Source organism: Vanellus vanellus (assembly GCF_965231255.1).
Source record: "Vanellus vanellus genome assembly, chromosome: 1".
In the NCBI taxonomy this organism is placed as follows: Eukaryota; Metazoa; Chordata; class Aves; order Charadriiformes; family Charadriidae; genus Vanellus; species Vanellus vanellus.
The window spans coordinates 155,059,685-155,348,042 of record NC_138905.1 but is presented as its reverse complement, the minus strand read 5'-3'; the positions used below and the strand labels follow the sequence as shown (position 1 = coordinate 155,348,042).

Below are 288,358 nucleotides of genomic sequence, written 5' to 3'. Positions count from 1 at the left end.
CCCTGGATGTGTTTAAGAGACGTTTAGATGTGGTGTTGGGGGATATGGTGTAGGGGAGAACTTTGTAGAATAGGGTAGATGGCTGGACTCGATGATCCCAAGGGTCTCTTCCAACCTAGACAATGCTATGATTCTATGAAATGTGCTGGCTTCACTGCAGCGTGCTCAAAGTCTTACATAGAAAAGCCAGGAGCTCCTGGACCAACAGGAGCCAATGGGGAGGCACTGTTAATACACGGCAAAGGAATGCCACCTGGAGAGCAGTGCAAAGTAATTACAGCCACTCCAGCCAAGTCAGCCTCAATGAAGACACAGCTGAAGTGCCTCTATGCAAATGCACATAGTATGGAGAACAAACAGGAGGAGCTAGAGATGTGTGCACGCCTCCAAGGCTATGATCTTATTGGTATCGTAGAAACATGGTGGGATGACTCCTATGACTGGAGTGTTGGCATGGAAGGCTACAGGCTCTTCAGGAGAGCCAGGCAAGGGAAACGAGGAGCCGGTGTTGCTTGATATGTCAACACCCAGCTGGAATGCATGGAGCTCAGCCTGGGGATGGATAAAGAGCCAACTGAGAGCCTATGGGTCAGGATTAAAGGGAAATTGGGAGCAGGGGACATTACAGTGGGGGTTTGCTACAGGCCACCTGACCAAAAAGACCGAGTGGATGAAGCCATCTATAGACAGATAGGGACAGCATCACGTTCACAGACCCTGGTCCTCATGGGCGATTTTAACCACCCCGCCATCTGTTGGAAGGGTAACACAGCCAGGCATCAGCAATCCAGGAGGTTCTTGGATTGCATTGACTACAACTTCCTTCTCCAAGTGGTTGAGGAGCCAACGAGGAGAGGAGCTATGCTGGACCTTGTTCTAACCAACAAGGAGGGGCTGGTAGACAGGGTCAAACTCAAGGGTAGCCTGGGCTGTAGTGACCATGAAATGGTTGAGTTTGAGATCCTTGTGAAAGAAAGAACGTGCGCAGCAGGCTGACCACCCTTGACTTTGGAAGAGCTGACTTTGGCCTCTTGAAGAATCTGCTTGGTGCGGTGCCACGGCATGAAGGGCTGGAGGGAAGGGGGGTCCAAGAAAGTTGGTTAATATTCAAGGACCACCTCCTCCAAGCTCAGGAACAATGCATCCCTGCAAAGAGGAAGGCAGGCAGAAAAACCAGGAGGCCTGCATGGATGAACAAGGAGCTCCTGGACATGACAAAAAAGGAAAAAGGCCTATAGGGGGTGGAAACAGGGTCGGGTAGCCTGGGAGGTATACAGAGGAATAGTTCGAGCAGCCAGGGACTGGGTTAGACAAGCTAAAGCCCAGATCGAACTAAATCTGGCCAGGGACATTCAGACAAACAAAAGATCTTTCTTTAAGTATGTCAACGAGAAAAGAAAGACTAGGGAAGATGTGGGCCCTCTCCGGAAGGAAATGCAAGAGCTGGTCACCCAGGACAGAGACAGAGCTGAGGTACTCAATGACTTTTTTGCCTCAGTCTTCACTGGCAAGGACTGCAGCCACACTGCCCATGATGCAGAATGCAAAGACAAGGACTGGGAAAATGAAGAACCGCCCACTGTAGGTGAAGATCAAGTGCGAGACCACCTGAGGAACCCGAAGGTGCACAAGTCCATGGGACCTGATGAGATACATCCGCGGGTCCTGAGGGAACTGGCAGATGAAGTCGCTAAACTACTAGCCATCATAGTTGAGAAGTCGTGGTGGTCTGGCGAGGTTCCTGCCGACTGGAAAAGGGGAAACATAACCTCTATTTTCAAAAAGGGAAACAAGGAAGATCCAGAGACCTGCAGGCCAGTCAGTCTCACCTCTGTGCCTGGCAAGATCGTGGAGCAGATCCTTCTGGAAACTCTGCTGAGGCAAGCAGAAAACAAGGAGGTGACTGGTGACAGCCAGCATGGCTTCACCAAGGGCAAGTCATGCCTGACAAATTTGGTGGCCTTCTACGAAGGGGTTACAGTGACATTGGACAAGGGAAGACCAACTGATATAATCTACTTGTATTTGTGCAAAGCGTTTGCCACTGTCCCACACGATATCCTGGTCTCTAAATTGGAGAGTCATGGATTCAACAAATGGACCACTCGGTGGATAAAGAACTGGCTCAATGGTCCCACTCAAAGAATTGCAGTCAACGGTTCGATGTCCAAGTGGAGAGAGCAGTGATGAGTGGTGTTCCTCAGGGGTCGGTACTGGGACCTGTACTGTTCAACATCTTTATCGATGACATGGACAGTGGGGTCGAGTGCACCCTCAGCAAGTTTGCCGATGATACCAAGCTGTTTGGGGAGGTAAACACACTGGTGGGGAGAGATGCCATCCAGAGGGACCTGGACAGGCTGGAAAGGTGGGCCCAAGCCAACCTCTGCAGTTCAACAAGGCCAAGTGCAAGGTCTTACATCTGGATTGGGGCAATCCCAAGCACAAATACAGGCTCGGCGGGGAATGGCTAGAGAGCAGCCCTGAGGAGAAGGACCTGGGTGTCCTGATTGACAAGAAGCTCAACATGAGCCAGCAGTGTGCGATCGCAGCCCAGAAGGCCAACCATATCCTTGGCTGCATCAAAAGAAGTGTGGCCAGGAGGTCAAAGGAGGTGATTCTGACCCTCTACTCCACTCTCGTGAGACCCCACCTGGAGTACTGCATCCAGCTCTGGAGTCCCCAACATAAGAAGGACATGGACCTGCTGGAGCATTTCCAGAGGAGGGCCGCGAGGAGAATCCGAGGGCTGGAGCACCTCTCGTATGAGGAGAGGCTGAGAGAGTTGGGGCTGTTCAGCCTGGAGAAGAGAAGGCTCCGGGGAGATCTTGTTGTGGCCTTCCAGTCCCTAAAGGGGGCCTACAGGAGAGCTGGGGAAGGACTTTTTACTTGGGCATGTAGTGATAGGACAAGGGGGAATGGCTTTAAACTGGAAGAGTTCAGATTGAACATTAGAAAGAAGTTTTTCACTTTGAGGGTGGTAAGGTACTGGAACAGGTTGCCCAGAGAGGTTGTTGAGGCCCCATCCCTGGAGGTGTTCAAGGCCAGGCTGGACATGGCCTTGGGCAACCTGGTCTATTGGGAGGTGTCCCTGCCTATGGCAGGGGGGTTGGAACTTGATGATCTTTGAGGTCCCTTCAAACCTAAACCATTCTATGTTTCTGTGATTATGTGTTTCAGGAATTACAATGTGCTCGTACCTGATGATGGACCGGGTACAGAAAGGTAACACTGAAGCAAAAATTGACATCTGTGAACTTCATGAAAGAAAGAAGGCAGAAAAAGGAAAGAGGTCTGACTGGGTCCCGCTACACCTGTGCTGATGTCAATTATTAAAGTGCTTAAGGTGAGTTATAGTCTATAATTGACTGTTTCCCTTTACTGACCATATAACTGCCTTGAGTGACTAGCTCTTCAGAAGACACATAAATGATATTCTGTCCTATGTGCACCTAAAGCTAGGTACCATCCTTTGTACTTTACTATAATAGAATGATGAGCTTATTAAGAAAATCTGTCCATGCCTCCCATCTGCACCAGAAATGTATAAGCAAAGGGGAGCAGATTTACTAGAAACATGGAATTTTCTCTCTTTGGAAAATAAAAATATCTGCTCTGAGTGAATATTTTTTTTCCTTTCTTTACAATTTTATTGTCTTTTAGAGGGATGGGATGGAAGGTTGGCAATTCAAGGGTTAGTATTAGAGTTGTTAGGCATTTTTTTAGTGGAAAGGCCTTTTCAAAGAGGAAATTTTGAAGAAATCCCCCCAAAAGACAAACCTTGATTTGACTGGACTTATTTGGAAGGTTGTTTCAAACAGAATTGCTTACACTCGTAAGACTTTGGTCTCACCTCTCACAGGGTTAATCCTGGGCTTTGTGATGTGTGATGATGTAAAAGAATATGGCTGCATCAATAATTCACAGAAATGTGGTGTCCAGTATAGCAGGGGCTTTACTGCAAATTCTATTACATTTTTAAGGTTAGAAGCAAAATCTTACACTACAGTCACAGGCTGTCCATGCACAATGGAGGAAAGTTGCAGTGACCCCAACCAGACAGAAAGTGTAGAGACCGTTTTCATATCAGATTGCATGCATCACCCTTGCTTTTCCCTTCAGACCCAATCACTCAGTCCCTGTAGTGTAGACTGGAAGCGACATGACACAGCTTTACTATGGAAGACATGCCACAAATACCATCTGAGTTCACAGAACAGGCAAGAGGGATATTTTCCAGTCAAAAAAAAATATAAAAAATCAGAGTTTAACTAGGCTTTGGTTCCAAAGAGAGGACACATACCTACAAGTCAGGTGCTGATTTACAGACTGGAGTTCAGAGTCCATCTAAGGATTAGAACAATTCTTCTCATTTCAGATTAAAATAACTCAGGAACAACTTGTACCAATAAGGAAATATGCTGGTGCTTTTCACATCTTCCCTGTTATTTACTCCCCAAAACAGTAATGCTGAGCACTCGGATTCCTCTCCTGGTCTTCATTCAGCTAGACTAAGCAAGCTCAGCTCTTTAGGTCCCCTCTTAAACACACAAATTCTTTATCTTTATCATCCAAGATCTTCCCTTGTCATTTTTTAAAAAGTGGATGCAGACACAAATTTTCAATTACTGCATCTTGATTCAGTAAATGTGTTTAGACTGCAGCTACCCATTTAGGCTTTCCAAGGAATTTGGAGAGAGCTTCCCCTTGAGCTAGATCAGATACCAGCAGGTAACAGGGCCAGAGCAGCTCTGGGTGATATGCAGCATGACTGCAGGTATCTAGACAATCTTCAGGACAAAGAAAGACCTACGAGTTTGATGAGGAACAGAATTGTTTTAGGGTTTTTAAAGTAACACACCTCAAGTCAGCTTAGAAATCTTGCTGCCTTGTCCAGGACAAGGGCAGGCAACGTTGTCATTTCCTGAACTCACAAATTCCCAGGGCCAAGTTTTGATTCAGAAAAACATTTACACATGCTTGAAGCCATTCCTATACTGGAACTGACAGATGAGCTTGTCCCAAATACAGCACTGCAAATCAGTGTCTGCCCTGTGGTAGGATATGGCTCACAGGACTGGTCCATCCAGCCCACCACATTTCTTCCAAAGAGATGGGAAGGCTGCTCAGACCCATGAGCTCCCCAAAGTCCTCTCTTATCCCTGCAAGCAGCATGGTGCTGAGGCAGCTGTGGGTACCTCCCACCCAACTCCAAGCATGAGACTGATGCCCTGTGTTAGAAACCCCCTGAGCGCATCACTCCTCCTGCACTGCATCCTTGTCCCTGCCCAGTCATGTGACTGGTGACCCACACTCAGACCCAAATCTGTGGGCTGACCTTGGCCCATCCTTGTCACCACAAACTTCCCCATGACCTGTGTTTGGAGCAACTGCTGTTTTACCAAGCCCTTCTCCTCTCCCTCTGCCATTGCTATTGAGTGCTGGAGATGACTGGGGATGCCAGAGGTTCTTCAGTTTCCCAGAGGAAAGCTCGTAAAAGTTCAAAGGCACCAGCTTGTAGCTGTGGTGCCTTCTAATAAAACAAGGTAGGAAATAAGATTAATTCATACAACATACGCCCCCCCAAAAAATCCTGATTTTTGACATGGCTAATCAGCCCTAGTAACACTTTACAAGCCTTTGTACAAGACAAAAGTAGAAAGGACAATTACACAAACTGCACGAAGACAAGAAATAGAAAGTTAAAAAGCCCACAACAATTTATCACAAACAGCTCAGTAAATAATAGTGCAATTTTCCTAGCTAATAGAATGGTTTAACACCTGAATACACTCACACGCCTGATTAAACACTAACAACATAAACCCATGAAAGAAGATTATAAGTTGTAATATCTCTTTGCAAATAATAGCATATTAGCCACTGCTGCATACTTCTCCAATTACATCCCTTTAATTCTTTTCATCTGGAAAACAGTTCATATTATAATAGTCAGCATCATTTGTGTTTTAAAACAAGCGATTACTTTATATGCAGTGTATATTGCCAAATTGCAGGTCTCTTTCTATATATATCTAAGTATACTCTCAAAGTTAATAAAATCAGTAATTGGTAATGCAAGTTATCTTTAACTTGGCTTTCTATGAAAAAATGCTTAAACTTCAACAAACTGTTACTCCCTGTCACACTGGACATTTTTCTCAGGCCTTTTTCCTTTTTCTTACTGGAAGTTGCCAGGAACATGAATTATACCTAATGGCAGCACCCTCACATTTACCAAAATGCACAAGCCTGCCCAGATCCATGTCCATACAGCTTTGTTTAGCTTCTTTTCTCTTGACTTGAAACAAGCATGGGGTGGCTTGGAAAGAAACGTGGAAAGCCAAAGCCTCTGGTTTCAGTCACAGAAATCTCTGTTCACCACCTTTTCTAATCAGTCACGTCTATCTCTTCTCTTTTCCATCCACCTCCATCTACGCAATTCACTGTCTCTTCTTGCTCGGACATTCAAGTGTAATTTACTGACCTTCGGGTCTGCCCTCCTGCTTGAATTACTTGGAAATCCCTCATTAATTTGAAAATCCCCCAAGTGAGGCAAGAGAAGCGAGCCCCTGCAGATTATTCTGCTTTGGAGATTTAAGCTAGTAAACAAACTTTCCAACCCATAGGCAAGATGCTGAAAAGGTGTAACTCAGTGCACTGTAGCATTTCTACTGCTGGAGCTCTTTAAGGACAGGATAAACAAACATTTCTCAGGAACAGTTTGGGTATACTCTATCCTATTTTAGTGCGCCGGGTGAGACTCCATCATCTGCTGCATTTCCATGATTCCTTCGGAGCACAGAGAGCTGTGATAGATGAAGCCTGGGGCTGAGCCAGAACGGCAATTTATGTGTTTCAGAGGGTGTTCAAAGAGAGGAGGAAAATCAACCCAGTCTCTTTAAAGCATGCTGTTTGAAAAGAGGTGATACGCATTCACAAGAGGTAGCCTAGGTGGAAGTATCTGCTAAGAACAAAGGTAGTATGCTTTGCAGATAACTGCTTTTTCTTTTCTTCTTAATTTTGTATTCCCACTATTGAGGCATACAAAGTTGCGGTCATAATTTATTCACCATCATAGAAGGAAGACTGTATTTTAAGATTTCTCTATGCTCTTCTATAACACCAGGTACTGGCTATTTACTAAGACAGGCCAAGGATGTTCTGTACCAGCCTTCATAATCAACATGGCTAATCCTAAATTTCCTAGCAAGAAAGTTCAAATAGGTTAGATTTATATGACTTTTTCCCCCCTTTCACTTTTTTGACTCCTAGAAGTTTACAATTTGCAGGGTCTTTATTGTCAGTCTATCCACTAATATGCCTCTAGTTCATTCACTAATTTTCGAGCGGGTTTCACAATAAGGTATGTTTAAACTACTCTCATAACTGGGGTAAAATCAGAAATGACATTCCTACTCTTTCTAGTGATCATTTTTGCCATACTGTAAACTCTTTCTGGGGTGGATTATCTATTATTATCCTGCTAGAACCCAACACACTTCTTACCAAAGAGCTCTTAGGGTGCTAAAAAACCTTATTGCACAGTTTCATTGGAGATAAAGCAGATTAAAAAAAAAAAAAAAAAGGAAAGAAGAGGAAATGTAAAGCTTGACAGATTCATGAACGAAGTTAACATGTTTTGATGGCCTGCAAAAGGGAATTGAACCTGACTCTATTCCACTTCTACCACCTCTAGGAGAATGAGCATGATTATCAAAGACGACAGATGAGCTTGTTTTTCTCTTATAGACAATGACGGATACTTACTGCTAGTTTATTTTGCATTTTTGTTTTCTTGGGCAGAACTATGGGTCTGTACAGAGATGGTGTTAGAATTGAAAAGCAGGTAATACAAAAGGATGGATAAAAAAAACAATTGAAAAAGTCGGAGAAGGCCTGAAAATAGTTGCCTGGTGTAACCTCACCCCCAGCACACATCTCAAGAGTAACAACAATACCTAGCTGAGAGCTGACACGGTCAGCCAGAAAGCTTGTCTGCCACAGACTTGTAGATGCTCTAGGTTAGTAGGTTAGGAGGGTCTTTTATTGTTGTTACTATTAAAATAGGTGGGTACAAAGATAAGACAATTATATCTACAGGACCCAATGAAAATGTAAATTTTGTTCACCTTTTGCTACCTGCTCAGTTGAGAACTGTTTTAAGCTTCATATTTCTCTTACAGGCTCTGAATGAATTTACATTGACTGCAACCATCTTAACATTTATCCGGGTAAGCATAGACTATATAACAATGTGCAGTCTTCTGATTTAGTGCAGTAACTGAGGTCTGGGAGAAGGATGTTTTAGAAATGTCAGTGTTGGGCTGGAAGGTGCCTCAAGAAGTCATCCAGTCCATTTCCCGTGGACTGATGTGAGATCAAGATGGGACTTGCAGGCGGACAATGCTCAGGCATGGCCATAGCATATACAAATGAAGCGTCCGCAGGCAGGAGTTTGAGACCAAGTGACCTACATCACTCCAAGAGCAGAGTTCAACTCAGCTGTCCTCACCAGCAGTCCACAGTTTGCCAAGCTGGTTTGTTATTAGAAAATGAGCTTGCCTAAATTATTTTAGGAATCTTTTCTTTACAATTAACCTACAAAGTTTTTATGACAATTTAACTCCTTGACAACTTCCCACAGGACAGGACAGGATAATCATCTGTCCTTTTAGGCATTGCAAGACGACTGTCATGGCAGTCTTCCTTGATACCTTTTTCTTGAGGTCTACGTGCATAATCTAGGGTGCAAAGCCAGCCACAGGATTCCACCGCAAGCTTCACCAGCATTTTCCTGTGTCTTACATTTGATGTTCCTTCTAAGGCAACCCAGAAGTAGGTGCTTCTGGAAGAGGATCATGTTACTGATTCAGATTAGGCTTCTGGTCTCCTGGAAATCCAGGATCCCTCCCTATAATGCTGCTGCTTCAAGAGATAATACATATTCTCCACATTTGTGCATTGATTTCTTCTTCTTACATGTAGTGTTATGCACTTTGCATTGAATTTTTTCCTTTTTTAACATCAGGTCATCTCTTCAGTTTGTCAAAATCTGTCCTCTAAAGTGCTTGGCAGACTGTCCCAAATTTCATCTTATGAAAATTTTATACTCATGTTGTCTTTCAATATCAAAGTTAATTGAAATATTGCATGAATGTTGACTGTCAATATAACTGAACAGTTTGAAAAAGATGTGTACTGCTTCAGCATAGGAAAGTCTACAATGCCTATCTGTCCATGTAGCTTTATGTAGCAATATGAAGCATTTAGTTGCCCTGACCATTTTCAGCAAATTCTAGTGCTTTTTGAGTTGCACTAATTACTAGTCACTGACATAGAAAAGTTGTATGTGAATAGCTTCCATTGAAAAACTCACCAGGAAGTTATTAAATAATAGCCACAGAAAGGTTAAACTGCTCAGAAATCCTCAAACATGTTAAACATGCTGAGTACTCACATCTCAGTGATCTGATTTTATCTCAGATCTGCAACCAGCTCAGGGCAAGTCTGTACCCTGCAAAAAATCATTTCTTAAGTAGGTCTAGTAAAACATTGCTGTCTCAAACACAGATATTTAAGACCTCTTCAAAGCATATTGTCATGGTTGGGGCTCAAATGCTTCCTGATGTTTCTACTAATGTTTTCTTCTACATCAAAACTAACTTTAAAATATATACCTTTAAGATGCCTACCTTTTTGTTCTTGCCTCTTTGCTGCGCCCACTTGCACTTGTGCCAACCTTGCTGGTTGCCTGGATAAGCTCCAAGGCAGATGACTAAAATGACCTGCATTGAAAATAAATGAAGACAAGAGGTTCACCACACCATCCCTGCGATCTTTGTCCGGACTCTTTGGAGGACAGGGCGAATACCCTCAGTCCGCCACAAAGGTGGCAGGACCGTGAGGCTGCCAACGCTTGCACTTGCTGCCATCATCTGTTCTTGGTACTGGGGGAATGGAAATGCCAGTGAGAATTTAAGTTCACAGCTGGATCCCTAATAGTCTTTTAAAAACAACAACATCAAGGCATGGAATCAGAAGCACCAAATACTAACTGAGCTGAAAAGTAGAATTAATGATTCTCAGTCTGGATGGTGTACTCTAGAGCCGTACCTGGGATCCAACCAGAGCATCTGCCTCTGCAGAAGAAAAAAAAAATAGAAAAAAAAAAGAAAAAAGAAAGGGAAACCTTTTCCCTGGAACAGTTGCTCCATGGGAGTTATCCTGGGTATGTGGCAGTGGGAAGAGTCAGGACACAGACCTGCAGTGTCTGAACTGATCTGTTCAAGGTCAGTTGATTAAAATAGGAAGCCTCCTGGCACGTTAGCAGCTTCAGTTTTATTCAACTCATTCCTTACAAATATGCTTTGGAAGAAACACAGTATAATGACATAAAAATGGGAAAAAAAAATATATATATACTTTATTTTTCATACATACATGGCATGCCTCCCTAGTCTGGAGGTGAATACCAAGGGAAGGCAACAAGGTAAGAGCAAAAATGTGAGTATTTGAGCACCACTTCAAACAGCTAGAATCTCTTGAAATGGATGGGGGCGGTTGCATGCTAGAAGATGGTTTTGCACATAGAAAGGCTGCAGTCCAGCCTATAACTCTTCCGCAAGCCCTGCTCTCTACAGCTGTCACATGCAACGTCAGAGCCCTGGTGACAAAGCAGTTGCACAAGTGTTCATGTCATAGAATCATAGAATGGTTTAGGTTGGAAAGGACCTTGAAGATCATCGAGTTCCAACCCCCCTGCCATAGGCAGGGACACCTCCCACTAGACCAGGTTGCCCAAGGCCACGTCCAGCCTGGCCTTGAACACCTCCAGGGATGGGGCCTCAACAACCTCTCTGGGCAACCTGTTCCAGTACCTCACCACCCTCAAAGTGAAAAACTTCCTAATGTTCAATCTAAACCTGCCCTCTTCTAGTTTAAAGCCATTCCCCCTCATCCTATCACTACGAGGAAGTGTCCTTCCTGTTCACTTATTAATACATTTTTTTCCCCCTATGCCGCGTATTCTTGCCATCTCTTTACCCTCCTACATCGCAGTGGTGTGGCTGGCTGGGATGTGTTTTAGGCATCCCCTCTGCGGTGACGGGCAGGGCCCATTGCAATCCCAGATACCCCCTCGGTCCCCGCAGGGGGATGCCCGGAGAGCAGCCGGTGGTGGGTGCCGCAGCAGTGGGTGTGGGGCCGGTGGGGGTCTCAGGCCACATCGCGCTGCTCCCCACCGCCTGCTCGTTGTAAAATAGCAACGTGTTAGAGCGGATGCTCGCTGCCTGCCTCGCACAGTGTTTCTGTTGTAATTACGAGAAAGGCGCGGAGTGAAAACAGTGTGTCTAACAAAGTGCTCGTGTGATGCAGCTGTATCCGCTCTTAATCCTTCATTAATGCCTCATCAAAAGAGTACTGTACTTTCCGTTTGTTTCATTTACCGAAGGTCAGCATACTTGGAAGCTATTGTCATACAGCATTGCAGACTTTTTACATATTTCTCTGGTATTGTTCCAAGCTATCGTATACGCAAATGAGTCAATTGGTATGCAGATTGTCTATCATTAAAACCATTTCAAAATCAGCTTTGTCGTTGGTTTAGCGTTGGAGCTTGCATACCCTCCCTGAATGTAATGCGTTGTTCTGCATGGGTGCGGTGAGGTGGTTGTGCCAACCTCACGCGAGACGGGTCCTGGTTTTCATTTTGGCCGAACTTTCACTGAATTCAAGGGTAATTTTCCCCAGGACAAATTGGCAAGCTGAAGTCCTCTGCTTACACTGCCTTCTCTTTGCGAACCACGTAGGCTACATGTGGCCGTATCAGTGCCTGTGCCTTTCCCTCTTCTCCTCCTCTGTTCACTGGGTTGTGTTTTGCCTCTGTGGCCAAACACGTTTATCCAAAAGGCTGCAAAAGTTTTTCCCAGCCACCTTGGAAGACCTGTCAGCCCCAGGGCTGGTCCCGGGTTTCCAGCAGGCGGCACATCTCCCACAGCTACCAGCACTTCCTGTGCCGGCACCGATGGCACTGAACCCGCACCATTGTCCATACACATCCAAAGTTCACACACACCCATGGCAGACTGTTCTGCTTTGGTTTTAGTATTGAATTTCAGTTTCAAGCAAGAAATGGTGCTTCAAAAAATAAAGGCCTCTTGCCTTTTCTATCTGGTATCTTCACACAGTCGTTGAGTGTTTCCTCTGGGGTTTTTTTGGCAGTTCATATCCAGGTATCACAAGCTCTTGGTGCAGAACCTGGATTCACTTGTCTACAAGAAATATTTTAATGACTTCTATGTGAGAAAAAAAAGTATTTTTATTTGCAGCTGCATTGTAGATGTGTCAAATGGTATAAAAGTCTCTCTTTAACAAGTGAACTATATAATCATAATCAGAATAAAATGAAAGTAAAAATTAAAAACTACATTTATATAAAAAGATTCAATGACAGGAAATGTTCATTTTAACAATGTGCAATTTATCAGGGGATTTAAAAGAACGGGAAATGGAGATATACAATTCTTACCAATAGGAGAGGAGAGCTGAGTTAGGGACCATCTGTACAAACCCAGTATTTACAAGTCTATGGGACCTGATGAGATGCAGCTGAGGGAGCTAAAAGAGTTGGCTGACCTCATTGCAAAACCACTTTCCATCATCTTTGAAAGATCATGCAGGTCAGGGAGTCCCAGGCAAGTAGGAAAGGGCTAATATTATGTTCATCTACAAAAGGACAAAAAGGAAGATCTGGGAAACTCCAAACTGGTCAGGCTTGCTTCCTTCCCTGGGAAAACCATGTATCAAGCCCTCATGAAAGGTATTTCCAGGCAAATGAAGGAGAAAAGGGTGACCAAAAAAAAAGCCATATAGTGGGTGATAGCCTTCTACGATGAAATAACTTGCTTGGTAGATGAGAGGAGCACTGTGGAGGTTGCTACCTTGATTTTTACATGGCATTTGACAACGTCTCCCAGAACATTGTTGCTGACAAGCTGGAAAGTTATGGACTGGACAGATGGACCAGAAGATGGACAGAAAACTGTCTGAACTGCTGTGATCAAAACTGGTGTTTAATGGTTCAAAGTCAAACAGGTAACCACTCATAAGTGGAGTTTCTCAGAAGTCAATACTGGGTTCAACCCTACCCAAAGTTTTTATGAACAATATGGATGAACAAGTTTAAACACACCCTTGCCAAGACTGCAGATGACACCAAACTGAGAAAAAGCCACCATACAGATAGACATCAACTGTCTGGAAGACAAGAGTTACACCAGGTTTAAGAACAATAAATTTAAAGCTATGCACCTGACAGAATAATCCCAAGCAACAGCACAGGTGGGGATCTGACTGACTGGAAAGCAGTTCTGCTGAAAGGACCTGGGGGGAAGCAAGCTGAACAAGAGCCAGCCACCTCCCAGTGTCCCCTGAAAAAGTGCAACATTACTCAAGGACAAGGCTACATGCCTACATGCACTAGTCCAGACACCCATTCACCATATTCTGTCTGGAGAGAGTCTCTTTTAATTCCTTTGGGGAGAAATTAACCAAAATGGGCACATGCTCATAAAATACTCCGAAGGCTGAAGAAGTCATCACTCATTAAGCTAGGAATAATACCATACAATAATCCCATAAACTTGGGATGTTCTGGTCAGTGAGAAAGTATTGGCCGGTCACAGTAATTCTGACACTACACAGAGTAGAAGCTGTGCAAGTGATTTGCCCTCTGTGGTGTTGAATAGCAAGGTCACCCGTGTCTCGATGTCACAGCTTCTCTTCCAGCTGCATGCGTTGCTTCCCACACTCTCTGTTGCTTGCAGAGTAGGCGGTACCATGTGGCCCTATAGCACTGAGGACATGTTATGTCAGATGTCAGACCTTTGTAGTTCTTGCTTTTTGACCTCATACACAGACCCATTTTTCATCACAAGGTTACATTTTGCTTACGCTCCCAAATACCCACTTGAGAACTATTTGCGGGGAGTTTTCTGCCATCTTGCCATTCTATTGCAAGCATTTTCATTGGTAATAACGACTGCGTGTCCTTGCAGTTTCATTAAGTAACATATTTTAGGATTTTCTTCTCTATCTCAGGGGTCTTCTAGATGTACAAGAGACCCATGACATACCTCGCACACATCCCTGCTGCTGTCAGTGTCCACCTTTGTGTCGTTATGCTATTCCTGCAACTGAGGAAACCAGTACACCATTCCAGGACCATCAATTTATTCATAGGTATTCTAAAATATCCTCAATACAACATGATGTGCAGTCTGCTCAATTTCAGTGTTGCAAAGGCATGTTTAATGAGGTACAATTTACTAAAGTAAATTTATGTTGGGAATAATTTCTGTACTTATTTGCCTTGGGACAATTCCACAGTAAAGCAATAAAAAGTGATTTATTTGAAAGAATAAAAATGTACTTTTAAATATTTTATTTTTATATTATGAGATTTAATTTAAAGTGTTCTCTTAAGACAGTTAAAGAGCAAATTATGAAAATATAAAAGCAAAACATTCTGAAGTGCCAGCTGAAAGGATGGAGGAGTTACTGTAGGGAACTGCGGAAAGCGCGATGGGTCTATTTCAGTCTGTGTGAACTGTTAAGGCATGTAAACCTGAGCTTTTAGAAGCATGTATGGATAAACTTCTTACGCAGTGGGAAGGGATCAATCGTAGCCACGCTGCAATGACACTCCATGTCACACTTTGCGTTTGCTGGTGAGCCACAGAGCTGGTCCAGGGCCTCTTCTACCAGCTTCTACCAAGCTGAGCCCCAGAGGCTGTTGCTACCCATTTTACAATTACTGCTCCGAGTTGGGCTCTGCAGACATTGGTATCCAGATGTCAGGGATTCGTGAGTGCCTTCAGCTCGTGCATGAGCCCTGCCTGCAGCTGGGCAAGTTCAAGGCAGAATGATGCTGAAAACAATACTGGCTGCCCTTTCCTAATGCAGGAAATCAGGTCAAGCTGCTGACTCTGTGGGCATTGCTATTGGTGCTTAATTTTCAGTCTGCAAACTGTCATATGCCCCATCACTGAAGTGTTCAAAGCCAGGCTTGGCAGGGCTTTGGGCAACTTGGTCTAGTGAATGATGTCCCTTCCATGGCAGGGGGGGTGGACTAGATGATCTTTGAAGATCGCTCCCAACCCAAACCCTTCTGTGATTCTGTGATTCTACAATTGTGACGGGATGAATGAGGCTGTTGATGCTGCTTACACCGAAGTGCATGTGGGACTTGATGAGGGGCTAGCTCATTGTTAGCTGTCACAGGACAAGCAGCCTTCCAGTTGCCCAATGGGAGAATGACCTTGGGCCTTGGAGAATATGCACAGCCAGGTTTGGGTTGCTGAGACTGGCAGACTTTTCCTGGCCTGCAGGCAGTCTCTCAGCCTGAACTGGAGCGAGCCAGGCTGGCCCAGCCTCCTTCTTTTCCACTACCTCCGAGGACATTCATCAAAACATCAGAGCAGGATGCTACCCATGCGCCTGCACTGTGTGGTCCAGGTTAAAGAAGCCTGCCATGTCGGAGATATGTGATCTCCTACAGCTTTTTTGCTTTCATCTGCTTTTGCATTTGCAGGGACCTTCATACTTCTCAGATGTGTAGTCACCAGCAAGCAGAGGTTGCTAGAAGAAATTGTGCCACCCATTGCCCCGGTGTGAGGGTCCAGTACAAGCAAGAGAGGCAGCACACAGAGCCAGGAGCTGGCTCACCAGGCTGGGTCCTGTTCCACGTCCTGTCCCCGTGCAGGTTAGCCTTGCCCTCCTTTTAGCTTCTAGCCTTGTCCCTGGGAAATGAGACCATTTAAAACCTGACAAAGTTAAGGGAAATATAAGCTCATAGTACAACTGAAGAAAAATTGATCTACATTTTAGCAAGCATGGAATTACATCAGTTCTTGACTACTGAAACCTATGCCAACAAGACATATTTTTTCATCATGGCTTCCAAAGAGCGAAGTCAAAATAATAAGCGGCAAGTCATTTTCCACTATTTTCAACATATTCTTCTTTCAAGATTTACAGATGCAAATCAGCCATTCCTATCACATGATTTGTCAATGGTCTTTTTTTTTTTTTGTCAGATTGGAATAAATCTGTTAAAATAGATCCCCAATCCAGATGGTACTAAAATATTGACTCGTAGTTGCAGAAAGACTGCCTCCATCACTTTTCAGTGTCTGGGGGAGAGATGTCACTGCTTGACATCACTGTTTGTGGTCCAGGTGGTGCTTATAATGCCCCAGGGGATGGTTGGCTAATGTCCTTTAAAAGCAAAGTTTAGCCCAGCCTTGGATCATGATTTGTGGCCTACTGCAGCTACATGGACTGGTGGTTATTTATCCCCTTCTCTGTTTGATTTAAGAGCAATATGTGTTTTCCCAGCAGATTGGATGCTACATACTGGTTTTAAAGGGTGCTTGCAGAAGCAACATCTTTTGCACAAGTAATGTTTTGTCTTTTGATTTGTGTTTTAAAGCATCATTGCATAAAGTGAAATGATGATTTATGTTCTGGCAGAACTCTCTGCCCTGGTGTCAGTTAAATTCATACCAGACAAAATCTTTCCGAATGAATCTTGCTGCTAGAGAAAACAGCAGTAAGTTGCACGTGGGCATGTGATGCCTGATGGTGCACTTCTTTGATGGAAACTTCAGCAGTGGATGGATACTGAATGTCAGCAAAATAGCTGCACGTAATTCACCTGCTTGAAAAAGAAGGAAAAAGAACTAGAGCAATCTATCCCCTCTGCTCCATTTCCCCTTGACAGTCCTGAGAGGAGAGATCTACCCTTGGGTTCTCGGGGCATTTTGAAGAACAGGGAGAACACCTTCTCCATTTCCTGCCAGCAGCCTTTACCCCCTATGACCGGGAGAAGGAAGAGGCTGCTGGGAGCTTCTACTAGCTCTGCCTAGTCCTAAATAAAAGCAATTAGATCACTTCAGTGCAGGGATCAGCAGCACCCGAAAAATGCCAATTTATGATTTTCTGCTCCAATATGGCAACCCAGGTGAAGTTTCGGTAAGAAAGACTCTAGAGCCCTAGCATAATGCTATGGACCCTCTGCTCCTCAACAGCTCTTGCCCACTCCCGTGTCCAACCTCGTTTCAGGTTTTCAGCTGCAGTATCCAAGCAGAGTGGTCACCAGAGACACCGTCTGGTCAGTGTGGAAAACAGTCACCTCCAAGCGCAATTCACCCCAACTAAAATATTAAACTTATTCATCTTCCTTCTGTTTCCAAGGTCTTTCTGCTTGAAACATTCCTCACATTTCACCAGGCAGAGTATTTCCCAAGGTTGTCCAGTCAAGATTGCTTACATGCTGGCATGTAGACTAATGAATAAACTGAGTTGGTGAACTTCAGTTTGCTTTTCTTGCCCATCTCTGCGCAATGTAAGGTTCGTGTAGTATAACTGAGTCTCACCTAATACAAAAGAGGCATCATTTTGGCCTTGTGGTCCTGTATTTCTTAGTTTAGTGAAAAACAACTATCCTCATACTGGTTTTGAAACCTTGCTTTGGGGTTTATAGTTGGGTTTTAATCAGCTGAAAGACAGCAAACATTTTTCTATTTGCTATATGACCTCAGTAACAGAAATACCAGGACAGAATTTGTTGTTGTTATTGAGTCATTTAGAATACAAGGAAAAACTCCAGTAAGGCAAGACGTGAGAATTCAGAATGAGACAGTGCACAAAACTGATGGTCCATTTGCTGCATTAATTTTGAAATCCAGCTGTGCAAATTTGGTTTGAGAATTCATCAAACAGACCCTAAGAAAACTCTTTACAAATTAAAGCTCACTAATGGGTCTAGCTGAGCAATATTTTTCAGCTGAAATGTATTCTGCAGAACAAAGAAAGTTAAGTAAGTGCAGTAATGCTCTTATAATAATAATAATGCAGTAAAAGCATATGATACATGATTCCTTCATGCAGTACATCTTCAGTGGGAAGCCTGCAGTTTTTAGTTTGTAGGTAGCAGACTATGGAGAGATGGGCATGAAGAATATTTTTTGGACAGGGGGAAGAGGAGCCCAGTGAAAATGCTGCTTATCCAGAAGTCTCCCTCTACTGCATTGGGATATCTTTGTTTACACTTCTTTTTTTTTTTCCCCATAGAGATCCATTTTGAAGCTGATTTTGGATGGCAAAGTAATATGGTGTGTTGGACATAAATGGCAAGGAGATGGCAGCCAGGGGGCTGCAGGGTTGTCCTGTGTGAGGACACTGCCCCATGCCAGACACAGCTATTTCCAGCCATCTCTAGGGGACCCACCACTGGCCACAGCTGAGCCCATCTGTGAAGCTGGTGGTGCATTGATGAGAATCATAGAATCTTCTAGGTTGGAAGGGACCTTTAAGATCATCAAGTCCAACAGTCAGCCTAACGCTGCCAAGTCCACCACTAAACCATGTCCTTCAGCACCTCGTCTACCCGTCTTTTAAATACCTCCAGGGATGGTGATTCAACCACTTCCCTGGGCAGCCTGTTCCAATGTTTGATAACCCTTTCTGTGAAGAAATTTTTCCTAATCTAAACCTCCCCTGGTGCTACTTGAAGTCGTTTCCTCTTGTCCTATTGCTTGTTACTTGGGAGAAGAAACCGACCCCCACCTCTCTACAACCTCCTTTCAGGTAGTTGTAGAGAGCGATAAGGTCTTCCCTCACCCTCCTTTTCTCCAGACTGAACAACCCCAGTTCCCTCAGCTGGTCCTCATAAGATTTGTTCTCCAGACCCCTCACCGGCTTTGTTGCCCTTCTCTGGACTCGCTCCAGAATCTCAGTGATATATTTAAGAAAGGGCAAAAACCACTGAAAAGGCAGAGGAGTTTAAAAAAAAAAAAAAGGGGGGGGGGGGAACAGCAGTGCAAACACCAAGGTCAGAGAAGGAGGAGGAGGAGGTGCTCCAGGCACCGGGGCAGATATCCACACTGCAGCCCGTGGAGGAAGGACCCCACACTTAAGCAGATGGATATTCCTGAAGGCAGCTGCAGCCCATGGAGAGACCACATTGGAGCAGAAGAAAGATGTGGGAGGAAAGGAGTGGCAGAGAGAAACCGCTACATATTGACCATAAACAGCCCCCTTGCACCGCTTGCTGTCTCACTGAAGGTTCTGAGTGTATGTGCAGTGGTAACAAGGGCAGGAGGAGAGGAGTCTGAAGTGAAAGAGTGAACTTGAGCATGGGAAAGAGGGAAGGGAAGGAAAGGTGTTGTTTTAATGCTTGTCTTTTTGTTTCTCAATCCCTGATTCAGTAATTAAATATATATTTTAATTGACAATAAATTAATTTACCCCAACTTGGGCGTGTTTTGCCTGTGGTAGTACTTGGTAAGTGATCTCCTTGGCTTTACCTTGTCCCATGAGCTTTCCCATTTCTGTTCTTCCTATTTGAGGGTCAAGCTCATAGAATCATAAAATCATAGAATATCTCAAGTTGAAGGGACCCACAAGGACCGTCAAGTCCAACTCCCTGCTCCTCATAGGACTACCTAAAACTAAACCATATGACTAAGACCATTGTCCAGACACTCCTTGAACTCTGAGTCCACTGATGGAAGAAGATCCTTTAACACAGCAGTAGCAATAGCAGATACACCAGCAAGCTCTTTCCTTCTATGGCCTCCCAGTCTAGATGATAAGGCAGCAGCTTTGAGCCCAGACCTGCGCTCCAGAGCCCAGACTGTGTGTGCAGAGATAAAAACCATTAAAAACAACAGCAAATTTAAATCGTTAGCAAAGCTTGGCAAGTATCCCTTGAAGTTTGAAATTACAGCTCTGCAAATCAGTGCTTATTCAGGGCCCAGTTCGGCACTGTTAAGTAGGAAAGCTTTTACCACCTGACACAAGAACAAGGTATGTAGGAATACAGCGGTGACTTCCCTTCTGTTTGACCCTCTCTGTAACTGCTTGGATAGGTTGTAAGGACAAGAGGGAACGTGGCTCTGTCTCACTGAATCAGATCATTAAAACAGTCAAAGCTACCATAGCCATAAAGCGCTTCTCGAGACAGTCTACAGAGAGGCTCCACAGCACATTAATTTGCAATGACTTGGAAGTTCCCTTTGTTGCTACTGAAATCAAGAAAATGTTGCTGTTCCAGGATTTTCACTTATTCAGAAACTCTAACAAAGTGAAAAAGAAAATTTCCTGTCAATGTCAAGACAGATTACACAAGATTACACAAGAATGTCAAACACTGTGAGATTATCAGCAATGCGGGATCTCCCCCTCTAACGCATGTATTGCATGATTTCCTCCAGGCAGGAGGAACACGAAAGCTGCAGATCATAAAGATGTATGAAAACACCATATAATAGCCTCTGTGGCAGTCTCCGGTTTTACATTGATTGGGACATTGTTGACTTCAGTAGTTACTTCACTGATGGAGAAGAGAAAACAGTCAGTTGATTCCGTGCACATAATTCTGTATTAGATGGTTGATATTAGCAATTAAGTGTTTATACTTATGGTATTCACCACTGAGTTCTGGAGTGCAACATAAGTTGTTAACAATAGTCTACTGAGATCTTTGCTGTAGAGAGTTGATTTTTTTTTTCAATCGGCCTCTTAATTCATACCAATGAGCTTCCTTTTCTGAAACATTTTTATTATGGCGAATATTCACTGACACTGCCTATAGAAGAAAAGAATCAAAAGCAGAAGAGCACAGGCAAAACTCAGGAATATAAGCAAAAAGCAGATGTAATTGCCATACAAAGTGCAAGTCAACAATAACTGCATTCAACTACCTGTGACTGCCAGCAAAGGAATCCTAAGGCAAAGGTATGGACTCAGCCTGTTCAGAAGAGCAGCTTGCTCATGAGACATCCCACGCTAACTCAGAATCAAAAACAAATGAAGAGAAGACCAGAGCTTCTGCAATTCTACTGTACCCTGAAACCATGAGCAGCTTTCACAAATACCTGTTATCCAGAGCTGCTGTTCAGAAATGAAAACTTACCAGAACCACAGTGCCTGCCTCACAACAGCGAAGTTGCAATCTCAGTTGATCATTTCAGCAATAGTCATTTTGTACCACAAGAGCTCAGCATCCATAATTTTACCTGGTGTGATTGCGGCATGGTCCTACAACTGCTGAAAGTCAAGGTTTCTTTTGTAATCATACTAATGAAAAAAAAAAGTTTTTCTGTTAGGCTTGGGTACTTGCTGATATTAGAACTAATTACATATTAAAAGCATCTTAAGTAGCAGTGACGAATGAACTAACTAAATGTCCCTTTTCCTCTCCAAAATAAACATGTCTGGTTAAATGGAGCACATTCTTGGTGGCTGCAGTGATTTCTGTCTGGGTATTTGGGTCCACCAACATAGAACTTGTTGCAAGCACTTGCTATATGAGATCAGTTGGCAGAGAATAAATATTTGGGGGTCCAGAGGCACTTCTGCAACAGTTACAGTAGCACATACAGAGACCATTAATTATTAAGCATGCCTGTAAATTAATATTGGGTTTTTACAAATGGCCAGAGCTGATGTAGCTCAGTACACAATTACTGTAACAGTGATACGCAGAAGGTGCCTGTACTGGAGAGTGAGCCAGTCACCAGCCCTTCAGGATGTTTGCCAGAGGTCTGTAAATGCACTTTGATTTCCAAAGGCAACTTACTTTGGCAATTCTTTAAACCAGAATCCTCTGAATCTTTCAGCTTTCCCTGTGCACGCAAAACAACACTTGCCTCATGGACCAAATTTTCTTTTGGCTGAAAAGATGCCTGCAAGTGGTCCCATGAAGCTGAATTGGCAGGTCCCTTAAGAGGAATGCAAATAAAAACTTTACATGTTCTATTTCACTGGAGTGAAGGATTCAATCCTTAAAACATGTCTGAACTCATAAATGTCATTGGTGAAGCCAGAGAGTTGATGAAACAACTTAATAAAAATGCAGGGGTTTAGTTAGTTGGGAGAGAAGAGTGAGAAGGAGGAGGCAAAAAGCCTGAGTTCTGGTTTAAAGGAGAAACATAGCTACAGCTAAAAGGAACAAAACTAGACCCCAGAAGAGAAGGGTAAGACTTTCTGAAGTCCAACCCCAAGTCTCATCTAAAAGGCTCAAGGAAGCACCAAGCAAGTCCCAGGAGCTCGTGGCAGGAGATCCCTAAGGAGGAGGGGAAGCGCAGAGGGCTGTACTGCTGTCAGGGGGAGCACATGGCAACAAGTCAAAGCTGGCCGAGCGAAGCGAAGAGGGGGCAAACCAGAGGAAAGGAAGTGGGACAAAAGACAAGACAAACTCTCTTCATTAAACCAGCACAACACTTGCAAGTGACACTGAAAGACACAACGGTTCGGTATTGCAGGTCTCCGTCCTCTATATAGCTCACAATTAGCTTTAACAAATACACTGCCATAATGGATGTTTCTGTTGCAAAACTTGGATATTTAGATTTTATCTTGCTAAAAGTAACTGCTTCCAAACAAGGATCAGAATCTCAGCAGAGCTCACCTAGGTGAGGACAGAGCTCAGCCATGCCGTAATGCAGGTGCCCTATGGGCAGAGTGAGCAGGCTGAGGTAGGGCAGGTCCCTCTCCTGGTAGTAAAACTGCTTACTCAACCTTAGAGATTGACCTCTGACTGCTTCAGAAGCCTAATGCCAATTTAGTCTAAGTTTATGCTACGCCAACCTTTGCATCATCAGGGAGCTGCTCCTCCCCGGCCTCAATCAGCTCCTGGGTGCTGAGAGGTTACCCTCCACAGCAAAATGACAGGCAAATCGAATGGACTGGCCGCGTAAATTGCAGGTCGCATCACCCACATCTTCTGGTGAAAAATACAGGGCACGTTATATTGGAGCTGGGAGGAGGCAAAACGGCGTCTTTGCTCCAACTACAGAATCTGCAAAGTCTCGGTCAGCGGATTTGTTTCAAGGGATTGGCAGCCTGCTAAGAAGTTAATCTGCCCCTTTTGATTTCGATTTAAAAGGCTTCCTCTTGAGAGTAACATGTCTAATTGTCCAGAAAGAAAATGACATCGCGGCTGAGTCCCCACCTCCCTCACCCTCTGCCACCCCCTTTCCCAGGACTTGCTCACCCCCTGAATTTTTGTTTTTCTCTACAGGTCCGTCTTACACCACACAGTGCAACTGAGATGTCTGTGTCCATCCCACCAGGGAAAGGCAGGTCATCCTGCAGGACAACCTACCAGGGAGCACTGCTTCCACCATCAGCAGTGTCTGGATGTCCAGAGGGCAAACCTTGTAGTCTGGACCTGTGGGTTTGAAGCATCGTCCCCTCGAGAATCCACCTCCATCCTGACTCACAGCAGCCTCGGCTGCATGGCCTGGCAGGTGCTTCTGCTTCCCGGGGGTTCAAGCAGAGTAAGGGAAAGGGCAAAAAAAGGCCACAGACTTAGTTTATTTGAGGGCAATTGTTAATTAATTAATTGTATGCCACTGTAATTATAGCTAATACTAGTACCAAAGCCTTGTAATGAGTTTGTTTGCTAGAGAGATCTGTAAACGAACCGGGCTCCAAACTGGAGGCTTCTCCTTGCTTACCCTGCACAAAAAAATAGTGTCTTTTAATTGAAAAAGGTGAATCCAGTGCTTGAAAGATAACTGTGTTTTTCTTTTTCTAAGCTTGTACTTCTGGAACTTAATATTTGGATACTTCAGTCACCTGATACAGTGACATCCTTCCAAACAGAAAAAAAAAAGGATTTTCTCTCCCAATATCTGGACCTCAATATACAAATATTTACAACAGAAAATTAGGCAAGGAAAGAGAAATGAAGTAGTCTTGATTACCCAAGTCATTTTCTTCCTTACAGAAGATATTAAAAATAAACTACACTTTCCTTTGACAGTATTGAGGTTTTAACGTCCGGTCTTAGGATATTTCATACACACTAAGGTCACTCCTGCTCTGCTTCTACCCTTTGCTCCTGTACAGTAGCTGTAGAATTTGCCTATTAAATGACTTTTATTTATAATATTAACCTTGAAAACAAACACAGCAAAAAGTGTGGAAGATTGTCATGAATATATCACAATACTGAAAATGAACATAACTGCACGTTTTATATAGCTTCTTAACAAGAACATTGGGTCTGAGTCCAAAACTCTTGGCTTTAACCAAAGTGATTTCAAATACAAGAAGTATATATAGAAAAAGAATCCTATTTTCTTGTTAAAAAAGGAAAGGGTGCCTTCTTAAACAAAAGAACATGTGATTTCCTGGACACAGACCCAAGTTATGGTGGGGAGAGCTCAGAAAGCTCCAAATTAAGTATTGCATTTGTTAAGGATGATTTAAGAAGTTGATTGGAAGAGGTTCAATGAGCCCATTTAGCCTGGTAATTCTGGAAATGTCAGTGTAAAAAAAAACCCTACTTTTTTGCCTTCTGCTATACAGCGTCACACAATCACATGACTGAAAATGTTGCGTGCAGAAATGGTAGACAGCGATCATGCACAACTTGGTTGTATTATGTCAACACTGATTGCCTTGTCCAACAAGAGGCTCAACATCCTTCGGATACCGAGGTGCAGTCCTTAGCGGTTGTTTCACATATGTGAGCTTCGTCTGCTTCTAATGCCCAAGGATACACGAAGCCTTGGCTCTCTTGCTTTATAATGTTCATTGAAGTCCAATCTAAAGCCAAGGAACCGAAAGCTTTTGTCAGACTTGGTTGTCAGCAGTTTCATCTTCAAACAGGAGACCTCACCTTGTTTCCACGTTGCATCTATGATGCATGCCAGGCCAGCGTTAGACCACTGCTTGCTTCAAAAATACGTATTTGATGTAGGTTATACAGCAGCGAGCAGCACCCGGAGCAGCAGAGCATCTGACCGGTAGGGCAGGCGGTGCTGCTGACCCAACCAGCTTCTACCAATTTAGAGCAAACCCCGTCTACAGCCTAGTTATTGCTAACAACTCTTAAAAAACGTGGCCTAACTTTTCCCAGAGAGGGAGAATTGTAGTATTTTGACCCAGATGGCAAATTTCTCACAGATATTAAGTCCCCATGTCAAAGTCTGGGATCACTGAACCCTCCAACAATGGTCACGAGTAGTTTTTACCTGGGCACACTGTTCTTTTGCATTAGACCTGAACATGAAGCGCTGAGTTCCTTTTGGCAATGCAGCAGTTCGTTCAGCGACGCTGTAGCTTAGCTGGGTGGAAACTGGAATCCTTAATGATAGAAAGGCTACAATATAATTAAAAATACATGGCTGTTAGAGCCGCAGCCTTATCTTAGAAAGCCACAGTACATCAATAGCACACGTTAATACAGAAGTTACACTTTGTGTGCGCTTTGAGTCAGAATTCACAATCCATATAAAACCAGCGAAGGATCCCCGACTATGAGGCCAGAGCGGAAAATGTGTCATTTGCAATTCTCCGCTGTCCTCTAAAGGCTGTTTCGGGAATTTCAGCTTCGGAGTGTGAACAGCAAATTGCTTCTGCTCTGTGTCCGTGTGCCAGAGCACAAGCCAGAGGGTTGAAGGTTTATGCAGAGCTTCAGCTGGAGTTCTACAAGCCACTACAAGAGACCGGGTCTGACCGGAGACATGGAGAGACCACGGCTGTGGGGTGTGGGACACTGCTCTGGCAGCATCCCCATCTCTGGCAAGGGGTGGGAGCAGCAGGATTTCTATTATTCTGCATCTTGATACAGTTCACTCTGCTGCTGAGGCTTGGAAGTCCCTCAGCATGTCTGGCCGCCTGCTGCAAATAGTAACGCGGATCCAAATTAGCTTGCCAGGATGACCTTAAAAATTGGACCTTGTTTAGTACGTGCCTATGCCTTTATAAGGTGCTCTTGAGGAGTTCTTTATCTATAACGGAGAAAGGTCAGGCCTTAAAATAAGCCTACAATTATATAATTGCCCATTAAGAAACCCCGTAGTTCAAGTCAAAAGCACCTGTAAACTTCTTCTATGCAGATGTTTCTTTTGAGTCACTTACAGTATTGCCCTTTAACGGTCTTAATTAAGGAAATGGTAACATTTATTCTTGTCTTATATTTCCTGGTTACCATCCAATTACTCTTTTTGTAATTATTTCCTATTCTTTTATTAATGTCTGGTTTGCTCTTTTGGTTTGCGGGAGTTTTGATTTATTTTAATTTCCAAAACTTGTTATCTGTGAAATATTGGAATCTGTGCACATGCTCTAACTCTGGGATAAGTCTGGATCTGACAGGTACCGTTCTTGTGCTGCTCCACCTCTCACAGCTTCTTTGCCGCTTTTCTCTTAGAAGGTGGGATATCTTACTAGTAAAGGGGTCTCTTCACGATGCCAAACCTATTTTTTGTTTGTTTCTTTGGTGATTTTGAAAATGCGTATCTGCTTCTCTTCCCACAGGGGCTTATAGAGTAGATCTAATCAACTAATTGCACCTGTGGGCAATGAGTTAACCTGGTTGATGGAAATACAGAAGACTTGGAGTATATTGCTTGTAAAGCCTGTACCATATAATGCTGGAGTACAAAGGCAATCTGAGCGCAGGGCTCTCCAGCGTCTGAATGCTGTTGGGAGAGTGCCCTGGGCAGTTCAGAGGGGGTGTTTGTGTAATGCTGCGATTATGATTATTTGTTCGTTTATGGCTTTCTGAAGGATCCACCTTTCTTGCAACTCTTGACTAACTTGGTCAACTAACTAACCACAAAGGAGGTGTCTCTGCCTATGGCAGGGGGGTTGGAACAAGATGATCTTCAAGGTCCCTTCCAACCTAAACCATTCTATGATTCTATGAACTTCATCTGTCAAGAATCACATTTATAACGTCCTTTTAAACACTCCTTCCTAAATGTATCGAGGATCCCAGAACTCCCCATGACTTCTGAAAGGGAGAAACGAGGCTGGTGGGAAGGGAAACCAAGGCAAAAGGGAAGTTGTGACGTGACTTATTTTCAGAAGGCATCCATCTTCTTTTGTTTCTCAGTCTTCTTTATAAACAAGAATGATGCGAGGTTTAGGTAGTAAAGGGACTACACGTTCCCTCTTCACTTGTTCTGGGAAACGCTGGTCTCCAATGGTTCCTGCAGCTAAGATGCAAATGGCTCCTGCAGAAGCGCAGCGCTTGTTTTGTCTGCGGCGCTCATGAGACCCGTTTTCTGTAGTGCCTAACGCCCTGTCTGCCGCTTTGGAGAGAAACAGTGTTGGCTCATCCATTCCCTTGTAGCTGCGAAATCGGTATCCTGTCTTTTTCCGTAGCAAATAAAATGACATAATAATTATATTCATAGCGGTCTACTGATGCTTTTATTAATTATGTGCATATATTATGTACATACCTATATACATACACAAAGAGTATAAATTTATACTGCGTTAATCTCTTTTACAGGACAAGAAACAAAATATTTCAGTTTATTTATGGATGTTTTAACAACCTGGATCACAGCTATCAAAAATATATTGGTTTTGTCTTAAACTTTAGCTGTGCTAATAAAGTCACAATGAGTGGGAATTCTCCTGGTTTTCTCATTTATCAAATACTATTTTCACCCCACATTTTAGATTCTCTTTATGCTTTCTGTTCTCCACTAAATGGTGCAATTTTACCTCTATCCATCTAATGGTTAAATTTCTTGTTTTCTAGAAAATTTTATTTTCTTCCAATTATAATATGCTCTAATTCTTATTTTTACACACCAGCTTGTTAAAGGAAAGTTCCCATTTGCCTTTTTAGTCACTGTTATAAGCCTGTCTGTAATTTCGCTCTATTTCTTTACGCCCTTCAGCACTGTTCGGTAACAGAATTTGTTCCACAAAGACCTAAAGTAAATTAACTGTACAGTGGTAGAAATTTCACCACTTACAGTCCTCAGATTTATTTTTTTAATGTTTTTTTTTTTTTCTCTACTCTTTCCTGAGTATCTCTTTGGTCACCATTTGCTGTCTTTCAGGATCCCTGCGCTCTTCTCCTCTGCCCTTCTCTCCTTTTGCAAGCGACCATACATCACCTCAGTTTCTTTAACTTCCATGACTTCTGTGTTGTCTCCAACCCACTACACTGCTGCTCATCTTTCACTGCACTTGAGTCTTTATTTCCACTCAATGTGGAGCCCAGCTTTTGGCCCAAGGATTTTATGAGAAATGTTCAGTATTGGGCAGTTACAATGCATTGGCAAAAAGCTAACTTTGGAATAAAAAGAAGGAAAACACATACTGACTTAGATACCTCTGCTGCTCTTCTGGTGAAATAGAGTAAGTATGAAGTTCCCCCTCACGAGTGATTCTGATGCCTTGAAGACTGCATTGCTCCAGGCTAACATAAAGTAGTTAAAACACTATGTCAGGAAGCCTGGCTTAACAGTTTAGAGACAGAGTGGTTCCTATGTTAAATTTGTAACATTCCCTGTCAACATAAAACTAATGTATGTTCATTAGATTTTAAAATTGCAGTTCAGCAAGCCCTCAGAAAGACAAATGACTAAGTAAATCAATGGGTGCAGAGATTTTGCACTCTGAACTAATACAGACAGAAAGATAACATCTTACTTTGGCTGTCTATTGTTACCCTTTGCTCTGTAAGTGATTTTGGTTTGTTAAATTGGATAGAACAGGTGAGAGTTCCAAAGCCCTTCCAGAAACCACACAGAATTATTCCTCCGACTTCTGCAACAGCAAGGTCTTGTAACTGTCCCTGTTCTACCTACAAATGTTTGCACGTATCTCTCTCAGCTCTCCCAACTCCTTTTTCCTCTCTCCAATCAGTAGCATCTCATTAGAAGTTAAAGTGATATTTTAGGTTTCAAGCAGCCAAAAGATGACTTTCAAAATGAATTAGGGTCTCCTGAGCAGTCTCTGAGCACCTTCACTTGTGTGTGAAATATGGTCCGTCATTTCTGAGGCTGCTCATTCGGGTGAAAATTGAAATGAGTACAGATGCGTGTACACCCACAGCTGGTTTCTAAGGTCAGCATTAGGAAACAAGTGTGAAATGTCAAGGGGACTCCAATCTTGAAGTCTAGAAATTTTTAAATAAGCTTCAATTTTGTGTCCAGATGTCTCTCTTTTTTTTCAGTCCTTCCTTAACTTTCAACTCTTAATGTGTTTAAAAATTTACATGGGCATTTACAGTGTCCTTAATACTGCAAATCATTATTAGATGTGGCATACTGGAAGCCACAGTTTTCACACTGACCAAAGGTAATTGGCCATTCTTGATAGACATGCTATTTTGAAGGGTTGAAAAAAGTTGTCCAAAAATTGAACACCTTACATGACAGGAGGAAGACAGAATCCTTCCACAACTAATTTTAACAAAATACATCACATAGATTTAGGGGGTTTTGTAAAGTAGCCTCCTATGTAGAGTTGAGAGACCTTGGCATTTGCTCACTGCATCTGGTGTAAGAGGAGAAACCCCACAGAGCCTTGAATGAAAAACAGAATCAGTAAAATAAAACCAGATTATGATTATATTCTGGCCTTGATCTCCCACCCTAAACCTATAACTAATTCGCTGGAAAATACATTCTGTCATGGGCTTCTTCATTTCCTGGTGGATCTTTCTAAGATATTAAATTGCATCATACTGTACCCTGAGGCAGACGAGCTGCTGTAACTTACAGAGGGAGATAAAATTTTCAGGGGCTGTTTTTTTAACTTTTTCTTCTTCAGAGTTCATATTGGTTAAGATATAACTTCCATGTCAGTTACCATGACAAGTTTACCTTGTAGTTTAAAAGAATAAGACAGAAACACTTTCCTTTTTTTTTTTTTTTTCTTTAATTGCATTTATGATATTGGTCGCACCGCATGGATAGCCCTTCACCCCAGTTTTGCGTATTGTATCACGCCTTAAAGTGAATGATAATTTTATCCTCAGTTTCCGCATTTCTGCTTTTTACTGCAGTTTCTCAGAAGTTTCTTTAGTCCTTGGCAACACTGAAAAAGAGGAGGCCGAGCGTGCGGGGCGAGTTAGCCATGGCTCCGGGATAGGATGCAGACGGCAGGAGGAGCTGGGCCCTCAAGCTGTATTTATATTTTCAGACACTGTAGCTCCAACAGGAAAACATTGAAAATACCAGCCAGCAGCCTGTATTACATAATAAAGAATAGCCTTGAAAGAGTAAACGTGCTAAAAATCATAATCTTTAACATTGATCGTAGTAGATAAGCAGTTCAGTGTTAAAAAAAAATAAAGTAAAAAGGTAAAACTCCTGTGTTTCTCTTTAGGAACGTACCTGAAAGGTGCTGCTGCCACTCACTGAAAGGTAAGCCACTTGTGCAGTCACAGCAGGACGTCATCAACTTTTATACTAATTACACATGTTTATGTAGAATATTGGTCTCCAGGCCCAAATGAAATGTAGGATCATTTCTCTCTTGCTTTTGTCAGGAATTGCTGAACCGCAGCAGCCTGACACAGGCGAAGCTGCCACAGCTCCACGGCCCCAGGTCCAACCAGTAGGAAGGCTCAGGATGCATCACCCATAGGCACATGCACTCAGAGCACAGGTACACACCACCTATGTATATATACTCCTCTGGCCACACGGGTCAACCCAGACAGACACACAGAGCACTCCCATGAACACAGGCAGCACCAAGGGCCTCATCCTGCTCCCCTCTCTGGCCGAGCGGGATGGAGGTCCGCTAGTGGGAGATATAGATGTATTACATATTAGTGTGAGATATCTCCCATTAATAGATAATGTATAAAAATAAGTTTTATCTATATAAAAGTAGAATGTTGTTTTGCACCAGGAGGTCACTGAGAGAGAGGGTGCAGAATTCTTTCCGGATCTCAATAAGAAAAGCCCAACAACAAATGGCTTAACAAAATAGCTGTTTTAATACCACAGAATAAAAACAGGAATATAAATAGGGTAAAAAGAATACAGGTAGCAAGGAAAACTTATGCCCTGGCAGATGCTGGGCACCCCACGTTTGCGTGGCACTGGACAGAGTGGATTTTCTCATGGTGCACTGTGCCGATCTCATCCATGGAGGGCTTCCTTCTTCCCGCACAGGATGGGCTGGCATAGGGCAGTCCATCAGGTTCCTATACACTGGCTGCTCGTGCTGACATTCAGGCTGCTCAAGTGCCGGGTACCCAATAGAGCAGACACATCTGTTCAACATCATTAACTCCTTGAATAGAATAGAATCATAGAATCAGTGAGGTTGGAAGGGACCTTTAAGATCATCAAGTCCAACCATTAACCTACCCTGATAAAAACACCACCACTTCTAAACCATGTCCCTAAGCACCTCATCTACCCTTTTCTTAAACACCTCCAGGGACGGTGAATCCACCACCTCTCTGGGCAGCTTATTCCAATGTTTAATAACCCTTTCAGTGAAAAAATGCTTCCTAATATCCAATCTAAACCTGCCCTGACATAACTTGAACCCGTTTCCTCTTGTCCTATCACTTGTCGCCAGGGAGAAGAGGTCAGCTCCCATCTCTCTAAAACCTCCTTTCAGGTAGTTGTAGAGGGTGATAAGGTCTCCCCTCAGCCTCCTCTTCTCCAGGCTAAACAACCCCAGATCCCTCAGTCGTTCCTCATACGACTTGGCCTCCAGACCCCTCACCAGCTTTGTAGCCTTTCTCTGGACACGCTCCAACACCTCAATGTCCTTCTTGTAGTGAGGGGCCCAAAACTGAACACAGTACTCGAGGTGAGGCCTCACCAGTGCCGAGTACAGGGGGATGATTACTTCCCTAGTCCGGCTCACCACACTATTCCTGATGCAGGCCAGGATGGTGTTGGCCTTCTTGGCTGCCTGGGCACACTGCTGGCTCATGCTCAGCCGGCTGTCCACCAACACCCCCAGGTCCTTTTCTGCCGGGCAGCTTTCGAGCCACTCCGCCCCCAGTCTGTAGCGCTGCATGGGGTTGTTGTGACCCAAGTGCAGGACCCGACACTTGGCCTTGTTGAACCTCATACCATTGGCCTCAGCCCATCTGTCCAGCCTGTCCAGATCCCTCTGCAGAGCCAATCTACCCTCAAGCAGATCAACACGCCCCCCCAGTTTAGTGTCATCTGCGAACTTACTGAGGGTGCATTCGATCCCCTCATCCAGATCATTGATAAAGATATTAAAGAGAACGGGCCCCAGCACCGATCCCTGGGGGACACCACTCATGACTGGACACCAACTGGATTTAACTCCATTTACCACCACTCTCTGGACTCAGCCATCCAGCCAGTTTTTTACCCAGCGAAGAGTATACCTGTCCAGGCCATGAGCAGCCAGTTTCTCCAGGAGAATGCTATGGGAAACGGTGTCAAAAGCCTTACAAAAATCCAGGTAGATAACATCCACAGCTTTTCCCTCGTCCACCAAGTGGGTCACCTTGTCATAGAAGGAGATCAGGTTTGACAGGCATGACCTGCCTTTCACAAACCCATGCTGACTGGGCCTGATCACCCTGTTCTCTTGCATGTGCCGTGTGATAGCACTGAGGATGATCTGCTCCATGACCTTCCCAGGCACCGATGTCAGACTGACTGGCCTGTAGTTCCCTGGATCCTCCTTCCGGCCCTTCTTATGGATGGGTGAATACACCACCTTTTGCAAGGCTCAAAGTACAAATGCGGATGTCTCCAGTAGCTGAGCTTAGACACGGTCCAGCCAGCAGCTAAGATAACACCGGGACCCTCTCACCTCCAGATATATACATCCTCTCGCTGCAGTGTCTGCAATTGCTGGCACCACAGGCACACCTCCCACCGGCAATCCCACTCCAGTCGCTATACTCAGACCCCCATCGCACACTCAGGAAAAGGGAGAGGGATTTAGTAAGGAGACAGGACAGGCTGCACTGTACTCATCAGGTGAAGGACAAGGCTAGAAAAAACACACAACCAGCCATTTTTATCTGCTTATCCCACTTACTTTCCCTACATTTTCTCCTTCCAAAATCACCTTTGGGTCACACAATCACAGAATGGTCAGGGTTGGAAGGGACCGCTGGAGATCATCTAGTCCAACCTCCCTGCCAGAGCAGGGTCACCTACAGCAAGTTGCATGTTAAATTGCTGCTGCAGAAGAGAAAAGGGCGAGTTGGTTTTCCCAGCATTCTTGGTTGGATGGCCGCTTCGTGCAGTGAAGAGTTTCCAGTGGCAGCATCCTGGAGTGCAGTTTGCTGTGCACAGCACTGCGAGCATTTCTGTTGCAAGAGCTTTGTAAAATCAGTCTCCTCCTTCATATCAATGAAGATTGTTTCACAAAAGCCATGCTTTGTGGTGCAGGGAACCAGCACGAAGTAATGCTGACTGTGCCCCAAAGAGGAAAGAACCAGCTGCGGGTGAAGGCAAAGCAAAAATAAATCAGCAAAAGGAAAAAAGAAAGGGCTGAAATTGCCATAAAAAAATCAAAGATGACAGAGCTAGCTCCCATCCACTTCCAGGGGATCTTCCAGCAGACCTGGCCCAGTTACTCCATGGCAGGCATTCAGAAACTTTCCCCCAGCCTGGCAGTCAGAGGGGGTCCGAGAGTGGCGATGGCTCTTCCCCAGGTACAGGCATGGGCAAAGCAATCTCTGAGAAAGACAGAAGAATGGATGCCACTGCCAGAGAAACTGAAGATCTCAGGAACAGTTCCGGTCCACTTCCAGAGCTAGTCAGGTTATTCTGTGCCCTGCCTTTTAAGCATTCATAATTGCATCAAGTCTCAATGTTCTGCTCTGGTTTGAGCAGAAAATTCCCCTAAAACTTGTCCTCTGGTTCTGACACCGATGCAACATCTCTGGCCTGTGGATTGTCTAATGACACACGGGATCACATAACACGTCTCTCAAGGCAATGGCCAAAAAAGTGCCCATGCAGCTAAATTTTTTTTCCAACAGTTTCAGCTGGAGGATAGATTTTAGTCAAAATACAATCACATCAGCTTTGTAATTCTTTCAGACTTTAAAAGAACAATACACTCCCACCACACCCACAAACACAGAGTCCTCCTGCAATTTTGTGATGCCAAGCTCAGCATCCTTCAGCTTTCTTTTAGCACACAGAAAATCACTCGCTCCTGGATCCATAATTTCTTACAGCTGAAATTCTACCTGCAAGTACCACCATGAGGGTAGCTGCAACTGGCAAGTCCTTTAAGGGCGCAGAGTTAAAAGCCTTGCATGTTTTATTTAACAAAAGCAAGGACTCCAAGGCCTGCACAGTAAGAGGAATCCTGGTGTCCGCAGGGCAAACCCACTAGTCCAGAGGTGCATCGTCCCCACCAGAGTTCACCTCTGTCATGACTCTCAGCAGCCTCACCTGCACAGCCTGGCACATGCCTCTGCTTCCCAGGGGTTCAAGTGGAGTAAGGGCAAAAGGCAAAAAAGGCCACAGACCTGGTTGATCTGAAGTTAATTAATGAATTGCTCACAACTCTAAGTATAAATAAGGCTAGTACCAAAACTCTATAATGGGTAGGGATCTGTAAATTAATACACTCCTAACTGGAAACTTCTCCTTTCTTACCCTGTGGAAAAAGCATCATCTTTCAATTAAAAAAAGCAAACCATTTGTTTGAAAGATAATTGTGTTTTTATTTTTCTAAGCTTGCACTTGTGTAACATAATAAATGACCTGATATAATGACAACTTTGCAAAAGAAGAATCCCCCTCTCCCCAATGTCTGAACAGCAATATATAAATATTTACAATGAAAAAACAGGGAAGGGAAGAGAATGAAGTCAACATCAGCCAAGTCAGTTTGTTTCTACACATCTGATTTTGAACATCAATTATTTAATTCAATTTAATCTTAACCAACACTTTCCTTTCACAGTACTGAGGCTTCAACTTCATTTTTTAGATCTTATGTGCAATAGATACACTCCTGCTCTGCTTCTATAGTTTTCTCCTGTACAGTAACCATAGAATTTCCCTACTAAATTTTTTATTTCAGTTTGTTAACTTTGAAAACAACAAAAAAATTAAATATAGGTTTACGTCTCCTGATACAAAGTTTCTCACACAGTCAAACACATCACAACACTGAAAATCAGCATAATGAAATGCTGTATAGCTTCTTAACAAGGACATTAAGTTTGGGTCCTAATCTGTTGGCTTTAACAAAAGCTCTCTTCAAATAACAAGTATATATAGAAAAAATAACCTTCTTATTTTCTTGTTAAAAAAAGGAAATGGTGCTTCTTATAAACAAAAGATGAGGATTTCCTGGACACGGATATAAGTTACAGTGGAGAGAGCTCAGAAAGCTTCAAATAAAATTGGCATTTGTTTAAAAGGATGGTTTAAGAAGTTGATTGGAAGAGGTTCAATCAGCCCATTTAGCCTGGTAATTCTGGAAATGTCAGTGTAAAAAAAACCCTACTTTTTTGCTTTCTGCTATACAGTGTCACACAATCACATGACTGAAAACATGTTGCCTGCAGAAATGGTAAGACAGCGATCACGCACAATTTAGTTGTATTATGTCAACACTGATTGCCTTGTCCAACAAGAGGTTCAACATCCTTCGGATACCGAGGTGCAGTCCTTAGCAGTTGTTTCACATATGTGAGCTTCGTCTGCTTCTAGTACCCAAGGATACACGAAGCCTTGGCTCTCTTGCTTTATAATGTTCATTGAAGTCCAATCTAAAGCTAAGGAACCGAAGGCTTTCATCAGAACTGGTTGTCAGCAGGACCAAGAACTGCTGGACAATTCCCTAGAGGAAAAAGAAAAACCAAGAGACAGCTAAGATGACATCAGTGGTGTGTCTTGCACAGGGATGCCAGGTGGTGCCCAGGCCTGGCAAGGAGGAAGACAGAATCCGGGAAAGGGCAAGTACAAGCTTTTATACCCAATTGTTAGGAAATGAGTTATGCGAGCTTCACTCTGTAAAAACCCAGAGCTTCATTTTATCTTCAGATGTTTGACACCCACTGAAAGGTAAGCCACTAGAGTCTCTAGTGTGAACAGCTCGGTCTTTTAAACAGACCACCCCCCTTGCCCTGCTGGCACCCTCCAGCTGTCCAAAGGCTCCCAGGCTGCAGGGGAGCTGTCGCTGCTGCTCCGTCCCTCCCAAGGCAGCCCCACCGTACCTGGGAGACCATTCAGGACCCAACCCGTGCCAACACGAGACCTCACCTTGTTTCCAAGTTGCATCTATGATGCATGCCAGGCCATCATTAGACCGCTGCTTGCTTCAAAAATGTGTTATTTGATGTAGGTTATACAGCAGCGAGCAGCACCCAGAACAGCAGAGCATCTGCCCAGTAGGGCAGTTGGTGCTACAAACCCAATAGCTAGGCTCTATGCATTTGGAGTGTTTTTTACGTGGGACTTGCACTCGGTATGCAGGAGGCACGCTTCTACAGCCCATCCTCCCATTCGTCTCTAACCAAGGGACTGCAGGAGCTCAGCAGCATGCAGGAAAGGAGAGGACTTTGGGAGGATGGGATGACTCACTTGAAGAGCTCATTCCTGGTCTCCACTAAATACTAACATGGATATGCCCATAACTAGAGTCCCCCAATACTTGCATAAATGACCAAGGCTGGCCAGGGAAGTCCTGCATGGAAAATCCATAGTAGGGCTCAGCACGAATACAGGCCAAGCAGGCAAAAGCTCCATTGCCAACCTGTAGCAATCCACGCAAACTACAATCTCTTCACAGTCTACACTTAAAGAATTTGGCTCCATTTTTCTCTGGGAGGGAGAACTGCAATATTTGGACACAGGAACAAATTCCTCCCAGATTTGAAGTCCTCACATCAGAGCTCAGGATCTCTACAGCCTTCAACAAAAGCCACCAATATTTCATAACCGGGGTGCCCTATTCTGTTTTCATTCAAACTTCCATGTGAATTGAACTCTTCTGACAACACAGCACTTCATCCAGGGTAGCTACAGCTTGGCAAAGCTACAGGCAATACAGAAATGGATCTGATGGAAACCACCAGAGAGAAGGACTGGGAAGTGCTCTGCACATGCTGTACAGGTGCTAAGTCACAACTGTAACTGCTATAAGGAACGGATTGTACTCTTACAAGGTAAAATGAAGGTATGGGTAACAACCCAGCAAACCCACTTCAACCTCATTCATTTACCTAGGGAAACAATGCATGCTTACATGTTTAATATTTGTCTAAATGTGTGTTTATGGATATTAAAAGAAAGAAAGAAAGATACAAGTATCAACAGCAAGATAGAAGAAAACAGGCCCTACAACCTGAAGTCAAACTCAGTATCAACAACATTAAACAAATCCTAACTTCAGGCATGCCAAAGGCGATAAATAAGAGAAGTTAAACGGCACGCTACACGATATCAAGAGTATATCTCGTGTCAAAGTCAAGAGATGAGTTGGGGTAGGGTTTTGGTTTTCAGTTGAGCTGGGGTCTAACCCTGAAAGGCTGCTTTGGCACATAGTTCTGTGTCCCCCCCCTTTCATTGCTTTCTGGAATGCTTTTCCTGAAATCTAACAGCTGATTTTCCTGGGTAATAAGAGCTTTAGAATCAGATATAACAAATTAAGACAAAGCCAGAATCAAAGAAGATGGCCTGTGCATGTTCCCCCAAACAGCTTACCCATTTCCCATCTCAGTGCACTTAAAATCAAGCGTTAGACCTTTAATAAGGACCCTTTCTGCAGTCTATAATAGCAATGACTTGCAAAGATGGTGAGAAGAAATGGAATGCAGAAGGAATTCTATTGTTTGTTTTTTCTTCCTCCAGACTACACCAGAAGATAGCTATTACTGCCACTACTAGAGGAAAGAAGAGACTTACATAAAAAGACTATCCTTTTTGTCAGGGGAACATACATGATCACAAAACCTGCTGTTTACTAAGGAACAGTGAATATAGACTTCTAAGTAGAGAAGCAAAAAATGAAGACCTAGATTCACAAACTGCACACATAAATACAGAATTTACACCCACTCCATATTTGAAATTGATTTCTACATATCAAAGCTCAGCATCCATATTAAAAAATATAATCTAAGGGGCACCTGGTAGAAGTGTGTGAGTATTCGCAGCTGTGAGCACATTTTGGGTATTGAGTCTTGAAATTCTTTCATCCTCTTGCTTTCTTCTTCATCTTCTGATGCAGTTACACCCCACTTGCCCTACACAGAGACCAAATGAGTTAAAAGATCAAGCGTCAAGAGGTTAAGCAGTAAAAGTTGCTAATTGGGCCACTTTCTGCCTGGTTAAACCACCATGCTTATACAAACCAACCATTGCCATAGAAAGCCAAACATGGAGCCTCTAATATTGAAACTATCAGTCCCCTTGGTGGTTGTACAGCACATGAAAGAAATCTGAGGTTAGCAAAGCAGGCGAGTCTCACACCAGCACTGCACGTCTCACAGACTGACAGCAAGGAGGTAGTCATGGAGTTATGGTATGTTTTGCAAAAGGGTTCAGAATATTAAAAGTCTTTCCATTTCCTTCACCTAGAACAGCCCTAAATTTCTCATCCTCCAAAGCCCACTGCAGAATCTATTCACCTAGAGGTTTTGGACAAGACAAATGAAAAACACCATTCAGCAGGTTTTTTTGAATTCACTAGCTATTGCTGATGACTTTTACATTTGTCCCAACCGCATTTTTCATTTTTGCTGTACCTCTAACATGATATCTAAAATCCTCCATATATCAAAAGACAAGTATATCTGCCTCAATTAGTTTTCATGCTCTAACAATACCCCTACTGTACCTCAAGCTCACGCTGTTTTTTCCGCTCTTCAAATTGCAACCTCAGCTGCAGCTCCTCCAAAGCAGCTCTGTACATTGCATCTTGGGCATTCTGGAGCTCAATGATCTGATCAAAAACAGCTCGAAGCTGGTTGAGAAGTACCTGTGAGACAGTTAAGCAACAAAACAATGAAAGCGTTGTACAGCAAAAGAGTTTTAAGTTATTTACCATTCTTCACACCATGAGTAAATTAAATCTTTTTACACACAGCTGGAGAGACTGTTGTGCAATGATCACACAGCTTCTTAGGACTAAAAGCAACTGGCCCACATCGCAACAAGTTTTATAATCAACATCTGTCACTGTGTGTGGGGAGTACGTACAGACCCTACCACAATAAGATCTTACATTGAGGAAGAAAAAAAAGTGACTTTTCCTCTTGCTCCTACAACATAAGCAAAGATGTTCTTAAACACATAAGCCAAGATCACAAAGCTACAATTTAACACAAAAGAGAAGACTTACCCTGGAATCACTATCCAGCAAGCACCGAGCTATGATTGTGTCTAGAAAAACTTCATGAGCTGCAATGATGTGATCCAAGTCCTGTGCTTGTTGGACCTTGTTCCAGAGTTCATCCCACGAACATTCAAGCACCTGGAGCAATGATTCAGGATTGGGCTGTTTTGATTTGCTAGATGACAAGCTCTTTGAAATTTAAGACACACAACACATACAGAACATTAAAAGTACTTCATTTTTAAACAGCTAATTGGGTGGATAGAGTATACCTCAAATGTAATGTAATACTGCATTTGATGAATGAAATGGACCATTTCTGATGCCAGAACGTGACACTGATGCAGCACCCCAGAAAGCTCTGTAAAAAATCCAAAGAGATGGCATGTTAAAGACCACAAGGACAGGCAGAGCCATCAAACCAGCTTGGTAAACTTTTTCTACAAAATTGAATACTTCATAAAACAGACACTAGTCTTGGATGGTAGCAGCGATACTGGCTGGCAACAGATGAGCAAAGAACATTGCACAAAAAATTAACTCCTAGAAAATGTGAGCCAAAGACTGTGTACTCAGACAGTGCTGGAAACTTGCTGAGTATCACAGGTGAAAAAGACCCTTCTCTGTCCCAAGAGACCAAAATACAGTAGACGTCCCATGCGTTCTTTTGGTTGAAAATCTGAGGCCACAGATTTACAGTTGCTTCTGGGGCCTCTCATCTCTTACCATTAAACTTAAAACCACAGACAGCGTATTTTGCATGACTCAGCTACACTAAGACCAAAAGAGAGAGTGGTTGTGAGAGAGGTAGGCAATTTGTGGGTCATGTGGTCCAGGCTCAATTCCCTGATCCACCAGAGACCCACAGGTAAGTCACTAGTGGCCTCAGCTGCTCACCTGTAAGAGAAGGTATATCTGTTGCAGAAGGGCATTACCAAATTTACCATCGACTGCAAAAATTCTCTGGAACGAAGATACTTAGCCTTGTGGAATCAGGCTATGTGATATCCAGACAGAGGAAGTAAAAAGCTGCCAAAATAATTTGCCACTGCAGACAAGCTATGAGACTACTACAAAAGAACTCTACGTTTTTGAATCCTGGGGTGTTACAGAACTACCCAATGATCTGAATGATATCACAAGCTACTGTGTTCTTAATTTTTTATGCCTTTACAGAAAGGCTATCCCTAACACATTATGTTGCATCTACTTTAAACAGGGTCAATGAAAAAAAACTCCAGGGTTGGCTAAACAACAAATTCCTCAGCATTGGTGAGTTGGATACATCTGTGTTTATTCTTCAAATTACTGATGGCAAAAGAGCAAGCTTGACACTACTGTCTAGAAGTACTCCTTTAAAGCATTAAAATCCCTGGCTGTTAAGACTTTTTGGGAATTGTTAATAAAGCTACCCTTGAAAGTCAATGCTATCTCTTTGTGGTTGAAAAACAAAAGACCCTGCAGCTGCATATTCCTATCAGTTACTGTCTTCCATTTGGCATTCTGTGACTGGAAGGGCAAAGTACTGTTTTGGAGGGAGAGAGAGCAAACAAAAGCAAGTTCTACTATTTCTTTATAAATCAGTGCTGGGGTGGACTCCCCATGTATTTCAGAAAAAAATTCTACTCGCAGCTTCCAACTTAGACATGCCAGTGAGCAAGAAAGACTCCCGTCCCTCCAGGCAGAAGGCAGTACAGGTCTTTGTAAACATACTCTCCTTTGTCAGAAGCACAAACTGAGAAATACAACACTCCTCTCCTTCTGCCAACAACAGCTGTAAGAGCTTGGCCAGCATTTTAAATGTCTGCGTTACTTAAAACATAGCCAAACCTAAAGGCGACAAGCAACGGAGCTTTTACTTCAAGAAGACTGCTCCACAGCAAAGCATAAGAAAGGCCTCCCAAAGGGGGATGGGGAGGAGGGCAGGGGTAGGAAACCCAAACTTCCTTCTGAGAACAAAAGAAGAAAACCCTAGCAAAGGGAGACAGCTCCAGCTTGAAGACCCTCAGGTGACGAGAATAAAACCTGTTAACTGCACCTCAGTCTCAAAGGAAACAGAAAGCAAGAATCCAATAGACCACTGGCTTTGAGTGAAACAAGCACTTGTTTGGGACAGGGAAATGACAGTAAACTAAATCCTATCTCACAGAAACAGAAAGAAAACCTAGTCATCCTGTACAGTTCCAGAGACCAGCCTTGTGCACTGAAGCAGACTTTACAAGAGCTTCTTTCCCAGCAACCTTCTGAGGCCAAAATGTCCACTCTCACCCACCAAACAGTTCCTAATTATAAAAACATAAATATATCTTTGTAAATATTACTATGCCACAAAGAAGCGTAAACCTCAATAGCTATTTTTTTACTGAGAGAAATTTAGATAGGTAAAAAAGATTGAGCCAGTACAAATGCTGACAAATATGACTAAATTCTCAGCTGTGAAGTAGGATCAAAAAGTCAGTCTATTAAACATCCATACACCAGGGCCACTATGCTTAAGAGCTTTCCTATTCCTTCTCAAACATCTGTTGTTCTTATCTTAGCTTCTTCTGTTCTAAACAAAAGCACAGGGATTGAATGAAGGTAAAACTAGCAAGTTTAGAAGCATGCATGTGTGAGACTTACTACTTCCAGGACAAGAAAGAGGGAGACACAAAGTACAGATAGGAAGGCATCAACAAAGATGCATAAGAGGAGATGGAAGAGTAATAGTCCCTCCCAGAGACACAGGATGTTTTGTTCGCTTACTGCTACAAAAATTCACAACCAAGGATTAAGTACAACAAGCAGGAAACTACCATTTCCAATGATGTTATTTTATCTTCACCATCATCTACCATTAAACAGTCATTCAAGAGGAGCAACAAAATATAAAATTCATCTGTTCCAACAGGCTCTTTTCCCCCCCTCTTAATACAGTTTAAAGTAAGATGCAGTGATCTAAATCCAGCTGACAAGTATGTCATTCATTTGGGCCTCTCTCACCTGGTATACTTTTCAGAAGCTTTGCATTGCACATGTGCCCTTTCCATATATCAGTAAGAATATACTCCATTCGCTTCGCTCTCCAAAGGAAATTAAATACTCTTAGATAGTGGCTCATGCACTCACGTGTAAATACCTACAAAACAAACAAAATATCAGCACAAATTTAACAGACATACCATGTGTTTTGAAGGACCAAGAAACTCTTCATAGTTCACCTTATCTGACCCACGCAGTTTATTGGTAAATATTGTCAAAACAAACCCCAGAGCTTTTGGAAAGATCCTCCCTCAAGGGCTGAACTGAGTTATCTAACATTCAAGTGGGCACAGGGCACCGGCGGAAGCATAAGAAGGGGTGAACGTGACAAAGCCTAAGCATTTCACTCTTTTCAAACTACATACATACGTGAAAATTCCTTCTGCTGGTCAAACTCACATTTTGATGTCCTCTTTAAAAAAAAAAGTTCTTTACAAGTTCTTTATAGAGTCTAAATGCATTCTGATCAATAGTGCAGCTATTTTCTCAGTAGTTCTAATGAACACTACCTATCAAATTTCATTTAGACAGTACAAATAGGTTCTCCTCAAATGCATTCTTCAGCTCCTTGTGAATTATCCCAAATTAGCAGCTACAGACTAGTAATAATGGAAGACGACAAGCACTCCATTTATTAAGTACTTGCTAAAACCTCTGCTGGAACAAATGAATTACTGATTTGCAGTAATGATTGTTTTAAATGTAGATTTTCAGCACTCACAGTTAATTTATAAGAATTGATATTTTGGCTCAACTGTTTATACAGTGGGCGCATCCTAGATTCCAAAAGAAGTCTCTCTGATCTTACGCTCCAGAACAAAAAAAAAAAAAAAAAAAAAAAAAGGGTTATTCAATAAAAAAAAAATATTTAGCAATTCAATTCAGTATCTGAGACATGTTCACAGCTGGCAGTATATGACATTACCGTTGCTATTGGCCCATCAACATGATAGTCTAAGCTGAAGACATCCCATCCAGTGTCCCCAGGAGATACCTGTATCAAAAAGATAAGTTACTTTCAGTGTATAACCAGAGCATACTAGTGCTGAAGAGCAACTCTTGCTTGCTCTTCTATTCTCCACAGCCTATGAAAAATCAAGCATCCACATCCATATGGGACACAGGAGTTCCTTGTCAAAAGTGGATTAAGCAAAAATGAAGTTAAGTTCGACACAATGGTGGGATTCATCCTACCCAAATGTTGATGTTTGTAATGTCCATGTTTTTCCATTGGAGCTAGTAAAGAAAACGAAGGCAAGGAAAAACTTCTTAGGCAGGACTCAGCCTAAGGTACAGACTTATTTCAGATGCTACAGTATACCACTTAACTCCCACCTCTGGGACTGGAGCTTTCTCATTAACTCATTTCTTACCAGAGGTCTCCTTCATGAAATGGACTTTCATTGCTTCACTCTTTGTAACTACTGGAGACAAGAAGACCACCCCCCAGATTCTTTTAAGAGCAACAGCAGTAGGAGCTGTTTGCAGAACCTGAGATCAGGGCCACCAGCATCAATTATTATTAGACCCCAAATACTCAACTTTGTATTGTCAATGAAATGGCTGTAAACCCAAAGCTTGAAATACAAATAGACAATAGGCAGGAAACGGGAAAAGAAGAGACTACTTATTTAATAAGGTTTAAATAATTCAAAGTGGACTTCAATGGAAAGGTGGGGGGTAATGTATTTACTACATATACATATGGAAGTTTTGTTTCATATAGATGTCTGCATGTATATGCACACGAAAAAAGGTATGTTTCAGGTCAGAATCACCATGATGCAACAGACCTCCAGAAGTCGAACATCCAATCGTTTGAGAATCTCAGGATTATCAAACTGGGCATTAGTTGCCCTCACCGCTGTTTCAAGGATTCCGGTTAGATTATGCTGATATAAGGTTGTAGCTGGTCGTGCAAGCTCTGGCCTGGTGGTTGCGAGACAAACAGTAATGGCATATTACTGAGATATTCTGCAGCAGCAATTCAGTGATAACTGCAGCACACAGTGAAACACTTTTCTGACAGACTTTCAAAAGCTCTCATATTACTCTTTCAGTTTTAAACACGAAGAAAATCAAGGAGCAAAATCTTTCAAACTGCCTATTCATGGGCAGCTATATAGCTGAATATCAGCACAAGGAGTAACTTTATCCTCACTTAGTGCCAGTGATTTGAAATTACCAGGAGTGCTAGCGTAACTATTCTGTAATTTGAGTTGTATTCATATCTAAAATGAGGCAGATTACATCATTAACACATGAAACCACTAATTTAATTTCAGTTTTGAGAGACTTACTGATAGCCATCTCGTGGACTTAGAAGCACTGGCAAAAGCACAGAAACCTATACCCTCTATGTAACTTAAATTTTCCAAGGAGTTGCAACATGCAAGTAAAACACCTTGCACTATTCCTCTCCCACATGATCAGTAGTGGAAAGCCCTTGACTACTTCTGACTCAAATGTAATACTGACTCCACAAACCAACCTTGTTCTGTTTCACACTAATTTTCACTTTAAAAAACATGGTCATATACAAATTGTCACCAGACAACATTGATTTTTATTTACAAACAACTTAATGGAAGGTCTATTACAAAGCCTGCCTTCTATACCAAAGGAAAGCTTTGTAAAGGACATTTTTGGTAGACTAAGATTCATCAGTAGCATGAGCATGTAAAAGCAGTGAGCTTGCAAATACATTTTAAGCACTGAAACTGATACTTGTGGGTGCACCTGAGGGCTTAAAACAGAGGCTGGTGAGGCATCAATTTAATTTTTAAAAAAGCATTGAGGGGTTTTGACACAATGCTTTGGACCAAACACCTCCAAAATACAGAAGCCTAACATTCACAGTAATGTTAACTAGTGGCATCAAGAGCAGCAGAACTTTTCTGGTTAAACTTGCTGACAGGAACGAGGGAAGTGCTAACATCCTTGAGGCTGTCACAGGGTCAAGTGTAAAGATATCTTTATTAGTGCCACGTTTCAAGACATTGTGAAATGGTACTGTACATACTTCCTACCAAAAAGGAAGAACAAAGTGTAAGCCTCAGGGTCAAAGAAATTAAACCCAAAATAGAATTTAAAAGTTGTTCAATTAAACTTTTGAGTAATAAGATACTTAAAGGGTCCTCTTCCAAAAGCAAAACAGTTTCTGTGCTGATCATGCACATTTGCAAGCCTCAGAAATTCAAAATAATTACCCTTACTACTCTCTTACTTGAGCAAGTCCATTAAATGCCTGATAAAGTCTCCTTGACCAAGTAATAAGTAGCGCCTCATAGCCTGCATGTGTTCTAGTAAATTGTACTTTTTATTGAGAACATCCAGCAGGTATTTGCTGGTCTCAAAATAAGCTGCATCAATTTTCTCTTGAAATGCATTTTCCAGATCTGTGAACAAATCAGCAGCTAAAAAGAGAAAAAAGAAAAAAAGTTAAAATTAAATAAGTTTTTTTTTCCAAAACAGAGCCAAACAAGCTTTGGAATTGAAATATACAAGCAGAGAAATTGCTATTTATTCTGGTCCACTATATTACACATTTGGCAGAGCCAAAGTGAAAGCAAGTCTAAATCAGCCCATACTTCAACAGTATTACTTTTCATCTGTGCCCAGCTTGTACTTTCCAATAAGAGCTCATTTTATTTCATCACTTTTACACAGAAAGCAGTATTATTTTTTGCTTGCTGAAATACTACAGTTTACAGAATCAAATAATTTGAAGGAGCTCTAAAAGCTCAGAGTTAGGGAAAAGCTTTGTTGAGGGGGATCTAAATCAGAAGGCACTTCAGGGGTGGGGGAGAAATCATCAGAACCTTCAAGAGAAAAGAGTTCCCACATATAAGTAAGAACGAGAAAGGAGGGAATATGCTTGCATTACCTAGGGGACAGCCAGCAACCTGATGTTTTCTTCTCCACCTTTAATGGAGAAAGTAGGACGCCGCCCTTTAGTAGGAAGCGTATTTCACTCTTTTCTACAACTACAAGCTTAGTAAGAAAAAGACTGCAGTAAGGCTGTTACAAGATAGCAAGAATTTTGGCCTCTTCAGGCAAAGTAAAGCAAAACTCCAAATACTGGACTGCCAACTACTGTAAGATTCAGACCTTCCTCAGCATTAAAGGATATAATCCCACTTTCCGCAATATTTACACAATTATTGTTTTAAAAGTAAAAAATGAAGACCCAGGTACCAAATTAGTGTAAGACAATGCACTGCCTGCTCCAGAATTAGTTTGAACCTGTGCTGCAGACAGGAAAAATTAAAACCAAGTTTCATGTTGTTCTGATGACATTCAGCCTCAATTAATAAAATGCTTTTAAATTGAAGAAATAAACAGTTGTTCTAATGAAGAAGTTGCCCTTTAATGAGGGAAATCTCACAGTGTCTGGTTCAATGACATTCCCCGAGGTTTCCAAACTCTCATTCAGCAACCTGGGAAGCTCTCTGTAAGACACCAAGTGCAAGCATATGCAGAGATGTCTAAGAGATGACACTGATATAATACATTGCTGTGCTCAAAATCCCTACACTAGAAGAATACTACTTAGTCAAGCGACATGCATCAAGCTTAGGAGATGTGAGAATTGATACAGCCTGTAGTGAGGAATCCTCAAAGTGTCCTTTCCAGTCACTGACAGCAAACCAGGAGAGGCAGCTCACCAAGGTCTCTGCTCGTTCTGGTCAAGGCAGAGATCTGGTGTGACCTGACAAAGCAATTCTTGCATTGTTCAGGTAAAGAAGCATGCAGCTGTGTTCCCACTGATGGGAAAAAGGGAAAAACATCAGTTCATGCAAATGCATTTGTCTCACTGGTACAGGGCAGTGAGAATGTCCAATCAATTCTGACTTTCATGTAGTCTTTCCCCATCAGCATATCCTGTACTCTTAACTGCTATCTTCAAAAGATGGGTTCAAGCGTGGCTGCTTGTGTGCATAGTGGTACCAGCCATCTGATCTGCCACATGGCTTCACTGCTGGCTTTAGAGGAAGAAGGAAGAACTTCCAGAAGGGGGCAGGGGGGGAGCTAAAAGAGGAGTTTCATAGAACACAGTAAGTTACACCACCTCAATGATCTGTTCCTAGAAGTGTCTTTCCACAAGATGCTGTGAGCCTAATAGGCAAAGCAAAAGAGGGAATAAGCCAACCCCAAAATGAGTTATGAGATAATACCTTCAGAAACTGGACACGGAAGTTTGGCCAAGGGACTGTCTGAAGGCACAGGCAAAAGCAGCAGGCAATTGCCTAGTTTGCCTCCGGCAAGCCTACCAAGTCACACATGTTGGTCCTGCCTCCACTCAAGTAGGGGTGAACATGTGCAAGGAGGTACACATGCTTGCACGTGTAAGGCCTAAGGAAACATGGACCACTCTCAACTTCTTGCTATCCCAAGCAGAAAAAAGCCTTTCCCTTCTCCTTAGTGCCATGCCTTGCCTTGAGAAAAGACAATTCAAGTGTACATGTGTAGCTCTAACACACCATCTCTGCATACATGCACTCCAGAATAGGCAATGCACCATCCCTGTTTGATATTCAAAACTACTTAAAAATGTTGCTTACATCAACAAACAAGAGGTCTAAGCACAAGTTTTTAAAGCTGTACAAAATCACCTCAGGACACTGTGAAAACCAGAAATGGGTCAAGAAAAGATCAGGTGAAAAGCACTGATAGACAGGTCCAGGAGTTGCTACTGAACGCAGTGGTCTCATGTAATTCCTGGTTCAGAAGTTCCCAAACTGTGGACAGCTAGAGGTTGGAGCTGGGATCACTTTATCTACCTTCTTTACTGTCTTTCTTCCTCATATGTCTGCTACAGTCCCTTGTCAGGCAAGATGACCAACTTCTACACTGTTCTGCATCTCTGACTTCCTGTTTTAATACATGTTCAGACAGTTTTTTATGTCTTGATTACTTCAGCATCAAAAGGAAACTGGGGAAAACACAAGAGTTAAGGTTCCAAACCAAATTAAAGAAATAAAAAATACAGCCAAACCAATGAAACTTTCAGATTTACAATGAGAAAAAAAGCACCCACAATTCAGGCTGGCATTCTAGCTTTCCATCATGTTACTATAAGTAATTATCTGAAGGAACTCTGAGGATACTGTCACATAGTAAAAACAAGGAGGACAGGATGCATTTGCGAAATTATTAACACAGAATGTTCTTTCTGGATTGAATGGGTAAAATGCCCTAAATACAAACGCAGTTTTGTGCGGAATTAAGGCAGTGCAATACTATGAGGTATTTATGCTACAGACCATAAATAAGCCCAGCATGCCTTCAGCACAGTGGAGATATAGTGGATAACATCCATTTCTAAAACTACCCTTCTGTCTGAAACCAGTATTCTCAGTACTTAAGATAATGCACTTGCTTTGAAGCTCTCATCCCCTATGTAATGAGGAACCTATATTTGTGCAGATCTTCCATTCAATCAAGAAGAGATAAACACAAGTGCAAATTAAAAAAAATATTGGAAAAGCACGGGCATAAGCACTGTGTAAAGTGGTGAAAGTAGTGTAGCCAAAGGATGTTTTCACCTTTTTCAGGAGTAGCTGGCAAGATGATGGTTCAAATGCATTTACAGCCCTTATTCACTTAACCCTGACCCCTCTCTGTGCTTTAAGCACATCTTTGACTAGGCAAGCAGCAGGCATGGTACAAAAATCACATTATTAGATGAAATATTCTTCAGACATGAATAGGATTTTATGATTAGAACAACTTTCATGGAAGTACTCATGCTTAAAGTCCATGCTGTGAAGTTATTACAAAAACTAATTCAAGGTTAATCTGGAGGGGAAAAAAAAGAAAGAAAAGAAAAGATAATCCCACAAAACTAAGCTTCAAAGTCACATATAATAAAGTCATATCTGAGAACAGGAATAACAGAAAGGATATTGTACAAGATGTCAAAAAGTGCAAAGAAGGAGTTTCTTTGAAAACTAAGTTAAGAACTTGACAGAAAACCACATGTTTAGACAATTCTTCTCTTAGCAAAAGCTGGATATGATAGCAGGACATCATTGCACTTCTAAAAACTATGTATATAGCATCACAGAAATTATCCCAGTGATCTACATCTTTACAATTAGACTCTCTTTGGTATATTAAATGAGTTATAAAAATAAGTTGAAGAAGGAAAATATCACCTTTACCAGAACAAAGCAAGTTGTCCTTTCTCTCAGATGTAACAGCATCCTAAGAATTACATTACCTTCTTTGCTAAATACTTATACATAAAGACTCCTTGTTTTAGATGTTTATTATTTGTTGTCTTTCATCATAACAAGGCCAACTTAATTGCAAAGAATACGCCATCACAGAATAAACACAAATGGTATACAAGCTCTCATTCATTAAAACTGAAATCTCTTCTAAATAGAAAGAAATAATCTGAAGGAATTCTGATAGTCAAGCATTGGTTTAATGTTCAACAGCTGGCAACCCCAGTTTTAAATAAACTTTGAAAACAATTTTACTAACCTTCCACACACCAATTTTGTTTTAACATATTAGTGCATTTACAGAAAAGCTTCTGTCCTGCCTGTTTTCACTGCTCGTTTTCTTACTTATAACTAATGGCTTATCTATTTTTTTTTTAATCACAGAATTAATTCAGTATTATTATGGACTGGTATGATGAAGTATATTTGATGAGAAGTTGCAAGCATTAAATTTGTACTGCAGCACTCAAGAATATCCCTTTCCCCAACCTATCCTTCCTAAAGAAAGTCAGCTGAAAGCAGGTTGATCATGCCTGGTTTCATTCAGAAATCCAGTACATTAACAACCAGCAAACCTATCAAATTAAGAAAAGAAAAATTACACATGTGCATCTTCATACATCTTTTGTAAATGCAAGTATCCACTAAAACACCGATGTTATAGGGCAGATAGGATTTTTGTATTCCTTCCCACCCCACTATCCAAAATGTCAGTTTACAGTCTAAACCACATATTTTACAGAGCTCAGTTCAAAGGGAAGAAGTTGACTAACACAGATACTCTACCATCTTTTGAAGACTCCGCAGACTTTGCCACAGCAATCACCTTTGTGGATGGTGTTTGATCGTGACAAACTTGATGCAAGAAGTTTATGGATTTTCCTATTAGGAGGACCTGAACACAAAAGGATTATTTGTTTTTTTTAATAGGGATTTGCATACAAGAAAAAAAGCAAAAATAAAACAAAGCCACCCACATTGACCAGGACAACAGGATATTTTGTCATCTTTCTGTGCCCCTAGCTTCATAATCACAACCACAGCAATCCAGAACTTCAATACTAACCTAAAAAGATCTTAAACAGAAACTTCGTTTCCTCCCTTGACATCTACCTAAACAAAGTTTACCAGTAAGAGAACTGTAAGGAGAAACAATCTTATAGACTTCCTCAAAGAATTTTATTAATGTAGCTGCTTTTAACAGGTTTTATTGTTTAATTTGGTCTCTAGGTCCTTAATGGAAATCTAAACAGCAGTATAGGGCCAACAAATCATCAGAAGATTAACTTTTGAATTCATACCTTTTTTGATTGCTCCATTGTAATAAAAGAAGGGATCATTGATTTCCTCAAAGTGTATTTGTCATGCCACAACCGATCAGTTTTAACTGTAGGATCTGAAGCTACAAAAAACTGTAGATGGAAATAAATATTAAAAACAAAAGATGAATGTAAACCTTCTCCTCTAGTGTTTAATTTCTGTATTCAGAAAACTGTAGAAATATTCTGAGTTGTTCTTTTAACTAAGAAAGAAAAGACAATTTTTTTTCATAGCTAATGTGCAGAGTTGTCCTGGCAATTGATATGTAATTTGTATGTTGACCAAGATGAACTCTGAAGAAAAAAGTTAAAGAACAGATCACGTAATTGAATTTGCTCTGTACGTTAACTGTCCTATTTTAACAGATGTAGAATTGCAGGGGAAAAACACACACCACACAACCCAAACCCAAGAAATCCTGCAATTGATCTGGTGAGCAAATGCTAATGTCTCTCAACTCCACAGAAGAAACTAAAACTACATAATCAGTTTTGTTAAAATAACGTGTGGATGGATTCTGTCCTCATAGTGTCATACAAGATAACCATATTTTGGACAAGAACTTTTTTCACCGCCTCCAAATACCATTTCCACCAAGAATGGTCAATTTTGTTCACCAACGGTGTCTGTGGTACAAAAATTGTAGCTTTCAGTATATCACATCCAACAGTGATTTTCAGTACTAAGAACACTCTTGCAGTGCACATGTGAAGTTTTAAACAAAAGAGTTGAAAGCTAATGAATGATAGAAAAAACAAAAAAGGCACCACCTCACATGTCTGAGGTGTAGTTGGAAAAAAAAAAAAAAAGTTTATTTTACACTTCTAGTCATAAAGATTCATAGACATCTCACACAAGTTTCTTAATGCTGACCTTAAAGATCAGCTGTGGGTGATATTTGCATTCATTTAAATTTTTACCCAGGTGGACAGTTTCAGAAATCAGACAGCATATTTCACACTCAAGTAAAGTTACTCAGACGTGTCTCAGAAGTGCTCAATTAATTTAAAAAAAATATTCTTTGGTTCTGGAAACTGAAAAAAAAAAAAAACGTCACTTTAACAAGAGCGTACTGATTTGAAACAGGAAAAAAGAGTTGGGAGAACTTAAAAAAAAAAAGCATAAAAACATTTCTAAGAAAAGGGACAGTTACTAGAATTTGCTGTTACAGAAGTCAGAACAAATAACTCTGTAGAGTTTCTAGAGGAACTCTGGAACCATAAACCTCTTCTACCCAATTTGACAAACTGAAGTTATTTATGAAGCTGAGGATAACAGTAGGTAGTCTGTAGAGGGGAATATTCTCAACTTTATTCCAAACATAAGGCTTGCATTCTAAACAGTTGCAAAGAACTCTGCATACATTACTATTGTTACACTAAGCAAGAAAAGAGAGAGATGACTTTGTCTCTCTTCAGAAGCAAGAATCTATTGTTAGTCCACCATTCTGCCTCTACTAAACAGACCCCAGGATATGATTCATTGAAAACAACGTACTGCATCATTGCAACCTCCAGGCATCACACTGACTGAATCCATGGAGAGTCACATTTCATATTGTTATTGCACACATTACTTAGATATTATGCATTTCCATCACAGTCTACTTTTCAAGTTCTCCTCTAAGCTGCCCACAGATTATACTCCCACAAAGCAAACAAACAGATAAAATATTTATTGTATGACATACATTACCTCATGGTACGTATCCTCCAACTCTCCATCATAAATCCAGCGATAAAGGAAGTTCAGTACAGGATGGGATACTAGGCCAAGAATGTGTTGAACCAGAGATCTCATGTAGGGATCTCCTGTTTTAGTATAGGCGTGAACTGCTGAGGCTAGTTCACCCCCTTTTCTCCCTGCAAGATCATATGTATGAAGGAAATGTATGAAGGAAAAATATATACACCACACTTAAATTCAGCAGCCATTGATTTTAACTATTCATATGTCACTTGGAACTTGCTGAACCACAATTCTAAAATGCAGCAAAAGCACCTTTTTTTTTTTTTTTTTTTTTTTTTTTTTTAATGTTGACAGGGAATTCCTAGGTTTTAAGGCATGAATCATTAACCTCACTGAAGTATTAGGCACAGTTCTCTGATACTGTATTCTGTCTACTTTATGGTAGCTTGGAGGAATGCAAATATCAAGACATCAGATCACACACACAAAAGGTTGACTTTATGCTTTTCTTCCTCGCTGCCCCCACCAGAAGAGCATTAAAGAAGCCTTAGTATGTTTTCCTTCTCTCCTGTACTTGACTCTCTCTCAGATGTTCTGTGTGCATACAAACACACCTTTCCTGCTTCTTGGTTATAGTTCCGTGCATAGTTGTTTTAGGCAATATCACCTGGCTTCTTGCAATTGAAAAGTAAGAAACAAACAAAAAAAGATCTAGTACTTGTTTTGTTGTTATGCTGCACAGCTTAAAAGTTCCCTGCAGCATAGGCTGTAGCAATAAAAATTTTCATGAATGCCTTAAAAATAAAGCCCGCTTTTTTCTTTTTTCAAAATTGTTACCAATTCCAATAATCAACATAAAACATATACTTCATCACAACTTTGTTTAAACTAAGAGAGAGAGAATCCTGTGGATTAGCTACTCATAAATTTCTAAAACATAACAGTAATATTACCGAGATCCACTTTTGGCATGCACAACCACTCAAAGTTACACAACTTCTCCAGAAATGTGAATGTTAAACAGACCTTGACAGTGATCAACAAGTGCTGCAAGGGTCTTTAACCTTATTTTAGGATCATATGTCCAGACTAGAAGACGGCGAAGTGTTAAACTGCTCTCAAGTCCCAAATTCACTCCCTGATCATCTTCCAATTGCAACTGATCAAATTAGAAACAGAAAGACATATCAATGAACAAAAATGGCAAAACTGAAGCAGAACTGCTGTTTCACTGTTTTTTGCTCTGAAGTTAGCTTTTTACTGATACACATAAAATAGCACTATATGTTCTTGCATTAAATCATTGGGTCAAAACCCAAGAACCACACAAGTGGAAATAGAGAATCAAGTGCAGGTAAAAGGACAGAGACAAGCAGTAGTGTAATAGGGCAGACAGAGCAAAAAGGACAAGAAAGTTAATGAAAGCAAGGTGATAGTCACAAAAGGAGAGAAGGGCAAAGGAAAAAAGAGCAGAGGACCTGAAAGACAGTAACTACTGGCCAGAGATAGGCTCATAAAAGAGTAAAGAAAAACATCTAAAGGAAAGGAAGGGTGTAGGAGGTAAAATTTCTATTACTGCACAGCCAGCTTGCTTCAGTTCAACATGGGACAAATTCCATTCAATGCTTTCCTCCAGAAGCCATCAGAACTTAAGTAAGGTATGTAGCGAGATTAAGGAGTTGCCACCATTGAAAAAAAAACATTAAAAGCTATGACAAGAAAAATCTATCACATGACTACCATGGATCTTCCAATACCATGGAAAATGAAAGCCAAATATTTGCATCTAAGATGCACATCTCATACAAGCACAGATGGAGTAAGCAGGACAAGAACGCAACCTGAAAATACAGAGGGAAGTTCTTAGCACAGTCCAAGCAGATAAACTCTTAAAAAAGATGCTCTGTTTCTTCCAGTATGCCACAACCAATCCATGCCATGCTTCCAGGTCTCGCACATTTTTTTGCTAAACACAACGTATCAGTTAAACTTAAGACTAGTGTCATCCACATTAAGCTCAGCCTTAAAGCCAGTTCAATTCCTAAGCTCCTGGATGCTCCTGCACCCATGTTTTTTTCACGGAATCATGGAATTTGAGTTGGAAGGGACCTCTAGAGATCATCTAGTCCAACTCCCCTGCCAGAGCAGGATTGCCTAGAGCACATTACTCAGGACTGCATCCAGGCGGGTCTTGACAATCTCCATAGAAGGGGACTCCACAACCTCCCTGGGCAGCCTGTGCCAGTGCTCCGTCACCCTCACCGTAAAGAAGTGTTTCCATGTATTTGAACGGAACTTCCTGTGTTCTAACTTGTGCCCATTGCCCCTCGTCCTATCACTGGGAACCATTGAAAAGAGGGGCGGTTTTGGGGGCGGTTGTTTTGTTTTTTTGAACTCATCTTGGAAAAAGATGTAAATTGGCAATGACAAGAAAGATATATGAGGAAGAACTGCCCACTGTCTTTAGGAGAAAGAGTTACATCTTCATCATGAAAGTTTTAAAGGGGCTGACAATTTGAAAACAGTCTGGAAGGAAAAGACCTGAAAAGCTTATGGAATAGTACAGAGTACATTCAGGAAGACTCTTTCAGAGGAAGAAACATGTTTGGGGGAAGCTCTGCAGACATAATATAAAGTTATAGAGAGAAAGGCAGCACAGAACCCTTTGATGAGATTCTTGTTATGCACTACTATGCCTGAACTGCTAACTGGAACCGCAGCTAACAGCTCCTAAACTGGCAGCCTGTGTGATCTCCTGAATATAGGAATGCAGCATGCACTCAATTCCAAGACATAATTTTCAAGAAACTGAAACATACAGTTTTGTAAAGGAAGTGTCTTTCAAAAAAGTAGATTTTTTTCTATCACTTTGTATTTTAAAAATGACAAGTCACCAAGCTCACCTGTGGGGTAATCTGGCAGAAGTCTTGAGAATGCCCACTTCTTTCTTAAAGCTTTCTGCTCCGTCAATTATAAACATAAGAAATGTCACCCTCTGTCAGAACCCTGGCTAGATGAACCACTGCACTACCTCCAATAATGACAAAAGGAAGTGCTCTACAAGAAGAGCAACCAAAGCTGACCCCTTTCTGCAGTCTGTCCAACTTAGGCTCCTTGCAGCCCAGTTGCAGCGTTCAGGATGTCAGAGAATGCATCCTTGCTCAGTCCTTCTAACAGCAGTTTACAGACCTGCCTTCCGTGCGTCTGTATAATCCCTTTTTCAACCTGTTGACACTGCCTTTTGCCATGAGATCCTAGGGAAACAAATTTTGCAAGTTGGCTACTCCTCTCTGTTTTATACCAACCTCCTGCTAATTTCACAGAGTGCCTCCTTTCCTTTCGTAGCCATTCATCAATTCACTTATCCTTCATTAGTTTGGAAGTCCCAGCCACAGCTCCCAGCGTCTTTTCCTCTTCAAGACACTCAGCCCGTCTTCACAGCAATTGTCCCATGTTCTTGAGGATTTTAGCTGACTTTCTCCCTCCTTACTCTCTACCTCCCCAATCAGAGATGCTGCCTTCAGGACTGCACACAGTGCTCCAGTGTCACAATGACCCCTGCTGCCTTGTTCTCAGTGCCCATCTCCCTGGCACCCAAACGCACACCAAGTCCAGCAGTGCAAACAACCACCTGTGAGGACACCAAGGTTTTTCCCAAATTAGGCCTGCTGAAGCCAAGTTCAGCACTGAGGAAGCATGCATTAGATTAGCCTTCCTCCAGACAAAAACCCTCTATAATTCCCACACTGGGGCTCCCCAGCACCTATTTGCTCACATGCTCTGTTTCATGCTGCTCCTTGCCCTGGACAAAGCATCCAGAGTACCAATGTTAGGAAGCTTTCATTGACAGGCTGGGACATTTCACTCTGCCTTACCTTGGCAACAACATCAAGTAAAACCAGTGCCAGCACCTATCTTTGGTGCCCACTACTGACCCTTCTCCATCCTGCAATGTGAAATTGTGCTTCCTACCCTTCAAGTCACAAGAGTCTCTCCTCCACTGCTGGGTCTCCTTCCTTTCTTTCACAGCCTTTGGGCAGGAATCTTCCCAGGGACTTCTTGAAAATCCTCTGGGATTCCCTTCAGTCAGGTGCTGAGGGGCATCCCCAGAAACTCCAGTCTACTAGTAAAGATTTGCTGCACATTACAGACACTGTATTGACTGTTCCCTACCAGAATGCATTTAATCAATGTGCTCAGTGCACTCATGAACTCTAACACTGGAGACGAATCTGGCAAGGAACATGAAGAGCAACAAGAAAAGCAGTGAAAGGAAGACTGGGAAAAGTGTGGATCCAACTACTGAATGGCGCTGGGAAAGTGGTGACAGGAAAAGTGGAAAAGGCTGAGGAGTCCAATGCCTTCTATACCTTGGCGGGTTTTTTTGTAAAATCTGCCTTTGAGAATACCAGATGTCACCTCAGATCAGAGGGGAAGACTGGAACAAGGGAGACTTACTCCAAGTGGAGAAGGATCAGCTTAGGAAACATTAAAAAAACTGGATATACCTAAGTCTATGAGCCCTGATGGGATGCACACACAAGTGCTGAAGGAGCTGGCGAATGTCACTGCAAGGCCACTCTTGAGTATCTTTGCAACACCATAGCAATCGGAGGAGGTTCCTGAGGACTGGGAGAAAGCAAATGCCACTCCTCTCTTCAAGAGGGAGTATCCATTGAACAATTCACCAGTGAGACTCACCTCATCCTCTGGGATGCTGACAGAGCGACTAATCCTGGAAACCATTTCCAAACATACAGAGGACAAAAAGCTTTTATCAGGAAGAAAAGCTCAGGAAAAGGAGGAACATTTGTGGTGATGGAGTTTGTCTTCCCAAGCAAGTGTTAAGTGTGCTGATGCCCTGCTTGCCAGAAAGTGGCTGGACATCTGCCTGCTGATGGGAAATACTGAATGAATTCCGTACTTTGCTTTGCTTGCACACACAGCTTTTGCTTTCCCTATTAAACCATCACTAACTTAATTGACTTGTCTTTTTACCTTCCTTTTATTTTCTCCCCATTCCTCAAGAGACCAGGGTGAGTGAGAAGCTAGGTGGATGTTTGGCTGCTGGCCAGGGTCAACCCACCACAAAGACAAATACAGTTTGAAAATAAGTGATGCCAGAACTTTCATTTTCCCCTTACATGCTTCCCCTCCCACCAGAGTCAGCTCTTCTTTTGGAAGGTTCAGTGGAGCAGGAAAGGTAGAGGAAGCTGCATTTCAAAGAAACCATAAATATTTTCACGATCAAGAAGTTTTAGAAGTTAGAAGAAATCAAAGCTCCAGCAAACCAAGACGGCAGACATATTTTGAACAGAGCAGGAAATAATTACAAAAAGAGTAACTGGAGAGTAGCCAGAAAAAACAAGCAAAATGTATGTATGACAGATGTTCCCAAAGTCAGGAATGTTTAAGAACTGCAGGTGAGTCAAAAGGAATAGATGCCTTGAAAACATTTACAGAAGCCTATGAATTAAACTACAGATTTTCCTTTTTAAGTTGGAATTTTAAATAGCATTTTAATTGAACTTTAGATCAATTCTCAGAATAAATTTTGCTCAATTACAAATAATGAACTCCTTGGAAGTCCTGTATAAAAAAAAAGTAAGCAGAAGAAAAAAAATTACTCTAGAGCTAGCATCTAGGTGCACATACTTATAAATATATGTGGACAAATTACAAGATTATCAGCACTGAAACATCTTACTCTCTCAATACAATGGAAGGGACAAGGAAAACACACAAACTGCCCCATACAGAACAAAACATTGGAACTGCTGTTATTAGCTGATGAACCATGCATTGCTTGAAATACAGATTTTTTTTGTCCCTTCAAAGATGTGTTATGCTGTTTGGGATTTGAAAGATAAAGATACCATGCAAGATGAAACTGACAATAAAGATGCAAAAGAGGGACAGAGGCTTAGAAATATATATTCTATATCTTGCTTATCTAATACATCAAATAACAGCAATTTTCTAAGGGAAAAAAATATTCATTAGTACATACATCCAACGAGTAAGAAATGTAAGAGTTACAGACAACTGTGTATAGTGTCAATAGAAACTGCTGTACATTCTTCCCTTTCTAACAGGATACCTAGGTATACCTTTTAGGAGATATTCAGATAATGTAAAGCAAAATAAGAAAGTTAAATAAGAACCACTTAACTTACCTGAGAATGTAAAACAGACAGAAGTCTGTAGTATTCTTTAAGTTCCTGATGTAAGGCTGCACAAAAACTCTGTAAAAGGAGACAAAAAAAGAAAATCAGGAAAAATCTTTCTGGTTTAATCTAAAATAACTTTTATGCTATCACCACACTATGAAGGTAGTTAGAAACTTCCTAAAAGGAATCAAGCTACAAGTTTCAGCACAAAAGCCAATTCTTAAAAACTGGCCAACATATAAGTGCTTCCCTAAGAGATGCACAGATCTTTTCCAAAAATATATGCGCGTTGTCAAGTGACTTTCTGTTTCTTGGTGTCTTAATTCTATCAACAAATTAAACTACGACAAGCATAACTTTCCAAACAGATATATCATTTCAACAGACATTAATAATTACCATAGGGATGTGCAAATGATAACACAACCCAGAAGAAATTTTCTTTAATAATTATGTAAAATACAGTATATAGTAAACTACTAGAATTTCAATTTCAGGAAGGTCTCTAATAACAGAACACAGAAGTTAGGCAATCATCGTTATATTTACAACATAGACTATATGACATGAACGATAAAACACAATGCTCATTAAAGAATACTCCCAGTAAGTGCTGCTGGATCAAGTACTCTACATTTTTGGCCTTTTATCAATAGATAGTCGTATGCGATTCTTCACTTGACATGGAAAGAATCAGTAACACTAAGTATATCCTAAGAAATCTGTAAAATGTGCAGACCTGAACTAAAGCAAAGATTCTTTTTTGTAAAACTATTCTAAGCACAGCTACTTTGGGCTGTTTAAAAAAAATTCCTCAAAGAATACTCATTTAGTAAAAGATAGTTTCCCACAGTTTGGGGTTCTGGGGTTTTGATTTGTTTTGTAACGGTCTTAACCTAACATACAGACTAAAAAAACCTCCCACAACACATTTCATAAAACAGAATTAAAAATATGGCTCATTAATTTTGGCCTGAGTTGAAAACTTTGGACTTTAAGCACTTTGGGGAGTTTATAAAATTTTGGTGGTGGTGGTGTTTGGTTTTTTTTTGTTTGTTTTTTTTTTTTTTTGAAGTGTACTTCCGTACACACACAGAAATTCTTCAGAACTGATTTCTTAACCAATTCTTAGCTAATGATTTTGGTATCTATTTTAATGGACTTTTTTTTTTAAAAGGAAATCCCCAGAACTTTCCCCTCAACCCCTTTTAAAGTCATCACAGTCAAAGCAATTTGGAAAAAAAAAGGAAAATCTCACAAAAAGAACCCAAGAGCTTAAAGTAAAATATTTATTCACTGGAGTATGTACAAGGGAGAAATCACCACTACAGGCACAAGAAGAAATAAGTCGTCTTTCCTGCTAAGAGGCCTACCTGTTAAGAGGCTAAGAAGCCTAGAAGAAAAAAAATCATTAATCTTGCCATTGTATTCTTTATAAGGAAAGAAGGTTCCTTTCTTCAACTCAACGTTATACATTAGAAAGAAATTTGAAATTCATTTTATTCCAGAGAATACTGAAGGGCAAAAAGAAATCCCCTTACATGTGACTCCACTTTTCATTTCTTCTCACTTGCTTCTTCATTACTTTTTTGAACCTATTAAAGTAGTACTTGCCAAGATAGAGGGCAGAGTAGAGCCTCCAAGGAAACATTCAAAGGCACTATACATCTACTCAAAAAGTGAGATTAGTAATCCCTGATTTTAGTAGTCAAAAGGATTTAGGATCTAACTGGCCATCAAGTTTTTGAAGAAGCTTCAGAAGTTAAAATTTACATCCAGTGCCAATTCCTGCATCACAAACTACAGATTTTTGTTTCCCAAACTGTTACGGAAAACTGGACATTATCCTAGAATTCTGATCTGATCTACAGCAAAAGCGAACTTAGGAAGGAAACAGAATGCTCGTTCAAGAGAAGAAAATCTAAAATGCCCACTACCTCAACTGGATCCAAATGGGAAAAATGTCAAAAGTTATATTTCACTGCTGATTAGTCTTTTTGCTTTCTGAGGACAAAGTAGACCTTAGATACTAAGCAGCAAATGTAAAAGAATATCATGTTAAAGTGTAGTATCTCTACTCCTAATAATCGTCAACACCTGACATTTTGCGTGTTAAAATCAGTCACCAGAATCATAATAAAAAAGGTGACAGACATCTTATCCTGCCTGTGATTTGAACAGGGTTTTATGCAAGCATTCTTTTAAAACATCAAGCAAAAGTTGCTTTAGAATGCAACTTGTGCTAAATTCTTAATGCAGGGTGCAGCACCTGAAATTGTCAGCTCTCAAAGCCATGAAGACAAGTTGTATATACTCTTTTTGCCCAGATACTGATAGCAGGAGTAGAATGTATGTTTTTATTTGTACACTTACATCCTAGAAATATATTAAGTGCTTGCATCAAGCAAAATTAACAGCATTAGAGCTATGCAGATTCGGCTAACTAACTGCACAGCTTTCTGCACAGCATCCGAAACCTGCATGTGGTAGCTAAGATATTGCATATTTAAATTCACTGAAGAATTAAAGTTCTCCCCTCACTGTAAACTTGGAGATTAAAGCCAGAGAGTAAAAATAAGCATAAGCAGGAAGCTACTAGATAAAGAATATGAAACTTCACCCAGATATAAGGGGTAGAGTCTAAAGAAAACGCATATATAGTAGCACTACCATATAAAACATGGAAATCAGCATTGGATCACTAGAAAAGTAATTATTTATATGTAACTAAAAGAGTTACTTAGAATAAGAGACAGAAGAGAACAGAATAAAACATTCGAAAAGTAGGAAGCACTACAGTGTCTCTACTGACCTCTTAAGAAAAATTAGATTGAAGGGAGAAGCACTTCAATTTCTTGGCAGATTAGGTAGGATGTTATGGCTAGAGGCAAGGATAACATTTCTGTCGACTCAGAAGGGATAATATCCAGTTTTACAGAGGGAGCAAGTGAGAGGAAACGGTAATGCCTTAGCAGTAAATGTGGTTTTGGGTATTACAGCAGCTGTGAAGTTACTGCAGACTACAAATCATGATGATGAAACCTATAAAAACAAAAATTAATATTCTTTTGATGCTGTATTCAAAAGAAAGGGCAGAAGATAATGGGGTATTTGCATTTTATGTAAGTTAGTGCAGTATTAACACACAAACATCAACATCAGCGGACAAGAGTGTCTCCTGCAGAGGCCACTAACCACTGAAATGGTGATTAATTAGCTCAGGGATGCCACCATCCCATTTAAGCAATGTTTTTGTTTATTAACATGCATGAGTACTTAAAAAAAATATGAATTTAAAAAAAAAAAAAAAAGAGATTAAGAAAAGGAATCTATGCATGAGACTTTCCAGCTACAAATAACGGGGGCAACTCCTTATGACCAGCAAGACCAAATGCCCTTCCCTTGCCTTCAGGCTATGACCCATACCAAAAGAGGCAATCCATAAAAGGAGTAAATCAAAAGGATGAATGATCCAAGCTCCAAAGTTTACACACCATTCTAGTACTGCATTTTACTCAGTAGTTTCTAAGGGAAACAAGACCAAAACATTACAGCAAAATCAATTTTTTAGCTGACCTACCTGTCCCACAAGTCCAAATGCACGATCCAAACTCCTCTGGTCTGTGTATTTTCTTATTTTATTATGTAGCCATCCCAACTCTGCAAGTCTACTTGTAGTATCTCTGAGAGATTTGGACAAGCTCACCTACAAAAGTTAACAAAAACAATAACTTGCAATTAAGTCAAATCTACCATGCCAATACTTGTTTCTTCACAAAAGCCCCCCTTTCTCATAAAACAAGCCAGTTCAGGAAACAATCATTTTACATTCCACAGCACAGATAGTGCCAAAAAAGCAGACAACCATGTAATTAGCATTAAATTTATACACATAAGCATTGAAAAGGCAGCAACAACAAACTACTGGCAACTTTGACTTTCCTTTTTGGAAAACTTAATGTAACAGTACTCATATGCTCTTTTGACACTAGGCAATTCTAGCAGTAACAAAAAGGTCTTCAGAAAAGAGGAAGAAATCTGAAATTTTATGATGTATAGAAGAGGAGTCAGTGACTGACGCTAATGAAGAAGCCTAGAGAAAATAATTAGTTACTACTACATGTGAAACAAACCTTTAAGGGAAGACAAACAACCCAATGCTAGACTAGGTATCAGGAACTAAAACCTACAGAATACAAATTGCAAATTTAAGTCCAATCCACCAGTAACAGCTTTTATAAGCTACTTAATCCCACACCCCTCTGAGCTCTTCTAGTCTGTTTCTACTTTTCTTATACCAGGTATCTTACTTCACCCTGCAAGCCTGCCTTAGTCCCTACACCCTCTTTAATTGCTACTACTATTTTCATCTGAATCAGCACATTTCTTCCATTAAATTACCAACACATAAGACACTGTTCCTCGTGTTCTTACTTGAGATTTGCTTCTACAACATTTTGTCACGTTACCCAAGAACGCCACCATCAAGTTTTCAAAATCTTATTGGACAAAGAAAAACAAACAATCTGACTGATATGTTAGGCTAAGAGGCAGAGATTGACAGCAACTGGGCCTATTCCATCTCTACAGACAATTTTAACTTGGAGATCCAGCTGGAACAGTCCAAACCAAAGCAAGGAAGTGCATTAACAAGCTAAACAGATTGCCCAAGAACTAGAAATTACGTTCATTCATTAAGCCTTTTAGTTAGAAGTACAGGCATTCTCTAAGATAAAAATCAGCTACAGAGTGTGTTAGCCACAGCAGCATGGGCTTGAACCAGGCAGCAGCAACTGGTTGTTAGACCAGAGTTCTGTCCCTGGCCCTCTTGTTTAGATATACAGGAACAGCTTTAACTTCTTGAACAACTTCTGTAGGATAAATTCTTGCCCAAAGAAGCATGATTGGACACAGAGACTCTGCCCGCAGCTAAAACTAAAGAGATGACATAAGAACTATTTAGAATTCTGCAACTACAGAGCGCTTGGCCAGCGTTAAGTACAATACACATCTGCTGGAATCAAACGAGGAACAAGCAAAATTGGCTTAGTGTTATTACATTTGTATCTCCTAGAACAAATCAGAAGGTGCTAGCTTATACAGTGCTGAACGTCACCAACAGACCTAATATTAATGCTGACATCAGAAAACATTCTGGCACTTGGGAAAGCGTGTTTCTTTCTGGAAAAAACAGACCGTGTACAATGACATTTCCTTTGTGCAGCTGAGGGAAACTACATGCTTTGACTACTTTTTTGCCTGACATGCAGTCAACGCAGCTAGATGAGGTATGATCTTGGTCCTCCCTGTTCATCAGAAAAAGTTCCAGCTGCAGCTTTAGTCAGTCAAATAATTTCATCTTCACTGTCCAGTAGCTCAGGACAAGTGGCAATAAGGAAGAATGGGGGAAGACAACTGACTTCACAAAAATAACTCCGAGTTCTCAGGAAAAAGCATTATTGACCACAAACCATATGAATAATCAAACCCCCTGTATTAACAGAATTAGGAGTTCAAACTAAAACAGTTTTTCACCTCAAACTAGCCTATTTGATATGAAAACTACACAGAAAACTAGTGAAACCCACAGTGCAAGCTTGCAATCACTGATTAAGTTTCCTCCACATACATCTAGAAAAATCTATTATGCTACCTTCCCTTTGCCATATGTAATCTAACTTATACATATAGAACATAAGTAACTCAGTGCAGGTGTTGAGAAATTACAAACTTTGCAGTATCTACAGGTGCAGAGGATGACATCCTTAAGAATCTGTTTATTAACCAGATTTAACTGATTTAACAAGATTTAAGTTTTCCATTTTTCCCTCCACTAAGCAGGCCTTAATGTCATTGTAAAGTTACAGGAGGAACAATTATACATTTCATTTTTTTGATATTACAGAGAAGAAAAGGAAATTAAATTCAATTCCCCACCTTCTTAGGACTATGTCATAATTTCATAGTATAAACTTATTAATACAAGTGAAAATTGGAAGCACCATTTTTCCATTTGAACAAGAACATTGAAACCATTTAGCCAGCTGAAACTGAATTGTGATGCAGTACTGTCTAAACACTGAATAAGGAGAAGATGCTAAAGCAACCAGTGCTATTTCTTTGTTCTTTGTGCAGCTGACCCAATCTCCCCCTTCTTTTGGTTGGGTTTTTTTTCCGTATCTCAAATATGCCTAACCTCTCACCACCTTAAAGCCAGATCTCTCTCTCAGGCTTCTCTCCTGTTCCTCTGCCCCCTATTTCACACCTTCCTTCAAATTCACATCAGCTGGATTTTCTATCAACAACAGGAGTTAAAAGCACTCTCTTCAGTTCTGTCACAAGTCCTTTCTTGGGTGATCTGCAAGATTCCATCTGATCACTTGTAAGTTGTAATCAAACCCATAACATCAAGTGGCTAGCATCCATTCCACAACTCAGGCTGTTAAATTTAGTCCCAATAATAATGTGGTCCAAAGCCTGCATCTGCTTTCATTCTTATACACCGGGGAGGGGAAATGATGACAAAAATCCTCAAATTAAGCCATAGTTTAGGAGTTTTGTACTGGCTTAATAGTTGGGAGTCTATTCACATCTTGTGAAATGCTACAGTTTCTTTCTGGGACCTAATCCATCCAATCAATTTAAAATTATTACTGTTGAAATTACTCTGTTGTAGAAAAAAAAAGCTGAGGGGGAAGTAAACACTTGTGATAATATTTTAACTTTTTTTTTTTTTTTTTTTTACTTATTTTTCATGGCTATTTTTCCCCTACATACGTCTCTGCTCACATATGAAATACAAGTCATCATACAGTACCTTTCCCTCCACTTTATAGCAATTTTCAGAATTGCACATTTTGATGTTTTTGCCATCTATTCCCTGGAAGACATACAAAACATCTCTTACAAGGTTTGCTTCGGTTATTTCAACAGAGCCTAGAAAGAAAAAACACAAAACAACAACCAGTATTTAGGTTTGTTGGGACAATTAGTTTTGATTACAACTTCAAAAGGCTATTTAGAAGCCTAGCCAAAAAAAAAAAAAAAAAAAAAAAGAAAAGAGAAAGCCTGTGTTTATAACCTGTAAAGAAATGTTTTAAGTCCTCCTAAAATCTGACAGAAAGCCAAGAATTCCCTTTACCTGCCTCTACTGATACGTGGGATTCTCTCAGAGCAGGTCAGCTTGTACAACACAGGGCACATTATATTTTAACCAACACTTCAGCCAGTTCTAAAACTTATCTTTTCTGATTCCATCACTGGTGTAAGTTCGAAGGCAAGCATCACAATAACTTTACCTTTCTTTGAACAAGCAGCTGAAGTTGTTAAATGGGACTTACAGAAGCATCTCTTCTACATTCAGCTAGGAAAACAGAGTTAATGCAGAAGGAAGAGCTGCTTGTTTAAAAATGGCTTTCAGTCACATCAATCACTGGCTGTCAATCACTGCTCCATGAAAAGATTGATCAAAACCAGACTGCCAGCTGCATAACAGCTATAGAGCTGGCAAACAGAAAAGTGTAAATACTGAAGACGGATATACCTTTGATTTAGTAAAGCTTTTGCTCTTGCAGCATACAGTTTGCTTCCGGCTCATATCTCTAGTTAGAGGTTAGGTTACGTTTGAGATTTTGGATATTTATCAATTTAAAGGAAACAGAAGACTGAAAAAGGTGCTGTGAAGGCCACTCCCACCTTTTTATGAGCAAAACAGCACCATCTGCTTTTGTAACTTCATTTAAGATATCAAGAATGAACCAATTTCAATAATGACTATCCAGAAATTGAAATGCTACAACATGCTTCTCCCAAATTTGACAGCACTTTTACTCTCATCACTTTGCCCCCACAACAGTCCACTTTCTCAGAATAAAAACAAAAAAAAAATTCTATTCTTATTTTGACAAAAGTAGCCATCACCTTGATGCTGTTTAAAACTCAGACTCCTCTCATAATATTAAGATGTGTATGAGAATAGCTAGTCTCTTTGAGGAACTCTTAGTGAAATGGTAACATTCAAGTGCACATTTCTTTAATTGGTAACTAATACAACAGGTATTAATATCAACCATACAATGCTCCTGATTATACTGTCTATGTAGGTGTAGCAATAAGAAAATTCCAATTAACAGCAACCAACTTTTGAAGAAAAAAAACCACCTTTAATTAGTTAAAAGTATTTGATATTCATAGAAATATATCTTCTTGACAATAGCCTTTTATATTCTGAATGCAGGTCTACTTCTATTTCTACACCAACAAGTGACTACATTTAAGACAACTGTCTGTCCTTATACCCACTCTGCATAAGAATCAAGAGTCACAGCTGCTGGCTGACTGAATGAAACAAGTTGTACTACTCCGTATGGCAATTAGTATAACAAAATAAGAGGTAGTGCTAGATTTGATATGATTTATGTATTTTTCTATAAGTATATATGTAAAATATATCGTATAAAAATAATGCATATTTATAAATATTATATACATATACACACACGTGTCCTCTTGCACATCAACAGTATTGTTAATTAGGTTCTAAATGTCAAATGCTGCCCTTATATATACCAATACAACTCTGGTCTGTAAGCTGTTGCTTTGTGCACTGTTACTCAAAGATGCAAGGGCTGGCAGATAGACTGTATTTTACCTTCTAACTATCCACGCTTCTTTATATAGGAGTTATTAAAAAAAAAAAAAAAATCCCATCAACTGTAAAAACCCACGTCTTCTCTTTCTTTGCCAGAGAGTAACAGCACTGAAGGATGACATCATCTGCCATTAACTCTCTTATTCAGAAAAGTCTGCCACTTTTGCGGTACAAGCAGTGGGTTGAAACTTACATAGTTGCCACAGAGATCATCTGTTAAACAATTTCTCCTTAGTTACACTTATGTAAATTCAGAATAGATCCTCTAGGCGTCAGTTTCAAGTTCACAGCCACTTAATCCAGGAAGTAAATTAGTAATATTTAAAAATTTATTTTATTAACAAGATTTTATGCCAATTTGTCTAAATACAACCACTGTAAACAGTGCACTAATTTAAAGAAAAAATTATTTTAACAGCTGTATATTCTAGTACACATTTTTAAAAGACGGAATCACAAATGGATGAGTCTATTTCAACAAGTTCTATTCAATGAGCTCGCTTTCTGACTTTCTAAAAGCGGTAGCATCTCCTGATCATCAAGAGTGATCATTACTCACAAACCACAGTCACTTGATTCTGACAAACACTGCAATGAAGTCAGTCTTTTAAGAGGACCAGAACACATTATCAAACCAGTCACTGCGAAAAGAAATTAACAACCAGCCAAAGAGCTTGTGGCCAAAAATACTGGTCTTGCATATTTCCCTCTATCCTTCTATTGGGTACATTCTAGCAAAACATTCCTCTAAAACTTCAACATATTATAAAACTCTTTCAAAATCATAAAAAAAATAATAGAGGATATAGACAATTGTAAAAAGTTATCTTTTACAAATACATCTTTGCTCACCACTTGTATCTCCTTCTCGCCTTGACCTTGGCACACCACGAGAGACAGGATTTGAAAAGCCTTTTGAGGTAGTGCTTTGTAAAGAAGGCTGGTTTGCAGTGAGAGTCCATGCAAGACGGGACCCTAATTGCTGACGGAGACAATCTCCGACACCTGGAGCTTGATAGGATTGTCTAAAAGAACAAAAGGAAGAAACATCTTTAAAAACTTTGATTCCATACCCATCACCTGGTTTGGGGTATGCAAATTTTGAAAAATGTCCCAAGCTTGAGTTTGGGGTTTGTGGATGTTTTGTTTGTGTTTTTTTTTTTTTTTTTTAATAAAAGGAACCTTAAAAAAGGGTGCAGAACACACAAGCAATTTATTTTGCTTCCTATAAGGCTACACTTTCAAAAAAAAAACAACCCCAACTGTAGAAAAGAAAGGAGGTATTAATTTGACACATGATTTCACATTAAAGATTGACTTTGTTCACACTGAACTGTGTGGATATGCTGAAATGGATTAAAATTCAACTATAATAATAATAAACAACAGTCATAATAAGCAACAAAACTTAAATATTAAGTTTTGTTATTACTTGAAACTGTAGTTACTTGCCAAAGAACTAAAGGAAAATAAGAGAAAGAGAAGAAAGTTCCCTTTCCTGCTACTCTACTGTTTAGGATAGTTTGTACCAAATGCCTGAAGATGTGATCAAGGAGGGAGCACCTACACAAGCTCCGATTTCTCTCCTTCTCAAGCTTGTCAATTCGTCTCACAAAAATAGCCTTAAAAGTGGAAAATGTTAAGACTAGAAGTTAACTTTCTGACTATTTCTGTATCATGATGGTGAAAAATAAAGTTGAAAATATGTGCAAGGGATTTTTGCTGCTGACCAGTCCTCCCTCCTCCCCCACCTGAACATAAACATTTGGAAATACACACATATTTAAAAAAAAATAATAATAATTCCACAAAGCTGTGAAAACATAGTTGCAGGGCAAGATGGAACAAGACTGCAGCACAAGTGTCCATGTAAAACATGTCGAGGAATGCCGTTCCTCTCTCAACCACACCTTGTACTTATATGATTGTAGCTAATGAACAAGAACACAGCCGCCAAGACAGAGCAACTCTGCTGTGCTTAGCATTTGTAACGCCTCAACTACAGTACAACACTGAATTTTGGCTGTCACCCTTCAAGAAGGATGTACTCTAGGAACAATGGGAAACATGTACAATGAGAAGTTAAGGAGGAATGAAGCTCACAGAAAGATCTAATTTGGGTTGCCCAGCTCACAGACTACAGGATTAAAGAGAGAGCAGTGAAATTGCTATAAAATGGAACAGTCTGAACAGGTCAGACCAAGAATATTTCAGGAACAGAGTGAGATATATATATACACGTCAGTGATATCTCACTGACATACCTTTGTATACTCTATCAGGATTACATAATGGTTGAGGTTGGAAGAGACCTCTGAAAATCACCTCCTCCAACCCTCCTGCTCAAAGCAGGGTTAACTAGAGAAGTTACCTGGTGCATTGTCCTGTCATGTTTTGAATATTTTCAAGTATGGAGACTACACAACCTCTCTGGGCAGCCCATTTCAGTATTTCACAACATCTGTCCTGCCCCAAACACACACCTCACCTCACTGCAAAACAAGATTTTTCCCTTGTGTTTAAATGGTATTCCCAGTCTTAAAAGTTTTGCCAATTACCTCTTGTCCTTTCCCCGGGCACTACTGCGAAAAGTATGGTGCAGTCTTCTCTACTCCCCTGGTCAGCTTTAATCACATGGGTAAGATCCCCTGAGCCTTTCCTTCTCCAGGCTGAATGGTTCCCACTCTCACAGCCTCCCTTCATGTGTCAGATGCTCCAACCCCTTAATTAGTTTTGTCACTCCTTCTCCAGACTCTCGTCAAGACTGCCCATGTCTTTTTTTGTACCATAACTGGACACAGGATTTCAAATGTGTTCTCACCAGTACTGAGAGGAAGGTTTACCTCCCTCAACCCCTGGTGATGCTGTTCCCAATGCAGCCCAGCAGGCTGTTGGCCTTCTTTACCACCCATTTCACACTCATGTTCAAGTTGGTGCCTACCAGGAACTCCAAGGCCCTTTCTGCAAAGCTGTTTTGCAGCCAGTCAGCCCTCAGTATGTACCAGTGCATGGGGTTATTCCTCCCCAGGACCAGGACTTGGTTGAACTTCAGCAGATTCCTATCAGTGCATTTCTGGAGCCTATCAAGGTCCCTCTAAACGGCAACTGAATCACCTGCTTTATCAACCACTCCTCCCTGTTTTGTATCATCTGCAAAATTGTGCCGTCCTGTAAGGTGGGATGAAGGTGTATAGGATCCAGCTCGTGGGCTACACCATTAGTGATCGGGCTACACCATTAGTGACCGGGCTCTAAGTGGACTTTGTGTCACTGGTCATAATCCTTTGAGCCTAGAACGTCAGTGAGTTTTCAGTCCACCTTACTGACACCTTATCTAGTCTGTATATTATTAAGTTTGTAAATAAAGATATTACTGGTAGACAGTGTCAAAAATCTTACTAACGTTGAAATAAACAACATTCACTGCTCTCCCCCTGTCCACCAAGTCAGTCATCTCATCACAGGCGGCTGTAAGAAAGGTCAAGCATGTCTTCCCTTTCTTAAGTCTGTGCTGACTACTCCTAGTCCCCTTCTTGCCCTTCATGTGTCTGGAAATGCTTTCCATGATTAGATACTCCTCCATCACCTTCCCAGGTGTTGAGGTGAGGCTAACCAGCCTGTAGTTGCCTGGATCCTTCTTCTTGAACAAAGCAGCAACATTTGATTTCTTCCAATCCTCAGGAACCTCCCCCAGCTGCCATGTTTCAAACATTACCAAGAATGGCCTCACAACTACAGTGACCAGTTCCCTCAGCACTTGTGGAGGGATCCCATCAGGTCCCATGGGCCCTGATCATTCTCTGCCAGTGGTAAAGTGGAAACAACGAAGATTTTCCCAATGGTCTCAGGGTCCCAAGCTGGTCTTACCAGCACAGATCAAGGAAAAGAAAATACATAGTACCTCGGCCTTTTCCACATCTGTCACCACAGCCCTGCCCCTTGAGCAGCAGGTCCATGTTTTCCCTAGCCTTCCTTTACTGCTTACGTACTTATACAATTCTCTCGTTTCCCTTCATGTCCCTTGGCAGATTCAACTCTAGGCGAGTTTGGGCTTTCCCTGCACTCTGGATGCCACTCTGCACCTTCCCCTGCTTCCATCTTTTGTACTTTTTTTTTTTTTTTTTTATGTCTGAGTTTTGTCAGCAACTTGTTCGTCCATGCAGGCCTCCCGCCACCTTTGCGTGCCCATCCTCAAGCTTGAAGGAGGTGATCCTTGAATGTCAACCAGCTCTGAGGTCAGGCAATTGGACTAGATGATCTTTGTAGGTCCCTTCAAATTGAACTATTCTATACTATTATCTCCTGAACCCCTCTTTTCTTCAGGGAAGTCTCTCATGGGATTCCTCCAAGCAGCTCCCAGAAGAGGCCCAAGTCTTCTCTCCTGAAGTCCAGGGATGGGTTTCTGCTTTTTGCCTCGCTTCCTCCTTTCAGAATCCCGAACTGCACCATCTCATGATCACTGCAGCCACGGCTTCCCCCAACCAGTTCTTCAATGTCTACAAAAAAGTCAAGTCCAGCAAAGCACCTCTCCTCATCATGTCCTCAATCACCTGTGTCAGAAATTTTTCTGAAGTGCACTTCAAAAACCTTCTGAATTGCTTGTGCCCTGCAGCACTCCCACTCCAGCAGATATTGTGGTGATTAAAGCGCCCCATGAGCATCAGGGCCTGCAAATGTAAGGCTTCTTCCAGTTGTCTTAAGACCTCATCTACTTCTTCCCAATAAGGCAGTGTATAGCAGATGCCCACTACAGCATCACCCATGTTGGTCCGCCCTTCAATCCTAACCCATAAAGTCTTAGCTGGCACCTCATCTGTCTCTAGGCAAAGCTCCATACATTATTGCTGCTCTCTCATGTAAACAGCAATTTCCTCTCCTTGCCATCCTAGCCTGTCCTTTCCAAAGGGCACATATCCACCCCCTGCAACACAGTAGTGGCATGAACTATCCCACCATGTTTCTGTGATCCCAATGAGATCACAGCTCTAGTACTGCACACGTCTTAAGTCCTCCTGTCTGTTGCCCATGCTGTATGTGTTAGTGTGGTGGCACTCCAGCAAAAATCTGCTAATGTCCCAGAAAAGGTGTGAGAAATACTTATAAGGCTGCCCTCTCCACACTCCTCACTTGTGTGCACAGATTTGGGTGGACCCCCTTCTGCCCTGCTCTGTTGGTTTCAAGGTCTCTCTTGACCACATCACCTTGCACCTTTTGCTTACTAACCTGGTCTGTCACCTCCTCACACAGTTGCAGGGCACAGTCCTCCCCAGTGTCCCTAGCTTAATGGTATCCTCTGCTTGTGCATCCAAGATATACCATACAGACCTAGTACTGACAAAGTCAAGTAAGCATTTGTATTGTAAAGCATATTAATAAAATCCAGTTGTGTCAGCACTGGTTAGTAGTTCCATACTATGAGTTCTATAAATCACCTCAAATACAATGTATTAAAAAAAAAAAATGTTCAACTCAAAATAAAGCAGTGGTACTTTCTGAAAATGCATCTATTCCAATTTTGTGTTTGTTTTGTGACTGTTGGGGGTGGGGAGGAGAATTAAGAGACAGCAGTGCAGCATCTTTCTCTTTTCTGATTACAAGAAAGGAAAGAAATTCATAAAAATTTCCATAAATTAGCCTTATATTAGGAATCTGGTGAAATCGCAATCCATGGATCTTCCATTAGGACAAAATAATAGGGCTTTGCTCACTTCTGCATCCCTTAAGATGATTTTTTTTTCATTTTATTATATTCTCTTGAGTTTTTCTGACACTAACCACAGTTTTTGAAAAGTGATATTCCTGTCGCTTTAAGATATAAACTTTATTTCCAGGCTTTTTTGTTCAAGGCTGAAACAGCTATGCAAATAAGTACAGTCCTCACTACTACAAATGTTGTAAGATTCTGTTCACTCTTCTATGCTCAACTTCTATGAAGCAATGGATTTCCAGGTATATACTACAGAATGACCGTTGAATCACTCCCTCTCACAGACTATGAACACGTTCGTTTTCCCTCGATAGAACACAGACTGTGTGCAGTGCATCTCTGCCAGGCTTTGTAGAGCTGCAGGGTACCCACAACATGATATCCAGTGAGACAAGAAGGGCTCAGATTTTGAGCATGTAACTGTCTGTGTTGGCTTATTTAACAAAATCAATGCTCAGGTAATCATCTTATGGCTTACAATGGCCACTCATCAAAAATCTGAACTATTTGGTATTTGAATGTTTCGTTTCCAAATGTAGATTCATCCTGGTATGAACAGACAATTAAACCACTGCTGAACAGTAGGTGTTTTAGGTAATATTTTTTTTTTTTTTAAATCAACTTTTGTATAATATTTTTTCCCCAGAAAAAAAACTGTCCCCACAAGACACGAGACTACTCTAATATAACAGCCAATGCGCTGTGAAAATGCTTAAAAGAAAGGCAGATGATACAAGAAAGGTCACCTATTTGAAAATGGAGGATGTCAAGTCTACTAATTTGACAATGGCTGAGGAATGCTTCATAAAATGAACCTGGGCGAGGACTCTAAATCCAAGGTGTTTACAGAAGAAAGATAAAGACTATTTTAAAGTGTTTCAGAGGACTGAAAAATTTGGAAAAGCACTTAGCACTAGAATCCAAAAGATTGGATCCAGTAAAATATCAGCTATTCAGCAGATAGCCAAGATTAAGTTTAAGAATGCATACACTTGGCCAGCCATTTATGGCTGCATACAGTCATATGACAGCACTTGATATTCAGAACTGTTCAGCTAAAGAACTCTGTTTCTATGCAACTACAGTGGAATTTCCAACGGCATAGAAATTGGGAGGGTGGGGGAAAGAAAAAGTAGTAAAAATAAAAAAGGGGCGCAAAAAAAAAAAAAAAAAAAAGCAGATCCTCTCTAGTCTTCTTCGAACTTATTTGTAAGGTAAAACAGTTCAATTTACCCTGGCAGGAGTGATTGTGGAGTTGGCGTTGGCCCATTCAGGGCATACAGGCTGATGCTGCTGATGCCACTGCTCCCCATGCTGCCAGAACTCTGGGCAGACTGAGCACTGCGGTCCTGGTAATTCAATGGAAGGCTTTGAGGCCTGGCATAGTAATAAGGGGTTGAGTGAGCATCCCGTGGCAATGCTTGAGCAAAAAGTGTGGCATAACTTGATACCTGAAATGGAGAGGATTTGAAAAGGGAGGAATAAAAAGAAAAGATTTGTGAGTTGCTTTAAGTCATGTCTTTAGTTAACAGGAGTGTAATACTCAAGAACACAAAAAACAACTGAAGACTTTGCATGTTTATGCAAAGAAAAATTTGTTGTTACAATTACAATGACGAAAAAAACCACCTCCCCTACAGTGAGCAAAAGTACTCTTAGCAATATAAATTATTTTTGTCTGCAAATTGTCATTAGCAATAGCTGCAAAAAGCACTTTGGTGCTAGCAGAGCTGCAACCAAAGAGGAATTTTGCTCTCCCTACAGCACATGAGCAGACATCACACCACCAAGCAGAAAGCAAACAAAAAAACCCACCCGTCTAATAAAGTCACAACTTCAGCCTCAAATGTTGGAGGGCTCATAATTTTACATTTACTTAGTACTAAAAAAATTGCAGATACTTGTGTCAAGTGGGTTCTTCCTTTCAGCCTCACACACAACCACCACAAACACAACCTGGTTAAGTCTGGATAGTGAATCTGAATGACATCTAAAATAAGTGACACACATTTACTGTTTCTCAGAAGTAACAAAGGTCTCCTCACCTACCTTGTTAGACTGCTTACGTGGATCTTCACTAAGGCTAAGCAGGAGGTAGAGAATTGACCATTTGTTTTTCAAAATGCCCTTTAAAAAAGATGAAAACAAACACAGATTAATTGATAGGGTTTTTTTTTTAAATTATTCAGCCTAACATGTACAGCTATAAATCAATTTTCCACACAAATAAGACCAGCTCAGAGCCACGATCTTGAGTAAACTGGGAATGTGCAGTGCAGCCTCTGTATTGCTAATTTTATGAATTTTCTCTGCTGTGTTCAAATCATGAACTCTCACCTGCTCCGAGATCGGCAAGTACACTCAATTTAAAACTCATACATACTAAGAAAGCTGTTTATATGGAATTGAACTTTTATCAGCATTCCCACACACTCACCATTTAAAACATCTCAGACGTGGATGCAACTCTAACCTTAAGTTGAAGGAAAACTTTTGGTATGATTTTAAGCAAGTCTTTTCTCCACTTTTCCCTTCACTCTCCTTTACAGGGAGGCTTCAAAAGTTTGAGGGTTTCAATTTCTATTACTTTAAATGCCATTTAAGAGAGCTACCAAACTTTTCACAGCTTAAGATAGAGACACCATTAACACGAAACTTGAGAAATACGCAATACAGTCTCTAGCAAACAAATATGCAGATACAGACAGTTTGTTAGAATAACACTCTTAGTTGCTTTAGATCTCAGCAGAAAACTTACCAGCAGAAGACAGAACAATGCTAAAGCCCAAACTACAAAAGCACACTTTGAAGAGTTATGGCAAATATTAAAATGTTTTCTTTTAGATACGCATATGTTTCTAGATATGTTATTCTGTAGTTCTGCGACACTAACGCTTGCACCTGAATTGATCAAGGACAAAGAACCTTATAATGGAAATTAAGTAGTGGAGTAAGTCAAAGAAACTCATGCAAGTTCTCTCACAGCGTCGATCAAGATATGGTCTGAAATACTAAGCAATGTCAAATATAAAGGAAACTTTAGTCATACCAAGATTCAACAAAGATTCCATCCCTTATGAAGCAATGTAATTTAGTGCTACCAGTCTTACAAAAAGCACTTTCAAAGTCACGTTGAAATTCTGGTTTTTAGAAAAAGACGAGAATCAAAATGTGTTTATATTTCCTGGTTTTCTGCAAATTATGCGTTTTGTGTGTATGTGTTACATGGTATATGAATTTTGGCCATAGAATATTTCTTTCTTCAGGACAGAGCCCACTAACCAAACCTACCAAAGCTCTATATTATTACATAAGAGTAGAAGGAGACACTCTACATTATTACTTGCAGCAGAAGTCTATTATCTTCTGCTTTGATCTCAACAACAAGCAAAAAATAGTGGTATTGCATCTGTTGCAAGTAACTAACCCAGCAACTCATTAACAACTGGTGAAGAAGGAGCAGCAACTTTACTGCTTCTTCTAGTGGCCAGGATAGAATAAGTCCAAGTGCCTCAAGAAGGATGGTTTGCTCAACTGGAATGCTGCCACTAAAATAAGCACTGGCCTCCTTTTCTCTTTAGAGTAATGGATGAAACAAAGCTAAAACAGATTCGCACAAGCTTTTTTCTTTCTTCCAGTCGCTTTCAAGAGAATTGCTGGAGGAAGAAAAAGATACATTGATTCAGAAAACAGATATGTTTTCTGTGTCCTTCCCTAAGCTCACGGGAAAAATAAATTATTATCCACCATTAGTAATAAACCAAATAGCTGATTAAATAATAATTGGTACAGCGAACTTTAAAGAAGGCAGTATTCAGATGACACCATTTCATCTACACAATATGCTAGCACAGGGGAAAATAAACAACACAGAAGGTTAAGAGGACCTCAAACATTTGAGCAGGCAGCGAAATATGAGGAGATCGCTAATTTAAGGTTGTATTACGTTTGGAAGAATAAACAAACTGATATGAACACAGACAAGGCATTCTGTTTCAAAGTTTACAGCCATCATGCTTTGCAGCTACTTGGCTTGCCAAATGCAATGATATGGCAACATAGTACATAAGCTACAGAAATGCGTTACAGAAAATCTGTATTAAAAGAGCAAGATCACACAGTGCAATACATGCAAGAAGAGGCTGAAACCAATGGCTGCGGTTATCGGAACAGATGTCCGTAAACCAGTGACACTTGCTTCACTGTACAAACCAACACAAATAATACACAAACCCACAGGATAAGGAATAGAGGAAGAGTTACACAGTAACTTCAGATCCAAGCACTAACAAACTAGTAAGTTAAGTATGGATGAGGGGAGGGGCAGAACCGACTTCTGAGAAGTCAATACACTCCACAAAATCACTTTTTTGTAATCTTAAAATCTTAGTATTATCCTGTAAAACTCAGCCATGATCTATATGTAAATTCATGAATAAAAAGCAGAAGAACAGAGAAAAAAATCTTCTAAATAGAAAGAGCAAAATAAGGACAAATTTTCTGTTACACAGAAAAACATCACTGTTTACATTAACTAATTTTTGTTGTCAGCGCAAATGACAACTGTGAATCTTACTTTATTATTGCCCACCATATTCTACCCTGCTAAATACTCAATTTTATTGGAGAATCCAGAATAGATTAGCAGCAGCCATTTTTCATGTACCTCAGCTAAACTTCTAAGCATCTTTCCCTCCTTTCACCTGATCCATCTTCCTGCATTGCGGGCTTTCTATATGATAACATCTTTTGTCAGAAGATCAACATGCAGTATTGCTAACACCAGTTACACTGGTGTTAACAGAAACAAAGTCAGCAAACCCTTAACCTTCAACATTAATGACCTGGAGCACTTAAACATTCAGAACCATAAGGACTGTTTAAATCCCAGATTAATAAAAGTCAATATACTTGCAAGGTGTTGCTGTAAAATAAACAACAATGAGAAAATTAATTGGTTTTACATATAAAAAAACGCGAATACTATTTTTGCAGAGCTCCTTCCTTCATATGAAGTGCCCCTTCATGTAACTGGACTCAAACTAAAAATGTATCCTTATTCTCTTCTGATTTACAATTAAATCCAAACTAATTTCTAATTAAGAGCAAACAGCTTACAGTAAAAAAAAAAAAGTAACTTGTAAATTTTTTCACAACAATTACAAACTGGTTGAGGTTGGGAGACACATCTGAAGATTGTCTAGTCCTCTGCTCTATAGAGCTCTCTCCTTGAAGCAGGGTCCTCTACAGCAGGTTGCCCATGAATCTGTTCAGTCAGGTTTTAGCTGTCTCCAAGGATGGAGACTCCACAACTTTCCTGGGCAACCTGTTCCAGTATCCAACCATCCTCTCAGTAAAAATGTTTTTAATGACCCAAGAACTCTCCAAAACAACTCTATAACATCAGAAGGATGCTTATTTGTGCTTTCAGTTTCTTTACTCTTTATACATTTATTACACTACCTGTGAACTGAGTTTTCTGTAGAGTTCTGAAAACAAAGCAGCATCCGCTTCCCTTCTTTGTCGCACAACTATTAAAGAAGAATAAATATAGATTAAAAATTTGAAAGAAGTATGAGTCATATCTGAAACTACATATTTGTGGTAAATTGGAAAATGTACCCAACAAAGTATAATGATGCTTAACTGTTTCACTTTATTTACTCAGTTTTGCCTATTTTCATGTTATCTGCATTGCAGCTCTGAAAATTCTTGCATCAAAAGCAATGCAATGTAAGTACCTGTTTTTCTTAGAGCAATAAAAATATACACCTTCTCATTAAGTGCCCCTTTAAAGTCTAGTCTGCCATTCTGCAGGTTTAAGGAATGAAAACATAACTGAAAGCAAATATGGGTTAAAGAATGCTATAAAGCCCTTCACAAAACTAAGTGTAATTGTTCCTATTTCAGGCAATAAAAGCAGGAAAAAAAAAGTAGTAATGCCACCTTCTCAAACTCAAGCATAATTCAAGGTCACACAACTTTTATATATTAAGAAAAATAACAGTCTCAATCACTGCCAGTTACATAACAGAAGTCTTTGCTCAGAGGAAAAACATTTTCAAGCTTTCAGATATCTTCAGAAAAGCTATGCTACATCAGAAAGAGCCATGTTTAAAAAAAAAAAAAAAGAGATAAAACAAAAACCTCTGAAGAAACCTTAATAATAAAAAAAATGCTGTTAAATGTTAGAAATGTTAATTAACATCAAAAGCCACTGCTAAGTACATTTTGCCATGTACATGCCACTTCCTGCCTCGTAATTCCAAAATAAATGTAAAGTTAGAAGGATATATCCAGTTACTTGTTAAATGACTACTAACGTCAGCCTACAAGCTGAATTTGGGGAGAAGGAAGATGAGGGACATTGCCATCTTCAAAACTCCTGGCAATAGACCCAAAGAATATATGCTGTGCTGGCTAGTACTATCTAAAACACATAGAAATTAAACTTGCAGAAAATATATACTGTAGAGTACAATGTTTTGGAGTGGCACCTAGGGAAATTCTGATGGGCTTATTTGCCTGTCAACAAGTCACGGAAGCTTTATGTCAGCAAGAAATACACATGTACTTTAAAACAGTTAAAACCACTGACTTCAGTTACCCTAATTCAATCTCCCCGACTGAATATTCAAAGCTCAAATATGAAGCTTTAATATAATTAGCACGCTTCAAGCAATTGTTTATGGACATTTTACTGTAGAGCAGATAATCTGCTGAAAGCAGGATTTGGCTTTTCAAGAAGAATGCATCACATCCCCATTGGATTCACACAGGGCAACACTTGACTCAGAGCAGCATAAAGCACAATGGAATGTAACTGCAACATGACTTAACACTGTCACAGTCTAATGTTTTAGTTTTAAGAAGGTGGTTGCAGATAAAACTTGTAGAGAAATTGAAGGCAAGAAATATCAGGTAAGTCACAATCAATTCCCAGGATGCTCATTCAGCAAGGTTCACACAGGTGCTCATGAAGTTAATTGTGCCAAAGTGTAATGTTTCTGAAGTGCACATCACAAAAATATCAGTCTTCTAAAAAGAACTATGAATTCATAAAGTCTGAGTACTATTAAAGAGAAAGAAGTGCACTATTAATTGATCCTTGTTTTCATGGTAGCTAAAATACAAAGTAAGTGGCAGCAAGGGAAGACTAAGCTGAGCGTTCAGAAAAATCTGAGCTGTGAATACAAACAGTCGCTCAGGAATATTAACTGGGGAATTAATGGAATTTCCATCATGAGATTTCAGGGGGTGAGCACTAGTAACAGATTAGATTAACTATCTGTGAGGCAGAGTTGTCCCATTTTCAAGGAATAAACCGATCAGGTAACTTCTTGAAGAAATTCCATTCCTATTTCTAAGAAACAAAGATACACTTACGTTCTTTCTTGATTTTCTCCACTACAAGAAATTCATCCCGTTCAACAGTGGGAGCAAAGTTGCTTCCAATAACTCTCACTGCATACTGAAACTGTTGGGCTGCATCAGCTGAAAGAAAAAAGGAAAACTCTGAGTTAAGCAGCGTGTTAAAATTCTGTTAAAATAAATAAATTTTTAAAAGTTAGACATGAGGTTGCATTGCTGTGGCTGAATCCGGCAGAAATGCACCTGGGTTAGATCAGATAACGTTATACTATAATCCTTAGACACACTTCTAACCAGAGGGCAGTAAAGTCCAGTTTACCCATGAGCATATTATCAATGGTATACTTAAACACAGTCACCTGTATACACTCCACAAAATAATTGCACTTAAATTTGTGAACAACCCTTTCCTATTCTGTGCTGATGGAAGAGACACTTAGGCCTACCCACTTACTAGAGAGCATTAGCACACTTCAACTGGCTCTGCCCTTCTCCACAGACTGAAACGCTGTGGAACTTTGTACCAAGTCACGCGATTCCACTCACACATTGGAACAATATAGTCTTGTCCACCAGGCACACTCTCTCACCAGGCACCAAAACTGGATTATCCTACCTGTGGATCTTTACTCGCATCCATAACAGTGGTTTTACCAGTCTGTGTGTTGGTTTTACGTGTTTTGTTTTTAAACCAGTTTACATGGTTTTACCACTTAGGTTCAAAGCTAGCTGAGAGATACTGGCATCATATTCCAATGCACAATATAGACACTAATGAAGAGGTCACAAGCCAGTGACCTCCCTCCACTGTTCCTTCATCATGCAGTAATTCTGTTTTTAATATTGTGGCTGAACAGTATTGTTTTAGTGCAAGAATCTCTGATTTCTGGGAAGATTAATAGTCTGGTAACACTGAGATAGTGCCAGCTCAGTATTAATGCCTCTACAGCATAGACATGTTCCTATTTATTGACCTGAAAAATCAATCAAACAATAACCCTAAGGCATGTCAAGTGCCCTTACAAAACGTCAGATAAATTTATACTCCTCATATAGGAATAACTGTAATAACATGAAAGGAAAGGTACATAAAGAAAAGTAAGTGTAAATGCATTGTGTCAGCTACTTGAATCCTTACATTTCCTGACTTCAGGAAAAAAAAAAAAAAAAGTCTAAGCAATTCTGCACCTTAAGTCTGTTTTGTATATAGCAATTATGTGCGCAAATGCATCAGACTCCTCATGTGCTTTATTTAGTCAGTTAAGCAGCAGTCAACTTTCAGAGAAAACTGTAGAGTAATACAGCAATGGTTCAGCTGAGGAAAAAGAAAGGATGCTGGCCTGGACAAATATGTATAAAAGAAACAAAAATAGAATAGGGTAAACATCCACTAGAAGCAGAAATATTAAGTGTTGAATTGTCTCTAAATTCACCAATATTTACAATCTGAAAAAAAAAAAATCACCTAGGAGATACTAGGAGTCAATTATTGATTACATGCATGAAAATATCCAGAAATTTATGGAAAGGAGCAATTTGAAATAAGAATGCGCTACATTCTTTTTGAATGCCCACATTTTACTGTCTTGTGATATAAATGCCACCCACTGGTCCTCATCTACTAGAATACAACTGCAGACCAGCAAACATTAACCAGTTGACACAAAGCAGTACTTTACACAAGGAGGAAAAAAGTTTGCTCGGACAGAATCATTAGTATTTAACAGTATTTGACAATACTGGACTACAAAAGGAACAACAGTATCAATCTGCTTTCAGGGAAGAAAATGCCAATATCCAGACTATGTAAGGCCACAAATCTCCATGACTTAAATTCCTCCCAGAATGAATAGTTCTACTGTTAGACTATAGAACCTTTCAATTGCAATAAGAACTTGAAAATACAAATATAAAATAATTTAACAGTTCAGCTATTGATAGCTTAAACTGAATGGATGAACCAGGTGAGAAGAATTAAGTAAGAATTACTCAGAAACAATTCCTCATAAGTATAATGCATGTCGTTACAGAACAACTCAAGATTGCATAAGTATTCTGCAAGGCCAATTAAAGTCAAATACTAGCACTAAGTTATCCCAAGCAATAGCAAGAGTTTTATCGTGCATTAATTCCTCAACTAGCAGCAGTTAGGCAAGAGCTAGGCTTTCCTAGTAATTCCTACATATTTTTAGTGTGTTGTTATAATGACTTAACATGGGCTACAAATTAAAAATAAAATTGCTGAAAGAGTTCCAGGTAAAGCATCTTGGATGAATTAAAGTCAGGAGAAGGATCAAGGGTTGATACCCAAGTACTTCATCAGTTATGACACGCATCTAGATTAAATAATAAACTCCCTTACTGATTATCCACTAAGAAGCAGGAGATAATGGATCCCCAGAAAACTAGTTCAATACAAGTTATAGAAAAACATAAAAAGAAAGAAGCAATTAAAAAAACACACACAAAAAAAACAAAACCAACAAAAAAACCAAACATAGACGCACCCACCCACAATCATAACAAAGCCACAAAAACTTCCCCCTACAGTTCCTCCTAGCTCATAAGACACATTACCCTGGTTTTCCAAGGAAAATTATGTTCTGAAATTAACTTCTATGTCCAGCTACACCACCCCATCCCTTAGCAATTGCCCTTTCACTTTTTTTTTAAAAAAAAAAAAAAAAAACAAAAAAAAAAACACAAAACAAACTTGATAGAAGTCTCAGGGATATCAAGTTAAACAGGTTTCATAGAAACTGGGGACTGGTAGAACAAACATCCAAACAACTCTCCCTGGGGAGGGAGAGATTGCAGGGAAAGTTCAGTGTTTAAGTAGTCCCTCTGATCTGCCAGCACAGAATTAGCAGTATCAGGTACTGCATCCTGCCCCGACTGCAGCCAGCAAGCACAGAGGAACAGAGACCTGGAGGATAAGGGAAGAAGGATTTCTGAAGAGAGCCACAGGGAATGAGAGTACAAGCTGGCAGTATTGCAGCTGAGGATTGCAGGGGGATTACTGAAGAGAAGACTTGCGACACAAAATTCCATAGGAAATAGACATATTTAACTTTAATGAATGAACTTGGTTCCTATACTTTTATGATCTTGCAGTATATCACAGTATGTTTATCTTGATGACTGTTGAATAAGAAAATATCTAGTTGATTTAAAAAAAAAAAAAATCTGCTATGTCTGGACAACTGAGCGTTATTCATTCAGCTGTTTTTGCTAACTTTTCAGTATATACTATGACTTATGCTGGAATTATCAGTTAGTTTAATGCTTGGATAAAAATTTAAAAGTCAGAGCATTACATTTTATTTATTTACACTGAACGACAATGCACGGTTTTTCCATGTAAGCAATGCTGTATTTAATGTGTTTATTCATTGTTTAAAAATTCTTTGTTTTCTGAACAAAATGGCTCATATCAAAAAGATGTAAGTGCTGTGTTTCCTCTCTATTGTTCTCTGTGGTTTGGGGGGTGTAGATTAAGTTTAAGTGAACCAAGATCCACACAATGAGAAATCAAGTGGGTTTACTGTCTTCAGTCACCTGATGAAACAATTACAAAATCCAGCAAATGTGTACAAAGTCTCTAGAGACTCTCTGGAACTTCATTTCTCCAGAAGAATTGACTCAAAGGCAGCTATACGTTGCCACAAATTTGGGTGGGTTTTTTTTTGGCTGATGATGCTGGAATAGGGATTTACATCAAAATAACAGAAGAAAATCATGGACTTTGCCATTTGTGTGTTTTTCAATCCGCCTCTGACACTACAGCTTTTAAAGATTACCTATGCTTCTAGTTCTGTGGCACAAGGGAGTATTGATGGCAAGACTGAGAGACAAAGAAACATATGTGAAAGTTTCTGGACAGAAACCTTGACTTTTTAAAAATAAGTCCTCAATCTAACAAACAACTGATACATTATTAATAGTAAGTAGCATTTGTTTTTCCTGTAACGGGAAAGTTTTAACAAAGACATATAACCTTCTATAATAACCTTCTATTTCAACTCCAACCACAGCAAGACTAGTTAAAGCACAGAAAATTAGTATAGTCTTTTCCATAATGCCCTAACAAGGCATCTGAGAAAGATCTCCAGTTGAAAGACTACAATTCCATCAAAAAATTCTATTAAACCTGTTACGCAACTAATGATATGGAACAAAGTTATCTGCTCTTTACACATACAAATTTGTACTGGCGATTCAATAACATCGTAGCAAGACTGTTTTTATATTATATTTTATTCAGATTTTCATGTTTTATTCATATCAAGTCCAGCTTCTCTTTTACAAACAAAACTCCCTGCTGTGGGAGTTTCTTCAGAAGATTATTTCTTATAAGTCCGTAAAATAACTTCAGTACCTAAAGCGATTAAACATAACTTAACATGGATATCTGTCAGTAAAATAAAGATTCACACAGTTTATAACTAACAGACACTTTTAATTGCTTCCCTCCTCAAAGAACAGCCATTATGACAGCAGACAAGCTTAAAACACACAGTTACGTATGTGTACATCCTTCTTCATCAAAAACTGATTACGGCATGAATCTATTATGTAACAGCAAGCTCAACATATCTGATGCATGAAATCAATGCAGCTGTTTGCAGGGTAATGGAGGAAGCAACACTGGTCATCACTTGTTTTCCAGAATCTGATCAGAGCAGTGAATGCAGATAAAGACAGACACTCCCCCTCAGATTATATCCCTTAAGTAATACGCACATATACGATTCATGATACTGGTAAGCAGCCATACAGCTGAACAAAGAAAGAGCACTTATAAATCACCAAAAATAAAAATTAAACCCTCTCCTTTGAGTAGAGCAATCTATCAATAATTCAAAGTTCTGTACTCCAGCTAGCCATTCATGCTTTCCTATGAACAATGTAGCATTAAAATTGAACTAGTCGGGAGGCAGATAACAGCATCTTAAAGCTGCAGAAAATACAAGTGTAGCACATGCAAAAAATATAGATGCAATACACAGGAAGAATTCAGTTGTAAAGCAAACAAGCAGAAACAGGCCCAAAGGTGAAGTTTAAAGGAAAAGTTCAAAGACAGAGATATTTGGCCAATATACTTCCAAGAAGCCAGTATTTCAGAGGACATGCTGAGATTCAGCAAGCCTTTGCTAAAAAGAAGTTTCTAACATTACCTATATTTTAGGAAATTATCTGAAATTCACTTTACAGCCTTATGCATTTCTTTCAACACCGTCAGCTATGGATCTATTGAAGTTTACAGAGGGAAAAAAAACACAAGTCCTAAAAACCTAAGTAGCAATTGAAACATTGTTTCCAAACTTTATTGTATGATAATTGTGAGAAACCTGTTTTCCTGCAAATAAGACACTAGTTATTTTAATTTGTCTGTAAGCATAATCTCTAAATGATAGGACAATTCTAAAGAAAATTCATCTCATCCAGGCAGTAATCACTTTCTTTCTTGAAAGACTTGAGAGATTAGCAGACTTTCACCACTATCTCTTCTTCCAGTCAGCTGTCTGTCATCCCAGACAAGTTTTGCTTAAATGCAGATGCAAAATTATTGTAAAACGACAGCTACCAACTATTGCTGCAAACTACTCAGACACAGACACTGCCATCTGACACATGCTGAAGGGAAAAAAAAAAAAAAAAACCAAACACCAAACTTCTTTACTGTAACAAAGTGTTTGCTGAACACCTAATGCACTTCTGCTGCAAAACTAAGCCTGGAAGAAAAGCTGTAAAACTAGAGAACCTTCTCCCATACACCACGAGCAGATACTGAGTTTGTCAATACAGTAATGCTGCTGTATCTTCTCTGTTTTAACTACACCAAAACTTCCACGTTAACAGGAATTATTACCAAGGATAAAAAGCAATTGCATCAATGTGATGTCATATACTGATAAACTAAAATACTAATCTAGAATGCCATTAGTGTTAACTGTTTTGTTTTTTAAGAGAATCTACACATGTTGTAAGCAAAACTGCCTGTTTCTGTAGAAAACATTGTGCTTGAGAAGTGTAATTTTAGGACCAGCCCAGTTATGAAATATTCCTGAAAAAAATTAATTTGGCATTGGTCTTCTGCTTTAGTTAACTATCTTAAATTTCTCTGTTGTAAGTTCATTTCTTTCAGGAGCAAAAATAAGAGTAAAAATAAATTACAAAATGTAAACATAAATATTCTGTTTATGCAAGTTTTTATTTGAATCATTTTAAGTTTATTCTTAATTAACCATCTTTCCAGTCTCCACAGTCCTCTCCTACAAAGACAAAACCCAACAAGCCCACAAAATAAAACCCAAGCCACACACACTCACATGCCTTTCCTTATTTAGAAGTTGTCCGCAAGCTTTGCAGCGCAACACAGAAAACATAACTATTCTTTAATTCTGTTAATATTGCTGGCGCTTGTTGTATTGTCAGTAAACAGATTTTTTGAAGAACGTTCCACTGGGCTATCAGCAACTCAGTCATACAGTCTTCTCAGACCTTTCCCCTCACTGAATTTTTGCCTAACTTGTCAACTTGCATTTGTTTCTGTTATTAGCATAAGTATAAAACCCTCCATACAACTTTTGAATGAACTCTATGCTTCCCCCCCACCATGAAATTTTAACATATAGTTCAGAGCTTAAAACACCAAAACAAACAGTAATAACAAAACCCCAACTGACATTACAGAGATCAAGTTAAGGCTATAGTATGGACTTCACGTAGCAAACTGCTCTTTGAATATTGAAATACCACTTTCTAGAACGCGCACACCTCCAGAAGCACTCTGGTACACAAAAATCTTTTTAGGATTCAAAAACAAATAGATGTAGCTTGAATATTTACAGCAATACCATTTGATTCCATTGGATGCACTAAGAGCTCTTACAACTGACAAGCTTGTACAGCAGTCTACAAAGTCTCTGACTAAGATTACCAAGAAGTTTGTGAAAGACAGCTAAGAACAAGAAGCTTTTTGTCGAAGGACTAAATTTACCGTCTAAAGAGAGGCATGCAACCCTGTATAATTGCTGGAGTCAACAAATAAGGGAAAAAAAAAATCATGGAAATTACTGCACAGGCAGGCAAGCTCTCTGCAAGATCAGGCATTAGTGTAAAAGTGAGGTGGATAGCCTGGATAAACAAAAAAGGATTGATAGTACAAAACTAGTACACTAGTTCTTAGACACTGTGAAGACATGAGGAAGAGGTCAGCAATGGCTCCAACTGAGAGTGCAGAGACCCCCAACGAATCGCACTAGGTGACTGCAGACACATAGCGCCATGTGAAATGAGCTTTAAGCTCTTGAGAACTGGCTAAAGCACAGGAACAAAGAGCTTTCAAACCTCAGTTCTATCAAAAAAAAAAAAAGTTGAGGTAGACATTTTGGGCAGAGCTGTTTGCGAAAAAACAGTAACTAGGCCTATGCAGCTGACTGATTTTGGAAACTAAGCAAGCCATCTACTTAGTGGATGGTCTCAAAAAAGTGAGGAGAGAGAGAGGATAGCTCCACCGCTGGGAGCCTCTGCAGTCACATTCCATCATCGCACAAATTCACTTCAACATCAATCTTTAACAAGCGGGGAAGGTGGAGGCCTTCTCAGGCCATCATGGGCAGAAGCAAGAGAATCCCCAGCAGACAACAGGCTCCATCAGGTTTACAGAGTACTGCAGGCATGGGATCAACAGAATGTAGACATGGATGCAGAGTAAGGACCACTCATCCCACATTAGCTGTAAGTGCACTATTACGATACAAACATTACATAAACGGAATCCTTCAGCTCCTTCAGAAGCCATAGCTTCCTCACAGACATAATAAAACACAAGTGCTGAAAAGGAACATAGCCAAATACATCAAACCTTCTGAAGTACAAAATCAGGGAAAGTGCAGGCAGGAAGAACCATTAGACCTTCGAATCTCAACTCTTTTCTATTATTTACCCATTACATTTTACTCGATTACATCAATACCTTGTATTTTACTGGAGCACTTATTCCAAGAAGGTACCAAAAGCTAGGATTTCAAGAAATTCACAGCAGGCTAACTACACAAATGGTTAAAGATGGCTGTTTATACCTAGCTTCAGCTTCTTGTTACTAAAATTTACTAGAAATTTCTCTAACAAATTTAAAGATCTCTTAAGTATCTAAGCTTTTTTCCCTAAACTCTGTAGAAGTAATTGAACATCATAAATTACTTAGCAAAGACAAAAGCGATAATACTTGTAAAGTTTGCTTCAAAAAAGAGAATGTGCATACACAAAGCACCTTAACTTCATCAGTACACAAGGAGGGGAGAAGCTGGATGTAGGTCACTAACCACACAGAAATACCATACTTCAAATTTATCCTGTGCTGACAGGAAATTAGAGTTACAAGCTTGAAAACCAGTGCAATGCTAAATAACTTGTCTGGTGGCTTCCTTACCAGCTAGGGATACATGCACCTACCTCAACACAGAGGACACTGGCACTAACAAAATTCCCTTATTGTCTTTATTTGTTGCTCGGACATAGAAACCAGCAGGGAACAACCACCACACATTTCACAACTGAGATTTCTTTCACAGACATTTTTATTTATCAGTCTCTATGCACTTTAAATCAATAGCTGAGCTGATGACAAAACTAACATATGTACTACAGTTGACTGTTTCAAGAGAAGTCTTATGTTAAAAGGTTGAGCCTTCAGTGCTAGAGTCCCTCATAACACAGGAATAAAGTGCAGGGTAAGGATGGGCTTCCCATCTGTCACATGACTAAAAATATGGGTGATGGTAAATGTGGCAGACAACCCACACTGTTTTGTTTTTTTTTTTTTCAAGTTGGTACTTCAAAGAAGTCCTCAGATAACCCACAAGTGAACAAACATAGTGGGCTACAGCCTGCACTCAGCAGCTTACCATGATTTGGGGCAAAATTTCCCTTTTCCTCAGTCACACACAAGATTTTAGTTACATGAGTAGAATCCCAGCGTACAGAAATAGGTTCAATATCTAATTAAAAAAATAACACAAATCAGAGTAGTTCTCTTCCATGTTTTCTCACATACTGCTTGCAAAAAAAATTATTATTCCACTCAGAAGAGATGGAGAGGTATAGAAACATCAAAAAGAAGGCTGGATCCAAAGTTGGTAGAAGTGAGCCATCTCTCCTCAATACTCGTACCTTGATTGATAAATGCAGAGGTTTCTTCTCATGCTGTTTAAGTTTTATAAATATCAGAGACCTGGATAAGATACTCAATACCAAGAAAAAAGCTTCGATTAATTTTAGATGCAGTCCCTTTCAAATCTAAGAAAAAGAGTCATGAAGAAAACAGGATGAGGCAATATAGAAATAAGGTCCTCACAGAGGCGTCCACTATTCCAGTAAAGCAAGACAATCTCTTTTTCAATCTTTTTTCCCCTCTTTTTCTTTTTGGAAGAAGAATTAGAACAATCATTTAAGATTTCTGGTAGCAAAAATTTTGAAGTGCTCTTAAATAAGATCGTGTAACAAATGTATTATAAAAAGTTTCCAAGGGATGTTAAAAGCAAGATAATAGCTTTAAAAGCAAAGCTATAATAGCACCTTAGAATTGTAAGCTAACGTGAAATACCCTTTCACATACAATTAAACCAGTTGCTAAAAGAAATGTGTGGTTACATAAAAACACAAGAAGTATTAAACAGTTTAGAAGCTACCACTGATTTGGGGGAGATAGGAAAAGAGTAGAAATTTACCACATCCTGATAAAATCTCACAGCAGGAATCCCTGTCACAGAATTATTACAGATTGACAATTCTGAAAGTGGGAAATGTACAGCCTTGCAGAAGACATGCAACGGAGAGGGAAAGGATTTTGGAAAACAAAACAAAACACAGCAATCAAGAGCTGTTGATTATAGTATCATTTAGGTTAGAAATGACCCTTAACATGACAAGAGTTCAACCGATCAACATAACGTTTCTGTGAAGGAGTCCCTACTCAACATTTCAGTGAAGACAAAAAAATTCCGACTTCTTCCCAACTCTTCTAAGCTCCTCAGATGAATGACAGAATCACAAAATGGTTTGGGTTGGAAGGGACCCGCAAAGACCGTCTAGCTCCAACCCTCCTGCCATGGGCAGGGACATCTTTCACTGTATTAGGTTGCTCAAAGCTCTGTGCAACCTGACCTTGAACACTTCCAATGATGGGGCATCCACAACTTCTCTGGGCAACCTGTTCCAGTGTCTCACTGCTCTCAGAGTAAAAAAATTCTTACTTATGTCCAATCTAAATCTACCCTCTTTTGGTTTAAAACCATTGTTCTTCATCCTGTCACTTCAGGCCTTCATAAAAAGTCTCTTTCTGTCATTCTTATAAGCTCCCTTTAAGTACTGAAAGTACTTAAGGTCTCCCTAGAGCCTTCTCTTCTCCAGGCTGAACAACCCCCACTCTCCCAGTCTTTCTTCACTGAAGACGTGTTCCAGCCCCCTAACCATTTTCAAGGACTGCTCCAACAAGTCCATGTCTTCCTTGTACTGTGGACCTCGGAGCTGGACATAGTACTCCAGGTGGGGTCTCATCAGAGCAGAGTAGAGGGGGAGAATCGCCTCCTTCAACCTGCTGGCCACGCATCTTTTTATCAAGACTGGGATATGGTTGGCTTTCTGGAGTACAAGCGCACATTGCCAGCTCATGTCCAATTTTTCATCCACCCATATCCCCAAGTCCTTCTCTGCAAAGCTGCTCTCAATCCATTCATGCCCCAGTCTGTACTGGCACTGAAGGTTGCCCTGACCCAGATGCAGGAACTTACACTCAGCCTAGTTGAACGTCACGAGGTTCACATGGGCCCACACCTCAAGCCTGTCAAGGTGCCTCTGGCTTCATCCCTTCCCTCAAGCGCATCAGCTGCACAGCTCTGCTTGGTGTCACTTGCAAACTTACTGAGAGTACACTCAATTCCATTATGTCATTAATAAAGATACGGACCAGCATCAGTCCCGCTACAGATCCCTAAGGGACACTTCTTGTTACTGATCTGCATTTTAATATTGAGACATTGAGTCCAAGTCTTTGGATACAGCTATCCAGCCAGTTCCTTATCCATCTAATAGTTCAACCATTAAACCTGTATCTTTCCAATTTAGAGACAAGGATGCTGTGTAAGACCGTGAGGTGCTCTCTCCAATAGGTGTAAGCATAAAGTTTGAAAGAGAGGGAGACAAGAAGTGTATCTGCACCTTGTCACTAATTTTCTAGACTTCTAATATAGCAGTAATTCACTTACAGGCCATGTTTTAGTCAGTTTGAACCCAATTCTTTAGAGCAACTCAATACCCAAAATTATTAGTTGCTGTCATGGAAACACCTACAGGTAACCAGGAGTGACATGTCAGAAGAGAGTGGCATGAAAGCAGAAAAGAACACAGAAAAGACTTTACAGTCACTACTGATAGGGAAGAAAGCCATCTCTCGTACAACAAAATAGCCAGAACAAAAGCTACAGCGTGAATTTGTCTGGTGAGCAATGCTTATAAACAGAGCAACTTAAAAAGGAGACTTAGCAGATGCACCTCTTCCTTTCCACCCTCCAACTGCTTACTAAAAACGGAGTCCTTGCCTTGATTGCAACAGACAGAAACTTACGCAAACAGGCAAGAGATTCATTCCCTTGCTGGAGCATCACAGCAGCAAAATGCCGAGGACCTGTAGAGGACCCAGCGGATGTCAACGGCTCGACTTGACCAGACACCGGAGAAAGGCGGAAACTCCTGACCGTGTGTACACACAGCCACTTTTCTCCCCAAAACACCCGGGGAGCCGAGCCTCCCCCCCCTCTCCCCCCGAGCCCCCCCAGGAGGAGCGCGCCGTTAGCAGCCAGCGAAGCGTTCTGGGGGAAGGAGGACGCCAATCCCCCGCCGGCCCACCTCCCACCACAGGCCGCCGTCCAAAGGCCCAGGGCGGATCGCCCGGGATGCTACCCGCACACACACACACCCCCCCCGCCCCTTCGCCGCAAGCCCCGCCGGACCGGGTCGGCCGCCAACACTCTCCCCGCCGGGCTGGCGGGGCCAGCACCCCCTCGCCACCCTCCCGGGCACCCCTTCACCCCACCTCGGGCTCCCCTTCACCTCCCCCCCGGGCTCACACGCTCTCCGCCCCGTCCCCCGTCCCCCCCCCCCCCCCGCAACGGCGGCGGGCTCTAACGGCTGCCGGTGGAGGGAATGGCGGGAGAAAGCCGTTACCTTCGCTTTTGCCCAGGATGCGGCAGCAGAGGTTCTGCAGCAAAACGTTGGGGGATTTTTGGTCCGGAGTCGCCATCGCCGCCCGGGAGGCAGGAGGTGCTATAGTGGGAGGGGGTGGGAGGAAGGGGAGGGGGCGAGGGGTACGGCGAGATGACAGAAGAAGGGAGGAAAGGAGGCGCTCCCCCCCTTCCCCCCTTCCCGCTTAACAGCACAAGGACTCGGTAACACCTCCCACCCTGACCGCCGCCACCGCCGCCCGCCGCCTAGGGCGCCATTTTAACAGAACCCGCCGAAACCCGCAGCGGCGGCAGCCCCCAGCACCCACAATGCCCCTGCGCGCCGGGCGGCAGCGGAGTGCGCCCACACGAACACGCTCCGCCGCGCCGCCGCCGCCGTCGCCCAGAGGTTCCGGGGCAGGCGCCGCACACACACCCCCCGCCCCGCCCCGCCCCCCGTCGCCGCCACCGCCGCGTGCGGGGGCTGAGGTGGCGCCGCGCCTGGCACACCGCCGGGGGAGAGGGGACATGCAGGGCCAGGGAGGGGCGGGCGGTCTGAGGCAATGCGGGGGTGAGCGGGCCTAGGCCACTGCTGGCGAGCCCGGCGATGGGCACCCAGCCCTGGCCAAAAATGTCCCCCAAAATGGGAGTAGAAAATTCCCATTTGGCAACGGCTTTTGGCTTGTCGAAAACGGCCTCTCACCTCGTCCCTCAAAATCCCGGGCAGGTCAGGCTCACTCATTCCTCCCCTGAGAAGAACAGGCCAAACGCAGCCATGGGGTGGCTGCACTGGCTGTGATGTTGGCAGCTTTTCCACCCAAAGTAGTTACAAATCAATGCAGATCTGGAAAAACGTGTGAAGATCCCCGTCCCACATCCTCCCTGAACCACTCGGCCCCATCCCCTGGGGAGGTCTCGGCCTGCAGCAGGCCGACAGCTCATCGCCCCCTAACGCAGACACTGACTTTCTAAGGTGTCTGTTTTATGTTTCTTTTGTTCGGTAAATCTGGAACTCCCAACATAAGACGGACATGGACCTGTTGCAGCAGGTCCAGAGGAGGCCCACAAAGATCATAGGGCTGGAGCACCTCTCCTATGAGGACGGGCTGAGGGAGTTGGGGTTGTTCAGCCTGGAGAAGAGAAGGCTCCAGGGAGACCTTATAACAGCCTTCCAGTACCTAAATGGGGCCTACAGGAAAGGTGGGGAGGGACTCTTTGTCAGGGAATGCAGCGATAGGACAAGGAGTAACAGTTTTAAACTGAAAGAGGGGAGATTTAGATTAGATATTAGGAAGAAATTCTTCACTATGAGGGTGGTGAGGCACTGGAACAGGTTGCCCAGAGAAGCTGTGACTGCCCCATCCCTGGAGGTGTTCAAGGCCAGGTTGGATGGGGCTTTGAGCAACCTGGTCTAGTGGGAGGTGTCCCTGCCCATGGCAGGGGGATTGGAACTAGATGGCCTTTAAGGTCTCTTCCAACTCTACCCATTCTATGATAAATTCATGCTAGTTCCAGCCCAGAATATGTAAGTAGGGAACAATTATTCTCCCTGTGCTGCTGGAGCTCTCTTTCTAATTCCTGCTCTGCCCCACACAAGGTGTTTTGAAATGCTGCAGCAGCCAGGTGGGCTTGGTGCACCACTGGCTGTAAACAAACTTCTTTCTGGCAGCCCCTGTTGGCTTTCTTATCTCTGTGTAGCCACGATTTTGTGTGTATGCCTTCTATGGACACATACATGCTGGCCTTTCATTATGGGAACATTATAGATGTAAACAATGGCTCACCACTAGCATTACAGGTAGAAACTAATCATGATGGCAAGCTGAGAACTGAAATTCATTGAGGATGTATGGTTTTTTGTTACTTGGAATATTGTAGTAGCACCGTCATAGTCTCACCATTCCCATTATAACTCTTCAAATCCTAGTGATGCTTTTCTTTAGAGAACCCCAAAATTAATAAAGTTGTCAGAACTTTATTCCATATAAATAAGGGGGGGTTGTAAGCTGCATCTCTAATAATTCTGAAGGAAAGACTTCAAAGATAGTGTGACTTTTTTTTTGTACCGAGCAGCAGAAGAATCTCTGTTCCATTCTCCACCTGAAGCAAATGCAGTTGTTTTTCTACAAAGAGCTGGTGCTCTTTGCTGACGGTCACTTCAGGTTTAGATTCCATCGTGGAAGGTGTTAATCTGTCAAGCAGCAAATATGGTTGCTCACATGGGAGAAAAAAAACTTTGGCAATAATATCAGGAAGTGGTGTTGCTTTACAGTATCTTTAAATTCCAAAGGAATCCAGTCACTCACAAATATCCTGTTACTGTGGATATTACTAATTCTTTCTGGCCATGCTGGCTGTTTTACCTATGGCAATTGTGTCACCGTTCTGAGATCAGAACACGTTATGGAGCAGCACAATAAGAACATGCCATTAAAATGGACTCACTTGTGTGTGCCTGCAAGCAGAAGTACAATTACTAATCTAAGCTTTTCAACTTCAGCAAAACCACATCCTTCGTTATGCTTCTGAAGTACCGTAATAGCCGATCATTCTGTTACATTACTGGGAATGTGTCCTTTCATTTCTGGCTTCTTTTTCCTAAGGAAATGAGGCTCATACAGTTACTCTGTGTGTCAGTGCCTCCTCATAGCTGTTGGATCTCTTCACCAATTTCAACCAAGTTTAATAGAGGGATAGAGTTCTTAAAGATATTAACTTAACAAAAAAATTACGGAATTCAGTGGCTGGGGTCCAAAGGTCCAGGTTAGTACCCCCTTGAAAAGCAAAGTAAGGAGAACTTAGTTCTCCCTATTGTGTTAGCTATTAGCAAACCAGGTAATTGGTATACACAGCCTGGATAGCACACTATACCTAGCTCTGAACCAGCTACAGTACCAGCTGCTTCTTGCCCAGCCTGATGGATGGAGGATGCAGGAACTGAAGGTGTAAGGGACAGAGAGCCCTGAAAGTAATGTGGGAAGTAGTCAGAAAGAGGCAGAAGGGATGCAAATTGCTGGGAAATAGAGGAAAGTAAGCTTCATTAGTTTTGCTGCTCACAGAACTCCTTGCTTTTTTCTTAATCCCACAATCCTGTCTTAGAAATGCTGATTCTGATACGGCAGGTTGCTAGTGAAGGCAGGTTGCTAGTGTATGCAGGTTATTGTGGTTCCACCAGCTCCAGTATAGCTATGATCACATAAATCAGCCTAAGATATCCCCCCAGCATTTTTATGGACATGCAGATTCATGTCTGTCTATCTTTCATTTTTGAAAAGCGAGAAAGAAAAAATATCAACTCTTTTTTCTTACTGTATAACTAACAAGCTCGGTTCACCTTGCTTCTTGGCCTCTGAGCATTGGACAATTAAAAAAAAAAGTAATTGCCATTCAGATTTTGCATAGTGCAGAAAATGCATCAGTTAGCATAGTTAAATGCATGCTTTTAAAAGTATGACAGTGACTTTCAAGGAATTTACTTTATTCACAGAAGCTTAAAGAGACTTGCAGTCGGACCTGCTATATATAGAACATATTTCTAATAGTAAATACTTTTATAACAGAAGAATGTACAGTGAGATCCAGCAGGAGATGGAAACTGAAGCTTGGTGAAATAAGGCTAGAAAAAATTACAGGTTCAATTCAATAAGAGTATTTAATCAGTAGAGAGATATGTTTAAGAGCATGGCACTTTCTTCATATCTCAAACACTTTAAATCAGCCTTCTGTTACAGGCTTAGTGACCAGATACAAACTGACACAGAAGCTACCAAGTTGTGGGTACGTTGTGCACAAGATCAGACTGGAGGGCATCATGGTCCCTTTTGGTCTTAAGCTTTCTAAATCTAAGCAGTAATGCTAAGAAAAGATTCTTACCTTTATAAAAACCCTGAGAGTTAATTGCCCTGGTTTTCTTAACCCCTTTACGGTTATGTCTACAGGGCACAATAGCTCTAGCTGTTGTTTAGACACATCAAAGTCAGTAGAGCATCATGCTGACACCTCCAGCATTTCACTGTGCCAGGTACACATGTTTTTTTGTGTCATATAACCAATGTCAAGAATTATAGTGGCTGGAGACAGTGGAGGATACTGCCTGTGCCTTACTTAGCATATGGCAGCCCCGGAGGAGCAGCAGCTGGGTCTCCTCTGGCTCCAGCACCATTTGGCTTCTGTACCTAAGCATATATTTTCCACATAGGCAACCCTATAATGGCCTAGAGCCCTGCTATGCTGAGTCTGCAGTATTAAAAGGTGCCTGCAGATCTAACTTTTGAAAGGCCATATATTTTAGGATGAGGTGTTGTGACTTGATTGCAGATGGATGTTTTCCCTGTGGCCGAGTAGCGCTCAGATGAAGAGGGAGTTTGATCCAAACAGTTTAACCCTACTGAGTGTGTTAGTTCTGCATTGCAGCCTACTTGTAACTTTCACAATATTACTACCACCCATCCGTTTTCAAAACTCTTCACTTAAGCTGTTCTTCTGTTGACTGCAGAGCCTGAAGTGTGTTCCATAATGCCATATACCTACAGAAAGGCCATTGAAATGACATGTATGCCAAAAAAGAAACCTGTGTTTTTATATGCTTAAGAGATGTCAGGAACTATGATTTAAGCTATATAAAGGCAAAATTAAGGACATTTTCATTTTTTAGTTTGGATTTTTTTTTTTCAGTATTTGCAGTAAAATAACAACTTTAAATGAATAATACTAGCTATCCTATAAACTGGAAGTAGTACTAATGTTTTGTTTCTCAAAACAGTTGTCTTTCTTCTGGTGGTGCCTCCACTGTCTGTTAAGTTTCATTTTTATCAGTCCAGTACTTACCCATAAACAGAATTACTTTCCAACATGACGATATGCAGACACGCACACACATTGAAGCCCACTCAATATTAAATGTTATTGATCACACAGGGATAGACAGCATGATACATCTTTCTAACAAATAGTGTAACTGCAGCCAGCAAACAGGCATTCCAACAAGCTGCGTAAAACTACCTGACATTTTCTAAGTTCCTGTGCTGCTCATAGTCTCATAGTCATGTTACATATATGGAGCTGCAGTAAAGAAATCACATCAAATCATCTACCAGAAACTGATTTGGTGAAAATGTTTTGCAAGAACACTTCTATGTTGTCAAAAACACCCAAAATGCTGTCAAAATATTTTTGAAAGTTAAAGCTACTTTGTGACAACTATTTCTTTTTTAAAAGCAGAGCAATAATTTTGGAAGGGAGCCTGGAGAATGAAGGTCTGTAATAAAACAGAGCTAATATTTCCGAATATATGAGGTTTTTTGTATACAACATCAGCTTTTCAATAGGAGTTTTGACCATATCTGGCTTCAGTATTTTAGGGCAAAGGCTTTTGATCTTCTCAGCCCTAGAAAAAGGAGGGGGGGAAACTATCAAAATAAGACACTGAATACAAAAATTGTATGTAGCAGACCAATCAAGAAAGATGTACCAATGTTTTTGTAAGGAGAATATTTCTATAAATGTGGTAATATCACTAGGCAAAAGTAACTCATTAAATATAGCATAAGTCAATAACAAAGCTCTACAGGGCATTCCAATACTGTTCAAGCAGAAGTGACAAGGTAATTTTTAGCTAATTTCACTATAAAGCAATAAGGTCAGAGATATTTTTTTTTAATTTTATTTTATCAACCTTACTTTGTCTACTCATTTCCCCAGGTGCATATTTCTCATGCCAATAGCAACTCTCACATCTGTGCGAGCTGAAAGCCTCAAGGTCAAGGTTTGGGTTTTCCCTTATATCACAGGGGAGAAGAAACAGCAACCAGTTAGCAAAAGAGGAACCAATTCTTCCCATGTATTTGTTTTAAATGTTGAAAGTATTCATAAGCTGATAAGCAAGTGTCATCTTGTCATTGTATTTGAACTAGCTGTATTTAGGCAGTTTTCTGACAGTGTACTCCTTTAAGGGATCGGTCTGAAGATTTCACTCTGTAATGCTTTTTAAAGTGTTTATTGATTTTTCTGCTCTCCTCTCAGTGTCTGAAGAGTTTTTCTGATACTCATTTTTTGCTTTCCAATGAACTAGTCAAGAAAATGATGAAACTAGCTGTGTTAAACGTATAGGGTAAACAATTTTAAAAATAGAGGAAAACATTTTCATTTTCTTTCTTGCAGGTTTATTTTGAGCATAGCGATTAGTCACTTTGTAACAATATGTGCAGTATTTCCAGACAAAAATGACTGTCAAAAGTAACCATACCCACTGTAGGATACATCCTGAGCTTCATCTTCCTACAAATATTGGAAGAAAAATTGCTATTCACTTTAGTGAACCATTCATATTCATGAAGCAGATCATCCATGTCCTAAAGTCCACTTCATACCAGCATGAGCTTTTTTCCATTACAATTCTTGAAGATTACTGACTTCATTCACAGTATTAGGAGGAGTCTGTGTATATTACTATATATTTGCAAGTGAGGACATAAACAAACTTCATTCCATAGCCTTCTTAAGAGAATAAGAACAATTCCTAGTGTTCCTGCTTCCAGATTCTAGCCTGATGATTAATATCCCGTGTATCTAAATTAGTGAATCCGATGTTTTTCTCATCTTCCTGCATTAAACTATTGAATCATTTTGCTATGCCTGGTTAAAAAGCTACCATGTTCTATTAAGTTAAGAGGTGCAATAAATTGGTCTAACCACGTGACTTTTAAGGCCTGAATTTGCAAAGGGATATAGGAATGCATGTCCCCGTGGCTGTTAAAACATTGGTGGGTTTTAGGCTCGTAAATGTCTTTGTGAACCCAAGCCTACATTACATCTTTACAGTTTCTCAGATTAGAGGATGCTATAGAATTTCAAACTACAGTTTATTATCACTATTGTTGAACTGGTAGCAACAGAGGGGCTATAGACAAAAAGAGCAGCACTGAAGCTACAAAGATTTGCTGATTGTTAGGTGTGTGATTTAGCAGGGGAACCGCGATTGGTTCCTAACTGCAGGAATGTTTACTTCTCCTGTGGCAGGGTAGTTTTTCTGCAGGTAACTTCTTTTGTGTTATACCATTCAAAAGTTTCTTAAATATAATAGCTGGTGGATTAGAAACTAATCTCAACATTTCCTCCCTCCTGAAAATCTGAGGCAGTTAAAAGCATATTCTAGGAGAGTCAGGCTCCCAGAGACAGACATAAATACACACGAGAGATACAATCAGATAGTAACTGGAGCCTCTGAGAATGAGGTTTGTTAACTCTGTTTCTTGGGTTTCCTCTGTGTAATTAGATCAGCTCTTAACTGAGAGCCTGTGTAGACATATCCCGTGTTTCCTTTTATAATAACAGTCAGATAACACCTTCCATCTCAGTATGTCCATCCCAGCACAATTTTTAGTATTGTCTGAGGCAGAAAAGGGTTAGAATCCCCATTTTACACAGAATAAAATATGGAAATGTGGACAGGCACAAATGAAGCATTTTGCCCAAGGTTATAAAGGAAATACCTGCTCAGCCCAGGAGTATAACCCAGATATTCTCTTAAACTTTAACCACAGAACCATCTTTGCCTCCTACTTAGAATGCTTTCAGTGTTGTTAAATGCTGCAATTATCCTTTGACTACTTTCTATTTAAAGACGGGCATATGTACTCAGCACATCTCTAGAAGGCACACCAGCAGCGTACATTTGTTATGAAGAGATTGTTCAGGTTTCCTAAACCTGAAGAAAAAAGTAATTATTATCTTTCTAATGCCAAAAGCATTTTAAAAGTCAGGAATCTCTTCTCCTCAGTATAAGAAAAAATATTGAACACTATATTCCAAATAATTTAGAGAGAATAGTTTTTCTCATGAAGATTGGAATTCACTGGATTATGATACAGTTATCATTATTGCTTTATGAGGGAGAGGGTTTAGAAACAGTAGCATAATCTTTGTGTAAAAGTCTTCTAATCATCTTGTTCAGGAATATCTTTTCTCCAAAATGAGTTGCCAGTTAATTTGAAGAAATGAGATTTGCCTTCAGTTGTTTCCGAGTTCTTATGGAATGGTATAGCAAGGATTATTGTCCTGCCTTATACAGACACTATGAGACAACTAAATTTGTGATCAAATAATCAGACGAAGCAGAGTCCAGTCCCGGATACTGTGCAGGTTCATTTAATTTCCCAGTCACTTCCCCTGCTGGATGGAAACACAACAGAAACCAGACAGCACTGTTTAATGAAATAGTTAAGAGGGAAAAACATTACACTGAGTAATTCCAACACAGTCTGCCTTACTGAATGGAGCAAGAATTTCAACAACAAACCTATGTGAGCTAATACTTGAAAAATCAATGTTAGCTGAAAACCAGAAGTTTTCCTGAATCGTCTAATACAACATGAGGCATCTGCATTCAGTTGTGGGTGCCTTAGGATTTCAAGTGCCTAGTTATGTTTGCCTAAGAGAAAAGTAGTCATGTTTATCGTGGGAGGACTTCTCAGTATCTGAAGCTGTTGGCAAAAAAGAAAGTCTGTAGCTGTGTAATTATAGACTACCCTGCATATGTGAGGCAGGACTACTGCTACACGTACAACCTTGGCTCAGGGTTCTCAATTTCCATTTGCTGTTACTATGTAAGGCCCTATGTCATAGGGAGCGATAGCGATTCTTTAGCAAAGACAATACAACACCACCACTGCATTTATCTAGCCCGTACCTCTTACCTGTGTTGCACTGGTGTTGACTCTTTAAAAGATTAGGTAAGTATGAGAAAATACACGTTTCCTCCTGATGTACCACGGCATTACAGCCTTACCTGTGCTTATCCATTGACATTCACTGCAGGACACCTGTAGAACCTACTGCCAGCGGAGCAGGTGGTGCTGGTTACCTGGGGGTGCAGCATTGCTCGCATCCGAGCCCCACACTTCACCTGCTCCTGCGTGGAAAGTGGGGCACAGGGAGGAGGCCACTGGGTGCCCAAGGCTTGTTCCAGCATGGAGATGGGAACTTGGAGGCTTATGCTTGTGGAAGTGACTCTGCGTCTTATATGTCAATGTAGCTGTAATTCCAGATGACGGACTCCACATGTCTTCATGCAGAATAGTGGAAAGAAGTTCTGAGGGGGCTGTTTGAAAAAATTAATCTAAACACGAGTTGGTCTTCTATAATGTAATTTAATAAAGACATGAGGACATTTGGCTGCATGATAAGAACAAGATGGTTGGGAGAGATCTCTCCTGGTGAGCTCTCCAGATTATATTTCTATATGGGCTAGCTTTAGAAGATGCAGCTGAACAACTGCAACCTGAGAACAGAAGAGTACCAGAGCAGAGAGAGAAATGGGACAAGCAAAACAGAAACACTGAGACAAGACATTTGGTAAAACATGCACCGGGATCTGAATCTAATATTGTCTTGCTGTAGAAAACAGAACAACACTAAAGCAGATCAGAGCTCATGTCTGGTGGCACAGAGACCTTTTCTCTGTTTGACATGGCAGCTTATTGGTAAGGTGCATTACAAACCTGCTGCTGTTTATCAGCATGAAACAGTGAAATGGGTAATGTTAATATTAGTATCGTTATAAGGAGGGTGGCATTAGAACGTGAAAGCAGGTTTATTTGGAATATCTGGCCAGCAGAAAGGAGGAGACCTTCAGTTAGGAGGAGTTAGGTTGGATCTCCCCAGCCACCGGATATCCCTCATTGTGTGTCTGCTGTAACCCAGGGAAATAATGCGCGCATCCATGCAAAAGATCTTCCTGCAAAAGATGAGAGCGTCTTGTAAAAAATAGTTTTATATTCATCCCCATTCAAGGAACGGACGCCAGGTGGCACTACAGAAGGCAAAGAGCATTTAGCAGTTGTTAAAAAACTAGTGCCCGCTCAGGCAAACCGGCGCCGGCACCACCGGGATCCTCTGCCGAATGCAGGGGCACTCTCTGAGTGGCACTGCCCTGCTGGTGGCCATCAGCAGTTACCTCATCATTTACCTCAAGTAGCTGTTGCAGATCACGTACCACCTAGTTAATAACGGGCCTATTTGATTTTTATTATTATTTTTTTAACGCAGACTGCTGCTCAGTTTTGCTTTGCTGTCACAGGATGCATTAACTGTTCACCGCATAGTCCTGGTTCCTGCCCACTGTCTGAGGCTGCTGCTGCTTGTGCATACCCTAGAGACGGTTCAGAATTGTCCAGACACCAAACTAACCTCCCTATGCACATCCCAGGGCATGGGCTCTTCCCAGAGCTTTTCTGCTTCCGCTCAGGCAAACACCACAGCAGCGGCTTAGCTCTGCAGGTTTGCACTTAATCATCTCAGCTGTCAAACAAAAAAAAAAAGTGTGGTGCAGCAGACAGATGCCTTTTTTTCCTTTCTACTGTTGTTCATCCAAGGGAGGAATACATGTTATCCCCTCATGACTTCAAGGGAGGTGATTCTTCCCCTCTGCTTTGCTCTCCTGAGACCCCACCTGGAGTACTGCATCCAGCTCTGGAGCCCCCAACATAGGAAAGACATGGACCTGTTGGAGCGGATCCAGAGGAGGGCCACAAAGATGATGAGAGGGCTGGAGCACCTCTCCTATGAGGACAGGCTGAGGGAGTTGGGGTTGTTCAGCCTGGAGAAGAGAAGGCTCCAGGGAGACCTTATAGCGGCCTTCCAGTACCTAAAGGGGGCCTACAGGAAGGCTGGGGAGAGACTTTTTACAACAGCATGTGGTGATAGGATGAGGGGTAATGGCTTTAAACTGGCAGAGTGTAGATTTAGATCAGCTATTAGGAAGAAATTCTTTACTCTGAGGGTGGTGAGACATGGGAACTGGTTGCCCAGAGAAATTGTGGAAGCTCCATGCCTGGAGGTGTTCAAGGCCAGGCTGGATGGGGCTTTGAGCAACCTGGTCTAGTGGGAGGTGTCCCTGCCCGTGGCAGGGGGGTTGGAACTAGATGGCCTTTAAGGTCCCTTCCAACCTAAACCATTCTATGATTCTATGACTAAGCCCAGAAGCTAAGTCCCTTTCTTTACTCCCAGCAAGTGAAGGTAGGCAGACAGAGCAGACTGAGGACCAGGAAAAGTGCTGCTTACTGTGAGACTGCCTCCACAGTTGGAGAAGAGTTTATTGGAGGTGGAAAAGGTCTTCCATCCATACAGCTTGCTCAGGGCTCTGCATTACCCTGTCTCACCAGCCAAATAAATCACTGCTTTTAAGGCAAAAGACAGATTTTGTGCTGGTCACTAAACAACACACCACCACCCAGGGACAAGGGATATGTGAACATAATAAAGCAGATCTTATACAAAGTGTGTTACTCTCAGCATCTCTGTAAATGACTATGTAGATTACATTGAAGTACAGCTTCAAAGATTCAGTATAGCTATGATCTATTTTATGTGTCATTAGTGACCATCCACTGTATCACCCCCCAGCATGGGAGAAACCGGGAGGTGATAGTGTCCCTCATCACATGCCTACTCTTCCGAATCTTGCCTAGCCTCCTGAGCAAAATCTCTTGATTTACAAAATATTAGATATAATGCTTCATAAATTCATTAGAGAATAGTGAGTTTTCTTGCACCAGGAGTGCGGCTCTTTGAGCTGTTTTTTCTATGTGACTCTCATTCTTGGGGCACTAGCCTCCCACATTTCTAAGGGTTTGACTTGACAGACCACACATGTGCTCTGCATGCCCTTGCGTTCTTCTCACCGAGGGCATTAAATATGGAGCAGTCCCATCTGCCATTCCATCCTTTTGCCATATATAATCCAGAGTAACAGGACTCTGTAGCAGTGAGGGAAGAGAACAGGTTGTGAAGGGAGACCACAAAAAATAAAAGCACAGAAATAAAATTTGAAGGATTAAGTTTTGTTCAGAATCCAACAAATTGTCAGTGCCGTTTCAGCCGGTGTCTGAGATTTCAGCTTGTGATGTCAGTGCTGGTCAGGAAAGACAATAACATTCAGAGTTTAAATATCAAGAGGATGTTCAGTTTCAGACACTCACAAATGGTTTGCAGAAGACAGATCTACCTATAGAAAATATAAAGCTGTATACCTCCTACATCTGTTTCCTTAGACACCTGATAAAATGACATGCTGCTTAGACTGGGTTGAGCCCTTGAGACTATCAGCACATCATGTCCATGTCCCAGCCCTTTGGGTTATGCAGGGGAGCTGCAGATAACTGATATTCTTTTCTCCTAGATCAACAAATTCCCCAAGCACATGAGAGGACATGACGCTGTCAGGCATACCAAAGGAACTATGTCAAATCAAAAAGGCACAATGTCACATTTGGGTGAATAAGATGAGGTATGCAGGACACCTGCTTTCACTGCTCTGGTGCACGAGAGCCTGAGGTTGAGATTATGACCTTCAGGATTCTGCAAGATTTAACTGCTTACCCACCTCTTTTCTGCAGGTGTGAGGAAGGGTCGTAAGATTTATTGCATATGTTTTGTTGAAGTTGGTAATTTTTTTGTGTGTGTAGCTCACCCACAGGATGAAATGGGTCTGCGAAAAGTCAAAATGTACCATTGCTTTCAGATGAAGGGCGCCATCTTATAATTTATAGAGATTTGGTTTTGCTAAAGGTAAAGATATAAATCACAAGTGCATTTTATAACTTTCGGGCTATTATTAAAAATTTCTTTTTGTCTTATGTCTTTTGTACATATTTCTTAGAAACATGAATAGAATTGTGGAAAAATCTTGGTAATATATTGGAATAGAAGTTGTAGGATCATACTACAATTAATATCTTTATATTTTTGCTGATAATAGATGTGGGTTTGAATAAAAGCAGGGAATTCAGTTGACTGCTGTTACATATACTAATCTATAATTATTCAAAAGCGGTCACAAATACCAAAAAAATCATAAAGCTTAATACAAATAAGGAAATAAATACACAAACCTGATGTGAAAATTCATTATTTATGATACACTATATTTTTCCTATTTTGAAAGTGTATCATCCAATCATGAGGCAGAGTATGTACCTTAGATGAATAATTTCATATACCAAAGAATGGACATCAAGATAAAAAGTGTAAGAATTTTCATATACTAAAGCCTGTTTGGTAGGGAAAACAAGGCACAAATACTAAAGAGAGTCTTTGATATTACAGCAAGATCATCGAGAGCCTCCAGAACTCCTTACAGGAAAGCAGTAAGAAAGAGTTAGCTTCATTAGCCCTACAATACAGAAAATTAACATTAATTTTGGATAAATTTTTTCACCATTATTCACTCAACATCATCATGCATTTTTGAAGGCACAAGCATATTTAACTGGGACATTTCACACAGAATTAAATGCACATGTCAATTAAACAGTCCTTAAAACATCTTACGTCAGTATAACTGAGATCAATTTTAGGTACAGCTGTCAGCTAAATAAAGGAATCAAAATTATTGACAGGGTTTACTCTGTAGTTCATGCAAGTTCATTTTCCATTGACTTTGCTGTCATCTGTATATCGTTGCTGCTTCTCTTTTCCAGAATAGGTCTGTTCTGTTCCAGCATCTGTAGTTTTGTAAGGTGCCATTGCAGAGCCTCAGTATTCTTTCCAGTAAACAGATTCCTCCAGCTCAATAACACTTTTCTCTTGGTTTGTTTGATGAGGCTGAGGTCAGGAAACAAAAGGATTTTGTTCTCCCGATACTGGATATTGCATTGCTGGAGTTGCTTTCAGCAGTCTATCCTGTTCTCCTATTTCAAACTTAGATGCAATAAAAACACTCCCACTGTCATTCGCAGTCACATTCTCCTCGCTGGTATCCCACAGCGCTTTTCCACAGAAAATATGTTCTTCCCTGATATCAATTTCCAGAGGTTCAGCAGGAGTTTTAATAATAAATGAAATAGGATCTATCTGGCCTGTACCAGAGGGGAAGCGAAGGCTGTGCAGAACTTCAGACCTCCTTTGGTTTTCGGTTGTTTCCTCCCTTTTGTCTAGGGACACACATTCCACAAAGGAATACAGACACCTCAGCCACCTTCTCTGCCTTCAGCCCATGCAATTTTAAAGGAAGTTTTTGGCTCTTTACCTCCCCTTATCATGGAAATACAAGCTTTCAGGAAAGAAGTAGAACAGACAGATACTGGCAGTTATCTTACCATCATCTGCCCACATTCAATGGTATCTGAACTCAGAGCTCCAGAGTGTGGGCACATACTTCTGATACAGCCTAGACCATACCACAGAGAGGCCTCAGTATGTACTTGTTATCTAACTCTCTGTGATATCTAATTTGCCAAGTACTTTTTAAAAGCAATGCATCCAGAAGTTATTATTTTCATACCATGAGTCTTTACTAACAAACTGCCTCTTCAGAGAGACAGAACTAGACTTTCATCATGGTGATGCCCCAAATGAAATCTAGAATAGTTTTAAACAACATTTTACCTATATTTCCTATACATTTCTTAAAAGGCATAGCTTAATGCTAAATGAAAAAACAGTCGGGGCAACACCACCAACCAAATCAGAATCAGAAATCATTCAGAAATCTAAAGGCACCACAGCAGCCTTTTGTCTTTCCCAAAACTTTCTTTTGACATGCGTGCTAACCCATAGTGTAAATACCTCAGCAATCAACATCACTAGAAATGTACTTCTTCTCATGTGAATTTTCAGACTGCATGCTGAATAAAGTAGATGAAATGTTATTTTAAGATCTGAAATGATCATGTTCTGAAGAGCAGATGTGTGCGCACACAGGAAAAAGCCAAAAAGCTGACTGATAGTAATACCATTGCAGAAAAAAAGCTCAGGAAGGAATTCTTTTGTCAGATCACCCCTGTAAAAATAGGAATACATTTTTCTAGATATGTATTATTTTATTATTTTAATTATATATATATATACTCTTTACATTTCACTAATAGGAAAAGGAGGGAGGAATAAAGGCAAAGAGTTAAAAAACCTTTAATTGGAGGTCACTGACAGACAAGTTTTGATGACTCAGACACAAGATGAGCAAGTTTGTTTACTGTTAGGAAGAGGTTCCCATCTGTTTTGCATAGTTGAGAGCCACCCTTTAAAAGTCCTTGGTCATTTTCCTGGGAACGTGCAGCTGCTGCTATAAAGACTCTAGATACATAAAACACAAGTCTATTTTAACTTTTTGTGGCCCTGGGACTCTACCTCATTTTGTTTCACAGTCTACATTTAATCCCAAATCAACTCCATGGACTTCAGCATGGTTTTTCTCACTCGTGCAATGGATGGATATGGCTCATTCTGTTGGATTGAAATTCTGCTGTGACCTAGTCCTCCTCTAAGGAACACCTCTGAAGATAATAGATGTGTCCTGGAGTCTCCACTTCCATTCTGGCTCCTACAGATGTTTCTCGTCTGCAGCATGGCCCTTGCTGCTCCCTGATGGTACTGGTTAGGGACCAGTCACTCGTGAAACAACACCATGGTTACTCCAAGGACAGTGAAAATGCTTGCAGAATTTATTCTGAATTATATGCGTGCTTGTATTTGCTGGGAATCCTTTAGAAAACAACATTAGAGTGATCAGAAGGACACCCTCATCCTCCCCAGCATTATGAAAACAGCATCACACCAATGTCAACCAAATATACGACAGTGTATTTCTGGGATTCCTACAAACTGCTTAGCTGATAAACTATAGTCATGCATTGTGTCTTGTCAGAGCTAAAAAAAACCTGGGAGAAGTATCATTAGGCTTTAACAGAAACCTAAAAGTGTTTTGAGTAAATCAAAGCATTGTTATGAATAGGCTTTAACTGTCATGATATGACTATGGAAGAAACATTGTTATACAGATATTTTTTTCACCATCATGATGGAGGTTGACTGTGCTAACAGGGGAGGCTGTAAGGAGAGAAGAAAGGACTTACGAGTCCTTTAGACCATCCCAACAAATCTGCCTCTGACAGATAATGACAATCTCTAACTTAAAGAATTTATAAAGTACAGTGTAAAAATGCTTGTGTATTTACGACATGCCCTGCTTGCATTTGCAAACTGAGTAAAGTCATAGAATCATAGAATCATAGAATCAGTGAGGTTGGAAGGGACCTTTAAGATCATCAAGTCCAACCATTAACCTACCCTGATAAAAACACCACCACTCCTAAACCATGTCCCTAAGCATCTCATCTACCCTTTTCTTAAACACCTCCAGGGATGGTGAATCCACCACCTCTCTGGGCAGCTTATTCCAATGTTTAATAACCCTTTCAGTGAAAAAATGCTTCCTAACATCTAATCTAAACCTGCCCTGACATAACTTGAACCCATTTCCTCTTGTCCTATCACTTGTCGCCAGGGAGAAGAGGTCAGCTCCCATCTCTCTAAAACCTCCTTTCAGGTAGTTGTAGAGGGTGATAAGGTCTCCCCTCAGCCTCCTCTTCTCCAGGCTAAACAACCCCAGATCCCTCAGTCGTTCCTCATAAGGTTTGTCCTCCAGACCCTTCACCAGCCTTGTAGCCCTTCTCTGGACACGCTCCAACACCTCAATGTCCTTCTTGTAGTGAGGGGCCCAAAACTGAACACAGTACTCGAGGTGAGGCCTCACCAGTGCCGAGTACAGGGGGATGATTACTTCCCTAGTCCGGCTCACCACACTATTCCTGATGCAGGCCAGGATGGTGTTGGCCTTCTTGGCTGCCTGGGCACACTGCTGGCTCATGCTCAGCCGGTTGTCCACCAACACCCCCAGGTCCTTTTCTGCCAGGCAGCTTTCGAGCCACTCCGCCCCCAGTCTGTAGCGCTGCATGGGGTTGTTGTGACCCAAAAAGTCAAATGATAATAGAATCATAGAATGGTTTAGGGTTGGAAAGGACCTTGAAGATCATCGAGTTCCAACCCCCCTGCCATAGACAGGGACACCTCCCACTAGACCAGGTTGCCCAAGGCCACGTCCAGCCTGGCCTTGAACACCTCCAGGGATGGGGCCTCAACAACCTCTCTGGGCAACCTGTTCCAGTGCCTTACCGCCCTCAAAGTGAAATAATGATTCAAACTGCAAACAGAAGAACCTTTGCTTAAGTCTCTTTTTGAAACACATCTGAAAACAGTCAGTACCAGCTAGGATTTGTTAACTCCCAGGGCTGACAATTATCTATTATTGATGGAAGAGATGAGCTGTGGCAGAACCATCTCTTAATATGGAAACACCGATCCACATTCCATTCATCTAGAACGAGAATTGTTCATACAAAATGAAAATGTCCTGCTCCAGCTGCTGCAAGTCTGAAACTAATAAGGTTTTGCATTAAATTAATTCTGAACATCTTCCCATGACTATGATAATAGGCTTTTGAAACAACATGTATCTATTTTTGATACATTTTGGAAGAAGATATGTTAAATCATCTTCTGAAATATGTATTCTTTCCTGCCCTGGCCACACACACACACACACCCCACGCTATTCTAGGGCAGTTACTTTACTCAGAAATACTTCCTTTGATATGAAAATACACAGCACAAAGCCTATCAGTGAGCATAACTGTATTTTGTGATTAAAATCTAGAAGAGAAAATGTAATGTGTCTTGCATAGTTCTTCCTATATGATGATCTAGCAGAGATTTTATTTTTCGGGCCTTAAATGTAAAGATATAAGTAACAACAATTCTTAAATTTGGAATATGTTAATATTGTAATACATAAGGGTTAACTTACCTTAACACCAGTACAATTACACTTTCTGAATGACCTTATTTAACATCACTGTAAATGTTGTGAAACAAGTTTTCAACTTAGCACAGATGACTCGTAAGACAAGGTGGAAATTCCCCAAAGGACCATGTTGTTCTTTTCCACTAAAGGAAAAATTCTGTCATGGGAGCCAGCACCTGTAGGAGTTTCCCCAGGTTAAATACTTTATACCCTTCTCTGAAGCAATAGCAGTACCGCAGGTAAGAACATAAAGTTCTAGCTCGCAGTTTCCACAGGACTCTGTGGAACCCCACGGAGATCCTGCACTTCCATAAGAGCTCTAAGCCTTCCTGTCACTCATCTACTCTTACCTAGAAACAGAGGTAAAAGTACCAGCTATCGACTTACAGATACCTGCATAACTGCATGCCTTTAAAAAGTTCCCAGTGTGGAAGAGGTATCAAAGGAAAAAAATGCAGCATGTGGTAATTTTCTGGACCATTCTCCACTGTGTACCATGAACAAGGTGAAACACATTCTTTTCCTCCTCTAAAACCATATTCCCATGATAATTTTTTTTTGCCAAATACAGATCAATTCAAGGAATTAATCTGGAATTTGAAAAGCTAGATTTACTCACTTATGCAATTCCTGTCCAGTTAGTCCTTCATAGTATCTTGAGATTCAGTTCTTTATATTGGATCTAATTGCCAATAAACCAGCAAAGTATCCGTATTTCAAAGAAGAAAATCCACAAATTCAATATACAGGATTACTTTATTGTCCTAATAGTTCAGCAGTTCTCTATCAGCAAAGTGAATGCACGTCACTGAATTTATTGAAGTAAAATGAAGGTCATCATAACTGTTATTATTCTAACTGTTGTGCTTAAAGGTTCGAGCAAGGAAGAGGAACCCCTTTTTGGCTCAGCTGCCTTGGAAAGGCAACATTTCTTTGCAAAGGCCTTCTGATCCTGTGAAGGGCTATCTGAGTGCTCAAATTATGTTAATTGGATCTATTTGTTTACTAAACAGGCAAAATGTGTAAGAGAGGAAAAGAGAACCATATCCTGTTAATATTAAATTAATACCGAGATTCACCTTTTATCTTAGTGGTAGCTGTCACTAGTAGTATGTGTTAAATAATTCTAAGCAGAACTTTATCTTGAACACTTAATTTAATTCCACCTCTATATTACATTTATAATTTCCTAATAATGCTCACACAAAGGCATTGCGAGGGTCAGTCAAGATGCCTCTTTGACATGATGTGTATAAAACTGGTATGTTATTGTAACTCTAACATTGTTTGTATCCCACTTTTAGTCAAGATTTCAATAACTTATATTTAAAAGATGTGTAGGCGTGGCGCTTAGGGACATGGTTTAGTGGTGGACTCGGTAGTGTTAAGTTAACGATTGGACTTGATGATCTTAAGGGTCTTTTCCAATCTAAATGATTCTACACTTCTATGACTTGATTACAGCTAGTACCATTCCAGGGTGGCTCAGCCTTACCTCTAGGAGTTACAAAGATTTACAGTAATTTTCTTGGATTATGTTGCTGTTTAATCTCACCATGATTTGAAGAGTTTCTCAGTGCAAAGAAATAAAAGTTGCCCTGGGATGTCAGGAAGGAGTACTAGCTTGAGCAGAACTGTATTGTAAGTAGACTGTCTTAAACCAGGACAATAACTTGAAGCTGTTTGATCTGTAAAACAACTTTTATGTATGTGACATACAAATATCTAGGTCGTAAGTTTGTATGAATGTATGCAGCTCAGTGATATAGAACATATATCTTTATATCATAAAGGAAAACAAAATGTATATTAGGAAAAAGGCTAAAGTGGCAAATATCGGCTAAAACATCATGTAATAGCCTGACATTTAGCATGAACTAAAATGCAAGCTAAAAAAATCTCCTTAAAATATAGTTACAGCAAAGCAAATATTTTCAAGGCTACTCTATATAGTACTCTCCTTTAAACACTCGAACAGATCTTCCTATGAAATTACAAGTAAAAATGAGTACTCAGTTAAAATGCATGGTCAAATTGTCACTTGTCATTGCGTTATTATATAAAATGAATTAACAGTCTCCATTAGTTTCACCATTTTGGCATAGCTTTCATTATTCCTAGATTTTTTTAACTGCCACAGATGTCTATAGAATATTATTCATGCTAGGCTGCTGCATATCAGTTGTAGTGGACAGGACAAAAACTTAAATAATTTTACTATATTGAAGTAAAATTCTTAAAATTAATTAATCTTGTTGCATTTGCTGTTGTGTGGGATTTCAAGTCTTTTTGATGGTTATGACCAGTTTTAAAAAATATATCCAATAAAAGAAAAATAATACCAGCTTTTTCTCATGGATGAGGAATTCAATCTTTTTATCTTGCTAAAAACAGTATTCCAAATAATCACATTTATTTGTCCTTCAAAAAAACACCACTCTCTCAAATGTCAATTTATATTTGATAGTACAGGACTGCCCTGACTTTAATGAAGAATTGTATTTGATATTAGATACAAAACTAATTGCACCTTACATAACAATAGATGGGACTATTTCCTACATATCGTAGCTTTTCAAATATAATCCTTTTCAAATGTTAAGAAAATAAGCTTATCCACCTGAAATGTGGCTGGTTTCAACCTTTACAATGGCCCAACTTATACACTCCTATAGCAACAGTATAAATGCTCCCTATAAAAAAAAGATTCATGATTAATATAGTAGATGAAATCAAGTTTCCTTGGTCCAAGACTCTATATGCTGTTATGCATATAACAGAGCTTCTGTCATGTGAAACTGATTTTAAATCCTGTCTCCGGTGATCTAAACTTCTATTAACTTCTGAAGTAAATAGAAAAATCAGTGATGACAGCATGAAGTTACTTTGAAAATGGATTTAATCTGTACTTACCCCGTAGATTTACACCTCTTTGGGATTTAGCTTCTTCTGAGGCAAGGCCGGGGCAAATATGATAGACTTGGTCTTCTAATCCCAGCCAGGCACGCAACCCAGGAAATAATAGTTTTTACATCTCTTTCCTCTTTAACTGAAGACGGGGAAGTCCATGTTCTTAGCACTAAGTGAAGACAATATTTCCTCTTGTACAAAAATCAGAAGACAATTAGGCTTGATTGTGAGAGTAGGGATGCATTTATGTAAAGATGCAGGAGAAAAAAACAGATATGATGAGATGTTTAAAAGCAATGCCTTTCCCTCTCAATAATTAGGGCATCAATATATCATTAAATGTATTTACCAAACACAAAAGCCAAAGACTGTTAAGAATGTTGACCTAAAATGTCCTTAAATTGACAAAGATTAAGTTTGTTGCACAGAGGATGCTGGGACAGGTTCACATGCACAAAGAGTTATTAGCAGTGGCAATTATTCACACCTTATGGCATACAGTAGCTCTCATGCTGAATGCTACTTTTTGGGAAGAGGAGAGTGGAGGAGAGGGAGAAACATAGTTCCCAGTGGCCAGCTGAGAAAAGAAGGGATGGCAGATCCTCCTATGAGCATCCTCCCCTGGACAGCTGGTACCGCCCACCATCCTGCTTTCCCTGCAGTAATGCTCCAGGTGACCTCAGGACCTACACCAGGACCTGTTGGTTGTTTCTGCATATGATGTTGCCAGCGCTGATTAGGGTGCGGATTGAGCACTTTGTGCCGACCAGTTGGTGAGCTTTGTGCAGTCAATCACGGGTCTCCTGGGGTCAGCCAGGCGCTACAACCAAGGGGTGGGAGACAGGGCGTGAAGGGATCAGTCTTGGCCAGTGCTGGTCCCTCCCCAGGAGAACCTGCCACCACCACAGCAGCCGGTTTGCTGGGGTGAGGCTGTGGGAATAACAGCATGAGAACAACCTTGTGGGGGCACAGAGGGAAAAGGACAGAGGCTGTGGGGCAGCTTAGGGGCAAGAGCTCACAGCTGGGAGGGCAAAGCAGGATCCAGAAGGGCCAACAGGCGACCCTTAGCAATAGAAAGGGGAAGGCATCCAAGGCACTGTGCAACACTAGGGAACACAGATCATGTCAAATAACCCAAGTTACTTCCAAAGTCTCTCTCCACGTTGCTGCACATTCTAAGGCTAAGAGCATGAAACTTTTTTACACCCGCCTTACTTGATCTAATATATATGAACTCGTCACAAACCACCCATGGCATCCTCTACTGCACTGAATTCCCAAGGTCCATTCACAGTCATCTTTCTATGCCTCTCACAACCTAAGCCAGAGGCATACTCTTGTTCTGTCTACTTGCACTACAACCAGGACACTACAACACATTGCCTTTTTTCCCTAGATTGATCAAACTTAGCACCTTTACTCAAAGGCATAAAGAGTATCTAACACCTGTCTGTCTCTTCTAATTATATGCTCCTGGAAGCATCAAAAATACTATTCAATTTTGTACTCAATTTAAACTCAAGCAACATCCTTGGTGCAAACACCATCCATGGTGTACACAGCAAACATATGGCAAGACTCCTACCCTATACTTCCTACCTCTTAAATCAGAGACTGCATCTTTTTGTTTAGGAGGTTGTCCTGGTTTGAGAACAGAACCAATTTTCTGTTCAGTAATTTTACTTTTCAGTTAAACCTCTTCTAACTAACTGAACTCTCTGAAATGAACACTGTTCACTCCCAGAGTGATAAGACCTGATTGTTTATAATTTATGCCAAGGAATGGTATGCAGAGAGGCTCTTGCTTATACTTATTGCTCTAACACCCAAGGCAGCTAACTTTGTTATTTTCCCTGTTGGAGGGTCAGAAGTGGAAAAGCATAGAGGGTCCCCACCTGCAGGGAGGAGCGGACAGGACAGGTGACCCAAAACTGGCCAACAGGGTATTCCATCCCATCTGCCTCACGCTCAGTATAAAAGCTGAGGGATCAAAGGGTCAGCCCTCTTTCTTCAATGGCCAACATCCGAGGAGGACTCTGTCTGTTCATCTGCCTTTGATCCCAATCCGTGCATTCCTGAATCCAGTTCCTGTCCGTCACTGACTCTGGTCTGGGACTTTCCTCATGCCTGCCGGTGATGTGATCATCATCCTGGGAGCTTGATATGGTTTTGTACTTATTGTATATATTTCATTATTTTCTTTTTTGATACTATTATCTTTTCTTTTTATTATATTATTATTTTATTATTAATATTTCATTAAAGTAGTTTAGTTTCTTTTAAACTCGTGTGTCTTCTCTCTCTTCCTCCTCTCCCTGAAGGGAGATGCTCTCCCTTCTCTGAAGAGAGAGAGGTCGAAGAGCATCTATCGTTCATTTCAGTGGCCAGTCTGGCAAACCGCAACAGAGTTCTTAATGGAATTTTCTTCCATCATTTTTCTATACACTTCATTAATCCTTCTTGCATCACTTTTTGCATCTAAACTTTTGGTCTCTGCATCAGCCTGTGACAATAATTTCCACAGTTAAATTATACACCTTGTGAAAAGGTAACATCATCTGCAGTGACCTAGTTCTTGTGTCATGAGAAGATAAGTACAAAATAATTGTTGACATGTATGATTTTTTTAAATTTTTACTACCCAGTCATCTGTCATGCAAGCTGAAGTGTCTTCTACACTTTGGATCAACCCTGTCATCCTTCTCTGCATCTTTTCTAATTCAACTATGCCCTTTTTGAGATGAAGAAACCAGAAATACATAATGTATTCAAGGCCATTTAAAATACACTTCCAGACTTGATCAGATAACTAGGAAAAGGTACAAACAACACTGAGAACAAATCAGTAATTCCACCCTTCTTAATATCTTCTAAAGTTTTGGATATATTCTAATAGTCTCCTGTGTAGGCACAATATAAAGGGAAATAATAAGTAGAAATTAAACTGGAACTCACAATAATTTTGTCTCTCTTCCTCTCCCTCACCCAGTATTTTCTTTTCATGGCAGATTAGTACTCCTTAACAAAATGGCAGCATTCAAAATGATTCCTGGTTCAATGAAAACAGAGGTGAAGAGTTAACAGCAAGTTTAAGTTTTGTTTCTTAGTCTCATGTTAGTATATGAAATTAATATACTTCAGAAAACTAAAAAATATTTATGAGACATTTCAACATGGATGATCTAGGTGTCAAAACATTAGCCTGAGGTTTGAGGTGCCAGAGTTTGTTTACATTTTGCCTCAATGACTTCCTACATAACCTGTAGTAATTCATGTGGACACAAAATCCCAAAGGAGTTTAGGGCCTGCCTCCTGTGGGGTCTGGTCTGAATCACACTGTTTACATCTATATGACCCCATAGTGCAGAGAGTGCAGTAATGGCCAGAATACTTCCTGACAGAGTTTTATTCCTTTATCTGCCCAGCTCAGTGCTTGGCCAGTGACCACCTTGTTCATCTGAGCTCCGGCTACCTACAAACCCCACCTGTCTGTGCCACATGTGGTGTAGGGCCACTATGACTCCCACAGGAGCCACAGACTTGTTGGCTGATGTGCCCATTCTCAGTCAGCCACACGATGTCCTGAAAAGGGCTTTTTCTGAATATTGTGATGGATTCAACCAGAACGCAGTGATGTCAGCATATCCGACTGTGCTTGGGGTTGCATTAGGGCCTATCCTGGTTGTACCTTTTTCCCTAGTCTGTCCTACAGTTTACGTGGGGCAGGGTTCAGCTTGATCGAACTTCAGGTGTCTACAGTAAAAATGTCTGCAGGTGTCTACAGTTCAGTTAAATCAATGAGCCAGAATGGTCAAACTCATGCAGAGAAGAATTTACATCATCCTAAAGGAAATACATTTGGTCAACTAAAAGCCTCTCCGAGTTCCCTGCCTGTACTGACTAGCTCTCCATTGACTAGCTGTGGATGTTATCTACTTGGATTTTAGCAAAGCTTTTGACACCGTTTCCCACAGCATTCTCTTGGAGAAACTGGCTGCTCATGGGCTGGACAGGTGTCCTCTTCACTGGGTAAAAAACTGGCTGGATGGACGTGCCCAGAGAGTAGTGGTGAATGGAGTTAAATCCAGTTGGTGTCTGGTCACAAGTGGTGTCCCCCAGGGCTTGGTGCTGGGGCCAGTTCTCTTTAATATCTTTATCAATGATCTGGATGAGGGGATCGAATACACCCTCAGTAAGTTCACAGATGACACTAAGATAGGTGGGCATGTTGATCTGCTTGAGAGTAGGATGGCTCTGCAGAGGGATCTGGACAGACTGGACCAATGGGCTGAGGCCAATGGTATGAGGTTCAACAAGGCCAAGTGCTGGGTCCTGCACTTGGGTCACAACAACCCCATGCAGTGCTACAGGCTTGGGGTGGAGCAGCTTGAAAGCTGCCTGGCAGAAAAGGACCTGGGGGTGTTGGTGGATATGAGCCGGCAGTGTGCCCAGGTGGCCAAGAAGGCCAATGGCATCCTAATCTGTATCAGGAATAGTGTGGTGAGCAGGACTAGGGAAGTGATCATCCACTTGTACTCGGCACTGGTGAGGCCCCACCTCGAGTACTGTGTTCAGTTTTGGGCCCCTCACTACAAGAAGGACATTGAGGTGCTGGAGCGTGTCCAGAGAAGGGCTACAAAGCTGGTGAGGGGTCTGGAGGCCAAGTCGTATGAGGAACGACTGAGGGAACTGGGGTTGTTTAGCCTGGAGAAGAGGAGGCTGAGGGGAGATCTTATCACCCTCTACGAGTACCTGAAAGGAGGTTGTAGAGAGGTGGGGGCTGACCTCTTCTCCCTGGTGACAAGTGATAGGACGAGAGGAAATGGGTTCAAGTTATGTCAGATGAGGTTTGGATTAGATATTAGGAAAAAAATTTTTCACTGAAAGGGCTATTAAACATTGGAATAGGCTGCCCAGGGAGGTGGTGGATTCACCATCCCTGGAGATGTTTAAAAAAAGGGTAGATGTGGTACTTGGGGACAGGGTTTAGAAGTGGTTTTGTCATGCAGGACAGAGACACTAGGTAGGTTAATGGTTGGACTTGATGATCTTAAAGGTCCCTTCCAACCTCAGCAATTCTATGATTCTATGATTCTATGACTATAGTAGGAGTTTATAACACTTTGTTCAGGTGGAGGGTCTTACAGTGCAGACACTTAAAATGAGAGCAAGTCAAATTGCACTGCTAGATTTCATGCCAAGGTGTACACTTTCATTTAAATAATTTGGAAAGTCTGGGCTAAAATCAACACATCAGGTGACACATGAAATGCACCACAGATATTTGTTCTCGGTTTCCTTTGGTAAGTGAGGAGCAAGGTATGTTCTCTGCCTCACAGTGCTGTTCTAAGACAAAATATATTCCAGGCAATGATACAAAAAGATAAAATTATTATGGGCCACTAAAGTACCTCTTTATATATAAAAGGGACATATATTTTAAGAAGTTGTAAAAATTTCTATTTTATTTTCTCAGTCTTTGCATGTTAAATAAAAGCCCATATAATACAGATTTGGATGAGCACTGTTGGTTACCATTTATCGATTTTTCCATTAGAAGCCTATTCTTAGGCAGCTACCATAGAACCTAATATTATGGTGTTCTTGCTTGTCACTGCTAGGAGAGACAAAGCTAGCAGTCTAGCAAATTTCAAAGTATTCTTGAAAGTATTTTTAGTATAATATCCTGTGTTAGTGCTGGTTAAACCCCTCTTTTTGTCCTTTAGCCCATGCTTTTGTAACGAGATACACGAGAGATCACTTTTTTGTCTACTGCTTTCTTGTCTAATGCCAAGTGTGAGGCACCAAGGTTTAGCATCTAAGATTTTAAGATTTAATGTTTTAAGGTCTAACCTTGTTAGAAATTGAGTGCTGTTTCACCCCTGAAATTGTTCTACTTGTAAATCCAAAATACAACAGTATGATTCAAATGGTTTGCTCAAGAGAATGCTTATTAAAAGACTGAAAATCTTGTTAGTTTAGAAGAAACAGTAAGCAAAATATACCTGTTCTGAGCTCCATAACAACTGAGTAGGTGATTAAAAATTTGGATTATTTATAACACAAAAACATTTATCTTGCTTCCCTGTGTCTTTCTCTTGGTGGTCTATCAGTTAAAAAAACAGTCTTTTAGGCAACTTTCAAGACTTAGTATTCTGATCCCCCTAGGACATCTAGTATCAACCAAAAGAAAGATCGTATGGCCTCTGGTATGCGAAGACCCTCACATCCCAGTCCTTTATACTCTGTGAATAATTTTGAAGATGAAGTTGTGAGAGATCTCATCCTTATCAAAGATGTCAATCAAAAATGTCAATCAAAGATTCTTCAGAATTTCAGTAATGCAATGTGGAATCAGAGATATCATTTGGGTGAGGGAAAAGGTGTCTAATTTTTTTTAATCACTGTGCTTTTTGCATCCTATAACATTCTTGCCCATCTCTCTACTCAGGGTCCCCACTGCCCTTCTATAAGCTCTGGACAAATTTTCCAATTTCCCCTCAATAAAATCAAAGGTTTCAGGGGCCTCTTTGATCTTGCCTGCACCTGGCTGAGCATAAAAGAGCAAATGTTTTGGACCCTGATTTGCATGTCAGCTATTCCAGCATGACATATCAGACATTATCAAGCTCACTCTGCCTTTGAAGCAATAGGATTTGAATTTTTTTCATAGTTTAACTAGATATGAACTGACAGACTAAAGTCTATCTGTCACAGCAGGGCAATCGTTAGGATATAAACGTATTAGACGTCCTCCTCTTCTTTGTGCTTGGAGTTTCTGTCCTGATTGGCTTTAAGAATTCCTTCCAGCGGGGCCTTACCTGAATTGGCATGCAGAGGTGTGCCAGAATTCCTTCTGGGTTACGCTGGAGCTTTGCTGGGAATAGCAGTTCCTAGTCCTGCTTTTTCAGGCAACCATTACTCTTTTCCAAAAGAGTATTACTCTTTTCCAAATTGTCTGTGTGAGAGGACAGAGATCAAGAAAACAAGAGACTCTGGCTGTCGCAAAGACTAGGCTAATGACAACTGTGACCTCTCCTGATTTCCTGTAGCCTTCGCTGGCTACAGTCCATGACTTTCCCTCTCTCTGTCTGGGCTTCAGCCTGCTGTGTCCCATGCTCAACTCCAGCGACTTGGCCTTTCTAACACGTGTTTAGTTCCTCCAATTTGCTTTTCTCTGGAAGATAAGACAGCAGTACACATCATCTTTAGCATTTATAAGTAATGGACCATGGTAGGAAAGGTAGTATGTAAGAGAAAAGTAGATTTTAAACTAATGGAGATTTTGCACAGGTCACAGGTATCTTCCCACATGGGGATCCTTCTGGTCTACATCTTTTCTACATCTTTCAGACCCTCCCCCTGCTCAGACCCTAAGGGTCTGGGCAACATAATCAGCTTTCTTAGCACATAAGCCAATCAACTCCCTATCAATGTAGACCAAGAGGGCACTGGAAGAGCATTAACCCACAATGAAGTTAGTAATTGCATTAGTAGCTCTTTTGTTTTTCTTTATTAAAAGTAGGCATATTTAGTTATGCAAAGAATACTTGTTATATTGTTACTTGTTTACGCCGAAGTGCAGACATACAAATCTGATGAAATTCCAGGCAAGGATTGTTACCCTGAGTTTCTTGAAGTGTCTCTGTCCTGCATGACATCAATTTAAACTGAGTAAACATATAAAATCATACCCAGCTGAGAGAGAATGATGTGGAAAGGTTACAAAAGTTTAATTTACAGCCCCCCCAAAAAAAAAAATTAAGGGAAAAGCCTGAGTAGTATGCAAAGCAGTGAAGATACACTAATTTTGCTGGCAGTACCAGCATATTTTTAAATTGATTTCACTAAGCTGTAGTTTGGCTGAACAAGCAGAATTTTCTGAATTAGTTCAGTGATCTAATTTTAGTCAAACATGGTTGAAATCAAGCCATAAACATGAAACACAGCCAAAATGTGTGGGTTTGGTACAGCTGGACTACTGGATTCAACATGAGACACTACAAAATAAGTTACCCTGAAGGAAATGGTCCCCTAATAATCCTTTCTTGAACCTTAATATTTAGGGTATCAGAGAATACAGAATATGTGAAAGCTGCAGACATTTACTTAGTCTGAAATCTGTAGAAACAGTAGAAGCAAAACTGGATGCAAATAGTTCCAGAACAATGGAATTACTGACAGATGAAGATCAGCAGAAATAGGCATGTTTTCTGAAGTTGCACAGAAAAGAAAAGAAATAACTGTCCTTTACACTTATGCATTCACTAGATTTTATGTAGAACAATTATTTTTTAATGTATTTCCTCTGAAAAAAAAAAATTGCTTTTATGATTGTCTTCTCTAATCTCTGGAATCTTCCCTGATCCAGAGATGTTCACAAAGGAAAGGACCTCAAACAAGATGGCAGACAAAAACTCACCATAATGAAAGTGAGTTCAGAGGCTGAAAAAACATGTCTATCCCTGATCCTCCAAGCATACAGTTGCTATAATATTCTTATCTGACAGCCAATATGCTGTTTAACTGCTTATCATTACACCTGTTTCTTCTAAACAGGACTACAGTAATCGTTCTGGACAAAGCACGGTAGTATTTTCTAGTGGTCTTTCTGTACCGGCAGCATCATGCAGGGTTAATAAAATTCCATTTGTGTTCCTAGAATATTATTATAGAACTGACTCTCTCTTTTTATTTGGCCTAATATAGAGATGCATTTTTAATCTGCATTTGGCCTCTGCCTATCGTATAAGAATCATCACAACTTTAGCATCAGATTTTCTAGCACACAATATCAATTCTGATGGCATCCTATAAATTATGTTAGCACAAAGAACAATTTTTCCAAGGACTGTAGTGCCTACTAGATGTCAGGAGACTCTTTTGCCTTCTTAGTGTTTCCTTTCATCAGAGAATTACTTTCAGTAAGTGATTCTGTAAATCTGGCCAAGTCCTTTAAAATTGTGTTGAACATGTATTCCTGGCTCTGTAATGCTTCTGAGGGCTGTGATCTCAAACTAAGAGCATCCTTAGAAAGTCCTTCCATTCCTTTTTCTACTGCAGAGACAGATTTTTGTTTGTAATCCGTTTCACAAACAGGACCAGAGTGGTCTTTTGAAGCATGTCTGGAGTCTCCTTTCTTATTACCTAACGATTCAGATGATTTCGCTAATACAAAAGATGACATTTACTGGACAGATTTAGGGAAGTCAAGCCATTTTGAGACATCTGATGGTCCCTACTTTCCCTTCCCCTCCCATTTCAGTTTACCACTGTAGACTGGGACAAACTAAGACTTTCTTCACCTGCTGAATGGAAGCTAAGAAATAATGTAGCATGGTATTTGACATATTCTGCAGTTGCTACAACTGGAGTCCCCTACCTCCCTTGTCAGGTTGGTGCTGAATCCTGCCCTGAAACAGATCATAAAAAAGTAATCTGAGTGTGATTGACATCACATTATGATATTGTTGATACCTACCTATCAGAAGCAATACGTCTCCAAAGTTTTAAATGTAACTTATAAGTGAGAAGAGTGCTATTATGCCACTTTCCAGCTATTTGCCCTTTATCATTAAACCCACGCTAAGTAACTGAAGCCTGCAGGGACACACCTCCCTGTTTGCAATGAAGCGCTGTGCAATTCCAGGCTGTTTTGATTTTAAGATATAAATGTCAAGGACACAAAAACTCAAGCGTGATAAATTGGTTGCCTCGTATGTGCCTACATCAGATGTATGAACAATCCACTGAGCTCTGAAGAGAAGCCTTGCCAAATTTTCTAGCTTTTAATAAAAAAGCCTTGGCAGCCTATCAGTATAGGAAGAGTAACATGCAAGCTAATTGAAAATGGAAAGGATATTTCCTGAGAAAGCACATTTTTTACCTTAGTCATGGAGGGAAGTTCATTGTCTTCACCTTTTCCTCACAAACTTAGGCTACATTAAAAAAAAAGACACATTACATTTTTTCAGTAGTGGCTGGAGTACCTGGAAGCCCTATATAGTGCAGGACGTTATGCAGAACTATATCACTGTGTCTCAAAAGCAAGAAAATTGCTGGGCAAAAAGGAAGCACAGTTATGCTTTTCTCATTGAAAATAATACTTAAGTAAAAGCAGCAATAAGTAGTATCTGTTTCAAGTAATAATTATGTTGTATTTGGAATAAGAGCATCTTTAGAAGTGTAATAAAAATCGGGTGGTCTCATGCCGTCTGCTCTTTGCGGTTCTTTGCTCACTGATTAATATCAAATAAAAATCCAGGCTTCTAAACTGGGCTTTCTAATGCAGTTGTATAACATTATTGGCATATACAGCACCCCAATACTTCTTTAGGCCTTTGAACCTAACTATAGTTTTATTAATAAATGCTATTTTTTTGCATTATTCACTGAAGTTATTTTTACAGTATTTTGTTTATGTGATGAACATCAGAATAAACCAACTCAATACTCATATTTCTAGCAGTTTCCAGTTTCATGCAGTAAAAATGACCAACCATGCTTTCACTGCAAAATAAAAGTTTTCTTACACAATCCCATCAGAGTACTTCACTGACTCTCACTGAAGTCCAATTACCTGTTTACTTTCTCTATAAACACAGCTAAATACACCCTGCTGATACCAACAGATGCACAGCCGTGAGATAAAATTTTGTTTGTTTGCTTTTTAAAATTTTCTGAGTGTAACATAGTATTCCCACAGCCTTCTTTTGCCTGCTGAGTATGAGACTGAATAGAAAGTACTATGACTTAACAAATGCTTTTATTATCCAGGGTTTCAGTGCCATTAAGGACTCGTCTAAAAACTACAGAGCTGTAATGGGGCCATCCAAATTCTCTTTATGTTCACTAGCTTGTGTATTGGCAGCAGTCTAGTCATGGAACTCAGACAACATGTGCTGCTTCTTGACTAAAATTAGCTTATACATCCCATAACTCTAACACTTAAGGGATATGTAATATAATGTAGTAATACAGTTTCATCTACCACTGTATTCCAATTCTCTTTTAGCAGCACTGCATCATCCTGTATATATGCTATATATACATATATGTAATGCCTCAGCCACTGCGTTATGCATTATTAGAAAGGTGCCATGATTTTGTATCACAATGTGCATGTATATACAGTGACTAGTACTAAAGGGCCTCACTGTAATCAAAAAAATAAACAGAAGAAAGGAGGTTGTATGCATGTGGCTGTGTACACATTTATAAATAATTAGGTCAGGAATTAATTGATAAAATAAAGAGCTGTCGAATACCCGTCCTTCCTCTGTTTTATCTCCTCCCTTCCCCTCATCTCTCTTCTCTTTGGCTAGCAGTTACCCAAGTCCTGGTCAAATTTTTTCATAAGGCTTTGTTTCTGTCTCTACCACCACCACCCTTCACCCTCAAAGCAGCTCCTCAGAAATCCAAGAAGCCATTCAGATTGATAACCTCTGCTGAATGTTAGGAGCAAATTAATTTCAGTTACACCCATGCCAGCCCACTGACGTCAATGGGGCTACACAGTAGCAGGCAAAGATGGGAAGGGAGCCTAAGGGCTAAGTATTGCAAGGAAGGAATCCCTGACTCATAACCTTAAAGCATGGAAGCCTTCATAAATCACTTCTCCTGCTATGGGATTCTTCCCTTAGTATCTTGCCTTTGATAAGTAGCCTGAGCCACCTCCTCTTTCCAAAGAGGGAGGAAGGGCATAGCAGGGAAGAGTGGAACAAGCTGACATTTCCCTTCCTCCCTTCTCTAAGCAATATGGAAAACTCAGGCAGAATTTTGAAATTGCTCTTTGCTGATATACTTGTCAGTATAGAGGAGGCAAAGTGGTCACTAATTGATAGAATTCAATTTCAACAGCAGTATGAAAGTATGAACAAACCCTCCCACATCCAGTTATAAATCAATACCCATTATACAACTTGTTCTGCCAGGATGATTAGTTCTGGAAATGTCACACATGCACATAGACTTCCTGGCTCAGATATGTCAGGGCAGGCCTGTGCGATTCAGGACAGCACTCAGACTTCATGTGGCTTTGAATCACAGCTCTATCTCCATTCAGCTACATTCTTCTTTTGGAGGTAACATTGAAGATCATTTGTAATGGTGGCCTAATTTGAGGCAGTAAACTGCCAGTAAACAATTATTTTAGGAAGCAAAAGAAAGAGGCATACGCAAGAAGTACGATAGCTTGTGTCCTCTCCTTTCACCTGGGGATGTTAAAGCACTAGTTGTGGAGGATACAAATCATGCACGGGTCACACTTTGGCCCTTCCTTTCCAGCACCAGCCAGCTTTGCAGAAGCAGTAGTATCAAAATGGGGCAAAGCAACAGTTGCCTTGACTGCCTTAAAATCAGTCAACACTGAATGGCTGCTGCAGGACTGCCCTAGTACATGTGTCTATTTATAGAGCGTCAAATACTGTTGATGACACTTAATCATAGTATTTAGCTTACTACCAGATACATCCCTCTTAAATGGTTTCTGGTAGTATTATCCACCTCCACTGTAAGTTCACTACTATTAAGCATCAGTTCCCCTGGAACAATTCCCAGCTAAAAGTATTTTATTCTGTCCCACATTTCTGGACACTAGAAGGTCAAATCCTCTCTTTCAGCAGCCTCTGCATGGGTCCAGCAGAGACTTTCACCCATTGATGAGGTTGTAACTGATTTCCCTTGTCAGGGCAGCCTACTCCAGCACACAGATTTCTCAGGTTTGAACCAGTATAAAGAAAGTCAGGAAAAATTTTGGTTTGCCTAACCAGAACTTAGGCCCAGTTACACAAAAACATGAGCTTCCTCAGAACAAGTCATCTTAGTCTGCACAGGCTTAACGTCTCAGAAGAAACTGGTACTTTGCCAACCACAGCCTCTTGATAAAATCTGTCCCTCACCAGGCTTTTCACACTGTGTGGATGCTGTTGACCAGCTCTCCTTCCTACTCAGCTGTAAGTCAGGTGGGTTTCCTGCTTTCAGAACTGACAGCTTTGGGAATTATCAGGACAAGGCATGGATGTTGTCACCGCGGTTTATTAATCCTTTTCAAATTAGTATGGAATCCATACGCCCATTATGTGAAATAAAGTAAGACATGGAAAAAACCCCAAATTTCCAGTACAACAAAGGCACACATACTGTGTGGGAGCAAACTACTTTCATAGTCATACGAATCTACTTCTGCACTCTCAGCAAGCTAGACAAATTTCCTCTTGTTTATAAAATTTGTTAAGACACCAGAAGATCTCTGTCACTTCCTTGATTTGCCAATTAATACTTCTGTCCACAGAGAATACCAGCCTCTATACCAGCTTGGCTCCCCTCCATAGGATTTAAGTGAGTAGAATGTTATAGGAGAACATGGAATTCAAACTTTTGTAGTTATATATAACATAGAGATATTTTACAAATCAACAGGCCGTAATCTGGAGAGGAAAGATAAGACAATGAAAATGCTAATATAATTTTAATTTTTGGCTTTTTATGCAACTTTAATTTTTATTTTTATAAGCCCTTTTGTAAGGATGTAAAGGTTAGTGCATCTCTGTCAGGAGGAAATGTTCTTCCTGGAGTTATTGGCTACTTAACTAAAACAATCTCTAGTAATATACAAATGACAAGTTGGAACAAACCTGTAACAGCAACTTTACTGAAATTACAGGCAAACTCAGGCAGGAGAAAAAAGCAATGGCTGTGGCCATTACACATTTCACAGCAAGTGACATGATGGAATTGAATGTTGTCATGGCTGAAAGCTTCAGGGATCTCACACACTTCATTGAGTCTGTCTACAAAATGCTAAACCTCACCATGTTCCCTCACAGCAAGATTCCAAGTCCACACAATGCTCATCATGCCAAGCCTCTGCAGTGCTCAAGAAGACCAGCCAGACATAGCTGAAGTAAGGGAAAACATAGCAGCATCTTAAAGAATCACTTCTCAATCGAATAATCTGTGGCCATAAAAACAGGTTTTAATGCTTGATACGTGCAGATGAAAAAGCCATGTATAGAGCATTAATAGTGAAAACATTGCCAAAAAATATTTTGAAAACATTTCTCGGATACTGACCCTTTTACTAATCTGAGAGAAAATGCGGATGTCTTTTGACAAAGGAAATGAAAGAGATGCAGTCAGTGTCACTGTCACCTGGCATTTACCTACAGGAAAGAAAAGAATATGGACTGTATCCATCCTACTTCCATCCCTACTGCCTATGGGTGTTCACCAGGAGGCCTGGAGGGGTGAAGAAAGGACCTCCTCCTGGACACCCTCCTCCCACGACCACTCCACCCCTTCTGTGTCCTTTCCCAGTGCGTGAGAATTTAGCTGCTAAGAATAACCAGGAGTGAGGGGAAGAGCAGAAGGATGCAAAGGTACTCGGCCCATTCTCTGTGGGACAAGTGAGATTGCCCTAGGCTGCAGTGCTGTGTCCCTTTCCTAGGCATTTGTCCTCCAGCGGGTTGTAACTTTCAAACAGGAAAATCTGATGACTGCATCACTGCAGCATTTATCTGAGCAAAAAGTTCATTTTGGTAGTTTTTAATATTTCTGGTACTTTATGTATTGATTTGTAACTACTCATGCTTCCTAAATAAACAGTTATAAAACAAATTGAACACAGTCAGGAGGAAAAGCAGATATCTTGAGAAACCTGAACCACAGCTTTTTTGAAGCCCAGAATGCTGATACTGCTATATTTAGAGCCTTATTTGGTGGGAAAGAACAAACCACTAAAAGATTTCTTTCAGCTTCGATTGAATGCTACATCAGAACAAAAGTAATTTTATAGATGACATTAAAGTAGCCAGAAAGTGATATCCTTTTTATTTACTATCCTTTTTGAGGATCAGCTGCTTGCCTTTATCACTAGAAAATATTATCAAAAAGTATTTCCTAACCTGGAAGTATTCATCATTTATGATGAACTCTAGTTGTACTAAGTAGACCACCTGGTCATTGTCATGGAATATGACAGGAATTTTCATGTGCTTTTTTGAAAAAGTAATCTCTTGTTTCTTGATTAAAAAAAAAAAAAAAGAAGCCCCGAGACTTGTGATTTACTTTAAATTTGACAGTTTCACAGAGTAGAACTCATTAAACAGTTAGACAGGCTTATCAGAACAATGAAAAAGGTGAAAAAATTGTATGTAAAGGTGGGAACCAGACTGTGAAGTGCTACCAGCGATAAAATGAAATAGCAAAATAATATTCTGTCCCTTTAAGATACCAAAAATAAACCAGAATACTGTCCTCATCTAAATCCTGATACTGCACTCAGCTCCACAGTCACAGGAGTCTGACTGTGGGGACTTCATTGCTGGATCGAGGCACTGAAGTGCAAAACAGAGACATAAGGCAAGACTAACATTAATGCAAATGAAGAGAACACAAAGTTCACACAGCAGCAAGGACAGAATATTATTCACAACACCTATAGACTCCAGCACTTCCCTTTCTTCTGTTTATTTGCTGCTCATTTGTATCTTTTTTTTTTTCTCTTTGGTTATGCATGACTGCCACTAATAAGGTTTGTCACTGTTCCAACAACAAATGTCTCTGAAGGTACTTGTTTGTGGTGTTTGAATGGGAAAGCAGGTGAGTGAACAAGGGAGTAAATGGAAGATCACATTAGTAACCATAGCAGCCAACAGCATTTTGTCCCAGGAGAAGCCTCCTCTGGTGGAGGCTGGGTTTCTTTTTAATGAGTTTAATACACTGTTTCACAGTGATGGGGCAAGTTTTCCAAATGGTCCACGTGACGGGACCTTCCACTGTTTTGTGTCACTAGTAAGACCTTCCTGAATGCTGTGCCTTTCCTGATGAAAAGGGTTACTTTGCAGCAGCCAGGGACTGGATCTCTTGCAAAGATGTATTTGCTAATGACCGAAATTTGCTGTGATTCATTAAGTTACACATACACAGATAATGCAGATGAACAAACCTTGGTTGTAACTGCAGAGTCCTGAGCTGGCAGAAGATTGCAGCCAAATTATTTTAACTGACGTGCATTTACTTGATCATGTCGGATACTTAGAAGCCACACTGTTCTTTTAGAGGACTTTGTTAAGAAACTATATAACAAAGGTCACCTTTGCTAGCAAGGATGTGGGAATTACATTTTGTCATAATGACAGTGCATTTAGCTTTTGAGTATAACAGAAGTTATGCATTATTGCCAGTGGTTAGAGAGGTCAACGTGTCAGAAATATGTCTTATTTTCACATGTACTTTCTGGAAAAAACAGATCTAGACAAAGAATGTCAAGCAAGAGTGAAGTGATCCTCAATCTCCAGTGCTTAATCCTCTGTCCTTTGGGCCACTCTACTTCTAATAAAATCATCATCACAGTGGTCTGATGCTGGCCATTTTACTTGCTTTGGCTTCACACTTTGGCTTCACACTTTGGCTTCACCTTCAATTTGTTAACTGTTCCAGGCAGGTTATTCCTAAGAGTACGACAATAACCATTAATTATATTCTTCAAATGAAGTACATCTACTATAAACACCAGGCAGTGAGATGTTTTTAACATGAAACAAAGGCTTCAACATTAGTGTTGGTATCTCTTTTCATAAACAATATTCAGAAGGATCTGAGAAAATACTACTTTCAATAGATCAAAGCACAAACATCTGTTCCACTGAGGGAATAATTTCCCCTGTTAATACAAATTAACTAGTTTAAATATATGGTGTAGACGCAAGAAAGAGAAGAAGTTCTTTTGATTAGTTTTTCAGAAATATTCTAGATGGAGGGACACAATTAAGAAGTGGTATATTTGTAGAGGAAAAGCCAGGATCAGTGATTTCACTCAAAGCATAGAGCAGTTTCTCAAGCAGATGAGCTGCATACAATTAATGATTTTTTGATCTCTGTTGTTTCCCTCTCACGGTGTTCTCACATATGCCCAAGTCAACTCCTACCACTTATGGATTTTTCAAGAAGTATTTAGTCACTTTGGCCAGAACTACTAGAGGTACATAGTGACTAACATAATAGGAAGCAGGAATCTAAACAGATGTTAAACATCCTAAAATCTAGAACTCTGGTGCCTCTGATGTGATGATATTGTAAATGTATTCTCTGTCAGCATTATGTCCACAATAACTGTGGAACTGTGGAACTGTGGACTGCCCTCGGACCAGTCTCAACATTTTTACTGAAACTATGAAACAGGGTAACTCAGTAAGGATTGCAAAGTAGCAGAAAATACAGCTGTATATGAGTAAATCTTTTCCACACTAACATAATCACCTTGATGTCTAATGCTATTTTAAACAATAAATGGGATGTTTCAAGCAGAGCTGTACTGATACGGTAGGTAAATCAGAAGTGATGTGAGATTCTGTGGTAAGTAGTAAGATCTAGAGCTTTTGGTAATTCAGCTGGGCAGGTAGGAGCAGGCTGAGAGGCCAGTAATGGATCAGAAGGAATCATTCAGTAAGAATGGGAACAAATGGAGAGCAATAGAACAGGAGATCTAATCTGCAGTCAGAAAAGAAGCAAGAAATTCAGAAAAGACAGCTAGGACACACAAGGTAGAGGCAGCATACGGGTAATTTCAGGAATTTATTTTTAAAACGAGAAATGAGAAGTGAAATAAACGTGATAGTACATTCAAAGACAAAGATGGTTAGTTTAATAAATTGCCTAAAAGTGAAACATTGCATAATAGGCAGAACAGATCCATGACCAATATGATCAAGGTTCCTCTTTTGGCTCGACTCTGAAGTCACAATGTGACCTTTAGCAAGTCACTTCAGGCCAGATCCAATAAAGGACTCAGGCACCTTAAGCCCAACTTAGGCAGATTTGAAGTACCTAAGTCTAAACGTATGACCTAAACACCCTGCTCAGTCGTGTACTAACCCCAGAGGAGCCTGTCACTGCAAAAAGGCATATATATCTGCTCTTCAGTTCCCTCTGCACAAACTTGGCTCAGTCAGCAAGTGTGCTGCGTTAACCGTCAGTGGCCTACCAGTGCTCTTTCTTGGGCTGCACATTTAGGTTTCCTTTTTGCGGAAATACAGGCATGAAAGACAAGTAACAGAGGCTAGGATTTCACCTTGATATGTGCCCAAGATCCAGCTGTGCTCCTTTTCTCTCTGTTTCTTGGCAGCACAGTGCTACGAGCTCAATGGGAAGGGCAGAAAGATGCTGCTCAGCTTAGCTTGAGCAGCAGCCTGGAAATGGCAAATGTGAATCTGAGCATGTGTGTCCCTTCCTCCTTCCCTCAGCTGAAAGAGTCAGTGGGAACAGGAGCCATGGTCCCTTTACCACCTCAGGGAATACAGCCAACCTCTGCATCTAGGTGGGACCTGCACCCACCAGTAGGCTCCAGGCTCTGGATCTGAGGAAAACGGTTCTTGCAGCCCTATCTTGGCTAGCGAAGCTGCAAGGAGCTTGGAAATACCCCCGTGATGATCATGCTCAGCAGCGAGCTGTCCTTAACTGTCACCGGCTCATCAAGTGAACTAACTTCCCTTCAGGGACGGTCCATGCGGTGCACCAAGGAGCGTGGGCACCTCACACAGCTTCTCTAATGGAAACAGTGTACAGATACTGCAGGTTTTAACCTGTGGCAGTAATTACCTGCTCCTATGAAGAAATGACACTTAATTATGTGGAAAATATGTTGTGGTATTTGGATGAAAGAAACTACTGAAAGGATTAAAAGAAAGAAAACTTTAAAAAGCAATTTTCTGCATAATTTGAAAATTTGCTTTCATCAAAATCTGGCTAAGAAGCAATGTCATTAAAGACATTGGATTGATTAAATGGCAAGGTTTGACTATAAGTGGAATAACTCATGAAAATATTACGAAGTATGAATATTCCACAGATTCTCTGAAAATGGAATGGCTAGACAGAGAACTATCCTAAAAATAACTAAAACAATTTCTTGTTTCAGCTTCACAATCTGTGTGTTTTGATATTATCACTTTATGTTCATGAATGGGGTTCCTTTATGGTTTTTGTAATAAACTAGTTCCCTAAAGAATGATGATATGCACACAGAATATTATTTTAGTATTTAATTGTTCACGTAAATAAACAGATAAGAGACTAGTTTTGTGTTAACTCATGCAGAATCGCTAATTCCTGTTGTTTCATAGCTCTCAATTTTTTTCCCTTTCAGTTTCAGTGATAATTTCCTGAAAATGAAATGTAACTGCAAAACCCTATGTTATAGAAGTGTTACATCTGTAAATAGGAGCATGAAAATGGAAGGTGCTGCAAAATGAATATAAATTATTAGTAGTAACTGAGATGAAGAAAATTGGGTTTTAGACTAACATCGCTTCAGAGTTTGAACAGCAACATTAGCTTGACCACACTGCACTTACTGCGCATTATACATTTTGCAATCTAACCAGTAATAAAAAATGCTGAACATATATAATGCACCTAAATTAAAGGTGACCTGTAAAGGATCAGTGACATGTCCTTTCTCTTAGCATTTATGTGATGATCTCAAATAGTGTAATCTCTATTTTTTCCACATGCTAGTTGTATTAGAAATTAAGGTACTCTTTAAGTTCGATTTTATGTTGGCCAGAGAACAACTGAATTGTGTCAACACAAAAAAAAACAAGGAGCAAAACCTGCTTAGTTTTGGCCATGAGCTAGGTGATAAAGGACAGCTTATGTGATCCCTGCTAAATAAAGGAATGGATTTTCATAAGTATAAAATGCTTTAATTTTGTTTGCTTTTGTTAAAATTAACTTTTTTTTTTTTTAGTAAAATATTGAATTGTATGAAATTACTAAGTTCCAATTAACTGTGGAGAAAGTATTTGGCTTAAAGTCTTAGTTTTATATTAAGCTGTACAAAGTCATATACAAATTACCTGAGACTACCTACAAGATTCTTGCAAACTTGGGCGAGTCCTTTGGTATGAACGGCAGGAAAACACAACAGCTGAAGAAAACAAAGGCCTTCAAAGGTGTTCTTTCAGCTATCTTAAAAAGGAACACGCGCAGGGCTGCGCAAAGGAGATTTTGCCTTTAATACAATTTTGACCTGCTGCGTGGTACCGGTAACAGCTTATTTAAACGTATTTACGGTCTAACAAGAGGATCGCCGTACGCCGGGCCGCCGAAGCAGACCGAGCGTCCCCACCGACGAGGGGACGCTTCCCGCCCCGGCGGTGCCCGGGGCCAGCGGCGGGCTGGGCGCCGACGGGTCGCCAACACCTCCGCACCGGAGCTCCCCGGAAGGGCGCGGCGGCCGCTCCCTCTTACTCTCTGCCTCCTCACCTTCCCCCTCTCCCTTCGCGTGGGGCGCCCGTCCCGCGTTGCTCTCCACCGCGACCCGCAGCAGAGAGCGGGGCCGGGGCGGGGGCCGGGGACTACTGGGGGCAGGTGGCGGCGGGGTAGGGGGGAAGTTTCTTTAAACTCTTTTCGCCTCTCAAAAGGTTTTATCCCCGCTCCGCTCGCCTCCACGCCAGCCACCGGCGCGGGCAGCCCCCAACTGAGGAGCCGTTAACAACCGTTAACGACGACGAGCACCCAGAGGACACCACCCCAGCAGCCGCGCGCGGCGCCGTGTGTGGAGAAAAAGAGTTGGGAGGGGGGGGGGTGAGGCAGGGATGCCGGCGCGCGCATGCCCGCCCGCCCCGCGTGACGTGCGCGCGCCGGGGCCGCCCGACGAGATCAAAGCGGGAGCGGCGCGAGCCGGGCCGGTACCGGGCGGGTCCGCGCGCGTGGAGGGGGAGCGGCACGAGGGCGGCCTTCCTCTCTGCCCCCGCCCGCTGGATAAAGCTCTGGGCGGCCCGCGTGGGGGGGCGGGAGCCGGACGAGCGCTTCACGGGGGCGGCCGACTCGGCAGCGGCGGTTTTTCTCTCCGGTTCCCTTCCGCGAAAAGTGTGGCGGCGACACCGAGGGGCATGAGGGGCCGCAGGGCGCCGCACCGCAGCGGCGGCGGCCAGCACATGGCATAGCCGCGGACGGCGGCGAGCGCCGGGCCGGGGTGACGGCGGTGCGGTGGGGTGAGCGCGGCTCCCTGCATGTGGAAAGTGAGGCGAGCCAGGGAGCCCGGCGGCACCGGCGAGCACCCGGTGGCGCGGTCCTGAGTGTCTGGGGAGCGGCGGCCGCTCGCCCGCCATGGATTGCAGCCTCCTGCGGACCCTCGTGAGCCGATATGTGAGTACCGCCGGTTGGGCCCCGTCCCGGCGGGGCCCCCGCCAGCCCTAGAGCCGCCTCTGAGGAAGCCCTCTCCGGGGCTAATCCCTCGAAGCGCAGCTCGTACCCCAGAGGCTTGGGAGAGCCCCCACCGCCTCACCGGGCGGCTGCGGGGCTGCCAACTAGGGGTCGTGCGAGCTTCTGCGGGGGGGACGCACCGCGCTGTGGCCCCGGGCTCGTAGAAAGGGGCTCGGTCAGGAGTTTGGTTGGCGGTCCCGTGACTGGCCCGGCGGCTGGGGGAGCCTTGGGGGCCGCCGCACGTGATTTTCCGTGTGAACGGAGGGTGCAGCGGTTGTTCACGGGTTCCCTGCAGCCCTCTCTCCCCGGGTAGCTGGCTGCGGGGCCGTCCTTCGCTAAACCAGAACGGGTTGACCTAAGTTCAAAGCACTGTAATTTACAGTGTGATGATAGACGTAGTTATCAGGGCAGATAAAAACTCGAGGTTGTTTTTTTTCTCTCCTTTTTTTTTTTTCTTTCTCCTTGTCATATTGTGTCAGTCAAGCTGCGTTTTGTGGAGTTGTCCAATTTACACTGATGAATGGTTGGAATAGTCCCAAGTTTTTGTAGGTGTGCATGGTAAGATTCAAACACACTAAACTTGGTGTGCTTTGGGAAAAGAGAGTTTATCTTGCTTGTTGGTCAGCATGTTTTCCCCCACCCACACTGTCTGAAAGAGCAAATCAGTAGTGCATTAGAGTAGATCCAAGTGTAGGTTGAGCTGTGTTAGTGAGTACAAATCCAGTTTTGCTGAACCCCTCACAAATGTTCAGGATAAAAGTTTTAGTAAATTGATGGAATGCCAGTAAGTGGAGACTTATACAATACAAAGGTCGTGGACCACCAATACCAGGAAACTGCAGATTTCTGCTTTTGGGTGTATAAGAGATTCTGAAAATATTGGAATTTCCAAATACATACAGCTTTTCCTCCCATGCAGGAAGTACTGTAAGTGAGGACACTTTCGTGGTCTGACCAAGTAAAAGTAAATACACTTAGTTTTGTGCCTGTCAAGAGCTATCCCTACATAATACAGGCTGAACTCTCTTCTTTACATATGGGCAAAGAAAAATGGCAGAGGTAAAAAATGACTGAATTTTTTTGATTGCTCACATTATTCTGTGGGTTGAGGAGAGAATGGAGAGGTGAGTGCTGAAAGCAGCTATGTGTATATGGATCCTTAGAAAGTTGCCCTGAGGGAAGAAGGAGAACGCTCAAAATATAATGAGGTTTAAGGGGAGCAGAAGTCTCTGTGGATATGCAAAGCTCAGGTGAACTGTGCTGTGCTCTGTTTGGAAGCAAGTAGGATCAGTTTAGGTATAGTGATCTGTCAGTGCTTATCTAATTATTGGATTCAGTTTAAGATATTTTTTTGTGTGCAAAATAGCGCATTCATTGTGCACAGAGCATACTGTGGTTTTCAAATCTCTTCTGCATAACATTGTTGCTAACCTCCCTTTCAAAGTAGGCATAAGCATCAGATATGAAAGAAACAGGCTTGAGAGTAAGTATGGCAGTTATTTTACAAGATGAAGTAGTACATGAGAAGACAGTATGCTGAAAATAAGGCACTTGAGCTTTTAAGTTGTGGGCTGTCATCACCCTCCTGCACTGCTAATAGCTAAATGAAACATTATTATATCCCATGTGAGGAAGTATTCCTATTTCCTAGATCACACTACTTTCTGTATTGTATGTATGCCAATACGCTATGTCTAGATAACTGCCTAGCCGTTCCAGGCTGCCTTGTATATTTTTACCTGTTGCTTCTTGTTCTTTTGCATTCCTTCAGTTTCTTAATTTTAAATCCTTTTTGCCAAGGAAAGATCATTTTGAGAAAAGCTGCTGTAAGTAAATTTATGTTCATTTCAGGCCATTAAGATCTGGCAAGCTGATGCCTGTGTTTTGTGTGGGGTTTTTTTGTTTTTCTTTATGTCCATGGTTCAGCTATTTTTGTACAGCTACAGCACTGAAAATGAAAATTAATAGTTTGAATGCTGGGCCTGAAACTGACCGCTGTACATGAGTAGCAGATACACATCAGACCTATCGCTCCATAGTTGTTCACCCGAGCTCTATACATACCAGCTACGCCTCGAAGTGTAGATGTGCTTGCCTCTGCCTAAGCTGCTTTTTGCTAAGGGAGACAAAGTAGTGATACTTCTGAGGGAGAGTCAGAGAGGATAGGTACATCTTGTGCTTGTATTAAAGTAAGCTCAAGCTTGAGTTTAGTTAAAAATTATACAGAAACTATTCAATGATCGAGGTCCTAGAACTATGAATTTTTGTTCTGCAAGTTGTGTCCCGGACTTGTTCAGCTGCAGGACCTTCCCAGAGCAGGCTGGTCTCTGGATTATCCTGAGAACCCTGGCTGATGCAGGCTGGAGATGTTAAGGTAGCTGGGGGCTCTTACAAGTGGTACGGTGTGATCTTGGGATAACAAACAGTTGCTATGTGTTATACTAATGGAGACTTCTAGAAGGATGCTTTCTAAGAGTTTTGCATCTTTTCTTTTCTTTCCCCATACTACGTGGTGTAGGACACAAAAGCATAAGTTAAATACCAGAGCTCTTGTCCTGATTGTGAAGATTGCCCTGTTGCAGTCACTGTCCTGAAGCAATGCAAAATAGCACATATGTCCAAGGCCCTATGGAAGCCTAACGGTGACTGGCTGCTGTCAGTACAAATTGAAGTCAGTTTCCTGGTTAGCATTTTCAAATATTTGTCTGCTGTTTTACCTGTATTGAGTATCTTCCAGGCATTGGAACAGTTCAGTGACATGGGCTGAATAGGATACATGTTCAGCATGCTAGTCATATTGTATTTCATATCTCTCCACCAAGAGATGGTATAGCCTCTTAGAAGGATAGAGGCGGTGATGTCTTTCTCTTATTAAATTTCTAATTTGACATTCTGTTATTCTGCCTCTTTATATCCATCCTGCAAATTTCTTTGTTTTTTTTTTTTTTTTTTTACTTCAGCTCTTATTTTCTCTTAGCATTACTGCAGCCATACAGAATTTATAGGACTGTTGGTAAAGAATAGCTTTCTATATAAAAGGTGTTTTTTTCACTGTAGTGTAGCTGACATGAAGTTCAATGTAGTATTCCAAATGTTTTGTGATCCTTCAAGCTGAAATACAGCAATGTAACTTTTCTTAACTGCGTCTAGTGAGATTATTCTGTATATTTTATTGCCTCGAACTGTATGAGCTATAGGAGAGGCATCTTTAAGTAATGAAATAGAAACATCTTTATATGCAGCTTTTCCAATATGTGGAACCACAGAATCTGAATAAGCCTTCTACAATGAGATAAATAAGGTCGGTTTTGACAACTGTATTGTTTAATTTACTTTCCCAAATAATGGAAATAATAGCTATGTGGGGGTAGCATGAAAATTGCCTTGGTGGGGCTATACTGTTTGTCACATACTCATAAAATAGAACCTCTTTTTCTGGATGTTGCTTTTGCATCAGACAACATGCTTCTCTGTCTTTGTCTTGGATTGTTTGTGCGTTCCCCAGAGGATGTGTGCTACCACAGGGAGGGCAGCCAAATAGCCTGAGAATACGGAATTAGTGTGTGCTGTCCTGTAAGTGACATGCAGAGCCTGCTGTGTGCTCAGTAATGAGAGGAACTTGTTAGCTTAATGTTAAGCAGTACACTATTTAGGGGAAAAACAAACATACAAGGATAATTAAAACCATGTGCATACAAGATCAGCTTCTGTTTTACAGTTAGATTATTTGGGACACTCTGGATATCATTAAGCAATGTGTTTTCCCCATACAACTGCAGTTACATTAGTTTTCTCTGGTAACTTATTTCTTGCTGATCTCCGGACATCTGAAGTTCTTCCTCTTTATAGTCAAGAGATGGCTAATAATCTTAAAACAAGTCTTGATTACATCTTTCATAAAATGAACATTTACTTAATAAAACAGGTACATATGTCTCTTGTATATTCACAATGGCTGTTTATGGCTGAATGTGGATTTGAATGTATCTGGCCAATCTGAAAAATGTCAGTCTTTAGCATATGTTTGGACACTAAATGGTTGCTAAACATCTTGCAGCCTATGGTGGCAGTCTGTTCTGTATCTGTAAGACAGCTGGCCTCCATCAGTAAATGCTCCTGCCCAGGTTGATGGCTTTGGGTTGTACAATAAATACTGCTGGGTCAGAGGTCTGTATTACTGAACTGTTTTGCCTGTATTATGTAGTATATTTAGAGATCTTTCCACTTTATTGCTTTTCCTCTTTCATGTTCTTCTGCTACTTCAGGATTACAAATCTGGATGTTAAGTGTTTGTTGCCTATATAAATATCTCTAAATGTGTGTAGCAGCAGATAAGATTCGCTTCCAGAAGGAACAGTGATTTATTACAGCTCTGGCCTCTGGGAAGTTTCTGGCCTCTGGGAAGTTTCTGGCCTATTAGTTCTGCAGATGTTTCTAAAAAAAAAAACCAAAACAAACAACAACAACAACAAAAAAACCACAAAAACAACCAACCCCCTTTTTTGGGAGGTTGGAATAAATAAGTTTACAAATGGATGCTTTATTTTTCACTTTTATAGAAGTGGGTCAACTTTAATCATATTTTGAGAAGGTGATTGACTGGCCTAACCAGGAAGTTATATTAAGGGTTTTTAGCAAGTTCTCTGTTAAATTCTGTGGCAGCCTGTGGCTTTTTGGTCATATGTTTAGACAATTTCATTGTTTCTGTTGGCAGTACAATTCTAAAACTGTTTTCTAATTAGATTTCCTAAGTATTTTACTTGTGTATGTAGCCTTAGTTGAAATAAATGAATATTGAGCTTCAGGGTTTTTTTCCATTTACCTAGCTTTGCTACAGCAAAGGTTGGTAAGTGCTTTGACCTGAAAGTTGGAGATAGTGGTAAACATCGGTGCTCTGGAATTATTTGTGTCTAAAACAACAGTCTGTTTATGAAGCATTTCAGATGACCTACTGTTTTCAATCTAAGTTCAGTTAATACATATGAGGATACAATTGCATTCCAGTTATTACTCTTGTTCACAGTCATTCAGCTTTCTATACACCCTTGCAGACTGGTATCAAACTAGTATTTGTCTAGATGTTTCTTAGTCAGGGTGCCTGTTAAGATAAACATGGTTTTCTTCCTAGCTGTCACTTTAAGTCAAAAAGTTTGTGGTTTATTTTTCTGTTTGTTTTTAATTCCAGGGATATAATTTGACAAAGTCTTAAGCTGTTTTAAATGTCATGTAAATGTATTTATATTCTGACTCTTTGCCTGCAAACTATTCTGACTGTAAAAAATGTTTTCTCAATAGGGGCTATGCCTGTCTTCACAAGTCAGCAATTACTAACTTGTGTTTCTGAAGTGTTTGTGTGTATACCTGGTATGTAATGCGTTTTTGTTATCTCTTGTGGAAGTCAGTGTGTCACAATGTTTTCTTGAAAGCTCAGATGCTTCTGTTGCATATCAGAATCAGAAGACAGAATCATAGGATCATCTAGGTTGGAAGGGACCTTTAAGATTGAGTCCACCCATCAACCTAACACTGCCAAAAAACCCACCACTAAACCATGTTCCTAAGCACCAGTCTACCTTCTCTAGGGTTGGTGATTCCACCACTTCCCTGGGCAGCCTGTTCTAATGTTTCATAACCCTTTCTGTGAAGAAATTTTTCCTAATATCCAATCTAAACCTCCCCTGGTGTAACTTGAGGCCATTTCCTCTTGTCCTATTGCTTATTACTTGGGGAAAGTAGACTGACCCCCACCTCTCTGTAACCTCCTTTCAGGTAGTTGTCTAACAGCATGGGTAGCTTCTGAATTCCTGTTTTCTCCAAGCACCATTGCCTTGTTGTTCTCCTAATTGCCTTTTTTTTTGGTGGTAAGGGAAGAGTCTGCATGGTGTGCTGCCTGCATGCTTTTTAGCCCATCATTTAAAAAAGGCAAAGTTTGAAAGCTTTACTTACCTCAGAAGTTAATTCTGCTGAACGTTCAGTGTAGCTCACAGGATTTGGCACTTCTGCAGATCTCTCTCTTGTGTACTAGTAGTGACTCTTGTTTTGTTCATTCTGGTTTTATAATGTACTCTTAAGATGTTTCAGTATAATCTGAGGCTCAAAAAAAAAAACCCCCGATGCTCTCCCTTCCCCCATCAATTATTTATTTATTGCTGATGAGCAGTAAGCATGGAGAATTCCATGGGCTTTGTTTTTCCTTTCCCCCTACCCCATCAATTAACTAATTTACACAAGAAAAACATGTTTTCCTTTTCTTTTGAGAATAAATAAGTGAAAATAGGACACTGTGTATGTAAAACAGCTCATTTAAAGGAAGCTAGAGTATGTATTACAAGCTGGTTGCTATTGACTACAAAATATTGCTCATCTACGCTCATCAGATGCTCTCTGATAGTAGAAAACATTGCTTTTGGAGCATCTAAATTGTAGAAATATTTCAGTGACTTAAAATAGATCAAGAACTCTTAACCTTGCCATTTTTAGCATCAAAAATGCTTGTCTCTTCTGAGATGAGAACTGCATAGTTGCTTTTGTCCTTTGATAGCATGTTTTTTGATTATTTTTTTAAAGTATTTAATATAGTTCTACTTTTATGCCTTTTCTAAAGCACCACAGAGTATCAATACTGAAAGCAGAAAGCCTTTTCAAAGTTGTTTTTGGGAGTGGAAGAGGGCAAGGTACAACATAGCACATTTATAGCTTAACATCTCTGATCACTGTTTCTCATTCGTTCTTTGCTCCTGTCATACAGTAGTAATTGAAACAAGAAAAGTGGTGAGGTGGAATGGGATTTTCTAATGAGTCCGCTTTTTAAAACAGAAACACTTGTAAGCCCAGTTACTGTTTTCTAAGTAAAACATTCCACACATATCATAGCTGGCTACTGTTTGTGCTGTCGAGCTAGGGATAATAAACTTGTTTAATCTAACTGAGTTTAAGTGTGACTAGAAAACAGTTGTGTTTCTTGAGGAGCTGCAATCTGATTGACAGTGAGATGCCTCCTCCATGTCATGTGCAGGTGTGGTAGGGAGATGGAACTAAGGGAAAACTGTGCCACAGAAAAGACTGAACAGATGTTTTAGCACCTGTTATGCAACTGGATTCAACTTTGCTGGATTTTTAGTGGGCAAAATAACCTGCCTCATGTAAGTCTTTTAGTGAGATTATATTTTTCCAGAATAATGCTTCTTATTGTACTGGTTTACCATTACACAGGATAATGTAGTATTTCTATTTGTATAATTGTCAAGGGACGTTTCAGTTGAAGTTTATCCTGAACTGTGAGGCAGAATGACACTGGAATGCTATTATCTTCTCTGCTATAATTGCCATGGCAACAGCTGCAGGTAGACAAGGCAAACCAAGGATTCTTATTTCATACAGACACCAGTAGTTTGTTTGTTTTTTTTTTTTTTAATTCCCTCTCAGTAATGACACTGAGAAGCCTGTGGCACAAACACAGTCTGAGTCATCATGAAAAGTGTTTTGTTTTGTTTTTTTTCAATTTAACTTTGATTTTAATTTTGTAAGTGAGTATTTGTGACACTGCATTAAAAATGCACTCTTTCTAGGAAGAAACTGGCAGCCTAGCCTGAATTATTCTAGGAGACTGAGATGAGCCAGTGGCTGGAGAGTTTGTTTGGAACATCACAGAAGACCACAGGCTGATAAAGCACCTAAATATCTTTGTGGATCTAGATGTTAAGTTCTCTGTGCATTCATCTTTCCTTAGGACAGGGATGAGAGTATTACCCAGGTTGTCCATAGAGAGGTGTTGTAAGGGTAGTTTAATGCTTTCAGGTAATAAAATAGTAATGTCACAGGAAGAAAACTGGATGTAGACATAAGCCTATAATGACTGTGTCTTAGGGTTGTTTTTTTTCTTGTTACTTAAGTGTTCTACACTGCTTCTCCTTCTGCTACCCCCGATTTCCCCCTTTGTTCCTCCATCTGCATACATGCACATCCATTCACATGCTGATGCATGCATGTGTACTTCCTGAAACTGTATTAACTTCAATTGGCAATATCAAGAATTATGCCAAGATTTACCAGGGATCCAGATGTGTATTAGTATTAAAAAAAAAAAAAAAGAGGGGGCCTTCACACTAGCTCTTATGTCTGGTTACTGAGGTGTACTGTAAAACAGTGTTCTGGGATGCTTGTTTTTATTTACGTTATTGTGGCGGTTACTACAAGTATGAAAGCTTACAATTTGGAGATTTTGTAGCAACACTTTTCCATTTATTCTGCTCTTCCCTGCAGACTCATTTCCCTTTTTGAAATAGTAGACTGGTTAATGATTAATGAAGGAAACAAATTAAACTCATCTAGATACTGGGCAGGGTGAGGGGGGGAATAGTGTTTCTTTTTCCTGGTGGCACTGACTAATCTCTTTGCTTCAGTCAAAAGAGGATTTCATCTAACCTATTTTAAATAGAGGATTAAGGACAATTAGGCTCTTCCTCTACTTCACCACTAAGATAGGATGTTGTGAAATCATCTGAAAAGCACATCTGATGATGTGCCAATAAAGTTTTGCAAAATTAATGTTAATAATCAAAATAGTTATATGCAAAAAAAAAAGTGTGTGAAGTACTTGTCTGGAGAGAATTGTGTGGATGAATTGAGGAGAGGGAAAGAATTGAACTGTTTACCGAGTAGTTTTTTGTCTCTAATGCTTCTAATTTAGATTGTGAAGTAGAGTTGTAGATGAACTGAAATGGATTTCTTGTTATCTGAATTGCATTAGCAACTTGCAGTTCACGCTTAGTGTTTTACAAAGCCCTTCACATCTTTTCAAAGTACTATTAATGAGTTGTTGTACAAACACTAGTATCCATTACCTATGCCTGTATATTTGTTATGAGTGACTTAAGTTATAAGTGGATTCTCTTGAGGTGGATCTAAATCAATAGTGGCATTTGATAGCTAACGTTAAACTGTTATACTTGTCAGGAGGTCATTACAAAATAAAACCATGAAAAAATACTACTGTTGTTGGAAGGTGTGTGATGTGCATAAGACTGTATAATGATTAATGTGAGGAGGAAAAAATGGCTGTGTGTGTTTTGGAGAAGGTTTGGCTGCCAAATCCATCCTGTAAATGATTGAACTGACTGATTTCCATGAAGGGTAGTACATTGCCAAACTACAGATAAGATAGTTGAATTGCACTTGCCTCTGAGAAATTGCTTTTGCAATTTTAAGTTTGTAACTAGTAGTTGTAAGTAGGTTATTGATAATTGTAGTTTCTTTAGTTTTGTTTCCTGTAGAACACTAGTCTAGAGACTTCAATCTAATTTTATTTTTGGATGAGAGTACACCTGAAGAAGGGTGGTCCAGAAAAAGCTGGTCTGTTTATTTCATGTTATTCATGAGGCAGCTTGAAGTTGAATAAACTGTAATTTCTCAGAGTGGCATGAACAGTGCTTCCTGAATGAGTGGAGTGTTTGGCTCTGGGGTCCCAAAGCTGACCTCATGGAGAGTTGTGGTCTTCTATTAAAATACATCTGGTGTCTTTGCCTATGGCTTTGGCTTGACTCTATGCCTTTGCATGCCTTCTATCTACAGATGTTTTAATCCTGGTGCCTCTTAGGCTATCACTGTGACTTTAGCTGTATAGATGGACCTAGTATCAAACTTTACTGTTGAGTAACAGAAATGGCATATCAATCACTGGATGCGCTTTGGGTAGAGTATAACGAATGTGGAGGAAACGTTGGGAAAATTCATGTCCTGGTTATTCTGTGATACTTTGTTGTTGTTGTTCAGAAGGAGAAGACATTATTTAAAATTTAACTGCCATGAAAGCTCTTAAAAACCAGGCTGCCGTTTAATCTTACTATAAAATGTGCCTATGTAGAAACAGACTCTTTCATTATGTGAAATATGATATGTATGAGGGAGAATACTGCAAAGGTAGGCTTAAAACAGTTTATTGAACAAGTCATAAATAAAAGAATAATTAACTTTTATGCTGATGTTAGCAGAAATATAATGTAAGTAAGTTCAGGCTGGACATTTTGTTTTGGTCAAAAAGACTTCTTATACTATAAGCAGATTTTGATTGATTAATGTTAGTGCTTTTCTGTAGTTTAATGCTCAGCATTTTCTTTGTAAACATGGAATGTATGGAAATGCTGTTGTTCATTGATGTTCTGTGTGTTACAGGATAGTTGCAATGCCTTTGTAGTAAATTATGTGTAGTTTTCTTTTCTTTGATTTATCAGTGGAATTGCATTAACAGTAAGCGTGATCTTAACAGTTATCTTAAGTCTTTCACATTCTAGCCTCCTGACCACCAGTATGAACTCTGGAAAGCTTAACTCTAATGACAGCCTTCTGTTCATCTAGGCTTAAAATCAGATTTCTCGAGTAACCTCAATTATTACAAACATTGACAAATTAATCTAATGTTTAAAATCCAATATATAGATTTTAAAATATCTTATACTATCTCATTTTTAAGAATACCTAGTGTCTTTATCCTTTTGTACCAGCTTTTCAACCAATTCCTGGCTATCTTAAACTAAAGCAGTTCTAGGTGTTCTAAACAAATCCCCTCTTTCTTGTTGACTTTAAGCTCTTTGCAGGAATGTTTATCCTATGTACAACAGATATATAGCCACTTAAATATATGTCTGGTTTTTAATATCATAGTGGGGAGGATGGGGGCAGGTGGGTTGAAGCTAAGAACCTTGTTTAATTGTCATTGAGCACAACTACAAAATTCTTTCACCTTCTAAGATTAAGAAAAAAAAAAAACACCTGAAACTAGCACACAGGTTTATCATAACTTCACCTACGAATACTGGAGTTTTGTTAATCTCTTAAATAGTGTTAACTGACTGTTTACTATTTATAGTTGTCAGGTGACCAGGTGGCCTAATTTGTAGAAGGTGCCTGTGTATTGGCATTGGAGGGGAGAGAAGTGAAGGGAAAATGGAAGAAAAAAACCCCAACAAACTCTGTCCTCAACCCTGAACTGCATGATCACTTTAACATGATTCATGAATACATTGACTTCTTGATGCTGTAACTTTTTGTGTGACATAAGGAGGTTAAACTTCCATACTTAATGGCCGTAATGATATAGAAGCAATAGGAAAGCTTCACATGCTTGTGTGAAGCAGCGCACAGTGAACATGAGCAGCTATAAACACAGGTTTATAAAGGGCAATCTGCATTGTGGTTTTGCATTTCCTGCCTCTTTCAGCCCAGGAGCTCTCAAATTTGAAAGGCTTACTTTTATTTTTTTTTTTTTTTTCTTAAAGGGAGGTTCTTAAACCCCTGACTTATTTCCTAAGAAGTGAAAAGGTTACCTTGAGCATTTTTACTCCATTAATGGTATCTTCTGTAACTTGTTCAAAGAACTTTTAAGTCAGCATACTTATTAAAAAAAGGGTTTTTTTTTTAAAAATATATTTAAAAAATTACTTAAGGCTAGATTTCCACTGGATACGTAGAATTAAAATATCAGTATTCCTTTGCTATTTTCTTGCATGTAACAAATTATAAGGTATTTTAAACTGAAAATAATCACATGCGTTTGCTTTTTTTCTGTGTTAAAAATGGTGACACAAAGCCGAACAAAGTTTGGTTGAGTCCTGGTTGTAGTTGAGTCATTCACTGAGACAACTGCAAATATTTCTAAACCTTTAAGGCTAGTAAGACTGTAGCATTGGCTTTTCTTCTTGCATTCACCCTCTGCCCCCAGTCGGACCACTTCATTTTGCTCATAATGACTGCTTTCTGCTGCAGAATAGCAGCTGCTTGGTTACATGGCTTTTAGCTGAAGAGCATTATGATGAGGAGAAAAAGTGCCACTGCGGTTTTTGCCATCAAATTCATATGTGTCTTGCAGATCCACAGGGAAAAAGCAGAAGTGTGGTCTTTGCAGCCCCTGGACTCAAGCATAGGGAGCTTCCCACCTGCTGCTGGGTGGTTAGATCAGCATAGGAGTGGAAAAGCATGTTTGTGGTGCTGCTGCAGGCAGCTGTATCATGTCACTTCTTCCTTAAACTGATTAAAGGTGTGATCTGGACTTCTCTTCAGTTTCTTATAGTATGTAAAAAAAAAAAAAAAAAAAAAAAAAACAAAAAAAAAACCCAAAAAAAAACACCAAAGCAGAATTGTGCAGCAGGCTGATGCAGCAGCATATAGCTCTTGTAATCTTAAAAGAGCTGTCAGAAGGGACTCTGGCAGTAACAACTGGTTTGTTCTACCCCCACCCTTTTTTTTTTTTTTTTTGATGTGCTGTTGGCTTGCTGATAGAAAAATCTGTTTTACTTCACTCTGGGTGACAAACCATTGGGCAATGAGTATATGTGGGTGCATTCCTGAAAGGTAAACTGTTGCTCTGGGTTTTGTAGCAAGTTTCACTGTGAGGAAAAGAGTGCTGCGAAGTGTCCAAATTCTAGATAGAGCTTCTAACTGGGATGGAGTGACATCCCAGAGTGACTACTGATGAGTCAGGGCTGATTTAACAAGTTGCTGACATGCATGGAATGCTGGCTTGTTTTGTAGGTAGCATCTGGCATCAGAAAAGGAGTAATTGGGAGAGGAGTGGGAGGTAACACTTTTATATAAATGTCAGGAAGCCTTACAATTTATGAAACGAAGAGAAGCGTTTAGGCGGCTACACACTGAAGGGAATGTTACTTAAAAACAAACCAACCAACCAGGAAATAACTCCAGCCTTTCCTCCCCAAACTAATCGTGTGATGTGCACTCTCTTGTAGCACTCGCATGTCATGTGGCTCGACCTTCTCAAAGTTCTAAGTGCAATCAAACCATAGTGACTTGAGGGAAAATGGAACAGCCATTATATGCTTAGCATTTCTTCCCATGTGTGTATTAGAACATGTTTTATTGAAATAAGGATGCTAGCCAGCACAGGAATCCTTTGTGAAGATTATGAAAGCCTATAGCACCTTTAACCCTTTCACAGACAACTGTGGGAGACTGGTAAAGAAAAGTTTCTTTGGTTTAGTGTGAAGGCCAGTGTCAAATGCTTAAAAACCGAGGTGCACGTTATCTGTTTCACTAAGGATATTTGGAATGAATTAATTCTGAAAGTAATTATTTAAGCTTGGCATTTCTAAAATAGGCAACAAAACATTTGTTAATGTCAGACTAGTCTGAAAATGCTTCATGGTTTTCAACTCTTTCTGTAAGAAGTGACCAGATGATCTGGAGAGATCCCTTCTAACCTGCATTATTCTGATTCTAAAATAAGAACTGTTGACTTCTACTTAGTGTTAATTTAAAGGAGAAAATATTCCCTTGCCTCTCTTGTAGCCATCTTGGTTTTCATCTCTGAGCAGGTGGTAATAATAACACATCCTAGTTTAAAACAGGCTCTGTGGATAAAGCTGCGTAACATCTTAAAGTGATAACTTACAGACTCAACAGGTTGCTATTCTGAGCAGTAATTATACCGCTTGATGTGTTTATTCATTCATGCTTTAAGATTGCCATAATAGAGGTTCACAGCAACTTCCCTGTGTACATTTGCTCAGTGAAAACTACTGTAGGCAGAGCTGAGGCTTTAATACCTGTAGACCTGAGCAGTTTAAAGTATTTTTCCTGGCTTCTGTTGTTCCAGTTAAAGTTATTGCAGTCAGCCTATATCCAGTTATAGTCATCACTCCCTACTGGCTTTAATTGCTCATGTGACGATTCTGAAACCTTTCTCCATTAAAGAAAAAAAACAAACAAAAAAAGGGATTTTCTCAAACTACTAAGTAATCTGTTAAGCTTGACTGATTCATGTTCCTTAATTCAGATATTCATATCATCTGAGGAAGTCCTAGCCTTTTTGAAAGAGGATGGTAAGGAGTAGCTAGCTGGGTAGGGAGCTGTGCATGGGGAACTCTTCTCCTGGGCCTAAAGAGGCTAAATGTCTATAATTTAATTTGGAAGCTGCTGGTGTGTAAGTGTGATCTGAGAGAGTGCAACAGAAAAGCTACTAGACTTTACTTAGTAACAGAAAGTGTGAAAATGCTTGTGCCCTTGGGACTTAAGCTGGCTGGTCTCAGCTTTCTTGACAAGATAGTTGTGTCACTGTGGAGCACTGACTGTGGGTGCATGTGCTCTGAGAAGTTACGGAGCTGCATTGGGGTGTTGAAACTACATATGTGTCCAGTTTGGGGAATGTGGGGCTGAGAGAAAGAAGATAGAAAAGAGCATCAACTCTGGATGTCTGTGTAAACAGATTTATTTATTCAATATCATTACTGTGGAAAAAAAAAAAAAAATAACGGGATCCCGATAATAGCCTGTAAGCTCTACTTGAGGGACTTCTTACTGGGTTAAGAGCTGACAAGAGTTTTGGAAAGGTTCTGAGACCTTAAGTTGAGTAAAAGGTGGTGAGGATTATTTGACTGTTTGGATGGGAAGTATGGAAGTAAAACCCCTTTGATCTCAGTGTACCTGCCATATGTTTTCTTAAAATAGTTTGGGGCATGTTAGTACAATGATTTTCTGTTTCTGTTTTAAGATAGCAAAAAGAAAAGGAAGGTGAAAGAATATTCCATAGAAGAGAGGGAGTCCTTGGCTGAAAGAGAAGCTTGAACACTTGATATCACGTGCTTGAAGTCATGTGTTGTAATGTGTCCTTCTGTGGTTTCTGAGCTGGTGGCTGAGGGGAGAGCAAGCTATAAATATTTCTCTGTTCTCTGCTTATGTGGTCAACTGAAGCTTGCTGGAACTTTTATTTAGAACTTGACCACTAAATTGGCAAATTAAGTCAGCTTTCCTTCTTCTGATTGGAACTTGTTCTTAGATTCACTTTGCCTTTTTTTTTTTATCAGGTGAAGTGGTTTAAATTGTGGCATGCACTCTTAAAAGATGCAGGTTCTAGAAGAGCATCTGGAAGCTTTGGCAGACTACTCCACGAGGAAGATTTTTCTTCATCTCTTTGAAGAAGCCTTCTGAGGGGATTAATGATACTCATTCCATACTGGGCTCAGCCTTTCCATCCACTTACATAAAAGAACTGAGGTGTTGCTCTTCACTAAAAATGTTTATTTTCATTAGCAAATGTGTTAAAATATCTGGTCTCACCTTGCACAGTTCACAAGTGTGCAGTCTGTTTGCAGCAGCCCTTTAAAACACTGGAGATGTTCCTGAAAAGGCTTAAATACTGATCCTGGACTCTGGCTATAACTGATATCAGAACATATACAACACTTTCTCTGGATCATCTCTAACAGCCTTACATGGCTTACTAAAGCACTATTTGTCCAGCTTTGCTTCATCTGCAGGTGGTTTGGGATGTTCTGTTCTTCCATGCGCTATTTCAGAATAATATACTGGTCTTTAAGCCTAGATGCATCCTTTTCCAGGGCCTCAGCTAATTTTACTATGGTTCCTGTCTCTTCTGAAAAGCCTTTCTTATAGGTATCTTTCTGCTCAGGTCTCCTGGTTTGTATCCTCCTTTAGCCTGTATTCTTACACCAGTAGGGTTTCTCTGGGGTTCTTTGCCCTAGCTTGTCTATCTTCTTATATGAATCCCTTTTGAGAAGATATAGGAAATGGCATAGTGAAGTCCAAGTGAATTCTCCTAGCCTAACAGAGAAATTGCCTCCCTCCTTCCCAACAGTGTGATCTGGGTCATCTGATCCCCCAGCTGAGCTAAATCAGCTGTTGCTGTGTGGTGGCCTTATGCAGGAGGGATAAATTGACCCTCCCTTCCTTTGAAGATCCAACTGCCTTTGGTGCTTGGAAAACTACAGCCAACAAAATGTGCTTTTGTTATCTCCCTCAAACTGAGCTGAAGCATATGACTGAATGGGTTATGCCATATTAGGTTACTAAATACATTTTTGCATAACTCTCTTATACTAAAAAGAAAAACACAATTGATAACTATCTCCAGTAATGATGGGAGTACCTTCCTTCTTTTGGTGGACGTCGATGCCAAAACTTTATTTTAGTACTTTCTCAAGTCATTAGTACAGAAACCAGTGCAGTTGTCTTGGCAGGCTGTGCTAGGAAGAAGTGCAGTTCCTGATTTAGTGGGTGTCTGTCTGATGTATTTGAAAGTGACAATTCAGACTGGCAGCAGAAGAGGATTGAGAGCTGGTGCTGAGCATGGTAGCTATTACCTTACGGTAGCTCAGGGCTTCTGCATTCTTTACAATGGGGAAATGTTAGCGTGTTCAACCTCTGCTCTCAGAGAAATGGATTGCAGAATGGTCAGTGTGCAGCCGGGTTGCTTGTTGCTAGGAAAGATGTTACAAAATAAAGGCAGCTTTTGAAATAGGTGCCTTGCTGTTCTGAGCCTGAAGGCCTTGAAACTTTAGCCTGGCCTACTAGCTAGAAAGCAAGCTTTGTACCTGGGAGAATCACCTGAAAACAGTCCCAGCCAGCATTATTTTGGTCTTGTCTGGATCTGTTTTGGAAGATTTTTGTTTATCTAAATAATGATCTGGTGCTTATTTAGGCTGGGAGGTTTTTTGTGAAGGGCACTGGTTGCTACTGCTTCATTTTAAACAAAACTTAAATCTGGAAGCTTATTATCACAGGCATGTGGTTTGCAGGAGATTCTGATGCTTAATATTGTCTTCTAACAGTTTTGTAGAGAGCAAGTGGCTGAGGGAAGCATGTTCCTTTGGCCTCTTACTGGAGACTCACTTGAAGAAATTGTTGCATTAGTGTGTGCTGAGTCCTGCCAGAAACCAGCCATTGTGGTGGTTATTGCTGCAGTGCAAGCTGTAGCTCTGTCGATTGGGATAGGCAGTTTTGCTTTTAAATCTGAAAGTTGCAATATGACTACTACCAGGACAACTATGTAAAAGCTTGGCCAAACAGTCTAAAACAATAGATTTGACAATGTTGAAGCTTTCCTTCTGTGCCAGGGGATGGGATACTGAAGACTGTGTGTTACTTTAAGGCCGCTGAATTCTGCATCAACTTACGGGCTATCCTGTGGATGTCACAGTCCTGGTTAGATCTATTAGATTTGTTTTTCTGAATGTAGAAATGTTCCAGGCAGAGGGGGGATAGATATACTTTCATTGCATACCTGAAGTTGGTAAACACTTGTGACCTGTCAAAGTTTATAACATACACTGATGGAAAGCTGTATGGGTGTTGTGGTTTGGCCTCAGCCAGCAACAAAGAACCATGCAGCTGCGTGCTCGACTCCTACAGCCGTGGGAAAAATCGGCAGAAAAAAGGCAAAACTCGTGGGTTGAAATAGTGTAATTTAACAGAACAGCCAAAGGGAAGAAGAAAGAAAAACAATAACACCGAAAAAGGAATATAAGAACGCGATTACAGTACCGCCGCGAAGCGCGCCGACTGGACCCGCACCGCTGCAGCCCACCCCCGAGGGGCGACTGCCCCTCTCTCCCCGGCTAGCGCCTCTTATAGCTGGGCATGGGTCACGTGGTATGGAATACCTGCCTCCCCTGCCGGCTCCTTGGGGAAATTAACCCCATCCTTGCTGGAACCAGGACAATGCGGAAACAAGTTTATTGTCTTTTTTGCTTCACGAAAAATGTTTTTACTTTTTTTTTTTTTCCAGGTAGTTAAAATGGCTATTTTATGGAAAACTACTTGATGCATGTTAACTTTAAAGCAAAGGGTTAAGCTGTCTTGTGTGGCTGTTTTTTGTCCTGGAAAGAATCAGCAGTGAAAGTTAGGCTGTCAGCTTTATTTGCCTTTCCGAGCTATTGTCTGCTTGCCAGCATCTTTTAAATGTTTTAGATGTAGCTTTTTTATTTTTCTAATGCATAACATTTGTATGCAGTGCTTCTTGTGATGATGCCAGAACAGCCATATAGTAAATATTTAATAAGAATGGTAAAGATTTCTTGTTCTCAACAGGCTGAAGTTCTGATCTAAAGGAAGCGAAATTGCCATTCTAAATTATTTATGAAATGTTGCACATATAACAAGATTGGGTTTGTTTGGTTTGATACATAGATGGCAGGAGTAATGGTCTCAGTTTAGTTAAGACATAAATGGTGTAGGTGGATTTTAAGCATGATAAAAATCTAAGTAATCCCACTTTTATGGCTGAAGGTGGTGAATCTTCAAGATGGTACTGTAGTACAAGTTGGAAAATGCTTCTGTTGCTCCGTGTTTCAGCTGACTCAATTTTAGGAGAGCTTGTTTTGTAAATATTTTTCTGAAAAGCATGAATTGTCTGCTTGAAAGTCTTAGCAATGGAGCTGTCTTTTTTTATTTATTTATTTTTTAAGATTGTTAGGCATGTCTATCAGCTCTCATGGGAACATGAGTTTCCCTTGTGATTTATAAGTATTTAAAGATGACAATGTTTATTGGTGTAGCTACAACTTCAGTGGAAGGGGAAAGTGTGTGAAGCAAGTGTGGTTGATACTTTGAGTGCACAACTGAACATGCGAAAGTGCTCTTTCATCTTTGTTCAAATGCAAAAGAAAAGTATGCAGACTGGTTGAGACTACAAAAGGAGTGAACAGAAACAGTGGGGTATACAAGGTAAAGGAGACCAAAGCTATTACAGAAGAAGAAACCTAAATGTGGGGTACCCCTGTGTCCTGAGACATAAAAATTGAAGTGCAAGCCCTTAGATGTTTAGTTAGTTGAGACACTCATACCTGGCCCCTTTTCCCTTCTTCACTATTACTGTGCCATTTCTGTTGCTTGGAAAGAAGAGTGATAAAACTGAGGAGAAATGTGAAGACTTCTGAAGAAGGTTGGAGCTTACCTACTTCTCAAAGCAAGGGCCAGCCATTTGAGGTAGCTCTCTGCTGAGAATGTGCTTCCTTTCAGCATTACCATTTTCATAGGTGTGTTTTTTGTGGTGTGGGGTGTTTTCCCCCCCCCCCCGGGGACCACAGTTCTCTTCAGGGATAATAAATCTTTCTTCCAAAACTGAGTCTGTGCTAGTGGTGGGGGACATGTACTGAGATGGCCTTTACCCAGCTCACTGTAGGCTTTCAAATGTAATCCTGGTCTGGTGGGAAGCCACTCGTTAAAAAGAGAATGAGCAAGATGCCCCCACAAATAAGGACTGTGCCTGAGAAGAATAGTCTGTCCTTTTTTAAGTAAAAAGTTCAAACATGCTTTCATGCCTCAACTCTGCAGTTTACTTTTGATGTTGGGATTTACTTTTATGTAATAGTATTAATTTCCTTTCTTGCTTATTATGCTCCAAACAAGAATATAAGTTGCCTTTTATAAGTTTGAGTGTATCTGGAGTGAAAGCACATTATTCTCTTTAAAAATACATGAATGTGTCTAGCAACTTTTAACATAAATTATCCAAATTCACTTTTTTGCAAATGAGGAAAGACAGATCCAAAGTACACTCCTGGAAGTTGAGCTCCATAGAAATGAAGTTCCTGCTTTATATTGGATCTCAATGGGATTGCAGTACTGTCTTCCTTTGTTTTCCTTTAAAATAAACCCATTCTAAAGCCATTAGAGTGTGTGTGTATATCTGGCTGTTTTCCACTTCTACAGAAGTGAGCTTTTAAAAGGGTAGTTCAAGGCACAGACGTTATATTGCTCTTCAAGTAATACCACCTCTGAAAATGCTGATATTTACTCTGTTTTATGAGGCTGTTATATTTCTATTTTGGGTAAGACGGGAAGATAAAACCCTTGATATTGATTTCTTTTTTTTTTTTTTTTACATTTTAAAGTATAACCCAGTCTTAATAAATACACATGAATACTGTGAAATATGTTATAACAGCATTAAAAAGATGTTAATGTTTTCTTTTTTTAGTGGTCATTAGGCTTTGCTTGAATGTACTGTGCTTTGCTTCAGAATATGGTGGTGGTGTGCATTTAAGTGGTGGACACCATTAGATGCAAGAAATATAATGAAATCAAACTCACCTTTTTCATGGTGATAACCCTTCAATAGAAGAGGCATGAAAGCAACTTTTGCCAATGGTGTGCAATCTTTCTTCTGCCAACTCTTGATGTCTCTTGGGGTACTGAAAGAGAGCCTGCTAGTTAGCTTTCCAACAGTTGTTGTGTGTGCTGTATCCTAAATGAAAGACATGATAGCAGATGTGTGCATGTTAATATTGCTGGATCTGGAAGAAGTTACAGGACTTTTTTGTGTTCTGAAATATTCCATGGAATAGACTTGATAATTTATTTTAAGCTGTCTCTTTTTGAGGTAGTAAAGATATAACTGTATACTGGGTATGTATGTGTATACACATATATACATATAAAACTATTTTTGTGGAAACAAGTTGTGTGCTGTAGAAACCAAGGTTATAGATGTTCAGAGGAGGAAGTGAAATGTGACCAAAAGAGAGATGTATCACCATTCCAAGTCTTCATATTCCTCCTCTGAGTAGCCCTTCCTGTCTCCCTTATTTGAATGCACTAATTCTTGTGCTTCTGAAATAACTTGTCCTTCTGTGAAATAACAAAATGGGTTTGGGGGTTTTTTGTGCGTTTGCTTTTTTTTTTTTTAGTGCTACCTCCCATGTCCGCTGCAGAAAAAGCGCATAGCTTAATAAAACAAACAGCCAGTTTCTGACTCCTGTCTGGTTGAATCCACCCTTGAGTTTTCCTGCTGCCTCTGTCTGAGCTTCTGAGAAACCTGTTTCTTTCCTAGGTTTCATGCTCAAGAGCCTTCTATAAGCAAATGTTTGTAGATCTCTGCTGTCCTTTCCTGTCTGCATTTTGAGACCTCCTCCTAGAAGTCCTTTTAGCATGCTCTGCTATTAGTTCACTCTTTTGTAGGAAGGCTCGTTATTTCCTCCAGGCTGGAAGAAACCCCCCTATCTTATATAGGAGCCTTCCTGTTCAGGGCTACCTTCAAAGTCCATTTACCACTTGGTAAGCTAACAGCAGAATTGATCAGACTTCAGCTCTGAAGTGGTCTGCGCTCTTTGTCAAGTGTTGAGTTTTAACCTTGAGTATACTTGTGACTCTTTGAAGTGCTAAAATGGGGTTGCTTGTAGAGAATGGAGTGTTGAAGCGCTCTCATAAGATTGAACCAAATATAAATTCCATCAGTTTTACTCTGTTTATATGCAGAGTAACTTCAGAATATGCTTCTTTTTTAGTGGAGCCTTTTTTTTTGTAAGGAGACTGATGTAAGAAAGGAACACTGAAATAAAGTACTGTTCGTGCTATGTTTCATGCCTTGAAATAAGGAGAGAGAAAAGTAAGAGGGGAAAACTACTAGCTTTGATATTTTTCTGATTGAAAAAAGCATCCGAGAGAAAGGGTTATGAAGCAGATTATTCCAAAATGGTTAATGATCAGCAAAGCTATCCTTTCAGTAGAAAGACAAGTTAGAAATAGGTTGTCCGCTGAGCAAATGCTTTTCTTGAAGGTCTTAATACTCTTGAATATTTTTGGTTGATTACTTGCAGGCGCATGCACTCTTGTGTTGTCCTTGAACTCTCTCCATGGCGCTCAGTGGTCTAATGTGCCTGTGGGTCATGTACTTTTCCAATTTTGATATAATAAAAACAATTCTCATAGAAAAGTGTTAGGCAGGTGAAGAGCTGTGGAGGAGATGCAGGGAGAGAGTGATATAAAACACTCAGAGTGTATCATGTTGTGGACTGGGACTTTAATTTCATACCTCAACTATTTAAAATGTTTGAAGAACTGAACACTTGTCAGTGTTTAATTTTAAGTTTACACTTAAACTGATTAACCCAAGAGAATGCTTAGGCTTGGTTCCACAGTTTTTTTGTTAGGACACTTATTAAAAAATGCTGTGCCCTGCATGAAGAGAACTCTGATATCTAGGAATCTGGAAAGTATCAGAAGCCAAGAACTGTGAGAAACTGAGAGAAGTAAGTGTTTTTCTGGTGGTTTCTGCAGAAGTCCCTGAAGGTTTCTATTGCAGCACAGTTTGTTTGAAAGATGCCTCCCTGATGAATACACTGTAAAGTATGTTTTGTTCTCTTGATTAGCAATATTACTGTGTACCGCAATGCTAACATTAGACTCATCTGCTACTACAGAGGTATTGATAAAAACCTAATCAGTAGAGGCAACTGCTCAGATAGTAATGACTCTTTCCTACAGTTACCATATTTATAACCTTGACCTAGAGTAACGTGACTCTTAGTCTGATATTGTTGCATTTGAGGTGGAAATAAGTGGAGAAGGAGAAAGGTGTTGCCTGCATAAAGAATTTAAAAATATTTTCTAAAATCAACTTAAGGTTTCTTCCTCTTTGTTTTTTCTGAATCTGGTGGTATTGCATACTACTGTGCTATTTAGTAAAAGGTAAATTCTCTCAAGTATGGCTGGTGAATGAAGCTTTGTTCATTTTCTTGGCAGTTACTGCCCTTTATTCAGTATTGCACTCTTTTTAAAAAGTTGTATTTTAATCTTAGAGGATAAATCCCTCACAATGTATTGTGATGGTACATATAGATGTTACCCTACTTCTATGTATTAAAAAAGAAAAAAAACCCTGTTTTTACTGTAGAGGTATTTCAGAATGTGCCTCTAATGTAACCTCTATTCCTTCTATGTGCATGTTGGAAGCTTTTATGTTGTAATGCATCCTGTATGCTGCTGTTACACATTGTGGATAAGTAACTTCATTCTCTCCATTACTGGCACAGCTTTCTAATGTCTTATGGAATGGCTTTCCCTTTCTGTGTTCTCCAGCAGCGATATTGTCTGTGAAGCATCTGTCCTTCTAACTAGTATTATACACTATCCGAGTCTGCTTCGAGGGAAAAGTGGTGGTCTTGTCAAGCTCCACTTTCTCAGTAACAGGCCTGGTGACTGGAGAAACAAGTGTCTCCCAGTGGCAAGCAAACATTCGTTCATTGAAATTTTTTGTTTTATATCTGAATTATTCTCTTTTCTTCTTTTTTTTTTTTTTTGCTAAGGCAAATCTAAGCCACCAAAAATGAACAAAGGGCACTCAGTCTGGCATGCAGTTGAGACTTCTCAAGAACAAGTTTGTACTGGTTTAAGCCCTTACGAGTAAATGGCAAAAGCAAAGATTGAGGTATTGCATCAGGTCATCTAAGCATCTTAAAGCTGAAAATGGCATACAACTGATAGTTCTACATCCCCCATTAAAACCTGGTGAATAGGATGACTAAAAGAACAAACTGTTAGACATTTAGTTAGCACTCATGAAGCGAGTAGTTTTGTTATAAAACAAGGTTATTAATCTTCAGTTTGGTATTCTGGTTGTGTTGCAGTTTGTGGACTAAATTGTAAGAAGGTAGCTATTCATATGTCTGGTTCTTGGGAGGATAAGCCATCATATATATACAATTACTACCAGATGAATTAAAGCTTTTTAGAAACAAACAGATAGACCCCTCAAATACAGTCCAATATGTAACTCATCTACTACATGCAAGAATTCTTGTAATTTTGCCCTTGGGAGATCAGCTAGGTTGGTACTGGGCATGCTTGAAGACTTACCAAGGAATTAAGTGCTAGTGAATTGCTGTCTCTGTTTCCAGATCTGGGTGAGCTGGACAAGTTTATTTCATATGCAATGTGAAAGCTGAGTTCTAGACAGGGTAAGCAGCTTGGCCAGGGTCCCTCAAACTTAGTGGCAACAGTGAAAACTAGGATTTTCCTAGTGAATGATCCTAGTAGATTTGGCTTTCTGATAAAACTGGTCAACTAAAATGAAGGTTCTAATCTTTCAGCGCCATCTGTTTTGCAGGGGCCCAGCAAGTGATCTGTCCTTTGACAGGACTGGCAGAAGTGGCCCGGTGTGCTGCAGGGCAGGTGAAGCAGTGATGGCAGTCAAAGCACTGTGGAATTATTTGCCTGCTACCACTTTTTCCTTACCTGACTTTCATTAGCCAGGTGTTAACGCCAAGAAGTCTGTACTTTGAAGACAAGTTAAGAGGAAATGTACAACTGCCTAATGTTTTAAAATGACTCTTAAGCTGTGTTCCAGCTGAGATTTCATACAGCTGCTAGTAGCTTAATTTTTCCAGTTTACCACTGTTGCTTACTTTAAAAGGGGCAGGTGAATTACACAGCTCAAGCTTAGGATGCCTAGTTTTGAATTGCAAGGTTTGAAAAGATAAATGATGCAATACTCACATTGATGCAAGTGCAATAAGCAATTAATCAAAACTACTACTCCATTCTAATCTCACCTGTTCCTAGAGCTTTCAAGTGAAGTGTTCAAAGGTGAACATAACTGCTATCTTATACAGTAAATGCTTGTCTGCACATGCACAGAGGAGCGCAGAGAGATGACGGCAATTGGAGGTGCCTGAATAGTACCTTGCCTGGCTATATTTGGAGGTCCATCCCAGGAGGCATTAGACCTTCACAGGCCCATCTCCAAAGCTAGTGGAGTACAGAGGCGAAACGGTGGGCAGGTAAAACCCAAATTAGGGACTCGGAGGAAAGTAAAGCCCTGTCCAGGTCCCTCTCAGGGCTGTCCCAGGAGACCCTCAGCCCTAGTGTCCAGGAGTGAAACTCAGCAAGATAGGTCAAAGGCCTGAGCACCTTTTAGACTGAGGGGGGGAAAGAGGGCATTTCAGGGTAGCTATGGGATGTTTAGGGGATGAACCAAAGGCTGAGAAGGGAGGGATCTAGGTCATATGGGGAGGAACAAGTGTGGGGAAAATAGAGGGATAAAAGGATAAAAAAGGCTGGTTGTATGTAAATAGATTGCTTGTTTGTATGGTTATCTGTTTGTGCCCTTCACCTGATCAGTGCAGCCTGTCCTGTCTCTTTGTTAAATTATTTTTTTCCTGGGTGTGTGTGATGGGGATCTGAGTGCAGTGACTGGAGTGGGATCACAGCTGGAAAGGTCTGTGTGTCCATGGTGCCAGCAACTGCAGACACTGCAGTGAGAGGATGTAAGTGCCAGCTCCAGCCAGTGGGACCTTGGGTCACAGGGCCCCCCTGTGTCTGTGGTGCCAGTAGCTGCAGAGTGTGGGTGTACTAGTGAGTGTGTGAGCACTAGCAAAGATCAAGGCTGGAAGACAGATGTGTGTGTGTCTACAGGTGAGACCATGGGAGGAGCTTGCTATTGGTGAGACCAGGGGAGTCCCACTAGCTGCCAGAGAGTCAGTGAGGTCTGGGATTCTTAAGGAGTGAGACCTACATGTGTGTGTTGGTCTCTAAGGGGGGAGACCATGGGGGTTTGGCTGCTGGGGGACCAGAGGGTTCCTGTCAGCTATGTGTGCAGGCACATGAGAGACAGTCTGTACCAGCAGCTGGAGCAGGACTATGGTCTTGGGGGCTTTTATATCCAGGTGACAGCAACTGGAGAGACTGCAATCCCCGGGGCTGGCTACTGGGCAGACTGCTGAAGGGGTCTGCATTGTACATATGCATAGATATATCCTCACTGGTGGACCTCCATCCTGCTGAGACTGGAAAGGTGAGCAGGATGAGGCTGTGGTGGGGGGTGTGTGTGTGTGATGCTATATAAGTATGTACATGTGTTGTGTGTGTGCCAACAGCGAGTGCAAGCTAAGCGTTGCTCCTGGTTGAACCTGGGGACTTTGAGCTGCAGCAGCCTCCCCTCTATTGAGCTGCTTAATTCAGCCCCCTCACTGATGCAAAGAAGGGAAGTATAATGCTATACAACATCTGTTAAATTGTTATTTTTGTAAATGAATAAGTAGTGAAAAATGTCATAGCCAGAATTTTGCATCTACATGGCTTTTATCATGGGTCGCTAAAACTCTGATTCCATTATTACTTGTTTTAAAGCTATGTCCAGTCAAGTGTTTGAATGCAGTCCTATGAGATAAAACTATTTTTTAATTTAACTGCAGTCTTCTGAAAGGGACACTACATCCACACTGAGAATTTATGTGTTGAGTTTAAGTGAGATGTTACTTAAGGAGATAAACTAATATCAGCCCAGTTGGCCTTTATTTTGAGGGTGCTTTTGTCTTGAAAATCCTCTTAGAGAAGTCTCTTCCAAATGTCTTTTGTAATCTTGTTTTTTTTATCTCACTTTTGCAGAGACAGTTGTTGATAATGATGACTTTGCCAAAAACCTCATAGTATTGTTTTTTAAATTTGTATAGCAAGAGAGAATATATCATATCTACCCCTGCGAGAAGCTGACTTTCATAGTGTAGCTGAGTAGCACTGGGCAAGGAGTGAAACCCAAAGTGCCACCGTGCAAGATTATGTATTTGAAATAACTTAATTTAGAGATTTTTCAGGTTTGGTCCCCTACCTAATGGGTGTGTTGCTCTAGGAGCACTTTCTTCATAAGTATCCTTTTTACATTTGCCTGGCACTTTGCTTTCTTCATATTCATGCCAATGACTAGCACATTATTAGAACAACAAACCAAAAACAGGTAATCTTGACTGAAGGGCAAGAAGAGAAGATGTGCTTGCAAGATATAAACCTAGGACCTTAGACATCTGCCTGATTTGTGTATGTCCTTAAACTGCGCTCAGTTCTCTGTAGTGTGGTACCTGTTAATGCTTGGTTGTATGCTAACGCACAAAGTATTTAATTTTAAGTGTTGAGCACTTAGTCTCAGCAGCTCAGCTGTAGCTTTAGGCAGAAAAAGAAAGTGGAAAATGCAGTGAATGCTTATACAGAAAATAATTTTTTTTTCTCCAAAATCAAGTAGTTGATTTAAATAAGCAAACGAAAGCAATTTCAAGCTGTTTCTTTTTTTTTTTTTAGCTGTGTTTTTATTTGAGGGAGTTGGCGTATCTTTGGGTTTATAGGTTTCCTTAAGAGACCTTGCTGGGTGAGCACCTGAGGTCCATCTGATTTGTTGTTTTGATTTTAATATCTACAGTAGAGGAGTGTGTGGTGGATGGGGGAGCAGTCCTCTGCTTTCTTTCTCACATAGTCACTATGCAGAGTTGGTGAGCAGTCTCTGACTTTGCTCACCTGCTAGGTAGGGATATTCGGACTTCACTTTTTTTCTTGTGGCTGTTAATGATTTCACAGGCTTGGGTGCAGGTTTTATAGGTTGGGGCATGCTGAGGTGTGTATAGCACCACCTGTGCTTGCAAAGGTATTTTTTCTAAAGGAACAGGGAGGAAAGACAGTACTTTGAGGGAAGCAGAAACTGGCAGGATTGAGCACAGTGTCACAAGAACAATGAAGCTCTTCTAATCTTGAAGTGGAAGGTGCTATTTGATTGCTTCCTAAACCTTTTCATGCTCAAATATCTCTCTAGTCACAATAGAAAGTTGAAATAGAACAAGAATGAAGAATTTGATTAAGCAATTTAATTCTGTTTACCAGCATATTTATTAGAGGTAGTTTGTTACTCATGACAGTTTTTAAAACAATAAAACCAAGAAGCCTCCAAACTCCTGGAAAAAATTATTGTGCTTAAAAAGCTAGACAAAGATTCTAAATCTCTGTCCTAGGAGCAATGATATATAATCTGACAAAAATGAGCATACTGTAATCTAATATGTCATTATTAGTGTAATAAGAAAGTTATTCCATGCTCTACTTACTTTCATGCTATTAATAAAAGGCTGCCACATTATATTACCTAGTTTGAGCTGCGAGTTAAGTGTTTTCACCATTCAAGCAGTCCAAATTCAGTGATCTGATGCCCACTACATTATTTCATATACAAAGTCAGATGAAGTGACAGAGTAGCTGCAGGTTATAGAACTTTGTTTCAAGAGGATGCAACAAAAGGCACCAAGAGTCTTTGACAGCCAATGAACTATGTCAAAAATGCCAAACAGAATTGAAAGGTTGCACTGTAGTTCAATTTGATGTGGTAATAAATGGAATGCTACTATTTTACTGTATGCTAACATTTTTTTTTATGGAAGCATACATCTAAATATGTAGAAACCATATCCCATCCAGAGAGCATCTGAGCTGAAATTAGTTTGAGACTGTGAGGATTGCTGTTTGCAATATTCTTGTGTGTCCTTGGGCACTTGCCAACACCTGCTGTTAGTGTAGCTAGTTATGTCTGCTGGTTTGTTTGTTTTTTTTTCTAACCAAGTCTAGTTTTCTCTAGGCTGTTATGCTAAGACAAAGTAGGAATGTTTGTATTAATGCTGTGGTGTTAGTAATTTCAAGACCTAGAAAAGTTCAAACAGACCTTAAGTAAGATAGACCAGTGTGCAAACAGATGTCTCAGCTTGCAGTTGAGAAGGGTTAAGCAATGATAACAGAAAAGGGGAGTTGAAAGAAAAAAATCTTAAACAGGAGCAAAAATTGAGCAAAAGGCATGCCTCAGGTAAGAAACAAGCTTTTCAAGCATGCTCAGGAACAGTCAAGTAGTATTGGAGAAGATGAATGTAGAGTGCTGGTGGAGATGCTGAAGTGGTTAATGAAAACCCTTTGGCTGAGAAGGAGCTGTCCTAAGGCAGTATTTGAGAGACAGTATTGCTAAATGAAGGTGTGCTCAGCTGTTATACCTCCCAGGAACTTGCAAAGGGGCTGAAAGGTTTTTCAGTGAAGAACTACTGGGAACTGTAGGAGGGGAGCAGTGAATGGGCAAGGTGAACAAAAAATGCAAGGATTCTTTTTCAGTCCTGAGGGCTGGAGATGCACTCTACCTGTTGTCAAAATCTGCTGTAATGAAGTATAAAAAGAATACTAGCTTTATTGTGATACATTTTTATCATTCCTTAAACAGAAAACTGAAAGCTGTAGAGGAAAAGTTTCTTTAGATAATATTTCACTAGTTGATGAAGCCCAAGGAAAAAACTTTTGTCCCTTTTTTTTCTCGTTGCCTCTGCTGAATTTTGATGTATCAGCAAATGAAGTCCTCTTAAATGGTGCATATAAAAATAGACAAGCTGATTAACTGTGGAGTCTTGTGTGCTTTTATCAAAATGCTGCGTGCCTTTTAAAAAAAGGTAGTAGACTGAAATACTTGTCTTAAAATGAGCATACTGATGCTATAAGCGTTTTGTGAAACTTGAAGAAAGGAAGACAATCAATGAGACTGCAGTATCTGGGTGCAAATATGAAGGACTTGCATTACAGATGACTTGCTCTATTTGAAAGGTACTCTATGATTAAGGAGAATGGGATAAAGATGTGTTAATTGATGTGGATTGAAATATGCCTTAGGAGATGGAGCAGTATTGTAGCTATGTTCTTGACCACACAATCAGGATACTGACAATTTTGCAAAATGCTAGAAGACATGAGAGAACATAAAGAAAAAGTTATGGTAACAGCAGTAAACTTCATTTGCTCTCAAGAGGAAGGAGGAGGAACAAATCTCACAATCGAATGTGATGAAGAGACAGTATTTTTTTTTTTTTTTTTCAACTCTTGAGGATGTTCTTCAATCACCTGCCTCGATGTGCAAAGAGGAAATTTTAATCTTAAGCAAATACAGGGGGCTGGTTCAAGATATTACTCAGAAATTATGCTGTAATTATTACCTGTGTTATACTGGCATTCCTGTATGAACAAAGACAACCCCAATTTTTTTTAATAAGACTTACTCTCTCCATTTCCAAAAACTTAAGCAAGCTTTGTAGACTCAGTGAAGCCAAATAAGCAATGAAGCGGTATAGCTATGAAAGTGGGTCTTGCATATGTCATGGAGACCAGATAAACACAGCAAATTGGAGACTTGGAAGTAACGTGTATCAAAAAAAAAAGGTTTAAAAAAAATAAAGGAATCTACTGGTTAAATAGCATGAAGAAAGCTGATGATAGTAATCCTTCAAAGAGCAGAACTCTTACCTAAGAAAATTCAAGGAAGAGGGTGGCAAATTTAAAATTAAAACCTTAAGATATCTCTGTCACTGACGGGGGGAGCACGCGAGGAAGTCTAGTCCATTAAGTGACTGGCATGTCAGGGAATTCTCAAAAACAGTGCTGCTACAGCAGACGAGCCACAGATGTTCTTTGCAGTAGTGTTTGCTGTGGAGGACTGTAGAGAAATTCTGAGACTGAGTAGTTCTACAGGTGTGGACAAAAGGAACTGTCTTTTATTGTGTTAAGAATGAATCAGTAAAATGAATAGCAGGACATCGTGCAGGCCAGATGATACTCACTCAAGTTGTAAAATACCTCAGATACAGAAGTGTCAGGTTTTTTTTGTTGTAAGTAATCAATCCCTTACATCAGGCTGTGTATGCTGGAGGAGTGCAAGATGCAAGTGTGATACCATAGGGGCCAAGGAGCGAAGTAGAACTTGGAATTTCAAGGAAGTACAGTATTATAAAAATTCTGTAAATACATAAATACAGTGACGAGATTATGGCTTTTTTTAGTTTAACTGCTTTGCAAAGCACAGCTTCTGAGTCCTTTGAGGGGAGAACAAGTATATGGCTGGTATAATGTACTTCGATTTATAAAAAGCATTTGACCAGACCTCCTGCCAAAGGCTTTTAAAGAAAGTCAGCTGTTGTGGATTAAGAGGCACCGCCTCCTGTTGTATTAATAACTGGTCAGAAGATGAGAAAATGGTAAGACTAAATGATCAGTTTCCACAGAAGTCTTTCCAGTGGAATCTTCGAGGATATGTTCCCTCAGCAAATTCATACATGTCTTAGACAAAGGAACAAGGTATGCTGACATTCAGCTAGGAATACAAACCCGCACAATCCAAAGTTAATTGTGAGATGTTCAAGAAGAATTTCAAAATACAGAGAAACTAGAAAATAAGTAGCTGCTGGGATTCAACATTGGTAAAGGTGAAGTAATGCCTACTGCATAAGAGAATGAATACAGTTCTACTTATGTGGCTGCCTTAACAGGGTCCTAGTTAGCTGTGATCCTTTGGGAGAAATTTTCTTGTGATTGTGGGTAATTCTTTGAAGGCATAAGCCTTGTACTCAGTAGCTGTAAAAAATGGAAACAAAGGCAGAAGTGTTTAGGAAAGGAGTAGAAGATGGAACAGAAAATATCATTACTGTTACTCCTTGATGTACTGAATACTGTATGCATCTTGGGTCACTGCCTCAGACCAGACCGTAAGTAAATCTTGTAATGGTGACTGGGATAATCACTATGGTGTGACTTCCTTCTGCGGGAAAGCTAAAGAGTATTGAGTAGTGAGAGGAAAGTTTGTGGGTAAAATATAAGCCAGGAGGTTCTTCTGGAAAAGGGACCCAAAGGGTGTGCTTTCATGCTTTTTTCTAGCAAGTCCCACCACTTTATTTCAAGGGAATTTCCATTACATGGATTACTGTAGGAGTACAGAAAGATACTTTGCAGAGTGGATTTTATGGAGAGGGTTATGGAAGATCTTAGAGAAAAGTCCTGATCAGTTTAAGAATTGATGCTAAATATAAGAAAATAAAGCACCGCAAAAGAATAACTAGCTTTTCAAGGCTGTCATGTAAAGTGTCATTAATTCTGTTGTCTCTGAACAATTGTCTCCTGTGTAAATCTTAGAAAATTGAAACCAAAATTTTCAATATATAGGAATACAAATGTGGGCTAACCTGAGCATGTGAACTTTGAAACCTGAAAAACAGCATTCTTAATAGAGATACTAATCACCCACAGCCCTGATTATCTGCAACAGGAGAAGCTGTAGGTGAAAACTCTTTAAAACCAGAACAACTTTAATTTAGTCACCTTCCTTCTGGCCTGAAGTGACAACTTTGGCCATAACTTTCACCTTCACAAAGGGGAGGATTTTGTTTCCTGTTTAGAGACCTTGGTGTTTCTGGGTCAGGTTTACAGCTAAGCACTGTTGCTTTTGTGAAGAGGAATACAGGTCTTACAACTTCAGGTCTGGAAGACTTTTATGGTGTGTCACCTTGAATGACTCATCAAATAGGCAAGCTAAATAGTCTCCTCCCTGTAGGTTGTGGTGGTTGATGAGCATCTGCCATAGACTGCTGTCAGGTATTATGGGTAGTAGAAGAGAAAGCTGATCATCTACTGAAAGCTGCCAGAAACTAATTTTCATTTTAAATTTGAAGTAAGGAAGTGAGGGTATTAACCCTTCCTTTCATTTCCCCAGAACACTAGCAGAAATCCACCACAATTTTCTGGATATTATTTTTTTTCCACATCTGCAATCTGAGTTAAAAAAATAAAATAGGGAAGTCTTCTCTCATGGACTGGAGAGCTGTTTAAAGTTCTGGATAGCTGTTTAAAGTTCTGGATTTTCTATTTAATGCTGTCTGTCCTTACATTTAAGTGCCATGCAGCATAAAATAAGTTTTAGTTTATGCATTTTAAAAAAGGGGCAGATAGTCCTACCAAATTTTTTATATTATTCCAACCAAAAAAGGTAAAATAAATCATCTTGTCATGTAAGCAATTGAGCAAATGTTGCAAGGTACTAACAAAGTTCTCAGAACTCTTTTTTCATCCCAAGATGATTCACTTTAAAGAAAAATGAGAAATTTTTTTTGGAAACACATCAGTATCTCATGCAAATTCCAACTGATGGAAACTATTTTTTTTTTTCTGTATTGAACTGTGTAAATGTATGCATTAAACTTTTCTTTACTCATATATTCAGTTGTTTCTGAGCAGAATGGGAAGCCCACTAACAGTATGCAATTGCATAATCTAACAAGGTAGTATGTGTTTTGAAATGGGGTAAGTTTTCTCAAATTTCAAAACCAGCTCTGAAATTGTCAATTTTTTCTGCTTACATTTTTATCATCAACTAATCTCTATTTTGCACTTCCCCCTCTGATGTAACTTACTCCATTTCAGACATCCTTTAACTGAGCCTTTCCTCTTTCTTTGTCTGACCTGTTCTTCCTTGTCACATACATGAGCAGTTCTGTTTGTCATGTTCTTTCCCAATGTCAGCTGCGGTCTGAAGTAGAGATGTAAATTTTAAAATAACTTGCAGTGTACTAATTGTGGGAAGGAGGATGCTTGTTTGGTTTTTTTTTTGTTTGTTTTTCAGATAAAGTAGTGTGTATGCACACCACTCAACATAAGAATAGAACTTTCTACTGACGTGCTTTTTCTTTGACTATATAATTTGCTCATTGCGAGTAACTGCTTCTGGTAAATGAGACAATCTGAGAAGAGAAAGTATATAAAGAGATATTTCCACTATATCTCTCTCACTACCTTCTAATTGATTTAGCATTGAAATAAAAACATTTTGGAGACTGATAAGCACAAGGGGAATACCTTGTAAAAGCACAAGGCTGGAGTTTGTGAGTAATACAAACAAAAGAGAAGTTATCCAGTAGTTGTAGTACATAAACTTCAAAACAATATGGAGACTGAGTGAAAGCTGGTAAATGCCACACTGTAAGTGGCTGTAGACAACTGTGTTTAGACCCTATGGTTTGGGGTTCTCTCTCTTTGTTTTCACCTTTATATCTTTTTTTGAAGGAGCTGTTTATGGTTGTTTCTTGTTTGATAGCAATTTAGTGCTCCTCACTTTTTGCAGGATATAAAGTTACGTTTATAGTGAATGTTCTCTCTTAAATAAAAACCCCCTCATCTTTCAAAATCTTGTTCTTTGTTTTTAAGGCCTGCTTTTAGGAAAGGGGAGGAGCAGAGAGGGCAGCAAAGACTGAAGGGAGTTATATTTTGAATTTACATAACCTCAATGGGCTGAAAATGTGGAAGATGTCTTATTTTCAGTGCTTTCTGCAACTGATTATTTAAAGCAGATGCATTTAACTATTTAATCTAATGGAAGAGATTTCTGAACACAGTCTTTGGTGAAATGTATTAAGGGAGATAAAATGGAGGTCACTTTTTTTCTTAGTGGGGAAAAAAAATAATCTCTAAACTAAGTTTGACATAATAAGGGATAGTCTGGTTAAAACATTATGCTATAGTTAGAGCCACAAACTCAGAAGGGGAAATTGATACAAATTGAGGATTTTTATTTACTGCATTAGAAATTTTATCCTAAGTGGACTACTTCTGAATGATTGTTTTTTCTCCCCCAAATTAAAATCTGTGGGAAGAAATTAAAGTTTAATTTGGGACTTTGAATCTGTTACAACTGAGGATAATCTGCAATTCTATGAAATGCTAGCTTTTTTCTATATGGAGTAAATTAATAATATGTTTAACCTGGATTTTTTGATTTTTTGCATTTTTTAAATTTGGTATAATTTCCTGCTCTAACTTTAATTGGATGTCTATTGTTGTAAACTTATTTTTTCACTTTAATTTTTACTGAACTGGGACAATAGTAAATTTTTATATATGGAGATGAGAATGGACCACCTCTCAACCCCTCTTAAAAACTGATGCACTGGACTTTACCTTAATAGTGAAAAGTCACCTAAATATTAAGAACACTAGATACAGCTATCTCTAAAATGAATTTTTTTTTAACTCTTCTGGAGACTATTTTATTTTCATCTATTTAAAGAAAACTCATTTTTTACAAAAGCCTATCAAATGTTTCTTCCGTCCAATCATGATTGGACTTCCACAGCAGTTGTAAGGAACAGTACTGGCACAGCACTGCCTTTGAATGTGTAGAATTTCTTCAAAGCTTTCTGTTAGACAGGACTTAAACTCCAGTTTAAAACATAGTCTAATCCATGCCAGGTCCAGATTTTTTGAATAAAAATGAGGTTTCGCAGGCTTTGTAATGGTGGTTTTCTGCAGGGGTGATTTGCAAATGTTTCTGAGTTTAAGTTCAAATATTAATTGCTATTCTGCTGTTGCAACTTTAAAAGGTTCTTCCTGTATGAAGATTTTGTTAGTTTGTACAAGAATTTGTGTGGAAATTGGCTATGACAGGATTAAGGCTGCAGAGGGTTGGAACAGGTTTGCCTTTAAGGGAGTATGACTGCTGGAAATAATTTATTTAAAGGTAAAAATGTTTGGCTTCATTTGCAGTTTGTGTGTGTGCCAGTCTTATCTCTAGGCAAAATGCTTCATGAAATCAACCCTTGATAATTCCTCATTTGTTTGAAAAGCCAAAATGTGTCTGTTTAAATAATTAGAAATCCTATTATTTTTGTTTTGCTTGCTAAGTGTAACACTATACTGAAACATGATCACTAAATTGCTTCTGTTCCTTTTGTGTTTTTTTTTTTTTTGCGGTTTACCATTTACACAGTAAATTACTTAACCTTTTTTCCTACTTAAGTATTATTAGAGCAGCTAACGCTGTGTAATGTGGGTCACTGGCTAAAATGATGTATACAACTTAATTATTATCTGATCAGGAGGAATGATATATGAAGAGGGTAAGGTTGATACGCTTTCTGAAAAGTAGGTTTTCAACTGTTTTTGCGTTCTTTGTGCTTTTTTTTTTTTTTTTCCTTACCTTAAGGCATTGGATGCATTGAACAGTTGAGATTCTCAAATATACTCAAAATACCTTCCTGTAGGGACAGGGTTTGGAGTGTTCTCTTTTTTTTTTTTTTTTTTTTTTTTTTTTTTTTCCCAACTCGGAATGAGTCTTGGTGATTCTGTCAGTTTATGTAGGTGTACTATTGGAGAAAGTAGGTTTGCGTGACTTCCTGCACATGCCAGTGCAGTGGAGATTATCTGGAGAATTTCATAGTTAGAGAATACCCTCTCAAAGCTGAAGTCATCATTCTCTCATTTAATGTGTGAAGAATGTGCGTTCATATTATTTTGAGATAACTTCTTGGGCCACGTTTTAAAATCAAGATATGGAAACATCAGTACAGGTGGATTGTGGTATTTGTAGCAGTGCTCATAGACAGAAAATATATTCTGTTGTGGCAGAAATGTTGCTATCTGTTTACTGTAACAATCAAAAAACAGTCCTGGGAAAATGACAAATAATTTTATAGATGTTTATGGAGTGTAACGTAAATACTTTTTCTGCATATTGTTTGAATGTCACTGCCACTTAGCAATTTGCTAGTAGAGCACATCTGTCAAATGGATTTCTGTCAGGAATAGAATAGCTTCTCTATTTGTGTTGTGTGTCAGTCCTCTGTTTAATATGGCATCAAAGAGCTTCATTTCAGTGATATCTAAATGTGCCAGATTTAAATCAGAAGAAATACGATTTCTCAAAGGACTTCTACCTATCTTCCATTTTGCTTTTCATAACCCCTCCTTCAGCAATTTTTTCTCTTCATTCCAGCCTCTTTTGCTTCTGGTATTCAGTAATATGTTGGTGTCTCACAGATGTTACTGTTGCCTGAAAGGGTTCAGGTATTGCATGGTAAATGAGAAAGCACACTTCCTGAGATGATGACCTTCCTTGACATTCATTCATGTGGTTCATTCTACGCATGATGTCCTTTTGTTCCTGTGCCCATGCTAACTTATTTTCTTTGTTCTGAATATACTTTATTGAAACTTGATTTTTATGTCACCTCTATTTCTTCTTGTTTCAAAAGAGTGAGATTCTTCTCTGATGGCTCTCTCTGGTGAATAGTCATGTCTGAAGACTGCTTAACCACACTAATAAAATCAGGCAGCATTTTGTAAACCCTGTCTCAGTTGAGTACTAAATAAGCTTTTGTGGAAATTTTTAAAGATAACTTCTATATTTATTGCTGTGTCCTCACCGTAAACTTTCTATGTATTCTTACTGTCTTCCCAGTTCCCTTTGTCATACATGCTGGTATTATGCCTGGGTTTTGGGTGCTTTACATGCATATGTTCATGTGTGCAGTTAAGATACAGTTTAAAGCCTTGTTTACACTTCAGGGCAAGTTCTGACCCAGCCACTTTGCGGAGAGGATGTGCAATCAACCTCGTGTTAGGTAATGCTTTAGCATAAGCTCACATTTCTTAATCTTCTGTCCCTTTTGTCCACTCATTTCCTATGACCCAAGAGTTGTCTGCCTTTCAGTTTTGAACACAGTTCAATTTCTGCAGTACATAGTTTACTATACCCAGAGAGCCATCAAGGATGCCTAGCTGTAATACTTCCTGTTAATACCATACTCGGTAACTGTTAAAAGTTTAGGGAGCACTAAAACTTTAGCTATTGTTACCTGCAACCACTAGATAACCAGAGTTTGGTGGCCCTTGAACCAAATACTGCTAGAAACCAGCTATTGATTTTAAGCACACTGGTTATACCTCTTACTTATAGGGCAGCCATTATTATAGTGGAGACTTGTGGAAGATTGAATGTGTTAATTTTGATATGACAACCCTCCAAAACATTATCTATAGGTCTTTTCAAGGCTGAAGTAGGTAGCTTTCCATTAGCCATAGCTTAGCAAGTTTAGGCAGGTATGCCATTCTTTGCTCTGGTTTCCTTCACCAGCTTAACCTGCTACAATTGAATTCAGTGACTACAGCACACACAAAATGTGTCCTCCAAGAGGCACCATCACCTTCTGAGGCAGAAGAAACTGCTATGGAATTGCCTCATTCCTTGTCTGTATATTGGGGCAGCAGCTGCGTAGTCAGCAGCAGGAGTGCTTTTTCTGTCTGTATTGACTCAATGACACAATGTTGACTTAATCATACAAGAGCAAGAACAGAAATTGCTTCATTTATCTGTGTTGCAGGCTATGAATGTTCAGGGAATTGGATGGGAAGAACAGGTTGCCTTACAGACAGTCATGGCTGTTTTCGGGGTGCTTCTAGTTCGTCAACTTTTTATTCCTGAAAGTGTTCTGTAGAAATCCTATTGCAAAACTAATGTAATTACAATGTAAATATAATTACAGGAAGACGTTTGAGACTTCTGACATCATATGTCATTCCCATATGATACTGTGGGGATACTCACACTGTTTTCTTGGGCAGAAGTCCACTGACACCTTATGGACAAGTTTTTGTTTAAGGAAAGAAAGGCCCTATCATTTGCACTTGTTTTTAACCCTGGGCTTTGTTGTTCAGTTGAATACTGCCACTTGTCCAGGAACTTAAACATTATTTCTGTAAAAAGGTTAGATTTAGCTGTGGGGGCCCTTATCACAAATGGAGTATCCTTGCTGGTAGCCAGTGATATTTTAATAACTGTTGTTATTGTTCTGCAGCTTGAAAACTTGGAAGTTCTGGGATTGTGCTATTCTCTTAATGTATTTTGCTGGTTTTCTTGGTATCCAAAGCTGTTGCATAGCAGTTAGAAAAGGCTGTACTACTTTGTAGTGTTGAGATGGTTTTGAGAATGTAAGTGTACTTACTCTTCAGCTTTGAGACAACAATCTGCTAGGCTTAGATAGTTGAAATAAGCAAAGTATGAGCTGCTTCCATTTGTTTAAAGAGTGTGATAGTTTTCAATTCTGACTTATTGCCGGTTCTGTTGACTGCACAATAGGTATATCCAATAAATAGAGATGTATAGGTGTAGTCATCTGTCTAGTCATGTTTGTGAGCCAAAAGTTTTCTGGGGTGGAAGAACATTTTAAGTATAGACTAGGTGAGCAATTTGGGATGTTAGGTTTGGTAGAAACTTTCTAGTAAATTAGATGTCAGATGATTTTTTCTAAGCTGTATTCTGAAATACTCTCCATAGACTCTCATTTCATATAGTAAAGTGTCATTATTTCCAGTGACTGTTTCTTAATGAAAAATATTTTAGGAGATTAACATTTTTCCAGGGGGAAAAAATATGCAGATTGGTGGTTATCAAGTTGAAGCTTAAGAATTGTTAGAACCATTTCCACCCTGTTGGAAAGAGGTTTTTGATGCCTCCCTGCTCACCTGCCCCCCATCCCCCCCCATCCCCCCCCCCAAAAAAAACCCCAAACAAACCCATCCTGCTGAACTTCACTTCATTTGGAAGCCTTCTTTTCATTTCCAGTCAAACTTTACAGACAATTTAGAATCATAGAATGGTTTGGGTTGGAAGAGACCCTTAAAGGTCACCTATGGTCACCTAGTCCAACCCCCCCGTGATAAGCAGGGACATCTTCAACTAGATCAGGTTACTCAGAGCCCCATCCAACACTTGAATGTTTCCAGGGATGGGGCATCTACCACCTTTCTGGGTAACCTGTTCCAGTGTCTCACCACCCAATTTACACACATCTATTCATAAACCAAACTTTTACTGTTATGTAGTATTGATTTCTTCTTATTCCAGTGTATTTTAGAGGACGACCACACCTGTTTTCATACTCAAATTTCTTAGATTCTTAGGTTTCCTAGCTCTTCCGAGATCAAGATATAGGTTAATTTCTTATTAAAAAGGCTCTCTGATTATTAATATAGCCCTGCTGTTTAGTTTGAGTTGATATTTTTTTTTAATAAGGAGGACCAGAAGCATAAATGTGATTTAGATCTCACCTGTGCCTTGTGTAGGGACATCAGTACAGTGCTTTCTCTACAGGCAGCCTCTCATCCTCTGGCGCTCTCCCAGCTAATGAACTGCCAGTTTATAGCCACTACTCTTGCTGGTCTGATCTTGGATGTAGCTCGTGGTTCTGTTACTCTTTATTAAATGATATCCTAAAGGCTGCTTTCTTGTGTTGACTCACTCTAATCTATAGTGCAAAGATTCTCAAGGTAAAACTGTTCTTATGGTCAGATTTTTTTGGTCTTTTGTTATAGTTGCATATCAGCAAAGAACAGGATAAGCCAGCTTAGTTGCAAGAACACAGTGTGCGACTGACTTCTCAATGGAAGCCTTTCATCAGTATGGATGTGGAAAATTGCTTTCACAAGAGAAAGACAATAGAAACTTCTGATAACGGAAATGAGTAATATAAACAGTGGAAAAGCAGGGGAGTATTTTATTAAAATTCTGGTATTCTTTAGGGAAAAAGATCTCATGCATGGCAGCCTTGAGAGAACAAAAATGTAGAGATGAAACTACAAGTAGTGTTCAGAGATCTCTTCATATGTTTTACAATAGAAACTGTTTTTCTGTTCAGGTTGTGTTGTACGCTTTATTTCCCTTTCCAAGTATCTAGGTTATGGCTATTTAAACTATATTAAAGATTAAGTGACACATTACATAAGAGGATGCTGCTTATTGTATTATGTATGGGTGACTTAACAGCTTATACTATGGCTTACTTTTCCTTCATGAAAGAGGAACCGTTTTTATTAATAAAAGCTTTTTCTTCTAGAATAATCCTAAATAATTCTCACCACAGCTGCTTAGATCATGTTGCTTTGAACACAATTAGGAATGAAGCTGTATAGGAAACTTAAAACCCCAATTTTTATATTTTTTTTTTTTTAGCTTGACACTGTGTAGCACTGCTTAATACGATGGTCCAAATCAAAAGTTTTCCTTTCTGATGTGTAGAGTAAAATCCGCAGTATTTGCGATTTGGTTTTGCAGACAAATAGATGGTGCTTTCTCCTCTTGCAAATGTTTGTTATGGGTTTATGCATTAACATTAGTAGATATCTTGTTTGTTCCAACAAGTAAGTCTTATTATCTGTAACAGTTGGTGCATTGTTAACTTCTAATCTCTTGTTATGCGATTACTAACAAAGCACAGAAACTGAAGTTTGAAATTCCAAGTGCTTTGCTTTCCGAAGAAAAGAAAAGGCAGCATAGTTCTGTAATGAAACATTTCTATTTTGTTTGTATTAACATAGAATGAAGTGGTAGAAGGATTCTTTTGATTTCTAAATGGAGCAATATTTAGGAAAGAGTCTATACACAAAAAAATAACACTGCATTTATCTTGAAATAGAGAGGACACAGGCTTGTGCCTTTTTAACTATAAGGCAACTGACTGAAGTGTCATGTAGACAACAAGTCTTAAGAGCGAAGGATGGATTTGCATGGGATGGTGGAAAAGCCTGCCAGAGAAAGAACATTGCTTTTTCTATAGTATCATCATATATATGAAAATCAGTTACTACACTAAAAACTTTTGGTTATTAATTAAATCTTCTCCTTTGCTTCAGACTTAGTAGTAGTTTAACTGTTGAGGGATGGAGGAATCTATTCATATACATAACGAGTTCAAACCAGAAATCTGAGATGCAAGTTGCTCTCCATCAGTACAGTAAAGTTAGGCAGACTGAGTAATTTACTATTCCAGAATTTTTGTTTGTTCATGCCATGTTTAAATGAAGGTTGTTACAGTTAGGAATGATCATGTTTTATGGAGAGAAAAGTAGTGATGGGAGAAAAAAAGTTAATGTGGTGGTCTTTTATTCCGTATAAGTGAATTGAGAGGTGTAAGATTTCTGAAGTTCTTACTTCACTCTTGAGGTCAGGTATTTATTTTTGCTGATTGGTATGTTTCTTACATGGAAGGAAGATTTTGGTGACAAAGAAAGTGGTTTCTAAGTCACTGTTCATCCTAAAATTACTCTATTTCTGTCTCTTCAACTTATAGACTTAGATATGATATGGCATAAAAATAATATCTGTTACATTGCTTGTTTTATGCCTTTGGTGATGTGCAGTGGAAAGCTGTCTATGCTGATTTGATTTGTGGAAATGACATTACATAGGCAGGTTGTTATTACAACCTCTGGTCCAGTAAGGAATAAGAATTAGTATTGCGTCATTGACTGGCTTCACAGTAATTCTCAGTGAAGAATGATATCAGATTTAATTTTGTCCAGTAGTATATTGATCCCTAGTAGAAGATAGAAGTGATGCTGATAAGTGTGAGGACCTTCAGAAGACTGAAGTGCTTTATCTGTGCTTGAGGCTACTTATGTTCTGGGTGTTTGTTTGTTGTTGTTTTTTTCTGGGTTTATCGTAACAAGCCAAATACAAGGACCTTATGGAAGCATGAACTAACACATCCTTCCATCTGTGTATGGTAGGTCTTTATTCTTGTCATGTAGAAAAAGTTACCCATGTTTTGTCAACTTCAAATGTTTGTTATCATGCCCAACATGCTTCAGAACCTTCAAAACCTTAAGTAGAAATGAAGTCACTGAGCAGACAGGACTTGTGTGACAGCATAGTACTTGTTTTAGCAAAGGCTGACAACCTGCTGAATTCATAAGGTTAGCTGTGTTTTTGTAAGAATCTGTGGGCCAAATACCCTTTCGTTCAGACGTGATCTCCTTTTTCCATTTTCTGGTGGAGTTCTGTTTGTGCTTGAAGGTTGGATACTGAAGGTCCTCTGACCTTGGAAATCGATCCACTTGAATTCTGTAGAGCCTGAGCTAGGGAACCATTAGATCCTGCTGTAAGGCTTGCTTGCTCAGCATGTAGAGTTCTTTTTGTGTGTTGTTTTGACTTTTCATTTCTCTTTAGTTGATTGTTTGGTTTTATATTGGATGTAGCTAAGGAAACCTACATATCAGGCTGAGCTGACCAAGTTATTATTTTGTTTTAAATGCCAGGCTTGCGTGGTTATTATAGGCACTCTTTAACATAAACTGCATATGCAGTGTTGGTTCTTGGGTATGTCTGGTAATGGAAGAGACACAAGAAAGTACATTTAGCCAAATGTAAGTGATGATGAAATTGGTGAGATTTTTCCTAGGGCAAAAAGGGTATATCATCTGTTTGCCCCAGTCACAGTAATTACTAAAACTCAGAAATAGTATTGGTGTTTAAATGATCTGTAGAAAACGCCTGTAGAATCTTACCTTGGGTAATAGTGTAAGTCTAAGCAAACTGAACCTTTTAGTGTTTTTATCTGTTCCATTTCTCTGAAGGGAAGAAGCACCAACAGAGAGCTTGTCTGTGGAAGAGCCTTTATGTTATCATATTTGGCCTACAAGATGCAGTACTGACCTGTAATCTTGGTGTATTGGTATTTGAATGTCCACCTAGGGATGTCTAAAGAGAAAGCTTGAACACTTCTACAAGGCCTGAGCAAGGAAAGGAAAGTGTCAGAGAGGGTGTGAGTTTCAAAATGCCCAAAATGGACATCTGCTAGTCATTTTTTCAATTTTGGGCCTTGGACAAGTAGTAATAATATCTTTAAACCAGCTTCATATAACTTTAGATTTGTCTTATTTGCATCACTGGAAGTAATTGTAATTAGAGCTAACTTGAGAAAGCTGTGGTCTGTTTTCTTATTTCAATACAGGCGAATGGGGAAAAAATAATAAAGGTAATAGATTTGACATGTGTTGATTCCTATTACTTGCTGTGACTTGAAGGAAGAGCTCTTAATATGGCCCTTCTCATTTATTAATTCTAAGGAATCACCAAAGTAATTTCTTTTCTTAGCCTAGCCTTGTTCTGTAACCTAGAGAATTTCTGAACTAAGGCGATGGGACAATCCAATAAATTTCATCATTTTTCTGAATTTAATGTGAGCTCCCTGGAGCGGAACTTCTCAAATCAATGGGTTTTAGTGCTACTTATTTTTGAAGGAAATGGCAGCAGCCAATAATGACGAGCTAGCAATAAAAGAGGAATAGACTTTTTGAGAGATTTCAAAAGAATAAGTGTTCTTAGATCTTTTGGTGTGTGATCATTTCAGGGACACTGGAACTACTTAACTAACGTTGAAGAGACCAGAACAGAAACCTGGCTAAATGTTGGCTCTGTATGAAATAGGAGAGATGTAAGATTTTTGCAAGATGATCAAAGATGCTATCAGCAGTTAAATATATGGTACTTCAAAGTAAAATACCGTATCAGAAGACCTTCGAACTTTAATTTAGGGAGTTCTTTAGCTTGTGGCAATTTGTGTACCAGTACAAAAGACAAAGGTAATCTAAGAACAGTGTAAATGAGTTTTAAAAGACCATGAATACAGGTAAAAGGTGGTGTTTTAAAAAAAGAAACCAAATTGTCCAATTGTCAGTTGACTTAACTATGATTCTGCTTAAAGGGAAGTACTTTCCAAGAGTAGTAGTTACTGATTTTTTTTTTTTTTTTTCCCAGGTTTACTATGTGAAAGTGATCAAATCAGTGCAACATCTAGTATTGGCATCGTCTCTTTCAGATGCTGAGAGGGGCTGCATTGTTTCCTGTTATCCATTACAGTATTTTTAGTTTAACTAATTCAGTGGTGTGTACTGATTCACATTATTTAGAAAGCTTAGAACTGAAAACGCTAATAGATGTTTGAGAGATTAACAGGGTAGCAATATGGGGCTGGATTATGTGTTTTGGCTGTTTTTGCCACAGTTGTCTCCTTGATTTTTGTACTTCACTAGATGGGACCTTCTCAGGGAGATGACTTTCCTATCTCCGTGCCTGTAAATAAAGTTTGAAATTCATGGATCTCAGGAGCTATATTTTTGTAGAAATTCTTTGTTTGCTTTCACAGCATCTTATGGAGACCTGACTAAGCAGCTCTCTTAGCTGATAGTAATCTTAATTTTACAAGGTGTGGAATAAGCAGATTTTTTTTGTGTATGTGTGTGTTGCTTGACCTTTTGGTGGTGATGGCCATAGCTATCATGTGGCCATTAGCTACAGAAAGCCGCTCAGGTAGCTGATGTACCATCACAGGTGAGAATTCTAGCATGTGCCAGCAGTTTTGTACTGAAGATGTAGTTTCTCTGTGTCCATTTTTTCCCTGAGAGAAAGAGGCTTTATAAAATGAGTGTGCCTGTACACTGGAATTTGTCAAGTGTGTGAGGCAATGGTGGCTGCTACTTGGTCTGGGGCTGCCAAATGAGGGTGAGATCACCTTGTAGTGAGGTTGAGGGCAGGCTTTCAGCAGACTCTGGAAAGTCATGGCTTTTTGATACTGTGCAGTGTCTGTTGTGGTCCCAGAAGTTCAGAACTGTTTTATCTATTTCCTGTGTTCGTTTGTAGTCTGGTCATAGTGATGTTACACAAAATGTAACATAACATCATTTGTGCCGGATTTCCAGTAGCATGTGCTGGCTGTCAAACAGGATGGAAGCTGGGTGGGTACAGCAGAGGTGGAACTCCATGGGTTTGCCAGACCTTCAAAAATACATTGTGTGTTTTTTTTTTTTTTTTTATCATCATGAAACTGAGTAACATATGAACCCAATTCCTTCATCCAAATGTGTATGCTTTAAAAACGCGTCTGTCAGTGAAACCTGAATGCTTCGAAAAAGTGTGCAGATGGTCCCTTGTAAATTCACCTTTCTCGTTTACTCTGATGGTTTCTTTATCTTATGGCAGGGGCTTTGCAGCCATGTAAGAGCAAACCACATCAGCATTGTCTATGTGCACCTTTGGTTTTTGGGGACCACGTGCTCCTGTATCTCTGGGTACCCTCCCTGCACAGGACCTGGCAGCGACCAGGCGCTCCCTGCCTCCTTCCCCACAGCGCATCTAGCTCAGCTGCCTCTCTGTCCCTTCCCCTGGAGCATTTCCTGCCATTTTGGGAGCCTTGTGTTAAATTTCCATCCAAGTGTTAAGTTCCTTTTTGTGTTAACACCGAGGCCTAACAGACAGGGCCTTCTGGAAGGCTCTGAGGGACCCTGGTGGCCAGCTCAGGACAGCCATGGTGCCTGGCTGCTGTCTTCCATGTGCCTGCAGCCCTGGAGGCAGATGCTGAGGTGGGCTTACCCTGTGGCACATCCTCCTTTGGTCAGTGCCTTAGCATGTTATGTGTTCTCCAAAGGCCTTTGACCTGTATGGGCTTTCCCCCTTTTTGTTTGGTGTGGGTTTGGTTTTTTTTGTTTACTTTCTGACAGTTCCTATCATCTAGAATTATTTTTTCTGTTGTAAGTACAAGAGACAACATTGGGGAGTTCAGCGTCTTTCCGGACAGCAGAGCTTCTGTCAGCTTTAGGATTCTTCCCAGGGACATGCAATTTTTTTTTTTTTTTTTTCTCTGCCCCCTATTAAGTAGGTCTAACCCCATCAATATATAACTCTCTGCTTGCTGGCTCTTCATTTCTTTCACCAGTCGGTCTTCAGTTTAGTTTGCTTAGCAAATCCCACTGTGAATAATTTGGGAAAAAGGATGAAGTGTAGGTATTTCCCTTTCTTTGAACTGGAGAGCTTGCAAAGCTCATCATCATGGGTGGCCTCGCTGTGTCCTTTTCTCTTTGAGGCGTACCTGAGGTACGCCAATACTGTGTACCTCACAAGATATTGAGACAAAACTATGTATTGGTCATGAGAGTATTCCTAACAATTAAATGTTAGGCAAATCAAATGCTGTATTAATCTTTACAATATTTAGAAATGCCTAGACTTTCAGAGTGGAGATGAACGAAATAGATGTTAAGGTGAGGGATTAAAAGGGAAAAAATGCTCAGTTTCATCTTGAAAAGAAAATGTTTATTAAACAGATGGAATTTGGTTTTGTTTTGTTTTTTACCCATAAGGTTTCCAGCTAGCATCACATTTGAGGAAAATACTTTCCCATCTGTCCAGTTTCATATCTGTGCAGATGTATAAACAAAGCACAAAAGGATTTATAAATAATATTTCACTTACCTCCAATAAGTATGTAACATTAAAATGGAAACATTAGGAGTAAGCAGATTTCTATACCATTAAGAATGAAACTGGTAAGCTATTTGTTCCTTGTTCTGATATCTACATTGTAAAAAAAAAAAAAAAAAAAAAAAAATCTGTTTAAATGGTGGAGAGAGTGCAATAAAAAGCCAAAGATAGCGTCTGAAAATTAGAAGGGTTACCTTACACTGATTAAATTGAGAGAAACATAAAAACTAATATTTCGTGCCATGGAACCATGGGCTGCTGAGGCAGTGTAGATTCCACATAATGGATAACCTAAAGCAAGCAGCATCACAGTTACGACACTAGTAAAATTCACATGCAATCTTTGAATCCAGAAATGAGTATTATCTGAGTGTTCTGCATTAATGTATTATAATGTGAACTTTGATTTTAACTCTAAAGGTATTCGGTCTTCATAACAATTTTTCTTTTGTTAAGATGATAACCTGTTTATATCCGTACTATTCAAAATTTATTTTGAATTGAAATTATAAAATTTACTATTTATATGCTTACTGTCTATTCAAAAATGTTTCAGGCTTTGATATAAAATAATTTTGTCCTTGAAAGTACTTCAGTCTGCTAAGCCAATAAACTTTTGGTTTTGATGCCAGCTGTTCAAGTTTATATGTTTCTTTTTCTGGTTCTGTACTCTTAATTTTTTCCTATGTGATGGAGTAACTAATTAAAAAAAAAAAAAAAACCCAAACGTGAAATTTGCTTTTGTTACAGGATCTATTATATTGATATTGCTTTCATTAACTTGAAAGTAAAACTAGTGATGTGAGAGTACAAATTTGGACTTCCTGGATGATTTATCCAGTTTGCTGAAAATCAGTTAGCAATGAATTTGTTTTTTTAACAATTTAAGTTTCCTGAAATAATTTGTTGATCAAATTATTATTTATTTAACCTCCTGCTTCCATCACCAACCCCTGCTTCAAAGAGTAATTTAGAATACAATTGTCACCTTCTATTTAATCAATTATTGTAGTGTGGAGATCCTTAAAATGGTCAGCAGCATATAATTTAAAATTATAACAAGGGGAGGGAAAAATACTTGAGCATTAATTGGAAGGCATGGGTATTTGTTAGATGATATAAGTTTTTCAGCCTGAGGTGCTTCATGATACCTTCCATCTCCATTGCCTAGCCCACTTCCCTTTGTGCTCACACATGTTTCTTCAAGTTCATCCTATTTCAGCTCCCTGAGCAAATGTAGAAGAGTTCTTTGAGGGTGATATGTGTTGCTTTGGTTTTGTTTGTTTTTGTTGTTTTTTTTTTTTTTTTCCTGCCATGCACCCTTTGTGTACTTTATAGATTTGAAGCAAGCAACTTCATCAGTTGGGCATAAATAACACTGTTGTAGAGAAACGATATTTTTTATTTTTTGTTGATCTTGAGTGAAACACTAGTTATTTCACAAGTACTCAAAATCTAGATGTTTTCTAAACCAGCTAATTTTGATACTAAATTTGCAGATTTGCAGCAAAGTAACTTTTAAGAATAATTACTACTATAGAAATATAAGCAGCTTTCAAAGAAAAATACTACGGTTTTTACACAGCCACAAGGTCAATGTAACTCTTATATGGTACACAGCAAGCCTTTCTTTTCACGGTATTTCCAAGTCTTTCAACTGTGACACTATGGAATAAGTGAAAGCGTGCAGTTTATTTTGTATTTCTTCCCTTTGCTTGTATCTAGTGCTAAGGCTTCATTTTATAGTCTTTTAGAGAGTATATGGGAGGGAAGATAGAGGTTCTAATACAGATTATTTAACAAGTGAAATCATGTTTGTTCTTTGACGGTTAGTTTTTAAGTCTATTTCAAAGGTACAGTGAGTCAAGAGAGGATGATGTGTATGTGTATGATGTGTGTGCATGTGCAAACAAAATCCATCCTGGACTTGTCTCCGAAAAGTGGTTTTATAGTGTATTATGATTATTTAGAGGTATAATCTTTAGATATGTCTTTAACACTTTTCATTTAAAAGGGTTTATGTTAAGTGCAAATACATTTTGGTATAGTTTCTATACTTTCCTACTACTCTTTTCGTAAATGTAAAAAATCTACCCTGCAGGCTTCTGTCAGTGTCCTCAGAAAAGCATCTTAAGGTCTTGTTTCCAGAAGTTTGCAACTGAAGTCAATTTTCTTCCTTCTGTAATGTTATATCCTTACTGAAAAAAAAAAAAAAATCAAACCAAAACCCCACAAAAAACCAATGTTCTTGACTATTTGAATATTGGCCATAATAAATCTCCTTAAGATATATAAGCTTTCTTATTATTCAAAATAGTAGCACATTTAACTCAGTTGTGATAGAACTTTCTACTTAATATCCTCATTCCTTGTATGTGCCAGAACTTGTCAAGCTGGTGTGAACATGACTTAACCTACCATGAGAAGGAAAGTCCAGTACCACTTCCACCTCACAGTGCCCTATTGACTAGGGGCAGTGGCTCAGCCGAAGTAAAATGTTCCGGCTGCCACCGGATAGCCTCTTGCATAAGCACATAATCAACTTACATTAAGAAACAAAGTAATTATCTCTTACAATCAGAATATGTACTCCATTTGAATTCAACTTATAATGTATCATTGACCCCTTAGGAGCCAAGTATACTAGAAAATTTAACTGGATAACTGGTAGACTCATGATCTTTCTCTGCACTAGATTTACAGCATCTGTCCAGTTCCTGGGACATGGGTGTTGGATATGGTAACTGGTATTGCTGCTGTGGCAAAGCCTCAGATGCAGTCATATTTTAAAAAGTAAAAGTGTGAAAATATCTTCTGCTTTCCTTAGTTTTAGTCATAGCTGCATATTTATAAGACAAAATGGTGAGGTTTGTGGTTTTGTTTTTTTTTTTTTTTTTTTTTTAACTATGCCTCCTAAGAAAATTCAAGTCAGAATCTGTGCCTGCAGATAGGAATACTATCTGCATTTATTGAATGTTGTTCTATTTTATTTCCAAGGAATTGTCTGATAGGATGCTTCCTAAAGCCAAGGAAGCGTAGTTGCATCTAGAAGGCAAAAGTAAGTGATTTTCCCCTCCTAAACTTACCTCTGTTATTTATGGGTTAAATCTTCGGGGGGGGGGGGGGGGGGAAGTATTAGGAAGTAGACAGAAATAACTCCAGTAAGACATTGTACTATCAACCAGGGCAATGCTCAGGATTAGTTATCTTATTTGTAGTAATACTCCTTGGGCTATCTCCTGAAGTTTTATTTTTGGCACTATAGTTTTGGTATCTTGTCCCATCTTCTCTGCCTGCAAGACAGATCCTGCCTGTAGGATAGATGTCCTGAAGCGTGCATCACGTTGTTAAAACCATTTGGAGACATGCAGATTTTATGAAACTGATAATATGCTCTTCTGCAGGAGCCAAACGTGTCTCATTCATTATTAGTGTATATTTGTGATATGGCTGAAGTAGGATTTGTAGAATCCTGTTATTTTACTACTTTTGGGGGAGAACAAAAAAAATGAGTCCAGAACAATGATTTCTGACTTGATTTGGGTTTTGCCTTTGGCTTTCAATGTTCTTAAAGGCTTAAGGTAAAAAGTTACCTGATAGAATAAACGTCTTGAATACTCAGATGTGTGTTTACAAACACAATTGTTACTGAAATTGGCCTGGTAGAGAGAAACTTATGTTAACTGGTGTTAAACATAGCATAAAATTACATCTTCTAAAATCACTAAATTGTTCGCATTTGTTTGGCAGTTTATGCAACCAGTTAAACTTACCTGTGGAAGTTGTTTGGTCCAAACATCTGCTCAGAATATGGACAGCTTTACAGTTTGATTGAACTTTCATGTCAGATCATATTACTCAATAAATCTGTAATCATTTAAGAAGATCTATGAATAAGGAAGTGTGAATCAAAGTACAGAATTATTATGGACATGTATTTTCCAAATAAACTATAGTTGGAATATGTTATGGTGTAATAAGAGTATTGGATATTCACTTTAGACTTCATTTATTTTGTGGACACAGGGATGTAAAAAAAAAAAAATTCCTCATTGCTCTTCCTAACCCAATTTTGCAGCAACTGAAGATTTACAGTTTTGTTTTTTCTTCCTTGGACTGGTTCCAGAAATTCCTGGTCAAACAGGAAGAGACGGGGGACGACGACACTGTTTTCTGGGAATAGATTAGTTTTATTGAGTTTAAAAACTAGATCTTTAAAAAGAAAATCTGTCTATTGGACTGTTTTCAAAAAGGTAACACTAAAAAGGAAACGATCTATTAAAAATATCTTTGTTGCTGTTGTAATAACTCCAATTAAGGATGTGTATGCATTTTACATGCAACAGCATTGCCAAACGAAAAAATATTACACATTTTCCCTTTTTTATGATTACGTAGCTGTTTGTAAGTTCTTTAGCCTGTCATACAAAGCAGATTCAAATAGATAATCCTGATGATTCTGGTTTACCTGCTTTTTGATAATTGTTCAGCTGAAGTAACATGTCTCAGGTATCCTCCTTCTATTTAAAGATGAATTGGTTTTTTTTTCTAAAATAATCTGTCAAGAGGCTATCCACAAGCCTGATACTCTGGACTTGGTTCTTGAAAGGCCCGTGGGGCCTGCGATGTCCAGAAGTACATAAATGCTTTTTCAAGTTAGCTAGATAAAGGTATTTCCTGCCAGCATGTACTTTGTACTGGGAGTTTATTTCTGGTAGGGGTTCCCAATATGTGGGGTATGTGAGACTGTCAACCTTCTGTAAGCTACTCTTGCTAATGTTGTTTTCCTTTGTGGTCTTCTATGGAAAAGAAAACTTTTATTTGGATTTTTTTCTTATTTTTTGTTTGCAAGGGAAGGGATGGCAGGTCAGCCTTCAAAGTCCGAGAAACAGTTCTTCTGGGAGTAGTTCACCAACTTGTTAAAGATGTGAGTTAATGCTGTGGGGTATGTTTGACTAGGGGGATTTTTTTTTTTTTTTTTTTTTTTAGATTGCTAGAGTCCCGAGAGATTGTTAATGGCAAAAAGACTGTCCCATCACAAACTGGTTTTAGAGGGTGATGTAGTGTAACTACTCACCTCCATCCCTCCCCACATCAAAGAAATCACAGCAGTAAATCAAAGCTTGGAAAGTAGGTGCCTTCTCTTGTGGTTTTTATGTATGCTTTTGCTGCTGATAGAAACCCACAGCATCAAAAGGTTGTTTAACCTTAGCTGTATCGGTGAATAGCAGACATGTGGAGGTTGAGATTACACTTATCGTCTCATCACAGACAAAGCTACATAACCTCCTTTGCCTTTATTATCAAAATCACTGCAGCTCAGAATATATTAATCTTAATGGACAGTACAGTTCTAAACTTGATCTAAAGATCTTTCTTTAATATCTTTGCTTTCCTGCATGAAGGGCACAGAACAGTTTTGATACTTTAAAGTGGGATGTGGACATTTCTCTTCCACATAGAAATAAAAGGAGGTACGTGGAGCATCAAAAGCTTTCAAAAACATGTTCCCATGTTCTATAATTACATTGATACCAGCCTCAGCATTATTTAGGACCTTGCTTGCTGAGCTACAGATAAACGCTGGAGTGTGATTTACATTTTAAAGTGGGAAATAGCTACAGGTTTTACTAAAATAAAATCATTTGTACCTTCTCTACTTTTGATCAAGAGATGTTCATTGACACTGTACTGAGTATACTGGAACTTGACTTCAAATGTGTTCAGCATACCATGTTGATCTTACTTTGAGTTCCTTCACTATCATTAATGTTTTTATTAGTATTTTACAAATATAGAATGTCTACTTAGGACGGTCATTGTGGATCAACTTCTAGTGCCTTACAAGTCACTGAATGTGTGTTGGAAAAAAGAGTGTTTTATTTAAATGTTCTGTACCTTTGTTATATCAGGAGAAGTTCCCTCTGAGTTATTAATGATACTTTGATTTGAACTTCACCCAGTCTTCACTGAAACTGTTTAAGATGGTAAAAACCAAAAGTTCATCCTTGATTACCAGTGTCCTGTCTTGTTCAGTGATTAGTTAGATTAGTTTCTCTGAATTTATTTACCAAAGAGTCTAGTTACAGTATTTCCTTTTAACAATTTTGACAACTAAGCACTGGCTATTTTGATATCTGAAGTTTGCTATTTAATTACTTGTGTAATATATGTCCTGGACTCTGGATATGTTTTTAACAGCAACTGGCACTAGCTTCCAACTGACTAGTCAGCTTAGTTTCTTTTATTTTGCATTGTGATTAATTTTTTGAAATGTTGCTTTTTTTTTTTTTCTGAGACTAAATAGGACAAATAGCTGTAATATACAAAATTATTATTTTACTTAACTTTTAAAATACAACAAATAGTAGCAAATACTGTTAGAGTTGACTTTTTATAAATATTTGACTCGTTACTGTAGAAGTGTTTGTTCTTGAAATAAATCTTTTGATGTTTGTAAAAGTAAGAAGTCGTGAAATATTTATTGTATTTCATATTGTCCAGTTGTAAATCCTTAGACTTGTTCTTCGCGAGTAAAAGTAAATATTAAAAAGCTCACTACATCAAAGGAATTGTCAAGTAATACTTAATCTTTGTGGAATTCAGGTTCCTTAAGTGCAGTGAAAACAAAAGGGATTCTAAAATCTCGTGGTTATTGGCGTCAAAGCTTTTTATGCATCATGAGTAGGCTTATTCATGCTCCTGACATGAACACCCAAATGTGATGAATATCCTTCATGCCATTTTATAAGTTTAAAACTCTTGTTTTTATTAGTGTAGATTTTATCTGCAGTCAGACGTATGATTCTGATGCCTGCTACTTTTGGAAAACTTAAAAGGTCTTCCCTATTATGCATGTGGATTGAATGTGATGTTTCATCAGCAACATCTGTATTATATTAGGTAAAACTGTAAAATGCAATTTGCGAACTCTTACTTGAATCTGTACATGACCTTCTCCCTCAAATACTTCAACATATGGCATTGCTTTGCAGTGTTGGAAGAAGTAATAGATTGATATTTTATATTCCTTTAGTGTGCCAGAGCTGTACTAGAATACTATTATATAATTATACAAGAGTGTTAAGTTTGAAAGTAAATTTTTCAAATAGCTCCAAATTAACCTTTATAACTATCTATAGTTAGGGTACTTTCTCTTACAAAGTGTGTGTGTCTCTGTGTGTTGGTGTTCAACAAACTGAATTTGCATAACATGGGTTTTGGTGCTGGTGTGAAAAGTGAGGAGATGAAGGAAAATGCTAGGTAGCTTCTAAGGATAAATAATAAATCAGTTATTCTGAACAGCCAAATTCTTTTTGAACTATAAATACAAGATTTCTTCAAGGTGATGTGTACATATGCTAGGTTTATGATATGACTTTTTAAATAGCTCTCAAAACCAATTACATATAAAAGAAAGTGAGGTATATAATTTGCTGGTTACACTGCAGGGAGTATGGCAAAATACTACAGTAGAAATTTGGCTATTAATATCTATTTTATTGTTAGTTATTAATATTGACTAGTGCCAGGACTTCTAGGCTGTAGATATATTTACTAGTAAGAGAGGGAAAGCTTGTCATTTTTACCATACCTGTTTACTTATATGGGTATTTATGTCTGGTATTACTCAGGGGGAATAATATAGGGACTGGAGTAAGTGAGCAAGATCTTAATTTGAAAATTTCTCAAAACATGACACCTACTAATTTTACAGAGGATTTAGGTTTTTTCTTATAACTGTAGAAGACTAACAGCTAGTAACTACATTAGTTGTACTGCTTTCTGCAGCACCTATGTGATAGATTTTTCTCTCTCATTTTTCTTGGGGTACTTGCTTCTGAGAAAGTTGCGACCTGACCTCAAGTATGTATGGTAGCATAGCTATAGACATACACTGGGAAGCTTATTTTTAAATTAGTCTTTGTGTGGCAAAAACATCCAAGAAGGTGTTAAATAGTAAGTCACTGTTAATTAAGAAACCGTAGTTCAGTATCAGCTAAGTATAAATAGATAAACATGTAAAGATATAGAGAGATACATGAGTTTATTATAAAATATTTTGGTGAATCTCCAGTACAAATACATCAGGACTAAAGCCCTAGATTATTATGGATGGAATAGTTCATGTAACAATGTTTGGGTGTTCTTTGGCCACTGACTCAGTGGCTTGCAAGACCAGCATTTTATGAATTGTTAGACTTGTTCGAATATGATGATACCACAGAGTAGCCTGACCTGTCTGCCAGAATCAGTTTCACTAGCTCGGTATCCATTTAGGAATGAAAAGGCTTTTAAACTCTAACAAGAACTGACCATTAGGATAGTGAGTTGCTACTGCTTGCAGTGAACTTCTGTTATAAATTTAAACCTGATGATGGGGGATAACAAGGAAGAAGGAAGCTGTTTTGTTGGTGGAGAAAATGGCATAAATGGCATTATATTTCTCTAGTGAAAGTAAGAATAGAAAGGTCTCCTGCTCAGCTGTGTGTCAGTGTGCAGAGTGAAAAAGTTAACTTTTTTTTTTGTCCTTAGCTCACCTGAACAATTTAGAAACTGGCTAACATAGATGAGACCTTTTGCCAACCCTTGTACTAAGTATAAAGGGTCCTAATTGTCTTTGTTCTGGAATCCAGGCCAGAAATTTAACTCTTCCCATTGATATTTTTTTTTTTTTCATTTATGTGTAGTTATGTTATAGTACAATTTTGTCCTGAGGGTCTGGAAAGACTTCCACCATGTTGCAGGTAGGGTAGGTATAGTGAAAAATTAGTTTTTAGTGCTTGCTTAAAGAGCAGCACTTCTGAGACTGTACAAAAGGCAGGCAAATGAATTGAATATTAGGTTCACTGTTCGCTAAAATCCTAGAAGCTGTTGTCTCTCTGGCCAGTTCTGATCATGTCCACATGAAGGCTGATGGTAGAGTAATTTACTGCTCTAAATGTAAAGGGTATTTTTAGAATATGTCCCCTTTTGAATAACCTGAAGCTCCTCTAAGAACACCACTTAGCAATGACTTCCAGTTGCATCTGATCCTGTCAGTCTTGCCAATGAATACTGTCTCTGTGTGCATTAACTTGTACGTTTGATAAGGTTGGCAGTAGGTGCTTTTGCTTGATTTTTCTTAATCATTTACTATCTTCATATAAAGAAAAAAATAGTATGGTGTATCTGTGTGTTTATTACTTATTTCTGAATGAGTGAAAACAATCTGCTGCTTGCCTCCCTCCATCCTCCTGTTTTTTTAGAATCTGTAAAAATAATATTTTTAAAATTTAAATTACTTTTCTGACCTGAAAATTTTGATCTCTTTAGATATTTTTTTTTTATGGATTGGTAGAAATAGTAGTATTTCCTGGCAACTAAGTGAGTAAAACAAAAACAAAAAAAAACAACCCACCCCTGCATTCTGAAGTGTCTGTACAACCCACTTTTTATCTCAGAATTTGGCACTGGATGCGACTCATAGTGGTGTTTAGTTGCCTTGCAAGAAATCCAACTGCTCTTGTTGTTTTGCAGCTTTTGTTAGCACCTAAGGAAGCGGTAAATTTTTCACTACAATCCTTAATTTCAGCTGTTGGTCTGTAGCTACTTCTAAACTTGATTTATAATTAATTTAAGTGCGAAGGCTGTCAAATGTCATGTCTTATGTGACACTTTCCCTTCTAGCTTCTCTTATCACTTCTATTTGCAGTATAGTTTGTTTCTCATTTGCCTTTCTAATTGCAAGTGAGACACTCTTGAAAGGATTTCCATGTACCAGTTCTTGACTGGGGCTGGGGAGACATGCAAGGAGGCACACTTTGTCTCTGTCCCACTGGCAGCAAGGAGGAAAATGTGTCAGAACCAATACAGTGGGAGGAAGAAAAAAAAATAAAGCAAAAACACTTTTCCAGCTGTCCAGTAATTCCCATATTTCACAGATCTACCTCTTTACTGTCATCCCAGTGATTCCTTGAAATTGGTTGAACATTTCATGTATGAAAGGAAGAGGTGAGTTTTATCTGTATCACTTTTATTGCTCTTTTACATGGAATTAAACATAGAAGCTAAAGATTTATTATTTTTTTTTAAGAGAAAGCAGAAACATTACAAATAGCTATACCTAATGGGCCAGTATGTCAGCAATATTTTGAGTTTAACTATTTATGAAAGATCTTAAGATCTTGAGTAAATTAGGTTAGTTTTTATATATTTAAAACAAGGAATTCCTGTAACTCTCTTTAAGAGGAACATAAATCACTGGCTTTGTCATCCATGAAGTCAAATGATTCAACTACTCAAGTATAGAGTGGAATTCAGTTAAAAGTGGTGCTCTAAACTGGAAATCAGTAAGGAGAATTGGACTGCCTACAAAGTGCTGTATTAGAATGTCCCTGTACAAACTGATATGACATGATTGGGATATAGCTGTATTAGGATAGCTTCAGAAACCTTTTATTCTAAGTACAGTGCTCAAGGAGGCATGAACTGGAAGGCTGAGATAAGTTTATATTAAGTACACATTTCTAAATGTTTGTTGTTTTACAGAATATTTGCTGTTGTGTCAGAATGTTTGTTCGAATTGCTTTGGATTACAAAACTTTACATGATTCCATCATCATGTTTCTGCATTTCCTCTTTCCAACTTTGAGCAATTTCACAAAACTTCATGCAGCTTATTGCTATGAAGCCACTTGCCCTTCTGCCTGCATGCACAAGACCCTTGCAGGTGATGGAAAAGAAGGATCAGAAAACCAGGATCCATCAAATGGTATAAGTATGGCTTGGTCAGGAAATTTACTTGTGGACCCAGCACTGTTCTCTGTAGTTAAGATATACCTGGCTTTGCTTCTAATCACATCCCTTACCTGAGATTCATAAATAAAATAACCTATTTGAAGTCAAGGAATGTTTATTATCTTCTCTTTCTTCTACCTCTGCATATGCTTATGTCAACCGTTGTGTGATTTATTAGGCAATTGTATTGGGAGAGTTTTATTTTCAAATGTTATTTCTGTTGAAAATCGCCATGCAAGAATTTAAAATGCATTTGTGGAAAAGAAATGCAATAGTAAATATTATGTAGCAACAGTATAAGGCAACAGATCCCATAACAGTGACATCTCTCATAGGAAATGAGTCAATTAGTCATAGGAGTTTCTGGGAGATAGTTGTTTTTTTGTGGTTGCCTCTGAAGTACTGCATTTTGGTATTCCATTAAATTAGTGGTTTAATGGTATATATCCATATGGCTGATAGGTGCATGAAATACTTTACTTCCTGTTTATAGTACCTAATATTGAGCTAGTCCTTTTTTAGATTATAAAACCAGATAGGAAATTTATCTGATAATTATAGCTTTGAATTATTTTTATCTAAAAACAGTCTTAACAGCTTTAAAGTTATACTTTACATTCAGAGCTTGGTTCATTCATATGGAGGGCTGATATAATGCTGTGAACAAAACGTAAATCTTAAGTGGTCTATATAGGTCTTAGTGAGTTTGCCTAACATTTAAAATTTTACTAAGATCCTTTAAGTGGACAAGAATTTCACCCTGTATCTCTGCAGAGAAATACATGTAAATTCATGAGATTTTTGCAGTGGATTTTTTCAATTCTTACCCTATTTTACTAGCTAGCAATTACAGGAAATTTATATTATTATCTTTTTTATTTCTTTAGAGAGATTCTGCTTTTTACGGTTTATAGATCAGATCTATCTTTAAAAGGACAGTGGATTTGATTGGATTTGGAAAGGTTAGGTAAAAATAGGCACACTGTGCCAGTGTTTGCATAGGGAGAAGGCTGAACGTTTACCTGCAGAATGGTGCTGAGTAAGTGTAGAAGAATAGGTACTCATTTGAAAAGTGAAGACAAAGATGAGATTATATGATCTCATGGTTTAGTAAATAGTATATGATAAATAAAGATGACGCTTTGCTTAAGATATTACAATGGAAAATTAGTTCCTTTTTTTCTACGTTAGTGAATTACAGCTTCCTGAGATATTGAAGTTTCTCTCCACTGAATGAAAAATTGGAAACCAAAGGCATTTTTAGTGCAGAGCTGTTGTAACATATCCAATTGGATACCAGCAAAATATTCTACATGCGAAAGTGTTTTCACACTGTGCACCATTAGTTCTTCAAGCAGATTTTAAGTGATAATAGCTTGTCAGTATCTGTTATCCTAAAACTCCAAAGTGATTGAGCAGCTGTGTTTGGTGTGCAATTTTAACAATGGTGCTAATTGGTTTATTGAGATCAAATAGTAGTGTTTTATTGAAACACCAGGCTGTTGCCAAAGCATGCCTCTACAAGTATAAAGTATTTCTGTGTGAAAGAAGTTGAGTTACAGCCTGGATGAACAAGGCTATAGCTGATGCTGAGAATTCATTGCTGTCAAATCTGTGGTTAGAGTGTACTGTCCATTTATGACTATTTCTGAGAAAGCATTTATCAAAAAAGTAGGAGAGAATATTGTTCAACAAAGTGTACTTCTAGTCTAGCCAGGGCAGATTTTAGCTGCGTTTTCAGCTGTACTTAATGAGTATTAACTTATTTTAGTAGGGTTTGTGTTTACATTATTTGGAGAGAAAATATAATTTTGAACCAAAGATTGTTGCTACTTATTATGCCCAAATTACTAGTTCAGGTGGAGAGTCATGAAATGTCATTCAGTGTTTCCATTGATTTGCAAACTATAAGTCAAATCTCTTCACTAAAAATACTTGGAATCTTTTAAAGTCCGCTACTTTTCCAGGAGCTACTGCTGGGATCTTCCTATCATCTTTCTGTCACCCGTTGAATACTAACCCCCTTGTCTTTTCAGATAATGTATTTTTATTTAAATTTAGATAAAAAGTAGCAGAGTAGCAAGCTCTTTTAAGTTTGATTTTTTTTTTCTTTTTTTTTTTTTTTATCAGCAAAAAGAGCTGCATGAATATTTGAGCTCATACATGCATTAAGGTATAATCCTGTTAACTGGCTATATATAGTGTTACATAAAGATGACTTAGTCTTTTGCTGGTCTTTACTTTCTGTATTGCTGACCCTGCTTGAAAGACTAAAAGCTAAGTAATGCTTCTTCATTGATGTGCCAATGAAACTAGGTCTCAGTACATTGAGCTTTATACTATGAATAGAAGCCGATAATGCTAAGGTTTATTTATGGTTTCTTGGACATATCCTTAATGGGCTTAAGTAATAGAACTTAAAAGAAAGTTACTATAGTTCATTATTCTGGCAGCAGCATCAAATTGCTTTTTTTTCAGTTACCCTGGCGTCATTCTGTAAATGATCTCTTGCGTGCAATATCTGAACATTAAAAGATTTGTTGGATCAATGTGTTTGGCTTTGTAGGTTAGCATTACCAGACACTCAGGTGGTGTGTTTTGACTTGTTTGTGGCCTGTGTCCTGACTTCTAGTGCTGTTTTCCTAAAAGCATCTTTTTCTGCTTCATGCAAGTGAGTTTCCTTGTGTTTGTACTGAATAATGCATGCTACTTTTTTGCATTGCACTTTTACCTCACTGAAAAACATAGCCTTACTCTTCCCTGCTGAATTTTTATACTTGGACTGTGAATGTTTTGGGGTTTTGAAGTTGTTGAATTAGGTTAGTGAAGTGCATTTATTTTAGTTTATTAACATACTGAAAACAAACAAAAAAAGCTTTGTGCAAGCAGATAGCTAAAAATAATTAGATATGATTTTGTATTTTTGTGGTGAATTTATCAATTCATGATAAAACCAGATCCAATTAAGCTAACAGAAGACTTTGGCTTGATTTTATATCTGTGCTTAAAGTACACTTTGTAGAGCCTTTCTTTAGGGATACAAATTCCATGTTGTGACATTAAGTTAGTTTACTTGGTGTTAACACAATACTCCAGGGCCAAGACCTTTAAAAACTGGTAGTAGTGCAGGAGAATGCTGTCTAGAGCTGTCTCTTGTACTTCCTAGCTTGATAAGTAATTTCAGAGGACTGTTTTACCTGAGTTATGATGAAGATCAATTTATACCGTGAAATTAAAAATAGGCTTTTTTTAAACTAATAATATCCTTGTCAATCTGTCTTAGATTGGCTCATAATAAATATAAGAAATAAATTGTCAGTCTGGGCTTGTGTAGAGGGAAGGAGAAGCTGAGAGACGACTTGATGTTTAAAGATTCATGTGTTGAATTTGCATTAGCCCTTTACGCAATTGTCTCTGAACTCAGGCACTTAACTGTATCGGGAATAGTCTTTGTGTTGCTTTTATTTCTGGAATGTCCTTCCTAACAAAAAATTAAACATTGTGCAATTTAGTCTGCTACTTAGGAATACCTCACATTCTCTTGCATTTCTAGGAGTATTACTTTGCACAAGTCTCAGTAAATCGCTTGTGTGCATTGTAAATTCAAGTGCACTGACAAGTAAAAATGTTGTGTTCCAATAAAATGATAAAAGATACCACATTTTTTTTCTTGGCGTAGGAGGAAGTTGGAATATGGAAAAATTGTCATTGCTTTATTTCCTTCCAAAATATTTTGGCTTGCTGAAAGAAGTGAGCTGAATGCCAGTTTGCTTTTTGAATTGTGACAAGTCCAACCAGTGATATGGGAGTTGTCTAGAAAATCAGTGTAATTTTTAAACTAACCCATATCCTAATTTCGGATCCACACTGGAGGGATCTGATGTGTGAGAAATGTTTGTGCACTCCCACTGAGTCAGGAATAGTTATGGAGTTTAGGATAAGCTGTGACTAGGCCATTGGTGTGTCTTATGAATGGCTGTCAATTTTATTTCCTTTATAAGTAGCTTGTCTTCATGTAATTCAGTGACTCTTTCAAATTATTGAATATTAAATAACATAAAAATTGCTAAGAAAAATTTTGGGTTTACCTTTAGTTTTAAGCCTAGTTTTGCAATTTTGGCCTTCAGTAGCTTCTGAACATACCTCCTTTATTTTTTTTGCAATGTGCAAGAATTAGTAATGATTTAGTGTCCTTTTTAACTCGTTCTAGTATAAATGTCTCGGACAGCAGAAATTGCTGTTCTTTAAGCCTCTTACTTCGCTTTACATTTTACTTCATGACTACTCAGCTGTTCTGTAGTTAATAGACTGAGTCCAATAGGTTTTCTTTCCATGTTTTTGATTTTCTCACCCACCCCCAAGAAAGCCATACACATCACATAGGTAATTGTTTTATAAGCTTAACTGCTCCAAATTTTCAGAGTATTGCAAGATTTTGTATATCTATTTCAACAATAATATATGTTGAAAGTTTGTTCTTTGCATGTGTGTTGCACTTAAGGCAGTAGAATAATCTTATAGAAATGAATCAATGAAGGAAATGTTAAGGTGAATATTTTAAGTTTGAGGACTAAATTTTATTTTAGACTGTACAAAAAAAGTAATGGGGCCCAGAACTATTGACAGCAAGACTAGTTAGAAAAGATGTCGTGTCTATATGATTAAACTCTGTTATTGTCAAGAACTGCACGGCTACATCCAGCTGCTTTGGGGAGTGATGCTTTGGTTGTGTTAAATATCAGGAGCAGTTTGGTATGTGCTTGGTGTTAGATTGCTAAGTAGTAGTCTGACAGTTCACCCTTAGACAATCAAGTATCAGTGCCCAGGAGTACTTTCAGGACACATTTAATATACTAAATAGGTGTAGCTGTTGAAGATGCAGAAAAGAAGCTTCCCTCTAATATGCTTGAAGGAAGTAAATGCATCATTACAACATAAAACAAAGTTTTTGAGTTTAAATTGATTACATATTTAAATATCTAAACTACTCCAGACTTGACCTAATGATTATGTTAGAAGAGCTGATGCCTGGGATTCTCTGTGTAGGACAAAGTGTTAGGAATGTATTCTGTACTTGAGAAATATTTTTCATATGGTAGATGGGAATTAGTAAGACTGTTGACTAAGGGATGAGCATTTTGTTATCCAAGTCACTAAAAAAACCCGCAACTTCTAAATGATAAAAAAATTGAACATTTGGTTTAATGTAAATACTTTTTTATAGTGATTTGTACTTTTTTTTACAGTGAATTGAAAGCACAGAAGTGCTGATTTTGGACAAGCTGTAGGTGTGGAGTTTCATGATGCGAATATATGAACATTTTACTTTGGCTTACCTACTTTTTTTCTACTTGCAGACACAGCTTGCATTAAAGAGCAAGAATAGATCTGAGTTGACAAGCTGAGGTCTCTTACTGGCAATGTTAAGAGTCCCTAAGCTTGTTTGTGTCTGGGGAAATCGTTATTGCTAGTATTTCAGAGAACAGAGAGTTTACTTTGCTGCAAATAAAGTACCAAGTTGTGGCTGGTTAGTCTTAAAAATGAGAGGTACTTGTCATATATAAACATTTTAATTACTACTGATTTTTGTCAGTGGTAAAATGAGTAGCAACCACACAAGCACTTACTAAATATCTAATTTGACAGGGAAAAGCTTAAGCCATTCTTCTTTTTTCAGTTATAAAACTAATAAGTCAGAACAGTATTTTTCATGGATTCCCTTTTATTGTCTTAAGAGAAAGTGCAGTGCAATGAAGGCAGAGTTTTGACAATTGACTTAGTTTTTTGTGGTTTATGATCTTGAGATTATACAGAGAAGTGCAAGGGGTCACACACTGATGCCTGTGTACATGTTGATGATCAGACACATGATTAGTTAATTCAGTGTGTGGCTAATCTTACTGCAGAAATACTGAGTGAATTGACATGTCTGTTTTTCCCCCATAGTGTGCTGGAGAAGAGAACTGGGTGGACAGTCGGACTATTTATGTTGGGCATCGTGAACCACCTCCAGGCACTGAAGCGTACATTCCACAGAGATTTCCAGATAACAGAATAGTCTCATCAAAGGTACTAGTATTATATTTCATTCATTTACATAAATTAGAGTAACTTATTCTTTGTGTGTTTATTTCCTTCAAGACTTTCTTCCTATACTTCCTACATATTTCTCCTTTACCATGACTGGCAAAGGTAAAACAAAGGTATCTCAAATTTCTTCCAAAAAAATCTAATTGCCAAATTACCTCCAACATGAATAGAACGACTTCTCCAGTGTTTACTGTAGTACATAGTAAAGCCTTAGAGTGATATTGTGCGTTTCCACAAAGGATTAAGAAAGCAATTTTCATTTGGTGCAACCCTGGAGTAAAGAAAATCTTACTGAGGAAAGAATGCATCCTTTGCAATCTAAAACAATACTTTGAAGTACTATAGATAGTATGATCAATATAGAATGGTGTAGGTTGGAAGAAACCTTAAAGATCATCTAGTTCCAACCTCCCTGCCATGGGCAAGGACACCTTCCATTAGACCAGGTTGCTCAAAGCCCCATCCAGCCTAGCTTTAAAGACCTCCAGGGATGGGCCATTCACAACTTCCCTGGACAACCTGTTCCAGTGCCTCAACTCTCTCAAAGTGAAAAATTTCTTCCTAGCATCTATTCTAAATCTACCTTCTTCCGGTTTGAAGCCATTCCTCCTTGTCCTATCACTACATGCCCTTGTAAAAAGTCCCTCTCCATCTTTCCTGTAGGCTCCCTTCCAATACTGGAAAGCTGCTATAAGGTCTCCCCAGGAGCCTTCTCTTCTCCAGGCTGAACAACCCCAATTCTCTCAGCCTGTCTTTGTAGGAGAGGTGCTCCAGCCCTCTGATCATCTTCGTGGCCCTCCTCTGGACCTGCTCCAACATGTCCATGTCCTTCTTGTGTCAGGGGCTCCAGAGCTGGACACGATACTCCAGGTGTGGTCTCACAAAAGCTGGGTAGAGGGACAGAATCGCCTCCCTCAACCTCCTGGCCCTTCTTCTTTTGATGCAGCCCAGGATACGGTTGGCCTTCTGGGCTGTGAGTGCACATTGCCTGCTCATGTAGTATATATGTGCTCAACAAATGAAGCATCTCCTCAATAACAGTACCATTCCCCTCAAAAGCTTATATTGACAAGACCCCATAGAAATAATATTCTTTGTTACACACGTACAAGTCAATCATTCTTAAACTTTTTATATTGATACGTTTGTGCCCTTTAGAAACTTCCAGTTGTCCCTCGTTTTTAACTGCTAAATCTTTCTATAAGCTTTGGGAGCTTTCCATGAGCAGTTGGGTTGTTGGTGCTCTCCACCTGCTTAGACTGACTGGCTTGCCCAAGGTTTGTACTGCAGTGGCACAGAAAACTGAACTTTTGCAGCTTATGTATGGCTAACACTACAAGAACTTCTAAGTTTTTAATGTGCTCTTTGAGCACACACCTTCAACCAATTATGAAATAATGAGTTCAAAAGAATAGCTCCTCTACTGGGAAAATTTCTTTTTGAACGGCGGCTCAGATCCACAGACTCATTTTGAGAACTTCAGTAGCATTGTGACATCAAGGAACCACGTGCTTACCTTTGTGAATCTGAACACTCGCCATCCATTAATATAATGGCAAAGCTGTAATAAAACCCACACTTTTCTCAAGCCGTATTTAACTTCTTATGTGAACTTTTGTATTTTACAACCTTCCTTCACTACTGTGTTTACTACCTTCTTTCTGTACTTTTTTCAAAGACAGTATAATAACAGTATAGTATCTAGGTGTCTTTAATTAGATAAATGTTCGAAAGGTAATGCAGTAAATAGCCCAGATGGATTACAGTCACACTAGTGGGAAATTCTTTGCTCTACACATTAGTTTGTCAATAATCCAAAAGGCAACACAAGTAAATATATTTTATGCAAATCTTCATACTCCTATGACACTTTTTTGTCTTGTACATCTAATCTGGGACATAAGTAAATAAAGCTATTGAAATTACTGCTGATACTTTTTGAAAAAAAACCATCTTACTGAACTCTAAGGTGTTCATTTGTGATGTCTCTTTTTGTGATGATGAGATTAGTGGAAGTTTCAGTGTTTTGCTGAGTGAGGTTTTTAAGTACAACTTAAATCTGTATTGGGCTGAGGATCCCTGCCAGCAATTAGTAAATATGTATAATTTCAACTAGCTCAGGAAAGAGACTTCACTATGTTTTTATTTGGGTATAAAGCATGTTCAGTTAAATGCTTTAAATATTAAACTCTTTAGTTGTGAACTGTATCTGTAAAGAGTTTTTTCAGAAACCAAAGAGTATTAGTGGAAATATTTTTATATATACAAAGTTTCTCAAATTTTCTATTTATTGATTAAACATCTCACACTTAAAAAATAAAAGTTGTCTTTGTGAAAGTAAATAGAGTGGTAATATTCCATGAAGGAACAGAGTGCACATAAATGCTTTATAATACTGAACAGTTTCTTAGACTACTGAAAGCTCAGTTTTAATGACAGTTGTCTTTATGTGAGAGCTCTCCATGCTGTCTTGCTTGTACTGTCCCTTTCAAGTAAACTCTACTACTCACATGCTCCATCCCAAACAGCCTGGGTAAAGCACCATTGTGAATTGACTTGCATTCAGTCTGGTTCTGTAAGCTAGTTAGCTTTTAACCTTTCACTCTGTCCTTGTCACTTGCTCCCTTATGAACACTGTGGAGGGGCACCTACCACAGCCTAGGAAACACAGATATAAGCTTCCTGAAAAAAGGTCAAATGTACAACATTAAGATGGGAAATCCATAATTGTTAGAATAAAATAAAGATACATGCATGCAAGCACACTGTAATGTTACCTCAACCATGAAGGATATTTCCTTCATCTTTCATCAGTAAGACAGACAGTAACTTTCAGCTATGCTTTTATAGCTCTTTAATGCTTATATAAGAAAGTATGTGATTGCTCTTCAAGGATGAGGAACTCTGATCTTCCAAGTACAGATTTGACCAATTTAAGACAAACTGAGTTTCTAAACAGAGTAGTTTAAAACCATGAGGAAATCTCATCAATTGGACTGTCTGTATTCTACTGTACTAACAAATGTCCTGTCATAAAAGCCCTAAAAAAAGACATCAGCTCAAAATAATTAGGAAAGTCTAAGGTTCATATTATTTCCTTCTAAAGGTAAACTTTACTGTGTTTCACCAGAGCTTTTCTGGTGTCAGCAAGATAATTTGATTCCAGCACAGAGGGATATTTCTTGTATATTGCAGTGTCACTGTAGAATGTGGCTAATACTATCTGTTTAATGACGTGTCCCTGTCCTGAAAAATGATATCTAGCCAGACCTTGGCCAGACAAAAATACTCTTTTGATTTGACGTGTTAATTGAATTATAACTTTAACAAGGCATTACAAAAAGGCTGTGTTAAAATAATAAGATGCAAAAATTCATGTCTTTTGGATTGTGCATGCAGTTTGCTTATGTTCTAGAAGTAGTGACCTTTATAAGGTGGATTCTTATGTTGATCTTTTAGCTACTTCAGCTGCCTAGGGTGCTAGCCTTTAAAGTAGCTGTTGTGTGCCCTTGATTTAATTTATTATATGACAATGATGCAGCATGGCGAAATATCAACTGCTAGAAAATCGTAATGTTTCAAATGAAAAGAAAGAAAAAGTAATTGACTTGGCAGGGAGGTTGCTTGCTTTTTTTTAAAAAAATTATTCACATTTTTCAGTTACTTACTGATTAGTAGAATTGTTATGTCAAAAGGAAAGTAAGTTGAACTATGCAGCGGTAGCAGTTAACAGCATTTGCTGGGAAACAACTTTTTTCCTTCTGAAATAGAATTATAAAAGGTTGTGTTTTGGTGTGTTTTCTTTTTTTTTTTTTAAAAGACTGATAATTTACAAAATAACTTTTTTTATATGAAACTTCCTTAAGGTCCAAGCTTCATATCTTTGTGCTGGGAGTATCCCAATCAGTATGCTAAATAGAGTGTTTGTACATGCATAGTAATGTGCAGTAATGTGCCTGACCAGCTAAGAATTGCCAAAGGTCCATCTGGCACAGTATGTTGTCACCAGCTGTAAAGTTTTTAAGATGGAGAAATGCGCAGAGCATTCTATGTATAGCAAACTATGGATTTACACAGTGGCATAATGATGTTTTTACTTCTTTATTTATTTGTTAATAATTTGTAACATCCAAATTCCTTTTCCTGATGTTGATCCGATATCTTTATAGTACTACTATGCTTCAAGGATCTTGTTCATTTGCAGACAAAGTAGGGATTTGCGTCTCCTGGTCTAGCTGAATCAATGAACTGAAAACTATTTGGATGTGTACGCTTGTCTCTTGAGTGGAGGAGAAAATTGTACAGAAAATAAAATCTTTTTTCAGGCAACGGTGTAGAGTTCTCTAAGAACTCGTTTAATTACAGCTGCTTACTGCTTTTGACAGACAACCTAAAGAATGAACCACAAGAAAGAACTAAAAATTTCAGAGTTGCCAGGATAGGAATAGCCTGTTGAATGAGAGATCAGAGACTTCTGGTGTGTCAGAGACAGCTGACAAACTTAAAACCCCATGAACATTCTGCAGGAGGACTGATTGTTTTTTCCGTACCACACAGAAAGCTGGGTTAGAGAGGCTTACAAAGGTTTTTCTTTTCAGTCAGTGGGTAATCAGTGCATAGTGTTTTGCCTTGATGACCCTGTCTAGCTGCAGACTTCTCCTGTCATGGGTTTGTAAAGAGAAATTTTTACAGCTACAAAAAACCACTTGTGTCTGGGTCATGAACATATCTAGAAGCATTGGGGCCTAAGCTCCCAGAAGATGATACTGAAGAGTAGCAGGATATGACTCTTAGGTAAAATATGCAAGATTGAATCTACAGTGGATGCAGAACTGTTACATGAAGAACTCGCCCTAAAGTAAAGAGATTTTATTCAAATAATTTATGATATGAAATTCTGAAATGCTGACTTGTACTGTAGCTTTATTTCCTGTTCTTCCTATAAAGAAGAAATAAGGTGAACTTAGATGGGAAAAAAGTACTATTACTAACTTCTGCTTTGAAATGCTGTACAACTATATTCATGGACCAGAAGTGCTCCCAGTTTTGTTTCACAAATAATACCATCTCCTGTTGTCCGCATGTTTCCTTGGGACTTCTCATCAAATACTGATCCAAACATTGATTTGTATGAGAATGGCCTGAAACAATAATGCTGCATGTTGAGAATACTATAAATTGCAAGGGAGAGACTAGCTACCTTCAGTGCTAATCTGATTAATTGTGAGTCATCTCAATCGCAGTGACTAATAATTAAGTAAAGTTAAGTAATTCTGACATGTTTCAGTGGATGTTGTTGAAATGTTCCTTTCTTCCAGCAGAAGTTCATGCCCTTGTGCTCTTCCCTGTAGCACTCACTCTTAGTGTCATAAAAACACAAAGACAGAGAGGGTTCTGATTTCTCATTTCATTGGCACCATTAGAAGAAATGTTAATATGAAGCTTAAGGAAATATTAAAATGCCTTCACCAAAACGAACCATTTGGAACCCACATCTCTCCAGGGTGATACTTCATAACTGGAAGGATTTGTCTGGCCTCTATGGGACTATGACATAGCAGTTTCAAGATGAGGAGTTCAAATGCAGCCCTAAGCAATGACCTTTCAAAGTCAAAAAAGCATCCAGAGCCTGCAGTGGGAACCTCCATGGTCATGTATTTGTGAAGCTGATAAATATTTGCGTAGCGTGCCATGTGGGGGCAGAGCGGATGGGTAGACACAAATGCATATGGAGACAGGTACCAATGCAGGGAATGTTATGTGTGCCTTTAGTGTGTACAAACTAATCTGCTCTTGAAAGCAGTGGTAACACGGAGCTCCCAGCTTGCGCCCAGGTAATCTACTGACTCACAGATATACTGTCTGGAGCAGGTCAGATGCAAGGCTGAAAGTGTTGAACAGTCAAGTTTGCCCAGCCATGTCAAAGGAGCAGGATCTGTTAGTAATGAAGAAAAGTGAATGGGTGTGATCAGCAGTCAAACTCAAATGCTTCTGAATCAATTGGACTCTGTCTGGTGCCAGCTCAGGGATAGCAATACCTGTGATGGGATGGGAGTGCATGAGCGTGCAGTTCTCCTTCCAGGCATGATAATATAACTTCCTTCTGTGGACAGCTGCCAATGCCTAGAGAGAGCAAGGAAGAGCTGTTAGCTCTTGATGGTCCTGCTCAGGGTGGGATTTCCAGGGCGAAGGCTCTCTGCAACCTTGCATCCCCAGGAGAAGCCATCTACCCTTCCCCTGACTCAGCCTAGGATTATTAGCAATCTTCTATTCTCTGCTGGTACTGCCCCTAACAGAGCCTTTAAGTTAAGTATTTCATATCAATATGGAGTCTGCATGCAGTGAGAGAGAAGTGGAAGAAAGGAAGGAAAACAAGCAGGTCCAAGCTCAACACTAGGGAGGACAAGTGTAATTCTCACCATTTTACATATGAGAAAGTGAAGCGCTCTCTCCTGCCCCTTCTTCTGTGTCGTGGTTTAGGCCAAATCCACCACTGGGGACCCGAGGGACCCCAGACGGGACCGACAGATGCTCCCCTCTACCCCTCTACAAAGAGAGAGGCAGAGGAGGAAAAAGAGACTTAAGAGTTTAGAAGAAACTAAACTACTTTAATGAAATATTAATAATAAAATAAAAAGAAATAATGAAAAATATATACAAAACCGTATCAAGCTCCCGAGATGACAATCACGTCACCGGCTGGCACTGGGGCAGTCCCAGGCTGGACTCAGTGGCGGACGGGAACTGGATTCCGGATCTGGAGTCAGGATTGGGATCACAGGCAGAGAGAGTCCTCCTCAGACGTCGGCCATTGAAGGAAGAGCCCCTGACCCTTTGGTCCCTCAGCTTTTATACTGAGCATGAGGCAGATGGGATGGAATACCCTGTTGGTCAGTTTTGGGTCACCTGTCCTGTCCGCTCCTCCCTCCAGGTGGGACCCCACTATGGTTTTCCGCTTCCGACCCTCCAACGTAGCAAATAACAAAGTTGGTTGGCCTTGGCTGTTATGACAATAAGTATAAGCAAGAGCCTCTCTGCATACCATGCCTGGGCATCAGCTATAAACATTGGCCTTATCACTCTGAGAGAGTGAACACTGTCTGCACAATATGCAGTTAATTTCAGTTGTTAGAAGAGGCCCAGCTAAGAAGCGAAGTTACTGAACAAAATTGGTTCTGTTTTACCTCAAACCAGGACATTCTGTTTTTCTGACACTGTCTGCGACTTCTGTCCGTAGTCAGTCAACCTTGCTGTAACTTTTTTTTCTTATAGTTAGATAGTCTTCCAGGTGCTGTGGGATGGCTTTGTCAAAGGAGATCCTGGAGATACAGCCCCTATTTAATAAGATTAGTAGTCCTTGTTCAGCAACTCTCAAAGATAGGCTGCTTTGTTTGTAGTATAAATTCTATTTTACCTGCAACTGTTTTTAAGGAGCTCTATGACAAAATATGTATGCTTGTTCATTCAAATGTGTAGGCATAATTTAAATTAATTGCCCCAAATCAGTTTCATTTTTGCACTCTCTGAGTGTACAGGTGGCTCTTAGTCACATGCAAAAGCCCTGCATGTAACAGAGTTTACAGTGATCCCTGCCATATGAGCCACCCTACATCATGTGGTGTGGAGAAACAGGGGTCTCCCTCAATGTAGTGGTAAATACTGTGCAGGTGGTGCGCATGTTAATACTTACATCAAAATATAGATAATTGTTGTTAAGTTACTATAACTTATAGTTAATGTAGCTAATTGTGTATATCTGCATTCATTCCAAATTGTCCTCAACATTGTAAAGTGCTTTTCAAAATTTCATGGATATTACTATTCCAATTTTACTGAGTCATATTTAAGTACAGAAGTCTGAAGTTTTTTGCCTGAAGAAGTTAGTGTTGAGACTGATTTAATCATCATCATACATCAAAGAACATAGATCAGTTCTGATAGAAACTTCCTATGTGGTTATAAGCAAGTCACTTGAGATAGACAAGTCGTACTCTTGACTCATTTCTTAGGGTTTTGGCTAATTATTGATTTATGTTTTTTTATACCCTTTACTACAGTTTTCTCTATCAGTTGTCTAATAGAGTTAGACAAATTGTGTTTTTAAAAATTTTAACGTTTTTATAAATAAAACTAATTTTAAAGGGCTTGTCAAACTTTTGATCAGACCTTTTTTAGCTATTCTGTTAAAAGGGGAATAACTATGTAATATATGTAATACTTAAGTTGTTTTAATAGCATAATAATATGTAAGGTATTATATATGAAACATTATATACATATATATGCACACACATGCAGTCCAGTTAAGCTGGAAGCTTTAAGAATGTATTGTCTCTTAGTAAATGATAGGTACTACAAAAATACTAAAATCACTATGGACATGTTCAGGTTTTGCGTATGTGTCTTGATCTATTAAATGAAAACTGTGGAAAAACTGAGTGTTTACAAGATTATTGTTCAGCTTTTATCTGTTCTTGATCGAGTTTATTATCCTCAAGATGGATTCTATTTTGCACAAGGAATGAGAATCAGCATAGCAAGATGTCTACAAACCAGAGCTGAAGCAACATAGTAGATATTTTTGTCAGAATAGCATTTTAAGCGTTTAGAAGAAACAGTAGAAAAGGTTGAGGGAAAGGAGTGAAATCAGCAGATTAGAAACAAGGTGACTATTTAAAACAAATAAGCTGTAAGAAACTGATGTGTTGACAGAACTCAGTAATGCAATATGGAGTGCTCTTTTTCCTACGGCTTCAGCTTTTGATGTCAAGTGATTAGTTAAGAAACTCCTTTTACTTAAGAAAATATCTGCCACTTAGGATGGAGAGAGAAGCCTGAAACGTGAGTATTCTGGCATACAGATACCAAATGAAAAAGTCAAAATACAATGTTTAAAAAAATTAAAACATTGTTAAGAAGACCCTATTTGATGTTTTTGAATTCATGGAACTGGCTCTAACAAAGAGTTGTTGGAGCTGGAAAGCAACATGGCATTAGCAAAGAAGATCTAAGAATTGGTGAGATGGAGCAGGGGCATGAGCAGGAATAGGGTGGAGGTGCGCATAAGTACTCTAAGCACATGATTATAGAAATATACCAGCACTGCAGGTGCTATTATGATTATAAATGGGAAGAAAATCTACTTGAATTATGCTGTTTTGACTCAAGACAGACTGATTTTACAGTTCCTTGCACAGTGCTTTAGATGCATCTGTTCACACAATGTGTTCATCTCTTGGATGAATACGTAACTACTACTTGCTGTCTGATGTGTTATCTCCTGTATGCGAAAAGCATGTATGTGCTCTGCCCTCTAAGTCTTTTGCAGCAATTGAAAAAGATCAGTTAAGCCTTCCCCAACTTAAAAGCTTCAAGTGCGTAATTATTTGGATAACCTTATTTCCTTCAAGTGAGTTACAGTGAAAAAAGGTAGTTAAACTCTGAAAAACAGTTTATGTATATTTACAAACAGCATGACTAGAAACTATCTGAAGAAGAGAGATGGTATTAACTCTCTATCTGGGTGCAATAATCTGATGTATTTAATATCTTCATTTTCTTATCTTCGAAGATTTTTATTTTATTCCTGCCTAACTAGAATAGAGAAACAGCCTTGAATGCAGTCATGAGAAGTCTTGTTCTGAGTGGCAGCTGCTCTGCTGTTTCTTCTGGGAGTGATTATGGTGGTTAAACATTAATCATCAATTTGCAGATATTGCTCTGAGCTACTGATGGCTGGGGCAGAGGAAGGCCTGTCTAGACGTCTAGCAACAGGAAAGCCTTCTGTTGGTATGTCAGTGACAAAAGGAAGACTAGGGAAAATGTGGGCTCACTCAGGAAGGAAATGGGAGATATAATCACCTGCAACATGGAGAAGGCTGAGGTACTCCACGACTTTTTTGCCTGTCTTCACTGGTAAGGGCTCTAGCCACACTGCTCAAGTCACAGAAGGCAAAGGCAAGGACTGGAAGAATGAGGTACCACTCACTGTAGGAGAAGACCAGGTTTGAGAGCTGGTCTCGAGACGTTCAGAGGAACCTGAAGGTGCACATGCCCATGGGATCTGATGAGATTCATCAGGGAACTGGCAAATGAGGTTGCCAAGCCACTATCCATCATATTTGAGAAGTCGTGGCAGTCTGGTGAAGTTCCTGCTGACTGGAAAAGGGGAAACGTAACCCCTATTTTTAAAAAGGGTAAAAAGGAAGACCTGGGGAACTACAGGCCAGTCTGTCTCACCTCAGTGCCCGGCAAGATTATGGAGCAGATCCTCCAGAAAACTTTGCTAATGCACATGGAAAATAAGGTGATTGGTGACAGCCAACATGGCTTCACTAAGGTCAAATCGTGGCTGACAAATTTGGTGGCCTTCTATGACAGCATTACAGCATTGGTGGATAAGGGGAAACCAACAGACATCATCTACTTGGATCTGTGCAAAGCATTTGACACTGTTCTGCATGAAGTTCTGGTCTCTAAATTAGAGACAGGTGGACCACTCGGGGGATAAGGAACTGGCTGGATGGTTGCACTCAAATTGTTGCAGTCAGTGGTTCCACGTGGCAAGCAGTGACAAGTGGTGTTGCTCAGGGATCCATACTGGGATGGGTACTATTTAATGTCTTTGTTGGTGACATGGATGTTGGGATGGAGTGCACCTGCAGCAAGTTTGCCGATGTCGGCTGCTCCACACAGCTTGGTGTCAACACTGGAGGGAAGGGGTACCATCCAGAGGGAGCCAGACAGGCTGGAGAGGTGGGCCTGCGCAAACCTTATGAGGTTCAACAAGTGCAAGGTCCTTGCACATGGATCGGGGCAATCCCATGCGCAAATACAGGCTGGGTGGAGAATGGATTGAGAGCAGTCCTGAGGAGAAGGACTTGGGAGTGCTGGTGGATGAGAAGCTCAACGTGAGCAGGCAATGTGCGCTCGCAGCCCAGAAGGCCAACCGTATCCTGGGCTGCATCAAAAGAAGAAGGGCCAGGAGGTTGAGGGAGGCGATTCTGTCCCTCTACCCAGCTTTTGTGAGACCACACCTGGAGTATCGTGTCCAGCTCTGGAGCCCGTGACACAAGAAGGACATGGACATGTTGGAGCAGGTCCAGAGGAGGGCCACGAAGATAATCAGAGGGCTGGAGCACCTCTCCTACGAAGACAGGCTGAGAGAATTGGGGTTGTTCAGCCTGGAGAAGAGAAGGCTCCTGGGGAGACCTTATAGCAGCTTTCCAGTATTGGAAGGGAGCCTACAGGAAAGATGGAGAGGGACTTTTTACAAGGGCATGTAGTGATAGGACAAGGAGGAATGGCTTCAAACCGGAAGAAGGTAGATTTAGAATAGATGCTAGGAAGAAATTTTTCACTTTGAGAGAGTTGAGGCACTGGAACAGGTTGTCCAGGGAAGTTGTGAATGGCCCATCCCTGGAGGTCTTTAAAGCTAGGCTGGATGGGGCTTTGAGCAACCTGGTCTAATGGAAGGTGTCCTTGCCCATGGCAGGGAGGTTGGAACTAGATGATCTTTAAGGTTTCTTCCAACCTAAACCATTCTATGATGATTCTGTGATCTTAGTGGTCTTTCTTCTGTGCCTAAACTCCTTCAAAAGTTTTTACTTCTTTGGAGTATGGCCAGAATAAAGATGCACTTTTTATGTCTGAAGCCCAGTGTAATAAAACGCTAAAAGTCTGTCTGGTTGTTTGAAAATAAAGTTTGAAGAAGTTGTCTGTGTTAAAGAGGCATCCATTTTAAGTAACACCTCTCAGATCATATAAGTGGTCTGCTCCCAGGTTATTTCTATGTATTCAGGTAAGAAGAATTGATGACCAAAGGTGGAGCTGTGGGAAAGGCCACTGCTTTACAGGGAAAGCAGTGAACTGAGGTTGGAATATGAGGAGGATTGGATACCTAGGGTAAAAATGAACATTCAACCTTTATATAGATTGTTGTTTTAACTAATTTACTTAAAATACATAGTTAGTTTGACAACAATATGCTGTCACCACATATTTAGTCAAATAAACCTCTAGGACATTTAAAGAGGAAGTTATTGCGTAAGAGATTACATTTTATTTTATGAATGGTGATTTGGGGAGCTTGTATAAATCATCAGACTTTAATGGTCAAAAAACCCCTTTAATATCGAAAAAGCACTTGTTCTATAAAAAGAGCTAAAAAGAAAAATGTAAATGAAAGTTTTTCACTGAAACCTCTATTAATTTTTCTTTCTCAGCAGGCAGATATTAATAAAAATAAACGCATAAGATTAGAAAACAGAGATAATTTTCCTGATAAACAGTTAATGATGAAATTATAAAATTATTATCATAGAATACAATCTATGTTGTCCTATATCACAACAGCAGCCTTGAATGATAAGGACTGTTGTGCAAGGAAAAATAATCCAGTCTAACCAGTTCTCTTTCAGAATTCCAAGCTAAGTAGCTGGGTAGGAGGCAGTGCAAGCAGCATTCCAGTCTGATGAAAAGTATTCTGATTTCAAGACAAGAGCACTTTCCAGCTCTTGCATATGTCCCTGCCTGAGTTTTGGCTTGCTTACAGGTGATTTAATAGTGAGGTAACTATTAAGCAGTATAAGTGTTTACTTAGGGCATATTTAGAATAGATACTGATTTTTGGCATGTGATAGTAAAAGAACATTTCATTACTATGTCTTACACATGTTCAGAGTTTAATTTCCAACAAGTAAAAGGATTACTGTACGTAATAGGGATTTCACATACAACTAAGGCATGCTTTTCGAGGATCCTTTTCATCTGCAGTTGTAGTAGAGGTGTTTTCCTTCCAGATCTCAGCTGTCTTTGCTTTTGGGGCCAAATTTGGAAGGTGTCTAACTCATGGCATAATTTGTGTATCAGCAAGTATCAGTGCAATCTGCCAAGAGACAAGGCACATTTGTAGCAGAGCAAATAAATTAGGAGAACCTTCTTAGCCCATCTTCTTTGAAATGAAAGTTACATTGGAGTTGTCATTTTATTATGTGTCAAATGATAATTTGGATAATAAGATGATACAGTGTTAGTTTTCTCAAGCTATTTTTTTGCACCTTTTCACACAGTTTTAGCTGACATTTTTATATGTGTTCCAATAAGCAATTCTTGCAATTTTTTGGGGAGCTACAGAGTGAGCTGTGTAAAAAGAGTACGGTTGAACCCGCTGCAGGGCAGGGGAAAAGGCTAGATGACATAGGGTCCTTTCTCTCTCACCTTTATATGATTTTTTTCCTTTGAAGTTTTTGCATTTTCTGTTTGCACTTTTATATACTGGGGTTTTTTTAGTGTAATTTTATTAATCTTCAGATAATTTGTAAGACCAGTAGAGAAATATGCAGCCATGTACTCTTATTCACTGCTACAGTTTATTTTGAGGAGTATGTTTGTGTCCAAGCCAAGGAACAGAAGAGAGACTGACAACTTTTATTTGGTCAACTTACTATGATTGCATAGTTAACTCTGAGGGCCACCTACCTCCTCAAGTCATGCATGCAAAATAGAAGTGAATTAAAAGTGCCGTTTGAAGTGACAAAGTTGTTTTGAAAGCCCATTAATGGCTTTAAATAAACTGTTCTGTAACTAAATCTCTCAATGAACAACTAGTATTGTTGCTAATCAGATATTATTTCAGTCCCTCATACCAAGATTATCACAGTTCAGAAAGTTGATATGATTCCAAGAACCGGATTGCCAATTTAAGATTCCATTTCAGTAAATTATTAAACAAAGTAACAAAAGTACTCCTGCTTCTTCCATAACTTAATCTTGAATTGTGAATTATGGATGTGTTTGATTTTTAGAACATAGAGTGCGTATAATACTTCTCTCATAAACACTGATGATCTGTGCATTTGTTTTCAGTACACGTTTTGGAACTTTGTACCGAAAAATTTGTTTGAGCAATTCAGAAGAATAGCTAACTTCTATTTTCTCATCATTTTCCTTGTTCAGGTAAGCTATCCCCATTTTTCAGTACGTATCTGGACTCTTCCTAAAAAACAGAGTATTTGAAAAAGGTTTAAAAATGCACTGGTTTTGATGACTGATAAGGTAAATGGTTGAACTTGGACAGCCTTTTACACTGATGATGTGACAAAAGGAGCTTTATTTCATTTCCATGTTGTAAATATGAATCTAACCTAAAGAGAAATTGACACTATTGCTAGTTGATGGTAAGGCAATTGATAAAATTGAAAAGGAGTGTCATTTTTATTTTTATTTTTGTAATAAACAAACATCCAGGTCAGTAAAATAACTGTTATAAATTATATTGATGATAAACTTTTGTTAGCTTTGCTAAATATTACATTTTTTTATAAGAGAATGATGCCTTGGCAGAAATTTTCCGACTGCACTGTCATCAAAGCCCATAGAGAAACAGAATTATAGATGTTTACACAATGCTTGCTTAGGGCGGTACATAAATATTTGGTTTTTTAATCACTACCTCATTTAACTAGTTAGCTGCTTTTTAGGTGTTTTCATTCTGAACCTTTCACAATCACTTAAAACGTGTAGAACAGTAAAATTCTTACTAAGTTAAGTGAAAAGCTGAATTGTGTTGCACACCAGATCGTGAGGAAAGAAAAGCTATGCAGATTCCCATGGCAGTCTAGATTTTCTTATCATTTGAACTCCCTCTCTGGATTCTACCTCTCTTTTTTTAATTGCAGAAGCCGCAGCTCAATATTTCAGGATTTACTCCTTGCATGCATAAGAGCAGCTGTATTGTATAACATGTAAAAACAGCGCCATGGTAATTTCTAATGCTGCTCAGTAATTTTGCCCTCAAAGCTGCAGCTTTCCAGTCTGGTACTTACTTAAAGTATTAAAGTACTGTTCTTTTTAATTAAAAAGTTCCTTGGTGCTTTGCAATGTATTGGTAAAATGGTTACTTGAAGATTCTTGCTTGAAAATTTGACTGCTTACATTCACAAAAATATAACCAAAAAATATTTGTTCTTTTTGTTGCAGTTAATTATTGATACACCTACTAGTCCAGTTACAAGTGGACTTCCACTTTTATTTGTCATCACTGTAACAGCTATCAAACAGGTGAGTAATTTCGTGAGCAAAAGTAAAACTAAAGAGAATGTTATTATGTGGTTTGCATTTCAATTTTCCCTGCCTTTTTGTGTTAGACTGTCTTAGGGCAATGCCTAAAGAATGATTGTGATGAATTTTGACAGAGGAATTTTATTTTTGTTTCTGTAGTTTAAGTAGAATTGGTTGTTATGCAATAATGTCTCACCAATGCAACACAAACTTTAAATTGTTTTATGATTTTAATGTCCTTGTGTTCCAAGGAATCATTTATATTCTTGTGTTAACTCAGAACACTTAAATTTTTCCTCATCCTATTATGTTTTTCCATAATGACTGAAAATGAGTTTGGTAAGAACTACAAAAACTTATAAATCTGCTCTAACCTTTAAGGTTTCCTTAGCTTTTACAGTCAGAACAGATGATAAAAATTATTTTGGTTCAAGTCTTCAGTATATGTTAATTATAACTTACAGTTCATAATGATAGCTGCAGTGCTTTCTACAGGTTAGCATTGAACAGACTTTATTGTATTCTCTTGACTTTTAATGTAAAAACTAATCCATAAAGTGGAAGTATTTTTTAGAAATAAGCTCTTGCCACATCATCGAGTAAAAAAGATCCTAATAGTTGTTCTGTCAAAATAGAATTGCATAACAAATGTATGGAATTGTATGGGTTTGCCATTTCACTTTTAAGTTAGTACTACCGAAAGGAAAAGAGTAAGGTAGTTTGTCATCTGCCTCCCTAATCCTGTGGCGCTGGAGTTGATATAAGCACTTAGATGTAGATGGGATCTTATTGAAATTAGTGGAATCTCAGATTAGTAGAGAATGTTTTAATTCATAAGGAGATGTTACAACCAGATCTGTGTGTTATCAGAGTTTCTGATATTACAAATTTGGTTTGGATCAGGAACGAGCTCATGATTGCCCTTCTGTTGATGTAGCCAGAGCTGAATGACTTTGTTTCATGCCAGCTGCAGGAGGACAGAGGATATCTAATCTTGCATGAACCTTGCTAGTACAAAGTTAATTCATCAAAAAATCTTATTAAATTTCAACTAGCAAGTGAGTTTATAAGCAGTACTGTGCATTCTGTGCCTACAACACTCCTCTTCATTTACTGTACCATCTCACCATAGCCACAAAATAGTTTCTAAAAATCTGGGTTCCTAAAGTAATAGTCACATATAATGGTCTTTTCAGTGGTTCTGTTACGTGTTTGGCTTTCTGCCTTCAGTCCAATTTAATAATAATTGATCCTACGGGACAGCTATCAGTGTAAGACCTCAGTGGTACAGTGAGTTCCCTTTCATGGTTCAGTCTTCACTGTATCTCTGGGTCCAGACACCAGCCATTCCATTCACTGAAGTGAAGGAAAGAAATGTGAAAGCAAAATCTGTGCAAGCAGCTTGCCTTTCAACATCTTTTGCTGGGCTGCCCAAAGGAGTTAGCACTTTTCATGGGCATAGAAAAATCTCTCATGTCAAGCTTCAAAAAAATGCTGGTTTTGGGTGAAAAAAATTCCATGAAGTAGATAAACATCAAGGCAGTTTCTAGGTCAGAGCACTCCTCATTTTAGCTCAAAACTTGTAGAGGGAGGGTCTGTATTTCTTACATACCTATGATGGACTATGATGATTAAAACAACGACTAACAAAAATGAGGGTGTGGTGCGTTGATCCTGGCCAGCAGCCAAACACCCACTCAGCCTCTTGCTCGCTCCCATCCCCTGTGGAAAACAGAGAGAAGGTGAAGAGAGTTGTGTATCATGTTAGTGACTCTGATAGGGAAAGCAACAGCAGTGCACACAAGCTGAGCAAAATAAGGAATTAATTCACTACTTCCCATAGTCAGGCAGATGCCCAGCCACTTCCTGGAAAGCAGTGCCTCAGCACCTTTAACGTTTGCTAAGGAGGACAAATGCCATCACCACAAATGACCGCCTTCTGCCTGCTTTCTGTGAGCTTTTCTTGCTGAGCACAATGTCATATGGTGTGGAATATCCTCTTGGTCAGTTTGGGTCTGCCGTCCAGGCAATGTCCCCTCCCAGCCTCTTCCCCAGCCTACTGGGCTTTTTTTTGGTGTGTGGGAAGGTTGGAGAGAAAGCCTTGATGCTGTAGAAACACTGTTCAGCAGTAGCTGAAACACTGGGGTGTAACCAACACTGTTTTAGTGCCCAAGTACAAAGCACAGCAGCATATGGGCTGCTGAGAAGAAAGTTGATTCCATCCCAGCCAGACCCAGAACAGAGAGTAATTTTGATTGTCCCATAATAGGATAACTGGTTACCTTCACACTCTTTATGCTACATGCATACTTTTCTTTCATTAGTTTTCAAAGAAACTATGGAGAGCAGTGTTTCCACTTCTTTACAGTGCTAACTGTACCTAACTGAGTATATTCTATAGTAGAATTCAGCTCTTGCAGGTGAGCGAAAGTTGTGATGCATGCAATAGCTAGTATTTTAGGTGTGGCTTTCCCACTCTTAAGACTTTAAATGTCACATTTTAGAGTCTTACTGTAGTTTGGTAGTGGCCTACCAAAGTCTGGATTATGACATGCTGTGCCTAGTACTGCAGTTCTATCTAGCTCTTTGAGTCTTTCTCCCGACAAACGGCGTAGACTTTGGGACCTGCTTGAGGAGCTGTACCAGCCCCTGGAATTACATTACACTAAAGTTATAAAGACTGTGAGTTCCCAGATTGTCTCTGAGAGCATTGAAAGTAATGATACTTTTGTTCTACATTGAATCTCCAAATGTGCTCAAGAGAGTTAGATGTAAAAATACTATGGAATATAAGTGGTATTTTCCATTTCTTAACCACCGGTGTCTTTGCCAGTCCCAATCTTTATCCCACAGCAGTACCTTTTGAATGGAAAGTTGCGGATTCCCTGTCCTTTACTTTGTGTAAAACACAAATTCATAGGATAATTGAGCAATCAAAATAGGTTACTCTGCAAAGTCTCTTGAAACAAAATTTGTCAGGACTCTATATAGGGTTTAAAAGTTTGACATAATTGTATGTCAATCAGGAAATATGACCACCTTCAGTCATGTCATCACATTATTATCTTTCAGTATGGAGTCGCAGTCTTCCAAAATATATTTTCTACACTTTTATCTCCTCAGTAACCACTTCTGTATGTACTTTACACTTACTCAGGAGTCAATAGAGCATGAGCAAGAGATGATCACGTAAACACCAGAAGTTGTTCTACACATTGTAAACATTCCTATTCATCAAAATGTCTTCATTAAAATATATGATTTTGTTGACTATAACCTTGAATGCTCTTTTTCATATATGTCCAACATGACTGTATTACTGATGTGTATCCCAATTTCGTTTGTTCTAATGAGAATATTTTTTTTCCCTTATCTTGATCAAGGATAATTTTTTTAATTTTTGTTGCAAGCTAGAGCTGTTCTGTGTCTTTATAGCCAAATGTGCATCAGTGTGTCATTCCATTTCACTGTTTTCTAGGGTTACGAAGATTGGCTTCGACATAAAGCTGACAATGCAATGAACCAATGCCCTGTTCATTTCATTCAACATGGTAAACTGGTTAGAAAGCAAAGCCGAAAATTAAGAGTAAGTAACTATGACTGAACAGATTTTAGGAGTCAGACTTTACTTCACACTTCTTGTAAAACAAATTATACAGAAATGTAGTGTGATGATATTGTAGCATTTATTACGTTTAATGGAGATTAGACTTACAATATACTAATTTTTAATTTAGTGCCTCTGAATAAAGTATTTTTAGAAGCTAGATATGTTTCTGCTTTATCTTTGCTTTGTTAACTCCTCTTATAAATGTTCCTTTCATTTTTCATTTTTTATTTTGGAATTTCACTCATGATTTATCTTTTGTCTTTGCTCCATTTTCAGTCCTCTGAGGTTATACAAATTAATAATTTATTTAAACCTGATTATGATAGTCAGTGCTACCAATTTGTCCTATGTATACAACACCTATATATGTGTGTATATATATACACACAACACATTCATAATACTTCCTTCATTACTGATCAAATGACAGCCTCTTCATTGACCTTCTGAATGCTGCTACATTCCCTTCCTGGTATTTTCAAGGTTATTTTCAGAAATTAATTTCTGCTTCTTTTCTTTTTTTTCTTTTTTTTTTTTAATTTTAAATTTGTGAGCAGATTAACTTTTCATCATTATTCATTTTAGAACTTAGCCAATTTGATAGATATTTGTTTGGAATTTCCTTATTTCCAATATCTTTGTTAGGGATATCTTTTTCTGTTCTGCCTTGTCTGCACATAAATGGCTCTACAGTGTTCACAGCCTTTCTGCTGTGACCTTCCCTCCCTTTGAGTGTGATAGCTTCTGCCTAGGGCTTCCTGGTAATAAAACAAATTAAGGTATCACATGCTGAGTATTCCACGTATGCAACTAAACAGTTAAATATTCCAAATAAAAACAATAAAGTACTATGTACCTGGATTTTGTATTCCATTAATTAATCTCCTGTCCATATTTTCTCAATTTCTCCCCTATTCTTTGCCTTTCAGAGATTGTATTTTGAGCAACTAGATGGTAGGAGGGACAGGCATAGGAAATATTTGCATGGAAAGGGATATCTGTCTGTATGGGTAAATGAGTAAAATTACCTGACCTGTATTATGCGAGAAAACAGACTAGCTCCTATAAAGGCAGGCGCTTCTGCACCTAAAGCCCGTGGACATTGATTAAAGATAGCAAAAAGAAAATTTCTAAAAGATGAGGTTTCTTTTTCACAGAATCACAGAATGGTTGAGGTTGGCAGGCATCTCTGGACATCTTCTGGTCCAACTGCCTTCTCAAGCAGGATGACCTAGAGCTGGTTGCCCAGGACCATGTCCAGACAGGTTTTGACTAACTCCAAGGAGGAAGACTCCACAGCCTCCCTAGGCAACCTGTGCCAGTGCTCAGTCACCCTCACAGTGAAAATGAGATAGACCCTCCTGTGTTTCTGGATATGCCCGTTGCCTCTGGTCTTCTCACTGGGCACCACTGAAAAGAGCCTGGCTCTATCCTCTTTGTACCTTTAGCTGAAACAATGGCAAATGTTGTCAGAACACCTTTTAAATTTTATTAAGGTGCTCTTTGTTAGTACTTTTAATTGTTTGGGGTATTTTTTCTTATTCCTGCCTTTTTTTTTTCTTTTGCAAATTGTTTAGATTATTAACTTCTGTTTTAATAGGCTTTTGTATTATAGATTGTGCCTGTCTTGCAGGGTGACTTATATGCCGTGGCTTACAGAGAAAATCTTGATAGATTAAGTAATAAATAATAAGGGTCATTCAATACTAAGATCTGTGAAAATCAAAAGTAAGAGGACTCTTTTGGCTTTATGAGTTGGACCTAAAGACATACTTTCTGATGTGTAAATGTTTTCAGTGGCATTTTTTCTCATGCTTGTTCTTGTAGTGACACTTTACTGTCAGAAAGGGTGTATTGGTTAAACTGCCCTCCCAACTTTCTCTCTGGCCAGATTCAATGTTCTGAAGAATTCTGATTTTCCCTTTTATGGCATCTGTAGAGGTGATTTAGTTTGCAGTATTATTGTTGTAGTTTAGGTAGCTGATAATTTAATTAATGTTGTTTTCAGGGGTAAAGAGAGCTAGTAAAATCAAAATAGTCACATGGTGTTCTCACAGTTTGTTCTAGGAATAGGTGCATTCTCTGTCACCTAACAGTTTATTCAAGACAATTCCCTAACAGCGTTTTGTCTGGTTTTGGTAAAGTTCTCACTTTAAGGGCTTTATTATAATTTATCACGTTACCAACTTTCATAATTAATGATTCTGTGGCATAAAGGCAGGTTGTCTTGAAGACACATCTTGGAAGATCAAGGCAGCTTGAGCAGTAGCCTTGTCTGTCAGGGTCCACTGCTCTTGGGATGAAGGTTCTGTATTGTTCAGGCTGGCTCCAGCAGAGACGTTCAGTGCCTCTGGTTCCAGATCTACCCATTCTCTGTCTCACTACCTGTCTTCACTTCCCAGGGTCTGCAGAACGCTACATGAGAAGTCATTTAACCGAAGGGAAATACATGAGGAAATTAGTCCCTTCCTAAATTTGAACAGCCCAAAACTTTTTATTATTGGTTAAAAGTGCAACTTCTTTTCTCTAGAAATGGAGTAGACAATTGTCATTATGCTGTTTTAATACATCTCTAATTTTTGTTCAAAGACTCAAAATCAGTAAACCGTACAGCTCTACTGCTGCACTAGAAGTCATGATTTTCAAAAAGACACCATCGTTTACCTAAAAGATGGAAAATATCTTGTTGAAGTTTCTGTTAATTTTCATGCCCGGTTGTTGCGGGCATGCTTAGTGGCTTGCATTCTCCTATGCCATATGTACAATTTTTCATTGCTGTCAGTTAAAAAAAGTGCCTTTTTCATGTCTACAGGAAGTTAAATCTCATTTATTGCCATCATCCTAGTTCTTCAATAAGTTAGTAAATCTTATCTAAGCTGTCACAATTATATTTTTAGATGTTACTATTGCTGATTGTTATCAGACTATTTTGCTTAACTAGAATTAACTGACTCCTGCCAACTGCTAAGGATATTGGGATTTAGCTTTATAAGGGTATCACAAGAACAATGATTAAGCTGAATCTTATGATAATGAATTATGATATAAAAGTATATTGAACAGATGTTGAGCTACATGAAAAATTGCAAAAATTACATATTTTGATGGGATTTTTATTGAAACTTTGATATTCTTAAAACATGTAGGGTTTTTTTGCAATTTGTTCATATTTTTAATATTCCTTTGTAAAAGATGACCTCCAAAAATGTATCAAAGGCTGCTTTTCACAAATTAATGGTTTACAGTAATATTTTGAATTTATAGTTAGTTGGCTGTTCTGTGACATTAACACACTGAAATACATTATCTATGTTTGCATGAATAAAAATTAATTTGTTCACCTTTAAACATGCATAAAAATAGAATGGACTTCTAGTCATAAATTCTGTTGAAAGTGTATCCTGTTTTCATTGCAGACTTGGAACTCGTAGCTTTTTTAGCTATCTCTAATTATAATATTCAGAGCTAGATGCTTATCCTCAAGAGCCAACAAGAGTAGCTCACATCTCCAGCTGGTTTTGAAACAATGTTTTCTTGTACTTTGTCTTATAACAAGTATAGTATCTTCTGTCTTTCAAATAACATTGCAAAACTTAATAGGACAGTGTGTGCAGAGTGGTTATCCTGAGAGGAAAGGTAGTACACAGTAGACCTCCGTCATTCCCCGAGATGTAATTCATTTTTTCAGAGATTTTTTCAGGTTCTTTACTCCTGTTTTTCAGGTTCTTTACTCCTGTGTTAAAATCCTGGTGTAAATTAAAAATGATACATTTTCAAGATATTTGAGTGAACCTGGGTTTTGGGTTTGAAATCTGAAATTTGGGCTGCTACATAATTCATAAATGCACTTTATTTTGTTGTGTTTTGTCCCTAGGTTGGAGATATTGTAATGGTAAAAGAAGATGAAACATTCCCATGTGACTTAATATTTCTATCAAGTAGTAGAGGAGATGGAACATGTTTTGTTACAACAGCTAGTTTGGACGGTGAATCCAGTCATAAAGTAATAAAATGTGACATTTTCTTCTTAAGGCAAAGTTTGCATTTGATTTTTTACACAGATCACAATATAACTTCATGCTTATATGTGTGAGCAAATACGCTAACTTGTGTAACTTACATTTCTACCAGTTGACTTCATTTCTCTTAAAGTATCATTATTTTATGGAAAGTTTTAAAAGGAATTTATTTGTGATTTTTGTCTGCATCGAGCTAGTATAGGCGTGCAAATTACAGAGATAATGCACAAACTTTTTTGTACTTAAATGCTTTCACAGTGACCTGATTTGTGAGTACACTGCAAGGTACTTGTATATAATGTAAGATGCCCAATTAGGAGCATTTGAAGGTGCATCTTATTTGAACTATGAGTTCTTGTGTAAAAGATGGTAAATCTATTTCATGCTGAACTGATTTGCAGTTTAATGTCTTGTATATCTGCCATTACTGTTTTGATTTTATTCACACCTTTTTATTCATTCCAGACTTACTATGCTGTTCAAGATACAAAGGCATTTCACAATGAACAGGAAATCGATGCACTACATGCTACCATTGAATGTGAACAACCTCAGCCTGACCTTTATAAGTAAGAAAATACTTCTTACCTGTTTCATTTAAGGTACCCTAACAATAAATCATAAGAGTATCATAATGAAAAGATATGGGCTGCATCTGGCTGCTTAGGGTGGGCCCCACAGTGAACATGAAGTCAGATTAGTCATCCATCCATACCCCTTTCCTTCAGGTAGTTCATTGGTCTGCTCTAGGGCAGTGCTCTCCAAAGGTGGGGTGCACACTGGGATGTGTGATGAAAATTTTAGAACTTCTATTTATTTTTTAGTCTAAAAAATAAGAAAAAAAGCTTTATTCATATTTCATATATTTCTTGACACTGGCACCCTTACTCAGTCTGTATGTCAGTGTCCCATGTCACATGCAGTTCGCAAGGAGTGCCCGAGGGAAGAGTGGGTGTTCTGCAATGCAGAGAGGTTGCCAGCGGCACCCTCACTCGTTCCTTTGCTTTCAGTGAATTGTGAAGTATTACAGTTTATGTGTGCCTGGTTAAGTGGATTTATGGATTATATTACCTAGTTCTAACTAAAGTAACCCTCACAAAATGGTCAAGTGGCTTAGAAAGATTCCTGCAAAGAAACTGCAGACTGAAGGTACTAATAATGCAAGCACAGGTGAACAACAAGAAAATGGCAAACGCTTCTAATCCTTGTACGAGCTCTTCATCAGCCACATTATGAGGTAAAAACAATACCAATTTAATCAGATCTGAGAAGTCAGCCAAGAAATTTTGAAATTATCAAGACTATTGGAAATACAGGTTTATATCTGTTATTAGTAACAATCAACCTCACCCTATGTGCTTTGAGATATTAGCTAGTGATAGTATGAAGCATATGAAGCATTATGATTAGCAAGACATTTAAAAAATAAGCATCCAGAATACGAAGAAAAACCTCTAGAATTTTTTAGCAATGTTTAAAATCACACAATACTCAGTGTTTTACAGAAGTACTGTACAAGATTTCACTAAACTTAATGACAAATCTTTAGAATCCTCTTTTGAGGTTTCTTTTTTAGTAGTGAAAGACGAAAAAACCACGTACCTTTGGGAAACATTTGTTCTTCCTACCACAGTAAAAATAACTGAAATAATATACAAAACCGAATATGGTGACAAACTAAATTGCACGCTTTTGTGGGCAAATACTGTTAGAAGATGCATAGAAAATGTTGCTTATTTCTGAGGTGTGGAGGTATCTCTTTTCCCTGATTTCAGTGACAAGGAACTGGGCCAGAAATCTGTAAGAGGACAGATTCTTTAGAAAATTAATTCCATGAATGGCTTGATCCTTTTGTAATACCTGGCTCACAAAATGAATGGTTGGAAGTTGAAGCTCACACTATTAGAGATGGTGGAATTTGTTGGGACAACTGTTGACATACAAATAATGAGAACACTTATTGGTAGACAGCTTCTACCTCTGCTAATTTTGACATGGCGCTTTACCTTTTAACAAACCACAGTGGCAAATTTTTCTTTCAAAAGGCACATAGTCATTTTACATCATTTACATCATTACCCTTGCAGGGTAACATTCCTACGACTCCCCACAATTGCCTCTGCCATCCAGAATGCTAAAGTCCAACTTAATGGTTTGAGGACAGTGGTATTGCAAATATAGTATACTGAATCTGTCTGGAATGGAGTTAATTTTCTTCATAGCAGCCCACGTGGTGTAGTGGTTTCGATTTGTGACTACAACAGTGTTGATAAGGTACCAATGTTTTAGTTATTGCTGAGCAGTGCTTGTACAGTGTCAAGGCTTCCTCTGTTTCTCACTCTGCGCCCCCCCTCCCCCCCAGCAAGTAGGCTGGGGGTGGGCAAGAGGCTGGGGGCCGACACAGCCAGGACAGCTGACTTCAGTTGACCAGAGGGATGTTCTGTGCTATATACTGACATGCTCAGCAATAAAACTGGGGGGTAGTCTTTCCAAAGTAGCTGTTGCTTGGAGACTGGCTGGGCATTAGCCTGCTTATGGGACGTGGTGAGTGGTTGCCTTTGCATTGCTTGTCTGTCGTCCCCCCCGCCTTTATTATTAATCAGTCGTTATCTCACTTTTGCTTTTCTGATCCTCTCCCCTGTCCTGCTGGAGGGGGACTGAGTGAGAGGCTAGTGGGTGCTTAGTTGCTATCCAGGATCAACTCACCAAATGTAGATAAAACGTACTTAGAGGTATTCAGAAGGAAAATTGCTTATTGGCTTCATGCTTTTGTTTTGTTTTTAAATAAGTTGTAGGTTTTAGGTTTTGTAAAAGATAGTAATCACACTTTTCTCAGGTAGCTTAGAAGATAATATTTCTTGTGTAATTAGAAGATTTATTCATAATTTTAAATCTTTTATTTCTTTTTATATCTTTATAACTTTACATTGACTTACTGTTCTGTGTATTTTTGTATCTACATGTTTTAAATATATCCATATGTATCTCTACATTCTTGTTTACTTCCTGGATAATCATAGCATGTTTAATTGGAAGCTGTTTGCTCACTGTAATAAATACTTTCTATAAAATGCTTCTCAAATAATCTAGTCTTACATATACTTTCTAAAGATTTTAAAAGTGAGAGTGATTTTTTTTAAAATATGTGTGTGTGGTATATATACATCTGTGTATAGAGAGAATGACATGTCCTTGTAATGTACATTTGAAAAACTGAAATACAGGGACATATGTGCGTAAGAATACACAAATTAGCAATGCTGTTAAACTACTTGTGTGATTCCCTTGCAGATTTGTTGGTCGAATAAATGTTTACCATGATAGGAATGAGCCTACTGCAAGGTAGGGAAAATGCAGGGTTTCTACTCATTCAATGATTTTTGGAGTTGAATAAGTATCAATAATGAGAACTACCTTTGTTTCACAAACATTGTGCTGCCTTGTCTTACTGATAGACTATTTTTCTCTTAAACATTTACAGATTGTAATTTCATTATCATAAGTATTTCATCATTTAATCAGTGAGATTTATGTCTTTATTCAACTTCAGTTTTTATTTGATATGTATTTAGTTTGTAAATTATGTTGATAGAATTTTGACAGTACTTTGATAATACTGCCCCATTAGCATGGGGTCTTGGTAGTGCACCAAACAGTATTGATAGTAACTTTGCTTCTTTCACTTTAAAGATTCTTTTGAATAGTAATGTTGGTTGGAAATGGACTTTTGTGGGAGAGGAAAGGAAAATGAGCTGGAAATACCTTTTTAATCTCAACAGCAATATCTTGATCTGTGTATAACGCTGTAAATGAGAAGAAAATCTGTAGCAGTAAGACTTGTTTTCCTTGGACAGCACTATTAGAACAATTGATTTTTTTTTTTTTTTTTTTACTGTATTTTTGTATAATCTCTTATAACCCAGATCATTCATGTAACATCACTCCAGTGGTTTAAATGGAACTAGTTTCAGGTTTTACATCAGAGTTATGACCCTGGGGTTTTTGTTTGTTTAAGGTTTCTTGATTTGGGGGGATTTCATGCCACAAGAACACTTTGAATAACATTAAAAAATACTGAACTTCCTTCTTGGGGCTTTTTCCGTTGCTGTCTGACAATTATGCATTCTGATTGTCTATAAAGTATTCCTTGGTTTTGCACTCATATAGTGGTTTGTATTACATATCATGCTCCAAAATGTTATTTTAAACTGCATGGGGATCCTTACGTTAATTCCCCCTAATTCTCAAGAATTTTTTTTACCTATATTCATCTTTATGCTTTGAAAAGTATACAGTAAGTATAAAATAATATCTTGTATACCATTTATACTTAAAATAAAATGGAAGAATGTATTGTCCTTAATAAGTAATTCTAACATCCGGGACACTATAGTTTATATGAGCCTAAAAAAGACTTGAATCAGTATTTTTAAAAAGAAGCACCTTACAATTTGGATTGAGTCTTTATTTAGGAACCTACATATGTGAGTTTTAGATGCATTGGTTTCTTGGATTCTGAAATTATAAGCTTAATTTTAGGCGTTTATTTATTTTCCTCTTAAAAGTTTTAAATTCTGCCTGGTAATTTTGTTACACAAAATAAAAATATTTGAGTAAAACCAATTTCCTGTTTTACATGGCTTCCTCTAAGGTCTGCTGCTTCTCTTTAAATGTTTGTATTTTGTAATACTTATCTTTTGCAGGCCATTAGGATCTGAAAATCTGCTTCTTAGAGGAGCCACTTTAAAGAATACAGAAAAAATCTTTGGTAAATATTTCTATTGATTTTTTTTAAATGGACCCTGAAGTAATAAGTAAACATCAAACAATGTTACAACTCTACAGTTGCTACTGAACATATGATTTCTACTGAATCACTTGATTTACAGCTTTTTTTATAAGGTTTACTGTTGCTACAGTTGCAGTAAAGTAACTGTTGTTATAGCATACAATGACTAGAGAGGTTTTTGGGAGGGGAATTTTCTAGTTTAGTCTTCAAGGATTAGTGAAGATGACTCAAATTCTTCATGTAAATATATGGCTTTTGAACATGCACTGTGAATTAATGTTGTTGTCCCAAAGCAGTTAATGAACTGTTAAAAAATGTGAAATCTGCTTGCTTTTTTTGTCAGAACAGACAGATAACCCAACCAGATAGAAATATGGCTTATAAAAAAAAAAAAAAAAAAAACCAACCAAAAAAAACAAACCAAAAACAAAACCAAACCACTTAAACAGTTCCTGAGTTCCTGATCAAAATTTGACTTTCTGCTAGCCAGTGTATTTTGAGTATATGAATTGTCTTCGTTCATGGAATATTTTGAATATTTTAGTAGAAATAGGAAGCACAAACTGAGATACGTTTTTTGGAAATTCTTCAAGAAAGAGGAGTGGGAGTAGTGGTTCTGTTGTTACAAGTCATTCTTTGCTGGTAACAAAAGGGACAAGGATCCATATCATGCTCTATCACATACAACTTCCCTACTAACAAAGATGATCATAGATAGCCAGGAACTACTTAGCCTAAAATACCAAAATCGTGCAAATTTTCCTTCAAATAAGTCATAAAAAGTATGTATTAATTTAAACTTGCTCTCTTTGCTATTAATTGTAATCTAAAATACATGAACTGATAAAATTAGTTCATAGGAAGTATTTGTGTAAACTTCGGAGGATGGTTTTAATATTTCTGTTAACTTGTATATCAGGCAGAGATGTTCCTAATATGAATGGTTGTTTCTGCTCTGCCTAACACATGGAGTGTTTGCCGTTACCCCAGCACAATCCATAACCTGAACTGTTTTATTTTAGCAATGTACAGCTGTGCTGGTTTAATAAGTACTTTAAATGCATCTTCTTGTTTACAGCTTCTTTCGGTTGTTGTATTTGTCTTGTGTATCAGTCTTCTGAAGTTTAGTCTCTCAATCTCTGCTATCAAAAGGAAATTGGTAATATCAAAAGATCACTGTTTTCATGAAATACTAAATTTTCCTGAAGCAAGCAAAAACGATGGCTGGGTTTTATTCTTCTTGGATGTATTCTGTAGTTTGGCCCTATCTGGATTTTCTTTTACAATGTATGCCTTAGATTTTAAAATTAAAGTAAAAAGAAAGAACTTAAAAATTCAAGGGGATATATTCAAAACCCAGCTTTGGTTTGGCTTTAATACATAGCAAATGTTAGCAGTTGGGAACTGTGACTCTGCAATGGGTTGTAAATGCTGGTTAAAATTTCCCTCTAAGAACCAAATTATTAAAGCCATTTCTGGTTTTTGAATATCATCAAAGAGTTCTTTTTCTTTAGGCTACAGAGAATTAAAGAAATGACAGTATAATAATCTAGTGAATTGTGCTTTTATTAAGTTATTGTACTGTGCAATCCTTAGTAAAACAAGTTGTCTAATTTCAGGTGTTGCTATCTACACTGGCATGGAAACTAAGATGGCATTAAATTACCAGGCAAAATCACAGAAGCGATCTGCTGTAGAAAAGTAAGATTTCTAATTTTTTTGGGGGGGGGGAGGGTGGAAAACTGCATGTTTGAATGGTGAAAATAAGTTTGGGGTTTTTTTTCTTGCTAAAAGCTGCTTTATTGGTTTAAATTAAAAAAAGAGATAGAGGGGCTTAAAATTTGCTTTTTTATGTGTAATCTTTTTTCCTTATAAAATGAGTCATATAACACTACATAAATGATATTCTCAATACTGAATTGTTATTAAGTGTTGGTAAGTGTAAAAATTGGTAAGTGTTAAAAAAAAAAAAAGCCACCTTTATGTAATTCTAACCTTTGTAAGATACAATGTGTTTTGCTGCTGTTCCGGTAGACTTTTCTTTCACTGGTTAGAGTACACCTATTGACACTTTTCCAAGACTATGTGTTTCAGTATTCTAACATTCCTTTTTGCCTTTTTGTTGCAATTAAGTCTTGGATTCAGTAAAAATAACTCTTTTGATGCACTTTGTATCAAATGCAGTAACACAGAGTCTGTCTGTGGTATGTTTTCCATGGTTTAGCTAAAATTAAAAGTTCCATATAGGCATATATGTTGGGAAAGGAAGACACTGCTATCCTCAAGGGATGAGCTGACATTTTGCTTACTTTTCTAAAATAGAGAAGATTATTTTCTAGTCCTACTCTGCTATCTGAAATCATCAGCTCTGAGTAAGGTGTCCAACCCTGTGGGAAAAAAAAAAAAGTCATTGTTTAAGGCAAGATGTACTGACCAGCTGACAGCCCTTCTCTTACGCAGTGACTGAGCAATGATGATGTGTCTTTCTATTGTTGTTGATGTATAACCCATGGCTTTTAGTTCATGCCTGTCATTAATATAAATATAATTTAAAATGTGAAGTTTTCTTACTCTCTTTTTTTAGATCTGTCTAGAAAGAGTTAAACCATTACAGCTACATAGCAAAATGTTCTTGATAGATTTATATTTCTATAAAAGTACTTATGTGAGTGTTTTTATATTGGCTCAGGGAAATGGCATAAAAAGGTCTGCAGATACAAGCCTGGTTATTCTGGTGTGATTCCATCTATCCTATTGTTTTCACTAATGTACTAGGTTTGGTAATGTGTCACACACATTTTCAAAACAATTATAGCAGTTAACATTTTAAATAGAAAATGGTTCTTGGTAATATTTTTCTTCATTGGGGAAACACTGTAGCGAAGTTATTTAACATCACAGCATTGTTAGACTTGCAGAAAATGTTAGGCTGAAGCACAAGTATAACATTTTTTAATAAGCTATGTAGTTTGTATGCTAATGGGATTTTTATTTTTATTTTGCCTTTTTTTTTTTCCCCCCCCAGATCAATGAATGTATTCCTTATTGTATACCTCTGTATTCTCATCAGTAAAGCACTAATAAATACTGTCCTGAAGTATGTCTGGCAGAGTGAACCATTTCGTGATGAGCCATGGTATAATCAGAAAACAGAGCCAGAAAGGAAAAGAAATTTGGTATGAAAATGAATTAAAATGCTAAAAAAGTTTCTCTAAACCCTTAATTTATAAGAATACTACCAGAAAAGTATGTACAGCCTGCTTACTTACCAATCATAAATTCTTGGGTTTTTGCTAACAACAGTGTATTTGTAGAAAGCTTGTATATCAAATTTTTGCATTTAAGTTGTATGTATGAATTTCACTGATGAGAAAATGTCTGTTTTAGTCTAGAAAGCCTCATGAAAGTGTTTTGGAGTTTCTTGTCTTTGATGTGAATTACTAAAGAACTGGCCTCTTGCAGAGAAATAAAGGACTGAAAGGAGCCCACAACTGTTGGCCATCATATAATGGACGTGTTCAAAAGAATCTGCTATAGGAATCTCTGTAAAAAAAACCTTCAGAAGCTTATTTTCATATGGCCCTGTAACTCTGCCATGAGCACTAGAGACCGACAACAGAGTTGCCAGTGTCCAGTGTTCTTATGGGAGCAAGGACATAGTCCAGAACAGATACCCAGATGACCCAAAGTAATTAACTCAACCCAGCACTACAGAAATCTTAAAGTTATTTCCCTAAGACCTTCCTATCAGACTAAGAGAAAATTTCCTTCTTTGCCCTGAATGCATGATGAGCACACGCTAGCCAGGCATATTCTATATTTCTCTTACCACTGGAAACACTATCTCACCCTGCTCAGCAGGTTGACTATACCTCCAGCTAGTGTCCACCAGTGAGAAAATTGAGCCAGGTTATTCTACTTGTATTGAGAAAAGGAAGGGAAACCCTTTATTTATTGATGAAATGTTGCCTGTAGTTTTATGGTATTCTGGTAATTTGTGAATATACATTTTATTGTTTTCCTTGTTCTCATACAGATGCTTACCATTCATATATAGTCACTTTTGTTACTTGCTCTAGAACTTTGTAACAATGATGTGTAACTGTACTCTACACTTGTATGTCTGTAGAGAAAAATACAAAGTTAAAATTTTTTTAGAGGATTGTAAGTGAACTCTTTCAGACTTCCAAATCCACAGTTAGTTACACTACACACACCCATGAAGTTTGCCAAATTAGTTGTGATGTTATGAATCATGAAGTTATACATCCTGTGCCAAACTGTGGGCTGTGAAAGATGTTGCTTACTGTTTGAAAGTTATTAGAAAAAAAAAATATAATTTGCAAATGTATGTAGTCACCTTTTGGATTTTGATGGTACATGAAAAAAATAAGTATTTTCATCTTTTTCTTTGGCAGTTTCTTCAAGCTTTTACAGACTTCCTTGCATTCATGGTTCTTTTCAACTACATTATTCCTGTATCCATGTATGTCACTGTGGAAATGCAGAAATTTCTTGGTTCTTATTTCCTTACATGGGATGAGGAAATGTTTGATGAGGATACAGGTGAAGGACCACTGGTGAATACTTCTGACCTCAATGAAGAGTTGGGACAGGTAAATTTCATCAAACAATAAATTTTTCAGCTATTTCTACCATAATTTTTTATTTTAAAATGATCACTTCAAATTTTTGTTGCAGCTTAGTGTGCATTTTCTTTAGTGCTGATTAATTTTAAAAATAAAATTTGAGATCTTCTGATTCTCAGAATCAAAAATTCTAATTTCTTAGCCAGTCAGTGGAAGGCAATTAGTTTTACTTACTAGTAAAAGATAAAAACTTTAAGAAGGTAATGATTTCTCGCTATCAACTATAGAGGGAGGTTATATAAGCATCTAACTTCCTTAGGGTAAAAGTCAGAAAAAAAAGTCAGGAAAAAAAAAAATTTTTGTCTGGCTAGACTGACACCAAATCTCCATACGCAAGTTTTACCCAACAAAATGATTGACTGTCCCTCTCCTTTTCCAAAAGAAATTCTGTCTTTATTGTTCTATCTTAAGAAAGTCATCACCTTGACACAGATACACATGTACATTTTTGAGAAAATATTTAGGATCTCCATAAATTAAAAATGTTTTCATAGGTTTTCAAGTAAAATCAGTAAGATGGTGTATTTCTTTATTTTTGTACAGCCAGACTAGTAATTAAACTTTTAGGGACACATATCTGTTTGGATAAAGGGAGGTACTGAGTATTTTATTATTGTGGAAGTCAGCGCTGTCTCCCATAAAATCCTCATAGAGAAGCAGGTGAATTATGGACAGGATGAGCAGACGGTGAGCTGGATTGAAAACTGGCTGAATGGCCAGGCCCAGAGAGTGATGGTCAGCTGCGCAAAGTCTAGCGGGAGGCTAGTAATTAGTGCTATGCCCCAGGGGTTAATACTGAGTCCAGTCTTGATCATTAATGATCTGGATGATGGGGCGCAACCTGAAACAGAAGAGTCTGAACATCAGGAAACACTGTTTTAGTGTGACGGTCACCGAGTTGCCTAGGGAGGTTGTGGAGTCTCCCACCTTGGAGATAGTCAAAAGTGGTCTGGACGTTATTCTGGGCAAGTGGCTCTAGGTGTCCCTGCTTGAGCTGGGGCATTGGATGAGATGACCTTCAGAGGTCGCTGCCAACCTCAACCATTCTGTGGTTCTATTATGAAAAATAACTTACTACTACTTAATTTAAGCATTGTCCCAAGAATGGGACCCTCATCTGTACTTGGCATTATCAGTACCAATCAAATGAACTAAATTTTGCATCCACATTTTGGAAAGATATTATACATTGTATTTCTAAGGCTTTGATTGTGAATCATTATTTGTACTCGTAGCAAATAGTGTCACAGTGATATAGACACTATTTCTTTTTTACCATAACAGGTGCTGATCCCAAAGCAACACATTGAATGAATGAAAGTCCTTTGCTTGATAGCTTTTTATATCTTTTATAAATGTATTATGAAACTGAATATAGGAATTGAGATGAAAGAAATCCATAGAGATCCTGTCCACTTTGAAAAAAGTTAAATATGGGTATTGTGCCCACAGATAACAAACCACTGGAAAATTTGGAAAATTGCCTTTTCAGATTAATGAATGTTGGAAAAGTCAGTCTAGGAGGAAAGTTCAAATATTTAATAAGTTCTTTTACAACTGAGAACAAAAAATCATTTTTTATTTTGTACGATGCCTTTGGTAAATGTTGAAGTTTGTTAAACAATCTGATGAATAGTAAATAATTGGCTTACTCCCAGCGTTTAATTCCTAACCTTGTGTAATGGTCCCAGTTTATCAAATATATACATGCAGTCTGTATACATTACCTATACCCAATAAACAAAATAGAGCTTGTGCCGATCTAGCTGTTCTGGTTTATAGTTCAGGTTTTGGTTTTATTCTTTATGGTGTTATATGCTGGGCCTCATTGTAAACGATACAATTAATGAAAAATTCAGTATTGAGACAAAAGGAATGTTTCCAGGGCAATAATAGTGCACGTGTGTATAACTGTATGTGACCAGTGTCCTCATTTACACTAACATAATTGTAATGGGGAATTCTGATATTACCCTAAGGACCCTCCTGACAGTAACGGATACAAATCCAGACACATATGCTAAGTAATGATACCCGGGAAATGGAATTTGCGTGCATTTTGTTTCCATGAATATCTGTCTTGCAGCAGGAAAGACGTTAAAAAACAGAAAAGAGCTTGAGAGAAGAGTGAAAGTAAGTTAAACACATTATTTATACGTGTTATGAGGCAAAAGATAGCTTTGCTGATACTTTTGTATGCTAAAATCTTTCAGTACGCACATTTCCGTGGAAGGTGATTCCCAAAAGGAATTGTTGTTCCTTCTCTGAAAGAGGCTGCATAAGGATCTTTAAAGGAAGGTGTAACTCAGTAATAATCTCATTTATGTTAAGAAACCTTGGAAAATATCTATTCATATTCCTGCTGTTTTTATTTTGTGCTCATTTGCAGATTGAGTATGTCTTCACAGACAAAACAGGAACGTTAACTGAGAACAACATGGAATTTGTAGAATGTTGCATTGAAGGGCACGTTTATGTACCGCATGTTATCTGCAATGGCCAAATTCTCCACAATTGTACAGGAATTGATATGATCGATTCTTCTCCAGGAGGAAGTGGAAAGGTATGATGACTTTTTCTAGGTTCTTGTTTTTTACAACAAAACGTGAAAATGGAACTATGCTAATGAAGGGAAAATTAGAAATATAACATCCTTCAATTTAACTAATCAAAGTAGGTATCTGCAGGAAACGCATCACAACATAAACATTTTCCTTTCCTAGTTCAGAGCAAGATTTAGATGCTTAATAGGAAATTTCCCAACTTACTGCAGATGTAAAACTGAATTAAATAAAAAACCCCAAACAGAACTTTCTTTCGTTAATAGCTAAAGAAACATAATAACTGGTTTCCATTTAACATTAGCCAGAGTAGGGAAAGCAAGGCAGGTAACTCCTCAACGGGGAAAATGAGTGCTCAAGGCAAACACTTTAGTCATCAGTGAGTGAAGGAATGGCCAGAGAATGGTTTTTGATCAAGTTAATTTACTTTTAAACATGACTTAATGTAGTGACATCTGAAATAGCATGTATATGCTGTGGCACTTCTGTTACCTAAAGCAAATAAGTTAGTTGAAGGTTAAGGAAACCCCAAATATCAACTGATGAACAGTGTGTAAATGGGGAGGATAATCATAGCCAAAAGACAATATTTTTTAAAATATGTCAGTACAGTCACAAGTCATTCTTTGGCCATCCCCTCCACTATAGCAAAACAAGGCCTCTTAAAATATACTGGTGTAATTCAACAGCTTTATGGCTCTCACCTATGGCCCTCAGAAGATGGTCCCAAGGTGCATTGTGTTTTTATTTTGGAGTTACAATGACACAGACAGTTTGTATTGAACAGTACAGAAGAACAAGATTCAGATGGGAAGATACAGTTAGAACACAGCCAGTTATCCATGAAATAGAAATCTCTTTCTGGTGTGATTCCTAAACCAGAAAAAAGAAATGGATAAGCTCTTACTACCAAACCATCTGAAACTTCATAGAAGTTGTTGGCTTCAGTTGCCAAAGTCCCCCCAATTTTTTTTTTTTTTTTTATTAATATAAAACGTCTGAGAGGTGTTCAAACTGCATAAGAAATTGAAATCTGTAAACACTTGCGCTCCAGGTGCTGTGTCTCTCTGCCTGGATTCAGGACTCCTAAAATTTTTCCTTGGCTAGTATTTAATACAGGTCATTAAGGTTTAAACAAAAGTAAAGAAAAAATCCTTTAGCCACATCAAGAAACTCAGAGGAGGCAAAAGATGCACAATCTTTTTTGGGCATCAGTGCTTTGACTTGCACGATACTGGCAGCTGTGTGGTTACCACTGGGAAAGACTTGGCTCCCCCTAAAAAAGGCTCCCCTGTGACACTATCTTTACCTGATAATAAAGTTGTAATCAGTGACACTGCTAACTTTCAAAAAAAAAAAAGTTTTCAAAGGAACACTTGAAATTGATAACACATAGTGACAACCATTTCTTTTATTTTTTAGGAGAGAGAGGAACTATTTTTCCGAGCTCTCTGTCTTTGCCACACAGTTCAGGTAAAAGATGATGACAGCGTAGATGGATTGAAGAAAAGCCAGCTCTCAAGAAGATCTTGTATATATATATCATCATCACCTGATGAAGTTGCTTTAGTTGAGGGAATACAGAGGTATGTGTGTAATTAGGTATTATAATTTTTTAATCTGGAGAAGCCTAATCATTGAAGTTTAAAATTGTTTTGAGCACAGTAATCCTAATCACAAACACTGAGTCATCTAGAGGTGATGATTTTCTTAACATACATTCATGATTATTCATACTCATAAATCAAATAAAAAGTTTGTTGGTTTTGGTTTGGGGTTGTTTTGTTTTTTTTTTTTCAGAAGATAAGCTTGGTCTTAAATCCTCACGACATGCTTAAACTGGATAATTATGTATTTGTTGTATTCATTCTCTTGATGTGTGTTTCTTTTTGCAGACTTGGTTACACCTATCTAAGGCTGAAGGACAATTTTATGGAGATCTTAAATCGGGAAAATAACATAGAGAAGTGAGTAGTTAAAAATACAACAAAATGGACTAATGAGGAATTTTTATAGATGTGTTTAATAAATCATTCTGTCCTTATACATTAATTTTTAATTCATAAAATTCAGAAATTGTACATTTTAGTAAAAAAAAAAATCTATTTATAATTTTAAATAGACCCTGTAGTTCTATATTTTTGCTTAGTCTCCTAGTTTGATAGTATATGCAATACAAATATTAATATAACAGCTAAAGTGTGATGTAGTGGTTCGTCACTTAATCTAATAGGTCCTAATAGTTTTAGGAACTATGGGTAGTTTTCCTTTGTTATATGGTAAATAATTTTTTCTTACTAGAAGATAGTACGTACCACACTCATTGTTCACAAATAATCTGTATAATTTATAGGAGGGGTAACAGGTGTAGAATAAATTTCTATAGCTGGTTCAAAGAAAATTTAAAACAGGTACTGTATTTTATGTTGTTTTCCTTTGACACGTAGAGTAAATTTTGAAGACCATAATATAAGGAAAACATCCAATAACTTTTAAGTGGTACAGTTGTTCAATGGGATGTACATACTTTTGAAAATGTTACCTTGCACTTCTGTAGATGCCTCCTGGTTAAGTCTGTTGTGTATCTGGATGTGTACTTTGCTAACTACGCAAGGATTCTCAGGCATGCGTATAGCAACCCTGCTGTTATTTTTACCCGTTTAAGGGGAATATGGAGGATTTTTCTCAAAGGTTACTTCAGACTTTTGTGTCTCGACTCATAAGAACCGGAGTCAGTATAATTTGGTGATTTATGAAGGCACTATAATTATTAGGAATTTTCTCCCAAAATGCATCACAATTTGTAGACGTAGGCCTGATCCTGCTCCTTGTTAACATCTGTTGTAACTTTTAATGAAATAAACACCGTGGCCTTGCACAAGTTTACACTTAGAACTGAACAATCTAAATAAATAAGCAGATCTATTTTATAAGCAAAACATTAACAAAGATGAATCCTGAAGAGATTGGGATTAATGATTGGGATGCTTATGTCTGTGCTGGAAAAAGGGGGTCTGCCTTAGATGAAATAAGTAACAGAGTAAATGATAAAAGTATATAAAGTGATGAATTATACAGAAACGGTACGACAGGAGCTTATGTTCATTTTTCCTTCTAGAAAAGAAAGGAACATGGGATAAAATCAAATAATACAAACAATGGAAAATGTAAAACCAGAAAAAAGAAATGTTTTTTTGACTTGAATAACTTGTCAGTCAATACTTGAGCAAGAATCACAAAACTAGCTGGGCGCTTTTGTGACAGGAATAGTCTAAATTATAAAAATATTAAATAAAGACTTCTGTGTAAACACCTACACATTTCAATTTCTAAGGCTATCTCTGGGTATTATAGGTAGGAATTTACTTACTTTATAAGCAGTATAGTTCTCTACTGCAAGGTTTCTAGTCTTCTGCTTAAGTAAATTATATTGATTGTACATCCAAAGCTACCTAGGAACGTCATGCAGACAAATTCTGTTTCAAGTAATTAGGAGCTGAGGGCCTATTTATTTTTTGTAACCTTCTGTTTCTTTCTGTATTAGTTCCATATTCCATAATACTCAACATAATTTTCCATGTTAGAAGCCATGTTTTATTTGATATGCTTGAAGTCATAATAACCAGTTTAGGTATCTGGAAAAGCAGAGTTGTTTAAAAAATATTCTGTTTGTTTCAGGTTTGAATTATTAGAGGTTTTGAGTTTTGATTCTGTGAGACGGCGAATGAGTGTAATTGTTAAATCTTCAACAGGTAGGGCTGTCACATTCTATTGCTTCTTGGGGGGTTTTGTTTCACTTGAATTTATGGCAGATATCAAAGAATTAAGCATTAATCACAGTTTCTGTGCCTGCCTTTTTTATAAAGGGGACTGGGTACCTGCGTGAGTGCAAATGTTTTAAAAAAGTTGGAAGAAATCTTTTTGAAGACTGTTTTTTGTTTGGTTTTTTTTTTTTTTTTTAAAGATACATTTGGCCATTTTGAATTCCATGTGCTGTCTCTTTTAGGTGATATATTTCTGTTTTGTAAGGGAGCAGATTCTTCCATATTTCCTAGAGTTAAAGAAGGCAAAATTGAACAAATACGATCCAGAGTTGAACGCAATGCAGTGGTAAGATTCCTTTTATTGATCTGTTCATGGGTATAATTGGCAAAAAAAATAATTGTTCTGACCTCCTGCTTGATCTGTTAACAGATTTGTCTTCCTGGGCACTGAGGTTATTCTATGCCAAAGTGCACACAGGCTGTATGGGTAGCAGTCTGTGTTACTCCCTTATTTGAATCTGTCTTCCATCTCATCTTCCAAATGGCAGATGTGGTGAGATATGAGTGCATTAGGTATGCACAGGTGTATGTTAAACCAGAGGTTATCAATTAGCTTTTTATATGGCACTGTGGTGGTTTGAATTAATTACTGAATGAAAGAAAAATAAGAAACTTCACTGAAAATCTCATCTCTGCTTTCAGTCCCTAGCATTAGCAATTGTGATTTGCTGCCTTTGATTGCTTTACAAGCTCTTAAAAGAAAATCCATTAGAGCACAGTGTAGCAATGAATGCGCTTCTTATGGGGAAACAGTGCAATGATCATCCTTATGCATAACATTTTTGCTTGCTAAAAATGAGCTATGAACTGCCTGAGCACCTTTAAAAGAAATTCAGAACTTGATTTTACCTAAAGGTTAGTATTTGGAGTTGTAAAATACTGAATTTTGCTGCGTCAAAAAATATGCAGAACCCATTGCAAAGGAATATGACTGCCAGTCTTATAAATAGGATAAAATTTGCTGGCATCCAGTACTCAAACTGAAAACAAAGTATTATTACAGGTCTGAGAGAAGCAGTGTAACTGCCTTTTGCTTTGAAGGGAAACTTCAAAACTATTTGCCAAAGTGCTTTGCTAAGCTTTACTGTATGAAACAGCTATCTGATAATTACAATTGAAGGAGGCTAATGAAACCTAAATAAGTATTTACATATCATATCCATCCAGTGTCTATCAAGAGGGAAGTCCAGACCAACAGCTATTTCTTCATCCTGGATAATTGGAAATAGGTCTGGCTCCCACATACAGAAGCTTCTGAAAGAAGATACAGGCAGCCACCTGGCGCCTGCCCTTCTCAATAGCAAGGGTCAGGGAGATTTTTTAATACTTTGCCTTCTTGGATAGGTAATAAGTAACTGTACAAAGACCTACTGAATTAAAGTTTTATGAAGATAGTGTTGTGAGAGGCAATATATTTGAGGTGGCAAAACTTCCTTTCTGTGTTGTAACAGCTTTTTCCCACCTTACACAGTCTATATACTCCCTCTCTTATTCATCGCACAGTCCAGAAGTCTGATCCAATCTGAAACACCCACGCTTGACTGAAATGGCACAGTTGGATTTTCACTTTCAATATTCTCTGATGTTTTGTCCCTGTCTCTGCTGCAACACAGCATCAAAATCAGACTCTGCAGAGCTACTATTTATATTATTGTTATTTATTCTGACTCAGGCTGCCTAATTATACACATAGAGAAGGAAACCTTTCCTTTGACTCTCCTTTCCCTGGTAATCTTATACATGCAGTTCGGTGCCTGAGCTGTTGCTCTTCTGGATTACTGAGGTTTGTCCCAGAGGTTGTAGCTGCTTCCAGGGCAGCACAGAATCAAGACGACCCATGTTCTAGTCTAGTCTGTACTGTACTATTCTATAATATACTCACATCGCTATAAAAGTGAGTAGTGGGACTCTTCATGTTAATAGTAAAATCATTCCAACTTTTCAAATATTCCAGCATACACACTAGCAAGAAGCCTAGGAAGAGCCTTCTAAGAGGCATTTTGTTTCTTTTGATTATGTTCTTTAGGAGGGACTGCGAACATTGTGTGTTGCATATAAGAAGCTCACTGCAGAAGAATATAGCAATGCACAAAAGCTGCTTCAGAGTGCAAAGTTGGCCCTCCAGGACCGGGAAAAGAAATTAGCAGAAGTGTATGAGAAGATAGAAAGAGATTTTATTTTACTTGGTGCTACAGCTGTTGAAGATCGGTTAGTACATTTCTTGGTTTCTTATGTTTAGTGATGTTACCAAAGTAGTTGAAGACTCCGCTTGTAACTCTTTTTCTGGATTAGAGATTTATTTGAAAAACCCTTTATTTGAATCATTTCCGTACCCTTAGCCTACTAAAGTTACAGATGGTAACTTTAAAATTTAGTAAGCTAGTAACAATAGTTAAGTGTACAAAAATCAGTATATTCAAGCCATTTACATGCGGTTCATGTAGTACCTTATTGAACAAATTGTAGGAAAAAAGTTTCAGAGGAAAGAACTACAAAATGGGTTTTGAGGAAATGAAGGCAGAATCTTTAGGTATCAAAAAAATTCAAAAACTGTTAAAACTGGGAGGTAACTTTAATAACTCAGCAGTACTTGACTCTTTGATGTCATTAGCTGAATGAACTGAAAATGTTTTAATTGAAGTACTTCTCTGGGGAATGAAGCATCTTGTCTTTTAGGCTATATAAATGCAAGGTGAAACTTTGAGCACTTTAAAAGTGTCAAAACTAATGGTTTATAATGTACTACTCCCCTAAACATTTTTAGATTCACACCTTGAGGAAAACTCTTAGATCTGATAACTCTTATTGACATTTTTTATTTGGTTATGGAAACCTTTCAATAAGGATGCCTGAATTTCTAATTTCCAAGCAATCTGTCGATGTATGTTGTCAATTGACTTCCACAGACTACAAGAAAAAGCTGCTGACACTATTGAAGCGCTCCAGAAAGCTGGAATTAAAGTCTGGGTTCTGACGGGAGACAAAATGGAGACTGCTGCAGCTACTTGCTATGCTTGCAAACTCTTCCGGAGAAATACACAAATACTTGAGCTAACCACAAAGAAAATTGAGGAACAGAGTTTACACGATGTGCTTTTTGACCTAAGCAAAACTGTCCTAAGACACAGTGGCAGTTTAACCAGGGATACTTTCTCAGGGTAAGGAAAAAGTTGAATTTTCAAGCCAGGAATGGGCTTCTGTGCATTTCATAAAAGTTAAATGATTCATCTATGACCTTAAGAGCAGCAACATACTATGTTTCAGTTTCTGTTGTTAAAGTATGAACTATTGTATGGCAGTTAAGTATAAGTTCATTTCACATAAGTTTAAATTCTCACATTTGTGGATCTTTCTAATTTCTGGTACTGCTTTAACTAAACAACATTGTAATTATATATTTTTCCACTGCAAAAATACTTATTCTTTGAAAAAAATGATTGTAAAGCAAAATAATGTTTCTAACTTTTAAAAAGGAAGCAGATATGTTATATTCCTGTAATCAGAGTTAGTATGTGATATAACTTTCTTGATAAGACCAAGGCCACAGAGGGCAACAATATATGGCTCTCTTTCTAGGGAAGATTATGCTGCATTTACAGACAGGTGACAGGCTACAGCATAGTACCAAATCTTTCGGTGTGCATAAAAATACTTAAAGTGCCCTAAATTATAAAGAAATCATTGACTCCTGTGTATTTTGAATATCAGTAGATCGATAGGTATCATGTATACAGAAGTGAAAAATAACATGGAATAAGATAGAAAATGGCATTAAAAGGCAAAACACAGGTATAATGTAAATTATGCCTCATACAGGTAGTAAATTCAGCTACTTATTTGAATCTTTGTAGCTGGTACGCATTACTTGCTCTTTTTTTTTCCACTGTAAAAACCTAAGAATTGTACTTTAAAACATTTCCATCATCTTAAAATGTTAAGAAAAGAAGTTACTGGTCTTCTGGATGTAGTGGTGCATATTTGAATTGTTTTTCTTTTTAATATGGAACCAGCTAGCAAGTACATTTTATAAGCATTTTTAATAAGTTTGTAGGAAAGGAACAACAATTTAACAAGCATTTGTGGTATTATTTTAGCAGAGAGTTTCTCTTAGCCTTACAGCTTGAAACTCTGGGCCAGAGCATTTTTCTTCGCTCTTCTTACACTTTAAACCCCATTGGTCTAATTGAGAATGTTTGTAGATTCAGTTAAATAAATCATATTTCTCTATGTCATCTGTACCACATTTAGCTTAAGTCTCACAGGCCTTACAAGGTATGTTTAAACATGTTTGTTTCACTTTTTGTGTGTGCAATGCCTATTTTCTAGACGTTAAGACTCACCAGAACTTTTTGTCTTTGACTCCAGAGTTGGAGAATATGTTTAGACAGTAATAGCAGGATTCTGTCTGGATGTTCAAATTCAGGCTGAACATCTTTCACTATAATACGTCAAACATGAATGTCGTAATAATAAATTTTTGATTGATATTGTTGTATACTAATGGCGTTGCCCTTTGTGCCAATGGTAACAAAGTGTTGAAAATATCTGAACCATTACTAAATACAGTTTACAGTACTTATTATTTATAAAAAAACAGCTGGTGTTCTAGTAGTGAAGATGGAGATGCTTAAAATACATTAATATCAATAAATATGGTGTTTTTCTCCCAAAGATTGGGTGTGGTTGAAACCATGTTTGTTGAAAACCCATGCACAGTAGTATAACCTTGGAGCACTGAAATTAGAGCACAAATAAACCTCAGTGTATGTTTATACAACACTCACTGCTGAGCTGGAGCCTGAGGCTGTTGTGTAATGCAGGCAAATGCAAGGATGCTCTGAAATAACTAGTTTGGATGCCACAGAAGACTGCTCTTGTTGTGCAGACCGTCTTCCCCCATTGTTCAGCATATGTTATTGTGGTAAACTGCTTCATGTGACCACAGTTGCACTTCTAGCAATACCCAGATTATTGCAGGTATACCAGTAATAGATTTAGATATGTAATAATATATGGTAGTATTATAGATAACATATATAATTATTATATTTTAATATTATAATTACAGGTATACTTCCATCAGACTTAGCCACCACACTAAACACAAAGTATATATACTGTAAATTTAGACAGCGGCCTTATCTCTCCAGGCCAACAAATCTATTTTAGGCATTTCCTTCAAAGCATGGTTTACCTCTTTAAATGTAGACACTTGGAAAAATAAAATTATTTTCCTCATCAAAGTAGGTTTCAAGAGTACCAAAGGCCTTTCCCTTTAACTTTTTTTCTCTATATTATGGAATGTTCCACAAAATTAGCTTTATTCCTGCAACTCGATTTACCTCACTGCAGTTCTTGGAGCCCTTTCAAACCAAACTGAAAGGTCATTAATTATACACTCATACTCGCTGGTGAAATCACTGAGGTATCAGATTTCTGTCTTTGAACTGGCGAAGCACTGAATATTTTCAACATAATCTAGAATTTTGAAATGTCATAAATAGCAGTCCTAAACAAGGAATTTCCTTTAGAAGCTATTAATTTTGCAGTATTCCATAGTCATTATTTTTTCATTAATTAATTTTCAGAAAAGAGCTATTGCAAAATTTAAAATATGTCTGAGAATTTTACAGTGACTCTTAGTTTATATTTTATTCCTGAACAGACTTTCAACTGATATGCAAGATTATGGTTTAATTATTGATGGAGCAGCTTTATCATTAATAATGAAACCAAGACAAGATGGGAGCTCTGGTAACTACAGAGAACTCTTTCTTGAAATTTGCAGGAACTGCAGTGCAGTGTTATGCTGTCGAATGGCACCTCTACAAAAAGCACAGGTTTGTATTTCATTTCATATTTGTTTCTTAGCTGTGCACATATGTAAATATTGACATTTAATATTCTGTATGACTTTCTATGGTAGCTTAAAATTCTGACATTCACTTTTGTATCTTCTATAATGGAAAAATTTAAAAAGAAAAAGGGAGGGAGAAAATTTCTACTGGCAAGCAATTTAGATAATAGTATGCTAAAATAGCACCCAGCTGTGCACCTGAATTTGATTTATGTACATATTGTGCAAATTTTATGGTTGGTACATGCTGATAAATGAACATATTTAATGAACTGAACTAATTGCTTCCTTTTTAACATAACAAGCTTTGAATAGTCTACTATCTGTTGATACTACAAGAACCTGCATTATTTATTACTGTAGAGTGGTATTTCTTCTCTATTTTTAACATAAGCGGGAAGGCAAGAAAGAAGAATCCAGACAGAAGAATGTGTGCATTATCACTTTTAAGTACTTCTTGACTGTTGTATACCAGTTTGTATCAAGTAAAAACATATCCTTCCATTACTGACGCATCTCAATATAGCTGAAAAACTTTTAAAGGAAACAAACGTTGGAATATGCGCTTTTCCTTTCAAACTGTCACGTCTTTTTCTCAGTGCTGAGGTACAGTGTGTGTAGCCCTTATTCATTTTAACAAATGTATTTAGCCAGCACTTCTTAAACTGTCTGGAAGTTTGTAGAAGTTTTTAGTTGCAGCTGACTCAGTACCAAATTTATAGAAGCGATCATTTATAACTGAAAGATTTGAAGTCAAATTTTTGGGTAGTTTATTTGTCAGCAGTGTTTAGATGTATGCAGACTCCTATCACCTTTTCTTAAATAGTAAGAAAAAAGTTCAGCAGAATTAAGGAAGCAGTCTTTAGTTTCAGTCTTTAGTTTCATGATTTCTTTGAAATTGTACGCTCTGTCTCTGGAACCCTTTTAATTTATTATTGCACTTACACAGCATTAAGCAATCTCAACATCTTCCTTTCTGCTCTTCCTTCCTCTTGTCCATGTCTGTCAAAATAGTTGGAAGGATTTGAAAAACTTTATTTTATATTTGGAGCAAATACTTTTAATATGAAGAAATTACTGTGATTTTTATGCATAGTAGTTGCATTGGGTGATATTGTTCTTGTGTCCCTTCACAGAATTTCTTATATAGCTGTGTTGGTAATTTTTAATTAATTGTACACTCATGCAAAAAAGCAAACCATTACGGAGAAGAGGTTTTAACACTTTTTTTTTTAACATTTTTTTTTTTCCAGATTGTAAAATTGATTAAATTATCAAAGGAGCATCCTATCACATTAGCAATTGGCGATGGAGCAAACGATGTCAGTATGATTCTAGAAGCACATGTTGGAATAGGTAAGTGTGCTTTTTAGAGTATTAATTCAAATGAAATGACAAAAAATATTTACTTCTTAAAAATAGGCAGCCTCAAAGAATCAAGTTATGCATTTTATAGACAACTTTTAGTGAATTTGCCCCAGGAATTTTGAGATACAGTGGTGATCGCTTATTAGATCAACATCATAGCATTAGTATATCATTTTACAAATAATTGTATCTTTGAAATAGTTCTTCAGTTATTAAACAGCTTCATCACTTCTTTTTTTTCGAAGGAATCATTGGTAAAGAAGGTCGTCAAGCAGCGAGAAACAGTGACTATGCAATACCTAAATTTAAACATTTGAAAAAAATGTTGCTTGTTCATGGGCATTTTTATTATGTTAGGATATCTGAACTTGTGCAATACTTCTTTTATAAGGTAGGAGAATGCTTATTCTAATTACATAAATCTCAAAAACTTATATGTTAATATCTAACTATATACAATTTGCGCGGTCAATGGTACAAAAAAGCAATAATTCCATAAATAGATGTTGTCAAGTGCCAGATACAAAGCTGAAATGGCATTATTATTTTTATGCAGACCATGAAGTGAAATAGCTTTTATATATTTTGTAATCTATGGTATGTTTAAAAGCAAAATTTGCCTTGCCTTCTCCCTCCCCTCCCCCAAATTCCAACAGACTGTTCTACTTGTTTTCAGTACCTTCTGGGCTCTCTCTACAGTGGCTTTTAAAATGAGGATGGAAATAGTATTTGAGAATTTAGCATAATTTCATTTATATTAGTTTCGAAATTCATTGGCCTAGTATAGGTGGAGAAAGTTTATAATGTTCATCCCCCTGTTTAGACAGTTTTGTTATGTCTGGATGTTGGGATACAGTCAAAATTCTTTCAGTAAGCAGTGAAAGATTATAGAAAGATAATTCAAGGTCTTAGTGTTTAATTATATGTGTAGTTAGAGGAGGATGAAGTTTGAGGTCACGGCTAGAAACATCTTAAAATTACTTTGCTGGGAATCATGCTAACCAGTGTGTCCATACTTGCTTATCACAGTTAGTGTTCTATTGTGGATTATGCCTTATTTGCCTTGCCTTAACTGAACTGTGCTTCTGGATGACAAAATTCGTTTGCCTTGAATTTTGAAACTGTAGTCTTACAAGTTTGCCTTCAAAATATTTTAAGTATTTTTCTTAACAGTACTACTGTAAGATGAGAATGTTGATGTTTAATGTATGCAGCTCTTCATACTGTTCCTGCAGTGTTTACTATTGCTAGTGTTACAAAACTATGGTATACATAGTTATAGCATTGTACAGCATATAAATTAGTGCTTATATTTCACTTGACGACTGTGTCACTTTGTGTTTCAGAATGTCTGCTTCATTTTTCCTCAGTTTTTGTATCAGTTCTTCTGTGGGTTTTCACAACAGGTTAGTTGTTCTTTTTCCCTCACTGACATGTATTCTCTTTGGCATTTTTTTTAAAAAAATGGATCCTTTAACACTATGACTGTTCAGCTGAGAAAATTTCTAGGTTAGTTTACAGAACGTAAAAAGAAGAGAATCACTTTTCGTTCATAAGGTTTTCAGTGGCAATTGCAGTGAAGTTACAGAAATTAATTTTAGGAATTATCATGAAAGCAATGTTATTTTCAAAGTCAAAGAACACAGGAAACCAAAATCTGGAAATGGCAATGCAAAGTGAAAATTCTGTGGGAAATGTAGAGCTGTTAGGTCTAAGCTTATTAAACATGGACAGAGGCAATCCTGAAAGGTAAGTAATTGAACTAGTTGTTGATTTTTAGAATTTAGAATGAAAATGGAAGTAAAACTAGTCTTCTCTGGCATGTACAGGTATGAATTGCAAAATTCAGACAAATAGCAGCATTCAATTAGGTGAAAAGAAAAAATAAACACTGAAAGGTAGAGGAAAAGTGAACTGCTGCTCACCAGAAAAGTGCCATCATTCAGGAAAGGATCCGTCTTTCTCCTTTATAAATTTTTGTTTATTTATTTTTCCCCCTTGCTCTCATCTAATTTGTGCAGAAAAATGTACCTCTTCTTTCTTCTGAATGAGGGAGCAAAAAACAAAGGAATGAATGACTGGACTTAGACAAAGAGAGGATTAAGTTTTCAGGATTAAATTGGATAAATGGAGGATTAAATTGGGAGAAAATAGTATTGTTGGTTTGAATTTGTGGAATGTCTCAAAAGAAAGCTCCAGGAGGAGTAAAAATGACAGAACGATTTTTTTTTTTATTGGTTTTAATTTCAAATGACCGCTAAAAACTTAATAGGTTTTTACTCAAGCATTATTAGGATTTAGATATGAAAGCATGTGTTGATGAAAATTTACTTTAAATTCCTGTTCTTTAAAGTGCTAAATATAATTCTGAATCAAAAGGGGGGATTGACAGCAATTTTTATGGCATAAATGAGCACCAAATAGGTTTTGGGAAATAAACAACTCTTTTTATGGGGTGATGTGGTAAGTTTGAGGGCTAGTCACAGTGATGATATATACATGGAAAAATAATTTAGCGGGGAGAAGAATCAAAGGCATGTTGGGGTGTTTCTTTGTACAGCACATTGCAGTCATCCACAGGTGAAGAACCTCCATAGCACTCCCCCTTCCTCCCTGCATGTCTTCATGTTATATAGACATGGAAGAGATAAAAGGGGGGGCAGGGTGTGTGTGGATGCGCCAGAGGAATTTCTACCTCTAGAGGAATCTGCTGTTGTTCAGTTTGGGTAATTTGTAGTTGGTCTTACCGTTGAAACGATATGAGGGGCCAATATGTGGACTAGACTACTAAATTGCTCTTTTAGCTGAGCTTTTGTCCTCCAGATGAATGGAGTACAAGTTGTGTCTTACATCAGTTAGCAGCTGTTTGGGAATATTTGCCTCCATTCCGAAGGGATATAGTTTTGTTTTTTCCTGAAGAAGTTGACTCATTCAGTTTAAATCAAGTGTCATGCAGTGGATCATGTTTTAAAATTGAAACTAGCTGATGTAATTCTTTTCCATCTACAGACTTTATACGATACTGCATATCTAACACTGTACAATATCAGCTTCACTTCCCTTCCTATCCTCTTGTACGGTCTAATGGAACAACATGTCAGTGCAGACACACTCAAGAGAGAGCCTTCCCTATACAGGTAAAATTAATACATTGCACCCCAAAGTTTGACTGTTCAATTGTGAGATCTACCTCTGTTATAATCAAAGTCCTCAGGATTTCTGTACTACAAGGTTACAGTACAACATCAGATACACTGCAACAGAAGGGTTGAAGACTACGTGCACAGTCTGTAAACTATGATAGATACACGTGTATATTTACATACTGCAATCCCTACCATTCATTTGCCACCATTCATTAGTGAGTGAGAGCAAAATAGAAATAACTGTTCTGCAAATCAAAATATGATTTATTTTAGTACTCTATTTCCTCCAGCCATGAGGAACTGAAGAATTTTAAAAGAGAAAACATACCGTTTCTTCTGTGTACACGTTTTATTCTGAAAGAAGAGTGGAGTGTTGTATCACAGGATGTATTCTGTGTGGTGTCCAACATTGTCCTCTGCATATTGTTGACTCACTGCTGGGCATTGGAATTGTTACCGATTTAGATTCTTAGCCATTTGAAATACAGTTGTTGCAGATTAACTGCATGTGGCCATCTAAATTAGGAACAGTGCCCAGTTTTGATTCTTGTAGCTGCAAAACCAGTACATTTCAGAGAGTGGTGACAGTAGAGAATTTGAGATTTGAGAGAGGTAATATTAGATGCTCAAAGGTTAATCAATGCAGTGGTACGTTTTTATGTATGAAATTGAAGAGGAATGCAAGGTATTACTGTTGAAACCCACCCCCAGCCCCCATTTTTATTTTTCTCATCTATATTTTAAACGTTTTCAATTTAGAAATGGTCATTCAGAAGACCAGAAGACCTTTTTTGGTTTTTGAAAGCTAGCAGATGAGTTGGTCAGAAACATTTGGGTTTTGATACCTAACCGTCTATTGCTAAGGTGCCTGGGGCAAAAGTGCAGTTGTTCTAGGCTAGATGAGGCTACTGTTAGCCGCATACGGTTTTGCACTGTATATGTGTAATCTGTGGGGAGAAAAGACTTCATATGTTCATCAGACAGGTTTTAAAGTGCATACGGTAAAAATATTGGTTGGTGGTGTTTCTGTAATACAGAGATTTAATTTAACTGTGTTCTGATTTACTCTGATGTGGTTTATGATATATGCCAAGTTGATATATACTAATTCTGTGTGCAAGAACTAATTATGTAATATTTAAATTTTTCTGTAATTTCTGTAAGAAAAAGTTCTGTTGTTGACCAATCCCTGTGTTTTTTGTGGGAAGACATTCAAGAAATTGAATTTAACCTAGAGTTTCAACTCAACTGCAAAATCCTTGTTTTGCACGTTCCATATAAAATTAATATCTTATTTTGTTGCAATATTCTGTATAAAAGTACCCAATAGGAAATAAAGCAAAGTCTCCAGAGACCTCTAGTGTTTCCTTTCAAAATCTACAGTGGATCATCATGTGCAAAGCAAAATACTGGAAAAGTACCTTCTGTAAAAAGATTGAAAAGTAAATGCGTGCAGCACAGGAAAATTTACCATATGGTTGAAATAGGCATAATTACAGGCAGCAATTAAAAGGATTTAGTACAAGTTAAATTTAAAAAAATAAAGAGGAGATGTTCAGGAAGGATTTGGATGTGAAGTGATAGACAGTTGCTGTGTGGAAATACAGTGGTTTTGCATGCAATCATCATTTGTCCAGGTAATGATAATGAATGCATATATCTTGTTTTACACAGAGATGTTGCCAAGAATGCTTTGCTGCGCTGGCGTGCATTTATTTATTGGACATTCCTAGGAGTATTTGATGCTGTGGTATTTTTCTTTGGTGCCTATTTCTTGTTTGACAACACAATTGTGACCAGCAATGGACAGGTTAGTGTTGGATTTGGTCAGTCAATCAAAGGTTGTTATTTTAATGTCAAGTGTAATATGAACATAGTTTTAATTGTTTTCTTCAAGATTTCCAGCACAGTTGATAACTGTTTTATGGGTTATGGTGAGATAGATGGGTTATCTGTTTGGCAAAGTCTGAGCTATGGAATAGGAATTATGTGTAGCAGTAAAGAGAGGCATAGGACTAGACGGAATTTAGAGGAAAGTATTGCTTCAGAATTTACATAGTAACTCTTCTGTTTCATGCCTAACATGCATCTGATGAATATCTGATTAACATATCAGAAGAATGTTGGTATAGTAGATATGAATGATCATAAAAGAGCTCAAATATAACAAGCTTTTTAGTATTTTAATTATTTTTTACATATGGCAGCTTAAAATAATCTATCTCTACTTGCTTTGCAGTCACATGAATGCAAATTTTAAGAACTTTTGCATTTTATTTATTTTACCCATTGATATTTTGGTCTATTTTATTTGTGTGCTTTTTTTCTTTTTGCTACTTGCTTCTCTTCCTATCCTCAGCTAATGACAACCAGCACTCACATGGTAAGACTATTGTGGATTTGTCATGATATCCATTTCATCTTTCACTGTTCTTTAATTAAACTGTTAAAGAGCAGTTAAATATTTGCTATAATTATTTCAAAATGTCACTTAGACCTATAGATAGAAATGTTCTTTATTGCTGCTTTACAAGTACTTCAAATACAAAGAACTTACTTAGAATAGAAGGTATATTAAGGAATATGAGGTGTGGTAAAGAGCCATGAACTTTAAAAAACAAGCAGGCTTTTTGCTTCCTCGCGTCTTGTTATTTTGTCCTATGCTTTTCTGTAACCTACATTTTGTTGCTGACTCCCTCTGTTATAGAAGAGTTATTACAGTTTATGCTATAAAGCGCTTTAGAAAAGACCCTCCTAGTGAGACAAAATAAACTGGGCACAATTTTATTGTCTATATGCGACGTGCACGTTTGCTAGAAGTGCGATATTCAAATACCATTAAATACCATCTTTATGACATCTATCAGGAAAATGAACTTCTAGTGTGTGAGAAAACACTTGTTAGAAAGAGCTTTTCTAAGGACATAATGAATTTCCATTAAACATAACTGTACACCCCACCACTTCTTTTTCTGGTACCATTATGTTCTCTGTTAGATGTTCAGAACTATTCATCAGCTTATATTTATAGTCCTGAAAGTTAGACTTCTCATACCTGTACACCTTTTGTAAGCTGTTTGTAATGCCAATATTCTGATTGCGTTCCTTTTTGAAATTTTAGTCTACTTCTGTTGCAGACATTAAAACAAATTCTACTTGGTAAAGCTCTAAAGCCAGACTAGTGCCTAATTTCCAAATTTTGAATGTGTGTGTCTACAACTACATACCATGTTAGTATTTTATGATAAATTGTATTGCTTGATGAGACATTCTGACTCTTGAGTGTCAGAGTGGGTTAGAAAATTCATCATCATACAGCATGCATGCTTGCCTGCCTATGTAAAACTTCCAGATTTTGAGTTGCAATTTTAGACTTAGAGGCTTGAAAATGTTAGTGTTCCGGAATAGTCAGAGGTACATATGAGTTCGTACATACATGAATGCTAGTTGGTGTTGATGGTTATTTCCAAGTATTTAAATTATGCTCATGTCTGGAAAAAAAGTCAATGAAAGATTTGAAGATTTGAAGGGTTTACCACAAGAATATGCTATTATGGAACAGGGAAAAGGTAGAAACCAGGAAAGGGGATAAAAGGGCTGAAAGTAGCACTAATACCATCAATGATATACAATGATTCAGGTTAGGTTCCAAATTGTTAAAATGGGCACTGAAGCAAAAATTTTGAATTCTTCTTTCCGTCCAGAAATTATTTAATTGCCATTTTTTGCGAAACTAGTAAAAATTGAAGAAAGTCAATGTCTTTCACTTAGATTGATCCCTGTGTCAGACTAAAATTTACTTACCGTTAAAGTTGCTTCCAAACATAATCGCCCCAAGATGTCTTTCAGTGTTTAGAAGTTTGTTTGAAACTGTTTGCATGCTGTAGAGTGATATTCTTAGAATAATGGAAAAGTGTACTTTTAATCACTGAGACTTACTTCATAATGCCTGCCTCAACTATTTCCTGGTAAACAAAACTAAGATGCCAAAGATTTATCTCTTTTTAATTGTTATTAATTTGTGGTATTACTTTGCGTATGGTGTTCCACTTTGGATATGACATGGTTGGTGTTGTAAAAACATGTAGTCAGAGACCAACTACAGAAGGAAGGTAAGAAGAAAAGAAGGCACAGTAGAAGTGATTGCAGATTGTAAGTGTCATCTTAGTTTACCCATACAATAAAATGTATTTCCTGTGTGATTTTTTATTTTAACATTTGATGTGGAGTGGATTACATAGGAACATGGAAGATAAAAGAAATACAGTTGCAGGAGGAGGGCGGAAGTCTTGGATAGGCTGGGAGCAGAGCATAGAAAAATATTTAATAAACTAGATGTTAACAAACAGACTTACAAAAGAATGATTCACACCCTGAAGACATGAGTAGTATCTTGAGATAGTCAATGCTGAAAATGCATTGCGAGGTTTTGTAAGTCACACCATCCCATGTTGTTCTGCTTACCTTTCTCTGTGCCAAATTAACAGCCTTATGGAGTCTGGTGTCCCTGTGCTATGACCTCGTTTTCTGAGCCAAAAAGCTGGGTAGGTGAAGGGTTTAGTTACAGCCTGATGCTTTCTATCTAGCCTGACAAACAGAGATGGGGGAGGCTGTTTAAACTTTTTTTTATTTAATCTAGCAGCTTTTATTGGAAATACAGACACATCTGTTCAGTATGCAGAAACTTAGACTGACACTGGGCTCTCCAAGAGATGCCAGATATGACATGAGAATACTGTAAAAATGTAACTGCAAGGAGAAAGTTGATAAACATTTCCATAATTTGAAGTTCCTAAACCAGATTCCTGTACAGTTTTAACTGTACTGATTTTTTAATGTTTTTTTAGGGCACACAAAATATTGCAGCAGGGGCATGACCCTATTCAATTATCATATTAGATACCAAAGTAACAGTCAGATCAAAATGCTGAGGCTTTTCTGCACTTCATCTTGTATCTGTACACTTGGTCACTCATTGAGTAATTTTAAAACAATAATAATTAAAAAAATAATGAAATGGTTACTCAGAATAATGAATCTTTCAGCCAGTCATTTGTTTATTTTTCTAAAATGGTTTGCTGTTCCCACTTGATCAGATTATCTCAGCCTAGTTTACTACAGATAACTGGCTTGTGGCTGGCTGTGGTGTCCATTCAGATTTTTTTCCATGGTAGCATATTTGTGTGATCATTTGCACATGCGGATCCCCTGTCATCTAATATTGTGTAAGCTCATATAGAATAATGTAGATGGAAGGGGACCCTGGAGGTGATCCAGTTCAACTCCTTGCTTTGTGCAGTTGCTCAAGACTTTGTCTAGAATATCCCTGAGGATGGACATTTGGTAACCTTTGTGGTCAACCTGTTCCAATGTTTTTCTGTCTTCATGGTGAAAAAATTTCTTATAGTACCTAAACAGAAATTTTCTTGTTGCTGAAGAGAGGTCTGTTGCAGTTCTTCATCTTTTAATTGTTCTTCAAATATTTGTGGGCAACTACTTGGTTGTTCCTAAACATCCCCTCCACTGGACTAAATAAGTCCTTCGGCCTCTCTTCACAGGAGAGCTACAGACTGCTAACCATCTTGGTTCCCTGCCACTTGATCCTTTCCAATTTTTTTTCACATCCCTCCTGAACTGAGGGGTCCAAAACTGGACTCGGTGTTACAGGTTCAACCTCACTATGTCTGAGCAGAGGGGAGTGATAACCTTTCTTGATTCAGTGGCCACGTTCCTTCCAATACAGCTCAGTTTGCAGTTTCCCTTGTTTATAGAGAGCGCGCAGTGTAGGCTTGTGTTCAACCTGGAGTCCACTGTAACCCCACTGCAACTTCCTTTTCAGCAGGGCCATTGCTCAGCCGGTCAGTTCCAATATATTATACCTCCATAGGTGTATGACTTTGCACTTTTATTTATTGAACTTCCTCAGAGATCTATAGTCCCACTTCTCAGATCAATAGAGGTCCCTCTGGACTGAGACTCTGCCATTCGTTATGTCAGCCATTCTCTATTTTTGTACTACCTGGCAATTTGCTTATGATACTGTCTGTGTCACCCTCCAGACGATGCCAGAGATACTCAATAATATCAGCCCCAGTGTCAGTCCCTGGTGTAGTTCCCTGATTACTACCAGCCAACCAAACATCAAGTCATTGATCACTAAACTTTTGAGTCCAATGGTTTAGCCAGTTTTCAACTCAAGTAGTATTCCGTTTACCCAGCCTGGGCTTCCTTATCTTCCGAATGAGAATACTGTCTGAATCAAGCGTGTCAAATGCCTTGCTAAATTCAAAATAGATTGCATCCACTGCTCTCCCTCCTTAACAGCTCCTTAACCTGTTGCTCCCACACTGTTGACTGCTCCTTTCCTGCCTGAGCTTTGCTGTTAATGCAAGGAGCAGGCTTTGTTCTTGAAGACTTAATATCCAGAATATTGAATACTTCAGCATTTTCTTTAACACCTTCCACTAGGTTGCCTTCAGTGGACTTACATTTTCCCTTTGAAATTAGAATGCCTGTAAACATCCTTTTCATTACCCTCAACGCCCCTCAACTAATCTTAGTTTGAGCTGACCTTCAGCCTGTGTGATTTTCTTCCTCTGTACCCAGGTAATGCTTTTATGCTAACCATTTGCTGCCTGCCCATATTGTCATCTCTTGTATGCTCCCATTTTGCCTTCTTATTCATTGAGAAACGTCCTGCTTGGCCAACTGGGTCTTCTGCTGAAACTTCCTGTCTTCCTGCAGAACAGGGTTCATGACATCTCACCATTTTTCTCTTTCAAAATCATACGGCTCTCTTGGGCGCCCTTCTCTTTTGTGGGTGAAATGCTCTGAATAAAACAAAGTCTCTTCTAAAATACAGTGTCCTAACTCTGTTGCTTGCTTTCCCAACGTTTCTCTGGATCCTGAACTTTGTCGTCTCATAGCTGCTGCAGTCCATGCAATCCTCTGTGACCATGTTCACCACCAGTTCTTCCCTCCATCAGCATTAATGATCATTTCTGCCCACTTGAAAAGCTGAAGTGTTTTTATTTCGTGATGCAAGTGGGGAGAAAATCAACCACAATTCAAAAGCATTTTATCTTTAAATGTATGTAGAACATTTATGTAGTTACATGGCTTTGATGGTTATCACATTCTTTCTTGTACTGTTACTCATCTGTATAACATGCTGTTGAACCTCCAAGAAATCGTGGAAGACCAAGGACAGCAGAGGAAGGAGACAGAAAAAAGATGATGTTCAAGAAGATTGATGAAATTGTTGCAGTTCGTTTGTAAATCTCAGTGATTTGTTAACTGCTACACTTCAGTTTTACTAAGAAACATCCCTGTGAACTTCAGGTTGAGTGCATTGATTGTGTTTTTTTCCTGTCTGTATGAAGTCTGAGGCTCGTACACACAAGGGTGAGAAACCAAAACGATTTGCACTGGATAGATCACGTATGAATTCAGCGTTGTTGCTTGAGTGTCAGTTCCGGATACAAAGCAATACATAGCTTTGTAGCTGTAGCTACATAGCTACAGGTTTATTCTTGATAATTGACCAAATAGTGTACAATATTACCTATAACTGCTTTGGACCATTTTTTATAGATGTTTGGAAACTGGACCTTTGGAACACTGGTGTTTACTGTGCTTGTATTCACAGTTACATTGAAGGTAAGGCATGCTGTATTTTATCCATTGAAGCTTTCTTAGAGCTTGTTTTCTGATCGCTGCTTACTTATATTGGTTTCTCTCTATGACCATACATTGTCATACTAGTTTAAATTAGTTTAAATACAAGTTTTGCTGTCTGTGCCTTGTTAACTATGCTCAGAATTGAACAACATTTTTTAGCTAATTCTGTGTAGAATCCTTCAATTTTTTCAAAGGGAGTCATTTTATTTTGTCTCCTGCTGAGTATTCTGTTGCTGCTAGATAGTAATAACACTATATAATCTCATCTGGGTTTTTTTTTCAGCTTGCACTAGATACACACTATTGGACATGGATAAATCACTTCATGATCTGGGGATCACTGGTATTCTACATTGTCTTTTCTCTGCTCTGGGGAGGAATTATTTGGTATGAACCCTAATATAAGTTGCATCACAAATGTTATTTCAGAAAGGGTTGTTATAAAGTTGGTATGCATTTCATTTTTTTTGTTCCAAGCAGAATTAAATTTAGCTTTTATGTATTGCAGAACTCCCAATAGCAGTCACATTTTAAACACATCAGTAATGGTAATTACAGAATGCTCAGCTCCTCTTTCACTGAAAGGCTGCTGCAATATTCTTAGAGAAGACTATGAAGAGAGGAATATCAGACCTCAGGCTGCCACTGAGGCTATCTCAGTAGTTATCGGTCAAAAGCAGTCCAAGGGTTGGTTCAAGTAGCTGAGGCTGTCAGTATGAGGCAGTGTCGCTGAGTAGGTCACATCTATGCAGCTTGGGTCTAGCCACCTATCTAGTCAGCTTGTCTGGGAGGGAACTAGCTGCAGCAGTCTAAACTAGGGCCAGGGAGTGAAACTGACATGGAAGTTGTGTGGATGACCAGGAGTCTATGTTTTAGCTTATTATTTGCCCCGTTACTTAGCAAAGTAGATTTACGGTAGGCATCTGAGTGCCTACTTGTTCTACTGTTGTTAAGAAGCTTTTTAAAAATTAGTATAATTCTTGAACATAGCTGATTGAAACTAGGTGTTGGGGGTTTTTTCTATTAAAAAATTCTGTGTACTTGAAACTGAAATTTTTGGGAAGGAGATCAAGTTGAAACAGGTTCAAGTTCTTACTCTGCCTGGTTGCCAACAGGAACTTGAATTTGCGTTTCTTATCTGTAGATAGTGCCCAGTTACAAGGTTATCTTTTCTAACCTCTTTTGCTGGAACTGTTCTACTTTGTATACATAAGTAAACATTTTGAGGGACCAGAGAGAAAGCAGAGGCTAACTGTTGCATGGTGATTAAGGTGTCATTTAATTGGGAGTAAGGATCTGTATTTCAATGTGTCCTTTGCCACTTAGTAACTAGCTGGCAACTCCTTGGATACTCAGTAGCCTCTTTTTTTTCCCTCCCGTAAGATCAGATCTCAGTTTCTTCATCATCAAACTGAAAACAGTTTGCAGTAATGACATTGTCCCTGCTGATGTTTTCTAGCCAGCCTTGCTGTGTATTAGAGATGTAACTAAATACAGCAATGTATTTTAACTTGATTACCTTTTCAGAATGCAAGGACTTCTGTCAAATTTTGGAAACCAGCAGGAAACTGCTCTACTGGTAGATGGGCTTTACATTGGAGTGTTGCTACAAACTGTCCATTGATCTTTGCTCTCAATATACATGGCTTCTGGTTCCCATTACTGTACAGTGATGGCATTTTAATGACCACACAACTGCTATGGAAATACAGGAAAATATGAAAGTGAAGGCAGTGAAAGTGGAGGCAGATAAAAATGTGCTGAATAGGTTAAGCAGTGTAACGTGAAACCATCAGAGATGCTTAAGGGAGCTTAAGAGGTATGAAAAAAGGTGTGGTCAACGAGCCTTACTCTGAGGATACATACAGGCGAGTGTGCATTGGGAAGGAGAAGGGAAGTGATGGGTGGGACACTGAGAAGAAAGGAGGCAAATATCTGGGGCAAAATAAGGAGTAGATGGAAGAGCATAAAGAGGATAAGAATGTAACTTAGTTTGTCATTGCAAGGGAGAACCAGCATGGGAGGTAGGACAGCATAGTATTTTCTGCAGCCTGGAAGACAAGAAGAAGGTAGTTCTCTCTAGTCAGCGAATGTTTAGATCTCCTTTTGAGAAAACTGGGATGGATGAACTTGCACAAACTGGGAAGCTGAACCTGAAGTATTTCATCACTGTCATAATTATTATATTTAACATTGCTAGTCTTTCTTTTGTGTATTGAAGCGTAATATCTATTTAATCTTTTTCCTACTAGGCCTTTTCTCAATTATCAGAGGATGTATTATGTGTTCATGCAAATGCTGTCTAGTGGTCCTGCGTGGCTGGGTATAATTCTGCTCATAACTGTCAGCCTTCTTCCAGACGTTCTCAAGAAGGTCTTGTGCAGGCAGTTGTGGCCTACAGCAACAGAAAGAATCCAGGTAAAAATATTTGTCACTGTGAAGTTAGTTTTTTGTATCACAAGTCTCTAATTATTAGACCTCTTTCAAGGTTAGAAATGAGATTAGAACAGAGGTTCCCCACCCATGGTGTCTGTCACTGGTGGTACACCAGCCACTTCTGAGCTGTATGGTGAAAGACACTGCCTGTTATTTATGTGGTGGCATTTACCTGAACCCTGGGGCAACCCCTCTGCCTCCCTACCAGCAACCACGGGGAAATCAGTTGATGAGGGTGGTGGGAGACAGGCATATGGCTCAACATGGTTCCTGGCTTGAGGACATAAGAAGAGTAAGGGGACTGGGATCTTGGCCTGGATGGCAGTTGTTCCTGCTGTTGTAGAGTATTCAGAGGCGCTGCCCACGCCCCTGAATTGAAGTAATTATCTTTCATACCAAGTCATTCTACTGCATAAATGAAACTCTAATGGGGACATTTTAGTGATTACCGTGCAAGCTGAACATAGTTATCTAAAACATTGAAAACCAGCTAAAATAAGCTAAGGTCCAAATAAAACCAGTAGGAAGGGTGCATGTGATTTTATTGAAATCCCCCCTAATGTAGGGATTTGCACAAGCAGTTGCAATCTTATACCAAGGGACTCTACAACTGTGTGTTTATTATTGAATAAATTTAGAATTTATACACTTAGAATAAATGTGATGAGTATATAGTGTGTTGGTAAGGAATATGTAGTAAACTCATACCAACATGCATATTGCATGATCTGTACAATATAATACTTCAAACTATTTTATACTGATGCTGTGGCTGTTACAAAACACCTCTATTAAAACTTATTCATATTCTATTAAAAATTATTTCCTCTTTTATATTTCACCTTATATTTTGCCTGTTTTCATACATTATCTCTACATAAATGTGCCTTGCTGTGCCGATGGGAAGAGTATTCTAAAATCTGTTGTCACCTTGCTTCTGATAAGCCCAAAAGGAGAAACTATTGTGTAAATAAAGACTTGCTCTGTTGAGGCTGAAAGGGAAGTCAGGTTCTGTGGAATGCATGGTACTATTCTGGGGCCATCAAACCAGTCCCAGTAGAAAATTTTACCTCTTATTTTTGATTCCAACAAACTTTCATATATATGTTAGAAGGTGTAGGACAATAGAGGTGTTGAACCTGAATCTTAATGTTATTGCCCTTACCATTTTCAGCCCATCAGCCACTGGTAGGTTGAAATAATGAGTTACCAGCGACTGCATTTGTAGGGATTAGTTAGCATTTTAATGTTTATTTGAGAAGATCCTTTGCATTAAGAGGAAAGGAATAAAGGAACTTTACTTCTAAGGAAAGGAAAATTTCCCTTTTGGCAAAGGTAAAAAAACTCTTCTCTCATATTTGCAAAGTAAACCCCCTTGCCATTGTTTTGTATTCCTTGAATGTACAGTTGTGAAAATGGCCCACTTCAGGAGGACAGGAATAAAGAATAAAGAATAGCAGAAAAGCATTCCCAAGCAGATCGACATTTAGCGTTTTTCTGGTTTGGTATCTTTAATAGATGTCTCTTTGCTATATATGCCACTTGTGGAAGAAGTTGATCTCATTATAGGTTCTGCATGCTTAATTTTTAAATTCCAAATTTGAAGTCTAAAGAGGGGGACTGAGGGTGGATTAATGCAAAGAAACAAGCTAGTAAACAAAAGCCCCGAACAACAGTATTACAGCATTTCTTATGGACATTGAATGTTAATGCTGGAAAATTAATCATTTGTAAAGCAGCCTTTGGGCTTAACACTGGCAATATTCATTTTTTACTACTTAATAGAAAATCTTTGAGTTTTAACCAGCTATATCCCTTGTGTTTCTTCTTCCCTGTTTCTTCCTGTCTTCCAATCCGCTTTGTCTAAATAACTGCTACCTTGCTTTAAACATAAATGATGTGCACGGTTACTTCCTACAATCTGCTGGGGAAATCAGACTAAACATCAGTGCCTTTCTGTTGAGCAGTCCACCATCTTTATGCTTTCTCAGACTTCAAGCAGTCTAAGTTTCTAATGGAACAAAAGGTGACTTTTTTCTGCCTTTCTGCATGCTTGGCCATTTCATTCAAAGGACAGTAAAAAGTTTGTCATCAGAAGTTATTTACCGTACTCATTATCTCCATTTCTGATTCACGTCAACTGTATTTTGAAGAATACTTTTTAGTAGTTTTTTCCTTCTTCTGTTTGTTTACCTCAAATATTCTGTGAATCGTTGTCACAGTCCATCACTATCACTGTCGTTTTTGTCACTGTTGTTACTGAATTTTACATAATGTTTCTGCCTCAAGAATCTAGGATTCTTAGATCCTCATTTTAATCATTGGTCATGCTTGCATTGTACCTGAGTAAATGGAATAGTTGACACACAAAGAAGTGATAATTCTGATAATGCTGACGTTACTAGCATAATACAGAAAATGTGGTACTGGAAGCCATTTAAGCAATCTTTAGAATATATTAATATATCTGCTCTTCTGTGATAATACAAGAAAATGCATCTTTTTAATAAGTTATTTCCAGCATGCATTTTGAAACTGAGCTTTGCTTATATTACATTTTATGAAATTCTGTGGTCCCTCTAGAAGGAAAACAGCTCAAGATCCAGAAGTATATGACATCTGATATAAAGTAAAAGTAGAAGAAATGCTAGTAAACTTTGGCTTCCCTGCAGTCTGCAAGAAAACTATTTTTGACTTAGTACTAAGAGACTGTTGGTTTCCATTGCAGATTTTATATCTTTATTTCTGAACTGGTTAAGATAAAACATACATTTCCTCTTTCTTCCCCCCTTCCAAAATGTATAGTCAATAAAAATTACTGTAATTACCTAAGTCACCGGGAAAGCACACAAAGTTTTTTTCATTATGGAATATTCTGGTTAAAATTGGCTTTTAAGTGCCTTAGGATTGGTTTGAACAGAGCTTGTAAGGAATTATTTTTAAACTTAATGCATTCCTATAAGCTATATTTCTTCCTTTGTAATAAAGGGCTTCTGGAACAGTTGACAAGATTAACATAGGACCAGCAGCCACCTCCCAGCTTACTACATCAGTTCTCGGGCAGTTCTGAGTGTTTCAATTATTTGAGAGTCACTCAGTGTGTGGTGGGTGATTATAGAATCGTCTAAGTTGGAAAGGACTTTCACGATCATTGAGTCCATTATCATTCAGATGTTTTTAAACATTCTGTATCTAGTTCTGTTTTATTTGGGAGAGCTTTTCAGTTATATATACACACACACACGGAGGTGTGTGTGTATATACCAGACATATATGTACATAAAAGTATATGTGTATATATGTGCATGTATATTTATATATATGCCTATGAACTGTTGTCTGTCTTGGGCTAAAACACTAATTCTGCAAAGGCTTTGGAGGAATCTGTTGTCTTTTGGTAATTTTGGTCAAAATCTGCTCATGTCTGTCATACATGCAGTCCCAGTGACTCTTTGGCTCAATGAAAGAAGCTGAATTTTGTGCTTTAACTGGAAATTGCGCAGCTGTGAGGTTTCTTTCAGTCTTTACTTTTAAAGAACAATAGGGTATGTTTTTACTATATCCAGTCTACATTAATTGATTATATTTCCTTTTTCTTTATTCTTCTTTCATTTAATAGCAGAAGCTCAGCAGCTCTGTTAGGGAAAATATAAATTCACTTTAAATATCCTCTTTTCATTTTTATAATTGTCACTTTGATTGACAGTGTTTCAGCATTCCCAAATATTTTATAGCTGAAATACCAGGTGTTTAGATTCTGAGCTGTAAATAACTTCTGTGCTTTCATTCCTTTCTAAGAAATATTTTTCTTTTTCTCTTTGCTTCTGACTGATTTTTTTTTTCACTTCACTTTCACTTCAGTCACAAGATCGGCCCATCAGCCTTGTTATGAGATCTCTACTCTTTGCTGCGCTTGGGGGAACCCAAAGTGGTACTTTTGCCTGGGGAAGCCTCTCTGGGGATTCATCATTCTTCTGTTCCTCAAGGGGCTTAGCTGCTGTTGAACAACTGCACGGGGCTCTTAAAACACTAGTCACCAGCAAACTGTTGTCTTTGTCATGTGTCAGGCTCCTCTTCTATGGAAAACAAAGAAATGGATCTTGCTGGGGCAATATTTGAATCCCATGGAAGAAGTTACCTTGGTAACTCGCCTGCCCTCTCTCCCCGTAGGGTGATGACTAAGCTGTAAGTCGGCCTTCATTAGCACTGGCCCCTTCACCTCCGTGTGTAGCACTCCCTTCAGTGTACCAGTTGTTCTGGGGAGTAGTGAAGCGGAACGTCCGCTCCTTAATTTGAAATTGATTTGACCTCATCGTATCACGAGGACCTCTCCCTTCAGTACAGGTTATTGTCAGAGGGGAAAGACCCACAGCCCATGGTACTTAGTCATGGTACAGTTAAGTGCTTTTGAGAGTGATTAAGTATTTTTAACAGAGTTTGAAATGGAATTAGAAACATCCTCAGAGTGACTCAAAGGATTAGCTTCAGGATCAAGAAATAGAAACCTTGTTTTACACTGGGTAACCTTGCCTTTTTAAATCTGTCAGAAAATCCGTCACTTTCACAGGAGTTGGCTACAATATTTACATTTGTACCAAATGGTACTGTTCATTCACATTTCCCTCTTGTATTCAGCAAGAGTCTTACTTTTTTTCCTCATCCTTGCAGAAGAGTATGAGACATAAAACAGCCCTAAATGCACTGGCGAACAGCGATGGGCGACTTCTTGAAGGAATTCTTTCAGCTTCCGAGCCATAATTAGATCAAAGCTAGGTAACAGTACTGTACGTGTTGCCAGTTTGGATTAATTTTTATTGGTGAACTGTGCTATTTACAAATCAACTGTTTCCTCCAGAGTTTTTGATATACTTTATTAATATTGATACAAAATCATTATGTTTTACTTGGAGAACCTAGTTTTTGCACGAGATGTTCCATGCAACAGGTAAGATCTTTTTGTCTCAGACGCTTACTTATGTACGGCAAAACAATGAATCCATATACTCATAACAAAGCCCTATAAATACATTGTGTTATGTATAGGTGTTGTGTGACGTTTCTTCTGTAAGAACTGCAGCCATTACTGCAGAGTGTACTCACATCACACCATGGTGTAGAATACATAAGTCAGAAGTAATTCTCACACATTAGTAGTTCATCCATCATCTCTTGTGCTCTTGAATACATATATAGACCAAATGCAGACAGTAAGGGAGGAAGATAACGATACAAAAGGAAGTGAGTTACCTGTGAATAGTACCATGGGCCAGACACTGGAGCTGTGTATCCGGCAATGTGTACCATAGTCTTGTGTTCTGTATAGACCAGTGCATGGCTGCATTGCTGCCTGGGATCAAGAGAGAAACGTGGTAGCCTTGCCAAATACCTGAGACGGCAGCGTGAGTGGTGAGCTCCTAAATCCTCCAAACATTAGGGCAGCAGTATGAAGTTCTCTGCTTTACATCAACTTCTTGCCACGCCACAGATTACACAAGTATACGTAAGAAGGTACACTTTGTATTCAAATACATTCCCTCCTGGGTGCCATATCTGCTCCAGTCCCTTCATGTTCTCCTGACTCCTTTTAAAAGCAGCACAGGAGGAACTTAGTGAAAGTGCGAAGTATCAATACGAGAAGAGGACAAATGCAATGTAATGTGCTTGTGTGGGCTTCAGGGTAGTTGAAGGGTGCTTTTGATTTACTTTTAATGACTGCTAGACAAGTAGTAGTAGAAAACCTCAGCTTTCTTGAGTATCTTCAAGCATGGCAGATTGAAAGCATTTGCCTTGGAGCTATGTCTAGAAAAACCATGATTTTATTTTTAGAAATACATATGGTAACTAAAATGCTTCACTTCCTAGCTGGAAGAATAAGAAAAACAGTTACCATACAGTGTATGATTACTTCCTCTGACATTTCCAAAACAAAATCTGTTACCTGATTATCTCCATTTTTCTGTATTAATGTTGGTATTTGGTCTATACATGTGTTTAAAAGAACACAGGCCTCGCTGTTAGTGAGCTGTTTGGTGTAGTTTGCTGATTTTTCCAAGAGTAACTGTTGTAAGAGAGGTTTCTGATTGCTCTTGGTTATGCAAGAGTCGTGTCTCAAGTTTGCGATTGCCATTAAAAATAAAATATTAAATCTCAGCCAAACTTCTATAGGCTACATCATTAATATTTATTTTGTGCTTTTTGCTACTGTGTTACTGTTAACCGGGTAGGAGGAAGGGAGTGATTAAGAACAGAGGATTGAGTGGCTTATATAGCATTCATGAAGAGAGTGATTAATAACTTTGATTTGAATCATGCTTATAATGCATTTATATCTTAAATACCATCACATAACTGCCATACCTCTATGCCTGGAAATTATATGTGCATTTAAGTGAGAAGAATTAGATAAACTCATTGAGGAAAGTGCTGTGCTGATTTTCTTTCAGTTTGTGCACATATTCCAGGGTCTTGTCATGCAGCTATGGTGTTACTGTAGTCCTGAGTATTTCCTGAGTGGAAGTGTTGATTCTGCCAGAGTATGGAGTGATTATGTGGTACAGATAAATTTTAATGGACAATTAGACCAAGATAGTATTGTGATGTGTAGTATAAATTGCCTGTATAGATGCTACACATAAACTAAGCAAGTCCAAAATCAGATGCTGCTTAGAATACAAAGCAAGTGCATTGAACCTCTGGAACTTCCATCTATTAGCACAAACCAACTGTAAAGAATTCCCTGTCTTTGGAATTACAGGGCAAAGTACTTGAATCTGTTTTGTCTTAAAATTCCCTTTAAGAAATCCTGACTGAAAAAGCTCAGAAGTGGAAAGATGTACCAGGAGAGATCACAAAATGAAATATAAACCTGATTTAAAACAATTCAACTTGAGAGCAGTCCTCTGTGTCCTCATCTGTTCTCTGAAGAGACCATTGTCAGGTTTAGAGAGTATATGTAAAATTATGCCTGGTTCTGTAGGTCTTAATATAAAACTTATCATGTTGAAAATGGTTGATTGCTCAGCATCATGAGGGTTTATACCTTTCCATGCAACAAATAGCCAGAGTGGTGATCTAGTGAAAGGTATTATTATATACCAAGGGCACAATGGCCCTATGGAAGAACACAATTGTAGACTTTTAGCTCCAAAATCATCTATTCACTGTGTATTTGGTTTTTTTCCTTTTGACAGAATGCATCGAGGCACTGTCAGGAGCATATCTCGGAATTCACACCTCTTGCCTGTCTGAAAAGCCCAAGATACAGGAGCAGTGACTGCAGCAATTCCCCAGCAAGAAGGTCTAATTCTCATTCTAAAAAAATGATGTTTACGCACTGGAAAGGCGTTGATTATTCAGTACTTCCATCTGTCTTTGGCTATTCAAATAAGCATTGCCGTTCCAGTGCAGGCTACCGCTACAGTGGGTCAGGTTTGGAAACGTCTGTATGACAGAACACCAAGTCAAGCCTTTAAAAACTGTATTTTTGTTTATTTCTTTTTTCAGGAAACAAACATGTCACAGAAATATATTAAACTATACCTGGCTTTTGCTGTCTGAGGTAATGTTCAGACAAACAGGAACAAGAGCTAGAAGTATGAACCCTTCCAGGCCAAACAAGCCTCTTTTTATGTTTTGAACTACTGGAGCAATGAACAATCTGCACAGTCTGGTACTGTGAGACTGGTAGCACTAAAAATTCTCTTCATCCTGTCTCAAGACTTTTGTGCATTTACTGCTTCTGTCATCTTTAGTCATTTTCTTTGTTACTTAAAGCGTATAGTTTCAGTTAGTGACCTACATTTTGAGATCAACAGTTTTAATTTTCAGCCAGAAGCAATGACCTCAGTTATCTCCAATGAAAGTCTCCTAAAGCATCTTTAACAAGTGCTGTTTCTGATTTTCCTCTGTCCTTTTTCTTTCTCTGCTCTTTCTGTAGAACAAACTGGTGTTTCCTCTGTGCAAATCTGCTTTCAAGAAACACTCTCTAATGTTCACTTCCTTGTAAGTGGCCAAATCAGGGCTATGTCTGGTTTTCAGTTACTTTTCCCCCATAGAAAGATAGGCAAAACAATCCTTGCGTAGAGTATGTACACACTGTATGAAGTCAAGTTGGCTGTTAAATAGGTAAATGTTGATGTTACTATCTGCTCAAAAACTGAATGTGAGAACTTTGCCTGGAAGGTCTTTGTGAATTTGTCAAAGATGCAGATTACCTGGTGTTCCCACTTCCTATCCCCGTGATTGTAAAATAGGCATAGCAGAAAGTATTTAATATTAAGCTTTTTTGGCACATTTTTTTCCTTAAAAGAAGAAAGGCTGTTTTTCCAAATAAGCGCCTTTTACTACCTGGATTCATCCTCTTAATTTTGATTTTTTTTTTTTTTTTTTTTTTTTTTTTGCGAGTATGGTTAAATACTGGCTAATTGGCTTGGTAGATGTATTGCAAAGCACACAGCTGTTAACTTTTGCAAGCAAACCACGAGGTGGCACACGGCTGTTTACTAGGAGTTGAACCGTAGTTGTGATATAGAAACTAGTTAGACTGCAAGGATTCTGTTCGAATTCCTTTAAGAATGACAGCCAACTTGCACTTCTGTTTTCTCTGCTACATTTATGTTACCTTGCACTAATTCAACTCTTAGCTGTGTCCTTGTCTTGTTTCTTTAGTCCAGTGTTTTATTTTGGGGTGCAAAAATATCTGAAGGAGTAATCTGATTTCAATCAATTTCAGCCTGGTGGTTAGAACTGGTTAATAACCATAGTCATTAAATACCTCTGGGAGGACATTAGCTAAAAATGTATTTCAAGGTGAAAACAAAATATTTGCTATCAGAGCTGCAGCCTTTATTGGAAGACGCGGCCAAGACATTGTGAGTTGTCTTTCAGTTGGACTAGGGTGGCAGAGAAAATCATCTCCCTTTTCGTGTTTAAAAGAAAAACAGAGGCAAAATAGTTAACTTACTAATTTACTTTTTAATAAAAGAAAAATCAGCTGACTAGGAAATGTTCCTCACAATATTTCGAGTGATTTTCACATTAAACAAACAGTCAAATATTACTAAAATGCCCTGGGACAAGCAGAGATTGTAAAGTGAATTGTGAAATTTTCAGTATACCAAAGATATGAGAATTTTAAAAAGTCTAATGGTGAGCGCCACAGACGAATTTATTTTCACCATTTAACATGTAGCACTTTTACGTTTCAAAGAATGTCCTCATAGCAGTAACATTTTGAAATATGTACGTGTGTGTGGGTGTGTGTGCATATACTTGCCATTGCAGACTTGAATGTTGGTCAGTTAGAACCGTCCCCTACATAAAACACTGGTGTATATATTTTTAAAAAGTTAATATGGGTATAAATTTTATACCAGTAGCAGTGACAAATTTCTTGTGTGTAGTTAACAAATTATTTGTAATGTATTTTTTAGAAATCTTAAAATTGCCTTTGCACTGAAATATTTTTCATACTGTAGCTATTTATATATCTGTTTTACGCATACATTTGTTAACACACCATTTCTATTTTTTTTTTAAGTATATGTTTTGAAGGCTTTTTTTATACCTATGAGTTTTGGCCACTTAAATTTAGCTTAAAGTGGTGTTGTGGCTGAATGTTAAAATTCTAATGAATGTCAAATTAGAAATATAGGTCTATTGCTCTGTCAGTCTCTCCCAAACTATTGATGTTTTGTTGGTATTTGTGATAGCGGTGATCAGAGTGCTGGACTCTCAGTGCTATACTATTACTGCTAGCTTTTTTACTCTCTAAAGCCTCCTGCTTTTTTACTTTTCCGAGGTTCATCTTTTAGCCTTAAATAAGGAGATTTTTGCTTGATGTTTTTGAAAATGCTGCATTCTTGTTCTGCCTACTAACAAAGCAGTTCATTGCAAACTTCAGGTAGCCCTGCACTTAGGAATTATTGACAATGTTATTCAGGCTGAAACACCTATATAAGCGCTTGGGAAATTTTAATTAAATGTTGTTTTTTGGAGGGGAAAGAATGCTTGAATTTAAGTGGAAGTTTCTGCTTTGATTTAGCAATACTTTTTCCTTTAAAAGTTGGTACTGTTTGTTTGTTAAAATAGACCGTTTAATGGAAAAACAAAACAAAACATAAAACATCAACTTGGTTTCACTTGATGTGCTTTTGCTTCAGTCCCCATTACTGTTACCATGCAAACCTAGTCCACTGCAGCAGGTGTTAACTTGGGAGTTTCATTGTAAATGGATCAGATGATACAAAGATGAAAAAGTAGAACTTAGATCAAAATGCATTAGAATGTTTTGTTATGGATGGGACACTGAAAGGAGACAGATTTTTATGTATTAAAAAAAAAAGAATTAAAGGGTAAAAGTATAAAAATCTATATAACTTCCTAACTTGCCTTGTTTAAATTGTTGCAGCTTTAACAGCATAGTGTCTCCATAACTGCTTCTATAAATGTCTTGAAACTGGTAAGCGCTAACCAAATGTACGTGAAGACTTAGAAAGTATTTCAAGCTTTTCGGCCACTGAAGTTCATATATTCCTGCAGTGGCTTGTGGCAAAAGATCTTTTTTGGTTTACCATGTACAATAATTGTTTGTTCAGCCACTTAACGTAAAAGCTTACAGTTTACTTTCTTGCTTGCATTAGCCTGTTTGTCTTGACCCAACTGGCTTGCAAATATAAAAGGAAAAAATAGCTTAGTTGAGCAACTGCACTACTTTTCTTTTGGAAGCCAGTGGGATCATTGTGCTCATGCTACTGTCTCTGCTAAAAAAGCTTTAATGGAAATTTGTGAAAGTATTATGAAAGTGATAAAGTATGTGATTCTACTTTGCAGAATAATCTAAAAATCAGTTTATATAGCTTTAATTTTTTACCTTACGAAAATTCACAGAATTTTAATCTGCGTTGTCTCTGACATAAATTCTGTGCTATGTACACATTGCATTTTAAATGTCTTTTCATAATCTAATGTAAAGTAGAATCTGCGAAAGTTGCTGTATGGGGGCTGGGGAGTAGTTATCTGTGCATTGAACTTTAAGGATGTCTGTAGTCATCAGCACCAAATACTGACACTTATTTTTAATTGTACAATTATAGGTGCATTTATTTGAGAATAAATCAGCCTTCAAATCTAATGTTTAGATTATCCTGTACCACTTCATTTATTTGATTTGAAGAGTCAGTGTGTGAATACGTTACTGCAAAGTTTCTTTTCAGTGCTATTTTTAACTTTTATTTCTGTAGATAACCAAATATAACTTGTTTATGTTCAGTCACATTTTGGATCCTTATGTAGAATATATAAGCAGGAGACATGAATCTGCTCGCAATAAATGTAAACATTCAAGACTGGTTTAAGTTTGCTTACAAGTAATTAAAATAATTCTAGTATGAATATGAGATGGTTTCATATTAGTCTGTAATAAAATGTAAGTAGATAACAGAAAATGGAATGACTGTTCGATTCTGTTACTGAATATGCTTGTAGTCACACTTCTTTTTAGACAGTACACCTAACCAGCTAAAAATGCAAGCTAGCAAAAAGGGAAATTCAGAGAAAGCTGGAACATGAGCGGTGTGGGGGGGTTTGTTGCAAAGCTACTAGAAATTGGTACCGGTCCAGGAGAGCTTTGTTCCTCCTGCACAGGTTGGATAGTGCTAAAGTTCTTTCCAAACTAAACTCATAAGCTACACATGAGAAGATCTGTATTTCCTTATGGTTCTGCTGTGCAGGGTACCCAGAGCTATTTCTCCTTTCTTCTGCAATGTCAGCAATTTAAAGAAACTGAATGAAAGGTGAAAACAACGTGCTTTGCCATCTAAGTTGGTAGCAGTGTTCACAGATTCTTGCAGAAGAGGCTGAGTGCACAGAAACACCATCATTTTCTTCATTTGATGGTACAATATTATGAGACTTTCTGTAGCTTCAAAACCATTACCGACTTTACAGTACATTGACACAGTCAGACTGAAGGTATCCCAGACAGACTCAACAAAGTGAGTCAGAGCATTGGGTTGAGTGCTCTCCTCTTCCACTCTGGAGCTATGTAGAATGCTTAGGCACCTTGTTCGTACATTGGTTTTGCACTTCCCTTAATAAAGATTTTAGAGTAATGCTTTTGTATTTATATGTATTTATATGTATTTGTACCCATCTCCCTTTGTATGTTAAGAAATGTTGTGTTTCTACTGAATGAGCTTCTGGAGAAGGTAGTTTGAGGGGAAAAGGTAAATATGGAAGATGGTTTTCCCCTTATTCATGCCATGAAGAAAAATGCAAAAATTGCAATTAGGTAGAAATACTAAATTGAAACTCTTTTGGAAAAAAAAATAACATGATGATGCATCGGGATTTCAGGAGGAACACAATAGCAAGAGGAGCAAATTACCTTATAAGTAGACAACTGTAAAACATGTAAAAATACGTTTACTTATTTAAAGGAAACAAGGATAGAAAGTCAGTGGTTTCTGAACAATATTCTAAATTAAATACCTTATGTTTTCCTTTAGCTCTTTAAGTTATGCTATTTTAGTAAGTTACATTGTAGAATTAATTGAAAACCATTACTTACATTCTACAATGAGACTACATTTTTTTCTGCAATATATGCAATACTGCTGTATAAAATCCTTCCTGAAGGTATTTTGGTATGAGGTGAGATAGGTTGGAGACAGACTGAAATTTCTTGGTTTTGTTTTCTGCATCTTCCAATTTCCTCAGGTGATACTCTACAGGAATTTAAAAATAGTATTTGACCATTCTAATAAGGCTTTGTTGTTATGTGGTTCCATTACACATACTTACAGGTCTTTTCATTGTAATTTCCTTCAAATACTAAAGCAAAAATCCTACCTACTCAAAGGCTTTATTTACACTGTGAAGTGATGGGACAGGGATAAAAAGCGAATATAGCCATTAATTCATTTCGTTATACAGAACAGTTTATCAGAAGCCTAATGTCCCCCCATCTGGGTTTGGATTTTTTTATTGGAAAATTACAGTTCTTTTTTAACTGGTGAGTCTGCAGTAAATTGATAGCAGTGACTCCTAACTATGTAAGTGTTTATTTTCCATTTAAAGGAGACAAATAGGAGTGGTATTAAATTTTAAACCACCAAAAGGTTTGTTGTCGTTTTTCCATTATTCATTTCGGCTAAGAAATCTCATAGTGCATTAAGCTTTTAAAAATACATACAATGCACTGGCCTGCTAGCTTCAGAGGCTCCCTATTCAGATTGCATCCAGAAGAACTGTTAGCATCCAGTCTCCTTATTTAATGTGGGAAGAACTGATGTGCTTCTTGTTCCTAACAAGGAAAGCAATGCTTTTAGTTGTTAAAAAGCACATGGGCACTTACCTTGAGATTTTAAACATATTTCGTAAAGATACTTCACACTGAAATGTTAACCAAATTTGAAAGCTAGATCTTGCAATTTAGTAAACACTGGGTTTTAGAAAAGAAGGAAAACAAATTCTGGTCTGAGACTCAAGACCATCGAGTTGTATGCTGACTTTCATTTCAGAAAATACGTCCAACCCAGGTAGCTAGCCTGGGTTCCAGGAAGTGCTGAACAGCTGTTTTCTAAGATGATTATAAACTCCAGAGCTAGAGAAAGTTGTCAATATTAATTAGGTTGAAGTCTAATTGTTTATTCACAGCTATGGAGAGGTACTGTGTTCCCTTGCAGCCCAGAGAGAAAGACCTCACCTCCTAAGGGATTTCAGGCACAAGACCATAAAGCTTAACACTGATGCAGTGATGCAACTCAGTAACAGTTGGGATTCACTTGGCTTTTAAATCACTCTTCTTAGAAAGTCCAAATTATGTATTAGTTTAGCCCAGAAGCAGTGTTTGTGCATCATTGTGCCAAAAGGAACTGGTCCAGATGGAAAAAAGCTGAAGATCCTTCCACTGTAGATTGTACTGCAACATGAGTCAGGCTTCTCTCTGTCCTCTCGGGTAAGTCCCATAGCAGATGATTTGGAATCCACCTTCCTCGGAGGCCCTGGCCTTCTGCATGCTCATGGGAAATGCCCTTCTGCCTGACACCCTCTAACCTCACTAGGTGTTTGTTAGAGCAGCTGCTCAGAAAGGGAACTTACACCCGTTGTAGTGCATGTCCACAGCAATGTTTCCGTCGTTAACAGGTTTGAGTCCAAGATGATTTTACTCCTAACCAGTACTGGTCTATGTATAACGTAGTAGGTGCTTACTCCAAACACTTATAGCTGTTGGAGATAATTCTGGGACTTCATTTAAAATCTACTTTTTGGGGGGGTGTAAGTTTACATATTTGTTCCCAGCCTAGAAATAAGAGATTTTATTTTTCTAAACAAGCATTCTATTCAGTTACCTCTGTTTTCTATTCTGAAGACCACAAAACTAGGAAACAAAAATCCACAGCATTACCACTTTACAGTAAAATGAGAGTAAGGCTGATCAACTTTACCCCCTGCGCTGCCACATTGCTCATTGTCTTAAAATTATCTTGGTCTTCTAGTTACGCATCATCATACCAGGAACTTTTACCAGCAGCTAAAATGCTCTGTACAACCATAAGGTAAACCTTTGGAGAGCATTTTTCTTAAAATGAGATTTTACCCCTAAAGCTGATTATTTAGTTGACATTTTTGTAATTGTACACACACAATTTACAGTCTTTTGCTGCCATCCGCACAGAAAAGTGGAATTCATGATACTGCAGCAAAATGCTTTTACTGTGCAGCAATTAAAAGGATTCTGTAAATTATAGTACCAGTGCTGGCTAAATCAGCTGACCTAAATTTAGCAAGTCCCACTACAGCCATTTCAAGAGTATTGAGGTCTTTCTTTTGTTTGGTTCTTTGGGGGGTTTTGGGGGTGGTTGTTTTTGTTTGTTTGAGGTCTCTGATCTTGTTTCCTTGTCATAAAACTAAACAAAAGGTGACTCCCAGTCTCTCACATAAAACAAGCAACTCATGGAATCATAGACTATCCCAAGTTGGAAGGGACCCCTGAGGATCACCAAGTCCAACTCCTGACTCTCACCAGAGCAACCTAAAAGCTAAACCATAGATCTAAGAGTGTTGGCCAAATGCTCCTTGAATGCCAAGAAGATTGGGGCCATGACTGCTTCCCTGGGGAGCTTGTTCTAGTGCTTCACTGCCCTCTTCATGAAGAACTTTTTTCTAGTGTTCAATCTCAACTTCCTGGGACCCAGCTTTAGGCTGTTCTCTTGCATCCTATCACCAGAGGGAAGAGATCAGCACCTCCCTCTCTGCTTGCCCTCATGAGGTCATTGTACACAGCAATGAGGTCACCCCTTGGGCTTCTCTAAGCTGAACAAACCAAGCATCCTTAGATGCTCCTCAGAAGTCATGCCCTCTAGCCCTCTCACCATTTTTGTTGCCCTCCTCTTTGTTGCACTCCTTTGGGCACATTTTAATATTTTCACATCCTTCTGATAAGTGTGAGGCCCAAAACTGCACACAGTACTGAAGGGGAGACCACACCAATGCTGCATGGTGTGCAGTCTGATGTGCTGACTGAGGGATAACAGAGTTTGAGGGAATTTGGAGAACAGCAACTCATATTTGGTTAAGTAAAAAAAAAGTGTCCATGCAAAAAAAAAAAAAGCTGTATGTAACTTAGAATTGTCCATTCTAAGCGTTTGACTAGGGTTTCAAACTTCAATGCCTGTTCAACACTTGTTTTCCCTATAAGTAACAAATGGGGTATATATGTTTACATCTCCCCTTTCTTGCCTCTTTTCTAGTACCTGATATGCTGTGGCACGTGTGTGTGCACACACACGGTGTGAATGTCATGTGGGAGATAATCTCTGCATACAGCTCTGTTGCTTTCCCCAGGTCTCTCTCTAAGCAAATTAAGACTCAAAATAAGCTCATCCATCCTTTTCTCTACTAAAATTGTGCATGTTTTAGAAATTACCCTCTCCCTATTAAATCCCTTTATGCTAGTTGCTCCAAAAGGATACATGGTCTCATGGGACTTTTTCAATGGTTTTTTTTTTGTATAAAAAGTTGTGATTTGAAGGTATTGGAATAAGGGAATTTTTAACCTACTGAGGTTATTATAAACTACCTGTATCCTACAGTTTTGGCTTGAGTAACAAGTTACCTGACCACTCACATGTTTGAGAGTGTCCAGGGAAATTTTTTTTTTTTTTTTTTTTAAGAGTGATAGTATTTGTAAGACAAGAGAAAAGGTCCATTTTCATATATACCTAAAGATTTTAAGGTAGATTTTAACGTAGAAAGGGAATAGCTGTTTAAATTCTAACACACACACGCACGGCAAAGGAAATTCTTATTCATATCTGAGAGATACATTTCCCTCATACTGATCTGGTTCTGCATCAATCGTGATTATATCCTTCAACTGACGTTGGGCAACATGCCATTCTCCTGAGGCCATGAATCTTTCCATCGTAGCCTATCTGAATAATGCTCATGTGCTCAACTTTGGCATCTTGTATTTCCAGATGCAGTTCATAAGAATCATCTGCCAACTCCTTATTTCCAAATATGTATGACTGCTGAAATATAGAAAGTTGAGAGATTATCTTAATTTCACTGGCAACTAATCTGCTCATTCAAGAAGCCTCCACCCTTACCCATTGTTTAAGGGCTGTTGCTATTTTAGAACAATAAATAATTGATTTCTAGAAGGCACTCATGTTTTTTGTAAGGTTAATATCCAACCACCCTATTAACTTTTTAACCCCTTCAAGTTTATGAAGATTTACATTCCCCTGACTTTTCCCAGGGGTGCACACTTAACAATTCTGATTTATTACAATTAATTTTATATCCGGGTATTGAGCCAAGACAGTATGTTTGGAATCCTACTGATTTAAGGAACCAAGTGGATGTTGTGTGAAAAGCCCAGACCACTGCTGCTAGGCACTATACCATAGAATCCGTGATACTCTTGTCTGTCTTATCATTATCTACATGTGGACGCTACGGATGCCATATTAAAATATATTGGCTTGGGAGTTAGGAAAGTATTGTAGTAGCACAAAAATAAATTTAACTGATACGCATTGGAGTTCAGTCATCCTCTCACATGGATAGAACTGTCAATCTGATGACTGTCCATTTTGAACATTTGCCTGCAACTCCACTTTTACATCACTTTCACAGACATTTCATCTTACTGCCATGTTACACCAGTCTTCTCTTCTAATAGGGTTTATGGGTTTCAAATCCATTTATTCTCTACCACCACACTCGATGTAGTCAAAACTAACATGCTCTTCCTTACTAATATTTTTAAAGAAAGTTCATGTTTTTGTCCAGTCCCAAATGCTTGCTTTCTTTGACTGTTAGTCTTCACCATTACGGTGGTGCACTATTCAGCTGTTTCATAGTGCACAGTCCAAAATGCTGATCTGCAGTTTGTGTTTCCCACAGAACAAGACAGCAGCACATTATGACTTTGAAACCCCTTCCTTACATGCTGCAGATGAAAGCACACCATGCTTCTAGTCCCAGGAACTTTTCCACTCTCCTCTCCCTCTCTGCCTCTTCCTGCTGAGGCAGGAGTTAAGTGGGAACTGAGTAGCTGAACAACTCAACATCAAAATATGATCCAAGAAGTCAAGCGTGAGGTTCAGGTTCAAGCACTGACACCAATGTATGTACAAAGGGGGTGTCTAAACTCCCATTACAGCCAGCAGAAGATTGTCTGTTGGATGATAAACTGAGAATAAGAACAACAAATAGTACCAACAACATATTTTTAGTCATGACATTCAGCCCAGGTCCTTTACTATGTATTCTATTTGTTTGTCAGACATTAAAAATGTATTTGCTGTCTAATGGTACCAAATATAAGCACATTCCATTAATAATTTCAGTTCTTTTTTAAACTTAAAGCCAAGGAAAAAATCAACTAGGAGGGAAAGAAGACATACGTGGCAAAGGATGTTTTCCATCCACGTCCAAGAAAAAAAGACACAAAATATTCTCAGTGTCTTCTGTCACTATGACAACATAGACACACAGACATACAAAATTTGAAATGTGAAGAGCAAAGGTAGAATTTGGGGCTCTTGCACAAGCCATTAGCAGGATGGACTTACGGGTTCATCCTCCCACATGATTTTTGTTGCTTGTGGCCGTGTCCCCAATACACAGATTAGGACTAATCTCATTTAGCTGACAAGGTCTGGACCTTGCAGCCTGAAGCTGTGGGGTTTTGTAGGACCTAAGCATCTTTAGAGTCCCAGGTGTCTCGCCAGGGAATCTTCCTCCTTCCATTTAGATGTATTCCACACTCGGGGTTACAGGCAGATCTCCCAGTCCTCCCAACACCTTTAATGGCTGGGGGACTGTTAACGAGAGGCCTAGCCTGACTCTTATAACCCTGAGAGGAAGGAAGGGAGGAGAGGAAAGAGAATCACGTGCTCCACACATCACATGTGCTTTACAGGCACCAGAAGGTGGAAGAGTCCGATTCTGTGCCAACCACCGAGAATAACAACAGGACATATTTTCCATGGCCGCTTCCAGCACAAATTTGCTAGAAATCTCACATATTTGCAAAATCAACGTACAGGGAGGTGCTTGCCCTTTAGACTTCCCCATGCCTGTAGGAAACCACCTTCTGCCTTGTGACAGGCCTTTGAGATTGCTTTGCTCAGGGAGAGCCATACCCAGCTCTCCCAGCCCCTTTGGGGAAGCTCTGCCATGCAGGGTAACTATGGCAAGCATCAGCTGCAGGAACGCTGCCTGCTTTGTGCTGCTAGCACTTTCCACACAGTATTGGTTCAATTAGCATGAAAGAGTGTAGAAAAGCCCTTTCTGGATTTCAGAACAGTTTGGAGTTTTTAACCTACCCTTTTAGAGCCATAAAAATGAAGAATCTTCCTCTACGTTACCTACGCTGTCCCTTAGTGCTACAGATTTCCTAGTACCTTCCAGTAGGAAGGTCCCGCCAATGAATTCCCCTTCATCAGCTGACTCCCTAGAGACAATTTTCTTCCTGGTTTATTCATTCCTCTTGTGTCTTACAAGACTGGAGTGTATCTTCACTTTTGTTCCAGTGACTAGCTCAGTGAATCATGGCAATAAATGGTAGAAGACTTATAATGAATGGCTTTGTCTCCAGAACCCCATGTGTCCTCACACAGTTTGTGACAGCGCGTAAGAAGTCTCCCATTCTACCATCTGTTTTTTACAGCCCAAGCCTGTACACTGCTTTTTGATCAAAATGAGTTCAGGAAGGGCATCAAAGAGCAGTTGGTGTGCACATTTCTTTCTCCTTTTAGCTAATTAGCTTTTTTTCCTATTCAACGCACATATTTGAGTGTCTTGTCCATTTGATTCATCCCCAAGCCAGTTCCTTTTGGTGCAATCCCATTTGTTATGGCAATCATCCTATGTTTCATCAAGAACTCTGGTGGGCACACAAGGATCATCCAGCCATAACAAGCTCAATCTTCAGCAGTGCCCTTTTGATAAAATCTACCTTACAACAGGCTAAAAGGACTACTATGGGCTACACTGGTATTTCTAGCACATTCAGTTTGAATTTTCAGCCATAGAATAACCCTGAAATCAAGAGTCTTTCTATTATTTATGGAGAGACTGCTGTTATTTTTAGTGAGTTTCTAGGATTTGTATTACGGTAAATATTTCATACCAGAGGAAGAGGAATTTCTGGAGATACTTTACACCATCAGAAAGCAGAGTATGATTGCACAGTGTCCCCTGAGCCTATGAGTCATGTTTGTTAATGTTCATGGTGTTATAAGACGACAGGCTAGGTTTTCTGGTAACATTTTTCTCACATCTTGCAAAAACATGGAATGTTGCAGCCTGCCAGTGGGATTCTCTAAAGTCTGGGCTCTTCCTTTTCCCAGTTTATCACATTTCCATTATATTTGCCACTAATAAATCATTCAGCCCAGTGCTTTATTGCACATAGGTCATTGCTCTGATTTTTTTTTCAGACTGCCTTTATTTCAATCAAAATTGTTTTACATCATTCACCACTTACTGCCACAATTATAAAAAAAGAGAATCATTGTCAGTCTATTTAAAAAAAATAAATGAAAATTTCGATTCTATCTTCCCTGTGGACAATCATTACTATTTTATTCTCATCATGTTTCAAAAATCTTCCTAATGTACCCTGGAGAACTTCTCCAAATAACAGCTTTGAGGCTTAATTTTCTGCATATTTTTTCTCATCAAATTACTATGATCTTACAGACAGTTTCTGATTCTGTACAAGATGTGGCTTAGACCAGTTGCTCAATAAATAAAAGTCTCAGATACTTGGTAGACACAATTCATGTAATCTCTCCCTGAAAGCCAACCTGTTGTCATTTTGTAGCCCCTCCAGACTTCATAACTGGCAGAAACAGGTACAGCTCATTCCAAGATAACTTCACACTGCCTATAGCACTGTAGTTAAATCTGCTTTTGCTTGAAGTACATGCATGTAGAATCACACCAGACCACACAGGGCATGCAATAATGATTCCCTATTTAGATACCTTTGTACACCTCTTCTTACTCCTTACAATTTAAAGTAAACGGGTATTCTGGAGCGTTCTTCTGGATAAATTTGGCAGTGGTCACTAGGGTCTAGACCGGGAGAAGTTAACTCCTGAACTTAAAGGGCCTTCACTGAAAATACCGTTGCCTGTCTTCCCAGTGTGACTCCCAAAGCCCAGCTACCCAGCAAGTATCAAACATCTTGCAGAGTTTGTCCATTGGTCTGCAATGTCTGTGCATTGGTTTGGATGGAAGGGACCTGAAAGATCACCTAGTTCCAACCCCCCTGCCATGGGCACGCCACGGGCAGGGCCTTCTTCAATAGATGAGCATGTCCAGCACAGTTGTCAGATCCTTCTGGGCTTTCTCATCCCAGCTTTCATTTGAGTTGAAAAGTTTAAAAATAAAAATTAAAAAATCAGAAAAACTACCCCCATATTTATTTATAGCACCTTCACACCAACAGGGCACCGGAAATACAATGTACGTGCATTTGAAGGAGGTGCTCTGTGGTACAATTTTTTTGCCAGAGCCATATTTCGGTGGTTTACAATTCCTAGGAATCCCACCCTAATACTCCTATTTAGGATGGATATCTTAAGATATCTCAGCCTAATTCCAACCTACTTTTACCTTCAGCTGTTGTAATGTGAAAGCACGCATTTGCTCTAGTGGCTTACTTACTTTTTTATTAATTTCTTCAGAACTCCTAAATGCCATCTGTTCTTGACATTTGCTTGAAACTTAACTGATTCCCTGCTGAAATTCACTCCAGCTTCTTGGCATGGCCAGAACAAAAGAGTATTTTCCATGTAATATAGCATTCTTATCAAAGCCAATATTATTTTCATGAATATACTTTATTCAATGCAGAAGAGATGACATTCGTGAGGAAACAAAAGAGAGGCTATCCATAATGAGATAAATTTCTTCCATAAATTCTGATACTACTAGCCAACGCAACTAACTTCTTTTGAGCAAAGATTCCTACAGAAACCCTGCTCGATCAAAAAATGCTCAGATCTTCTTGTCCGACTTCTCATTGCTTGAGACCAGTCAGTGCCTAAGGTTCTGGTTTGACACAGAACACAGCAGGGATTGCAAAAGTCAAATACCTCATGTTTCTACTAGCAAATAAAGCAGGTCAGGCGCTGTCCTTTGGCACGGGAACCAGCTGGCACAACATGGCTTGCGTATGCACAACTAAACTCTCTTATCTCCTGAAATAGGTCAGCTGCATGCAGACGGTGTGCTGGGAACAGCCCCTGGCCCACACCGACCCATGAGCTGTGCTGGGAATTGCTCCAGAGACTGCTAGTTTGCTAGGACAGAACCACACTGGGGACACCACCACCAAGGAAAGAGTACAGACAACGACCACGTGCTGCAGTTTGAGCCTGAACTCTAACCCTGTTTAGTTTACTGCTACAGGGGTAGCTATAGGGACAGAGATCAAAAAGTGCATGCAACACAAACCAGAACTGAAATCTAAATTGTACATTTTATTGATGCCTCCCTTGTGCTTCACAGACTCTTCTTTCAAAGCTATTTTTGACAGTTATCTCCAAATTAAGGCTTTCTCTCTGCTCTTTCATGTCATCATTAATTGGCCCTTTTCCCTGGACAGCCAACCAGATCATTTTAACCAACATTGAAAACATTCTTGTAAGGTAGTGATTTTTTTTTTAAAGAAACACAGTGATTTATCTGAATCTGCACTTTCTCTCTGCAGAGTCCCCACTTTTGCGGTGAAGTGTCGCAGGGTCACTCTTTCCCATCACATACTGTGGCACAGGGTATTTCATAGAGAACAGAGCACGGTTGCTGCTAAGGCAACTTGGTTACCTACTCGCATCTCAGGTTCTTTGACCTGCATTTTGGGTTAAGCTGCAGTAAGAAGCTGCGAGATACTGAAACCTTGTTTCTGTAAGCCATTTTCTGACACTACCTTGGGTCACTAGGCTTTAACAAAGAGCATTTCAGGTTATTGAAAAGACAAGTGCACACAGCATATCTTTGTCATCTGATACTTTTCTAAAAATCAGATACCTCTCACTCAAGAAAGAGAAAGTGCAAGAAATAGGTGGTAACCCTCCTTTGTCCTCAGTCCTGGAATACTCTTCCTGAAAAATTTGTTCCCAAAACCTGCAGTTTGGTTATCGTGAACATAAACCACCACTGTTATAGCAGGGGTGTAGAGAGTATCATGAAAGACTGCTGTCTGCCTGAGAGGAGAAAGGTTTGGGGAAACACACATCACATCTTGGGTGCTTCCCCTGAAGCGCATACCTTCTCCGCAGCACCCATTTTCCAAGTGTTTATACATCCAGCACACAAAGTGCACTATTTTGCTTATAAGCAAAGTTTTTACCATTCAGCAATACCCAAATAAGAAAGCAAATACCCATTGTTGGTTGGCTTTTTTTTTTTTTTTTCATAACAGGAAAACTGCCTAATTCACCTCCAGCTGTTCAATTGTCTGTTGAAGATGTAAACACAAAAATCGTTGTTATCTTTATACATACAGGTGGAAACAAAATAACACACCAGGAGCCAAACAGTGACATACCAGGAAACATCAGAATCGAGGCTGCAAAACTTTCCCATTGCTTATCCAGATCCTACCTCTGCACTGTTACGTTCAACTGCTGTAGTTTTCTAAAAGATGGGATGATGCTCCTACAGGTTGCAACGGCTTTCCTGGAAATAACCCCTTTTTCCTAGAAGAAAAAAAGGCACGTGAAGACCCTAACTCCCACGCATCTTCCCACCTGGTGAACACCTGCCCCTCATAACCGGGGCTCATGGCGGCCGCTGCCTCACCCGCCTGTTGCCGTCCGGGCAGATGAACCAACCGCTCCCCTCAGGAAAGCCCGCCCGGCCGCCTCCCCACACGCCCCCGGCCCATTAATTAAGATTCATTAAGCATGTACCTGTGGGTGGCCGCGAAGAACAAGCGCAATTCAGCCCTCGGGTTAACCCCTTTTCCCCCGCCTCACCCCCTGAAAAAAAAAAAACCGTTAACGGACCGGCTGGGTGTGGCGCGCAGTGAGGCGTTGCCGCCGGCCCCGCCTCAGCGGGATCCCAACGGCCCACACCGAGGGGCTCGGTGAGGCGGGAGCCCTCGTAGGTCGTCCCCGCTCCCTCCTTTGGCGGTGCGGGTTATCGCCCGGGCGGAGGCCGGCCGCTGGTGGCGACAATGGGACGGGCAAGGCGTTACAGGTGCTCGAAGGAAGCGGGGCCTGGGGCGGGGAGGAGCGCTCCGCTCCGCTCCCCTTCCCCGCCCCGCCACACAAAGGGCCGCCTCGCCTCAGGGAGCACATGCAGGCTGGGGGGTGCGCCGGTGGTGGGGAGAGGAGCGGGACCCTGACAAAAGGCAGCCCCTCTCCGCTTCGCGCCCCTCCTTCCCCGGGCTGCAGGCGGGGCCCCGTGGTGCCTTCTCCCGCTCTGCCAGCTATCCCACCGGCCCCGGGGGGAGGCGCTGCCCCACTCGCCCGGGCGAGCTGCTGAGCGCCGGCGGCAGCGGCCACCTGGTCCTCCGGGCAGGACGCCGAGGGAGGTGAGTGGAGGCGGGCGCCTCGTGGCCCGCGGGCAGCACCACGCAGCCCGCCCGGCCTCCGCTCGCCCCCGGGGGGGAGCGCCACCATCTTGCCGGGGGCAGCGCTGCCCCGCGGGCAGAGGTTTAGGGGAGGCGGGGGCGGGTTGGGCAGCAGCCGGCCGGACCGGGCCGGACCAGCCGGGTGAGGGGCGTGCGTGTGGGGGGCACGCCCCGTGCTGCCGGCAGCTGGGCTCTCCTCACCGGGCACCGGCGGTGGGACTTCGCCCTCGGCCACCGAGACACCCTCGGTGGGGGTTTTGTCGGGGGGTGATGGTGGTGTTTCTCTTTCTTTCTCTCTCTTTTTTTTTTTTTTTTTTGTTTTTGTTTTTGTTTTTGTTCCCCCTCAGTTTCGGTGGCGATAGGTCCGGGCTGGGGGAGGAAGCGAAACAAAGGCAAGCACAGGAACCTGCCTGAAAACGAAGGGATAAATAAAACCAATGCAGTGGGCGCCACGGGATGCCCCCTCCTCCCTGGGGGGGTTGGGGAGCTGGGGCTGCCCCGCCGCAGCCTGCCCTGCGCTGTGGTGGTCCGAGCAGGGCTGGGGCTGTTGGTTTTTGTAGTAGATTAATTAAGCATCGCGGAATTACAGAAACAAAGCGGTCCCCTGGTACGGAGATGTTTTAAATGCGGGGTTTTGTTGGCTGGTGTTACCTGCAATGCTTAAATCACGCGGACTGTAAAATAGGATGTTTCTGCCGCTTGTGGTGTTTATTTACTTTTTGTATTTCACTGAGGCTGGACTGGTAAAATAAATCAGCCAGCTGTGTTGTCTGTAGATTTGTTGGGGTTTGTTTTTTTTTACTTCTCTTTGTATCTGCAAAAGGAAGGAGGCTTAAGGGTTTGCAATCTAAAAACCAGAAAGGAATATTTGTTTCAAGATATTTTTAGCTGAAAACCTTGGAAAAAAAAAAATGTAAAACTTTATCTTGATACACTTGGCAATCGCTCTTGCAAACCCCTTATTTCACTTTTAAAGCCAGTCTGATTTAGTGATTTCAGAATGACTAAGAATGTGAATAGTAAAGGCTCAGAAAGCAAATAAAAAGAAACCAAATTTCTTTTCTAAAAGATCTCCTATAGGTTGCCTTTTTGTGACAGTCTTCAAGTGCTTTTCAGAGTTTATTAGAACACATATAGCCTTTCTGGCTTGGGGAGTGGAACAGTCAAAATAATATTCAGTAGCAGGGTCTGTGTTTATTAAATGTACTTACCCAGTGCAAGTTTGGTTAGCGTATTGGAAAATAAAGAATACCATTCTAGCAGAAGTACACATCCTGTCATTTAAGTAGGAGGGGAGAGGAAAAAATTTGATTTGGACTCTAATTCAAGAAGGTGCTAGAGCACATGCCTAATAAAGGCACAGTCTTAGGCCAGAGAATTGAGCATTGTTTTTGTACTTGTTGATGTTATGTGCCGTTTCTTGTGTTTTGGACCTGGCTGCTACCATACAACCCTCTTTTCTGTCCTTATCCTTTCTGTAGGGAGGTCTGGGCTGCATCCGTGTGATTTTTTTTCTGTTGAACTTTGAAATTCTTGTTTCAGATGGCTTCCAGAAGTTATATGCTTCACTGATTCAGGACTGGGCTATACAAAAGTAATTGCAGAAGTTGGATGGAAAGGCTTTTTTTTAATGACAAGGATGTCTGTAAAATCAATCTTGAAGGCAGCCACCTGTGTGCACTGTTGAGGCTTTGCAGGAGCTTCAAAATAGATACCAGGTTTAATCATCTTAAAACTTAAATCTACTTGAAATTTTAAATACAGTGCTCCTTTCAAGATGAAAGTTATTGTCAATTGCTATTTCTAACAACATTACACTGCTGGGTAAATCTATAGCAATTTCATTAGGAAGTATTCAGCATGGTTACTTAACAGAAAATTAAATCCCAAATAGATCAGAAGAGAACTTACATCTTCTTTCCTAAAGGATCTCCTTTACCATGTGCTTCTGTTCAGCAAATTCTGCAGGTACAGGATATTGGCAGTGCTTTCCATCTCTGTAGACAGGCAGTAGAGAAGGTTTCTTGGACCTTAGGAAACCTCGGCCATCCTTTTTTTCCCCGTGTGTGTGTTGTGGTAAAAGGCTGAATGCTCAAGCTGCAAGTCTTGAGGTTTTGTTATGGGTTATTGCAAAATGCTTTTGATCTGCCACAAGCTGGGTTTGGGAGGGAGGAGGAAGAGAAGGGACTTGTGGAGTAGATGTTCTGCGAGCCCTTTGAAACTGGACACCTATTATATGTTTGTCAGCAAGTTGGTAGGACAAAGTGACCCAAGTGATGTTTGAGACATGTGTCCTCTGAGCTGAGGAAAGCATGTACTCCTGTTGTATGGTCACTGAACAAAGATGCTATCATAGGAGCTTTCTCTAGAAAAAAGGTCTTTGACATTCCAAGTTCTGCTTTCAAGAAAAACTGCTAATATTCTAATGTTTTTTTCCAAGATAAATAAATTAAAAATAAACAGAACATGCCATGTATGTAGCATACATTTTGCTTCTTTTAACTGAATTAACCAAGTTAAACAAATGGTATTTGCACAGTGTCTTCATGCTGGTGATAGTGTCTTGGTTTGTCATGGCTTTGCACGTGCAAGAATAATGCATTGGTGAGATGGGAGTTAGGGTTTATCATGAGAGCAACTTGAATACGGGAAGATTTATCAGCCACTTAGAATAAGGGGTCAAGCATATAACCACCTCAGTCTCCACAGAATGCTGCGTAGCACTATCAGCTTCCATTGTGTTTCAGGCTTAATTTAAAAATGAAACCTAGCTTGTCATTCTCTGGGGTCTTGAGAAAAATCTCTGAAACGTGAGCCAAGTGGAAACAGATACAGACTGTGAACGGTTTTAAGAGATGTAAACTGCTCTCCATGCTATTTTAGAGGACACCATGTTCAGGCCAGTGTGATTACTTGGTTTCTTGTACATGGAAGAAATGAGTGGGGAAAGAAAATTCTGGGATGTGGGGGCAGTGTGAGGGGGTAGGAGGAAAAAACGTTGATACCTAATTCCAAAAGCTCGGTTTTCAGGAATGTAGGTGGCTTGGTGGGAGTTTTAAAGACTAAGGAAATTATGCTTTTGCTAATAATGATCTCTAGGCAACTAGAATTCTATAATATGGTGCTTTTCTCACATTTACATTAACATCCCTCAGACTCTGATTTTCTTTGGTTATATTCACTGAAAATAGGGAAGGTCTTTTGCCCACCATTAGGCATGAAGTTTGTACAAAATGAACAGCAAACCACTTTACAAGTCCAATATCATATTAAAGTTGAAGACCTCTGTATTTTCCTATGGTGGATCCAAATTAGAAATAAGTGAGTGTATAAGGTCCAGACTTCTTGAAGGACTTGAGATGCAGCTCAGGTTAGGATGCTTGGAGCTGGCAGGGGAGGAGAAGGAACAACTTCTGACTCTGTCTTTACCTCAAGAAGCTATTCCCTTGCCTTCATGCTCTGCTCTGACGGTCTGTGGGCAGCTTGGTGTGCACTGGGCCCGTATCTCTGAAAAGGGAGATAGAATTTGACTGTGTACTTGAAGCTATTCCTGCGCCTATGTGCAGAGTGGTGCAGGCAGGCAGTAGGGGAGGTTGCTTGAGTCTCGGGAGAACTCAGCTAACCTCTGTGATGTGTGTATGTTTACCTTTTTATTCTTTTTCTTAGATGTCTTAAAATATGATGCATAATTCTGGGTTAATTAACAGAAGATAAACTTTTCTTGTGTGGCTGCCCCAAAAGGAAGACAGCTGAGGGACTTTATTTAAACTTGTAAGTGTTCCTCAAAAGAGTAGTGGTTCCCTATAAGATGAAAAGTTGAATAAATAAGAAAGCATTTCTCTTATGAAGCACATTTGATTTTTTTCATTCCTTTGCCTCAGTTTAGCTCTAGCTAATTTCTTTGAAATTAGTATTTCCTGCATAAGCCTGTTGATGATTTCTAATGCTTTGTGGAAGGCTTCTAAATAAAAAATGAGAACATTTATCTTGAAGGACTACTTAGTACTCAAGTTAAATGTTGATCACAGTAAAGCTCCAAATGAGAAAAAAATTTAGTCTTTAAATTTATTTTGGGTATTCTACATTGCCCTAGACAGAGATGAGAATGTCTGGGGCTTTGCTTCTGCTGCTTTCCCCCCCCATCTTTCTGAACAAAATGTGAAAGGACTGGGGCAAGGGCAAGAGTAGAAACACAATGTCTCCATAGGCAGAATTTGGGTAGTTCAATAGGCTTTACTAAAATCCTGCGCTGCTTTATTGTTTTTATTACATGACTTATTCTTTGTGGCACTTTATCAGTATTGTATGCAAAAGCGTGACTTTTCATCATACAAATTCAGGTTCATCCGCAATTGCCTTGGGCTCTCTCGCATCAATGTGAGGGGCAGATGAGCCTCAGGAGATGTGCATCTCTTTTACTCCAGTGAATGGGTCAAGTAGGTTCTTAGAACTCTCAGTTTAACGTCTGAATTTAGGTGGGAGGAAGCTGGGCATAATGCATATGTCTTACACTGGCAAAGTGTAAAATGCATATTGTGCGATAGGAAGAATAGATGGCCAGTATTGCAAAGCATAAAAATTGGAAAGAATGCTGTAGCCCAGATACATGCGTTTAAAATGAGATTCTCATCAGAACAATATTGGTGGGTTTAAATAACAGTGTATTTTAATCCATTCTAAAATAAAGAAACGTTAATTAGTATGATACAAACATTGGTGTCCAGTTCAGTCCAGTTCTGCAGACACCTGTGAGGTACACGGGTGAGCTCTTACTTCATCAGCTGGACTCCACTATCGCTACTGATATGAGTGTACTGAGCTTGGTGAATTACTACGTTTAAGCCTACTTATTCAGGCTGGATAACAGATTAAAAGGTTTTTCTTTAAGAGCATTGCAATAAAGTGTCGTCATGTTTATGGAAAATAAGGGTCTGAAATCTTAGTAGATGCTAAATTAAGACCAGTTTTCACAATATTAAATATATATTTTTCCCCAGTGACTCAAATGGAGCAATGATGAAAGCATGGTAAAGCTGCAGTGATTAAATGCTGAGTGAGGTAATTCACAGGACAATCTGAAAATATTGGACAAATGGTCTTGGAAGTGAGATATATTTAAATGTTTTTGTTACACCTGACTAGAAATAATGCCCTGCCTAAATAACCAGGGAAATAGCTGAAGAAATTGTGTTGTGTGGAAGTAAGAGAGATCCAGTAATAGTGTATCAGCTCAGAGCAACTGGGACCATAGGAGTCAGGTTTAAATGCCATGGTGAAGTGCTTGCAGAATATGGATTTAAGTTTCTGAGATAACTGGATGCCTTGTGTAATCTGGTTACATTTGAAGATAATTATTAACTACTGCCTTTGCAGTGCTATTCTTGAGTTCAAGGGGGATTTTGGGTGGGAAACTGCAGTAAATTCAGTGACGTGTGTGCAGTGTGATTGAAATAGGACTCTTGCTTTCAAAAATGTCTCTTTTGTCTGAATTTCATAAGCAATGGTGCAGAAAGCATTTGCACCTTAATTAAGAAGTAGTGTGGAGTGCTACATAAGAAGTAATATTATTAATATTGCATATTAATACATTATTGGCCCCATATGTAATTACAGTTTCAGACCGAAGACCTGCTCCTTTTAGCATGCTGTCAGACCTTGCAGACGAAGCACACTGTGTACCTAATTGATATCAGAATAGCTGACATCTACCTGCAGTAAATGGGGGGATGGTGGCCCCTACCCGACGTTTCCTCTGGGAGTGACTGGCATCACAGGGGGACAACAGAGCTTTTACACAGGGACTGTGAATTCTCAGTGACCCGTTGTACCTGCCGTGTTCTTGGTGACTTTCCCTCCTTCCCAACCTAGAGCACATGCCAAAGCTGTAACGTACTATGCCTGTTTTCTTACAGTGGTAAGGAACCATCACGTTTGTCAGATGTACTCTGCCAAGCCCTGTGTGTTTCTGTATGCTTTGCTGTATCCCCTTTAGTATTATATTTTGATAAACTTCACTGAGCTGAGAAGCAGGTCCTTATCTGAGTTTGCACAAGTTGTACCTTAATAATTAGTGTTAGAGAGCAGCAAGAGCAGGACTGCTGCACAAGAGGGGCCAAGGCAGGAGCCGATGGTGGCCCTGGCACAGACTTACTGGCCAGGGCACGATCGCAGGGTCTGAGCACCTGAACTGGGTGCTGGTAACAGGCTCTACCAGCTGTCCCTGACCCAGTGAGCAATGAAACTGGTCCTTCCAGGGAGTCCAGTCAGGACTGAAAAGATCCAGAATCAGGACTCAAAGCAGGGCGGCAATGTAGACCTGCCCAGGGGACAGGGCTTTAGCCAGACATGGCAATCACATAGCCTAAGAAGGGACTGAAGGCCTTGGGCTGAACTTACGTGCAGCTCTTGGGCCCGTGGGTAGAGGTCCTGGCTGAGGCTGAGCAGGACCTGTGAATTCTACCAATGCCTTCAGGCCCTGACAAATAATCCAAATTCTGCCCTTGCTTTTCCTTGAGTATTTCACCAGCTTTGGTCTGGTTTAAAACAAAACAGAAAACCCCCATACCACAAGCAATATTGGTTTTAGTATGCAAAGCTGACATTCAGGAGCAGTTGTTTAGACCTGTAAGTGTCAAATGGAGGTTTTGTTCTTGTTTGTTTGTGTGGTTTTTTTTTCTTGGTGCATCAGCCTAGTTTTTATGCTGGTTGAAAGCATTAGTTTATCTTTGGATGTTTTGAAATAATAAGAAAAACTACTTGTGTCTGCAGTATCATTGCAGTGATCCAAGTGGACATATATCCGTCAAGGATGCTGTGACTATTTGGAACATTTTACATTAGTTCTTAAGAATAAGTCGGGGTTTGTTTGTTTTTTTAATGTTTTCATTTTTATAGGCAATCTTGGTCAAGTTAATTTTGTGAATGTCTTGGGGAGCTGCCTCTCTTCATGAAAGTATGAAAAACATATGTAGTGATTATGTCTCAGCCCTCCCATATTTTTTTCCCCAACAGTGTGAGTTTGAGTCCCTGAGCTGTTGGCTTAAAAACTAAGTTCACATTGCTGCTCTTAAAATCATAATAAAGATGATGAGTGGGTCAGAAAACTAATTAATTAAAGTAGGATTGAGGTCATAAATGTGTGTCTCTAACTGCATGTTTGGATATAATTTTTTCTGGTTATCTTCAGGAGTTTCCATTACTCAAGGAAAGGCAATAGATTAAAAATTTATTCCTAAAGTAATTTGCTGACTACTGAAGCATAGATCCAGCTGCTTTTCAGTTCACCTTGCACAGGAGTAGGGGGAAAAACTACTGGAAGTTTTGGGGATTTTTGTCTCCTTCAGAGGAGACTTCCCTGTCTCTGCCCCAGTTCTTGGGGTAAAAAGGAGAAGTTCTGGACAGGAAAACTTTAAACTTTGCTTAGTAGCTTTAAGACGCAAAATCTATTAATTTAATGTCTCAAGTGTAAGGATAATTGAAAGAACTGCCCCTGCTCACACAGAAATAAAGAAAAGCATTGAAGTGCTATGAAATGCTTCTTTCATTAAAACCCCTGTGCACGTGCTGCTTAGGTACCTGCATGTGCATGCTTGTGCCCATCGCATGTGGCGTGTCAGACAGTTGCAGATGCAGTTCAAAAGTACATACTATGTACTATCTACATTGTTTACAAGCAGCATGTGCTTTAGTACAGCTGTAACTGTTTGCCACTACCTGTGTGAAAAGGAAGATGTGTGCACTGAACCCGTTGGGTTTGGCAGCTATAGGAGGAGTTGAGTAATTTGCTTTTAACTGCGTTACCCATCCTCTAATAAATGTTGCAAAGCCTAAAAGTCTAGAAACAGGCAAAGGGAGAACTGAGGAAACTGGCAGTATGTTGGCTAAAATAAAACAAAATTACTGTCTTTAAACTGGGCAGAAGATGCACGTTGCAGTAATGTTTGAAGAAGAGTGTTTTATCTGGAAATCCTCTCTTCTGTTGAAGTAATGTAATAAGTGACAGAGAGAGTACTTTATCATTCATGGGTGATTCCTGGGAGATCTGGTGCTAAGTAATGCAGGAGGTTTTTTTGGCTGTTTCTTTTTAAACAGATAACCCTTTTATACTTTCTTGAGGTCTATAAAACTGCTACCTTTTAATGTAATGTAG

General features: G+C 39.1%; 2 protein-coding genes across 4 annotated transcripts; one reads left to right on the top strand and one right to left on the bottom strand.

Moving 5' to 3' along the window:
- Nucleotides 1–34,470: 34,470 nt before the first annotated feature.
- TUBGCP3 (tubulin gamma complex component 3) lies at nucleotides 34,471–92,575 on the bottom strand (the record flags this gene model as incomplete). Of its 2 annotated transcripts, none has more annotated exons than XM_082478951.1 (22): nucleotides 34,471–35,610; nucleotides 37,901–38,017; nucleotides 38,611–38,751; nucleotides 39,115–39,246; nucleotides 39,381–39,469; nucleotides 42,091–42,226; nucleotides 43,055–43,123; nucleotides 43,923–44,058; nucleotides 45,356–45,545; nucleotides 50,151–50,259; nucleotides 50,666–50,776; nucleotides 52,380–52,546; nucleotides 53,400–53,532; nucleotides 58,550–58,618; nucleotides 62,124–62,249; nucleotides 65,361–65,479; nucleotides 68,046–68,218; nucleotides 74,134–74,351; nucleotides 74,950–75,027; nucleotides 78,364–78,431; nucleotides 80,287–80,394; nucleotides 92,500–92,575. In XM_082478951.1, the coding sequence occupies 22 exons, from the start codon at nucleotides 92,573–92,575 to the stop codon at nucleotides 35,452–35,454; spliced, it is 2,724 nt and encodes a 907-aa protein (XP_082335077.1). In that variant the 3' UTR covers nucleotides 34,471–35,451. The 2 variants fall into 2 exon arrangements, with proteins under 2 accessions (XP_082335077.1, XP_082335078.1); XM_082478952.1 differs by having other exon boundaries at nucleotides 74,134–74,321.
- A 41,576-nt stretch (nucleotides 92,576–134,151) lies between these two features.
- On the top strand, nucleotides 134,152–263,641 carry ATP11A (ATPase phospholipid transporting 11A; the record flags this gene model as incomplete). Of its 2 annotated transcripts, none has more annotated exons than XM_082498482.1 (29): nucleotides 134,152–134,190; nucleotides 196,961–197,083; nucleotides 210,971–211,060; nucleotides 212,084–212,164; nucleotides 215,643–215,750; nucleotides 219,649–219,777; nucleotides 220,259–220,362; nucleotides 223,085–223,135; nucleotides 224,497–224,561; nucleotides 226,202–226,283; nucleotides 227,608–227,758; nucleotides 229,001–229,198; nucleotides 231,621–231,794; nucleotides 233,215–233,378; nucleotides 233,688–233,759; nucleotides 235,471–235,544; nucleotides 235,799–235,902; nucleotides 237,643–237,824; nucleotides 238,523–238,774; nucleotides 241,282–241,456; nucleotides 242,727–242,829; nucleotides 243,087–243,232; nucleotides 244,188–244,247; nucleotides 245,851–245,978; nucleotides 247,662–247,797; nucleotides 253,581–253,646; nucleotides 253,951–254,054; nucleotides 255,920–256,085; nucleotides 263,294–263,641. In XM_082498482.1, the coding sequence occupies 29 exons, from the start codon at nucleotides 134,152–134,154 to the stop codon at nucleotides 263,549–263,551; spliced, it is 3,585 nt and encodes a 1,194-aa protein (XP_082354608.1). The 2 variants fall into 2 exon arrangements, with proteins under 2 accessions (XP_082354608.1, XP_082354609.1); XM_082498483.1 differs by lacking the exon at nucleotides 263,294–263,641 and adding an exon at nucleotides 258,041–258,118.
- Nucleotides 263,642–288,358: the final 24,717 nt, after the last annotated feature.